The following is a 288,358-nucleotide window of genomic DNA, read 5'->3' on the forward strand; positions in this document are numbered from 1 at the left end:
AAGGACTTCCCACTGGATTTCTGCTACTGTGACATTATGGGCTTTTCATACAACTTGTCCTATAGCAAATGGACATACAGGTTGGACCTCAGCTTTTTTTTTTTAAGAAAAGATTTATTTATTTGAAAGAGAGAGAGAAAGAGAGAGGGCATGGGGGGAGGGGCAGAGGGAAAGGGAGACAAATCCTTAAGTAGACTCCCCGCTAAGCATGGAGTCCGACTCAGTGGCAGCGGGGTATGTCTGTGTGTGTGGCAGTCCCAGGATTCCAAGATCCTGACCTGAGCCAAAATCAGGAGTCAGACTCTTAACCAACTGAGCCACCCAGGCACTCTGGAACTTCAGTTTTTATAACACATTTTGCTTGTGATTGAGTTAAAAGTTTAGGAAATGAAAAGGCAATAAGAATAGTTCATTGAATTGTCACTATGACTAGCCACAGTGTTATGCAAGGGCTTGGAATAGGTTAATTTTTACATTGTTAGTACTTGAATTAATTTTAACCTCCAACTTCTTCTAGTCTAGTCTGAAGCAGTAGTAAAACCTACACAAAAAGCAAAAACAAATATATTTAAAACTTCATTGAAAGAAAAAAAAGAATACTGTTAAAGTTTAATGTGGCTGTTTATTTTCTCTTTAGTATTTTTATTCCAAGATGTTATAATTATAGGCCAATAATATTATTAGTATTCTGAACATTATTGTCAATGTTTATGGGAAATTAATTTCTTTTATTTAAAGAATTCAAATTTTATTTGCTATAGAATAAAATGTGGCTTTAGTTTATCAAAGGGGTTATATTTTTTCCCCATAAAAATTTGCCTATGATTTTTCATGAAATCCAATAGAAAGATAGAATTACACTACCAGAAATTTGCTTAGAAACACCTCTGTATTTGATCAAGAGATATTGCAAAGCAAAAATAATGAAGTTTTATAATATTTATGATATCATAGTAAGATATTTTAACATCAATTTTAAATAGGTATAACTGCAGATCATACAAGATCATTCTCTGGAAGAATAACAGAAAGGTAGAGATATCTTTTCATATAAAGTGTAGGTGAGAGAAAAGACAGGAAATGTGAGAACATTTTTCAGTTTGGGACAATTAGATTTGGTTTGTACTATTTCATTCAATTATTTTACTAGTGAAATTTTCCATTTGTAGGGGACAAGCTCATTAAACAGCATGCGTGTATGTCCAAGGGTTTGTTTAACTTAAAGAGATACAGTATCTGCAAGTTTTCCAAACAAAAATGGCCAGTTCAAAGTTCTATGACCAGTGGCGTGTAAACTGAAGCAATCAGTGCAAGACTGGTGATGTTCTGTTAAAATTTCAAAGGTTACCATGCGTGGGCTTTAGAATTTGTTCAGAGAAGCAGTGATAACCTTGACTCTCTTTCAGTGAAAGTACAAATTTATTAATCTGAGGCCCATCATTCACAATTTAATCATTAATGTTTACCTCAAGATTCAGGTAATTATAACCCACTATGGATTAGTTGATTCTTGCAGTTGGGTGACTATATTATGTGTTTGCTTTGTCCCATGCAGGGCTTTCTGGTGATTAGTTTCGTAGTTGCTGAAAGAGAAATAGAACTTGATTTTATTCTATAAACCAGATATCTCACTTTTTAAAAATTATTATTTTTTTTATTGGAGTTCAATTTGCCAACATATAGCATATCACCCAGTGCTCATCCCGTCAAGTGCCCCCCTCAGTGCCTTCACCCAGTCACCCCAACCTCCCGCCCACCTCCCTTTCCACTACCCCTTGTTAGTTTCCCAGAGTTAGGAGTCTCTCATGTTTGTCTCCCTCTCTGATTTTCCCACTCATTTTCTTTCTGGATATCTCACTTTTAAATGAAGAGATCTTTTGCATAGTGGCTAACAGAGACTGATCTTTCAATAAAAACATACCAACAATAATTGGTCGCGATTTGAATTCACCATCAAAACTCATTTAATAGATGCTTACACATTTAGTTACTCGGTGAGCACCTCCTAAACTCATTCAGGTTTTCCCCTTTTCCAGTTTTCTTTTTTTTTTTTTTTCCCTTTTCCAGTTTTCATGTGATAGGTTCTGAGTTGTCTTTAAAGTTTCCAAAACGACAAACGTGCCTTTCTACTCTACAATACATAACCAGATCAGAATTATCTTCTGATTTCATTCTTTCCCATGACATGCAGATGTGGCTTTTAAATTAATTGACATGTATATATAAAGTATGTATTTCTTGGATGTTTGGGTAGTAGTTGGTATATCTTCCTATTGAAGGGATTCAGAACAAGAATCCCCAAAATGTATGACTGGCACGTGAACTATTTTGAACTGAAGGTAACTGAGAGACCTTGTGGGCTCAAGAGAAACTTTTGCCTATCTGTTAACTACCTAGAAGAATCTAAATTGGGGATCTTTCCAAGAATAAGAATTATTACCAGAGATAATATTTTATCTGAGAGATCCAACTCAGGGTTTGGCAGGGCAAACATCTAACTACCAAACATCTCTACTTATTACCTGGTGAATTCACAGGGTAATTCCCTCTTCCCCTTTGAAGTTCCAGCCCCCTATTCCACTCCTTAGCTCAGGATGCATATATAACTCATTTTACCTCTCTGTCTTTGAACCTCTCATGTATGTGGGGTTCCATACACAAGAAATCAAATTTTATTTTATTTAAATTTTATTTTCTCTTTCTAGTTAGTCTGTTTCATGTCAGTTTAATTCTGAGATGAGCCAGAAGAATCTTTAAAAAGTAGAGGAAAACTTTTCCTCCCCAACACTATTCTTTCATAGATTATCTATATTAGGTATCTTAAATGACAACAGGATAATGGAAAACTATGAGACCCCAACTAGAAGAATTTTTTGTCTTTGCTCTACCATCTATTTTAATTTTAATTTTAAACAAATTTATTCTTCTTTCTGGACTATTCTTATTGTGTTCCAGTGTTGTTGGTAGAATTATATTTAAATTATACAAGAAATTATGTTACATTGATATATAACACTATTACAATCATTATAAGGTGGCTATTTAATTAAATTATGCAGATCATATTTTGAACTAAAAGTAAGTATTCATGGTCTAACAATTTCATTTTTTTTAAAGATTTTATTTATTTATTCATGACAGACACACACAGAGAGAGGCAGAGACACAGGCAGAGGGAGAAGCAGGCTCCATGCAGGGACCCCGATGTGGGACTCGATCCCGGGTCTCCAGGATCACACCCGGGGCAGAAGGTGGCACTAAACCGGTGGGCCACCGGGGCTGCCCAACAATTTCATTTTTATTTGTGAGTATAAATAGCAAGCTTTAAAACGTGTTAAATTTAATCATATTCATTGTTCTTTTAAGTGAAGACAGTACTGTACAGAATAAAATTATATAAAAATTAGTTTGTCTCAGAAAGTTCATGTAGTGATTTGTCATACATAGGGATCAATTCATTTGGTTCCGAATGCAGTAAATTGATCAATAAAATTCTAGAGGTAATACTAATCTCCATAAATGTATTTACTTTGTCATAAGAAGAGGGAGCAGAAGAAATCGGTTACTTGTCTAAAAATCATTTTACATGTTTTATATTATTAATTCAACAAACATTTGTTAGGTATCTACTCATTTAATGAATATTTATTAAATGTCCAGTATCATACACATTGGGGACAGAGTGAGGATCAAGACAGATAAGTTTCAATTCTCAAGGAGCCTACAGTCAAGAGTGAGAATTGTTTTATGATTAAGAGTGAGGATAGAGGCTTTAAAAGGCAGGGTGGAAATTCAGATTTAACATTTACAGTTTTAACTATTTTGAAGCTACTCTACAGGTCCTTTGTATGTACACAAGTTTATAATCGCCTTGAGATATACATTTTAATTGAGGATGTTGGTATGTGGAGTGAATCACTCACTTACTTTCTTATTCACTGAACTACTGTTTGTTGTGCGTTTACTATATGCTGATCAAGCACCTAAAAGGTCTAGCCAGCCGTACATATATTCCAATATTGCTTTGTGTGTTTCTATTTTTCATGACTTTATCCAATTACTCCTTAGTGTGATATTAGCAGTTTCAGAGATGCGGAGGTAATTTTGAGATCTGGTCTACATTCTGTCATATATTTCAATCCTTAAAAGGATATTTAACATGAAAAGTTTATTAGGTCTGATACACTATTTCTATTGCTTGATTCTCGAATTATTTGAATGGTTTCACATATTCTCTTGGTTTATTTTTTCCCAGCACCTGGAATACCATCTTTTGTGTTAATTTGAATCAAACTGAATTAAATTCTATTAAAAGGTCCTGAATTCATTAGCTCCCTAATTTCTCTGTTGGTGTAGAAAGCTTACTATATGGGGTGTGTGCTTATAAACATAAAGCTTGCTACAACTCTAAAATTTTTTATAATTGTGGGGTTCCTGGATGGCTCAATTGGTTAAGCCTCTAGCTCTTGGTTTCAGTTCAGCTCATGATCTCATGAGTCCTGGGATCAAAGCCCATCCTGGGCTCCATACTCAGCAGAGTTGGCTTCAGATTCTTTCTTCCTCTCCTCCCCCCTCTGCTCCTCCTCTTCTGCTCTTCCCTGCTCATTCATGCTCTCTCATAAATAAATAAATAAATAAATAAATAAATAAATAAATAAATAAATAAATACATTCTTTAAAATCTTTTAAAATTGAGACCAGAATACCAGATACTATGATGATCTATGGATTTGATATATATTTAAACTTGATAGAGTATACAAGAGGGCATGTGTGATCTCTTATGTATTAAAATCAGCTGAGTAATTCTGAAGGCAATGGATAGATTCAAATAGATTTGTTATTTGAAACACTGAACCTTCCTGTTTTGCTAGATTTTTCCCTGAGGAAAGCTAAGTCTATTAATTTTCAAGGAACAGGGTCATTTAGATTTATATTCTCTGCGCTCAACTGAATAGTACAAATAATCTTGTTAGATAGAAATAAAATATTAACTTCAAAAGATGGCCTTTAAAACACCATAATTCTCTAATCTAGGACATGCATTTATTTTGTTGTTATAACATTTCTAAAATTAGGAAGTATCTTGCAATTGATTTATGTTTTTGGTTTTATTTTTTTGGACTTGTGTTTCTTAGTGCTTTCTTTTTCTCTTCTTTCCTTCCCTCCCAAAAGTTACTATTAAATTAAATTGCTATTAAATTATATCTATAACTGATGGTATATTAAAGTGGAATAATAATGTAAATCAAATGGAATATGAGATGATCAATTTTTATTTCATTTCAATTCCATGAATGATATGTAATTCAAAAGACAAATTGAGCAGCTATTCCTATGGATTAATGGCATTTCATTAACATTTCCAATTTCTCACAATTTTAGCAAATTACAGAATTTTGGTAGTTAATCACAGGTCTCTATAATCTTTACGTACACCCTGGATTTTATGAAAATGTGTTAAAAATATCACATTGAAAATATTTACTCTTAACTTTATTCAACAATTGTGTGTTGGTAATAAAACATTTTGCTTACACCCTTAGCATAATTCTTGGTGCTGTGCAAGCACTCAATGAATATTTGGGAAATAATTGGCTAAAACAGTGAATGCTTAATATATTTCAAAATGAGCTAAAAATCTTAACTGGAGCATATGATTAAATTATATGAACATAATAAAATAAAAGCAGAAAGATGTAGCAAATTCAGGTTGTCAATTTGAATCAGAAATCTGACTCTTGGTATGCCTGGATGACTCAGGGGTTGAGCATCTGCCTTTAGCTCAGGTCATGAACCTGGGATCCGGGACCAAGTGCCGCATCAGGCTCCTTGCATGGAGCCTGTTTCTCCCTCTGTCTATGTCTCTGCCTCTCTGTCTGTGGGTGTCTCTCATGAATAACTAAATAAAATAACAATAATAAAAAATCTGACTCTCATTGTTTAACGATAATAACTATAGTAATAACTAATAGAAACTGGAAAAATTTTAGGTGTAGTCATTGAATATGTGCAAATATATGCAATTTTGTGACTATACGTTCAAAATGTTGCTTTCAAGACACTGACAATGTAATAAAAATGAAGGGCTTTTGAAAATGGAACTTACATCTGGCCTCTTCTGAAAATGTTTGAATGTTATTTATTTTCACAAAATTATATGATTTATAAATAATTTAAAAATGAACCCACATGATTATTTTTCATTATATGTGATATCTTGGTTCTACCTGTATCAAGCATTTGTGAAAACCTTGGAGTTTGCTAAAAATCAGGGGAGATATAGATGAGTCTTCAAAGCAAATTAGTTTTAATTTACTTAAATACATGTAGGTATACATATATATGTGTGCATGTTTACGTCTATGTGTATATTTTGTAAATCAAGTAGCTATGTAAGAATGTAACTTTCCTTAATTTTTTTTTTTTTTGTAAGTCAAATGCATTCCAACTTTCAACCTGCTAAAGTGGAGAAAGTTTCATCTTCATCAATTTAGAATTGCTTAAGACACACCACACAGTCATTTCTTCTGGGGTCTTGAGCCCTCGTCCCAAAGCCCTTCCTGGGATAGAACATGAGGCCCTCCTCTCTCTCAAGATAATAATTTTTTCTTTACCTTCCCTCTGCTCTTCAAGAAAAAGAGAGTTTCTCAGACAAGCCTTTCTTTCCAACTTCCAGGGACCATATTCTTGCACTTCTCTCCTCTCCCCAGATCCATAGGTTATTTCTAATGTTTTCCCATGTCTGTTGCTCCACCAAGTATTTCTCCCAAACATTTTGTCTACTTCAGGAATACTTTCAGCTCCTTAGATCTAAGAGCTTAAGCTTTAGAAGCCAGCATCAAAAGGAAGTCTATACCATGCTTTTCATCCTTCACATCCCTCTTCCAAAGCATTCAGAACAGAGTAGCCTAATTACATATGACCAAAAAGGTCAACATTTTCTTAAAGAAAGGAAGAAAATTTACCAGGTCAAATGTTATTCTACTGCATAGGTACTGATATTTTGTAGGGATGGGTCATTTTCAGTTTCAATTTTTATTTCTATTCGGTAAATATCCAGTGATTGATTGTAGTGTCCACCCCAAAGATTTTTGGAGTTCCCATATAAAATAAGAAGATCTTGAGTCATTCTTTATTGTCATATTGGGATAGAAGGTAAGAATCTTTAGAGAAATGATCTCTCCTATGATAATTGGCAGAATAATAAAGTAGGACTGTCTAACGGTGAGTCTTAATTTATTTTTAAAAATTTAAAGAATGCTGAAAACTAGAGGAAACTTATGAATTATACACAATAACTATTATCTCTTGCATTTATTGCTGTAATGTTGAGAGAGAGAAGTAATTCACTCCAAGGGCACAGCCTGTTAGAGGCAGTCAGAACTGTTTAACACTCATATCAGGATTCTGTTAGATGTCTGGGACTGTTCTAGGCACTTAGCATGTATATACAAAACGAAATAAAATAAAATAAAATAAAATAAAATAAAATAAAATAAATAAAATAAAATACAATAAAATAAAATATTTTCTAGTTTTTTTTTTTTAAATTACTCCCTCTTTAAGAATTCCAGATTAATTTTGGCTGCTTCTTTTAAATTGAAATATAGCTGATCTACAATGTTATGTAAGCTTCAGGTGTACAGCATATTAAGTGAACAATTCTATACCTTACTCAGTGCTTGCCATAAGTAAATGCTCACTATGCAATGTTACGACAGTATTGTTGACTATATTCCCTATGCTGTGATTTTTGTCTCTGTGACTTATTTATTTATAACTGGAAGTTTGTATCTCTTAATCCCCTTTATCTATTTTACTAATCCCCCCCACCTCCCCTTTGAGAATATAGAATTGGCAACCACCAATTCTCTATATTTAAGAGTCTGGCTTTTTGTTTATCTGGCTGTTTTTAACTATCATTTTAAGACTTTGAAACAGAAATTATAAAGGCTCTTTACAAAGAGTGTGTAGACTAGCCTTGAAAATATTTCCTAGAGTCACTCGGCACATATCAGTAACGAAGAACAGGATATACGTGAGTGGGCCTGTGGATTTTTTTCCTCTTTCTCCTCTTGCCACCTACAAGAGTTCTGCTTACTATCTGGGACTCTTCATTCGCATTTGTTTGCTTGGTGTTTTTAGACACCACAATATCCACATACACGTGTTCTTGTGTGCTTACAATGTATAACAATAATAATAGTTGTAATAATAATAGAGTTTATTAGGCTACTTGCTATGTGCCTGGTACTTTCTAGGCACTTTACATGTATTAAATCACCGAATCCTGTCAAACTAATTCATATCCCCCAACTTATAGCTGAGGAAACTGAGGCATACGGAAGTTAAGTACCTTGTCCAATATCAAAAGCCACTGAGTGGCCGAGGCAGGATTACACCCATATGCTCAGTCACTTCCCTACCCGGATATACAAAGTGGCAAAATAAGATCTAACTGTTCTCTTTGTACATCATGGGTTTTTGACAGAAGATTAGAGGGAGAAAGTAGAGTTTAATGTCTCTGGAACTATTTCACTAATTTGGGTGTACTATGGCCACCCACTGCAATATTAAAAAGAAAAAATCGCATTGGAAGAGGTAAAGTGATCTTCACAGGTACAGAAAACTAATCCCTAGTTTTACTTCACCACATTGTCCCTTGCAAATGTCTTTCCACTGATGTGTTAAAATGGGCATAGCAGAATGTGTAACACATAATGAATATTTCTTAGTGTTTCTCCAAATTAGATCACTGTCATATTCAAATTAGTGATTGTTTCATTGTATTTACTATTGATGTGTTTCAAGCTGTTAGCTGTCCCCCCCCCCCCTTATAGAATGTTGGGATTCATTTGTTGAAACTCTGCCCATTAGATCTCCCCGACTGATAATACAAATACTGGGCTCAGCATTTCTCCTTCTCCCAAAAGCTAAGCTACTCCCCGAGGGTCACTATTTTGTGTGGACTTTCTGTAATTCATTTGCCCAGAGTATACTTTTCAATGAACATAGTTCACTCTTTGTTGATTAGAGTTGTAAAGTATTTGCTGTTCACCTGAGTTTTGCAAATTATCAGTGGTAAAGTATTAAAGTGTAAACATCAGGTCATTGACCCTCAATGCAATGGGTGGTCCGATATTATAGTTTTAAAATCTTTAAATGAATTCATTCTTTGATACATTGAGGGATTTCTACAGGATATTTTGTTGTGTGCAAAAGGAATTAGGAGAAAGTTCAGATGTGATTCTAAAGCTTAAGGGGCTGGATATTTCTATATATTAAAATTTTAAGTCACCATGAATGAAAGAAAGGTCCAGAAAGATTTTGAATTAACTGTTTGTCCAAATCAAACATACCTACAAGTCCATCTCATTGTTTGCATCAGAATATTTAAATCTAAGGGTCAAGATACACAGGTATGGTCACCAATTGCATCACTAAATCAGAGTGCGATGTGACTAGTCAATAATTAATAATTGCTCATGAAGATAACCAAATGAGTTTACACAGAGATATCCATTTGCAATTCAGTGGAACTACAGAAAAGTTAAAATAGAGATTTATTATTTTTCCTATCAAGGTAAACTCAGTTTTGATCATGTCACATATATGTATAATCAATCAACAATTACTTAGTGAGTTCTCACTGTGTGTTTCACCATATATTTAGCTCTGCCAAGTGCTTTCAGTGATGTAGAAACAAGAGAAATAGAGATTTAAGGCCTCTGCTGTCTTCAAGGTACTCGTAAAGTAACAACAGCCATCCTAATTGCCGGTACTTTGCATAAGTATCTGGGTCTTTTTTTTTTTTTTTTCTAGACTGCTACAGCACAGACTCTCTTGAGTTTTCCTGTTACTCCAACCCTCTCCTTAGCTCTCTCTAACGAGAGTTCCTCCTCCCCCCTAATACCCCTACCTCCTATAGCACTGAGGGTTCTGTCCTCAGCAGCCATCTCTTCTCTGACGACACTCTCCTTCTGGGTGATAAGATAATCTCACTTAATCTCATGCCTTTGGAAAAATCTCTGTATTATTTTTTTCAAATTTTTATCTACAGCCAAGACTTCTGCCTTGAGTTCCAGAATCACATATTGAACAAGATGATATTTCTATCAGGATGTCTAACAGATATTTCAAACTTAACAGGGCCAAATGGCACTATCAATCACCTCCCTTAAACCGGGTTTATCTTCTCTCACCTTCCTCTCTCCATCCCCCCTCTAAACCTTCTCCATCTCCATGAATGGCTCCAGGATTCTTTTATTTGTTTAGCTCAAAATCTAAGATTCTTTACTGAGTCCTTCTTTTTCCTGACACCTCATCTCCAATTTGTCAGTAGGAGCTGACAGCTCTACTCCTAAAAGTATATTCAAAATCTCCCCACTGATCATCATTTCCTCTGCCAGAATCCGTGTCGAAACCATCAAATAGTACTGTGGCCTGCTGGTTTCCTCACATCTGTTCTTGCTCACTGTGTCCTAGACTATCCAGACAGAGGTGTCTCTAAAGCTCTAAGTTAGATCTCATCATGCTGTTGCTTAGGAATTGACCTATGACTTTACTGAGGTCCACAGAGCCCAGTTTCTGCCTCCCTCTGGACCTCATTTCTTTAAACTCTCCTGTTGTTCACTGCAGTACAGCCATGCTGGTCTCCTCTCCAGCCCTTCTGAGAGCCTTCTCACTTACGGATTCTTTTCCTTTGAACATCCCTTGCCTCCTGCCCCAATCTCACCATGCCTGTCTCTTCATTATTTAGAACTCAAGTGAAATGTCACCTCCCCAGGCAGGCCTTGCCTGAGTCCCTTTTTTAAAGCTGTAGCCCTTCACCAGTCAGATTCTCTCTCTGTACCTAATTTTATGAACTTCAATTTATCAGTGGGTGAAAGTAGCTATTTGTTCATTTGTTTACTTGTTGATTTGTATCTTTCCTGCTGGAATATAATCTCTTTGAGGTCAAGGAATGTGTATGTTTTACTCAATGCTCGATCTCTAGCACCTAGAATAGAAGGTGCTGGTGGTAGGCCATCAAAAAATATCTGTTGATGGGCTGGCTAACTGGTCTTTATATTCTTACCTTTATTTATTTACTTTTTTCAGTGCTAGATTCTTACCTTTCAAACAGAAGGACCGAACCAGTTATCTCTAAGGACTTTTGCAGTCTCAAGACTTGCTCTAGCCTCTTAAAATTGTATTGTTCTGAATAACGAGGACGGCAAAATGTCCACATTGAACAGATATTCTTGGACCTAGATCAAGTCACATTTCTGAGTATGCTGTCCCTGGACCTCTCTGCAGCCATTGCTGTGCGGATAACTGTAGAGTCTCTAAAGTCCAGTCTGTGGTTAGCTGCATGCTGTTCTGTCTTCTTAGTTAAAATACTCGTGCATGTATGTCTATAGGTGCAATTTCATTTGAACACCTTTTAGGTAAGAGACTTTGCTGGTCCCAGCTTGTTTTTTCTCATGGTAGTAATGAGAATGCTAGTTAAAATTCGTTGAATGCCAATATGTGCCAGGCACTGTGTATACTTGACATGCATTAAGTAATTTAATCTTCATAGTAAACCCATGAATTAACATTATCTCCAATATGGAGGTGAGAAAAATCAAGGCACAGAGAGTTGAAGTAACTGTGCTCTTAACCAACACATGATAATGCCTCGTACAGCATCTAGCATAGACCCTAGAAATATATGGGAAATCTAATGGACACTAGATATTCATTCAAATGACCTGAATAAAAGTGAGAGTGAGAGAAAAATGTGCAATAGCAGTTCTATGAAGTACCTGTATATGTCACCCAGAACACTCCTCAGTAATTATTATGAAAAGGATGCTCATTACCATGAGTACCTTGTTTTGTTGTTTTCTGGTTGCAGCCTTCACGTGGCTTAGATTTGTATTTATCACTCCAGTCCATTCTGTCTCTGCTTAATCCAACAGTTTTGTATCTGAGCACCCATCTGTCTTCAAATTCCAAAAATGTTTCATCTAACCTACTCAACTTGAAAGGCAATCATTAGTACAGCTAACCTGAAAACAAACTCAAACCTAATCTTCCTAAAGGAGCAGGTCTTTATGTGGGTTAGAGGAAGGACTTTGCTTCTAGAGTTATGAAAGAGTGTTCTTTCTCCATGTCTTCTAGAAGTGGCAAAGCAATAACTGAAAAGAATATTGGTTAAGATATTTTAAAACAAAACTTTGTATTATGACTATTTTAAAAAGAGTAGAATAAAATAATATGAAACAGCTGTAACATATTGTCAGATTGCCTGAAACTCAAAATACTCATGGATATTTTATTTTTTTAATTTTTGAAAAATATTTTATTTATCTATTTGAGATAGAGTGAGTGACAGAGAGAGAAGAAGCAGCAGGAAGGGAGAGGGAGGGACACGTGGGTGGCTCAGTGGTTGAGCATCTGCCTTCAGCTCAGGGCGTGATCCTGGAGTCCCAGGATCAAGTTCCACGTTGGGCTCTCCCTGCATGGAGCCTGCTTCTCCCTCTGCCTGTGTCTCTGCCTCTCTCTCTCTCTCTCTCTCTCTCTGTCGCTCATGAATAAATAAAATCTTTAAAAAAAAAAAAAAAAGGAAGGGAGAGGAAGAAGCAGAGCTCCTGCTGAGCAGGGAGCCTGCCTTGGGGCTAGATCCCAGGGCTCCAGGATCACAACCTGAGCCAAAGGCTAAGGTTGCTCAGTCGATCAAGCAGATTCCTAGGACACTCAGTAGATATTTTAGTGCTGAATTCCCAACAGCGTGGCCAGTGCCTGTCTTCTCCAGCTTGCACTACTACCTCTACCATCTATCTGCTGCTATAGCCACTGGGATCATAAAAAGCAAGGCCTGTGTGACTCTTGGAGACCTTATTTTAAGGAAACAAAAAATAAAGCATAAAACAAACGGGATATATCCTGATGCCAGCCTCTATTGCTCAGACCCAAGGAACAATATTTTGACTGCCAATGCCAAGGGATATAGCTTTGTGAAAAGATGGAAAGTTTTTAGGGACCATCAGGAGAGAATAACTGCCCTTATGTTTTGAAAGACATCAGAGATTAGATCTATACCGAGATTAAATTTGTACATAGATCAGATCTATATCCTCCTGTCCCAAGACAGCATGAGCTCATAATCCTTGCTTTGTTGTTCACTAACTTTTGACCTTGGCCAAGTTACTTAATCTCAGTTAGTTTACTTTAAACTCAGTTTCCTCATCTGCAAAATAGAGATAATAATGTGCTGCCCTCATAAGATTGTTTTGAAGAGTAAATGAGCTAATGCTGAGCACTGCTGAGAATAGGGACAATAGGGCAATCATAGGCACTTTATAATGTTTAAAAAAAATGGCTGTCATTTTTCTTCTGATATATTCAGCAGTGCTTTAGCAGAGTTGATGTAGTTGGGTTTTTTTCTTCTCTTCTCTTCTCTTCTCTTCTCTTCTCTTCTCTTCTCTTCTCTTCTTTCTCTTCTCTTCTCTTCTCTTCTCTTCTCTTCTCTTCTCTTCTCTTCTCTTCTCTTCTCTTCTCTCCCCTCCCCTCCCCTCCCCTCCCCTCCCCTCCCCTCCCCTCTTCCCTTCCCTTCCCTTCCCTTCCCTTCCCTTCCCTTCCCTTCCCTTCCCTTCCTCTTCTTGTTTTTAAGTAGGCTCCACATCCAGTGTGGAACCCAGTGCAGGGCTTGAACTTACAATGCTGAGATCAAGACCTGAGCTGAGATCAAGAGTCAGGTGTTTATAACCAACTGAGCCACCCAGGTACCCCAGATTTGATAGTTTTAACTTAGTGTAAAGCAACTTGAGATTTTTGCATTTGCATCCTTAGCATGAATAAACACAAAATTTCTATTAGTATTACTTGTAACATTGACAATAAGCCCATAAACTTTTATTATGCTGTCATGGATATCAAGGAGTTGATGGACGCTAGACTAGTAACTGTTCATTCATTCATGCAATGAATATTTTTGTAGCATCTACTCCATGCCAGGAGTGTATGTGATTACTTACATGATCTTAAGTTTACCAAAGATGGATATTCAATAAACTTCCTTGGTGTTTTCCACAATATAATAAATTGGCAAATTTTTACTCATTTGATTTAATTCATGGGTTTAACAACTATCTACTGGGATGCCCGGGTGGCTCAGCAGTTGAGCGTCTGCCTTTGGCCCAGGGCGTGATCCTGGAGTCTTAGGATCGAGTCCCACATCAGCCTCCCTGCATGGAGCCTGCTTCTCCCTCTGTCTGTGTCTCTGCCTCTCTCTCTGTGTCTCTCATGAATAAAAAATAAAATCTTTCCCAAAAAAATGTGATAACTAAGTATTTAATAATAAACTGAGATTTTGTGGGGAATACAATGGACTGGAAAAATTCTTATTTTATAAAATAATTTACATTTAATAAAACCATAAAAATTCAAAAGATATGACTAAGAACTGAAGAAGTAATAAAGATTACCAGAAGAGAGTGAAAAGAATGTGAGACTAAGGAGAGAAGGTTCTAAGGTATGTTCTGAAGAGGAGGAGGATTTCTATAAATAGAAAGCAGGAGCAGCCGTCATGGTATGATGGGAAGCAGCTTAACAGGCAGACGCCTTTCAGTCTGGAAATGAACTTGGAATTCCAGGAAACCATGAGGGTGACCTCTCAGCTCCTTACACAGTCTTCGCATCTATACAATATTGTAAACTTTGGTACTTTGTAGGCCTACAAAAATGTTACATTGAGTATCACTGACTTTAATGGGGGGAACTGACATGTGAAAGAGGAAGGTAAGATACACTACAGAGACTGTTTCTTCATTTCTTTGTTCATTCATTTACTCATCCATTCAACAAATATTATTGAACACATATTATGTGCCAGTCATGTGCTATTCAGTGGGAGTATTGCAGCGATAAGGAAAAATAAAGCCTCTGCTTTTATGGGTGTTATAAACCAGTGGAACCTGATTCCTGAATATTTTGAATACTAGGGGAAAAGGAGCCTGGAGTTTATTTAAAATAAATATTACAAGATTTTAAGAAGAGGAAAATTTTAGGATTAATCAGAGTCTATAGGGACTCAAGGTATGAACATTGGTCATGAGTTTATTATCATAACTAAGGCATAATTTTGTGAAAGCCTGAAACAAAGTTGTGTCAGTAGCCTTGTCCTGGGATAAGGATAAATGTGAGATTTTGAAGGATGGATCAGAAATATTCAAGTATAGATCGGATACTTGAGGTTATGGAGAAAGAGATATTAAATTACTATAAGGTTATAAAATGAATGACATGGAGAATTATGGTATAATGAGGCTCATGGATAAATTTGGAAAATAATTAGATTGAGGGTCATGGTTTGACACCTTGTTTGAAAAACTGTTCTAAATATAGTTGAAAATCAGTATCTTTTTGTAGTTGGTGGATTGCAGCGATTTTTGGCAATAAGGAGCAAGCTAATATAGATTTGGGATTGTGCTATAGGGCATCAGGAAATAAGTTAAAGTTCACAGGGTATAGAAATTCTTCCTAGATGGTCATGGCTACAAAAAGGACTCCAACATATGGATAAGTTAGTTAGATATACTACAGAGTATGGATAATAAGTAATATTATGCAATATGATAATTTTTCCCTATAAAAACATGCTTGAGTTTAAGAAGCTTGTCTGTGTTAATGGCTGACTGCATTAAGTAATCTGCAAGATTTTTCCTACAGAGTAAAGGAATGTTCCTCATATCCTCCCCTCCCCATCCTGGTAGACATATTTCATATTTGATATTTCCCAGGAGAGTATTTACAACTTTAAGGTATAGTTAGAATGAACCAAAAGATAACTTGCAAATGGACTGATTTAGGTTAATGTTTTATTTGGCTGATGAAGAAGCAGTGGCACCCATGTCATCAGTGGCCCTGACAAAGCTTCTCTGCAGACCTTGCTTCACAGGGTGGTTGAGTCATTGGGAAGATTTTCATATTTGGACTCCATATTTGAACTTTGCTTACTTACCTAAACTGAACACAGAAGAATATAAATGTGAATTAGTATTGGCTTTGGACTTGCCTGGATATGGAGGGGGAGGGCAAAGAAATATCAGCTGTATGGTACATGCTGAGAATTGAGCAACATTCTGGGCAATGAATGTGGCTCCTGGGCTAATAGGATATACCATCGGGTTATTTAAATAGAACTGGTATGCCTACTGGACAGAATGTTTTTCATTTCTTAAGTTGGTCAAGATCAACCTCTGGTAACCTGTTTACCTTGATTTCCTCTCTCAAACTAAATGAATTCCCAGGTTGAAGTTCAATGAGAATTAAAAATGTGGGAGGGCATACAGTAGGAATATCAGTTTACTTAAGGCCTTTCACCATATGGGTGCAGTTGCCTCTTGATTAGTCAACTGACATTGAATTAAAGTTTTGAATGGCTCCTCTAACCAAGGATTGTTTGGATCTGATGTTAGATATGGTGAACATAAGACATACTTTATGCCTTCCAGAACCTTATGATATTGGGGATGTAGGACACAAATTGCAGCATTTTATCTGTAAGGAAACATTGGCATTGAGGTCAATGGTCAATAAGGAAGAGAGAGAGAGAGAGAGGTTTCTAAACAACCAAAGAGAGATTCCACAGTACAGGAACCAAGTTCAGACCCCAGTGGTTATTTATAAGGGTCGGTGAGCCTTCTGTCCTGGTGGGTTAGGATCAACCTGGTGAGATTCGAAGAACCATGGGACCACGGCCTCAGGTTCTGTCCTTTACTTTTTACTTTGTTAGCTCTCTAAGATTCCATCCACTAGGACTTCACCAACAGAACAGCAGTCCCTTCTAAAATGGCTCTATTTCTAGGAAAGTTAGATATGGTTTTGTGGAGGCAACACAGATTGAGAGCCTGGGCCTAAGATAAGGAGGGGCTCTTAGATTTTGTGGATTTAGTTTCATGTGATTGTGGATCTTTAACACCTACCTGTATTTGCCCATTAGTTCAGAAATGAAGTTTTGGCATGAGGGTGTCTGTTAGAGAGGGGGCAAGTGGAACCTAGAGGCAGGGTACCAGTGGGGTTTGGGGTACCTAGAATAAGAGTAGTGCTGGGTTTAGTCTAATCCATGTGTTTGAGGTTTGCAGAGGGCAGTGGAATGGGAGAGAGGGATTATCAGGAGCCCTAGCAAGGGGTCAGAGAGGGAGATGAGTGGCGTGGATGAAATATTCTTGCTTTTCAATTTAGCTCGAGGCAGTAAGTCTCTGCTCAGTGCATGCCCTCATTTCTTATGACTACAGATTTCTCCATTTCCCCCAAATATTCAGCTCCAAGCCCTTCCTTCTCCTCCTGCCCCCCTCCTTCTTTTGTTTTTTTTGAGTATGGTTGACACCCAAACCCTTCATTCTTAACAATTGCTCTTTTACAGAGAAAATAAAGCCACAATCAGTGGAATCCTTCTCACTGGCCTCTAAATGATCACAAGTAATCAGTCATTGACTCTCAGCCCTCTTCCCTTGGGCCCCTTCACATCCGAATTTCTGGGTAGAGTTGTCTATACTGCAGATTATATTCCTCACCTCCTGTTTTTCTCTAGCCACTCCAATCTGGTTTTCGGTCTCATCATTCTAACAGACACAGCTTTATTTAGGATATTGGTAACCTCCACCCCACAGTTTTTTTTTTCCTTTTTTCGATTGTTGTCTACTGTCCTTGTCAGTAATATTTGTAACTCTTTATCTATTCCACTTTAAACATCCTTTTCCCTTATGTTCCCCAGTATAACATTGCTTTGATTTTCTTTACTCCCTCTTCTTTGACTACCTGTTCTTTGATCTTTGATCTTTCTCAAGACTCCATAATAGGCCTCTCTTTGTCTCCTGTTACTCTCTCCCCAGGTTATCTCAATCCTGCACTGTTTGACGACTCACAAATAATATTCCAACCTTAGGCCTTACCACTGACCTCTAGACTCTAACCATTTACTTGACATCTCTTCTTAGATGTCTCAAAGATGTCTGAAATCAAACACATCTAGATCATACTAATGATCTTTCTACATAACTCTGGTCTTTGTCCAATGCACTACAAGCATTGAATTATACAAGGCAGAAAGCCAGAAATCATTATGACACCTCAGTTTTTCTCACGGCTCATTTTCAATCCATCAAGTCCTTGCTTATTTTATCTCCTTGGAATTTTGTGCTGGGAAGAACCAGCTCCAACCTCTGGCCCATCTCTCCTTTCTGCCTATCTCTGGTTTCATTCTGTATTATGTATCAGGTAGTGCATGTGGAAATGCCTCCTCATAGGTCCCAGTTTTATCCACATCTCCTCCAAACAGTTGTCTCCTGGCCACTTCTCAGGCCTAGGAGTGAATACATCAATGACGTGGCTTGCTCTTGGGAATCTACACTCATATTAGAGACCCTCTCAGGCTCTCAAAAAGTTTCAGGGTTGTTTAGACAGGGATTTCTCGGGCCTGAGTATCACAGCTCCAAAAGGAGGAAGACAGATTTTGGTGGGCACATACCCCTTGTTTTATATAGACTCTCTGCCGTCTGACTCACAGGATAGCCAGAGGAGGACTTCTAAATTTAGCATGGATTTTAGAGAAGAGGATTTCTTGCATGGGTCCAAGGCCAGTACTATCCCTAAACATCTTTTCAACTTATCTACCTGTCTTTGTTTCTACATCATTGATGTAACTCAAGATCTCACCATCTGTTGGTAGAACTATTGCATTAGTCCCCTGACTAGTCTTCCTAAATACATGCTTTGCCCTCTCTAGTCTCTTCCCTATGCTGTAGTCAAGGTAATCATTCTGAAACAGAAATAAGATTATATCATTGAGCTAATAAAATCATTCAGCTTCTTTTCATTGCTTTCAGAATAATACAAAAATACTGTGGCTAGGATGACACACAAAGGCATGTAGTCTCATATCTCATCTCACACAGTGCTCCCCTCCAAGTCTGTGTAGTTCCTTAGTTTCTTTCATGTTCTCTCTTGCCTCAAGCATTTGCACGTGATGTGTGCCTTCAAGGCTATTTTCTTCCCTCATTCTTCAAGTCCACCTAAAAAATTCTCAGTTTAAAGGTGAGATCCCTGGAAAAGCCCTCTCAGACTTCTAGGGACATAGTATTGTTAAATAAATAGGTCTTGAATCAGAAACAACTTTTCATCACTAAATATTTGAATGTTATGCAATTTTGTCAATCATCTTAGATAAACTATTTTCTCATGGATGTTTTGTAACTTTCCATAAGAATAATTTTTGTGTGTGCTTATAATATTAAAATGTTCAATCTCATCTTTAGCTTTACCTGGAAATCTAAATAATTGCAAATTCTGCTCTTCTTTTCTGCAGCTAGCCTGCTTTTCTTTTCTTTCTTGCTCCTGCAAGAATTCCTATCACTTTTTAAATTGAGGCCTAACTCTTTGCTTTCTGCATTTTGGTCTTTTATCAAACATTTAGAAATTACATATGTTCATACCCTTCTTACTTTCCTCAGTCCGCTATACCTATTCATCCCATTTCCTCAGGAAGTTAACTTCACAAGCAAAAATGAACCCAGAGAATGCAAATTTGAAGCTTTACAGTCTGTTAAGTTATAGTTAGTTAAGAGGTTAAGAACCCACACATCTTATTTATGCATGAGACTGACTTTGTGTTTGGGGCTTCTCTGCTACTACTTTATCAGTCCAGGATAAAGTATCTTGTATCCTACAGTGCACAGTAATTTACAGTGTTGCATTATAATTATCTTTCTATTTGTCTGTCTGCTTTATTAGACCCTGAGCTCCTTGAAGTCAGCAACTGTCTTATTAATCTTTTGTATCTGGGCAGCCCCGGTGGCTCAGGGGTTTAGCACCACCTTCAGCCCAGGGCCTGATCCTGGAGACCCAAGATCGAGTCCCACGTCAGGCTCCCTGTATGGAGCCTGCTTCTCCCTCTGCCTGTGTCTCTGCCTCTCTCTCTCTCATGAATAAATAAATAAAATCCCCCCAAAAAATTTAAAAAATTAAAAAAAAATATTTTGTATCCTCGTAACCTAGCAAATACTTTGCCTTCAGTGGTCAATACATTTTTAGCATGAACAAAAGACTAGATTGTGCTACTTAAAATAAGTATAAAACATTAATTTCTGGGTCGTGCCCTGTCAGCAAGAACTCTGGTGTTCTTAAATAAATAGTGGGTTTGTTGATGTCAGGACAATGTTTGCTTTAGATACCATCTTTCTTGATGTGCATTTTTTGCCAATTTTCCATGTAACCACAAAGAGAAATTTGGACTCATCAATAACAGTCATTTGCCTTCAAGACATTAAATGCCACAAGATTAATTCATATAATTTTAATGAAGAATAAATATTTAGTGTGAATATAAAATTAAATTTAATTGAAATAGTAATTGTATGTATTTTGTCTAATAATTTAAGCTATTGATGTTAATATACTGGATGTCTCCTAACTAAATCAGAAGTGTTTTGAGTGGCATCTGGGTGGCTCAGGTGGTTAAGCATCTGCCTTTGGCTCAGGTCCTGATCCCAGGGATTGAGCCCCACAGCATCTCTGCTCAGTGGGGAGCCTGCTTCTTCTTCTCCCTTTCCTGCTCCCCTTGCTTGTACTCTCTCTGCCAAATAAATAAATAAAATCATAAAAGAAGTGTTTTGGAAAGAGAGTGTCATTATTGACATCATATATTACTGAAATTATTCTTTATGCTACTTGAATATATATTTTTTGTTGTGATAAATTATTAAATGAACTTTATTTACATATAAAAACTTCAGTCCTGTAAATACTATTCTAATAATAGAGTTTTCTTATTTTCAGTGTCCATATAATGAAAAGCTAATTTTGAAAAATTCAAAATGTGCAATAATTATATTTAAAAATAATTTTGAAAACATTTACATTATATAGCTTATTATAATTATGCTACAGGTGAATTTCTTTTAAAAAAGAGAACTAGTCCAATTATTTATTTAATATATTTCTTAAGAGTTACAAGTTTTTTTTAATCAAATAATTCACTTATTAATGTTAGTCCATACACAGATGCTTGAAAAGTTGATGAGAATTTTCAGACTTAACATCCAAGGCTCAGGTGGGTGGCAGGCCAGAGAAGTTTTAGTTAGAGTCTGGCAATGGGAGATTACAAAAAATCTAATAAATTCTAAGCTTTAGAGGACACCAAGAAAAAAACATCATACTTTAATGAAAACTTTCTAAACCTGATCCACTGAAGTTTTTTTTGTGGTTAGTTTTTGTTAGTTTTTAAAATTAGGTTTCTTATTTTAACTCCAGTATAGTTAACACACAATGTTATATTAGTTTCATGTGTACAATACAATACAGTGATTCAATAATGCTATACATTATGTAGTACTTATCAAGGTAAGTGTACATTCAATCCCCATCACCTATTTCACTCATTCCCCCATCCGCCTCTCTTCTGGTACCATCAGTTTGGCCTCTAGAGTCTGTGTCTTGGTTTCTCTCTTTTGCTATTTTTTCCTTTTGCTTTGTTTCTTAAATTTCACAAATGAGTGAAATCACATGGTTTTTGTGTTTCTCTGACAGTTTATTTTGCTTAGCATTATGCTCTCTAGCTCCATCATGTCATTGCAAATGGCAAGATTTCATTATTTTTTATGACTAAATAATATTACATTATATATATTTATATATAATACCTATAGCTCACATATTCTTTATCCATTCCTCTATTGTGTTAGTTTTTAAATTTGGGTATAGTTCACATGCAATACTACATTAGTTTCAGGTGTATGATCCACTGAGGTTTTAGCTTAGGAATATTTTAGTGACCCAACTTTTGTTATTTCACAAGAAATTTTTAAAAGTCCAGTTTTGTAACTTTAACCTCTTTTTTTTTAGGTAGTAAGTCTCTTGAATTATGTTTGGAAAAAAATATGGAATATGAATAGTCAAAGCACTTTCAAATTCTCAGTAGCATATTCATTTATTTGATTTCCATCCATAGCTATTATTATGACAGAGGAATTACTAGCATCAACTTCAATTTACATGTTTATAGATTATATTGGTTGTTAACTTATATGAAGAATGAGTAATAAGCATGGCTTTCAAACATTAGCTATATTTTTCTTGGAATAGAAAAATGATAAAAAATGGGAAAGTTTCATTTTACTTGTACAGTTTAGGCAAGTTTAAAGGATCTTTTTATTTCTTACAAATGTCAAGGTGAACTAGATACAGAGTAATGCCTGAAGAGCCATTGGGTAAGTCAGCAATGAATAAATTCTCAAATTTGGTTCCAATTCCCTAACTTGAAAAATTAATTCTACCTTCTATCAGTCAGGCCCTTTTACCATTCTATAAGATTTTTACATTGGAAATATGGAATCAGAGAATGTTCAAAGTGAAGAGTTCCCAAAGATAATTTCATCCAACTTGACCCATATGACATGGAGATCTATATGGATCTGTGTGTTTGAGTTTGGAGCTAGAAATTGACATTGAGCTGAATTAAACTGCATAGTAAAATGTAAAATTTGAAGTAAATTCCACAGGTCCATTGTACCATAAGAAAAGGCAGAAAAAGGGATCCTTTGTCATGGGGGCTTTAGAGGGAGGGACTTAAGAGATGGAACAAGGCAAAGATGGTTATCTAGTGTGGGTTTTATAATGTAAGTGGTGTTCTCATTGTTTTCTGTGATATCTCCAGCAAATTCTATATCTCTCATTAATGCAAGTGGGTATTTTGGAGAAAAATTGGCTTATGGAGGAGATAAAGGAACAACTGATATTTGGATTATATTACAACTTTTTAATTTGCATTTGAAACATCTATGAAAGTCTATACATTTTGGACAATTTATTTCTTATTTTTTAATGGGAAATGTTCCTTAACAAATGAACAAGAAATTAAACTACTTAAGTGTTTCAACTGATTAGTTTGATGCTTCACGATCTTTCACTTGTCTACTCTTCTGTATTCCTTATAGCAGTCCAGGTCCTTCATGATAGGGAGGATCTGCATATGTCCATAAGATAGAGGAAGAAGGCTAAGAAAATATTTTTCTGTCTCCAAGTTTTTTTCTGAGTGGATCCAAATTTCTTGTATTTTGGAGTGCCTTAGGGTTAAGTGATTGTTTCTAGAAAGTATCTGTTAAAATACTGAGGCTGTTATTAGACATTTCCCCCCCATTTTTATGCATGTTCCACTTTATTTCCAAGAGAAGGTAATTCAGAAGTAGTAATCTATTACAGAGGGAGACAGCATTAAGGACTAACCTAAGAAGATGGCCAAATAGAGGGAAACTTGGTTTGAATAACTCGGTGAGAAGCTTCCAGATTTCAGAGATAATCGAAAGGCATAGATTTAAGGTAATGATTATGGTGACATGGAAGTGAGGGACTAGTCCAAAGAGATGTTTCACATGCTTCATGTGCCTTTTCTATCCTGTCAAAAAAAAAAAAAAAAGTGCAAAATATTAGAGAAAAGGGATAAAGAATCAGATTTAATTTCCAGGTATATTTATATTTCAACTGAGCTATTTTTTCTCTTCTAAATGATCAGTATATTAGCATATTCTTTCCAGATGAAGTAATTTTCTTAACCACTCTCTCTTTTTAAACTTCTCCCACAAAAATGGGAAAACATTTAAAAGTCATTGGAGCTAGTTTCCTATTTACTTAGAAACTCAATTCTGTAGGCCATATTTATAACTCCTGGTTTAAACATTTACATTTACTCTCATGCCAGAGTCCTTTGATGACTGACTAAACCTGAGCGTTTAAAAGCTTGAAGAACAGAATATTTAGAAATAATATAGAAATATTTAGAAATAATAACAATTGTGTAGTTTTATTTCTTTCAGTATAGAATGTACATGCAGAACTAATAGAAGATAAATATAGGAACTCTTACTTTGGAAATCCACAAAATGTAAATGCTCAAGGGTTTCTTATTAATTAAGATGGACTTTAAGCATGTATATAGTGTTAAAAATTAAATATTTTAATTTACCAACCATCTACTAATCTCTAATAAGGATGCATTCATGGAAATATCTATTGGTACTGTAAGGAAAAAGTTTTTCAGGTGTTTTCAATTTATATTTGAAATTATGGGGTTGAAAACTATGGGATCTTCATAAAATACAGGAAAATCAATTCTAAGTTTCTAGATCAGTGATAAATTTGATCTTTTGGGTGTTCTATATTTACCATTGTATTACAATATAGCATTGCTATGCAAAGTAGATGGAGAGACTAATATTATTTTCATTTGTTAAATGAAAAAAAAACATGGACAAAATATATGTGTGGATGACAAAGGCCTGATTTTGTGAATTAGCACTACAATTACATCCAATGATAAGGATAGCATGTTTGAGCAAGCTTTCCCCAAGGATTTATATAAAGAAAAAGCTAGAGTTACACACTGACTTCAAATCAAAGGTGCCTACTTTTTCCCAGAGGCCAAAAGAAATGATATATAATTTACCAAAAAAGGAATTATTTTTTCTATTTATGAAGTTAGAAAGTTAGAATAGTATCCTTTTTTTTCTTTTCTAATATAGGGTTTCAGATTTAAACAAAATAGTTTTCTCCAATGGGAATAATTCCACAGGCAGACATTCTTTTATTTCTGTCCATCTGTGGCATGAAAGATAACTCAGGCTCCATTATTCAGGACTCCTTTGTGCTACGTAAGAAATTCCATCTCTATCCATCTATCATCTATCACCTATTATCTCCTATCTTCTATGTATCTATGGTTTCTTCTGTTTGATTATTTAATTAGCACTCATACCTGAAAATGACATAAAATAAAATATGTTCAAAGAAAGTATACTTCTTTCATCATGACTGAATAAAAAAGTAATGCTTCTCTTCAGTATTTGTTGCTCTCTGTCCCTATACGTGTCATAGGGCACCTGACAGTTTTGACTCAGTTATTTAATTAAATTAAATGACTACTTAAAACCTAATTGTTGTTTTATAGTATCAGAGAAATTCCATTTCCTACTGGTTGAAATGTGTAGTTCTTTATCTTTAAAGCAAAAGGACAGAGATGGAGTAGCCTTTCAGAGGTTGAGATCAGAAACTTGGGTGGGGAACAAAAAGGAAAGCAGTTTGAGAAAAACATCTTTGAAAATTATCTTCCCTTTGCTTTGTTTTTAGAAATAATGTGAAATTTATTTTGAAATAAAAAGTAACATTAAAGAAGAACCTGTGACTTTTTTATTAAAAGGGAGAAAAGAAAAAAGTGTGAAGCAGGGATGGAAAAAATAGGATACCTGGTGAAGGTTTAGGATTCTTCTAACCTCTAGAGGTATAATCAAGGCTCAACCTGTCATATACATACATATTATATATATATATATATATAATGTATATATATGCAATTTTATATATATCTATAAAAATTTTTTTTAGTAGGCTTCATGCAATGTAGAGTCCAATGCAGAGCTTGAACTCACTCTGAAATAAAAATCTGAGCTAAGATCAAGAGTCGGATGCCATCCAGGTATTCCTATCCTATCTATAGTTTTATGACAAAGTTGTCATTACTGTCATTGTGTCCATTTTCTTCCCCATATCTCGTTAACTGAAAATTCCATGAGTTATGCCACATTGTACCTAAGCGTCCTACTGCAGGACCTGAATTGCACATGTGGGCCAGAGCTGGGGTGGGAGTGTAGAACTTTTGAACATCCATTTTCATTGTTACTGTTCCTGTGGCTTTTTCTCAGTTTTAATCTGAGGCAACATAAACTTTTTTTAGAACAGTTTTAGGAGAATGAAAAAGACATGGAAACCTTGTGTATGTGTGTGTGTGTGTGTGTGTGTGTGTGAATTTTTCATTATTTATTGTCAAAAGCATATTTGGAGTTAATAATAGATACAGTTCAAAGTTTAGCTCTTTTAGTGAGTCTTATTTCCAAGCTTTGTCATTGGTTTGGTTAGAATTTTGCAAATATTAAAAACTAAAAAGTTCAAATAGTAAATCATGGATAAAGAACATGGTAATGAATAATAGGGACAAATCGTTTAAACTCTTATGTAAAATTTGATAAGCTGTTTTACATAACTAATGAATTGACAAGGTCTTGTGGTAAAAACAGTTCCAGATGGCAAACATACGCAACGGATTTAGTCAAACAATTTTTTTGGCAAGAATGATATGAATTTTGTAATCAGTTGGGAGCCAATGAAATACAAAGATGAGTCTGGTTAATAATCTACAATTATTGGTTAAAGAAGTATATTAGTGTGAATTTCCCTCTGTTCGTCCTACCTTTTCTCTTCTATCAACCCCACAAGCCTTTGGCACAATGAAGTGGGTAACTTTTATTTCCCTCTTCTTTCTCTTTAGCTCTGCTTATTCCAGGGGCTTGGTTCGACGAGAAGCATGTAAGAATTCTATTTTCCTATTGTTCAACTTTATTTTAGTTTCCTAGTAAAATAAATTTTTTTTTGTAAAAGAAATTTTTAGAAAACCCTGCATCTTTCCAGAATTGCTTTTCTTTAGCATTTATTTCTAGACAGTGATGATATTTTATATTTGTGACCCCTTTGAAAGTTATTATTTTTTAAGATCTGCGAGAGAGCATGAAGTGGTGGGGGCAGGGAGAGGGAGAAGCAGGGAGCCTGAGGAAGTTATCTTATTAATATATTTCCAACATCCTATGTGAAAAAAAATAGAATTATTTAGTAGCTGTAACTACCTTCTGTACATGAAGGAGCTTAGAGTGCCTTAAACTTCACAGAATATAGTTGACGTTAGAATTGATAGCTCCGTATTCCCAAAGGCTATTGCACTGTGATTTATGGGAAAAAAAAAAACCACAAACCTGTGTTGCTAATCTTGTAAATAGAACTTGTATTTATATTTTTCATTTCAGTCTGTCCTCTCAGCAGCTGTTAATAGACATTACAAGAGCATTAGATCTTATCCAAGTTTGAATATAAGGCTACAAATATTTAATGATTTTAATGATTTTTTGAAATCATATCATTCGTGATTGAATAACTTATCTGTTTTAATGCAGAATGAATACTTCATCATTCTAAGATTTTTCTGTCAGGATAAGAGGCAAATATTTTGGAGCAAACGAATACTTAAGTCATGTGGAGAGAAACACAAAGAGTAACATCATAACGAGGTCATTTTCTTCAGAATGTAACAAATCTGTTTTATTTTTATTTTTTTCTTTTTTCCTCTCCAGATAAGAGTGAGATTGCTCATCGGTACAATGATTTGGGAGAAGAACATTTCAGAGGCCTGTAAGTTAAGACAGTGAAAAGTCAAATTTGTTTTTTCTAATAGTGTTGGTTATCATTCTGAAGTTCTTATATTCCTCAGTCATCAGAGACCAGGTTCTAGAACCACACTATCCAATCAAAGTGTCTGCATTGATGGAAGTGCTCTATATCAATACTGTTCGATATGGTAGCCACTGGCCACACCACATGTGGCTATTGAATGCTTTAAATGTGTCAAGTGCAACTGAGGGTCAGAAATTAAAGTTGCATTTGATTTTGGGTTATTTGAATCTCTGTAGCCCCATGTGCCTACTGTAGCCCTGGAACTCCTATCCAACCTGCATGGTGGGAAAGACTTTAATACCTGATTCCTGTGGCAGCTCACTTAGTTCTTTTACCTAGCAAACAGATCTATGGCTTCTTGAGAGTATTTTAATATTTTTTAATCCACTATAAAATGAGAAGTTTCTTTTTTAGAGGTCAATCTCATGCTACAGCCTGATGAAAAGAGAGGGATGTGTGTGTGTGTGTGTGTGGGGGGGGAGGTTGCTGTAAATAGTCAAAGGGCCTATGTAATGTCCCTGGTCATAATAATTAGATTTATTTAGAATACATTTCACTTCCCTGCTCTATGTTTGTGCATCTACTGACATGCGCACACATGTATTTATACATGGTGTAGATACTGTCCTCTGTCCAGAAAGCCAAATATGCCTGCTTAGCTTCTGATAACAGCTGATGTGAATAGACTTTCTGGCTAATAGTGAGGTCTGTAAAATACAGAACATATACAGACACACAGTTTGCTATCCAGCATAGCAAGCTCCTTTATTTTTTCTTGATTTTATTTATGTTCATGAGAGACACACAGAGAGAAGCAGAGACACAGGCAGAAGGAGAAAAAGGGTCCCTGTGGGGAGCCCGATGTGAAACTGGATCCCAGGACCCTGGGATCACGACCTGAGCCAAATGCAGATGGTCAACCACTGAGCCATCCAGGTACCCAGCAAGCTACTTTATATTAAAATTTCATCATGTTACATTTTTCTGTGTCCTTTGTTTCAGGGTGCTGGTTGCCTTTTCTCAGTATCTCCAGCAGTGTCCATTTGAGGATCATGTGAAACTAGCCAAGGAAGTGACTGAGTTTGCAAAAGCCTGTGCTGCTGAAGAGTCAGGGGCCAACTGTGACAAATCCCTTGTGAGTACATTCAATTTGGGGGATTATTTCTTCTTCTCATAAGTGATCCTGATTATTTCAAAGGGGAAAAAAATCCCACTTAATATCCTCAATCACTGATTCATAAGTCTCAAAAGCGAGCATTGCCATTGTTTCTTCTGTATGTTAGTAAATTGAACACCAATAAAAAAAAATAAATAAAAAAAAGAGATGCTCTAGCTAAATCCACAGTTTTCAAAGCCTTTTTTTTTTTTTTATGAAGACCACACACAATGGTTGTAATGTATTTAAGTGGAAATTTTTTATTTGTGAAAGTCTCTTTTTAAAATCTGAGATTTGACTTCTTCTCCTGGAGGCTAACAGTGAAAGCATGGTTTTTTTTATCTTCCGGAGGCACTCGTAGGATTTCTGTGGTAATTTTGTTTATTAGTTAAAATAATAGTACAGATGTATAGTCTTCATTTTAGGGATAGTTGCATTTTCACATAGAATAAAAAATAAGGGCATTTACTCATTTTGAAGGACTTTGACGTTTTGGTATTTCCAGGGAGGTGTTCAATTCAAGGAGAGGTTTATGTTTCTCTCACCGCTCAACCTTTCTGGGGCAAGGCCAGTTTTTATGTATCCCAGAATTCTTTTCTCCTTTTATTTCTTTCTCTCTACGTATCTCTCCCTCAAGGTAGAATCAGTACTTTAACTCGATGTCTTTAACACAGAGTTACGGCTGTAAATATGAATTCTTAAAAATGTACTTATGGAAAATTAATAAATCCTGTCTTCAGCCATATATTTTCCCCTGAAGTTCCAGTTACTTTCATGATAAACGTTGATGGGGACAGAAAGAATACATCTAATGGAACACGTTTTGAGGCAAAAATGTTTCTAGAACAGAAGATCTATATTTCAACATAGCAATAAACAGTGAATTGTGTTACTCCTCAGTGTTTAAGCTTTATCTACTTAAGAACTGGACCTTTCGGAGAGGAGCAGATAAAGTGAGAAACTATCTGCGGCCTTTCTTCCTTGATGTGAATTCGCCTGCTGCATAGAGGACTATCTTCCTCTTATTTTTTTTATCTATCTATCATCTATCTATGTATGTATGTATGTATGTATCTATCTATTTATTTATCTATTTATTTATCTATCTATGTATCTATCTATCTATTCATCTATTTATTTATCTATCTATTTATCTATCTATCTATCTGATAACAGCTGATGTGAATAGACTTTCTGGCTAATAGTGAGGTCTATAAAATACAGAACTATTTATCTATCTATCTATCAATCATCTATTTATCTATCTATCTATCATCTATCTATCTATCTATCTATCTATCTATCTATCTATCTATCTATTTCTACTACTTTTCCCGGCCTGTGTGCAGCGCCAGCTAGAAGCAGAGGCGATGCTCCTTCCTTCTGGTTGCCCCGGGTGCACCTGCTCTTCCTAGTGGTGTGGTGGGCAATTCCTAGGAGGATCCCACGGATGGTCAGCTCAAGAGAAACTGTCCAAAGCTAAGGAAAAAAGGGGGACGTTTGCATGACTTCCTAACCAGGGTGCACCGATGCTTTGACTTCTCCATACCGTTCTTTGGGCCCAAGGAGCGCCCAGGGCCTGCGGGTGACCTGGCTGCTCCCTCCCGCCCAGCACACCCTGTTCGGGGACAAGCTGTGCACGGTGGCCTCCCTCCGGGACAAGTACGGGGACATGGCCGACTGCTGCGAGAAGCAGGAGCCCGACAGGAACGAGTGCTTCCTGGCGCACAAGGACGACAACCCGGGCTTCCCCCCGCTGGTGGCCCCCGAGCCCGACGCGCTGTGCGCCGCCTTCCAGGACAACGAGCAGCTGTTCCTGGGGAAGTAAGTCCGCGGGCCGCGCTCCCCCGGGCCTGGGCCCTCCGCTGCAGGGACCGGTGTCGGACCGAGATGCCCGAGGTGCCCGAGATGCCCGAGGTGCCCGAGATGCCTGAGATGCTCGAGGTGCCCGAGGTGCCCGAGGCGCTCGAGATGCCCGAGGTGCCTGAGATGCCCGAGGTGCTCGAGGTGCCCGAGGTGCCCGAGATGCTCGAGGTGCCTGAGGTACCCGAGATGCTCGAGATGCCCGAGGTGCCCGAGGTGCCCGAGATGCTCGAGGTGCCCGAGGTGCCCGAGGCGCTCGAGATGCCCGAGGTGCCCGAGATGCCCGAGATGCTCGAGGTGCCCGAGATGCCCGAGGTGCTCGAGGTGCCCGAGATGCCCGAGATGCCCGAGATGCTCGAGGTGCCCGAGGTGCCCGAGATGCCCGAGATGCTCGAGATGCCCGAGGTGCCCGAGGTGCCCGAGATGCTCGAGGTGCCCGAGGTGCCCGAGGCGCTCGAGATGCCCGAGGTGCCCGAGATGCCCGAGGTGCTCGAGGTGCCCGAGGTGCCCGAGATGCTCGAGGTGCCTGAGGTACCCGAGATGCTCGAGATGCTCGAGGTGCCCGAGGTGCCCGAGATGCTCGAGGTGCCCGAGGTGCCCGAGATGCTCGAGGTGCCCGAGGTGCCCGAGATGCCCGAGATGCCCGAGGTGCCCGAGATGCCCGAGATGCTCGAGGTGCCCGAGGTGCCCGAGATGCCCGAGGTGCTCGAGGTGCCCGAGATGCCCGAGGTGCTCGAGGTGCCCGAGGTGCCCGAGATGCCCGAGATGCTCGAGGTGCCTGAGGTACCCGAGATGCTCGAGATGCTCGAGGTGCCCGAGGTGCCCGAGATGCTCGTAGGGCAGAATGACCGCCTGCTCTTCTTTTGGGAAACTAGGTACCTGTACGAAATTGCCAGAAGACATCCGTACTTCTACGCCCCAGAACTCCTGTACTATGCTCAACAGTATAAAGGAGTCTTTGCGGAGTGCTGCCAGGCCGCAGACAAGGCCGCCTGCCTGGGCCCCAAGGTAGGCCGGGGCGGGGGGCGCCCATCATCAGGCCCCACTCTCTGAGCATCTTAGGGCCGCATCCAGGGGATGGGCGTCTCCCTTACAAGCTTCTTTACACGGTGAACAAAGCCGCCCTCCCTCTCCGCTCACCCCAAGATCTTTCACCGTCTAAGGCCCCTGACCTCCTCCTGCCTCCTTCTCGGATTTGCCAACGTGAACCTGGCAGAGGAATGCATGTGTCTGAATATCTCACTTCTTTCATGGAGTCGGTCTCTCTAATGAAGCACAGAAACTGTTTATCTTTTCATGAGCCCATTTTATTGGGGAGGGAATTCAGACCGGAGACTCCAGCTGTACCCAGAAGGCTGGGTTTATCCGTTCATCCCATAAATATCCCGTACACACTGCCTTCTCATCTCTAGGGAGCTTATGACGTGAGGCTTGGTGCCCGACCGGTTGAGATGAATTCCATGAAAAACTAAGAAGTCACATCTGAAGTTTTGAAAGAGCATTTTGTGTAGAATTTTCCTTTTCTAATTTTTCCAAAATATTACTATCATTATTTTTTATTTATTTGTTTTTGTTTGCAGATTGAGGCTTTGAGGGAAAAAGTACTGCTTTCATCTGCCAAGGAGAGATTCAAGTGTGCCAGCCTCCAAAAATTCGGAGATAGAGCCTTTAAAGCCTGGTATTTCAAACTTAGTTTAAATCTTTATAAGGATGTAAATGGTTATGATCCAGTAGACAAAAATGTACATTTACGTGGCATTTTATATGGTGCTTTCCCATACATCTTTCTAGTCATTTAAAAGGTAGAAATTTAACAGTGGTGAAAATCAGAGCGTCAGTGAGAATTCCTCATTATTTTTTATTGTATTTTTTCTAAGTAGTCAAAGAATTTAGAGGGTGTCTTTTTTTTTTTTTTTTTGTCCTTATAGGACAGGTATTTAAACTTCTATTTATTTAGAAAGACTAGAGACCTTATACTAATGATCCATTCATTTTATAAAGCAGTAGTCAGGGTCCTCTACCTAAATTTATCCCCCAAACAACACAATTATCTGAATATGTTTGTCCTTTCATGTTCTGATAATTAAATTTAGCCATCAAGGTTAGTTCTCAGTCTCTCACAGCTCTAGCTCTGTTGTCAATCTCTTCTATTTGTCTGGGCCTCTGTTTTTATATTAACTTAGCCGGTTTTAGGAACATCCTCCAATTCCTAAACCAAGAAAAATCCCCTCCCCCATGCCTCACTTGCTAGTCAACAATGAATTGACAGCAACAGGGTATAAAATGAAAATAATAGACATCTTGCAAGCACTCTAGAAACCATCATTTGAGCTATCTTTGCCTGCTATCCCTACACCCACACCACCAAGATCAGCTAATGAAATCAGTAAACAACCCCCGCCCCAACATGAAATGATATGCAGTTAAACAGGCTGGGATCGGTTTTGGGGGAGGAGGAAGCTTTTATCAGATTTAGGAGACACTGACATGATTTGGGAACGCATATGGATATTAACATGTTGTCAGAAAGCTTAGATACTGTGCTGGATCAATGGCTTAGTCAAAGCATGCTTCATCAAAACTCCCTCATTTTGTAGAAGTTACAAAATTTCTTTTCTCAGAGACTCTTAGATGTCAGAAAGATTGAGTTTAAAAAGATAACGGGAGTTTGCACGGCATATTCTAGTTTATAAAATGCTTACACATGGATTAGTTTAATTCTCACATCAGTCCTGCAATGTCGTGGGCCGCTGCCATGGTGTAGAGGCTGAGGTTCACAGAGGCTAGGGAACTCGCCTAGTGTCCCAGCCAGATCTAGGAGCGGGGTCTGGACTCCAAACCTGGTGCCTCTCCCCATGTTGCCTCTTCTAGAATCCCTCTTTGATTTCTGCTTTTATGAATCGCTTGACTTCCATCCACCACATACACACTCACAATAGCTAGTTCTGCCCTAAGGAAACGCTTTGCCCTCAGATAACCATGTGGTACGGAACTAGCATTAACAGAAGAACAAATAAATTGTACAAAGTTTATTGATATGCTATTTTGCCCTGAATTTTCTTGTTCTAAATAGGACTTTCCTAATGCTTTCACATAAAATATTGCACGTCAATAATGTTTTCACGGGCGAATTTTCTTTTTAGGTCAGTAGCTCGCCTGAGCCAGCGATTTCCCAAAGCTGACTTTGCAGAGATCTCCAAGGTGGTGACAGATCTTACCAAAGTCCACAAGGAATGCTGCCATGGTGACCTGCTGGAGTGTGCAGATGACAGGGTAAAAAATCCGCAGTATGCTCTTTGGTGACTTACATGCGTCAGTTGGGAGGGTGAATTTGCTTGGGATGATCCATCGCTGAAGCCAACAGTGGGTTGAGATTATTTCCTGTGCCTAATCTGCTCAATTCTTTCCCTGCCTTATGGACTTTTTTCTTTTCTTTTCTTTTTTAACCTGGCTATCTCACTCACTAAATGATCTGATAAACACATTCACTAATTTGTAACCATTTCAGTCCTATTCTGAGGCAAAGTCTTACACTGAAGTAGGACAGCTGATATAAAGGTAGATTTCTAAGAAGACTTCTTTTTTGGGGGGTGGGTGGAGTTCGAGAAGTTCTGCTATCTGAAGAGATCTTTGGAAATGATGTAGTTTTTCCCACTTTATATTCTCTCTTACTTAACTATCTGTGCTACCTATACAAATATGTTTAGCATGATATCACTTTTCTCCAAACTTAAAAATTTGACCAAATACCAGAATCTTAATCTCTCAGAATTCTTTCTGGAATACTAAGGCAAAGATTTTACATGTATGAGTAGGGCCTGTGACTATGGTCCTGACTAATTTTTCAAAGATCTCTCACATTTTATTTCATTATTTGGTTTCAAAATGCCTGTACTTAATTTGAGGGGAATATTTGAAAAACACTACTGAGTTTTACTTTTTTTTTAATTTTTATTTATTTATGATAGTCACACAGAGAGAGAGAGAGGCAGAGACACAGGCAGAAGGAGAGGCAGAGACACAGGCAGAGGGAGAAGCAGGCTCCATGCACCGGGAGCCTGACGTGGGATTCGATCCCGGGTCTCCAGGATCGCGCCCTGGGCCAAAGGCAGGCGCTAAACCGCTGCGCCACCCAGGGATCCCCTGAGTTTTAATTTAGAAACTTAAATGCCAAAAAAAAATTTTTAAATACCTTAACAGTTGAAATATAAAATTATTAATAGCCGAGATGGGCCCCTGTTACCGACCAGTCTCTTGTAAATGAGGGGAAATATTATATAGTAGTTCTATCTGAGTCTCTAGTCTTAGGAACATGGACTAAAAGTGTTCATAGGAGTCATGTTGGTGTGTGTATGGTCTTTGAATACAATAAACATGTTTTGCCAACATAATAAAGAGAAAGTGCAGAAATGTCGATTTACATTGAAAAATCTTTATCAACTTGCTTATAGGCGGATCTTGCCAAGTATATGTGTGAAAATCAAGATTCAATCTCCACTAAACTGAAGGAATGCTGTGATAAGCCTGTGTTGGAAAAATCCCAGTGTCTTGCTGAGGTGGAAAGAGATGAGTTACCTGGTGACCTGCCCTCATTAGCTGCTGATTTTGTTGAAGATAAGGAGGTTTGCAAAAACTATCAGGAGGCAAAGGATGTGTTCCTGGGCACGTAAGTGGATAAGGAATAATCCTTCCATAGCTTTTATGTGGTCTCAGGATTCAGGAAGATAAATAAACTGGGCTTTCTATAGGCATTGCTACAATTTCCATGTTGTCTACAGTATTTCTTTATCCTTCCCTCTCCTAGCTTTTAATTTTTTGGGGGAAAAATTAATTAGCTTAAAAAATTATTATAAACTGTGTATTATAATACACGCTTATGGCAAAAACTCAATCAGTAGAAAAGAGAATAGGGAAGAGAAGTAATAAAAATTTCTATCTTTATCCCTCACCCCATTCATTTTCTCCTTAGGGATATTTCTGGAAATATGTCTAGGAACATTCTGTGTATACATAAATTATATACATATTATTCATTTGTTCACTCAAAGAGTATTTCTTGAACTTACTACAATAGATATGTGTGAATATATGTCATGCATCCTTTTATCTCTGTGTTTATGTATCTGTCTCTCCATCTGCCATTTATTCGCCTATATAAGGAAGTATAAAAAGAAATGTGGAGTCTGCTACTAACTAGGTGCTTTATATTTGGTTGAACAGACTAGAAATACAGTAGCATGGCAGGATAGCATGAAATTAAGTGACAAAATAAATGAGTATATATAGTCAGTAAGTTTGATGATAAACTTCGCATTTTTATTGTCAGATTGTTTTTTTTTTAATGATTTTATTTATTTATTCATGAGAGACAGAGAGATAAAGGCAAAGACACAGGTAGAGGGAGAAGCAGGCTCCATGCAAGGAGCCTGATGTGGGACTTGAACCTGGGAATCCAGGATCATGCCCTTATTGTTGGATTATAAGAGTGTAATGTGCACTACATATTTTACATAATCATGTACCCTTCAAGATTTCACTCATTCAGAGAGGAAAAAGAAAAATTTAAGAATATATCTCCATCAAAACCCTTTTGTGGTATAGTTCAAATTTCTTAAAAATACACATAATAATAACAGGTGTCACTCATCAAACATTTACTATGTGCCAGACAATGTGTATTTGCATTGATTACGTCATGTGTTTCCCACAACCCATCTTATGAGATAGGTACTGTTATTATCCACATTCTACAAAGAAGGCAACTAAGGCCATGATGGTTTTAATAAATTGCTTAAGGTGATATAGTAAAATAAGTGGCAGAGCCAGGATTGGAATGCAGGTAGCTTTCATTCTGAACTGCAGCCCCTTAGCCACTAAACTTCCCTGCATGGGGTCTGGTCAAATTCAGACCTTTGTGATATGAGTTACTCTTGAGTTAGTTATGTGACCTTTCTTGTTGGTATCTAACTAAATCCAAGTAAAACTATTTTATTTTCATCTGAATCAGGTTTTTGTATGAATACGCAAGAAGGCATCCAGAGTACTCTGTCTCATTGCTTTTGAGACTCGCCAAGGAATATGAAGCCACACTAGAGAAATGCTGTGCCACCGATGATCCTCCTACATGCTATGCCAAAGTGGTAGGTTTCTCAAAGGGAAAAAGTGTCATCCTCTGGCTGATGATCCTTAATAATGAGAAAAACAAATAATCCAAGAATGTGAGTTGCTAAATAGTGCAATTTAGATCTTTTCTTGGTGTGGTTTCAGTTTTGTGCTCTTAAATATTACAGGAAAAGTAGCTTTAAATGGAATGGTTAATAAAACCTAGAATAGTCTAGAAAGGAAAGATCTAAAGAGAACAGCCTCTAATTTCACAAAATTTTGACCATGCTTTTTTTTCATTTTTACACTCCTAAGAACAAAATAAGATAAATTTAAGTGTTAAGAGGCTTAACTTAGATATAAAGTTAACCAGATTCTAAGACTTACCAAATATCAAGAATTAGCATCTTAAGGAAGATTGTGAAATCTATTCATTTAGAATATTTTCAGATTTTTTGGAAAAGGTTTAGAGATTGTTTTACAAGACTTTAAGTAAGGAGAGGAAATCTTGAGGATTTTTGCCATATTCAGCTATAGTTTAAGAGGATTTTAACATGTTTAAGATATTTAGCACTCCTGGCATATATAGTAAGTAGTTTCCAAACTTCAAAATCAAAGGAAAGTCATTCTTTCCTCTATCAAGAACCTACTATATGCCAAACACCATACTGGAGCCAATGACTAAGGTAAACTCTCTTATCTCAGGGAGCTCAGAATCCAACTAGATAGATGGCTTAATAATGATGATATAGTCAAAGGCATCATTTGTTAAGCTTTTATTATCTGCCAGGCACCGTTTTAAATTCATTAGCTCAGGTGGTTTGTAGAACAATTCTTGAGGTGAATACCATCTTTATCCCAATTTAAAATTTTTTTCTTTTTCTCCTCTTTTGTATTTTTATTTCTTTTCCTCTTCTTCTTCTTTTTTTTAATCCCCATTTTAGCAGCAAGGGTTTTGAAGTCTGGAGATGAGGGGTGTAATTACACAATTAGAAAATGAGTTGGATGGTCTGGTTCTAACACCAGCAGTAACACTCCAGAGCCTGAGTATTCTTAATCTCTTATACTGTACGCCCTCCCTGAATAAAATAACAGTTTGAACATGTTTGATAGATTTGGCATCAAAGATCTAATTACATGACTTTGAGCAGAAAGGAGGAAGGATCTCATTCTGCCTAGAGGGGTGTAAAAAAACCCTGTGTTTGGTCCTCAGGCGGAATTCTATCAACACCATTCTTTTACCTTTCAGCTTGATGAATTTAAACCTCTTGTGGATGAGCCTCAGAATTTAGTCAAAACAAACTGTGAACTTTTTGAAAAACTTGGAGAGTATGGCTTCCAAAATGCGTAAGTATTTTTGTTTATCGGCTGATTTTTTTTCTTGATCAATTTGTTATTATTTAAGACCCAATATATATACCACTTATCATAGACATTTTATTCATGAAAATATAGTATATATTCCTAATCTCTCTCTATCAAGAAAGACTGGAGAGGGAGAGATAAAATGGTTAATGGAATGGAGAGGCCTATATTTGAGTGCAGTTTAAAAAATTGGCCTCTTGAGATTAGAAAGGGAAATAGCAAATCATGGAATATAGGAACCAAGGATGCCCCTTGAAGGTTAAGGAACAGCTTGTGGGCAAACAAAACATAGCAATGCTTTACAAAGGAGGCAGTGGTAGACTTTGAATAATAGTAGCTCAGAAGTAATATATAAGCTGATAGACGAATGTCCTGATCCACATAGAGCCTTATCTATGGAGGTAAAGATAAAAGACACATCATTCAGTAGATATTTACTGTTCAGTTTACATATGTTAGCATTCTTCTAACTATGGGTGCTGGGGATAAGAACAGAAAACCAGATATAGTATCTTCTCTTGAGTAGATTGTAGTCACACATGACTTTTGGTGGTGATTTGAACTCTTAATAAGTGATTATTATGTGCTAGATACTATGCCAGGTTGATCGCATACTTTAATGCTTGCACCATCCCTATTGAGTCAGATATAATTTTTTTCCATTTTATAGATGAGAAAACTTATACGTATCTTTCAAATTTAGCATGATATTGACATATATTAAGATGTCAGTAGGTTTTATTGAAAGAAAGAAACAATAAATAAATATACTAGTGTCATTGAGTTATGATAAAGTAAGTCACTTTCCTAAGATTGAATAGCACAGGTGGAAACAAAGATAAGCTTAACTAGTTACTCAGGACCAAGTCCTCCCACATACTACTCAACCAACCTGGAGACAGAGATAATTTTATGGACGGAAAGTCATTTTAGTTAATTTTACCTAAGCGTTCTCTGCTTGACTTACTATGTTAGAGAAAGACAGTTTCTTGCCTGGCTGAAAACACATGGACTATTTTGTTACAGGCTCTTAGTTCGTTACACCAAGAAAGCACCCCAAGTGTCAACTCCAACTCTCGTGGAGGTCTCAAGAAAACTAGGAAAAGTGGGCACCAAATGTTGTAAGAAACCTGAATCAGAGAGAATGTCCTGTGCTGATGACTTTGTGAGTCTTTTATGTATAATAAATTAATAATTAATTTTTGCCTTTAGAAATGGACAAAGCTAACTTTCAGAAACAGGGCTGAACTAACATGTATGTGCATGCACGTGTGTGTATTTGGTAGTGGCAGCCGGGACTTGGTCATCTATAGTATCCTGAACGAGGATTTGTATAAGATCCCCAAAATGATAAATTGACAAAAATTCCATGAATTTTCTATGTTTAATCCTAGCAGTTAAAACTTTCATATTCTTTAGGGTATTTTTAAAATATGTATCAGTGTAAGACTATTTCCTTCCTACTCTAATACATATCTTAAGACTCATGTCAAATTATTTTAATCAATTATTTTCTCAAGTGAATTATTCTTAAAATGTAGACATATTTAAGAGAAAATACTTTTAAAAGTCCCTCATTATTTGTAGTTCCAAAGTTAAGCAAATCACTTCCTCAAATCAACCTTAGATTAAACATTGCTAGTTAAAATATAACATACCTTTTAGTCCATTGGAAAGTAGGAGTTCATGGAAAACTTTTTTTTTTTTTTTCATGGAAAACTTTTTAATGCTTCTTTTGAATTTCTACCCTCCTACCTGTTCTTTAGCTGTCCGTGGTCCTGAACCGGTTGTGTGTGTTGCACGAGAAGACCCCAGTGAGCGAGAGAGTTACCAAATGCTGCTCAGAGTCCTTGGTGAACAGACGACCATGCTTTTCTGGTCTGGAAGTCGATGAGACCTATGTTCCCAAAGAGTTTAATGCTGAAACATTCACTTTCCATGCAGATTTATGCACACTTCCTGAGGCTGAGAAACAAGTCAAGAAACAAACGTGAGTAATATTTCATTACTGCAAGCGTTTAGAGTCTTGAGAGTGAGAGTTGTAAATTGAAATGTGTAACTTTTTCTGAGGTAGAGATTATGTTCTTTAGAAAATAGTATTTATGTATTGGTCTTAGTAAGCTGATAAAAATGTCAAGAATAAAATGGATAGCGTTTTGTTTTCTTAGCAAAAAACCCTCTGTGGTATAATCTTGTCTACAAATCGTTCAGAATAATCATATGGATAAAAGCTACAGTGGAATAGTGTCTTAAGACAAGTTCATCAGAAAAAGATGAACAATTAACTGATGCGTTTGTGCAAATAACAAATTAGTTATTAGAAATCATGGAATTTATTTCTAGGCATGAATGGTTATTTTAAGTTTGTTCAATGGCAACCCACAGGCAAGGCAAATCCTCAACATATAACTTTTGAGAATTGGACTTGAGTGAAAAATATCTAGGAAAATGAGTTCTGAGGCTTGAAACCCTATTGCCGTCACAGGAGTTGGAAATGCATGAAATTTAGCACCATAAAGTTGTTAACTTGGAGCATATTAGTAAATGTTTATAGTGTTATCTTGGGGGTTCTAATCATGGCCATAGACTTATGGGTAATATTGCAAAACCCCCAACCTCTCTCTAGCACTGTTATCCTTGTGGATGTCCATAAAAGAGAACCACTACCAGCTTCCGTCAGTTTGGATAGTTTTATTATCTGTGGCCTCTCCCATATTAACTGATTGGGGTAAATTTTGCAGACCAAATATAAAGACTCTCAGATTATAAACTTTTAAGATGGAGTCCAACAGGATAATTAAGTTTTTAAGGATCAGTTTTAGCTCCTAAATCACAAGAAAATTCCGTTCAATATGGTATAACTGCTTTTTTTCTATTTAATATCGTATAACTACTAAGATCTGAATAATGTATAAATTCAATGACATCCTTTCCAGAGACTTACTGAAAAGAGATCTATTGATTTATTGATACTACAGATGTTGAGCAATTTACATTGATTATCTCTTTTGATCCTTCCACCAACTCTGGGAGGGTGGACTTTATTCTCATTATGCAAGCGAGACTATTAAAGCTTAGAGTGGTAAGCCTGGGCCTCAAGCTCAGAGTTGCCAGGCTCCACGACTTATAATCTTAAACAATAATGCAACTGTCTTTACCATCTCTATTTTTCTTTCTCCCTTTTTAGAAAATTGAAGTGTAATTGACACACAAGGTTACATTAGCTTCAGGTGTACAACACAGTGATTTGACAAGTCTGTACATTATACTGTGCTCACCACAAGTATAGCGACCATCCTTCACCATACAACACTATTACAGTATCATTGACCATATTCCCTCTGCTGTGCCTTTTAATCCTACGATTTACTCATTCCATTGCTTTCTATACGTAGGCAAACTTTTTTTTTCCTGATTTTTGCTGTTGTTTTGTTTTCTTTTCATTCTAATGCAGTGCACTTGTTGAACTGCTGAAACACAAGCCCAAGGCAACAGATGAACAACTGAAAACTGTTATGGGAGATTTTGGAGCCTTTGTAGAGAAGTGCTGCGCAGCTGAAAATAAAGAGGGCTGCTTTTCTGAAGAGGTACTGCAGTTTCTTCATTGCGACATGACTAATTTCCTTTCTTGTTGCATTTGATCTGGCCAGGACTTAGGGTTTTATATATCTGAAGGACACTGTATATTCAAGACCAGAATCTTATTCCACATACAATTATCTGACAAAATTACTTCAATAGTTCTCATTTTTTATCTCCTGCTGCACTGGAGCATATTAGTAAACATTTATAGTGTTTGTTCTGTTTCCAAAGTTGTGATGTTTATAAATACAGATAGAAATATTTGTAAGGCTCAAGTTTTTGAGCCGATACATTAATTTATTTAAACATATTTTTGAGAAAATGCTGGTTTGTGATTTGGTTGAATTTGAGTTTGATTTTCTAGGTTAATGGGGGAACTTTATATTTAAATGTCTGAATCATTTACTATTCCCCCTATGACTTGAGGGTAATGTTTTTATTCCTTTGGGAACAATGGATGCCAGTAACGCTCCTTGTAGAGATTCTACTACCAAAGTGGAATTAAAGAATGTGATTCGTGTAAAATTAGTTTGTAATTACAGATGGCTATATAATTTTTTATCCTAATAGTGATGCTAATATTTTTCCCTAATCTGTCATCTCTCTGTACTCAGGGTCCAAAACTCGTTGCTGCTGCTCAAGCTGCCTTAGTCTGAAAGAACACAATAACAAACATCTCAGGTAACTATACTTTGGATTTTGGTTTTTAAAAAGTAATTATAATAGTCACTATTAAAATAGCAAAGATTGACCAATCATTTACCAAGAGCCATATAGACCAGTGCCAGTCACCGTTCTAAGACTTTTATATGTATTAACTTATTTAATTCTCAAAATAGTAGCCTGGATTGAGTGCCATTAGTTTTCCCATTTTTCAGATGAGAAAGTGAAGGCACAGATAGACATAGGTTCCATAATTTACCCAAGGACCATCCAGCTCATGAGGGGTGGAGCCCCAATTCAAAATTCAGACCGATGCTTGAGAGTTAACCAGTTTCCTATTCTGACCTAATGTGACACAGTAGATAGAATCATTCAACTGAGCAATGGTTTAACAGTGGGGTATTTAGATAGTAGGCTGGACCGTATGAAAGTTTTAAGGTAAAAAACAGTTTAATAGCAATAATTTCACACGGTTCAATCTAACAGCCCGGTAACAAAGTAATTTTATTGGAGAATGTGATAGATCTACCTTATGTAAATTTGTACTTTATAGTGAGTAACTTGCTACTAAGCCCACTTTAAAAGTTAAATGCTTGAACATAAACATATTCATCCATTTTGGTTGTAATATTCTGGGGGAAATTAAAAAAAATAGTATCAACTTTCTTTTTAAAAACAAATTGTCCAACTATTTTCTAGCATGAATTATTTTCTGTCCCCACTACTAGGTTTTCACTTACTCTTTGCCCACCTGATAATACCTATATATTGTGCATTCAAGGGAGGAAGCAACTTTGTATCTTTGTAAATTCAATCTTCTTAAAATGTGATTTGTTTTCATCCTAAATGGCAAGATTTTCTTCGGAAAGTTCTAACTTTGAGAAGACACTTGTTTTGTTGGTAATTAATTTAGATAAGAAGTAGGTATTAAGTAAGTGATGATGACAAGCTTGGGATTTTGAAGCCTGAAGAACTGATGACATCAGAGACAAAGAGAGGACTTTACAATACTTATTGGTGTGTCCTCTGCCCCAGCCCAATAGAAGAATTCAGAGTCTAGGACAGGCTGAATGATTTTCTTTTGTGGAAATTGCAGGAAGACAATCTAAGCAATTCAACATTGATTTGAATAGATTTCAAAGCTCAGACCATTTTACAAACAATACTTACATTTGTCTTTTTGTCTTTTAGCCTTCCCTGAGAATAAGAGAAAAAAAGAGAAATGAAGACCTAGAGCTTATTCATCTGTTTTTCTTTTCTGTTGGTGTAAAACCAACCCTCTGTCTTAAGAACACAAATTCTTTTAAACATTTTGCCTCTTTTCTCTGTGCTGCAATTAATAAAAAATGAAAAGAATCTAACATTATTGTCCAGGAGTGTTATTTTTCACAGATGTATTGCCATCCTGAAAATTGTGTAGGATCTGTGAATATCCCACTGTTCTCTCTTTTCCCACTTCAGTCTAGTTCTTTAGGGGCTAACTGATGAAAAGAAACATTAATAATCTTCTGAGTTATGGATCATAAACATTCAAATAAATATTTTAACATTATGATAACTCTGAATAAAAGAATGAAAACTGGTATAGGCTTTTCCTTACTACCAGGACTAGGGTATGTGACGGACAAAGAGGATAGAGATGATTGTAAGAGTGGTTAATTGAACTGGAAAAAAAAAAACTGAGCCTCAAAAAAAAGGTAAGGCAGTTTAGGATGACAATACATGAACAGGTGTAAGAAGTTTAAGTTCACCACCTGTTTGGAGGAGCATTGTTGGAGGGGGGATCAAAAGATCTGAACACGGATGCAATAGAAGAGTGAGAAAGACATATAGGACTGAGAGAGTGCAAGAGTTGAAAGGTGAAATGTAAGAATTGAGATGTTACACTCAAAATTGAGCCTCTTGTCCCTGTTCCCAGAGGTAACCACTGATATAAGACAGTTATCTATGAATTTACAAGCATAAAGTCATTTATAACCTTTTTAGGTTGTGTACTTTAGAATTTTTTATAGAATAGGTCTCATATGTACCTGCCATCCGCAATTTATCTTTTCCCTAATGATGTTTTATAGTTTCATTTTAAGCATGATGCTTGCAAAAGACTTTTGTACCAAGTTTAGAAAGTCTCCTTTCATTTCTGGAATGTTGCATCCCACAGCCTCCTCCCCTCCATCCCTCTATCTCCACCCATTTCCACACACCACCTACTTTGGCCTCACCACTGACTATATCAAATACTTTTCCACATTGGATGCAATCATCACAAAGTTGAGAGAGATCCTAGAAGGGGAAAAGTGGAGATGGTAGGCACTGGCTCATCAAAGACCCTGGAGACAGATCTAGAAAATTTTGAATAAGATGTTTTCACAGAACTGGGCCCACACAGGATCAGGTCTGGGTGCCCTACCTGGATGGCATTGTCACTTGGTCAGTGAAGGAGGACTTAAAACTTTTGAAGGAAGAAGCCCCAAAACACAGAACTCCCAGAGTTCAGCTTCCCTGCTTCCTAAGGGGTAAGATTCCCCTGGGGAGCTCAGACATTTGAGGCTGAGTGGTTCAGGAGCCCGAGGCCTGCTCTACTTCTGACAGGGCAGCCTAGTAAGCGCATTATTCTGGCTGGATGGCGGTTGCAGTGTGCCTTTTGCTGCACGGTGCAGAAATTTGGGCCACCAGAATGGTGCAGACTCACTGGTGTGTGTGTGTGTGTGTGTGTGTGTTTAGAATTTTTCTGTAAGGAAGATATGTCACTTCACTCCATTTATTTACTTGTTCACTTTATGCTAGTATGGATTCATGTATATTTACTTTGTACTTTGGGTTATAATTCAATGCTACATATTTTTGTTGTTGTTGTTGTTGCTCAAATTATTTCAGCTTTGGCCTTTATGAGTTCTTTCAGTTTGGCTTCTGAGTCCCTCTTACCTGCCCCCATACTTGACTTTTTGAGCATTTCTTTACTCTCTGGCACTCAGAGATACTCCAGGCTCATCTTGTTACTTTCCTTTCCTCAGACCTGGAAACAGTCATTTCTACAAGGATCTCTGGTTCTGTTGAATCCATAGTGGTGTTTAAACAATAATCTGAGCCTGGTTGTACTCGTTAATGGGGTCTCACTGCTTCTAGACTCTTTCAGGGAAGAGAGCTAAGAAATGTGGGTTTGTATATTAGCTCATTTACAAACACATACCTGTAATTATTTCTGTATTATCTATCATCGATCTATCATTTATCTATCTATCATCATCTACATAGATAGATAGGGTTCATACTGATGTCTCTGACCATTCCCAGAACCACAAAGTTCATTCAAACCTTCCTTTCTTGCATATTTATTACTTAGCTCTTTCATAGAAGCTTGGCTCCCATTACTTACCATGAATTTACTTATTTGTTCAACCCCGGGATACGTATGAAAAGTTTCAAAATTATTGACCCATACCTCCATAGGAAACAAATTTACTGACTAGAGTACAGTGTCTATATACCTTATAACCCTATTTTTCAGTTACTGAGCTCCATTTTTTTCTACCCTCGTTAGTGAGGTTGTGACTGGTGAGTTTTGGGTGACTCACTCATATTGGACACAAGATGAACTTAGGGTTTGGGAGGTTGACTGACTTTTGGGTCCATCCAGCAGTTTTTTCCTGTCTGTGTTCCAATAAGACAGCCTCTGTCTTCCGTATGCAAAGGTGGGAAGTGGTGACAGGTGTCCTTTGTGTACTTCCTTCCATTGGCACCCAGGATGGTCATTCTAATCCTTCCACAAACTCCACATCAAGTGTCATGTAGTCTTCAGGGGTTTACATGTCTATCTATTCCAAGGGCTTTGTAGACAATTGCTTTGCAATGTCACTGGGCCTTTCCAGTGGAGGTCCTCTCTTTCTCCTGTCAGTTTGGTTATGTCATGCCCCTCTGCCAAATATCTTAAACCCTGCCAAATACCCCTTGTTGGAATGGAATTACTCTTGCGTCCTCACGGGGCCCTCACCTATCATCCCTGTTGGTGGCTGTGTGTGGAAACCAGGAGTGGAGTTAACATTGAAAGAGTTTGCATTCTAGAAATGCAGTGATTATGATCTAAAAGTTCAGTAGAAATATGGGTGGAAGATGTGCTGATCTATGTTTATGCTAAGAAAGTCATAATGATACATTTAAAAAGACCAGAGACATTTGTGGTTATCATCAATGAGGCACAATGATAACATTCAAGAGAATCCTCGGAAGCCAGAACTTATGGTGACATGATGAATGACGTGTCATTGTGAAGAATGATGTGACCAGTACTACTTTAAATAGGTGATAATTGAGAACCATAGAGGCAAGAAGGGAGATTCTTTTTTTTTTAATTTATTTTTTATTGGTGTTCAATTTACTAACATACAGAATAACCCCCAGTGCCCGTCACCCATTCACTCCCACCCCCTGCCCTCCTCCCCTTCCACCACCCCTAGTTCGTTTCCCAGAGTTCGCAGTCTTTATGTTCTGTCTCCCTTTCTGATATTTCCCACACATTTCTTCTTTTGTCTCAATACAAATAAGCTCCAAGGAGCGATCACGCCATGAATAATAACAGCACTGCTACCTTTTCCTTGAGATTATAGATAGAAAATTAGCCAGAAATGAGATGCATTTGACAATAAAGAGGACAGTACCAACAAAGAGAGTATCGGGACCTGAATAGGAGGATATGCTGTCTGGACATTAGGATGAATCTTCATGTGCACTTACTGGACAATCAAGCATGTAAGTATCACTTCTCTCTCTCTCCATTATTTTAAATCTTAAGTGATAAATTAATGAATCTCACATGGGCCCATGCTGGTGTTGCATAAATCCAGAGGACATTATTAGTATGGAATAAAATGTGAAGAGTGCCACCTGGAGTTGAACAACAGGGGCCCAGTTATTTTATTGCTGTTGTTAACATTTTAGGGATTTGGTTTCCAAAGGTTGTGGCTGACAGTGTGATGAACACGGTTTTATACCGGATGTGTGGGCTATGTGGACATTACGCATGGAATCACACAGTTTCCACCCTTGCTTCTCACCTGACAACTCTCTTTGCTCCTCTTCAGTCACTTTATAAAGTGATTACCTTTCTCATCTCTTTTTTCACCTCCCCTTCAAGATTCTAAGCAGTTTGAACTTCATACTATTCCTTACTACACCGTGCTTTTTTGTGCTTTCTTTTTTTTAAGATTTTATTTTTTATTCACAAGGGACACACAGAGAGAGGCAGAGACACAGGCAGAGGAAGACGCAGGCTTCCTGCGGGGAGCCTGATGGGGCACTCGATCCCAGGACCCTGGGATCACGCCCTGAGCCAAAGGTGGACGCTCAACCATTGAGCCACCCAGGTGTCCCTTTTTTGTGCATATGTTCTTCTTCTACTTGGAATGTCTGTCTGTCTGTCTCTTCTTTACCTCCTTAATTCAACTGAAAGGTCACCTTCTTTGAGGAAATTTCCATGCATTGTTAGTCACTTCCTTCCCTGATGCCCCTTCACTTTTGAACTTGAATTGTTGTGGCATTCACCCTTTATTGTAATTATGGGAGATTTTATATCCACTTTAAACATGTAAAATCCAGTTCTAGACCTGAAATTTAAACACACATGGTGCTGACTCTTGAGAGCAAGCTCATTTAATGGTATCAGTTCATTTGTATTTCTCTCTTCTACTAACCAGTATTTCTCATCAGAAGGGACATGGATTGGAAGCCCATGTGTCTGCATTTATCAAACCTGGCACCTAGTGCATATTCAATAAAAATTAGAGGAATAAATTTATTTATACTAAGGGCTATAAATATTCTAAACTAAAAATCACAGAATCCTGGCTTATAATAATTTCTAGAACTTCCAAAACAGTAAAAATAGTAAAGGGAATTTTATGCAGATTTGTATCATGCAAGTTTATGCTTTAAGGTAATAAAAATGTGAAATAATGAAGATGACTTCAAATTACAATATCTCAAGAACTGAATGTTTAAAGCTGATTGACCGAGTAATGTTCCATTTGGTGGTGTCACTTTTGCACCAGCTCAATTGATCTAAAATTATCTAAATTATCTCTCATGTGAGTAACTGACAAGTATATGAATACTTTTTTAAAAAAGTATATGAATACTTATATGACACCAAAGAAGGTGCTTTAGTATTTTGAGATATATCTTTTGGGAAAAGTAGAATCTTTTTCTAATAAATTTTTTTTTGTTTATAAAATATTACATATGATGGTTGACATATAGATAAACAGCATTTTGTCCACTTAATTCATGTGAACCTCGTGTAATTTCTTCAGCACTGGGGGATCCCTGGGTGGCGCAGCGGTTTGGTGCCTGCCTTTGGCCCAGGGCGCGATCCTGGAGACCCGGGATCGAATCCCACGTCGGGCTCCCGGTGCATGGAGCCTGCTTCTCCCTCTGCCTGGGTCTCTGCCTCTCTCTCTCTCTCTCTCTCTCTCTCTCTCTCTGTGACTATCATAAAAAAAAAGAAACTGGGACATAGAAGTCTATTAAAAAAAATTTCTTTAGCACTGGACTATTAGCAGTTGCCAGGACATCTGAGAAATACTGCATGCAAACAAACAGATCATTTTTCCATATTTACTTTTTGTCTCCACTTAGGTCTTACTCAGTTCTGTCTGTTGCATATTTCTTCCTTTATTCACTTAGTCAATTGATATATGCACCCAAAGAGCTGGTTCTTTAAAAAGCTGATCTTAAGAATCTGGAGGGAGGGGGCACCTGGGCGGCTCAGTCAGTTAAGCATCTGCCTTCAGCTCAGGTCATGATCCTGCGGTTCTGGGATAGAGCCCTAAGTTGGGGTCTTTGCTTGGGGGGGAACCTGCTTCTCCCTCTCCCTCTGCCTGCCACTCCACCTGCTTGTGCTCTCTCTCAATCATATAAATAAAATGAAATCTTGAAAAAAAATCTCAAGGGAGGAATTGAATTAAAGATAGTGTCACTGGAAACTAAGGAGCAGCATCACTGGGGGTACAGTAAATGGCAGAGAGAGGAAGTCCATCCTGTTTGGGTGAGTGGAGGCTGTCATCCACCCCTGGTAAAGTAATTGGTTCGGTGATGTGAGGAGACGCACATCTGAGTATCAAGATCCACAAGGATTTCCAGTGATGGATGGAGACATCAACAAGGTGGAAGAACACTCTAAAGTTTCAGATATGGCTAGCCCATACCTTTGGGCTTGATACTTGGGCATAAGAGCAGAGGCCACGAGGGAGCAGAGCATAGAGTTGGCTCCAGTGGCTATCAAACAGACTATGTGCCCAAATTAAGAAGACTCTGCATTCCTGGAAAGATGATCCCTTGGTTTCTATTTTTTTAAATTGCAATAAGAAAAAAATGTAGACCACCACCAAAAATATCCAAGTATTTGATTCACTGCTTTCTTTTCAGTGCTGAAAGATTGTGTCTTCTATATTCCAAATGGTCTCAGACGAGAGAGCTAGCCTCTCCAACTTTGTGATTGGGGTGGCCCACAGATTCATTTCTTGAGACACAAAGGATTCAATGCAAGGATAATTGTGAGGTATTGAGGATGGAAATGGAGGGATACTTATTATTTTTTTCATGACAGAAATTTCAGGACCACAGTACAATCCACTCACAAACTTCTTGTCTCCTACACAATACTGGAAACACAGATGTTCTTATTCTGTTTTAGGAACATCAAAAGCAAGCAGCATTGCCCTAAATAAGAGGTCTTATTTAGAAATACAAAGTCTATGTTCTGGGAAGCAGCACAATTTGCTTAAGAACAATAGATAATAATTCCAGGTTTTGTATTCCATGTATTTCCTACGAGAAGACTATATATTTACAGGGATGTGTGTGCGTGTGTGTGTGTGTGTGTATGAATGTGTGTGAATCTGCTTGGGCTGCCACACAAAATGCCATAACTTGGGTGGCTTAAACAGGAATTTATTTTGCTGTAGTTTTATAAAGTCCAAGATTCAGTTTCAGGTGAGCACTTGCTTCCTGGCTTGCAGATGGCTGCCTTCTTGCAATGTCCTCACACGGCAGGAGAGAGAGAGAGAGAGAGAAAGAGAGAGAGAGAGAGAGAGTGAGCTCTCTTGTGTCTTTTCTTATAAATATAATCAAGCCATGGCAAATGTCCTACTCTCGTGACCTTATCTAAATCTAATTACTCCCCAAAGGCCCCATCTCCAAATACCATACATTGGGGTATAGGACTTCAACATATGAATTTCGAGAGGGCACAAACATTTAGTCTATAACAGTTATATGAAATCTCTGGACCACGTAGGGGATTGTTCTAAATTTCCTATGACAATGAGCCATTTCTCAACCTTGGCAAGGAAAGGGAGTATCCAGCAATTGCGCCAATGATGGCATAAAGCCAAAGACTCCCTTTACTATTTTTCATAACATGCCATTGCTACAGTCGCTAGGAAGAGAGGGGTCATGAGTATTTCCTCATCAGAGAAAGTGTATGCCATGCAAAAAAATATGTAGAAAGTGCTTTTTATGTACAAGTTATCATTCTAAGACTTTTTGGAGATGGCCTCAAAGTATGATTGTTTCCCTCAAGTAGTTTATCATCTGTCTGAATATGTGGGCCAGTTCAGCTGTTTCAAGGACTCATAACTAGCCTAGCAGGAGCAGCAGACCCATATAAGGAGAAATGCTCTTAATGGGACGTAGGTTTTTGTGGAATGTATTTCCAATTTACCCTTAACGGACTTTGCTCTATCTCTGCTTGACTCACACTGATGTCTTACTTCACCTTGCTGACCTTGTGACACTGTGATCCTTTCAAGTTTGGCAGGCAGATTGCCAGCCTTTTCTGACTCTGATCCCTCTCACTTTGTTCTCCGTCTAGAAGGGAAGAAAAACATGTTTTTCCCCCTTGACAACCAGAGGCAAAATCCCTTTGATGAAGGAATGAAGGAAAATACTTTGATAGCTTCTTGGAGTGGGGGGGTGGGGAGTAGGGGGTGGGAGGAAGCAAATGTGAAAGGTGGCCTCCTCCTTCCAAAGCATGATTTAGACAGGCTCAAATGAAACAAAGGGAGAGATGCTATGTTCTGCCTGAAAACAGTAATAAGAAGGGGAGTAGGAGACACAACTAGATGAGAAAAGATAAGAAAGGAGGCGGGGAGAGAGCACAAGAAAGGAGAAGGTTGGTCAGAGCTCCGTGAGGACTCAGGTGGTATTGATACAGCTGAAAAGTCAATTTCGTGTTTGATTTCAAGTTCTTTAATACAAACTTGTGTTGGGGGCTTTTTGAAAAAGCGATTGGGGGATATGCAGCATGAGGTTTAGGACAGGGAAGAGAGAGCATGTATAAGAGAGAAGATAAAGCACATGGAAAGAGAATTTAGCAGCACTAGAGAATAAGAACCAGAGGAGTCAAGGATAAATGCATGCAATCCTCCCCTACTCTTGGATTCTTAGAAAACTGGGGAGGGTAATGGTGGTAATTCTGGTTGCTCTCGATACGTGGGATCAGCATGGGGCTAAATGCAATTAAATGTGAAGGGACAAGGGGACCTAACTGGGTGGAAGCACTTTGAAGACATTCATCCTACTGGAATGTTGGTTATGTCTGGTGTGTGGAGTTTGATTTAAGCTACAGGACTTGCAAACAGACTCATCAGCTTCCTCCCAAGGCCCCAGCTGTTGTCTTCTTCTCAGATCTGTCCCAGGGCCTCTAGACTCCAAATATCAGAGAAAATATAAATGTCAACATGAATAGGGTATTTGAGTCAAACGAATGAGTGAGGGCAACTAGTGCATAAACCCCGACCATAACAGTCTAATTCAGTGCTATGCATTTCCTACTTGCAAAGGTTCCACTTTGTGCCAGCCAGTGTGCTGGGCACTGTAGGAGAGCTGAGAGGAGTCTTTGAATCCAAGAAGTCAGCTATCTAGGAAGAATCGCATAAGCTTACAAACATGATATAAGGTCGAAGAAGTCTCGTGTGAAAACAGTCTAAAGGGGGTTATAAGTTGTCAAAAGGGAGAGGGTTCTTTCCTAGTTAGGGAGTAACCAGACATAATTCATGGAAAATTATTTTATACAGACTTTAAAGGACAGATAAAGTTTTTACAAGCATTGATGAGGAAGAGGAAGTGACATAAAAGATAAAAATCAAATTTTCAAACAACCAGCCACTCAAAGCAACAAAGATCAAAATAGATCTCAGAAGAATAAATCATCTGGTATTGTCTGCAGTGAAGGCATTTTTCTAGAAGTCACATGGACAGCCAAACGGATTGGAAGAAGAGTACATCTCACTGATAGCGATGATACTCGTGATCATAATTATTGTCATTGAAAAAAAACTGTCTTTTAGGTGTCAGATACTTTAAGTGTAGTATTTCATCTATATATAAAAAACCCAGGGGAAATATTATCATTTCATTATATAGGTAAGAAAATTAAGAACCGGAGAAATTAAGTTCTTTGCCTGCTGTTATACAGCTAATTATTGGCACAGCCAAGATTAGAATCTGTCCGATACCCAAATCCAGTTTACCATGCTCTGTTGCTTTGGAGCAGTTTCATAGATTTATGAAAAAGCAAACAGAATCAGCAATGGAAAAGCGTTTGATGTGAACTGTGTACTTAGGGCTACACTTTGAGCAATGACATATGGATCAAGGGTTGTTTGTAGTTAGTAGGTAAACTGTGGTTCAAAGCTCTTCTTTTTGTTGTCTTGGAAAATCTCATGTCCCTCAGGGTACCTCTCCTCACTATGGTCTCTCTTTCTCCTCCAATCACGTGGCTACAATGACCCTCTACAAGTTGATGATTCCTGAATCTCCATCTCCAGCCTTGATCTTGCCCCAAAGGACAAGGAGCACTATTCTACTTCTCCACTTGGAGATCTTAAAGATACTTCGACATGCAAAACTGGGGTGTTCTGCTTAATAATTACACTAAGTCAACAGGCTAAAACCCTAACTGTTTGAACACACTGGTCACTCTGTCTTAAGCCCAATATATCCCACACTGAACATGTGGTCAGTAAGTCTCTGTGGTTTTGTGCCTCATATCGCTTGACTCTACATATAACTCTCATTTTCCACCATTGGCACTACTCTCATGCAGGCCACTTCCTGGACCACTTTATTGCAAAAAACTTCCTAAGTGGTCTTCTTCACAATCTTGTTCCCTTTTATAACAAGAGAGATGGTTTCTAAACACAAATGTGATTTTTATCAGTTCCCTCTTTGGTCTGCCATTCTCTTAGGATGAGGTGTAAACTAGATTGAAAAGGTCTCTGAGATGTAACCCTGCTAACTATGGCAGAAATTCCCTTTACAGAGTAAGTTTTCTCATTTTTAAACTTTGTATTTCATTGAAATGACATTTCTTTTAGTTCTGTAAATCTGCCATGCTCCTACCTCTGGGCCTTTGCACTGCTCTCTACATTTGTCTGGGACACTTTCCCTCTCTTTATTTGGCCCACCTCCATATTTTCTACCAGTCTCCCCTGAGAGGTTATTTATTCCAAGAAGACTTTCCTAACTTCCTTGAAAAATGGTTTTCACTCTACTTATCACTGCATCCATCATGCCTACTGTGATTGCCGACATAATTGTCTCTCCTATTAGATGTAGCTCAGTGAAAGCAGGGATGGTGCCTGTTACTTGTCAAGTAAACCTCCAATTTATTTGATGGTTTCTGTTCATTTTCTGCTACGTGTGGCCACCCTAGATTTCTTCTCCTAAGGACCATACTAACAGAAACAGTCTTTGCTTTTTATTCCCCAAGGAGAGGTTTTGCTGACGATTCCCACCAAAGGACAGTGTCTGGAATGCAGACTTCGACTTTTGAATGAATAAATAAAACTTCCATTTATTAAGTGCTACTCTGTGCAGGACCCTATGCTGAGCCATTTACATTCATTAATTTATTTAATCCTCATTCAGCCATAAAGAAGGTATAATCACTGCTCTCATTTTATGGATGATTAAAATAAAGCTCAGAAGAATTAAATAACTCACTCAAAGTCATGTTGGGCTAAGTAGTAGGGCAAAAATCCAAACCCCAGCTTGCATCATGTCTAACAGTGACATTCTACTGCCTTTCTGATCACCGGGCAGGGAATGGCAGTGACCTGCTCTGTAAGGGAGAATATGGAAGGAGACCAAAGGATGGCACAAAACCAGCTCATTATCAGAGGAGAGATTCAAATAGGACCTGGACTGATGGGAAGGTTGTTACGCCTGGTTTAGTCTTGTCAGCTTCCTGATGAGTTGGTGGCTGACAGACTACACCTCAGCTTGACGTGCACATATTATTTGTAGTCATCTATTTAGATGTCTATCTATTATATTGAAATAGTCTCACTGTAGTAAATGCCTACTACTTGCCAGGCATTTTGCATAGGACCCCTCTAATCTTCTTTTTTTTCCCCCTCTAATCTTTTGATGAAATAAGAAGATTGGATTGCCCAGCCTTGCCGATTATATATATATATATATATATATATATATGATATATATGATATATATTAGCATATATATATATATTAGCATAAAACTTGAAAGAAGGGTTGTAAAGTCACAAAGATACCAGAGCATATAGAATCTGAGATTTGCCAAATGCACCTTCTTCCTCTACCCTAAATTCCTGTCTTTAAACCAATATACTCAGCATTCATTCAGTAAATGTCGCAAAGGGTGAACTGTGGACCAGGCACTGTGAAAGCCTTTGGGATAGTTGGCCCCTGCTTAGCAACCCTGTTTATAGTTTGTTCTGTAAAATGGGTTTAGTTCTTCCTGATTAATGATGCCTTTTCCCCAGAAACTTGAGTAAAGAGCCCTCTTCTGGATGGCAGGAGAGTGGTGACCCACTTATACTCAAATGGGAGGACGAGGTCAGCAATGCCTCTCAGTAGGGAGGAAGAACGAGGTTTGTCCCCATTAGCATGTTCTTTAGGAGCCAAAACCTAGGGTGCCCCCATGTAGCAGAAAATTAACAGAAATTATCAGACAAATGGGAATTTTACTTGACCCGGAATGAAGAACTTGTCCATGCTATACTAAATCTTTGTATCTCCCGGAAGTGCTAGAAGTTTAAGTAAAAAGATCTTGATAAAACTTCACCTAAATGTTTGCCCTCGTGAGTTGCAGTAAAATGTATTTATTTTTAATAAATTTTTAATTTAAATTACAGGAAGTTAACAAACAGTGTAATATTAGTTTCAGGTGTACAAGATAGTGATTCAACACGTCCATACAACACTAGGTGCTCATTACAGCAAGGGCCCTCCTTCATCCCCATCACCTCTTTCACCCACGCCCCCACCCACCTCCCTCTGGTAACCATGGATTTATTCCGTTTGTTGTGTACGGTTAACAGTTTCTTGGTGTGCCTCTCTCTTCTTTTCCTTTTGCTTGTTTATATTCCGCATACGAGTGAAATCATATGGTATTTGTTTTTCCTGACTGACTCATGCACATAATTTATGTTTTAAAGATACAAACAATTTTTTAATCTTTATTTTTAAATTATATAATCAACCTTTCATTGACCGAGTTTTGAATGAGAAAGAGTGAGGAAGAGGAATTCACTGGTAATTTTTACTATCTAGAGAAAACAGTGTTAAAACCTTGTGATCTACTATTTCTGTCTTCTATATATATATATATATTTTGTTTGTTTGTTTTTTTGAGCAGGGGGAAGGACCAGAGAATTACAAAAAATGGGGTTATTTGATGACTTTTCTCCTGTTTTTTACTTAGGGACATACTATGAGCATATTTTCATATTATCAAATATTCTTCCACAAAATTATTTTGAGGGCTGTATATTACCTCACTCAATGAATGCACCATGTTATTTACTTTTGCCTGTGGTTCATTATTTTTTTTTAAATCTTAACTTTGGAAGAGTGAATAATCTGTAAATGTTTAGAAAATACTGACACATGGATCTCACCTCCAAAGCTTCTGATTTAACAGATGTGGGGTACAGTCTAGGCAATGGGGATTTCAAAAGTTCCTCTAGCGGTTTAAGTGTGCAGCTGAAATTGAGAGCCCTTACAGGAAAGATATGAGGTGGACTGCTCCTAGAATCAGGCAGTGTTTGTAAGTGCTCCTTAGTATTAACATAATCATTTGAGTTGCTGAATGAACAGTGCAGCTGATCCATTTCAGTTTGACATACATGTAAAATTATTTTGTAACAAATAAAATTATTATAGGGCTTGGTTCATCAAAGTTTGTACTCAAAATTTTCTGTTAAGCCATACGCAGTATACTAAATACCTAAAAATGGATTTTATTGACATAAAATCAGATGAAGAGGATTTTTAAGCTAAACAACATAACAATCAAGCAATGAATTCTTCAGTGAAGTCTGAGTTGGTCAAATACTATGTCCAGTGCCTGGCATATGATAAACATTCAATTAGTATTTTTAATTTTTTTTTAATTTTTTTCTTTTTTTTAAATTTTTTTTTTCAATTAGTATTTTTTAAATGACCTCATGCATTTAGTTGAATTTCATAGAAAGTCTGAAGTCTTCATCTTTATGGAGCCTTTAACTTTTTAATTTGAAAGGAGCTAATTATTGTGCAATTTAGGGAAAAATATTTCTTTGAGAATACTGTAGGTTGAGAAGAGTGTTATATTTGCAAAATGAGATAAATTTGAAGTTTTCCCCCTCTTCCTCCAAAAGAAGTCTGTGTCCTTGAACATAAAATGCAAATAATCCCTGTGTTGTTAATTATTGACAAGTTGTCCCATTTACAACCTAAGGAAATCAAGCAACAGATATCCCCATACACTAACTAAAGATTACTAATTAACAAGCATTGCTTGAGAAGAATATAAAAGAATTACAGCATGATTTTCATTATTCTCCCCCCCCCCCATCATTGCCAACAACAAAATAACTAGCAACCATGAAGTGGGTGGTATCATTTTTTTCCATTTTCCTACTAAATTTTTCTGAATCCAGGACAATGCATAGAAATGCATATGGAATAGGTAAGATATTTTGTATTTTCTTTTATGTCTTTTCTGTATATGAGAGTTCTTAAATTTGGATTTATTCATTTGTCCTGATTTATTTATACTTCCTGTTCCACATAGAGGAAAAACACTTAACGGTGAATATCTTTAAATGAATGATAAACTTGTGACTTTACAAGAGGTTTACAAAATCATGGTGGTGCTTAACATTACCTATGAATGGCTTATATATTCCACATTGAATCAATGTTTTGTACTTTGTTTATTTAGTTGATATACATATTAACTTTGAAATATCTAAGTCTTTGATATATCTCTATCTATCTCTATATATGAGGCTATAATTCTTCCTTCACATATAAAATCCTCTCCGACTGGTAAAATAAGTAATATCTTTATTCTTTACTTCAGAAAAATGAGTCATTATTTAACTAAAGAAGAAATGGTGTGACTGGGATAGAAATAGGCAAGGGAACTGTGGTATAATCATGTTCAAAAGGAGGACTGAAATGTATTTTTAATCCTTTGGTTTCCAAGCCAATTAGAACATCACAGTACAAGGGGGGATCCAAACAACTGGATTTTAGTGCTAGCTCTACCATAAATTATTCTTGTTAAATTAGCTATTCTTTAGTTTCCTAGTTTTCTCAAGTACAAAATTAAGATGTTTTGATAGATGTTCCCTAACATCTTCTCAGTTGTATGGTTCTAAAATTGTATAGTTATACCTTAAATACAAAGTTGTACACTTCTAAATTGTTCTAAAATTATATAGTTCTAACATTAACACAAACATTTATGTATAACAATGATGATAACAGTTGAAAACAGTTATCAGTTGAAAACATCAGTTGCAGTTGAAAACATCATTTCTCATGGAGTTTATTTTGCTTTCCAGCTTCCATCTTGGATTCTTCCCAATGTTCTGCAGAAATGAATTTAGTTGACCTGTAAGTTTTGTTCATATAAATGCACTTCAAATATGAAGTAGTGATAATTTTAGTTAGGTAATTAAATAGACCTGAATAGCTCTTTGAGTTCTGAAAAGTACAAAAGCAAATTGAAGAAGTTACTCATATTGATATTGAAAAGGTTGAACTGTTGGCCATGCCTTAGATATTAACCTCTTGATTCCTTGAAATTCCATGGGAAAAACCACATCAGATTTTAGAAACTCAAGATTAATATTGGATCAATGGTAACCACCATACAGAAATACAGGAATTTTCCACATCATTACCAATAGGATGATATTACAATATTCTCTTTTCTGAATACTATGTAAATCCTAGTAGCAGATAATAGGAGGTAAAATATTCTACCTTCTATTATTTGTAGAGTGCATTTTTCTTTTGATGCTATTCCACACGCCTGAAGTTTCTAATAAGGAAGTTAAGGGAAGCCTGGGTGGCTCAGTGGTTGAGCATCTGCCTTTGGCTCAGGGTGTAATCCTAGGATCCGGAATCCAGTCCCACAACGGGCTCCTTGCCAAGAGCCTGCTTCTCCCTCTGCTTGCCTCTGCCTCTCTCTCTCTTTCTGTGTCTCTCATGAATAAATAAATAAAATCTTAAAAAAAAAAAGACTATCTGTGTCAAAAAAAAAAAAAGGAAGGAAGTTAAAGTAGTGGGTTACTGCTACTACTTGCACCCAGAAACCTGTTAAAACAATTATTTGGGTCCATCCATGAACGCCGTCTTGGATTAAATCTTGATCAGGCTGAGAGTAGCTACAGGCAGAGGTCTAATGACTAATTCTTTGCTTAAATTTATAAGGAACCATAGAATATAGCTATAGATACACTGTAGTGGGTAAGTGACCACAAAAGCAGGAACCACTCTTATGGGAAATCTAATCTGAGTTTTAATAGATATATGTATATTTGGAGCGGGGAGTGGCAAGGTGACTGACATTTTTTTCTGGATGGCTAGAATCTATTTTTACATAAATTTTTAGCAAAAGTCACCCCCTAAACAGGTCACATAACAGAAAACCGAAACAAACAAAAGGTACACTTTAGAAAATGCAGCTTGACATGTCTGATCCTGAGCATTGGTATGTATTTTTGTTTCAGAGCTACCATATTTTTTGCTCAGTTTGTCCAAGAAGCCACTTACAAAGAAGTAAGCAAAATGGTGAAAGATATATTGACTGTAATTGAGAAATCTACTGGCAGCGAGCAGCCCGGAGGATGTTTAGAAAACCAGGTGAGTGAATAATAATAATAATGCAATCCTACTGGGATATTTAACCAAGTTTCGCAGGCAGAAGAGCAGATACAGAGATACATTAAATATTTGAAGAGCAGTTGCATGAAAGGGGAATTAGATTAATTCTGAATTGCTGAAGAAGGCGGAAGAGAGTGGGTGCCTGTTATAAAGAAACAATATATACGCGCGTGACGACTAAGAGCTAAGTTTCTGAAGTTAGAGTATCTGGGTGACCACGAATATGTTATTTAACTTCTCTGAAATTTAGTTTCCGTATCTGTAAAATAAGGAATAATAATAGCTTCCATTTCCATTTCAGGGTTGTTGTTCATAAAGACAGATATAATAACAGTAATAGAAGTTACTTTTTACTAATCACACAGTGTGACAGGCATTATTCTTGGGAGTGTTCTATACCCATCGATAATAAAAATATTTTATGACACAGAACATAGCCCTGATGAATCAGATGGATGTCCAGGGAGCCAAGAGACTCTCTCTGGGGCAGAATATCCTCTTTGCCTACAATATAAATTTATTAGATCTTTACAATAATCTTAGCAGATAAATGCTATTCTTCCTGTTGAGGAAGCTGAGGCACAGAGAGGTTAAATAACTTTTTAAAGGGAGCCCAGAATTCAAACTAGGCCATCAGGCTCCAGGGCTAACACCTTGAGTGGCTTCATTACACTGTACTCTACACTACGGTGACCCTGACGGGTGTAGCACATGCTGAGGCTGCCAGAATTAGCAAATGAACAATAACAAAATATGAAATTCACTTAAATTTGAATTTCAGTTAAACGACAAATAGGTTTTCTTTTAGTACAAGCATATCTTAATGTAGAAGATCAATAAATAAAAGTTATTGTTGTTTATTTTATCTCAATAGGAAAAAACTAGGAACTTTATAATGATTAGAGCTACCCAATTATAGAACGAAAGATCCAAAAAATCTTCTGTCACGGTGGGATTGATGAGTGGCCAAAAGTCAGTATATCTGGAATATTGTAGAGAAGATGCCTTTTTAAAGATATAAAATACTTTCCAACTCTGAAATTGGTGATTTAATAAAACTCCATGTTTTGCATCTCTATTTTTGGCTTGTCTTGCTAATTTAAAAACATGTATAAATTAAGCAAAATACATTCCGTGTTGCAACTTTACATCCAATGAGAGGTTCACAGTAATGTTTACAGGTTGGTGATTTATCATTGTAAACTTAAAGGCATGATTTTTATGTGGATTGGGAATCGAAAGTCTTACTTAAAATTTCTAGGGTTCTCTAAATTTTAGCAGTAATAAAAACTAAATAAAAATTTCCAGAGAAGAATGAAACATGTGTATTTCTTGGAGGCATTCTTTAACCTATTGGTGTCATCATCTGATTTTGGTAAAATTAGGGCAATATAAATAGTGGTTTATATATTTTTCAAAAAGCTTCTAGACATCACGGAGCCAAACTGCTGATAATATAAAAGGGAAAAATAAAATATTTCAAACATTTTGGTGGAGAAATACAATATTGCATGGCTCTCTTCCTTTTAAGATAAAGTAATCTTGTCTAACAGTCATGTGTATGTCTCAGGGTGGGAAACTAAAATTCCATTGCCCAAAAGTCAGGAAAGAAAGCTCTCATCAGGCTGAAATTAAAGATATGGGGATTTGTATAGGGGATTGTTTTTTAATCTGTAGTTCTAATTTGGAATAATAGAAAACTCTTCATGTGTTTTACAGAATCTCAAAGTAAACTTAATTGTCTTTCATTAAAAACAAATCTTTCTTATAGCTCCCTGCCTTTCTGGAAGAAATTTGCCATGAGAAGGAAATTTCCGAAAAGTATGGACTTGCAGATTGCTGCAGCCAAAGAGAAGAGGAAAGACATAACTGTTTCCTAGCACACAAAAAGGCTGCTCCGCCATCCATCCCACCCTTCCAAGTTGCAGAACCCGTCACCAGTTGTAAGGCATATGAAGAAAACAGGGATATGTTCATGAACAGGTAAAGATCCAAAGGTAGATTAAAACCCCCAAAGAAGAGCAGTATCAAGCAGAATCTAGTATTGCTGAGACTTACAGATGGACTCTAAAACATGGAGAAGTGGCAGTAACGTTGCACCTGCTGAGGTCCTACCTGGGAAAGTTAGGTGAGCCATGTTAAGTGCAACTTTGTGCCTGGGAGATGCAGTACAGACCAGATGGCAGACCCATCGGTTCTTCCTTTAGTCTCTTGAGATATACTTTTGTTTCCCCCCCTTTTAATCTCTCCATTTTAGCTTGCCCAAGAATAGTTCAGTACCACACAAAGTGATTCCTTCCAGAGCCAAATAGTTGGTGTGCCACGTTCACCAGATTGCCTGGAAATGAAAAAATTTTTAGAAAACCAAGAAAGCTTGAGGTGCATAAGCATGCCTACCAGTTACTGAGCATTCAGGATGTTGTAGGACCGTGTGTGCTTGGCACTTCCGATCAGATTAATGCTCATTACCTGCCTTTAGAGTCTCCTGTCCTCTTTCACTTCATTCTTCTTCCCGTTTTGCAGATGAGGAAACTGAAGTTTAGAAGGTTAAGATAATTCAAACTGAGGGCTGAGGGCACAGTGCTAGTGCATTCCCAAGCAGGGACTTGGACTCAGGCTCTCTGTTGGGGAATCCTGTATCCGACTCTCAATCACGTTGGTCTGACATGCTGCTGTCTTGCACGCCTGAGCCAGAGAAACCGAGAGCCTGACTTTACACCATCTCTGCTATGGAGACTGGCAAGGTGGATGATTCCATTCGGTACTGATGAGGAAAAAAAGACTCCACCTTTCTGTTTTACTTAGTGGAGGTCGGGATTTACTGACCCTCCAAACGCGTCTGAGTGTGCTTATTGAAAAGGGCACCTTAATAAGAATCATAGTCTGCATTTCTGCCTATTTGGCTGTCATGATAACACGTGGTATTGGTGGTCAGATTGTTTCTCCCCCCGCGGATCGGTAGGAAGTACAATTTTGGTCAGCACGTGGAAAAAATATGACTGTTTTCTGACTCTTTAAGCAAACTCGAGTCCAGTTCTAGTAGTAGTCCTATTTTTATATGTTTGCAACTCTTACAGCTCCTTTTCGTTTCATAGGTACATCTATGAGATAGCAAGAAGGCACCCCTTCCTGTATGCACCCACGATTCTTTCTTTGGCTGCCCACTATGGCAAAATAATTCCACTTTGCTGCAAAGCTGAAAATGCTGTCGAATGCTTCCAAACAAAGGTATTCTATTTGCACAGATACCTGAACCAATACTTTAATCTGGCTGTGACTCATTAAGACCAAATGAAGTTAAAAATGGAAATATGCTTTGCATGCAGAATACCATGTTCAGAATTGAACATATTTCAGCCGTCTGATATTCTTTGGGCTAAAATAGCTAGACTTGCTGTTTTGTGTTCATTCCTTTGGCCAGAACATTTTTATAAGACTAAGGATGTGAGTTTGGGAGGAGAGGGGATAAAGGAAGACAGGGGTATGCGTGATAACGTAAAGGAAAGAGAGAGGAATAGAAGGTGCAGGAAGATGGGGTAGAAGGAGCAGGAGGAGAAAAGGAGGCATAAGGAAGAAAGAAAAAAAAAAGAGAAAGAAACTACGACAAATACTTTATGCTTTTGATCCTTAGAACAAATGTGAGGTGTAAACATTATCTAACAAAAGAAAACTTAGGTTCAGAGAAATGAAGTAGCTTTCTTCGGTTCGGAGAGCTAGAATAACATCCAGAATTAATCACTTGCCACTGGAAGTCCTTCAAGAAAAGTTTCCTAGAAACTGTGACTATTCCCACAATGTCGGACTGTGGCATTCTGCTTTTGTGACCGAGCAGACATTTAAGAAATTATCAGGTTTCAATTAATTATTTTTAAGATTTTATTTATTTATTCATGAGAAACACACAGAGAGGCAGAAACACAGGCAGGAGGAGAAGCAAGCTCCATGCAGGGAGCCCGACGTGGGACTCGATCCCAGGACCCTGGGATCATGCTCTGAGTTGAAGGCAGATGCTCAACCACTGAGCCACCCAGGTGGCCAGGTTTCAATTAGTTTAAAAGTACAGTTGTTTACTTGTTATCCCTAGAAGAAAGTTATAATGTTCTTGTTTGAAGGTATTTTAAATAAATCTGTCTGGCATAGATGTGTGTATAAACCAGCCTAAAAGAGAGAACGAATGAATGAAGTTCTGTAAAAATATAACCCACTTATAATTTTAGTAAAATTTTTTATGGTTTCATGTTTTACCTGTATCTGTTTTTTTATTGCATCCTTTCCTAATACCTTGTTTCTTCTGGATCTAGACATCATTGATTACAAAAGAATTAAGAGAAAGCAGTTTGTTAAATCAACATATATGTGCGGTAATGAGAAATTTTGGACCTCGCACCTTCCGAGCCATGTAAGTTTAAACTGTGTCTAGGGAAGAAGGTGAGATGTGTAAAACTCCCATTTTGCAGTTTGAGCTCATTCTCATTGTCACTGTCATAGAGAATGAAGGTTCCTTTGCTCAGAGCTAATGCAATTTAGATCACGAAATCTCAGGACTGGAAGGAAGCTGGCCGATAGTCTGCTGCTACAACACTTCTTAAAGCCTACCTAATTTACCTCTGTCTTACATTCCATCTTTGTTGTTAGGATACAGAATAACAATAATAATTTAAAAACCCAGTTAATCATCTAGTTCAACCTCTTCATTTTTGACATGTGAATAACCTGAGACCCAGAGAAATTAAAAACCATTTACTCAGGACGCCCGGGTGGCTCAGCAGTTAAGCGTCTGCCTTTTTGGCCCAGAGTGTGATCCTGGAGTCCCAGGATCGAGTCCCGCATCAGGCTCCCTGCATGGAGCCTGCTTCTCCCTCTGCCTAATGTCTCTGCCTCTCTGTGTGTCTCTCATGAATAAATGAATAAAATCTTAAAACAAAACCAAAAACAACGATTTACTCGAGACCACACTGCCAGTTATCAGAGCCCAGTGTTCTAGGTTCTGATCATAATTTATTTTCCTTATACCCAGGTGCTAGGTCAGTGGTCTTGAATTGTCTGTATCCGGACAGTTGAGACTTTGGCTTTGGATGTAAAGAATCAGAATCACCAATGGTTTCAGGCCGTGCCACACGGCATGGCTACCACCAGCCACTTGCAGCTCCTGAGCATTTGAAATCTAGCTGATGTGAATGTGGAATTGTGCTCCAAGTGTAAAATATGCACCAGATTTTACAGACTTTGTATGAAAAAGAGGCCACACCATATCTTCTTAGTAGGCTTTTATGTTAATTGCACATTGAAATAATTTTTTAAAAGAATTTCTTAATTTGTGTATGGTTGACACACAATGCTATGTTAGTTTCAGGTGCACAACGTAGTGATTCAACTTCTTTATTCCGTACGCTGTGCTCATCACAGACGTAGCTGCCATCTGTCAGCACAGGATGCTGTTACAATATCGTTGACTCTACTCCCTGTGCTGGCCTTTGATTCCCATGGTTTACTCATTCCAGGACCAGATGCTCATATCGTCCACTCCCCTACACCCATTTTGCTCACGCTCCAACCCCCTTTTTCTCTAGCAACCATCAGTTTGTTCTCTGTATTAATAGGTCTGATTCTGCTTTCTGTTTGTCTATTCATTTGTTTTATTTTCTTAGATTCCACATATGAATGAAGTCATATGTTGAAATGGTATTATTTTTGATATGTTGGGGGCAAAAAATACTATTAAGGTGAATTTAACTTTTTTCCTTTTTACCTTGTAATGTGGCTACTAGAAAATGTTAAACTATGTAACTGGTTTAAAATGCTTTTCAACGTTTATGATGAGACATTTCTAGTGTAAGGAAATATCGGAAATGCTAATTGAAGAGTGTTAAGTACATGCACCCAAGGTTCATTTATTTGTTTGTTTGTTAAATTACACATTTAAAAATATTTTACACAGTGGAGATCTAGGTTAAGGTTTTTAATCATTAACTTAGTTTCAAGACTGAATTTTGTTTCTTGGAATAGGTCAGATTTTGCTTTAACTACCTTACAACTCTATTAGAAACTTAGATTGAAGGCAGCCTGGGTGGCTCAGTGGTTTAGCGCTGCCTTTAGCCCAGGGCCTGATCCTGGAGACCCGGGATCGAGTCCCACGTCGGGCTCCCTGCATGGAGCCTGCTTCTCCCTCGCTTGTGTCTCTGCCTCTCTCTCTCTCTCTCTCTCTGTCTCTCATGAATAAATAAATAAAATCTTTAAAAGAAAAAGAAACTTAGATTGATTCATGAACTGCTTTGAGTTTATCTTGCTAATAAAATATAAATTAAAATATTATAATAATGACTGTATTTATCATTTACTATACATAAGTGATTAAACTTAAATGTTAGAAATTCATAAAGAAAATCTACCCTTATCAGGAATGGTAACACCAGTTGCTCTAGTAGTGATCTCATCTAGACATCTCTTAAAATTTAAGGAAACAGGTAGAAGATACAAGAATTTTTACTTCTTATTTCCATTTTGGGCCACACTACATGGCTTGGCATGCTGACCAAGATGTTTAGTCTGCTCTACTCTCTTGCCTCACCTCATTTGATTTGCACATACACACCCCTCCCTATATTCCCAGAAGTATTTTTTTCTCCCAAGTAAGAAATGATTATTATTCTCATGAAATTTTCTATTTCTTAATTGCTTGTCCTTTTAATTTTTTCCCACCCACTCACTACGGTGTTTCCAAACACCCAGCATCACGGATGAGCAGCAAAAGAGATAGATTTTATCCCAATTCGCCGGAAAGGTTTTGAAGACAAATCAATCATGTCCAACCTATTTGTGGGGACAGGTCAATCTGGAGAGCTGTTGCCTTCAAAGATTGGGCTGGAATTCACAAGACTTATAACTTTCTCTTTTTAGACAGTAAGAGCACTTCAGTTCTTTCTCTTGGGAGCAGCAACTATACCAATACCTCTAAATATTATTTAATGTTGGTAGATAACCAGGACTGACTTCTATTTCCTTCCCCCCCTTTAGAACGGTTACTAAACTGAGTCAAAAGTTCTCCAAAGCCAATTTTACTGAAATTCAGAAACTGGTCCTGGATGTGGCCCACATCCATGAAGAATGTTGCAGAGGAAATGTGCTGGAGTGTCTGCAGGATGGGGTAAAGAGTCTTGCTTCCTAAAAAAGAGATAATCCCACTTTGTTTTCTCTCTTTTATACTCATTCTAAATGGGAGAAGGCTGTCTGAGTTGTTCACAGGGGAGGCACCTAGCTGGCTGAGTAAAGTCACAGACTTCTTGATAGTAAGACTGAAGCCATCTTTTGTGGAGCTTACCTTTCACTTAAAAGGTGCTTCCCTTTTGTGAGACCAGTGCTCACTCATTCTCTTTTCTGAAGGAAATTGAGAACTCTACATAGGATCTAGGATGGGGGGGTGGGGTGGGCAGACTCTTTTACTTTTAACAAATTTGTTTTTCTACCCATTTATTATTTAATTTAACAAATATATATCGACTACTCTCTGTGTGCTAGACACTGTGAAGAACACTTGTTATGAAGGCACCAGTTAGGCTCAAGGAGTTCACAGTCTGATGGAGATGAGACACGTAGGGACTATGTCCCGTTTACTGTTATCTCCGAGGGCTGACAGCATGATGCCTGAAACACGGAAGGGGCTCTGCTGTCTGTATCATATAGAGATATCTATTATTTGAATACGACAAAATAACACAAGAAACAACAAAGATAATACAAGAAGCCGTTCTACAAGGTACAAAGCTAACCATGCCAAAGAGAGCTGTGAATAAAGAGCTCTAGGAGAATTAACAACCAAAACCAAAACACCCTCCAGTACAGAATCCTCAAACATGTCATAGTCACCATTTAAGCATTGTGGCATTCATCTATTTTGGGCCAACCTTAGACTTCCTAGATACCCTTCAAGAGGCTTATCTATCCCCAGTTGCTCCCTCTCCAGTTCCTGGTGATATACTTTCTTCTCCAAGAAGGCTTAAAGTCATCGCTCTTAGGTATTCAAATGGCTAGAAAATCTGGGCTTGAATGTGGTTTCCAAATTTTCCTTTTGGAAAATGCTTATTTGAGCCAGTCCCTTGGCAGTTTGGCTGAAAGAGTCCTGGAAGTCAGCCAGAAGCTGAGGCTGTAAGACAGGCCTGAGGGTGACAGTCTCCGGGCACAGGCAGAGAGCCTGATGTGAGGAGCCAAGGAAGATTCCCAAAGACAGGTTTCCTATGTCACTTCTTTTTCCTCTAAGAAGTTTCTGCTTGCATAGTAGGGACCATAATTAGAACATTTTGTTTTTCTTTGAAGCTAGTTTTCCTGGTTTTAATTGACAATTTTACTAATTTCTATAGGCATTGAAAAATTATTTTTCAATTTTTGGAGCTCATAAATACCCTTTTCCTTTAAAGTGGAAAAATTAACTTCTGTATGGTATGTAAATTGATTTTAATGGCTGAATAATGCTTGCTATTTGTCCCTAGTCAGAAGGCATAGAAGTTTTAGTCCCTTGCGGGGGATGTACAAGCTCTGCTTCATTCTATCCTCTTGGAGGAGCCTCCATTTCATTATCTAGAGCCTGCCCTCTGGAGGTCATAGGGAGTCACTGCAGATCGTCCTGAAAAAGGAGAGGAAAGTTTGCTCTCTGTATTAGGACATCAACACCAAATGTTGTCCAGAAGCAATTTCAACAGTAATAGAAACATATATACCAAAGTGCGGGCCATTTGGTTTGAAGAGTATATCTCTCTTTTGTTTTTAAAATCTTTCTAATCCAGTGAAATAGGTTTTAGCTGACAACTATGAAAAGAAGAAATGAACAAACGGGGGTAGGGGAAAAGGAGTGAGGAAAGGCAAAGTAGGGAGGAAGCACTAAGATGGGAGACAAGGTAAAATGTCTTTTCTCCATTCCTTCCTTATCTCCCCCTTATCTCCCCTCTCTCCCTTCTACCCTCCCTCCCACCCTTGTATCCTCTCTCCGTCCCTCCTTCCCTCCTTCCTGTCCTCCCTAGAACTGGCCCTGAGGTCCTGCGTTAAAAAAATAAACCTTTACAGTCATTCTTAATTTTTCCTATTAACAGGAAAAAATTATGTCCTACATATGCTCTCAACAAGATATTTTGTCAAGCAAAATAGCAGACTGCTGCAAGCTGCCCATACTTGAACTTGGTCAATGCATAATTCATGCAGAAAATGATGGCAAACCTGAAGGCTTATCTCCAAATCTAAATAGGTTTTTAGGAGAGAGAGATTTCAACCAATTTTCTTCAAGGGAAAAAGACCTTTTCATGGCAAGGTAACACACTCTGCAAATGTATGTTCACATAAGTAAAGATTAGGATGCGGCTGACAGCTTTGTGTGGCTGAAATGGGAAATGATGGCTACGGTTTTTGAGCTCAGTACGTGAGGGTGATGCTAGAATGTTCTGAGCCCAAATTATTTAAGCAGATAAGTAGAGATTAAGGAAATGGGATCTATCTTATACTGCCAAGGCTTTCACTATTGCTGTTATTAAATGAAGTTATATTTTATTTTCTATTGATTTCTCTGGGATCAGAAGCATTGTCATCTTTGTATGGATTGCTCATAAGAAGACCACCACTGAGCTTCCCAAAAGATATGAATATTTTGTGATAAGAAGGGTTCATGGTTAAGGATGTGCTTTTTCATTATGCATGTTTTAAGAACTTCCCCCAAAGCGTTACTCAATAGATAGTGGTAGATAGAAAGGCTTTTTTTTTTAGAACAGTTTGTTGGCTATTTATTTAACGTATGTTTTATTTTTGTAGAAAATCAATACATCTGTAAGAGATTACTTGCAGGATAGTAGTTCATTGTATCAGTATAATTGATAGGACGTGTTTTCATTCTATTTGCCTTTCAGGAAAGCAAGCAGTCCAGTTAATATATTTTCCTTTATAGTGCAGTGTATAACTACGGACACCATCAGAGGGGGGATTTTTGCAACTCTTAGGATATTACGCTTAATGATCTGCAAGGGTCTTTATAAATGTAAGGGTCTGCTTCTAATGTAAGAATGAAAATAATGGCCTAGTTTTCTTTTTAATATTCCCTAAGGATATCTCTCTACCATTGCTTCCAGGTTGGACATTCATACACTGTTTGCACTGCTAAATAAAATCATGCACACAAGAACAAAGTCCAGATTGAAGAAACCTGCATTGAAAATTTATCGGTGGCAGAACTAAATATGACTTACATCTTGGAAACACAATTAGAAAATCCAAGAATTATCTTTAAATATACCCATCCACGCATCCAACACAAATTGTTTATTTAATAGAAGCAGTTCTTTACTTAGGAAATTTCTTTGCAGTAGAAATTTTCTCAGCTGGGAATGATCCTCCCTTGGATCCTTGGGTAACTTCCTTCACCCAGGTTCTGTTCCAAAAGAGCTGCCCAAAGAGACATTTCTTAACCAATGCTGTCAATCAGGAGTCACTTTTCCCCCTCTATTCTATCTTCCTTTATTTCTCACTGATTTATCACCACCTGAATTTGATGACCTATTTCTTGTTAATGTATGCTTTTGAGAGGTCAGGCATTTTATCTTATACATATTGAATCCTTACTGCTTAAAGAAATGCTTGCGTAGAGCAGGGCCCTGGAAAAACATTTGTTGAATGAATGACTGGCAAGCTCATAACTGAAAAACCCAGGTGAAGAGTGCAAAAGAAAACAAAATATTGTTTTAGAACGATTGGAGGGATTGTGATTTGTGTTAATGGTTTTACCATGCATATAGTTTAAGTCATAATTTGATTTCCAGGTTTATGGATTTGAATGTTAACTTTTGCATGGCATGTAACACAGGAATGAATTGTCTCTTATTTCACTAACATGCTTTTTTATACATATTTCAGATTTACTTATGAATATTCGAGAAGACATACAAAACTTGCTGTCCCAGTCGTTCTAAGAGTCGCTAAAGGATACCAGGAGTTATTGGAGAAGTGCTCTCAGTCTGAAAACCCTCTTGAATGCCAGGATAAAGGGGTAAACTGAAAAAGAGAGAGTCTGAAAAACTGCATGGATATTATCCATTAAAAATGCTGTTTGTTTGAAGGCATCTAGCTATTAACTAGTAGCTAGCTAGTTACATCTAATAAGTAGTCATCTACATAGTAATTTGTTATTAACTAGTAGTCGACAACTAGTGGCCTATTTAGAAGTGAAAATGTTAACTAAACGTTCCTTGACACATAGAAGAAAAGTAATATTCATTTTTAATAGCTCAGAGAAGCCAGAATTCATACAGAAAGAACTGTAATCCTTTATACAAAGATTGAATTCTGTCATCAAATAACTTTGTGATGCACAAAATTTTAAATGTAATCTCCCCAAAGTCCATTTGCTTTAATTCTCACCATTCACACTTTACTACCTTTCATATAAAAAACCTCTAAAAATTGTGTTTTTTTTCCTAAGATTAGTGTGATAGGATAATACATTATCGATTAATTTCTACACACAAGGTTTTGTGTCCAGGAAGAGAAAAAAGTACATAATAATGCTTGTATTTTCAGGAAGAAGAATTAGAGAAATACATCCAAGAAAGTCAAGCACTGGCAAAGCGAAGCTGTGGCCTCTTCCAGAAACTAGGAGAATATTACTTACAAAATGCGTATGTTTTTTAAAACAGCATTTTTAGTGATTTAAAATGATGGACTGGTGAGGGAATTATCAACCTAAACTAGTCACCCCACGCTGCTCTAATTTCAGCCCCTATTTCAGATCGAAAATCAGTGTAATCTGATCACCCAATTTTCCTTGGGTGAAAGTAGGCATCCCCGTCTCCCTCTTTTAGGAAGGGAGAGGAATGGCTTGGGAGAGTCTGATCTTTGGTACTGGCTGGGGTTCCCCAGATCATGTAGATTGTCGCAGGAAAGACATTTATTCTGTTACAGTGTGTCAGAGTGGAAATACTGAATTGATCAAAATTAAAATCAGTGAAGCTTCGAGTTTAGGAATTGAAGTCAGCCTACCCTCCAGGGTTTGTTTTCGTTGTGTCATGTCGATATAATAGAAGCACGGGAGGTGGTTGTCAGAGAACACACATCGTGGAAGGTGGTCCAAGTACCATGTGGATTAAACAAATGAGCTGACTTCATGGCTTCCAGTACCGAAAAGGGGTCTCTGAGAAGGAGTGAGGAGTCCAGAAGCTCCTAAATGGCTCAGTAAGATTGGGTGAAAAATGCTTCTTTCAGGTTCCTTGTTGCTTACACAAAGAAAGCCCCCCAGCTGACCCCACCTGAGCTGATGGCCTTCACCAGGAAAATGGCGACCGCAGCAGCCACTTGTTGCCAACTCAGTGAGGACAGACAACTGGCCTGTGGCGAGGGAGCGGTGAGTGTTTTATGTGGTCCCCTTCTGTTCCTGCCCTGTTTTACTTGAAATAGTCCCTTAATTCCCGTTTGGGGGAAATGGTAAAAACCACTATGGAGATGGCTTTCCTAGACTTGCTCAATTTGCTACAGGTGGAGAGGGCATGAACTTGGCTCTGGACTGCTGGCACATGGCCAGTCTTTCCTCCTTCTAGAATGGCTGGTGGGAGCACAGCCAACGTGTCTAACACAGTCTGAGCAAGCTCTGTGTATGGGAAGGATAGAATAACCAACACATCATTCATTTCACGATTTCTTCTTTTTGTTCACTAAATAATGTTAAAAAAAGAAACATTAATGTTAATGTTAATGTTAAATAATGTTAAAGAAAGAAAGAAAAGAAAAACCAAGGAGTGAGCCTGTTGTACTTCAAACTCACCCACACCTTGATGCTCTGCATCTTACCAGCCGCCTTTCCTGAACCAACGTGGAGACCATCACTTCTCCCTAATAACAACATAGCAATTGTTCAAGATTGTGCTAAAGACCCAAACTGCACTTTTTTTTTTAAAAAAAAGTATTATCATTTAGCTATTATAATACTCTCTCTTGAAATGCTCCATTACCATCTTCATTTTATAGATAGAGAAAATGAGGCTCCAAGAAGTTACGTTAGGATGGATGTCTTCCAGGTAGTAAATGGTAGGGCTGATATCTGAATGCACATGCTCCCCGGAGCCCGAGCTCCAGCACCCAGTGCCATACCTGCCTCAGAATTTCCTCGCTGGTCACACAAGCCTCCACTGCCGCGGTGCTATTAGCCCACCGACTCTAGTATACACACGTGTCTCAGTTACTCTGCTGTGTACCCGGGAGCACTGAGTTTGATCTAATGGACACAGTGAACAAAAAATGTTAATTGAATTTTAAAAAATAGAAAGCTTCACTTTTGAGAGATGAAAATCAGTCATTTTATTTTCAGCCATACTAATATTTTTTGCCTTTCATAGTATAATCTTATGATATTAGGGACGTTTCCCCCCCTTTAACAAGGTAAAGAATATAGAACAGGCTAAGTCCTTCTGAATAATAACATGACTTCCTAGTTATTTCAATCATCTTCACTTTCTCATGTCACTAGTCTCATACATAAGATTACAGGCTGAATTTTTTTCATGCTTTTTTCCCTTAAAGTCACAACAGTGAACAAAATTATACATTCATTGTTGCCCTTTCCCTCTCTTTGGTGCTGAGGGCTTATTTGCTGGCTAGTCTTATGTCTTGGAATTTTCCACCACGAGTTAGGAGCGAAAGAATGCCTGTGATTCAGCATCATCATTATCATTTTATATTCCACACGTTGCGAGGCAGCAGGGACACAGGATGTTGTAACAGATCAGGAATGTAGGTTCTGGAGGCCTCCTGCCTACATCCCCATCCCACTTTCACCACTTGTTAGCGGTGTCACTCTGGAAAGCTAGTTATATCTCTGGGCTTGAGCTTTTTCATCTGACATTTGGGAATAAGAATTGTACCGCCCACATAGGATGACTGTCTTAAATGAAGTAATCCTTGTAATCCTTGTAACTCATTCAGCACCAGCCTGATACATAGTATGCACACAAAACATGTTGGCCCTTATTACAACTTATTGGTATGTATTTAAGAAATATTTCTGAGTGTGGATGGTAGGAGGATTCTACACCAGGAAAGCCTTCAAAGACACACACATGCACACACACCCGCACACACACATGCTTTAGCCTTATTTCTTTTCTTTTTTTCTTTTTAAGAATTATTTACTTATTTTAGAAGGAGAGAGAGAGAGAGTAGGGAGAAGGTGAGAGGGAGAGGGAGAGAGAATCTCTAGCAGATTCCCCACTGAGCACGGAGCATGAGACCGGGCCAATCCCACGACTGTGAGGTCATGACCTGAGCCTAAATCAAGAGTTGGACACTTCACTGACTGGCCACCCAGACTCCTCGGCCTTATTTCTTTTCAATTAGGATTATATATTAGCTGTGTGCATGCACGTGTGCGTGTGTGTATATATACGAACATGCTAGGCTTACGCTGTTCTAACCTTCAGAAAGTGATTCTCTGGATCCCCAAAATACAGTGGAAAGCTCAACTAGAAATACGTGAAAATTTTAAACCATGTATTGATTTCCTAGGTCAGGGCAGATAATTTCTTCTCCTTTGAAAGTATGTATGTAAGTGGAAGTGTTTTCAAATAGCCGACACAACTAGCTGCAAGGACTATCAACACACTATGGAGTATCTGCCACTAAATGGTGAGGTCTATTCCAAACAAGTGGATAAAAAAGGAATCCACAATGTAGCAACACATGACCCTACAGAGATAGCAAATTCTTCTGCAATAGTGATTATAAATTACTGGGCATTAAAAGTCACAACAGTTTTCTGGAAACCTGAATCAACTTAGTGGCTAATGCTGAATCTCCTTGCTTCCTTCTTTCTCATTCTCCCAACCAGGCTGATCTTATTATTGGACAATTATGCATCAGGCATGAGGAGACTCCTATAAATCCTGGTGTCGGCCAGTGCTGCAGTTCTTCATATGCCAACAGGAGGCCGTGTTTCAGCAGCTTAGTGGTGGATGAAACATATATCCCTTCACCCTTCTCTGCTGACAAGTTCATCTTCCATAAGGATTTGTGCCAGGCTCAGGGTGTAGCACTACAAACAATGAAGCAACAGTAAGAAATTGTTATTTTCTGGCATGGAGAACACCAGCAACACTAAATAGTAGCTGAGGTTTCTACCCTACACCCAACAACCTTGGGCTCGTTAGTAGAATGCTATTGCCCCAAAGCACTTCAAGTGGCTTTTAACATAGTTTTGTCTCAGTGTCTTCACAGCCTCATGGAACCCAGGTTTGGAAAGACACACTAGGGCAGTCAAGTTTTGGTTTGTAAAGATAGTTCCACTGTAACTATTGTCGTGTTACGTGTTGGGACCGAGGGAAAGTGGACTATCTATTTTGGAGAATTAGGATATGTCTTTGTAGTAAGTTTAAGTACTTTCATTCCAAAACACTGGGAAAACACCATTGAATCTTTTTTCACACTATTTACTTTTCGAAGAGAATAACCGTAATTGATTCAGCCAAGAAGTGTGCGTGATATGAGGTAGGAATGCACAATTCATTGTGGGAGACATTCTGTAACGGTGATGGTAATCCAAGTCAATGGAACCTATATTCTCCAAATTCCCATACATTTTAATACTCACTTGCTTTAGAAATGGTCTTCCTTCATTTCGAAAAACCTATTCCTCCCTTTTCCTCTGTCACAACCTGTGTCGGGTTCCAAGGTACAATAAGAATACTGCCTCCTCTGGCAAGTCTTCCCTATTCCCCCATCAACATGAATTCCAGCATGAAAGTGTTGCTAAATGAGTAGTGCAGGTGATTGGTGGGGCCAACGCGCAGGTAAGAGTGCGATAATTACGGATGGCAGGAGTTTGGAAATCTGGGCATTTGAGAATGGAGAGGACACACTTTAGAGTGGAGAACTGGAGACAATATTCTAGGCAAGTAAGAAAAAGATTGTGTCTTCCAACATGTAAGTATGGTAGAACTATAAAATCTATGATCTGCACTAATCCCGACCCGTGGAGCATCTATTTCTAGCTTCAGTATTTCTGATGAAGGCATTCTACAGAGTATATGTTGTAAGTCTGGTGATGGGTTGATGCAGTGAGGGCTTGGGGGGAGGAGTGCGAGGGCTTTAAAAATTCTCCACTAGGGAGGCTTTAGAAAAAAACCTCTGTATAACAGACTTCTCTTTTGTTTTATAGATTTCTCATTAACCTTGTGAAGCAAAAGCCACAAATAACAGAAGAGCAACTTGAGGCCGTCATTGCAGATTTCTCTGGTCTACTGGAAAAGTGCTGCCAAGGCCAAGAGCAGGAAGCCTGCTTTGAGGAAGAGGTACATGCAGCTCATTTTCACACTGAAAATCTTTGGGAGGAAATTTTCTGTAATGAAAAATGAATAGAATATTCCACACATCTATAACTTTAAAATAATGCCAGAGAGATTTCAACGTATTTAGAAATAGATTGAAGGATTTTATGACATTTAAGAAATAATCCCAATTTTCCCACTAAATATTAGGAAGAAGAATGATTTTTTAATGTGTTAAGAGAATCAGTAAATTTAATTTATTTCCTGGTAGAGGAAACTATAAAGTGAATATATAATTAATTGATGATAATTTAGACAGTTTCTGGCCTAAAACTGATCAATTTAGCTAAATGGATTAAAAGGATTTAATAACAAATTAATTGTGCAAACAAGATATGGGAAGATATTTATAAAAACTATTCTTGAACTCCTTTAGGGGCATGCCTTGGTATTCCAACAGAGTAGTAATTAGGAATTATCTTAATCTTGTTATTTAGTAGTTTTGTAGTATTTAGTAGTTTTGTATTTAGTAGATTTGTAACTTGCTACATTTTGTAAGTCTTTATGTAACTAGATATATTTGAATATAACGTCATTATAATTTTAAAAGATATCCTATAATTCAGCCTTTTCGCCAAGTACACAATTAATTGGTATGTGTCTGTCTTTAGTGGAAGAGGGTGGAACACAGATGAGCAAATCAGATAAAACAAAACTGATAAAATAGGTTTGATGTAAATCATTTCTGATAAATATGATACAAAAAAGATAAATGTCCCTTGATGTGAGAAGACATTCATTTAGATGTAGAGACCATTAGGGACGCCTGGTGGCTCAGCGGTTGAGCGTCTTTCTTTGGCTCAGGGCATGATTCCAGGGTTCTGGGATCAAGTCCTACATTAGGCTCCCTGTAGGGAGCCTGCTTCTCCCTTGGTCTGTGTCTCGGCCTCTTTCTCTGTGTCTCTCATGAATAAATAATTTAAAAAAAAAAGTAGAGACCATTAACACACAATGGCTGTACTTTCTTGCAAACCTTCCAATTTCTATGGTTGACTTGTGGAGGAAGATGAGGAATGGGGTGAAGATTAGTAACAGCTTGGAGATTGATATAAGAACAAACTATCTCTACTGTAGGTTTGAGTGGATTTTTTTTTTCTCTGACTTCCATTGCCCAGCATGTTGGCATCAGAGATGTACCAGAATTCACCCCTACACAGTGGAGGGTTAACTGTATAACTGACACAGTCATCCATCTCTTCATCTAATGATTCTTACTTGTTTTTAATTTTCAGGGTCCAAAATTGATTTCAAAAACTCGTGCTGCTTTGGGAGTTTAAATCACTTCAGGTAACAAAAAATTCAGACAAGGGTAAATATAATGGTCATTCTCCCAAAATAGCGATCCATCGTGAAATATGTCCTAAGACCTACCATTAAATGCTTGTCTTGGGCAGCCCCGGTGGTGCAGCGGTTTGGCACCGCCTGCAGCCTGGGGTGTGATCCTGGAGACCCGGGATCGAGTCCCACGTCGGGCTCCCTATGTGGAGCCTGCTTCTCCCTCTCCCTCTGCCTGTGTCTCTGCCTCTCTCTCTCTCTGTGTCTGTGAATAAATAAAACCTTTAAAAAAAATATGCTTCTCTTAAAAACAAACTACAATTCAACAAAAAGTTTATTTTAAAAACACTAGAACAAAACTGTGTCCACAATGGTAAATCAGTGAATCAGCAACCTCAAAATTCTCTTAGATTATTTCTAAAGTTTCAGAGAGCACCATCAGAAGTCCTTCCCATCTATTTCGTTTTTCTCTGATGTAAAATAATAGAACCAGTCCCCTTCTGCACCCATTCATTGAATTACTACATAATATATTTTTGTTTGTGTTACAGGGGGAAGAAAAGAAGCCAGAACAAGTCTTTATGGTTTGGTGTGAATCTTTTCCTTTAATTCTGAGATAGTGCTTTTTGTGAATTAATGAAATGATGAAGACTTTAATGTGAGATTTCTCTATCGTATAAATAAAGTATCTCCAAATTTTCCTTTTTCTTAGCCTGCTTATTTATGAACGTTTATAGATAACCTTTAAAAATAGTTATGTGTACCATTGTCTGAAGCAGATTCTGATATAAAAGCACTGGGTGTTGGTTGTTGTAGGAGATTAAAGCCACTCAAGGATGGAGTCTACCCTAAAGGCTAGATTTCAGGACACCTGGGTGGCTCAGTGGTTGCGTGTCTGCCTTCGGCCCAGGGGATGATCCTGGAGTCATGGAATTGAGTCTCACATTGGGCTCCCTGCATAGAGCCTGCTTCTCTCTCTGCCTGTGTCTCTGCCTCTCTCTCTCTCTCTCTGTGTTTCTCATGAATAAATAAATAAAATCTTTAAAAAAATTAAGGTTAGATTTCTTGGTGCACTAATAAAAATGTTCAAGTTAAGTACTGTGATGCCAGAGTATTGTTCACTAAATGACCACTTACGTATTCTAACAGATACACTAGAGATGAAAAAAAAGAAATTATTATGCTTTTATGGGATCCATCAAGAATGATGCTACTCAAAATTTAACATCTACTTTTTTTCTCAATCTTGTTCAGTTCCCTATTGGTCATAGATATTTTTAATGTAAGTGTTTATTGTAGTTGTTTTGATTAAATATAATTTACATTTTTAGCAGTTGATTTTTCTTATTTCACAAGTATTTCTTGAACACTGACTGGGTGCCAGGTCCCGTTCTGGGTGCAGTCACTGTCCTCCAGGTAGAAGGAAGAGAAGGAAGCAATTAATAGCAACTCAACAAGATTATAATCACTATAGAAGTGGCAACAAATTGTGGTGCCAATCAATGAGTAGAAGAGGGCAATTCTGCCTGGGGAAATGCTCACACTGAAGAGACAGACTTTTAAGAAGAGCCTCAGAAGATGAATGGGCATTCATCAGTTCACGTAAAGGAGAAGTCCAATTCATTAAACAGGAAAACAGCTTTTGACCAAACATGATGAATGGTTTTAGGGCAGTACTGGTGGGTAGGAAGGGTATAGATACAGGAGATGAAGCAAGACATGGAAACTGTAGGACTGAGAAGACTCCCATGAGTTTTATTCCAAAGGGTTTGGGCAATATTGTGTAAGTACCAGGGGACCAAAATGACATCTAAGCAGAGAAGAGTCACCATGGTTAGCTTTTAGGAAGATAACTCACGAGATATGGGGTATGGGGAGTACATGCAAGAGAAAGCAGAGGGGCAAGGTCAGCAAGTGGTGCAAAAAGATTAGCCCATCAGCAGGGAGGCTGTTTATCATATTAGCTTTGAATAGAAATCTAAAAATCACATTCATGGTTTGGCCTCTGCTCCAGGAGAAAACAATTGCTCCAGAGCAATAAAATGAGCTTTCTGTTCTAACTCAATTGCTTTGTACTCTACATTTTTCTTGCAATTCTGTTGTAACATCTGTGGACCTTGTCTGATTTCGGTGTTACAATACCTTTAGATCAGAAATCACAATGAGATGAAGCAGAATTCAATTTAAAAGCATTAAACAGGGAAAAATATATTTGTTTACTATTAAGAGGAAAATTTAATGAAGATAAAACTATTAGGGAAATTTATGAGCCAAATTACATTTCGCTGACATATATAAAGAAAAGAAATGATTGGAAACACAAGGACAAAGTATCACAAATACAATAGCAAATTGGAAATTTTAGAGCATTTCTACTTCTTTGAAAAAACAAGTTAGACGAACAGTAAAGTAGAAAGTGGCATAGCCAAGGTTATAATGATTTCCATGATGCAAAATGCTGTGGTCAAGTCTCAGTCCTCAGTTTACCCAGCTTCTCTTAGCTTAATATGACACACTTGATCACTTCTTTCTCCTTGAAACATTTACTTACTTGGCATCTACATTTTATTCTGATCTTATTGGCTGCATCTCCTTAGTCCTCATTGCATTTCCTGTAACTCTTTGACCTCTGAATGTTGGAGCGTCCCAAAGCAACTCTCCTGAATCTAAATTCCCTCCCTAGGTGATCTCACCTAGACTTTGTGCATTAATGCCATCTAGATGTTGACGTATTTTATCTCCACCCTAGATTTCTTCCTTTCCTTCCAGGCTCATGTGTTACTTTCTCCTTGACATCTTCATGTTGATATTGCAGAAACAACTTAAACATAACACATTCCAAACTGAACTCTGTCCTGTCTCAAACTTGTGTCTCCTTCCGTCTTGCCATCCTTCTTGTAGCTTAAGCCAGAAGCCCTAGAGATATCTATGGTTTCTTTTTCCATATCACCCCTACATTCAACCTATGAGCAATGCCTATTGGTTCTACCTTCAGAGTAATCCAGAATTTTACTCTTTCTCCATACCCTTAGTACAAGCCAAAATAATAATACGTGGATTTTGCAATATCTTCCTAAACGGTTTCCTTTTAAATACCCTTCACCCACCCCCAGCTCTAGTCTCAGTATTAGTAACTGAAATGATCCTTTACACATAAGTACATTCAGCACTTTTCCACTCAAAACCTCAAACGGCTTCCCATATCTTTCAGAGTAAAGTACAAAGTCTGTTCACTGACCCTACATAATGATATCTTCCTAGCCCCCTTTCTTTCCCCTTTCCATTGGGTCTTTTTGTTCAGGCTATTCTTCAAGTTACCAATTCATTTCCTGCTCAGAGTTTTGACCTGTGATTCTTCTTGCTTGGAAAACTACCCTTAGATATGTGGGGCTTTCTCCATCACTTCCCCTGGCTTCTATTCATTATCACCTGCTGGCTTCCTTGACTGACCTATTTTAAGTTGCATCCCTTTACCTATCTTCCGCACCACTTATTACCATCTGACATACACCAGATTTTCCTTGTTTGTTTATTTTCTGTCTATCCCCACTAGTATAAGCCCCTGAAGAGAGGGATTTTTGTCTGTTTGATTCACTTGTTATCCTCAACATACAGAACAGTGTCTGGAACATAAAGCATTCTATAAATATTTGTTGAATATGTGAATCCCACATGCCATGGGGTGTATTTTTTGTTTTAAATAACACGGTGAACTAGAGTGGTTGCTAGCTCCATCTTCTAAAGGTCACACTGGGAAGAAAGAGAAACATAGACCTGATAAATTAATATAAAAATATGAGAAACCTCTGAGGAAGTTGAAGATTCTTAAGATCTGGTGAATGTAGCAGTTTAGGGCAGCTGGCTTTAAGAGGGTGGATAGGGTGGCACCTGGGTGGCTAAGTTAGCTAAGAGTCCCGGGATCAAGCCCTGCATGGGGTTCCCTGCTCCATGGAGAGTCTACTTCCCTCTCTTCCTCTGTAGCTCTCCCTACTCATGCTCTCTTTCTCTCTCTGTCAAATAAATAAATAAATAAATAAATAAATAAATAAATAAATAAATAAAATCTTTAAAAATAAAAAAAGAGGGTGGGTAGGTGATGGTGGGAGGATGGAGGAGAGATTTTATTTATTTTCTTTACATTTTTATTGAAATTCCAGTTAGTTGACATACAGTGTAATATTAGTTCCAGGTATAGAAATTAGTGATTCAACACTTCCATACATCCCTCAGTGCTCACCACAAGTGCCTTCCCAAATCCCGACCATCATATTGTTCATTCACCACCACCCCCACTTACCCTCTGGTGACCATCAGTTTGTTCTTGATAGTTGAGTCTGCTTATCTCTTTTTTTCTCTTCATGTTCATTTGTTTTGTTTCTTAAATTCCACATATCTGTGAAACCGTGATATTTGTCTTTCTCTGATTGACTTATTTCACTTAGCATTATACTCTTTAGCTCTACCCACGTCGTTCCAAATGGAAAGATTTCATTCTTTTTTATGGTGGAGTAATATTTCTCTCTATATATATTCTATATATTCATACATATGTATTATAGCTTTTTTTTACCCATTTGCCAGTCAATGAATATTTGGGCTCTTTCCATACATGATTGGCTACTGTTGATAATGCTGCTATAAACGTTGGGGTACATGTAACCCTTTGGATCAGTATTTATGTATCCTTTGGGTAAATACCCAGTAGTATAATTGCTGGATCATAGGGTGGTTCTATTTTTCACTTTTTTTAAAAAAAGATTTTATTTATTTATTCATGACACACACAGAGAGAGATTGAGAGAGAGAGAGAGAGAGAGAGAGAGAGGCAGAGACACAAGCAGGCTTCATGCAGGGAACCTGATGTGGGACTCCATGGGACTCGATGCCGGGTCTCCAGGATCACGCCCACCGCTGAAGGTGGTGCTAAACCGCTGAGGCATCCGGGCTGCCCTATTTTTCACTTTTTGAGGAACCTCCACCCTGTTTTCCAGAGTGGCTGCACCAGTTTGGTTCCCATCAGCAATGTAAGAGGGTTTGGGGAGGGGATAGATTTTAACTTGTGATCTTGTCTGTACACTAAATTGCAAAGATCATCACTTGTCCCATTACCATAAATCAGAAGCAGGTGCCCTGATTGCTTGGCGTTCACAACACTATATCAGGATAGGACTAAACTGTTGGGATGACAAAATATTGAAAACAGGTGGATATAGACCAGCCTGAATAAGCTCTTCCAGCTTCTTCCCTGCCACTCTTCAATTGCACCAGCGCTGGTGTATTTCTTTTTCTTTTTTTTTAAGATTTTATTTATTTATTCATGAGAGACAGAGAGAGGGGGGAGCAAAGACCCAGGAAGAGGGAGCAGCAGGTTCCATGCAGGGAGCCCAATGTGGGACTCGATCCCGGGACTCCAGGATCACGCCCTGGGCCAAATGCAGGCGGCCAAACTGCTGGGCCACCCAGGGATCCCCTGATGGATTCCATATAATGAATTTGTCTTCTCCCTGTGATGCCACTTCAAAGAGTTAAGGGAGATTCAAGAGAATTGCTTGATAATATGGAATTAAGTTGGTAATGAGTAATAGTAAGATCTCTGGAAATCCAAAAAGCTCATGAATTAAATAATACACTTCTAAAGAGTTCATATATGAAAGGGGAAACAATGGGCATTTAAAAATATTTGGGGGTACCTGGTTAAACGTCTGCCTTCTGCTCAGGTCATGATCCCAGGGTTCTGGGATTGAGCCCTACATTGAGCTCTTTGCACAACAAGGGAGCCTGTTTCTCCTTCTCCCCTGCCTGCTGCTACCCTTGCTCTCTCTGTCAAATAAATAAATAAAAAATTTAAAAATTTTTTTGAACTGAATGAAAATAAGCAACATATCAGAATTTGTGGGATATGAGTAAAACAAGCTTACAGGGAATTTATAGCACATATATTAGAAAAAAGGAAGATCTCAAATAGTAAACCCAGCTTCCACCTTCAGAAACAACAACAACAATAACAATAACAAAAAGGAGCAAATTAAAACAAAATAAATTGGAGAAAGGACATAATAAAGGTCAAAACAGAAATCAACAAAAGAGAAAGCACAAAAACATAAATGAAACCTCATGCTGGTTCTTTGAGAAGGTGAATAATATTGATAAACTTCTCGCCAGATTTTTTGGAGGTAAAAAGAGAACAGACAAATTACCTATCTCAGGAATGGGAGAGGAGATATTTCCTTAAAAATTAAAATGATAAGGGGCTATTTTGACAAATATTTTGCCAATACATTCGACAACTTAGAGGAAGTGGGCAAATGCCATTAACCACCAAATTAATAAAGCTCAGTCAAGAAAAATGAGATAATCTGATTAGTGATAGATCTAGTAAAGCAAAGGAAATGTAGTTAAGGTCATTCCACAGAGAAAACTTTAGGCTTCACTGGTGAATTCTACTGGACGTATCAAGAAGAAATAATACTAATTCTACACAACATTTCCAGAAAATGAAGAGAAGGGAGTGTTTTCCAACCCAGTCCATGAGGCCAGCATTACCCTGACCCCCTCTTTCTGCAGTACGAGGATACCATGGGAAGTCAGCAGTCTGCAAGAGGCTTTCCCCAAAACCCCACCACACTGGTGCCCTGTTGCAGACCCCGGCTTCCAGAAGTGTGAGAAATAAAATTCTGTTGTTTATGGCATTTTGTTTAGCAATTTATGGCATTTTTGTTATAATAGAACTAACATTCCTTCTATCCTAGTCTCCATTTTCCCCTTTCTCAGGTAGATAGCAGCTTTCCTTAATTCTCTTAATCATTCTGTTCTTTATTTTTAATATCTAAGCAAACATGCATAAATATATTCCTATTATACTATTCCATCTTTATTATATGAGAGGTTACATATTTCTTATATTGTTCTATACCTTGCCTTTTGCACTTAAGAATATAATCTTGGTGATAACTCCATATGATGCATAAATTCTTTCTTCAATGATTTTAAACAATTTCATAGAATTTCTTTGTGTGGATAAGCTATAGCTTATTACCTGACCTTCTATTCTGGGTATTTGAATTCTTTCCAACCTTTTGCTATTACAAATAGTGCCATTACGAATAACCTAGTGCTTCGGTCATTTAGGAATATTGGCAGTGTATTCTTAGGATAGGTGCCTTCTAGAAAGTCTATTGCCTCAGAGGACAAATGCACATATTTTTAGATACTGCCAAATTCTCCTCCATCGGCCTTATGCCACCATTTTGCACTCCCACCAGTGATGGATGACAAGAACTATTTCCCCACTGTTTTACCTGCACAGAATATTGCCAAACTTGTAGATTTTTGCCAATCGTATAGGTGAGAAATGCTGCTGTGGTGTTGTTTAGATGTGCATTTCTCTTATGAGGAAAATCTTTTTTTATGTTTAGAACCCATGGGGTTTTTTTTTCCTCTTATGTACTATTGACTTAGATCATTTTACTATTTTTCTATCAGATTGTTGGTTTCTTTTTGCGTCCTCGAATTTCCAGAGTTCTTTGTATGATATAGATGACAGTTACCTTACTGGTTTTTCCTCTGTGTTTTCAACTTTGCCTGCAGAGTTTTCCATGTAAAGTCTTTAAATTTCTTTCTTTTTTTTTTTTTAAAGATTTATTTATTTATTCATGAGAGACAGAGAGAAAGAGAGAGAGAGAGAGAGGCAGAGACACAGGCAGAGGGAGAAGCAGGCTCCATGCATGGATGCCTGACGTGGGACTCGATCCCGGGTCTCCAGATTACACCCTGGCCTGAAGGCAGCACTAACCGCTGAGCCACCTGGGCTGCCCTAAATTTCTTTTTATGTAGTTGAACTTATGACTGTTCCTGGATTTTACATCATAGTCAGAAAAAAAAAATGTTCCCACTTCACTTGTGTTTCTTCTAGTACTTTTATGTTTGCTTGTTTTTCCTTTTTACATTAGGATGTCTGATCGATTTGGAATTACCTCAGCATAAGGACAGCTATTTGAAACTGTTGTATCTTCCTCTCTCTTCATGGCTCATTACATGCTCCTCCTTCTCTCTCTCTCCCTTTCTTCTGGTTTAATAGGTCTGTTTACATTACCACTTTCTACACATAACGTAAACAGTTTTAGATTCTACTCTTTCTCCAAATATTATGTAGTAAATATTTCCCCGGTCATTATATATTCTTTAGATTCAGTAGTTATAGACACCAATAGTAACCCACATAGAGACTATATCACTGTTTAGTGTATACTATGGTGTTTCAAAGAGTGATGCTTTGTTTTTAGTTGGCATTCTTCTGTAGAGAAGAACTTTCCTTTCCTTACTTTTGCTTTAATTTTGGATTGGTATAGATCCAAAAACTCTCTCTCAAAAACATAATGGGTCATAATGCATTCCTACTATTCATAATGTCAAATTGTCCTATTGGCTTTAACCATTTGGCATATGACCCCGTCAATTTTTGAGCACTTTCTTAGTTTCTGGCGACATGTTCTCAGCTCATCTTCTACCTTTCATGTCCCAACTCTGGAATTATTCATTTCTCTAAGAAGTTCAGGATCCGGGATCCCTGGGTGGCGCAGCGGTTTGGCGCCTGCCTTTGGCCCAGGGTGTGATCCTGGAGACCCGGGATCGAATCCCACGCCGGGCTCCCTGCATGGGGCCTGCTTCTCCCTCTGCCTGTGTCTCTGCCTCTTTCTCTCTGTGACTATCATAAATAAATAAAAATTAAAAAAAAAAAGTTCAGGATCCTTGTACTAGAGAAGACTGTTTAGAACCCAAAATGTGCTCCTTACTAGTGGGTTGCTATTGTTTTCAGGCCCTTTTAGTGGGCATAACTAAAAAATGGACTTCCTGTTTACCATGTACTTACAAATATTTCCATATTTAGGATCATTTCTTAGTGTAGATTCTCAGAATTTGAGTGATTGGCTCAAACAATATGAATATTTTCAAGATTATTGATCTTTATTATAAACTTTTTATTTTATTTTATTTATTATATATATTTATTATTTATATATAAATATATATTTATTATATTTATTTATTTATTTATTATAAACTTTTTTCCAAAAGCTTTGATAATGTGAGACTTGTTTTATTATATGCTTTCCAAAATTAGACATCTTAATTATTTTCTTTTTTCTAATTGTGTCAGGTATATAAAAATTATACTTTTAAAAATTTAATTTCCTTTGATTTCTAATGAAAGTTAGCATCTTTCTAGTTGTCCTCCCTCTTTGACGAATTATTTTAGTCCCTTTTCCTTCAGCATTTGCAATGGTTTAAGATTTTTTTTTTCAGTTGTCTATTTGATTAGGTATTGTGCATACTTAACCTGTGGACTTTTTTTTTCTAACTCAATAGATTTTTCCAGTAAAACACAGAGATAATTTTTTCCTAGTTAATAATTAGCAAAAAAATCTGCAGTGTGATCAAATAAAAATCAAACGTGAGGTATATGAGAAATAGGTTAGACAGGTTACTTTTTTACTAATAGTGTCAAAGAATAATATAAAAACTTGATCTTTCTCAGTTACATTACTTTCTTTTGTGAATGTGATTTCTTAAAAAAAAAAAAATGAAACAGTTGAAACTTACAGGTTTTGTTATTTTCCTGTTCTTTGTGCCTGAATCTCTAACACTGCCCACACAGCCTCAAGACTTAGGTAAGAAATTTACTTGTATAATAGGTAAGGAATGACTATGTTGGGATAATTTCTAATTTTTTAATCTTGTTTTAATTCCATTTAATTTTTCACTCCCCCCCCCCCCCCCATGAGTTTAAATATACTGGTCACATATGCTGAACTAACCTTCCCAGATTTTGTTTTGTGGTCATGTTACCCAATCTATAGACAGAGATAGTAGTTATAACACCCAGCAAATGATCACCAGCTTAATGGCAATTTAGAAAGTGTTGTTGCAATATATAATTTGGATTTGAAAATATTAGCATTTCTTGCAAATGTATGTGGTGTATGGTAACAGGGGAATATTAAATGTGAGATGGGATTTTTCTATAATCTTTGGTTGTCTAAAGTATCTCCCAACTAGGTGACAAACATCTTTAGTGTACGCAGGTCCCGGCTTCTTCCAACCGGACAGTTTATAAATAAATGTCCTCAAGTTTGTACACACTTGTGAATCTGGCCAAGGCAGTGTCATCCTGGGGGAAAGGGTGACATACATTTTTAATTCCCAAAGGGGGAACATTTTGAATTTCGTCTGTCTAGAAGAGATGATGTCTTTTTGTAATTGCTCTGGCATGGATGAAGGACTTTTTTGTAACTTGTGCAAAAGTGCCATGAGCATTGCAGCGGCCCTGAAGATGTGGATTGTGTCGGACTTAATTTCATACTCCCCACAGTGCCTGCTAGTGAGACCAGTCACCGGGCTTAAAGAATGGTCATTTCTGAGTTCTTCTCCTTTGCCCTTTGTAGTGACTTCTTCAAAAATCCTGTTGATTTTTGTCTCTTCAATATATTTTGCATCTGTGCTTTGCATTCCCAGTACTTCTAAAAAAATTCATGCCTTGCTGATTTCTTAATAGAACAATTGCAAAGGTCTCCTAATGGGCTTCTTGCTTTTTTTCTATTCATCCATTCATTCTCCCACCTATCTATTTGGCAAATAGTTATTGTCACTTTCTCTTTGTCAGGCTCTGTGTCTATTTCTAATCCCTGCATATTAGATATACCACTACCTGGCTGGTATTTTGTAGCAGATAAAATGATCATATTATGTGATACCTCATTGTGGTTTTGATTTGTGTTTCCCTGATGATTAGTGATGTTGAGCATCTTTTCATATATCTGTTTACCATATGTATGTCTTCTTTGGAAAAAATATCTATTCAGATCCTCTGTCCATTTTTTACTTGGATTGCTTGGGGTTTTTTGTTTTTTGTTTGTGTGTGTGGTTTTTTGTTTGTTTTTGTATTGAGTTGTTTAAGCTCTTTATTTATTTTGGATATTAACTCCTTAATATCATTTGCAAATATCTTCTCCCATTCAGTAGGTTGCCTTTTAATCTTGTTGATGGTTTACTTCTCTGTGTAAAAGCTTTTTATTTTGACATAGTCTCAATAATTTATTTTTGCTTTTGCTTCCCTTGCCTCAGGAGACACACCTAGAAAAATGCTGCTAAGCCTGATGTCAAAAAGATTATTGCCTGTGTTTTGTCCTAGAGGTTTTATAGTTTCAGGTCTCACCTTTAGGTCTTTAATACATTTGAGTTTATTTTTGTGTATGGTGTTAGAAAATGGTCCAGTTTCATTTTCTTGCATGTAGCTGTCCAGTTTTTCCAGCGCCATTTATTGAAGAGATTATCTTTTCCGTATTGTATATTCTTACCTTCTTTGTCACATATTATATGTGACCATAGAAATGTGAGTTTATTTTTGGGTTTTCTATTCTGTTCCATTGATCTGTAGGTCTATTTTTGTGCCAGTATCATACTATTTTGATTTATAACTCTGTAATATATCTTGAATTCTGGATTGTGATACTTCCAGTTTTCTTCTTTCTCAAGATTGCTTTGGTGATTCAGAGTCATTTGTGGTTCATATAAGTTAGATAAGAAATGACAAGCATTGGTGAGGATGTGGAGAAAAATGAACACCTGTACACTACTGATGGGAATGTAAATTGGTGCAGCCTTGTGAAAAGCAGTATGGAGATTCCTTGAAAAATTAAAAATACCTTATGATCCAGTAATGCCGCTACTGAGGATTTACCCAAAGAAAATGAAAACACTAATTTGAAGATATATATATATATATATATATATATATATATATATACCCCTATGTTTATTGCAGCATTATTTGCAATAGCCAAGATATAGAAGCAACCCAAATATCCCTCAAAAGATGAATGGAAAAATAAGATATGGTGTATATATATAATGGAATATTACTCAGCCATAAAAAAGAATGAGATTTTGCCATTTGTAACAACATGGGTGGAACTTTAGGGTATTATCCTATGTGAAATTAGTCAGACTGAGAAAGACAAATACCATGTCATTTCACTTATATGTGGAATCTAAAATACAAAACAAACAAAAAGCCCAGACTCAAATAACAGAGAACAAACTGGTGGTTGCCAAAAGGAAGGTGGGTAAAGGAATGGGTGAAATAAATGGGAGTAAGAGATATAAACTTCCAGTTATAAAATAAGAAGTCATGGAGATGAAAATCACAGCATAGGGAATATAGTCAATAATATTGTAATGTTATATGAATGGCAGATAGTGACTATATTTATTGTGGTGAGCATTAAATAATATATAGAATTATCAAAGCAATATGCTGTACATCTGAAACTAATATAACACTGTATGTTAATTATACTTCCATTTAAAAAATAATCATATTTCTATCCTATATAAATATTTCCAATGGGTCTTTATGGCTTCTAATTGAAGCCCAAACTCTTAGGCTTTATATGCAAGACCTCTATAATATGAATCCAAGTGTCCATTCTTTATGACCCACGCTCTCATGAAAGGAGATTAATTGACTTTCTTCAAATACATCCCAAGATTTCTTACCTTTGTGATTTCACTTACATTATTCTTGCCACATAGAGAGATGAGCCTCCTGATTTCTCTGCTAGCTGATATCTTGTACATTTTTTTTTCAGACTCAATTCATATGCCACTCTCGCTATCATCCTTTTCTGATTTTCTCACCCAGGGATCATGAAGCATTCCTGTCATATACTTACTTACATTACTTTAGGATGTCACGATACATTCTAAATTGGATTATAGTCATATTTATAAGTTACTTGCACTATGAGAGTACCTAGAAACCTGAGGTCCAGGGGAGATGTCTTCATTATCACTGATTGCCTTTTATTCTCCAGCACAATACCTTGCAAAAGTAAGGACTCCATAAAAGTAGTCTATACAGACAAATATAAGTGTGCTGTGATTAAGATATACTATTTGGGAGGGAATCAATGATTTTAGACTAGTCCAAAGTCCATCTAAATATCTGTGTCTGGCTAGTATTATAAATGATACCAGCTACTAGCACACTATGGCCTATCTTGTTGGGCCCTGTAGTAGCATTTCATCATATATCAGTTAACTTTCATATTATTTTTCTAGTAATACCTGATAAATACTTAGCATGGAAATGGTGCTTGATTTGACATTTGTGACTAAGAAGCCATCAATGGCAAATCTAAAGTCTGGTCAATTTGAAATTAATTTAAGTCAATTCAACTTAATGAATTTCTCTTGAGTACATTGTAAGCTATGATTAAGATCTCAAATTTGGTTCATATGACTTTTCTCCTTCTTGTTAAGTATGCCAAATTATTTTCTATAATTAGTTTTCTATTTTACACTTGTAAATGTAGATGTCACATATAGTTATTTTGTGGGAAAATGTTAAAATACTGAGATACATACTAACTTAAACATCGTTGCTTTTCAGATGATGTCATTTTCACGCAGAAATTTATAGAAGAGAATGTTGGATATATGTGAGTTTCTCTAAACTATTTTTGATGATAATGGTGTTTACATGAGCTTATTTGATATATTCCAGAAATGTTAATGCTTCTCAAAAGTAATTCAATTAAATGGAAGCTATATTTAAAAAGTAAATACAGCATTACTCATAATATTCAGATGAGACAGCTGAATTGCCAAGAAATTGCAAAATGTATAGCCCTCACACTTTGATAACTTCCTGAGACTGGTCAGCAAGTGAATGTTTCTATGAGTTTTTGTTGGACAGAAGTGGAAATTCCACAGGTGATCATGGTGTACTCTGTGTGGACTGTTGCAGCACTATCATCGTATTTGCTCAATATGTTCAGGAGGCCTCCTTTGAAGAAGTAGAAATGTTGGTAAAAGCCATGACAGAATATAGAGATAAATGCTTGGTTGACATGACACTCCCAGTGTGTTCAAAATTAGCTGTAAGTAAATTGTTTGCGTTTCTTAAACAAATAAGCATATTTGTTAAACAGAGAATTTTTGGCTTGAAATATAAAAAAAGGAGATGTTCTATGCTCCCTCATTTTTAATTTTGCCTGAATTTGGAATTTAGGATAAGGTCCTCTCCTTGGATACATGCAATTCTGTATTCTGTTGCCCCAGAGGAATTGGCTATGAGATTATGGTCCATGCCATATGCATACAGGCAGGGACGTAGCAGATAGTCTGACAACGTGCACAGAAGGACAGAGGTACCATCCTTAGCTGCTTTCTCAATATATACTCTATTTTCACACAGCTTTTTCTTAGCCTCTGCCAAATAGCGTCACCATCTGCATTTCTTGAAGGCTACTACTAAACATTACTGCTAATACTTTATCAACACATTCACACTCTGACCCTATCACCTTGAGAGAAAAGGATAAAAGCTGTTATATTAGGGAAATGTAAGTAGCAAAGGAGTAAGAGGTTGAAGGGCCCCAGGATAGAGTAGAAAACATTTTCCAAAGTGTGGGATGGTTGTCACAGGTGTGGGTACCAATGCTTTGTTGACAATACTGGGAAAATTAGAATCTCTTTCCCAAAGGGGGACACTCATCACTCGTTGTGTTCATTGTGTCATCTCAGAAGGTTGTAAAACTTTACAACGAATAAAAGATGTCTTTTACTTTTCTTGTTGTCCAGAATGATGTTCTACTGGAAAATATATGTGCTCTGGAGGGACTGCCACAAAAGCATAATTTTTCACACTGCTGCAGTAAGGTTGACTTGGAAAGAAAACTTTGCTTCTTCCATAATAAGAAAGCTGATGCCGGATTTCTGCCTCCTCTTCCTACCCTGGATCCTGAAGAGAAATGCCAGACTTATAAAAGTAACAGAGAATCCTTTCTAAACAAGTAAGTTTTCTTTTAGTGGAAGAATTATCTAATTGAAGAATTATTCTTAGCCTGAGTCCAAAATCTAATCCAAAGGAACATAGCTGGTTTCATTGATGGATTAATTCATGTAATGTGTATTGTGAGTCACATTCTGTGCTCAGCATTGAGGATGAACAAGGTATGAAATCGACTTTCAAGATCCTCTTAATAAAGATACATATTTATTTTCTAACGTAGAAGGCCCTAACGGTGCCAAATGGTTACTGGAGGAAATAATCTAGTTTTCCCAAAGGGAAGGTGCAGCTCTTTCTTTTTTTAAAGACTTTATTTATTTATTTGAGTGAGAGAGGGAGGAGCAGACTCTGTGCTGAACAGGGAGCCTGATGATGTGGGGCTCAATCCCAGAACCCTGAGATCATGACCTGTGCCAAGAGCAGATGCTTAACCGACTGAGCCACCCAGGTGCCCTAGGAACGTGCAGCTTTTACTGAGGGTAAACATTAAATCAATGGATGTTTACCAAAAATCTGTTTTCAGAAAAAAAAAAAATCTGTTTTCAGTAGTGCAGTAATTGCAGAAGCACAGACTTTTTCTGGAAAGCTGGTGTGCTCATTGAAACTTAAATTACAAGTGTATTTGAATGAAAGCAAATAAAATCCTGGAATCTCAGTTGGAGTGTGCATTGGTAGCTCTTCCTTTCATGTGGAAGGGATAGCTGCTGACCACTGGAGCAGCCATAGTTCAGTGTTCAGGATGAAAACTGTCATCTTCACTCTGATTTGGGAGTTGGCAAGTTAATTGATAAAACTCTATTAGAGAGTAGATAATGTTGCCTTATTTTGAAGGCTTCCATAATGGAAAGTCTTTCCTCTGAGTTTTACAACTTGATCTTCTTGTCTTTTCCTATCTTTCCTTTCCCTGTCTTCTCACCCTTTGTCTACCATTTTCTTCCTTTCTTTCCTGTTTTTACCCTTTTCCCCTCTTCTGTCCTTTTTCTTTTATAGTTATATCTATGAAGTTTCCAGAAGGAACCCCTTTGTTTTTGCCCCTACACTTCTGACTGTTGCTGCTCGTTTTGAGGAGATGACTAAAACATGTTGTGAAGAACAAGACAAAGCTAACTGCTTTCGAACAAAGGTGAGTATTGCATTTATTTCATTAAAATGATAAGGGATCACCCCAAACTGCAGATCCTTACTTAAAGTTAAATTATAGCAAAGGGTTGTTTACCATTTAGTAGTCCTTTTCTTGCCACTTTCACTGGTTTTTTTCGATCCTTTGTCCACCTGCTGCTGATCTAAATTTCTTACTACCTGAGACCCTTGAAAGACAATTGCCTATTTCCAGGGTCTTTCTTCTAGCATTGTCTTCCTTGGAAATTGGAAGAAAGCCCTAGTGAGTGAATATCTAGCGTAAAGATGGCATTTTACCTTTTATTCTGGGGGAAGCCCTCTTTTGGCTACCCATAAAATTTAATCCTCATCTTTCCACCAAGCATGATTCAGTCATCAGGAAGACTGGCCTAACTTCTATAATGTGCCACAAATGCATATTTCTTTTCTTTAAAAGATTTTATTTATTTATTCATAACACACACACACACACACACACACATACACACACACAGAAAGAGAGAGAGAGAGAGAGAGGCAGAGACACAGGCAGAAGGAGAAGCAGGCTCCATGCAGGGAGCCCGACGTGGGACTCCATCCAGGGACTCCAGATTCACGCCCTGAGCCCAAGGCAGACACTCAACCGCTGAGCCACCCAGGCGTCCCGCATATTTCTTTTGATATATAAACTTATTAGGATAAAAAAAACGAAAAGACCTTCTGTTTCTGAGCAAATTTTGGAAAACTTGGTTGATACATAGTTATGAAATAAGAGAATAGTGACATTTTGCTCTTGCTTCAATAGAATTTTCTTTTTCTCCTTCAGGCAGAACTTGTCATACAGTATTTAAAAGCATCATCTTCTTTTCAAAAAAACGTCTGTGGGGCACTTATGAAATTTGGCCTGCAAGTCTTAGAATCCATGTGAGTTTCAAATATATGTCTTGTCTTTGCTTATATTTTCTCTTCTGTGTCCTGTTTTTGTTAACTTGTTGATGACTTTTTATTTTTACTTTTCTTCAGAGGTGTTGAGATGATTCTCAGTCCACTCGGGTAGCTCAGAACTGGGACATTAGGTCAGATAAGAGAAGAGCTGGGAGAGGGAGAGACCCTAGAGAGAAAGAGGGTTACTTCTGAGCTACTCTTTGGTTAGTTGGGAATCTGAATTGGTCTGAGAGTTCTCAGCTAGGCTTTATTATTTTTATTTTTTTTCAGCTAGGCTTAAAATGGGATGTATCCATCCATCTTTGAATTTGGTGACCAGGAAACAACTTTATAAGGATAAATTTCATCTCCAGTGCTCACCCTGACCAATTAGTAATGGTGCTATTGCAATGTCTTGAGAAAAATTCCAAAATCTCAAACAGATCAGCAGGAAAGAGTTCTGGGATGGATTATCTATGCCTGCTATGAGCTCAAAACAGGAAGCTGTGGTCCTGACAAAACGTGTTTTGCTATAAAAATTATGGAAGGGACCATATATCTCAGCCCTTCTTATCCTGTTCCTGGTCTAGGACTCAAAATATCAGCCTAGGAGTTTCTGAGTGACCCTGCAGGCTGTGCCACATATAAACAGCCGTTTGGTAAAGATATCTGTGAATAAAACGAGGGTACCAATTCTTATTGCAGCTACTTAAACTGTATCAGCAAAGAATTCCCTCTTGTCTTACTTGCTATCCAAATTGTTTTAGTGCTTTATCAATTCTTTTTCCAGAAATGTTGCTATACTTAGTCAAAAATTTCCCAAGATTGAATTTAAGGAACTTACCTCCCTCCTAGAAGATGTTTCTTCCAAGTACAATGGATGCTGTGAAGGGGATGCTGTGCAGTGCATCCGTGACAGGGTAAATATTCTCTAAAACAAGTGAAAATAGTGATTTGGGGCAGCCATTTTTTTATCCTGAAGTTGCCCTGATATGTGACTACTTTACCACATGAAATAAGAATGTTAATAGGGGGGGGTGGGTGGTTCGGTCAGCTAAACTGCCTCCTTGGTTTTAGTTCAGATTATGATCTCAGGGTTGAGGGATCCAGGCCTGAGTTGGGTTTTGTGCTCAGCAGGGAGTCAGCTTGAGGATTCTCTCTCTCTCTCTCCCTCTTTCTGCCCCTCTCTCTGCTCTCTCTCTCTAAAATAAATAAATAAATAAATAAATAAATAAATAAATAAATAAAAATAAATATTTTAAAATGGTAATAAAATGTCAAATAATGACATAAAATAAATTTAAAAATATCTACAAATAAGCTCAAATAAAACTTTGGGGTTTTTTATACACGAGATTGTTGTTAGATTACTCAACAGATTCTATTTCATATGGTAAATGTCCTTGACCTAAAATTTTAAGGATTTAGAATTTGTGGACATTCATTTAAAGCAGATTGAAGTTTTCTTTAATATTGCACATCTTCTTTTAGAGATATTAAAAATTAAATAGTCAAGCTCAGAGAATGATTTTTACCACTGTAAAGTAGTTCTTGTCAAATAAGTGATGTTAAAGTAACTCCTATGTTATTCTTTAAAGTGACTTTCTAAGGGTATATGCTGTTAAATATATTGTTGATGGTTTAAGTTGTTAATGCATACAAAAGGAACACAATTTCATTAAAAATATCTCACCTTCCGAGGTGCCTGGGTGGCTCAGTCCGTTAACTGTTCAACTCTTTTTGTTGTTGTTGTTTGAAAACTTATTTTTATTTATTTATGATAGACATAGAGAGAGAGAGAGGCAGAGACACAGGCAGAGGGAGAAGCAGGCTCCATGCAGGGAGCCCAACGTGGGACTTGATCCCGGGTCTCCAGGATCGCGCCCTGGGCCAAAGGCAGGCACCAAACCGCTGAGCCACCCAGGGATCCCCCTGTTCAACTCTTGATGTCAGCTCAGATCTCATCTCAGAGTCCTGGAATCAAGCACCGCCTCAGGCTTCCCACTTAGTAGGGAGTGTCCTTGTCTCTCTCTCCCTTGGCTCCTGCTCTCTTTCTCTCTTTAAAAAAAAAAAAAAAAATCTTAAAAAAAAAAAAAAAGAAAATATACCCTACTTTCTTAGTTGAAATGAGGGTTTTTCTTAGCAACCTTTAATTAGTTTTACTATTTTAAGTTCACAGTGAAACTGTATGTTAATTAACTTGAATCTTACAATATGAAGATACATATATTTTATTTCAAGCAGTAGACAACAGAATTATTATTATTTTGTGCTTAATCAGACTCCAATTAAAAGCAATCTCACACGCTATTTTTTATTGTTTGATTATGGAAATGTGGGTTTATAATATTAACTATTATATACTGAAATAGAATATAACTGAAGATTTTTTTGGTGAAGTTTGTAGCTGAAGCTAAGAGATCATATTATGTCCTTAATATGTCTTCTTTTAATGCCTTCATGGAGAAATAAGGGAAGTTAGACTGCAGTTTGTTCAAAACAGAAGTGAATCCCAGACGTTAAAGAGATGTGCTGCCAGAACAGTGATGGCTTTCAGTAAAGTGTGTAGATATTTGCAAGGACTGGCTTCCTGGTTCTATATGGCTTGTTGGAAACATGGTGCCAACAACCCCAACCCCGGTTTGTTTTTTTGTTTTGTTGTTTTTTTTTACTTCAACCCAGAGAGCTTTATCCCATTCTCTGCCTTCAGTGTTCACCAGAGGAGGAGGAAGAACAGCTTGGGCAAAGTCAGAGGGGCCTGGAATAGCTTGATATTTTCTGGAACTCAGCAGAGTACACGTGAAAGTGGAACAGAAAGGAGGGAGAATGTGCAGACTCATATCGGAAAGTCTGGAGGAGAGATTAGGGGCCAGATCAACTTATTAAAAAGTATCCAACTAACGTGTAAATAAGGAAACTTCACCTTCTCCCTTATTCCCACAATTTTTTTTTTATTCCCACAATTTCATGGGGTGAGAATTGAGATGAAGTGTAGAGAGCGGGTACAGTAAGGGTTTTTGTTTTGTATATTATTTGACAATTTGAACAGCTTCAAATGAACAGTAACCATAGGAAACTCATAACGATGAGTAGGATAGCTTTTTTTTGTTTGAGAAGTCTTCATCTGGAAGTTGCCATAGTAGTTCATTTGTTTATCATTTTTTCATTCACTCATCAAATACTTATTGAGTTTCTGCTGTGTGCTTGGCATAGTTTCAGGACATGAGAGAAGACGTCTAGGATTCTAGATATTCTAGTCACATGTCTTGGGTGGCCTTCATTGAAGGAGCATGAAACAACATTTAGAATTTAAAATTACAATATATCAGAGAAGTATTTTAAAAATTAATATTTTACAATAAAATGTGAATTTATAAGTATCTATTTTTGTAATTATATCATTTTAAATCCCCAGAAATAAAACCTGCATTCATGTGAAAAATTCATGTGTATTACATTAATACAAAATTTAAATACTATGATCAAATCATCTGATGAAGCAATTCTAGATGTGAGGAGCATGGTGGGCTTTGCATGCAACCATTTATCATGTAGGAAAATCCAGCCCTGAAGAAATGAGGAAACTAAAGTAATTTTTCATTCTTCTGTCATACAGAGCAAGGTTATGAACCATATTTGTTCCAAACAAGATTCCATCTCCAGCAAAATCAGAGAGTGCTGTGAAAAGAAAATGCCAGAGCGTGGCGAGTGCATCATTTCCTCAAATAAAGATGATAGACCAAAGGACTTAGGTCTAAGAGAAGCAAAATTTACTGAAAGCGAAAATGTGTGTGAAGAACGAGATGCTAATCAAACGATCTTCATGGCTGAGTAACATAAGTCTATACTGAAATTTATAAGGCAAACAGAAACTTATGATTTGATCTATTTTGGCTAATTTGGGTGAAAGGAATGGGAACCATTTAAATCATTGGATATCACATAATTTTAAAAAATCACAGCAACAGATAATGGCATTTTCACGTGATTTTAAGAAGATGCAACTGTGTTATTCAGGGACGGCTAACATTTATTGAGTACTTGATATGTGCCAGACAATGGGCTCAATACTTAATGTGAATGATCTGTTTTAATTCTCACAACAGGCATGTGAAACCAGTATGATTTCCCCCATTTTTTCAGATGAGTAAACAAAGGTACAGAGCAGCTAAATAACTTGTTGAAGGTTCACAGCTAAAAGCTGGCAGAGTAAGGATTTGACCAGAGGAAGTCTGGCCTAGGAAGTTGCAAGCTGAATTGCCATGCTCGGCCACTCCGCAGTCGTTCAAGGAAAACTAGTGGACTTGGAGCTAAAGAGACCAGATTTGAGTCTTGGTTGCATCACTTGAACAAGTTAGCCTCTCTCTGTTTTACATCATCATACATAAAATTCATATGAGAATATTCATTCATTCCCACTTTATTGGTAATGAAATATAATCCAGGCATTATACATTAGACATGGCCTTTATCCTCAGTAAGCTTTCATCAACAAGGGAATGTGATGTGGGAAGAGACAGACTTGAGAAATAAATGAGTGCGAGACACGTTCTTTTATTTCTGATGGCACTATGTAATCTCTAATGGAAAGACAGAGGAGGAAGTGGTCAAGTATACCTGGGAAACCTGGAAAGGCTTGATAGGGAAGAGGTGCTCAAAGCCATTTTGGTTATCCAGACAGAAGAGACAGATCATGGATAGAAGTATAAAACCACTGGATGTACTTGTGGCTTCGTATAGGGTATTTGCAGTGACAGAGGAAGGTAGTGAGAAGTATATGTGGTCAGATCACACCGCAGGCTAAGTAATGAGAAGCCACTGAAGGGCTTTCCCTGAAGAATAAGGAAGGACAAAATCACTTTTGTTTTTTAGAAACTTCATCTGGAATGAATCCCAGTTTGGGGCTTAGGTGGTTGGGTAAGTAGTTTTCAGATTCAATGAGATGGGAAGTATGGGTCGAAGGTTTTGTGGGAAAGAGAATATGTTTGAATCTGACCACGCTGATTTTGAGATACTCATGAACTAACCAATTGGGAAGTCACAAGACAATTCTTTTTACTTGAGTATAGTTGACACACAATGTTCATTAGTTTCAGGTGCACAGCATAACGGTTTGACAAGTTCATGCATTATAATAGGTTCACCACCAAGTGTAGCTACCATCTGGTCCCAGGATCACTATCACAATACCATTCACTGGATTCCCTATTGTGTGCCTTTTATTCTTGTGACTTATTCATTCCATAACTGGAAGCCTGTATCTCCCACTCCCTTTCACTTGCTTTGCCCATCCTCCCTCCCCCCACCCTGGCAGCCATCAGTTGGTTCTGTGTCTTTATAGGCTAATTCTGCTCTTTGTTTATTCATCTGTTTGTAGTTTTTTTGTTTTGGGTCTTTTTTTTTTTTTTAAGATTCTACTTATAGTGGAATCATATGGTATTTGTCTTTCTCAGACCGACTTATTTCATTTGGCATGATGCCCTCCAGGTCCAACAAGGTGGTATCAAATACCACGAGACAGTTTTATATGTGAACCTGGGGCTCTGGAAGACACGGGTTATTGAAAACTTACCAAATTTTAAGTGCTTCTCATCCACTAACCAGTTTTAACTTTCAAAACAACTCTCTCAGGTTAGAATACTTTTAATATCCTCATTTTACAGGTGAGGAGACTGAAGCACAGAGGTTAAGTAATTTGTTCCCAAGTCGCACAGATAATATGTGGTGGAGCCAGGAATCAAACGTGAGCAGTCTGGCTGCAGACTCTTGTTCTTGTAACCGTTGTGCTCTTTTGCTTCTCATGAGTTGTGGGCATTAACTCAGATTAAGCTTAACAAAGTGTTAGAGGTAGTGTGTTTCCCTCGTACCTAGCACATGTGCTCACCAAATGGAAGCAATTTATCAGCGTCATCATCATCATCATCACCATCTTATTACAACATAGTGTTTAAGGAGAAATCACAGAGCAACAGTGAGCACGCTAAGCCAGAAAGGGATGTTTAAGATTCAGTCTTTCTGGGTGTAAACATTTGACATAAGACCTCAATGGATCTTCCAGGCTAGGGGAGGCTTCTAGGAATTTTTTTGTTTACAGCCTTTCGATGGTGTTTTTTTTTTTTTTTTTTTGGTGTGATTTTATTACTGTAGAAAGGTCCATGGCTTTCATTAGATATTAAGAAGAGTCCTTGATTCTCTGAAGGGTAAACACTGCTGCTTTAGGGTCTAAGGATATATCCCAACAATAATATTGAGAAAGCAGGTGGAGAAGCAGAAGAGATGATGTCAGAAAAAGTAAGGTTAATCAGGAGAATCGAAGGCTGCAAAACAAAAAGGGATGTAGAGTTCCCTGAAATTGAGGAACTTTTGTGAGGTATTGCTCTCACCAAACATAGAAGGCCATCTTAACTTATTTTGAATGGAATAGATAAGATTCTTTTTTACGAAGAAGATTGTAAAGAGCACAGCTGAGGTGCTTAGAGAAGACACCCCTCTCCTGCAAGGAGAGTCAACTTGGCTTAGAAAAGAATGAAGTAGGCATCCCAGGAGACTCAGGCTCACATGTTACGTTTCCATTAACAGCAAGGTGCTTACCTGGTCTGGGACTTCCTTTTCTCAGCTGTAAAATAGTACTGATCTTGAGGACTAAGTGAACTTAAATAAGAAAAGTGTTTCCAGAGGCTCGGAAGTATTTCTGTATCTCTTATGCCCGGAGCTTGATCCAGTGCTAGCACCTACTAAGGGCTTAATAAGTGTTAGCCTCTTTCCTTTCGCTTTGCCATTTCTGCCCCGCATCACACTGCCTGGACCCTTGGAGGCTCTCACTGGGGCCATGGAAACCCCTGTCAGTGACTTAGAGCTCCAGGGTTACTCCCATATTTGACAAGTGATGGGATGAAGTCATGGGCACAGCTGCTTCCCAATCTCTCACCAAGGTGGCCCTGGAGTGGGGAGGAAGCCATACTTCCACCATCTCAAGTGGGAGGTCTGAATGCAGTTTCCAACAGAATTAGACTCAATATGTATTTTCTAAATGATTGATGGCATGATGCACCATTTCTGATGTTTTACGCATCAAATCCCCTAATAATGAACTCAGAATAACCCTAATCATTCTGTCCTCTCAAGTAAAAGCACTGTTAGCTTAAAATATACCGTGGAAGAGAACCTTTGCAAAATGATGTCCTGTAGTCACAGTAGCCCCTGAAATCACTCCCTGAGCAAACCGGAGGAAGGAGTTAGCATTGAAAGCAGAGTCAGTATCACAACCCCTGATTACTTTAAAAGGTTGCAGGATTTAATATTTTGTTCTTTCCCTAAGGTCTAACGTATGAAACATTTTACACATCACAGGTTTCTTTATGAACACGCAAGGAGACATCCAGAGCTGTCTACGCCGGAGCTTTTAAGAATTGCCGGGGTGTATGAGGAGCTTCTGAAAGAGTGTTGCCATACAGAAAACCCTCCCGACTGTTACCGCCGTGCGGTAGGTTCCACCGTTCTGGGCTCACAGAACTAAAAACACAGCCACACAACAAACACTTCAAAATTGGTATCAAAGCTTTACTACAGTTTAGGGAGTAGAAAATGTGATTGACCCATCTGAGTCTACTTTAAATACAGTGGGGCTGATTCTTGGGCAGATTGAAATGATGTTAGGTTTCTGCACACTGTCCTGCACTACTAATGCTGTGTGTTGACGCAAAAAACCCTCTTCCCATTCAATATTTCACATTTAGAGCTAGATTCGTGTACTCGGCATTTTATTGAGCCATATTGGATTTTCTATGATTATAAAGTAATAAATGATTATCAAAGCTGATTAGGAAAGTGCCAAAAAAGTTGCAAAGATAAAAATAAAAGCTCTGATACTGTCACTGAGAAATAGCTATAATTAAGATTGTCTTGCATCTTTTCTAGGCATATATGCACATGTGTGTGTGCCTAACAATAAGATTAGAATAACAATCTCTTAAGAAATTTTGGGATCTAGTTTTTAAATTTATTTATTTATTTATTTATTTATTTATTTATTTATTTACAGCAGGGGGAGGGGCAGAGGGAGAAGGAGAGAGACAATCCTCAAGCAGACACTTCGCTCTGCTGGGAGTCTGATGCCGGGCTCAATCCCAGGCCTCTGAGATCATGACCTGAACTGAAATCCAGAGTTGACTGCCTAACTGATTGAACCACATAGGTGCCTCTGGATCTATTTTTTTAGTTACTATCATAGAGAACTTTTTATGTCATTAAACAGACTTCAAAATGTACTTTATTTTATTTTTTAAGATTTTATTTATTTATTTATGAGAGCCACAGAGAGAGAGAGAGGCAGAGACACAGGCAGAGGGAGAAACAGGCTCCATGCTGAGAGCCTGATGTGGGACTCGATCCCAGGACCCCAGGATCACGCCCTGGACTGAAGGTGGCACTAAACCGCTGAGCCACCCAGGCTGCCCTTGTACTTTATTTTAAATGATCAAATCTCATCATCATGATTTATTTAAATGTTCTACTGTGTGTTGGACATTGTGAACATTTAGTTAGGTTTTTAATTTTATAAGTGACCCTAAGTGAATATCTCATTCCATTCATCTCTATTAATATTTATGATTATTTTCCTAAGATTGACTTTAATAATTTCCCAGGGATATTATTAGGTCAAAGCATATAGACTTAAAAAAAAAAAAAAAAAAACAGCACTTGATACAAATGCCCAAGTTACTTTTTAGAAAGTTTTATTTGCATACAGTCCAACAACAGTGCTTGAAAATACATCAGGGGCACCTGGGTGGCTCAGTTTGTTAAGCGTCTGCCTTCAGCTCAGGCCATGATCTCAGGGTCCTCAGATCCAGCCCCACATTGGGCTTCCTGCTCAGCAGCAAGTCTGCTTCTCCCTCTCCCCCCGCTCCATTTGTACGCTTGTACGTGCTCTCTTTCTCTCATAAATAAAATCTTAAAGAAAAAAAGAAAAAGAAAATACTTCACCTCTGCCTTCACCACCCTAGGAAATTAACTGCTAGATTTATATGTAAAAAATAGTGACTATGTTTTAAGCATTTATTTGATTTTTAAATAAAGTTAGGTTTTTCCCACATGATTTTAGCTAGTGTACTTATAAATTTCTTGTGAACAGGTTGCTCATGCCTGTTATCCATTTTCCTATTGAAATTAGTGTGTTTTAGTATCGATTCATGTGTATTCCTTAAGTATTAGAGAAATTCATTATTTGACATTTCTGATTTTTCTCATTCATTTGATATGTGCTGCTTTTGCTTTATTTAAAAAATTGTATCCACTTGCCATAAAAGCCAGTTTACATTCATCCATATTTGAACAGTGAAGAGGACCTGACTTCCAGTCTAGCTCCACCACTGTCCCTAAAAGGAATCTGTTCCTGACCTTTAAATGAATCACTAACGTGTTAGAAAATTCGTTTTTCATGTGGAGGCACAGTTTGCCTCACAGCATCCGTCCACTGGTGTGTACTTTTTCTCTCTGGTGGCCACGCAGTAGATCTCCAATTTCATGCTAAAGGAGACAGTTTGTCAAATATTTCAATACAATTATTTGAGTTTTTAAGTTCCAATTCTAACTGATGAAAACGAAGATCTAAAATAAAGATGAATTACTAAATTTATTCTGTAATTAAAAGTGTTCTATAGCAATACTTACTAGCTGGGTCATTCTAGGCAAGTCATCTGACTTCATAAGCCTGATTTCCTTTATGTAAAAATGAAAGACTGTCCTGGCACTTGAAAGTGATTATCAAGTATGATCATTGTCAACATAACATTTGACTTGTACTTCATAAGCTGGAAAGCTCTAAAAAATGTACAAGAGGATGATGAAAAATTTGGATCTTCAAATTTTAGTAAGAGCCACATCTATGTTTAGAGCTGAAAAAATTTAAATTTTTACACACTCATAAAAAATCTACTCTCAATTTAGTAAGCAATATATGTAATGATAGTTTGAAAATACTGTGCAAATAAAACTATTTGACAAGTTGACATGAAGCTTATGATTAAATTTTAGATAAGATGTTCATAACTATGATTGCTCTTATTTTTAGGAATACAAATTCAATGAAACAACTGAGAAAAGCCTCAAGATCGTACAGCGAGAATGTGAACATTTCCAGAATTTGGGGAAAGATGACCTGAAATACTAGTAAGTTGTTTGCACAAGTTGCTTAACACTTGTGACCAGGATAAAATAAAGGGTGCCACAAAGTGTCAAAAATTCAGCTCTGTCCTTCAGTTATGGTAAATCTATAGATTGGGAAAGAATAAAAATACAAAAGTCAAGAATGCACATTAGCCTTGCATATTAATGGAATGCATATTCAGCCTTTAACAGGAATGAGGCTAGAAATGAAAGAAATACAAGATTCTAGGAAATTGATTCTCTAGTGCCTTGGTTTTTACTTGCTTTTCTCAATCCCAAACCAGAATCTCTGGATTCTGCCCCATTTGGAAAGGCTTGGTAGAGAGAAAAATTCAGGTCGTTATAATTTCTCAAGTAAAGATGGTTTGCCCAGAATTTGAACTCACCTTGCCAAGTTCATAGAAATAATTCTGGATTTGTTTAACACTTTGATATTTATTTTCTTTTAGTGCTTTTGTGAGCATTAATGAATAATACAGTTTATTCTGGATTTTCTTAATTAATGACCAGGCTAATATACTGTGTATTTAAACCAAACATCTTTTTTTTTTTTTTTTTTTTTTTTAATTTATTTTTTTTTAATTTATTTTTTTATTGGTGTTCAATTTACTAACATACAGGATAAACCAAACATCTTTGAATCAAAATGCAGTTTGAAAAATATGATTTCACTCTTTCTGTAATCCGGCTGGTAAAACTAAGCCTGTTAAAGATATCAGTTTTCTTTATCTCAGATTATCCTTTTCCAACATGTATCTATTAATTAAATTCTCCCTTTAAAATATTTACTAACTATGCAAGCAATTTCAAGCAGGATTTTACATACCAACTAAGGTATTGCTGCCAGGGAGCTCCTGTACCTGCAGGTAAGACAGGATGAGCAAATCTGAGAATTTCTGAGATTACCATGAAATTAGGAGGAAGCCAAAAATGCAGAATCTAGGAGGCAGGGTATGGGGAAGTAGGGAGTGAGGAAGAGTTCTCTGCCATTTCATGAGAAAGCTGAGGTTCATGTCCTTACTTTGGCCGTTCCTAGCCTTGAAGAGTTAGGGTTTAAAGTAGCTAGACAAGGGAAAGTAGGTATCTGTTTCTGTTTAGAACCAGAGACAAATGTTCTTTCAGCTACATTGTCAAGCTCACAAAGATAGCCCCCCAGCTCTCCACTGAGGAACTGACCTTTCTTGGCAAAGAAATGGTGGCGGCTTTGACCACCTGCTGCACATTGAGTGAAGAGTTTGCCTGCGTTGATAATTTGGTGAGTATGGTCCATGAGCCTAACTATTCCTTAAAAAAAAAAAAAAAGACATCTGCCACGCTCATTGATCCATAGCAGTTATGCAGTTAAGTTATACGCCTTTCTTCATTGTTTTCCACACTGTTAAGCAAGGAATGTCAAAATTTGGGGGGGGGGGGCGGGGCTCACCACATCACAATCCTAAGAAGCGAAAGGGATTGTCTTATTTTCTTGGGGTTCTCCAAATCATCTTACTTCTATTTTTTAAATTTATTTTATTTTATTTTATTTTATTTTATTTTATTTTATTTTATTTTATTTTATTTTATTTTATTGAGAGAGAGTGAGAGAAAACAAGAGAGAGCAAGCTGGTGGAGAAGCAGAGGGAGAGGGACAAGGAGACTCCATCCTGAGTGCAGAGCCTGATGCAAGGCTCCATCCCAGTACCTTGAGATCATGCTCTGAGCCAAAGTCAAGAGTCCATCACTCAATGAACTGAGCCACCTAGGCACCCCTCTTACATCTTCTTATTACTTATTTGTTATTTGTAAATTGTTAGGGCAAATGACAGAAATAGCATACTGTTTCAGAATGATTACACTAACAAGAAATTAATATATAGGGATTTGGATTGCAATGGCTTGAAATTTTATTATAATGCAAGTTTCTGCTTTGCTTTGGATGTAGTATCACGTTTACAAAAGCATGGGTTTTTCTGAGTACAGTTAACAGTTACCATAGAACAATATGTTTCTCTAGCCATATTTCAAAACCCTATTCAAGTTTTAAAGTCATATCTGAATTCCAACTTTCATTGGCACAGGTGGATTTAGTTCTTGGAGAGTTATGTGGAATAAATGAAAATCGGAACATCAATCCTGATGTGGACCACTGTTGTAAGACCAACTTTGCCTTCAGAAGGCCCTGCTTTGAGGGACTGGAAGCTGATAAAACATATGTGCCTCCATCTACGTCTCAGGATTTATTTACCTTTCACACAGACTTATGTCAGGCTCATAATGAGGAGCTCCAAAGAAAGAAAGACAGGTATAAGCATTCTTTTTCATCCACCTTTCTTTCATCCTGAAGGCATGTAATGTATTAATGAGAAGATGTACTGTAATGCATATGTGATTTTGGTGTTATAATCCTCTTCCTTCCCTCAAATTGCCCAATCTCTCCAACCCAGAAAAACACTGGAGGCTATTTATTGCTGTTGTTTTTAAGTCAAAACCTAGATAGTCTCTTCTTTTGCTAGATGTGGAGTGTCTAGTACACTGTGATTTGGTAAAGTGAGTTAGGGCAACCAGCAAAAAGGCTCATAAGTAGGTTCATAATGAACTGGACTTTCTTGAGAGAATGTCATAGATATTTGCTTAATGTTTGAAAACATGAGAGACCTAAAAGGGACAAGAATTTTATTTTCATCTTCTCAATCAGGCAATGTTATAAATGCTAAAGAATAAGCCTTTTTTTTTTTTTTTTTTGATTCAGGTAGTGTCTGTATCGAGTAGAGTGGAAATAGCATTCAGCTACTGAGAAAAAAGGAATAGAGGTTGTTTTGAAAATAAATCTTCTAGAAAGATCAAAACTAATCACATAATCTACAATACTGTACATAAGGAACACCTAATATATATCAATGTTTTTTACATCATTTTGCTTACAATTATATAACCCTCCAGAGAATGTTACCATGAAATCCAGCCCACAAGTCCAATAGGAAAGCTTTAGGAGACCCCTTCAAAATGGAATATTTTAACTTTTTATAATCACCCAAATCAAGACCCTCAAGACGTGTGATATTGTGACCAGCACTTTGGAGAAGAGGGACTTAAGAAAGAAGTCTTTAATTAATTCTATTTGGTACCTCTGGGTCACAGGTTTCTTGTCAATCTGGTGAAGCGAAAGCCTGAACTTACAGAGGAGGAGCTGCGGTCACTGCTTGCAGATTTCTCTAACGTGGTGGTGACGTGCTGCAAAGCCGAGGGGCCGGAAGCCTGCTTTAACGAAGAGGTACTTCTATTTCTCTTCCACTGAAGTTCAGCTGGTATTCCTGGTTACATAAAATACAACTCCCAGTAGGATCCTGCTTCCCCCCTGCGAGGTCTCTGAGGCCTCTGAGAGCACAGCTCCTACGAGGCTGACATGCAGGTGCTTCTGTGGAAGGCCCTTGGCACCGTCTACCTGGTGACGACGTGGTGCGAGAGAAGATGTCAGGGGCACCCGGTTCTAATTCCAGTACTTTTGGTCATATACCTTAAACTGACCTGTACTTCACCATCTGTAAATGAGGATGGTGATAATTATCCTCGAGTATTACCACTGGGCCTTACTCTCCATTTTGAATCACTCATTAGCTTAATAAAACGAACAGCCAAACTGATTTGCAAAGGAAATCCTTATCAGCCCTAAAGGGAGGGGAGCAGGAAGGGTATCACGTATCAGTATGTGCAGTCTCCTGGTGGGCGGCTGTCTTACCTTCCAAGGCCTTGTCCCAGCATCCCTCAGGTGAGCAGACAGGTGTGGGAAGTGAGGAGTTTGGGGGTGGGGGGGCGCTGATGAGTGTAGCCAGGGGGACGAGAGGAGCCACACTCCCTGCTTGTTCTCGCTCCAGTGACTGGAGTCTCTCACCGACTTGTGGTGGTCTGGGATTCTCGGGCACCCATGAGTGCCGCCCCGACGGCGGGCTGCTTGGAAGTGCCTCCTCACCGATTCCCAACTTCCTTTCTCACTATTTCTTTCCTAGCGACTCTCACTCCCTCTCAGACTCACAATTTGCACACATGCAAATTCATGCCACTCATATCCTTCCTGCGTGGCCACAGACACGTATACCCACGCACAGCTTTCGTTCTGGCCGAGAGCCCTCTACTTTTTCCAAATGAGCGCTTAATCTGTGAGGAGTTGTGTGCGTGTGTGTGTGTGTGTGTGTGTTTCAAATTATTAGCTTTTAAAACATATGTTTAATGTAATTAGAGATTATTAATCAAGATCTAGCATTTACCTGAGTGAGTGTGTACGTTGAGGCCATGGAAAGGAGGGATGAATTCATTGGAAGTTCATAAAAGGGCCTTGAAGAGAGGGTCTTCATTGTCTTCCTGTACAATATAGGACGCCTTATTTTTTCTTTCCAAAATTCAAGGCAACATACTTCTCCAAATTCGAATAATAATGTCTCAATTTTTTCTATGTGTTTTTGTTTCTTTTTTCCCCCTCTCAGGGCCCCAAGGTGGTAGCCAAAAGCCAGGCTGCTTGAGAAGTACAAAGTAAAACCCACCAAAGGTAATACCTGCCCTCTAAGTCAAATGCCAAATGAAAAACCTGTGTGGTCACCTGGGCTTTTCCGTTCTGGTGCTTCCATGTCTATTTCTGGTTCATCCCATGTGCCTGGTGCCTCGTAGGCCCATCTTGGTCTTCTAACATCTTTCTGGGTGTCTACCGCTCTTTGTGGTGTGTTTGCGGTAGCACTTCTCTCACTATTCAAGCAGCTTTGCCGATTAGCCAAAAGGTACCCAGTCCTCTGTCTTTCTGCTACTGAGCTCAGCTGTCTGGACCAGAATGGAGAAGCAACTGTTTCTGCAAATACCGACAGCAAACCTGTCCTAAGAGTCTTGCTGCAGCAGTACTTACATAAATGAAAATCAATACCTTTGTGATTTCACAGTTATATAAAGGATGCACTCTTCTCTTCAGCTTATGTAAGACTCATATACAAACTTTTTTAAAAAATTTATTTATTTATGATAGTCATACAGGGAGAGAGAGAGAGAGGCAGAGACACAGGCAGAGGGAGAAGCAGGCTCCATGCACCTGGAGCCCGACGTGGGACTCGATCCCGGGTCTCCAGGATCGCGCCCTGGGCCAAAGGCAGGCGCCAAACCACTGCACCACCCAGGGATCCCCTCATATACAAACTTTAGGAACAAAATGACGTTCAGTGTCTAGGAAGAGAGGCCACAGAGAGTAGGTTTGAGTCTATGAGAAGCCAGCATCCTTATCACTCACAGTTTTCTATATACAAGACTTCTCATCACCCAAATTACACTATTTCACATTCTTGTGCTGCATAAGACACTATGTTTTTTCCCCAGGTTTTAGGGAACAGAGAGGAACCCTGACTTACCTGCTTCCTGTCTGTCCTGTGGTGGATTTTATTTTCTGAGAAGAACCCAGTGAGAAGATTCTTCTGTAACCTCTATCTGAAATCATGTTCTTGTAGTGAGCAATAAACAATGAAATCATAAAGTTATTTCTCAAAGACTGATGTACTGTGTCAACTCGATAACCAAATTAATCAATCAAGACACATCCATTCCATCAGCATCCTCAGCCCACTGGCAAACGTACATGGCTCGAAGGAAGGCAGGGAACAGCAATGGTATGGGTGGGATCCTCACAGACGCTGTGCTTGCTGCTACTGGGTGGAAAGGACATGTGGAGCTGAGGGCAGGCAGCCTTCCTGCTGCTGCTGCTTCTAGCATTACCAGCTGGCACTGAAACACTGGCCTAAGTCCTTTCCATGCATTATCTCATGGAATCCTAACAACTCTATGGAATAGATATCATTTTTTAAAATTTTTTTTTAATTTTTTTTATTATTATTTTTTTATGATAGTCACAGAGAGAGAGAGAGAGAGAAGCTGAGACACAGGCAGAGGGAGAAGCAGGCCCCATGCACCGGGAGCCCGACGTGGGACTCGATCCCGGGTCTCCAGGATCACGCCCTGGGCCAAAGGCAGGCGCCAAACTGCTGCGCCACCCAGGGATCCCATAGATATCATTTTTTAAAAAGATTTATTTGTTTATTTTAGAGAGAGAATGAGAGAGCACAAGTGGGAGGGGCAGAGGGAGAGGGAGAAAGAGAATCCTCAAGCAGACTCCCCGCCGAGCACATAGCCCAACCCGAGGCTTGATCTCACAAACCTGCGGTCACCACCTAAGCCAAAACCAAGAGTCAGATGCTTAAATAAGACACTCAGGCACCCCTGAAGTAGTTATCATTTTAATTTCCACTTTACAAACAGACTACTTGAGTCTTGGGGAGTTAAACTAATCTGTTCAATGTCATGCAACTGGTAATTGGCAGAACCAAGGTTTGAATTTGAGTCCTCTAATCCCTGAACAAGATTCTTGACCTCTGTACACCCTACCTCCTAGGTGTGGCCATGTTGAATGACTTATAAAATCTGTCATTCATAGAAATGGAGGAGCACCCAAGGCATCAGTGACAATGGCTCTTTCTCTTACTATTCCAAGCCGTAATTGCCGCTAATGTTGGAGATGTAAGTGCTTGTCAGTGATGTCTAAGGAGAGGGAGTGTGGGGAACTGGGCAGCCAGGAAATGAGGGTTGGTCATGGGCTCGTGGCCTGATTATCCCAACTGTTCTTTAAACTTTTAAAGTTTTTAGTGTTTCAATGTCTGAAACTGAAGGTGATGACCTTTAAGAAATAATACTTGAGAATAGTCACAGAGTCCTTTCGGCATAGCAATTACAGTGTAGTCTTTGGGATTTTTATTTATTTCACCAACAAGTATTTATTAGACTCCTACTGTTTGTCAGACATTGTGCATACAAACGTGAGCTGGTTAGAGATGGTTCCCCGTGGCAGGGGAGAAGGATAGTAAACAAGTAATCACATGTGATGTCATACGGATAGAAAAAGTCCCTGCTGTGGGACTGCATTGATCGGCACTCAATCTAAGCTGAAGGTGTAGGGGGAGAGGAAGGGGAGGGCACCCCATTCCTACTGCCACTAACTTGCTGTACATCCTCAGACAATTTCCCTACAATCCAAGACCTCCATATTTTTGTGTAACATGGAAGAATAATATCCACATCACATCACAAAGGCTTTAGCGAACTGTATCAAATGACTATATAAAGTACCTAATACAAGGGCCAGCAGACAATAGATGTTTATTTCATGAAGTTATTTTTCCTTTTGCCATTTTCCAAACTTCCATTTACTAATGAGGAGAACAGGAAGAAAGTTTTACTTAGATAATGGATAATAAGTATAGCAAACAGAAGTGAATCAGAGCACAGTTTGCTAATTCAATTTTCCACCTGCTGGTGGATTCTGCTGTGTGTCCCATCCCCTACTAGTGGATTCTGCTATGTGTCCCATACCGTGCTGAACACAGCAGATGTGAAACCAGAGTCCCAGGAGCTTGTCATCACAAGACTCTATACTCACAGAGGAAACTGCCATATAGCTCTCTGCTGTTGTGCCGGAGAACATACTAATAAAAAGCTGGTAACTGGTGTGATGTGGGGAAAGGAGGGAGAGGAATGGTTTATTCAAAAGATGTATTTTGTCTAGAGAAGAGAGGATTTGGAATGAGGGCAAATCACATGTTCTCTGCTCAGACAGAACCCAAACCGATGACTAGAACACACCAGTACTCAGTGCATGAAGAATTTTCTAGTACTAGAGGTGATTCTAAGTGGGGTAAGCCTCATGGTACAGCAATGAGTACCCAGACTGCAAGCAATCCTCACCCAGGTTTTCTGTGGGATCTGGAGATCCAGTCCTGGTCTTTCTAAGGTTCCTTCAAACTCTTGTTTCTATGACTCATATAAGAATTAGGTTTACTGTGAAATAATATTCATTAAAAATTGTCACTGTCTCTTGTATGCTTTCCATTTTTAATCTTAAAAGTCAGTGTGACTGGGTGACGGGCACTGAGGGGGGCACTTGACGGGATGAGCACTGGGTGTTATGCTGTATGTTGGTAAACTGAACTCCAATAAAAAAATATACAAAAAAAAATGTCAGTGTAAACATCTCACTCTCTTATGGAACAAATTCTGTGCTACCTTTCAAGTCTTACCACAAAACTCATCCCCTTGCTTTTGTTTAGATAATCCTCGCTGCTTGTTTTTCCTCTGGCCTGAAATTCCATTAGCCACTGATAAAGGACCTAACACGATCTTTTGTTTTCAGAATCTCTTGCTCTGAGATGAGAATTCAAATACGATGTAAATTTTGTCCAATTTTTTCTTTATAAAAAAGAGGAATTAGTTTAACACACATGCAACAGTTTTTCTGTTTTTTGTTTGTTTGTTTGTTTTTTTAAGTGTCAGCCCCAATCAATTAATACTGGTTCTCTTGTGGCACTGCACAGTGAATGCTAAAGCTGAGCCAAGGTGCAGAGACAAAGAGGGCAGTGATCAGTTAGTCATGTCTGCAGTAGGTGACCTTCTGGGGCACTCACCCAAAGGATTAGCCATTCCTAGTGTAATAATAGGTCCAGTTCTGATGTTTCCATAAGGCTCGGAGGAAGATCTCAGGGGCACAGCAGAAGAGATGCTGAGAATTAGCGCTCTTTAGAAGACCCTGAGAAGGATGATGAAACCTGCCAAAGAGAATTCTTCCTTTTCTGACTCTAGTTTTCCACATACATCATCCATATTCTTTAGCATTAGCCGATGTGTCCCAAACCTAAATAAGAACAGATCTGCGGTTATTATTATTATTATTATTCTCTAGGAAACCAGAAATAAGAACACATGGGTAGTATAATCAAGTGATGGACTGCCAGTCTTAGATATTATTTGGTCCAAATCCTCCAGATATAAACAAGGAAACTCAGGACAGGAATTGTTAAAGTAGTAACTGGTGATCTTCCATTTCCAAAACTTTTGGACTTCACATTTTTCTTAGACTTTTTATTTGACCAGTAAGTACCTGTTTCCTCCCCTAAACCCCCAATCTGGATGTTAGGCAAAGGTGACAATAGTTCAGGAATGTCGACAGCTTAGTTTTCAATACTAGCTCTTGGATGGTGTGGGCTCCAAAGTCAGACAGACCTGAATTTCTACCTGTGAGTCTATGAGCAAATTACATGCTCTTGAGTCTATTGTTGCTATTGATCATTTTTTTTAAATTAAGCTTTTTGTTTTGATTCCAGTATTGCTAACATGCAGTGTTATATTAGTTTCAGGTATACAATATAGTGATTCAGCAATTCTATACATTACTCTATGCTTATTGTACACAGTTAAGAGTACAGTAGTGTACCCTTAATCCCCTTCACCTATTTCATGCATCCCTCACCCACCTCCCCTCTGTTAACTGTTTGTCCTCTAAACTCTGTTTCTTGCTATGTCTCTTCCTCTTATTTTTTTCTTTGCTGTTGTTTTGTTCATTTAATTCCACATGAAGTGAAATTATATGTTATTTGTCTTTCTCTGACTTGTTTTGCTCAGCATTATACTCCTTAGCTCCATCCATGTGGTAAGATTTCATTCTTTTTGTGGCTGAATATTCCATTGCATATGTATACCATTTCTTCTTTATCCATTCATCAGTCCATGGAACTTGGGCTGCTTCCATAATTTGGCTATTGTAAATAATGCTCCAGTAAACAGAGGGATGCATTTATCCCTTTGAATTAGTGTTTTTGTACTTTTTGAATGCATACTCAATTGTGTGATTACCGGAGCACAGTGTATTTCTATGTTTAATTTTTTGAGGAACCTCCATACCATTGTCCACAGTGGTTGCACCAGTTTGCATTCCTGCCAGCAGCATATGAGTTTGTCTTTCTCTACATCCTCACCAATATCTGTTGTTTCTTGTGTTTTTTATTTTAGCTATTCTGACAGATATAAGGTGAGTTCTCATTGTGGTTTTGATTTTTATTTCCCTGATGATGAGTGATATTGAGCATCTTTTCATGTGTCTATTGGCCATCAGGATATCTTCTTTAAAGAAATGTCTGTTTATGTCTTCTGCTCATTTTTAAATTGGATTGTTTGTTTTATTGGGTGTTGAGTAGCATCAGTTCTTTACATATTTTGGACACTAACCCTTTATCAGATATGTCATTTGCAAATATCTTCTCCCAGTCAGTAGTTTCCTTTTAGTTCTATTGATTGCTTCCTTCACTGTGCCAAAGCTTTTTATTGTGATGTAGTCCCAATAGTTTACTTTTGCTTTTATTTCCCTTGCCTCAGGAGACATACCTAGTAAAATATTGCTATGGCCAATGTCAAAGAAATTACTGCCTGTGCTCTCTTCTAGGATTTTTATGGTTTCGGATCTCACATTTAGGTCTATAATCCATTTTGAGTTTATTTTTGTGTATAATGTAAGAGAGTTGTCTAGTTTCATTCTTTCGCATGTATCTGTCCAGTTTTCCCAACATCATTTGTTAAAGAGAATCTTTTTTTCCTATTGCATAATTTTTCCTCCTTTGTAGAAGATTAATTGACCACACAATTATGGGTTTATTTCTGGGTTTTCTATTATGTTCCATTGAACATTGTGTCTATTTTTTGCCAGTACCATACTGCTTTTATTGCTACAGTTTTGTAAAACAGAGAGAGAGAGAGCAAGAGAGAGAGACAGAGAGTATGAGCCAAGGGGAGAAGCAGAGGCAGAGGGAGAAGCAGACTCCCCACTGAACAGAATGCTCAATGCTGGGGTCAATCCCAGAAATGCCAAGGTGCAAAGAAACCAGAGATATGGGAACAAATCAGACCACCTTGCCTCAGGCATCTGAGGTGGGGCCCTTTTATGGCAGTCACATTGTGATCAACAAAGAATAAACAGATCGCAAAATAGAAGGATTTCTTTTTTAAAATTCCCCTGACTATTCGGGGTCTTTTCTGATTCCACACAAATCTTAAAATAATTTGTTCTAACTCTCTGAAGAAAGTCCATGGTATTTTGATAGGGATTGCATTAAACGTGTACATTGCCCTGGGTAACATTGACATTTTCACAATATTAATTCTGCCAATCCATGAGCGTGGAATATTTTTCCATCTCTTTGTGTCCTCCTCAATTTCTTTCAGAAGTGTTCTGTAGTTTTTAGGGTATAGATCCTTTACCTCTTTGGTTAGGTTTATTCCTAGGTATCTTATGTTTTTGGGTGCAATTGTAAATGGGATTGACTCCTTAATTTCTCTTTCTTCAGTCTCATTGTTAGTGTATAGAAATGCCACTGACTTCTGGGCATTGATTTTGTATCCTGCCACGCTACCAAATTGCTGTATGAGTTCTAGCAATCTTGGGGTGGAGACTTTTGGGTTTTCTATGTAGAGTATCATGTCATCAGCAAAGAGGGAGAGTTGGACTTCTTCTTTGCCAATTTGAATGCCTTTAATGTCTTTTTGTTGTCTGATTGCTGAGGCCAGGACTTCCAGTACTATGTTGAATAGCAGTGGTGAGAGTGGACATCCCTGTCTTGTTCCTGATCTAAGGGGAAAGGCTCCCAGTGCTTCCCCATTGTGAATATTTGATGTGGGCTTTTCATAGATGGCTTTTAAGATGTCGAGGAATGTTCCCTCTATCCCTACACTCGGAAGTGTTTTGATCAGCAATGGATGCTGTATTTTGTCAAATGCTTTCTCTGCATCTAATGAGAGGATCATATGGTTCTTGGTTTTTCTCTTGCTGATATGATGAATCACATTGATTGTTTTACGGGTGTTGAACCAGCCTTGTGTCCCGGGGATAAATCCTACTTGGTCATGGTGAATAATTTTCTTAATGTACTGTTGGATCCTATTGGCTAGTATCTTGTTGAGAATTTTTGAAAACCATATCTGAGGCATCACAATGCCAGATTTCAGGTTGTACTACAAAGCTATGGTCATCAAGACAGTGTGGTACTGGCACAAACACAGACACATAGATCAATGGAACAGAATAGAGAACCCAGAAGTGGACCCTGAACTTTATGGTCAACTAATATTCGATAAAGGAGGAAAGACTATCCATTGGAAGAAAGACAGTCTCTTCAATAAATGGTGCTGGGAAAATTGGACATCCACATGCAGAAGAATGAAACTAGACCACTCTCTTGCACCAGACACAAAGATAAACTCAAAATGGATGAAAGATCTAAATGTGAGACAAGAGTCCATCACAATCCTAGAGGAGAACACAGGCAACACCCTTTTTGAACTCGGCCACAGCAACTTCTTGCAAGATACATCCACGAAGGCAAAAGAAACAAAAGCAAAAATGAACTATTGGGACTTCATCAAGATAAAAAGCTTCTGCACAGCAAAGGATACAGTCAACAAAACTAAAAGACAACCTACAGAATGGGAGAAGATATTTGCAAATGACGTATCAGATAAAGGGCTAGTTTCCAAGATCTATAAAGAACTTATTAAACTCAACAGCAAAGAAACAAATAATCCCATCATGAAATGGGCAAAAGACATGAAGAGAAATCTCACAGAGGAAGACATAGACATGGCCAACACGCACATGAGAAAATGCTCCGCATCAGTGGCCATCAGGGAAATACAAATCAAAACCACAATGAGATCCCACCTCACACCAGTGAGATTGGGGAAAATTAACAAGACAGGAAACAACAAATGTTGGAGAAGATGTGGAGAAAAGGGAACCCTCTTGCACTGTTGGTGGGAACGTGAACTGGTGCAGCCACTCTGGAAAATTGTGTGGAGGTTCCTCAAAGAGTTAAAAATAGACCTGCCCTACGACCCAGCAATTGCCCTGCTGGGGATTTACCCCAAAGATGCAGATGCAATGAAACGCCGGGACACCTGCACCCCGATGTTTCTAGCAGCAATGTCCACAATAGCCAAACTGTGGAAGGAGCCTCAGTGTCCATCGAAAGACGAATGGATAAAGAAGATGTGGTCTATGTATACAATGGAATATTCCTCAGCCATTAGAGACAACAAATACCCACCATTTGCTTCAACGTGGATGGAACTGGAGGGTATTATGGTGAGTGAAGTAGGTCAGTCGGAGAAGGATAAACATTATATGTTCTCCTTCATTTGGGGAATATAAATAATAGTGAAAGGGAATATAAGGGAAGGGAGAAGAAATGTATGGGAAATATCAGAAAGGGAGACAGAACATGAAGACTCCTAACTCTGGGAAACCAACTAGGGGTGGTGGAAAGGGAGGAGGGCGGGGGGTGGGGGTGAGTGGGTGACGGGCACTGAGGGGGGCACTTGACGGGATGAGCACTGGGTGTTATTCTGTATGTTGGTAAATTGAACACCTATAAAAAATAAATTTATTAAAAAAATAGAAGGAAGCCATTAAAAATGTTATTATCAGTCCTTATTCAAGCCAAGTTGTCACAAGAATGTTAAGGTCACAAACTCCCTGGTCAGTTCTAAATAAAAGACTGTCAGTGGAGATCCATGTTGGTAACCCTGTCAGGACCCCTCCCACTCCTGAGAGCTTTTTCTGTATCCTTGCTTAATAAAATTCTATTGCTTTGCTCACTCTCCTTTGTCCACGAGATTCAATCTTTGTGAGACAAGAACTTAGCTCTCCTGCTTTAAATAGAAGAATAGATTAACTCTTCTAAATAGAATAGATTAACTCTTCTTTAAATGTTTGGTAGAATTTGCCTGTGAAGCCTTCTGGCCCTGGACTTTTGTTTGTTGGGATTTTTTGATTACTGATTCAATTTCATTGTTGGTAATTGGTCTGTTCAAATTTTCTGTTTCTTCCTGTTTCCAACATGGCAGGTCAATCCAAATCCTCCAGGTCTGCCTATTTTCTGAAGTCCCAGGCCTCTGTAACAAGTAAGACTCCCAAGTGTCTCTTGTTGAGGATACTATAGTCAGCATACTAGAATCAGCCCTTGCAAGGATTCCAGATTTGTCTGCTCTGCCAGTAATCATGGCTCCTGGGTGTCTCTGAGTGAAGGATATTCCTGCAGCCCAACAAAATGTCATACTTGCAAAGTAGTCCAGACTCCTTTACTTGTACCCTATAGACAGGCTGCATGATGTGTTCTCAAGATTCCCCAGAGCTTGAGGCTCCCAGGTGCTTCTTTGGCTGGCTTCTCAGTCCTATGGGCAGGCCCTGACTTGGCAGGGAAAATGCAAGTTCTCTGGGTCTCCTCAGATATAAGCCTCAAGAGCTGCATGCACTCGGAAGTGATTTCTGGTTGCCTGTCCTGGGACATTGAATAAGTTCACTCCTTGAACTGATAGAAGAAAAGGCCCAATCTCATTGCTACCTCCCATTTCTCATAGAGCACCTTCAGCACCAGGATGTGCTTCATCTGCACTGTCACTTCTTGACATCTTCACTAGTCCAGTAGATCCACGTGGTACTTGTGCCTGCCCTTGGGTGTCATGATGTTCTCAATCTCATACAGCTACTGGGCTAAGAGCCTGCCTAAGCAGTTGTCTTGGTTCACCCTTGCCAGAGCTGTCAACAGCTCCATGGCCCTTAGACGGACTGCATGATGTGTTCTTGGCCATTTCCAGAACTTGAGTCTTCCAGGTGCTGCTTTTAGGTGGTTACCTAGTATGGCAGGCAGGCCTAGATAATCTTGAGTCCCATTTTCTTTTTCAAGGAATAAGAATTCTGTTATCTGCATAAAGTCATAAAAATCACCAGATTCACAATGAACACTCAATAAGTTAGGTCCCATTTCCTTGGGTTTGCTCCCAAGGCCTATGCTCCCCACTATCTCCAGGGACTTGAAAATGTGCCCAGCACTGGAACCAGGGCTTTAACCATTTATTTGAATCTGTGGTAGTACATGTTTACCTTCCCTCCTACCACTTCAGAACTTTGTACATGTCAACAGGCATTCCCAGGAAATGAAATATTTACCAAAGGTGCTTATTGATTATTACAAGGCCTACATAGTATAATCTTGAAAAAACAAGTAGATTGACATGACTCATTTTAAAATCCAGTATTCATTAATGAATGCCATCCATTAGCAATATTTCTTCATTGCCATGAATTTCTTCAATTTTATCAGGGTTGTATTGGTCTAGAAAAAATATTCACCAGGAAAAGGTTAATTATTAATAGTAATTACTTGAAAAGAGTATAAAGGGATTCCTCAGTTCTTTCAGATGATAGAGCACCTTCTTTAAAGGTTCATCTGGAACAATGAAGATTTTTAGACCTATATGTTTTCTTGTTTTCTTCAGCTACGTTCAATGTCAAACTCTTCAGAGAAGTTTACTAGCTGCAGGTAGGGATCCTATTTACAATCTATACATGCCATGTGCCAGGAGATAAGGCATGATGACTCCTAAAATATATACTTAAATGGAAGAAAAGGCTTATATTCTTCAGTGCTCATCACTGTCAACAGAGTCATTGGAAATTGCTAGAAATTAATTTGTGGAAGGGATGTGAAAGAGAGCGAATATATTGAGGCAACACACACAGAAAGATCTCGTTTTAGCTTGGCTTGCACTCTGGGTGAGGGATCTATACATTTCAAATTTGTGTTTGAAATTGGGTAAACAATTTTGGATAAAGCAACTGTGTTCATAGTAGCAAGAAAAATATTATGACCCACTTTTTTCAGTACCTATTCTGTGCAAGGTGCTGGGCTTGGAGCTTCACATCTATGTTTCCATTGAATCCTAATAACTATCCAATGTGGTAGAGTTTATTTCTGTTTTCTAGGTAGAGAAATAGAAATTTTGAGAGCTTACACAATTTTCCCAAGGCCACACTCAATATAAGAGCTAGAAGTTGAACTCAGAGTAACGGACTCCAAAGCTTTTGTATTAATAGCGATAATAATGTTTCTTTATTTAACAGAAAGCTGTTCAGCTCTTAAGAAACCATTAGTATAAGAAGACATTGTTTTGTTGAGTTTTTTTAAAGATTTTATTTATTTATTCACAAGAGTCACATAGAGAGAGGCAGAGACACAGGCAAAGGGAGAAGCAGGCTCCATGCAGGGAGCTGGATGCAAGACTCGATCCCAGGATCCTGGGATCACGACCTGAGCCAAAGGCAGACGCTCAACCGCTGAGCCACCCAGGTGTCCTGAGAAGATATTGTTTTTAATAGAGAACTTGTAAGTGGAGGTGATAAGAAAGATAAAGTTGATAGTAAATCCAAGATGCTTGAGATGCTGTCTTTGCCAAATGAAGCCTGGCAAAGTGCTAATATTTATACGTTTGCTCCCAATGTTTAATTTTCTTAATATTCCTTGGATACGCTAGTAGCTTCTAATACAAAGAGTTAAATAGCCAAATAGCCAAATCATGTTAATTAATTCAGATGTGTCAACACAAGTACATGCAACTCATTTGTAAGCAAATGACAGATTTCAAGTACACAGTATATTTGAATAGAAATAAGTTATTTACAGAATGCAGTTGAAACACGGGTGAAGGTATATTCTAGCAATTCATTTTAATTTTGATGGCAAATAAAATAGGTCTGGAAGTTTATAAGTGAATAAATATGGATTTCAGAATTATAAAGGGAGATTTCAATTTTGAAAATATCCTCTTAATGCAAAAAAAAAAAAAAAAATCTCGTTTTTTTTTTTTTTTTTTCAGCCTTGCGCCACATTAATAGCCAGAATTATCTGCAGGAGAACTTAAGAGACATGTGAGTCTTATCAATATTCTCTTATCTGAAATTTGAAATCACGATTATTTCGGAAGGGGGAGAAGGGCATTGTTATTTGATCTAACAATAACGGAGGAAGAGTTTGATTTTATCTTTAACACTCTTACAAGTGGTATGTTTCAGCACCAGCATTATGGTTGCTCAGTTTCTTCAGAAGTTAACTTATGAAGAAGTACAAACCATAGTTGAAGAGTTGGTAGATCTAACAGACAAGTGCAAGATTCTCAAGCCACATGAATCACCGTCAGAATGCGCTCACCAATTGGTAGGTAAATCATGTTTTGCCTTTCTCTCTTTTTTTTTAAACTAAAATTCCAACCAAAAGGTGTTATCATGAAGTGGGATGTTGAATAATTAGGTATGAAATTTTAAGGGAACAATATGTATATCAATCACACTCAAAATATAATCTTTGTAGGTTTATAAATCTACAGTTTTTCACTTCATCTCTGAGGGCTCAGACTCAGAGAACCCAAACACTCAAGAGAATGAATTATAACCTAGAATGCCAATTTGTTCGTTTAAGTTGGTTGCTTTGCCTCTCTCACTGGAATATTGTTGTCTGACATCCTCATATAAAGGTCCCTGGGAAATCAAAGTACTAATTTTAAAAAGTTTTTAAAAGTACTTGAAAAATAAGAAAGAAGTGAATATTATTATAGGCCTTTTTCTTAGCCAGCAAAAAATCTTGGGGATTACTACTGTCTCATAAAGTATATCTATCTTGTGATGAGCAAATTTTGATGAACACTAACATATTTGTACAATCCACATATTTTTTGGATCACTTATATCATGCCAAACATTTTAAATTACAAATTAATAGTTTTCTTTTTTGTCGGTAAGTTTTTTTTTTTTAACCCACCTTCTTGGGGCTAAAACCTACCCACCTACTTACTAGACTCTTAGTAGACATAGAAAACCATCAGTCTTAGGACACCTGGGTGGCTCAGCGGTTGAGCGTCTGCCTTTGGACCAGGGTGTGATCCTGGAGTCTTGGGATCAAGTCCCACATCAGGCTTCCTGCATGGAGCCTGCTTCTCTCTCTGCCTTTGTCTCTTCCTCTCTCTCTATCTGTGTCACTCATGAATACATAAATAAAATCTTTAAAAAAAATCATCAGTCTTATTAGAAACACATTTTATTTTATTTTTAAACACCATGACCTTAGCTGAAATCCAGAGTTAGCTGCTTAACTGACTGCACCAGGTGCCCCTAGAAACACATTTGAAATGAAGTTCTCCTAGTGACTAGTCTCACTTATTTTAATAGTGATTCCTTTTTAATTCTACTTCAAAAGATGGCCTTTTTTTTTTTTTAACCTTTATCCCCTAAATCTGGGCATGTATTGTTTGAAGTTTGTAGCATCCCACACATTTACTGCCACTCAAAGGTATTTGAAAAGTAACTGAATTATTACATTTTCATTTGAACATTTGACACTGAATACATACTGTCTCAGAGTTCAATTCTTAAAATAACTTCCCATGGAAACCAAACTAAAAACAATTAGGAAGCAAGGAAAGAAAACTACCATCTTTTTCTTTCTTGGTGGATAGTTACAAGAAATACTTTGATTTTGCTGGGCTCTGAAATTTTGGCTTCTGTTTAATGCCTTTTAATGACTATATGAAAACATATTCAAAATCACAATTATTTTGGAAATGAAAGAATGATAAATTCCATTTAGCCCATGTCTAACATGTGGAAATTTAGACTTAAAAACATAAAAAACTTCTGCTCTAGAGAGCTATGTCCAGGGATTACTAAATACAGAGTGTATGATCATATGCTCAGGGGACTTTTCTTATAATAATCCTTTACCTTTCCTAAGAGTGTAGATCACACCTGCTTCCCCTTTACATTATTATTTCCTCCTGCAGATGACTACTTTTCTGGAACACATTTGTAATAACCAAGGAAAGGCTGAGAGACAGGAGTTTTCTGACTGTTGCAATATAAATAACAAAGCAAGACTCAAGTGCTTCCTATTATACAAAAAAGATGATGCAGATGACAGTGATGTATTCCAAATTCCAAATCCTGAGCAGATCTGTGAGACGCACAAAGAGAATCAAGTGTCAGTGAAGGAGAGGTAAGCCATTTCTCTCTGAAGAAGAGTGTTTTCAAATTTTGAAGACAGATCTTTTTTTATATATATGGGCCTCTGAGAACACAATGCTTTATTACTTGGAATTAGAGTAAAATTTTGAGCTACAATATATATATTTTCTCCCTCAGAATGACAGTTACAACCTTAGTGAAACCAGACAGGGCATAGAAACATCTGTATGTAGAACATTACAAATGACTAGGACAAAAACATTTTTAAAGATAATTTTAAAAATGACTAGGACAATGTGAAAGACCCATCTCCTTAGGTTAAATTAGTCAGACCCGTAGCAAATGATGTTGAAAGGTACAGCAAGTAAGCAGAGCATAATTCACAGAGAGTACTAGGGACAGAGAGTGGGTGATAGCTCTGGCAAGGGGCTGGCATTTGGAAGATCCATCAAGGGATAGCAGAGAGGGTATCTGATAGGCTTGGTGAGAACTAGGAGTAAGTGGCAATTGCAGATTAGACAGAGATGAGTTTTCTGCTCATAAACTCTCATTTTATAATTCCCACCTAGAGTGGATAGCATTATAGCAGATGCGTAGGGGAGTTCTTATTTCGTTTTCCTAATGAGCAAAGAGGTCTATCTGTTAAGAGTGGGGTATGAGCAAGTGCCTGGGTTTAGAGGTAGGTAACCAATGCCTAGAGAGGTAGAAATGACAAGAGAAACACAAGACTTCAGTTCTCAAGGAATGCAATTCTGGCTGTCTTATCAAGACAGGCTCAGATAATGGGAATAAGGCAAAGATCTGATGCTTGTTCTAGAGGGCAAGGAGCATGGTGATGATTTGATTTCAGATTTTAGACATGAAACTTTTGATCAGAGATAAATGAGCAGAGTGACTTGATGCCGAATTACATAAACTACTTTAATTCACTTATTTGGGTACAGAATTACTGAGCCTTGAAGAAGAAATTAATTGGACCTGCATCCTTAGGTAGAAAGGACTAGATCCCTAGGTGTCTCAGTCGATTAAGCATTCAACTTTTTATTTCAGCTAGGATCATGTTCTCAGGGTCTCGAGAATAAGCCCTGCATACAGCTCTGCAGTCAGGATGGGGTCTGCTTAAGACTCTACCCTTCCCCGCTGCTTGAGAGAGAGAGAGAGAGAGAGAGCGCAAGCTCATTCTCTCCCTCCCTCCCCCCAATCTCTCTCTCTCTCAAATAAATAAATCTTACCAAAAAAGAAAAAAGAAAAAGAAAGGACTAAGAGACTGGGGGTTGGGCAGGTTACAACCTGTCTGGCATTAGGGGCAACTGAATGGGAACCAAAACAGGACCCAGCTACCTATTTACTATGATGCTTCCATTCTAAGAGAGAATTATAAAATCAGGTTTGGGTTGAACATTCAGAGATTACAAAATCTAACCTATACTCAGACAGTGAATCTAATCTCTTCTTGAATATTTACAATGAAGTCAATATAAGGAGTTATTTTAAACGCTAATCTTAATATGCAGACAACTATAAATACTGAGAGGAAAAATAATTTTCTAATTACTTGTTTCATAATTATAAGGCAACAACTTCATTTAATTCTCAACCAAGGAAACAGTAACCATATATCAGAGCTGGGAGGAAAAGTCAGCTATTTCAGATTTTTCAAAAGACGGCATAGTATACAGATACACAAAACCATCGTTACTGTATCTTTGGATTATCTAAGGAATTTTCGATAACAGTTTTAATTTATTATAAGCTTCTATTGAATATCTGACTGTAGAAACCCACTTCTAATTAAGTGTGACCCTATGATATCTTACTATAGGGACATTCCATTTTTTTAATGTCTCTAATTAGTAGAAAGCTTTTCCTTATATTGAGTTAAACTTTGTCTTTGGAGATTTAAAATTAGAATTGGCTCATATTGAATATCTTCCAAGGGAACTAAGTTACCATAGTACAAAAATGAACTCTTAATTCGGCATAGACAATAAAGAGCAGAGGTATTGAATGGCTTTGGTGAAATTTGGTATTGACAAGAGAAACACAAGGCTTCAGTTCTCAAGGAATACAATTCCTTATGTTAGGAGGCAGCTGTATGTTGATAATACCAGTTCTGTCGTTCTGTTTCTATAGGTTGGGCTTGAGAGACTCTGCTGATAGAAGCCCATTGACTAAACTTCCAGGGCTTTGGGGCCGCTTAGTGAGAGTGAAGAGGAATTTTTTGGGGGGATGGGGGGAGGGAGGATCACAGACCTACTTTTCTAAGTATTGTTAATGAATGATGTTTGGTTCTATTATTTGGCCTATTTTTCCACCTCCATAGTTTGCGGATGACTTTTTTCTTTATAGGTTTTTAAAAAGCAAAAGTAATAATACTTTTACAGGGTAAGCTAACTTTAGTGTGGTAGCAAATAATCTCTAATTTTCAGCAGCTCAGTATAACAAAAAAACAGAATTTTTTTTCACTCATGCTATCTGTCCAATGAAAATTGGTAGGCAGTCTGCTTATCATAGTCACTTAGGGACTTAGGTTGACAAAGATACCATCTCAACACTTACTTCCTTGATTACTATGGCAAAGGAAGGGGATAATAGTAAATCATGTATTGCTTCTTAAGCTTGTTTAGAAACAGCACTCATCATTTTTACTCACACATCATTAACCAGCAAGTCACATTGTCATACCTCATCTCACAGGAGGCAGAAATGTGCAATCCTACCATTTGCCTGAAAGGAGGGGAGCTGGAAATATTTGGTAAACAACTCTACTGGCAACTGCCTCGGTCATCCACCCACACACAAAAAATGATTTTCTACCTTTAACCGAAAGGAAATGTTACCACAGAATTGCTACACACCAGTTGTTAGATAAGGTGTCTGTTGACGTTTGGTTAGCGCTTCAGGTCTCCTGCAAATCTTGTCTTTATTAGGGCCCCAGGATTCATATCTGGGCAGAGGGCAGTAACAAATACTCTTCTGATGAAGTCACATATGGATATAGTCCCTGACCCCAGAAACTCTAGCCACCTCCTTCGGTTATTGTTTTCTAGACCCTGCAGCACTAAGGGATTTCTATAAAATATTTTAAGCATTTCCTTGGATATTTGTCATGAGATACCATTGCTTTTTCAATCATTTCAGGGAGGGCAATGGTAGCAATTTTTCATTTGACTTCATTGGCTTCTGCAGCTGTATTTTTCTCTAGGATCCCAAAAGGACTTGGAGTTAGATCCCAAAGGAGCAGGGATATAGATTTATGTATTATCCAAGGAACTGGTGGTGGATGGAAGTTAAAACAAGAACCAAGTTCCTATTCTATCACTTCCTCCATTATCCTTTCAATGTTGAAAACCTGATTTTCTGGTGTCACCATTTTTCTGGTGATATAGGCCAACTCTACAGACACTACATCTTAAACTTGCATTAAGAATAGTATTATAATAATCAGTATGAGTCTTGAGTGTTACTTTCATTTCGTTTTAATTGGCTATCCTGACACTTGACATCTCATCTCTCTCTATCTTGGCTCAGCTGCTGACAGTTCTCCTCCCACGGGTAACCCAGGAAAGCAAGTGTTTCCAGCTCTATATTATCTGGAGCATGTGTTTCCAAGGTCATCAAAATAGAAAAAAAGAGAGCAGGGAAAAAAAAAGAGAGCGAGAGCAGGGAACTGTGCTGAGACATTACCAGCCACACCTCAAAGCATTGTGGAGCACATTCATTCACATTTCATCCTCCAGAATTCAGTTACATGTTCTTGACCTAACTGCAAGGGAGTCTGGAAAAGGAGTCTCCCTGTGCACACGGAAAAAAAAAATGGATTTGTGTGAGCATTAAGCCAGTTTTTGCCTGTAATGGCATCTGGGTTTTTGTTTTTGTTTTTAATTAGAGAGACAGTATGAGCGTTTAGAGGGAGGGACAGAAGGAAAGGGAGAGTAAGAGAGAGAAGGCCAGGCAGACTCTGTGCTGAGCAGGGAGCATGACATAGGGGCTAGACCCCAGCACCGTAATATCAGGACCCGAGTGGAAGACAGATGCCTAACTGACTGAGCCACCCAGGCACCCCGCATGCCTATAATGTCCTCTTGTTCAGTATTTTTGCATTTGTGTCTGTGGGGTCTTTAAGCAAACTTTGCAAAAATAAGAGGAGACATGCATTATAAGTGAAAGGCAGACCTGATGCCCAGGCTCTGTGTGTGAGGGATAAATGAACTAGAGAGGGAAATAAAGATGGGGGCTTAGTAACAAACCAAAATACTGAGGGACACATCTTGGAGGACTGGCATTTCCTAGTCTAGAAAGAACTTCTGGATGATCTTGAGAGACTCCCCTCACCCCACTAATAGCTTCTAAATTTAATCCTCCTGCACCAGATGTACAATCCTGCATTTACAATTCATTTTGGCCTACTGAACTTTCTATCTTCCACTTCTTCCATTTATATAAAAATGACAAGTTTTAATTACTTTTTCTTTCCCCACCAGCCTGGAAGTCACAGTTGGTCACTTTCTGGGCATTCTGTGAATGTCTAATTTCATAGTGATCTGTCCAGAGTGACGTGAACACGTGATGATGTCTTTACATAGTATAGTGCTATCTTATCTCTTTCATCATGAAATTCTAGAAGTTTCAGGTCGACAAAACTAAATGCAGAAACTGTGTTGGCACATGTTCTTGGATTCTAAATTACACGACTTTGTATTTGCCAAATTACAGGTACATTTATGAAATGTCTAGAAAGTATCCATTCTTGTATGGACCCACTATTCTGACAATGTCTGCTTGCTATGAAACAGCTATTCACTCATGTTGCCAAGAAGAAAATAAAACTGAATGCTTCCAGATGAAGGTAAAATATTCATATGTCAACTGTTATTTAGAGCCTTGTTCTGCGGTGTGTGGACTGTGTACCAGCAACATACGCATTACCTGGCGTCTCATTGGAAATGCAGAATCTGAAGCTCTTCTCCAGACATACGAAATAAGACTCCATTGTAAAGAGATACTGAAGCAATTCATATTGTTATTAAAATTTGAAAAGTGTGAATTAGCATAGACACTACTTTGTCATAAAAATTTAATATTCAAGTTACCATTGTTGCATATCAAAATACCCCAAAATTTATTGACTCAAAACCAAGGATCATTTTATTATCTCTCATGATTTCTGTGGGTCGGGAGTCCAGGAAGGGTTCATCTGAGCAGTTCTGGCTCATGATCTTTCTTGTGGTTGCAGTCAGACAACGGCTGAATTTAGGACTCCGGGGGCCTGAATCACCTAGGGGCTAGTTCAAGATCTCTTTCTTCTCCCAGAATCTCAGGGCCTCTCCACGTGGTCTTGGTTAGTTTGGGATTCCTCGCAGCATGGTAGCTTCAGGGCAGATGAATTGCTTACGTGGCCAAAGACTTCAAGAACGCATATAATAGTGGCTAAAGCAGAAGTCGAATGGCCTTTAATGAACTAGTCTCAGAAGTTACTTCTGTCATACACTATTAGTTGAAACACCATAAAACCTTACCAGTTTGAAGGGGACAGTATATATACTGTACCTTTTGATTGGGAAGACTGTCAAAGTCTCATTGTAAGAAGGGCAAGGAATAGAAGATATCCCTACAGCAATCTTTGGAAAATACAATCTACCACACTTAATTTTAACCATGTAGCCTTTCTCTTTCATTGAATGGATATGAATCAGTGATTAGTTCTATGATAAAAGTACTTTTCATGCATGCTCGTTTCAGGATTTAAATATTAACATAAAATGACCATCTTTACTAGAGAGGGCACCAGATGGATTTTCCAAAGGTTGTACTGAAATGAGTAGTAGTTTGATAATCATTTTGATGAATTCTCAAGATTAAATACAGGACCACTTTGTTCTTACTGTTTTCTTTGATCTTCTCAGTGTAAATTTATTTCATATTCTTCAAAACCCCTATTTCTCTATTTCTCTAAACCTATTTTTCATATTGAGCTCCTCTTTGTCTGCTTTCTGTAAGAAATTAAATAATATATCTAAAGAGTTTCTGTCATATGCTAAGTACTCAATAATTATAGCTATTATCATTAAAGATAATATTAATGATATCATTATAATATATAGCTTTAATTTATATTATATACTTTATATATAAATATATTTATTATATAAATTTATTATCTCCCTCTCTGTTTGTTCCCTAGTGACTCCTTCAGAAGTCAATTTTGAATTCCTAAGCAGGACAGTTTTTTTGCTTTTTGGTTTATATTAATTAAAAACAGAAAAACAAATGATCATGCACACTTATGTCTTATTACTTCACATTTCTAAAGAATGAACGTTTTTGTAGAGGTTAAGTTTTTTTTTTTTTTAAGTAACTTGTGCTTACTCTTTTAAGTTACAAAGTTTTCTTAATTTTAATCCTTCTCAGTGGAGAAGTTTCCTTCATGTATAACATGCACCTATAAAGTTACCTTAGAGTTCTTCCCTCCTCTATCCTACTTTATGATCTTTACAGTATTGCTGATACCAGGATGTCTATTCCTAATGGTTCTGGCTTCTTCTCAGGGAAAATGACATAACCAAGTGTGTAAAAATTAAGTCTATGATCAGAGAATATGGTTTATGAATTAAGTCTTCACAGACTCTTGGAGAAGTAGACAATCTTATTTGTACTAGATTTTAAATGGGTAGAATACAACAAAATAAGGATTAAAGTAATAATTATATTTATAATTGATTAAAAATATAATTAGTTATATTTAATAATAATTATTAAATTATGATTATTGTGCCAGTTTTGTGGTTTGAATATTACTTTTGTGTATATTTTTTTAATTTGTTCTTAAAAATAGTACTCTAAGGTACAGTTAGCCAACTGGTCATTATAATGTTTAAGTGAAAATATAGAGCTGTTCTGAAATTTAAAAATATTGCTAATATTTCCAACACATAGAGATACCAATTTTAGATTTTTCCTTTTGTTCATTTCTCTATCCACAGATTTTCTTTTGTATGTTGTGATCATACTGAAGACTTAAACTTTCTTTTTAGTAGAAGTATAAATTTTGTCAAAATTAATGTGCCATTATTTACTTTACCATCACTATGTTGAGACACATTTTATTTGTTTCCAAAATTTTACCATCATAACAAAATATGCATGCTCTTCTTTTTGCATAATTATGTTTTTATTTATGTAGAAGAATTTATTTGCAATAGTTTCAAAAGTAAAAATCCTGGGTTAAAAACTATGAACATATTTGTGGGGGAGGGGGACTTCATTAATGTATATTGCGAAACTGGAGCATATATTTTAGATAAGCAGTAGGAGACATGTCTAAGATGACAGAGCTAGGAACTTGAATAAAAACAAGATACAAGTATAAGACCTAATTGAAATGTATTCCTTTGGCTCTCTGGACTTTTGTTTGCTTAATTTCATGTCTTCTTTTCATTCCAAATGTTTGAGGTTCTAGAACAAGTGATTTCTGGGAAGTAAGATACTATTTTATAAAACCAACCAACCAACCAACCACATTTGATCTCTTTTAAATAAGGCAATAAGGACTTTCTAATTCTGAGGAGATAAACAACTTGTACTTTCCTTTCTTGTTTACTGATTACACGAGTGGCTTTTTCTGTTACTACCACATTTCTGTGATGAGTTGTTTTTCTAATTACAGCTAGAACCCATCAGAAAATACATTAGAGAACTATCTTGGAGGCATCACCATTTATGTGAAATTGGAATTAAATTCAACCATAAAGTAGCAAAAGCAGTGTAAGTTACTGATTGAGATACATGAATTTTATTGCTTTTGGATTACCCCATTTGATCAAACTCATGTGAAAAATTATTTTTCTTTTATTTAATAATGTCTCTCAATGCAAACTTGTTTCCTTTCTCTACACATATGCTATTTGCCCATTTGATAGGACACAGAGAGCTGGGCTTGAGACCGCCCAATCCTTCTCTCTACCCACTATCTCCTGCCTCAGTTTCTTCCATCTGGTCAGATCCCTTAGCCTCTGCCTTTAGTGCACAAAAGATTCTGTACATGAAGATGCAGGCACTTAATTGTTCCACATGATAAAGGCTGGAAGACAAAATATTTTCTTTCCTCTGAGAAGATAGGAAAGATTTTGGCTCCAGTGAAATGCAGAACAGAAAAATTTAGTGGTGTTTTGTAGGTGTTTTGATGGAAGAGTGTGGGGTGAGGAGAATTTGTTTTACTCAGTGTGCCTATTTCCTGGTCCAGATTGTATTTCTGTCCAAGTTTACCTGTGAAGAGATGTATCTTCCCTTATATCACCTCCTTTCCCAATCTGGGACAGCATTGGGCTGCACGGGAGCTTAGTTCTCCTTACAAGGCAGTCTCATTTTTCCTCTTGCCAGAGACATTTTGGGGATGTTGCTCAGCTGTCAATAGGGAGAGGCAAGGGAGACCCAAGACTCTTGTAATCATTGTCTTTATGATGAAGAATTTTACTTGGAAATTCAGGTCAGATAAATTTCCAAGTTATGCATCTAAGCAACTCAGCTTCTTTAAGTGATAACTTCAATGATGAAAATGACTATGTTTTGCATGATTATGAATTGAATGGTGTTTGTTTTATGATTTAGATCTTTGTGTGGCTCTGAGTGCTATCACTGAAGAAATAGAAGGCATTTAAAAGTATATATTTAAAATATACTCTCTTCATCCTACATTTGCAAATGTGTTTCTATTATTTTGGTTACTCAATGAACTAGAACTAATTTTAGAAAGGATTGAACTCAAAATATGGTCTAAAATGTACTTATTTTTCTTTTCAGGGAATTGGTTCTGCTGACTAAAAAACAACCAAAAACTAACTTTTCTGAAATTGCCAGACTGGCCGTGTATATTAAAAATCTGCATCAGACATGTTGTGAAGGAGATGTAGTCGCATGTGTACTTGGCAGGGTGAGAGCCTCTCCTTTCTTAAAATTCACTTCAGGCTTTAAAAAAACTTACAATTCTAAAAACTCTAAAATTCGAAACAATAACAACAAACCTTACAACTCTTAAAAAAAGGTGACCATGATATGTAATGAATCTAAAATGAAGTAATGAGCACTTCTCAATATTACCAGTAGAGTTGACAGTAGTGTCTCCCCTCTTCTCTCATCCCAAGTCAGGCAATGATTTTTTTCTTCCTTCCTTCCCTACTTTTCTCCTTCTACTCCTCCATCTCTTCCTCCCCCACTTCCTTTCCTCCTTACTTATCCTGTCCTTCTTCACTTTATTCTGTTACTCTTTAATTTTTAGAGCTGACCTTTAATTTCCTTAGAAATAGGGTTTGTATTTCATTCATCTTTGAATCCCAAGAATTGCAACTGAGGGCCCAGGCCATATCAGCCTGGAGGATAAAAGAAGCATGAAGACAAAGAGGTCGGTCTGGGGTTTGGGGGCACGGACACCATAGAATTCGCCCGCCCCTCATCCAAGTGTAAAGTCTTCAAATGCCAGAGAAGGAAAAATTTTAACTGTCAAAAATTCAACGAGGCTTTAGTAAATCACAGATTACAAGTCCTGTTCTTATTATTTCCGCAAATTAGAACATTGATTAATTTTCATCATGATAAATAAAACCCAGGAACAAAGAGAAGCTAGAATCCTAATTTCATGGGGATATCTATGACTCTTATGGACAGGAGCCCCCACCTTCAACTATTTTAGTCCCATTCCATGAAAGATTAAAGGATGTGAGTAACAGTGGAAATTAAAATAGAAAGCCATTGCATAGACACTCAGTAGAATCCCTTGGATTCTGCAGCCTCAACTATTTACTTTGTGAATGGAATGGAATGGAGCCGGGGTCAGACCACACGTATCCTTTGGTACCATTGTGGTTGTCAAATCAGTGCCACATTCAGCCCTACTGCTGGGAAAGGTGACAGGAGCCACTGCTACTTTCATCTTGGAGATAGACAATATAATGTTTTTCTTGAGTTACTTTCTGTATGGCAGTAATCCCAACTAGTGCTGGAAGAAACACTACCTTGCATACTTAGAAGGAGTCCTGGCTTTTCAGGACAGGCAATTAGAATGTTATTTGCATGAAGGTTGGGTGAACTTGGGAGTAGAGTTAAAAGAAAGTGGAGGCCTGACAGACGCAATCATAGTTAAAGAAAATAAAACAAAATCTCTAATATCCTTTAAAACATAAATAAGGAGCCTCGGTGTCCATCGAAAGATGAGTGGATAAAGAAGATGTGGTCTATGTATACAATGGAATATTCCTCAGCCATTAGAAATGACAAATACCCACCATTTGCTTCCACGTGGATGGAACTGGAGGGTATTATGCTGAGTGAAGTAAGTCAATCGGAGAAGGACAAACATTATATGTTCTCATTCATTTGGGGAATATAAATAATAGTGAAAGGGAATATAAGGGAAGGGAGAAGAAATGTGTGGGAAATATCAGAAAGGGAGACAGAACGTAAAGACTGCGAACTCTGGGAAATGAACTAGGGGTGGTAGAAGGGGAGGAGGGCGGGGAGTGAATGGGTGACGGGCACTGGGGATTATTCGATATGTTAGTAAATTGAACACCAATAAAAATAAATTAAAAAAAAAAAAAAAAAACCTATGCCAAACCAGTAACTCCATTTCTGGTTCTACATCATGTCAGGAATGCCAGAACAATCTTCAATGATTTCATTGTATTGGCTAGTATTCACAAACAATATAGATAACTATAAATGGTTCTAGTATTCCTGTCTTGGTCCAGACTTTAAGGAAACAGGTTTAAAGTTACTGGCTTGACAATGGTATTGTTTACATGTTAAGGGATTTTTCACTCTTATTTTAGAGGTTTGAGTTTTTTAAAAGATTTTATTTATGTATTTGAGAGAGAGAATGTGCATGTGCATGAGCAACAGGGTAGGGATGGGGGTGGGGGTGGGTAATGCGTGTGAGGGGAGAGAATCTAGAGCAGACTCCACACTAAGCACGGAGCCCAATGAAGGGCTCCATCTCATGGCCCTGAGATCATGACCTGAGCCAAAATCAAGAGTTCCACGCTTAACCAACTGAGCCACCCAGGCATCCTGAGGTTGTTTTGTTTTAATTAGTTTGATTTCTGAACATTAGTAAATGTTTTGTTTTCTTAGGATGATCATTTGATTTCCATTTAACTTATCCATTGGTGAATTATATTTAAAGATTTCTTAATTTTTAACCATCTTTAGGTTGCTTAAATCAATTTAATTTTGTTATATTTCTGGATTTTACATATATATAATTTTCAAATTTTTGCATTTCTGTTTACATAAAATTGGTCTAGAACTTCCAGTATTTGGTAGTCTAGAACTACCAATACTTTTGGTATTCAGTTATGCTAACTTCCAAAAATTACACTGTTTTTCCTTTCAAAATCTCTGAAATAACTTCATAGTATTGAGAATTACCTGCTTTGTGAAGGTTTGAAAGAACTTGTCCATGAAACTGGAGCAGGACTGGAGACAGAAACCTGGGTGACAGCTTTTCCATTTCTTTTGCTATAGATTTATTTTGACATTTTTCAGTCGATCCTCACTACTTATTCACGCACTTGTGAATTCACCTATTTGTCAAAATTCATTTGTAAGCCCCAAATCAGCACTCAGCACTTTTATGGTCATCTGCAGGCTGACCGGTGTGTGCTCAGAGCCGCGAAGAATTGGGAGTTGTGTGATGCCCATAATCCTGGCTGGGGGGGACTACTGAGTCAACAGCCCTAGGGAATGCCTTCTTGTTTTAGCTCTCATACTGTAAATAAGTGTCCTTTCTGCAGTCTAGTGCCACATTTTTCACATTTGTGTGTGTGTGTGTGTGTGTGTGCGTATGTGTGATTTAGCTGTTTGAAATGGCCCTCAAGCATAGTAAGTGCTGAAGTGCTGACTGGGGTTCCAAAACACAAAAAAAGTCACGATGTACCTTAAGGACAAGCTAATGTGTTAGATGTATTAGTTCAACATTAACAAATCATCAATACATATTAAATAAGGGGTATTTAAATAGAAACACACATAAAACAAGGCTATATCTTGATCTGTTGACAACAAAAATGTGACAGAGGCTTATAGGAAACTAGTCTTGGATTCCCCTTAGAGCTGATGAGTTCGTATTCACAAATTCAGTGAATTTATAACTGTTGTGACTAATGAGCATCAATTGTACCATTTTTGGGTCAGGTTTTATAATATACATTTTTAAAATAAAGTTTCCTTTATGAGCATCTTCTCACTGAGGTATTGGGTTCTACATAATATTGCTATTGGATAACTAAAAACATCAAGCATATAATTATAGTTCTTTTCTCCATGTAGTTGCGTTTTCGCCTTTATTTAGCTTTGCAAAGGTCCTACCTAATGTACTGGTCTTCTCCCAGGGAAAGTTTTTGGACTTATTTACTAATTCTGCTAGGTTTCTGCTTTTAATTTTATTAGCCTTCTCAGGTTTGTGTAGCTGTTTTTAGTTCAGTTGTTTGGATTGACTTCTTACTTTTTCTGTACTCATTCTTTTTCAATAACATTGTTAACAAGAATGATTTCAGTTGAACATCATTTCTTTGATACACTATTTTCCAGTTTGTTTATTTATTTATTCATTTTAAGAATGTTAATTCCAAGATAGTCAACATAGTGTCATATTAGTTCCAGGTATACAGTGTAGTGATACAGCAATTCTGTGCATTACCCAATGCTCATCATGATAAGTGCACCTTTTCTACTGTTTATTTTTCATATTGATTTAATTGTCTTTTTATTAGAGTATTTCTCCCAATGCTTTTAGGAATGATACATGGGTTATTTATTACCTTTGAACTGTATGTCCTAGAAAGTTTTCTATACTTATCACTGCTTATAACATTACATGATACTTCACAACATCACATCAATTCAAAAAGCAAGTAATCTGTATTGTAGATGTTAATTTTTAATGTTAACTCTACCTAATCACTCAGTCAACATAATTCAATTTTACATTGCCGAGTTCTCTCTCGTTCTTTGACTTCAAAGCACTATTGGACCAACATTTTGGGGTTGTATAATAATTGCTATAGTACAGACTTTTAAAAAAACAATTTCTTTGTGCCAACTGCTAATTCTAAGCACTTCACTCTTATTCAGAAAACACTTTTTTAGTACTTTACCTGTGCCAGGCTCTTTTTTTTCTTCCTAATAATTATTAATCCATTTAATTCCCATAATCTTAGCAAGTATTATTTTAACCCCATTTTATAGATGAGGAAATTGAAGGAGAAAAGGCTAAGTACCTTGCCTAGGTCACTCAGTTGGAAGATAGCAGTCAAGACTAGAAATCAAGAAGTCTGACTTCAGACCCAAAGCTGTCAATCACTGTACTGGTTTATTTTTCCAGTGATGATTGCAGAAGATGATAGGGAGAAAGACTGTATTCTTACAGTTTCTTTCATCAATTTTCTTCCCCCTCTTTTTTTTTTATTGGAGTTCAATTTGCCAACATATAGCATATCACCCAGTGCTCATCCGCCAAGTGCCCCCCTCAGTGCCCGTCACCCAGTCACCCCATACCCCCACCCACCTCCCTTTCCACTACCCCTTGTTCATTTCCCAGAGTTAGGAGTCTCTCATGTTCTGATATTTTCACTCATTTCTCTCCTTTCCCCTTATATTCCCTTTCACTATTTTTTATATTCCCCAAACGAATGAGAACATATAATGTTTGTCCTTCTCCGATTGACTTACTTCACTCAGCATAATACCCTGCAGGTCCCTCCACGTTGAAACGAATGGTGGGTATTTGTCATTTCTAATGGCTGAGGAATATTCCATTGTATACATAGACCACATCTTCTTTATCCATTCATCTTTCCATGGACACCGAGGCTCCTTCCACAGTTTGGCTATTGTGGACATTGCTGCTATAAATGTTGGGGTGCAGGTGTCTCGGTTTTTCTCTGCCTCTGTATCTTTGGGGTAAATCCCCAGCAGTTCAATTGCTGGTCGTAGGGCAGATCTATTTTTAACTCTTTGAGGAACCTCCACACAATTTTCCAGAGTGGATGCACCAGTTCACATTCCTACCATCAGTGCAAGAATGTTCCCCGTTATCCACATCCTCTCCAAAATTTGTTGTTTCCTGTCTTGTTAATGTTCCCCATTCTCACTGGTGGGAGGTGGTATCTCATTGTGGTTTTGATTTGTATTTCCCTGATGGCAAGTGATGGGGAGCATTTATTTTCTCATGTGCTTGTTGGCCATGTCTCTGTCTTCCTCTGTGAAATTTCTGTTCATGTCTTCTGCCCATTTCATGGTTGGATTGTTTGTTTCTTTGCTGTTGAGTTTAATAAGTTCCTTATACATCTTGGAAACTAGCCCTTTATCTGATACGTCATTTGCAAATCTCTTCTCCCATTCTGTAGGTTGTCTTTGAGTTTTGTGGACTGTTTCTTTTGCTGTGCAGAAGCTTTTTATCTTGATGAAGTCCCAATAATTCATTTTTGCTTTAGGTTCCCTTGCCTTCATAGATGTATCTTGCAAGAAGTTGCTGTGGCCAAGTTCAAAAAGGGTGTTGCCTGTGTTCTCCTCTAGGATTTTGATGGAATCTTGCCTTACATTTAGATCTTTCATCCATTTTGAGTTTATCTTTCTGTATAGTATAAGAGAATGGTCTAATTTTATTCTTCTGCATGTGGCTGTCCAATTTTCCCAGCACCATTTATTGAAGAGACTGTCTTTCTTCCAGTGGATAGTCTTTCCTGCTTTTTCAAATGTTAGTTGACCATAGAGTTGAGGGCCCATTTCTGGGTTCTCTATTCTGCTCCATTGATCTATGTGTCTGTCTTTGTGCCAGGACCACACTGTCTTGATGACCACAGCTTTGTAGTACAACCTGAAATCTGGCATTGTGATGCCCCCGGCTCTGGTTTTCTTTTTCAATATTCCCCTGCTATTCGGGGTCTTTTCTGATTCCACACAAATCTTAAGATGATTTGTTCCAACTCTCTGAAGAAAGTCCATGGTATTTTGATAGGGATGTGTAAATTTCCCTGGGTAGCCTTGACATTTTCACCATATTAATTCTTCCAATCCATGAGCATGGAATATTTTTCCATCTCTTTGTGTCTTCCTCCATTTCTTTCAGAAGTGTTCTGTAGTTTTTAAGGTATAGATCCTTTACCTCTTTGGTTAGGTTTATTCCTAGGTATCTTATGCTTTTGGGTGCAATTGTAATTGGAACGGAGTCCTTAATTTCTCTTTCTTCAGTCTCATTGCTTGTGTACAGAAATGCCATTGATTTCTGGGCATTGATTTTGTATCCTGCCACACTGCAGAATTCCTGTATGAGTTCTAGCAATCTTATGGTGGAGTCTTTTGGATTTTCAATGTACAGTATCATTTCATCTGCAAAGAGGGAGAGTTTGACTTCTTCTTTGCCTTGTATTTCTTTTTGTTGCCTGATTGCTGAGGCTAGGGTTTCTAGTACTATGTTGAATAGCAGTGGTGAGAGTGGACATCCCTGTCTTGTTCCTGATCTTAGGGGAAAGGCTCCCAGTGCTTCCCCATTGAGAATGATATTTGCTGTGGGCTTTTCATAGATGGCTTTTAAGATGCTGAGGAATGTTCCCTCTATCCCTACACTCTGAAGAGTTTTGATCAGGAATGGATGCTGTATTTTGTTAAATGCTTTCTCTGCATCTATTGAGAGGATAATATGGTTCTTGATTTTTCTCTTGTTGATATGATCACTAATGGCTTTACGAATGTTGAACCAGCCTTCCATCCCGGGGATAAATCCCACTTGGTCATGGTGAATAATCTTCTTAATGTACTGTTGGATCCTATTGGCTAGTATCTTGTTGAGAGTTTTTGCATCTGTGTTCATCAAGTATATTGGTCTATAATTCTCCTTTTTGGTTGGGTCTTTGTCTGGTTTTGGAATGAAGGTGATGCTGGCCTCATAGAACAAGTTTGGAAGTACTCCATCTCTTTCTATCTTTTCGAACAGCTTTAGTAGAATAGGTATTACTGCTTCTTTAAACGTTTGATGGAATTCCCCTGGGAAGCCATCTGGCCCTGGACTTTTGTGTCTTGGAAATTTTTTGATGACTGTTTCAATTTCCTCCCTGGTTATCGGCCTGTTCAGGTTTTCTGTTTCTTCTTGTTCCAGTTTTGGTAGCTTATGGTTTTCCAGAAATCCGTCCATTTCTTCTAGATTGCCTAATTTATTGGCGTATAGCTGCTCATATATGTTTTTAAAATCATTTGTAAAAAAATAAAAATAAAAAAAAGAATAAAATCGTTTGTATTTCCTTGGTATTGGTGGTGATTTCCCCTTTTTCATTCATGATTTTATTAATTTGAGTCTTTTCTCTTTTGTTTTTAACAAAGCTGTCTAATGATTTCTCTATCTTATTAGTTCTTTCAAAGAACCAACTCCTGGTTTTGTTGATCTGTTCCACAGTTCTTCTGGTCTCAATTTCATTGATTTCTGCTCGAATCTTTATTAACTCTCTTCTTCTGCTGGGTGTAGGTTTTATTTGCTGTTCTTTCTCCAGCTCCTTTAGGTGCAAGGTTAGCTTTTGTATTTGATTTTTTTCCAGTTTTTTGAGGGATGCTTGTATTGCAATGTATTTCCCTCTCAGGACTGCTTTTGCTGTATCCCAAAGATTTTTAACATTTGTATCTTCATTCTCATTAGTTTTCATGAATCTTTTTAATTCTTCTCTAATTTCCTGATTGACCCTTTCATCTTTTAGCAGGATGGTCTTTAACCTCCACGGGTTTGAATTTCTTCCAAATTTCTTCTTGAGATTGAGTTCAGGTTTCAAAGCATTATGGTCTGAAAATATGCAGGGGACAATCCTAATCTTTTGGTATCAGTTAAGACATGATTTGTGACCCAGTATGTGGTCTATTCTGGAGAAAGTTCCATGTGCACTTGAGAAGAATGGGTATTCAGTTGCATTTGGATGTAAAGTTCTGTAAATATCTGTGAAATCCATCTGGTCCAGTGTATCATTTAAAGCTCTTGTTTCTTTTCTTCCCCCTCTTCTACTACCCTTTAAAAATTTGTATTGCCAGTAGTCTGTTCTTGGCCTTTTTTCTTTCTTATTTTACACATATAGTCCAAGATGGCTGGCCCGTGGTTTCAAGAGTAGAATTCAGTGGTTCATCACTTATATACAACACCCAGTGCCCATCACAAGTGCCTCCTTCATGCCCATCACCCATCTACCCCATCCCCTGCCCATCTCCCTTCTAGCAACCTTCAGTTTGTTCTCTATCATTAAGAGTTTGTTTCATGGTTTGCCTCTTTTTCCAGCCTATATTCATCTGTTTCATTTTCTAAATTCCACTGGTGAGTGAAATCATATGTTGTCTTTTTCTGATTGATTTCGCTTAGCATAATACACTCTAACTCCATCCCTGTCTTGCAAATGGCAAGATTTCATTCTTTTGATGGCTGAGTATTATTCCATTGTATTTATATACTACATCTTCTTTATCCAGTCATCAGTCAATGGACACTTGGGCTGCTTCCATAATTTGGCTATGGTAAATACTGCTGCTGTGAACATAGGGGTGCATGTGTCCCTTTGAATTAGTATTTTTGTATTTAAGTAAGTATCTAGTAGTGCAGTTTCTGGATCATAAGGTAGTTCTATTTTTAACTTTCTGAGGAAGCTCCAAACTGTTTTCCAGTAAGCCCCATCATTTCTCAACTACATTTTCTCAATAACCCCCAAATATCTTATATATCATTTCCCCAAATACTTCATATTCTCTCACTTCCAGGATTTTTTATGTATGAAGATGAACAATTTTGGAATATTATTCCTCTTCATTAGTTTCCAAGCAACTTTTATTTGTCTTTCAGGACTCAAATTGTTTAATATCTACACTCTGACCTCCATCCAGTCTGGATTTCCAATCTTTTTCCTTCCAGAGTGTCACATATGTGCTTCTCTTACAACTTCCATTATACTGCATTATGATTGTTGTTTACTTATTTGACTCTAATTATATTGTGAGTTTAAGTTTAGAGATTAACTTATTCATACACACATGTACATAATTATTTGTGTATTATTATTTAAATAAATATGTTAAATATGTAAGCTTAATAGTAATATTATAGCAATATATGTGGTAAATTATAGGGACAAAACGTATTCTAAGCTGGAATCCTAAAACAATAGCAACAATAGCAAGACAATAAAACCTTCATTTGTATTTTGTGGAGCTAACCATGGAAACAATAATATCATCTGTCTCCCCTAAGTTGTTTAAGAGATGTTTAAAGAGCTTGTTGACACTTAAGTAAGGTCAAATAGAGAAACCTTCTTTTTTAGAACAAGTCACTATAAATGACCTTTTGGTCTCTCAGTTTGCCAAGGATAAAGCAACACATGATGCCAAGTTTTTCTCTGGCTTTCTAGTAATAGCAATAAAGATAAATAAGTTCAGAATGAAGTCATCAAGAATAACTGCTCCTTTTTATGTTTTATAGAGCCAGCTTATGAACTATACCTGTTCTTCACAGTCAATCCCATCCAGTAAAATTGCTCCATGCTGTGCTCTGCCTGTGCCGTTCCAAGGGGAATGCATTATCAACTCAGAAAATGATGATAAACCTGATCTTCCATCCTTGCCCCTCAGCAGATTTACAGAAGATCGATTTGTATGCAAACAATTTTCCGACAAGCAAGACGACTTCTTGCAAGAGTAATACAGATTTTTGTAAAGTCTTAGTAAGGGAATATTATATTTATGGATTTTTATGGGAAAGATTGAAGACTTGAATGATCAGAGGCTAGCCCATGATGTAAATGAGTGACTACATGGGAACTGTGATCAAGAGGAGATGCTTGATGGAGTCTAACATGGCAGCTACCTATACAGTTCCAGCCACTCATTAGCATATATGAATGAAGGCTTTGAGTGGTTAGGTCTACTGTATTTTGAAAGAAGCTGGAAGTTGCTTGATCTTTAAACGTTGACAACGAATACAGGAATTTTTTAAAACACAGTATGGGTCAAGCGTTTGCAAACTTTGCCCTAAGGTACTCACCCCTAGGTAAGGGCTTCAGATTGGTGTGCCTGGAGAGCTCTTCTATTCTAATTAATTTAATAACTACTACCAAAGCCATGGTGTGGCACTTAAAAGACTAGAGAGATGGAATATTAACATCTCCAGTGTCCATTCAGAAATGCATATTAATTTGTGCAAGACAAACTGATTTCGGTATGTAATATTAAAACAATATTGCTGTGTGATTGAAGTATTTCCTAAGTCATTTTGTGAAGCATTATTTGGAGCAATTAAACTCCAACAAAGCATAAGAATCTGAATTTTCCTCAAAGCTCTTTGTAGGATGATTTTAACTATATTTCTGAAAATACATTTGATACGGCTTATAAAAGTAAATGGCACTGCCTGAACCCACTCATTCCTAAATTTGCATTTGGTACCAGAGAAGTCGATAGGTACAACTTCCTAGTGGAAATCACATTCAGCCATGAGTTAGGAGACTAGAGTTCCAAGTCTAGCTTTGTTGTGCATAAACTTTGGAATGTAGGTCAAGCCACTTAATTTCCTTAGGCTCTTGTGTTCCAACTACTAACTCAGGTGGTTGGATAAGATCCCTTCCAAGATGTCTTTTATTTTTCTGTGATTCCTTTGTAAATATTCTAGGGTCCAAATTTCTTGTAACCCAGAAGAATGTGTAGATTATGCTTGGACTACTCAAGCTTGAAAGCTTATCTAGAAAAGAGGAGAAGATGGCAATTTAATACTTAGCTAGTACTTTCTATCAAAAAATATCTAAAACTTTTATAATCTTGCCTCAAAGATGATTGAAGATGATGTACTCTCATCCAAACACTGGATATTAATTTCTCATAAAAGTAAGTAGTGACGCTGAGCCAGGAACTATCCCCTAATCAGATTGTTTTAATTTCAAGTTCTGAATCGGACACCACTCCTGTCTGACTTCGGAAAAATCATGTAGGTTTATTGATTCCATTTCCTTATCTCAAAATGTAGTCAATAAAACCTCCCTGCCATCCTCCCAAGGTTTCCAAATGCCTAAAATCAGTTAAAATATTGGATAAATTTCATAATAATGATTGGCTTTTGAAAGAAAACTCATGGCTTTTGAATTTTACTGTTTCTAATATGGTTTATGTGGGTACAGGTTTCTTTATGAATATTCAAGAAGACATTCAGAATTGGCAGTTCCGGTGATTTTAAGAGTGGATACAGTATATCAGAATTTATTGGCAAAATGCTGTAAATTAGAAAATCCTCTGGAATGCTATAGCCATGGGGTAAATTCCTTTTTATTTTTTAACTTGTTGCTCATTAGCCATTACCAACATAGGAAAAATTCCAGTGCTATTAGTAGTGCCATATTTTGTAAAATAATTGTGCGTATTCTTGCTAAGTGCCAACACTGCACAAGAAGTATGATTTCCATCTAAACCAAAGGCCACATCATCATACAACTCTGTACATGAGTCATTGTCATATAGATTCTATGATTCATGAAAACTTCTCTGTGCGATCTTCTCTTTTAATGGGTGTCTGCTTGGCACTGTAGCAGGAAACAAAAAAGCACAGGATATTAGGGTAGGGAAAGGTTGACTATTTCCATTAAGCAGTCCTAGAAACTGTCCCTGTTTCAGGCCAGAAATCATATTGTTCACAGGCAGCAGCTCTGTGATGCATGTGACATGAAGAAAAGCAGGTGACCTTACCTATCTGACCAGAAGATCACTTATCCTTGGATTACCAGGAGCCAGGTGGTTCTGGCTTTTGTTATTCTAAGCAATGGTTTACATATTCACAGAGGGTGGGGTGGTGGTAGAGGATTGAAGGCATCTCTTATCCAGTCTGCGCTCAAGCAGGTTCATCTACCACCTTTCTGTTCCCAGAGAGAAGAATCAATGAAGGTAATTTATTCCCCTGTAAGTGAGCACTCTTGGCAGCCCCAGTAGACCTCCGCAATAGTCATTATTGATAATAGCACCTTCAGGGACATGGATGTTTAGAGTTCACAAAGTAACTTTACAACCAGTGTCCCATTTTATCCTAACACCAGCCCAGTTACATGGGAAATGCCAGAATTATTAACTGCATTTTATAGATGAGAGTATAGAGTTTTAGAAGGCTTGAAAGACTTGCCCAACATCACACAGGCAGTAAGGACAAGGCTAAGGGTAAAGTTCAGGCAAACAGTTTGCAAATCTGCTAACATTTTCGCTGTAACAAACACTGGTTAGTAAGATCAGATAGACTGGGTCTTTTAAGTTATGATAACTGATCCTCTTAGTGAAGAGCTAAGCCTGAAAGGTCACTTGTATTTTCCCAGTGGAACTTTATGTGTGTGGTTGAAGCACTCTTTGAACTAGCAGTTAGTTCTGAGAATTCCATTTGCTTTGCTTCAATGTGTATTTGTGAGGTGTTTTACTAAATAGGAGGCTGTTACATGTTTTTATTAAACTGTGACTTTTTAATATGTATCTGTATTTCTATGCCTATATCTGTATCTTTGTATCTAAGCTATTTATGTAAAAAGGCTGTATTATAACCACACACTCTGACCAAACTAGGCCTGTAAACTACTTTTAAGGATCTCTTTTTGGCTTGATGAATGATGTGCATTATGCTTGTAAAATACACCATTTCTACCCACACATGAGTTTATATCACCAGAAACTAAATATCACTCTTGTGGTGCTTCTTTTCTCCACAAAGTACATGGCCATTCCTGTTTTACAAAAACATGTTTTTCAAGACTTGCGAGATCACTAAGTAAATAAAGCCCTGGGTTTAGGAAAACAGTTACATTGAACTTTTACAGAAGACGGTTTTGCAATCTTACCTCAAGATACGCTGTTACAGTGATAATCACTGAATGTCTTTATTTTCCAGAAAGAGATGTTCCAAAGAGTGATTCGTGAAAGCCACGAGCGTGTAAAAAATCATTGTGATTTACATGAGAAATTAGGAGACGCTTACTTCCATGACAGGTATGCTTTCAAGATATTGTCCAGATTTATACTTGTGAGTTTTTGTTAACTCCTGATGCTGAGAGTTGCTGAGTCTACATCCAACCTTAAAATCTCAGAGGCCAAAGAAAAAATTAAATGAGTCCAAAATTAACCTAGCTATCTTTGTCTTGATGATACAAATGTCCACATAGTCTCAAGTGTTTTATGTGGCTTTCTAGGCCGGTTTCTGGATTCTGGTCAATATCCAGAGGTTAGGGAACCAAGCAGGCCCTGGCTGCCTTCCTGTACTCTCTTTGGGGTCTTCTCCCTCCCAACTGGACATTTATTTTGGGGTTTCACCTGCAGTTTTAGGGTTGCTTTGTCAGTTTCAAGTCATGTCATATAGTAAATTTAGTATTTTCACCATGGAGGGTAGAGATGAATAGATACCATAACTATTTGCCAGAGAGAATACCCGAATCCCTTGTGTGCAGAGAGACTGGTAAGTCTGTTGTCTTTCAAAGATTAATATGCTAAAAACCAAAAACCAGTTTTTAGTCATCTTTAGAGTCTTACTGTAATAGTCTATTTAGAAGAAGAGTGTTGAGAAAAAATCAATTTGAATAGTGTCCCATAAATTGAGCTTAAAATTAAGACTCTACTTACCTTACATCTGCTATTGTCCCATCAGCCAAAGTAAGTCATATGGCCAAACTGAGCCAAGAGGTAGAGAAATAAACTCAACCTCCTGATTGAAAGATCTGCGAAATATTGTGTCCATTAAAAAAATACATATTTCTCACAACATGACTTGATTTGGCTAATGAAATGCTAAAATTTGGGGAGCAGAAGCTTTAACAACCAATGCAGACTTTCCTATTTTCTCCTTTTCTTCTTACACAATAGCCAGATACATTTGAGATGGTAGCTCATCTATCTGCTTTGGTTCCACAATGATCCAGATAAGCAGAACCACCATGCCAAATTGCACCAGACATGTGGCTTGAGTAAGAAATAAACCTTTGTGGTCTGAAGCCATGCAACAAGGTTGAGGTTTTTGTTATTGTTACAAAACCTAGTGTATTTAAACTAATACAAAAATTGTGCAGGAATTAAGTGATATTTTAAAATAACAAATAAATACATAAATAAAATTAATGTCCAGAATAATGGGTCCAGAAAAATTATTTTCTCAAATAGAATATTTGGCTTATTACTTCTATATTGTGTTCAGTTGCTACTGTCTAGTTTAAGGATTAGGTCTATGGTTCTCAAAATTTAGAGTACATCAGAATTACCTGGAGGACTTGTTAAAACACAGCCCTGTCCCCAGAGTTTCTTTTTCAGTAAGTCTGGGATGGGGCCTGAGAATTTGCATTTCTAGTAAGTCCCCAGGGCTGCTGATACTGCTAGTCCATTAGTTACACTCTGAGAACCACTGGATTAGGTTTCCTGTTCATTGGATGCTACAGCTAAATTCTTTCCCCAACTCCACTATAATATAAATGTAATGATTGATTCTGATTGTTTGTTGTCTTCAAACCAGGTCAGTAGAGACTTTCTCCTTAAAATCTGTCTCATATCCCTCTATTTCCAGAACCACTCTCAGTGCAGGCTATCACTATCTCTCACCTGGATTTCTGGAATGGCCTTCAACTGCTTTTTCCCTCACATCACAACTTGCCCATTTTCATTCGTTTTTTTAAATGGCAACTACAAATATTTTAAGAACAATGCAAATCTGAATCTGTAACTAAGCTTTCTTCCTTTGCCTGTCTCCAGTCCCCCGTCACTAACCCCCTCCGCAAAAAAACAAAACAAAACAAAACAAAAAAAAACCCACAAAGCCAAAACACAATCACATTCCCACTTTCACTCCCCTTCACCTGACTCACTTTATGTTATTGTTAGATCTTAGCTCACATGCCATTTCCTCCAGGAGGCCTGCCCGACCTCCCTGGGATCAGATTAGATGCCATTCTCTGTGTACCGTCAGTGCCTACAGTCACTACATTGAGCGTACCTGCTATCTCACCCATTAGGGTGTGAGCCCCATGAAAGTAGAGCCTATTTGCTGATTGTTGCTGTCCCCCTATTCCTACACGTTATAGACTACCAACACGAGCTTTAATGGCCGTGTATACATTTATTTCTGAAGCTATTTACTAAGTCTGATTTTGTAGCCATACATATTAGCTCTCATAGTGTCTGTGATAAGTACTTCTTCCCAAAAGGATCATAGTAATGTGTGATGTGTGAAGAGGATTCCAGGTATACTGAATAAGTAATCGGGCCATTAGAATAAGGACTAAAACTATTTAAACCCTGTTTAATGCTTTGTTCAACTTAAGCTAGAGATTGTCAAATAATGAGGAAACTCTAGAATTCTTCATTTTAGGCAAATAGTCATTGCCAGGAGTAAGAGAAAATTATTCTTTCAGGCTCATAATCCTTTATACTAAGAAGGCCCCACAACTATCTGCACAAGAGTTGGTTATGTTCACGAAGAATATGGCAGCTGCTGCCACCAAATGTTGCCCTCTTAGAGATGAGCAACAATTTGCCTGCATGGAGGACTTGGTAAGTACATCCATGACTTCATGTTTGCCTGTTCTTGAAGTCCTAATCTCCAGTAATCAATCTCATGTTTTTGGATGCTTCTGTGATCTCTCAATAGAGCTTAATATTCCCATCCCCAGAAGAATTTCTTTTAGGCCAGCTCATGCCAATTGTCTTGATTAGCAGCAGAGGTAAGATGGTTACTTCCTTAATGGTGGTGGTGTCAGACTCAATGAGTCTTTGCTTGGATCATACCCCAGGGTCTAATTCTTGGATTTGCAATTCTCTGTGACACCAGCTGGCTGTCCTACAGTTTAACTCATTCTGACACTATCTACCTGATGATAGTGTCAGATCCCACAGGTTAAGGGCTCAGTCCTATAAGACTGCTCCCATCCCGCTTCAGATAACAACCGCAAGTTCAGGTTGCTCCCTATGATTCTGACTGATCAGCTATAAATCTAAGATTCCCATGACCACATCCTCAGTTCTGATTAATTTGTTAGAGCAGTTCATAAAACTCAGAGGAACACTTGCTTAAATTTACCAGATAAGTAAAACATATGGTAAAGGAAATAGGTGAACTTCCAAATGAAGAGATACATAAGGTGAGGTCTGGGACCATCCTGAGTACAGAAGCTTCTGTTCCTGCAGAGTTAGGGTGTGTCATTCTCTTAGTATATGGATGGGTTCACCTACCTGGGAGCTCTCCAACACCCATACTGTTGGGATTTTATAAAAGCTTCCTTATGTATACATAATCAATTATTAACTCCATTGCCAGCCCCTCTCCCCTCTCTTAAGAATGGGAGGGTGGTGCTGAAAATCCAAGCTTCTGATCACGGCTTGCTGACTGAGGTCAAAAATCAAATATTTATATTTTCTATTATCTCACATCAAACTCACAAGTGTTAAATTTATTAGAATAACACCAGTGTGTCCATTTACAATGAGAAATGTCTTTCCAATGGCACAATAATTGGGCCTAATAACTAGAGGACACTTTTTCCTGAATCAAAATTCTTAGGAAGTTGAATTAGAATATGGTTAGTTGTGCAAATGGAATTAGAAGAAGGGAACGGATAGTCTTAAGGGATATTTCTTCGAGGCTATCCTGAAGAATGAGAAATTATGTCTTCCTCACAACGGAGAACATCCCTCCAGACCCCTGTATGCTCATTTCTCCAAGATGTAGTTTCCAGATCTCTCTCAAGTGGTATTCTTTTAACACTACTGAATTCTTGTTTGGTGACAGATTTCTCTGCCTTATGTTCTTGATAGAACATCTTTCTGCTAAATTTGTCTTTCTTCTGATAAAATAAAATATTTTGATTGCAGATTTTTTAAAAAAATTAATCACCTAGCTCTCTCTCCCTTTTATTTTATTATAAATTTTTAAATCTAATCATGCCTTTCTTGGGGAACTCTTTCAATCACACTTATGTGTTCCTAAAACCTTATTTTTCTTTCAAAATTTTATTTATTTATTCATGAGAGACACAGAGAGGGAGACAGAGACACAGGCAGAGGGAGAAGCAGGCTCCATGCAGGGAGCCCGACGTGGGACTCGATTCCGGGTCTCCAGGATCGCGCCCTGGGCTGAAGGTGGTGGTAAACCTCTGAGCCACCCGGGCTGCCCCTAAAACCTTATTTTTAAGTGATCTCTTTGGTACATTTAAAAATGACAAACTCATACATGAAATGTTGATGCTAACTGGTCTCAATTATTTTATCTCCAAATATATAAATGATCAGGAATTTGGGTAGTCATACTTGGAAAGGCATATAGGCAGGCTTGCAGACAGCATCAGGATAAGAATCAGACACACAAGGAGCAAGGCAAGATGACAGTTCTAGAAGAAGACAAGGAAATGAAAGAGATAACTGAAATAGGATCCAAGAATTTCTTACATCATTCATTCATTCATTCATTCATTCATTCAATAAATACTCATCAAGCACCTACCATATGCCAAGTTCTGTGGTGGTTACAGGTATTCATTAAAGAAATAGAAACAAATTGGATTTGAGCTTTTTAATTTGAACTCCACTCATCAATTTTACATTTGAGTCAAATTAATAGTACTGTTGACTTGAGGCTTGATTTTAATTTATTTTTTTATTTATTTATGATAGTCACAGAGAGAGAGAGAGAGAGAGAGGCAGAGACACAGGCAGAGGGAGAAGCCGGCTCCATGCACCGGGAGCCCGACGTGGGACTCGATCCCGGGTCTCCAGGATCGCGCCCTGGGCCAAAGGCAGGCGCTAAACCGCTGCGCCACCCAGGGATCCCTTGATTCTAATTTAAAAAAGCATAAGAAACTCCTACCTTAAGTCAACACTGGTCTATAAGCTGGATTGGGAAGGAACGTAGAGGTGGAGTCCAAGTGAACTCAGCTTATTGAGAGGAAGAGGGGGGACAAGTCTGGGAACCAGACTGCATCTGACACTCCTACTTTTTCTCAAACAGTGAAATCTAGGCCAAATTAGTAGAAACCAGAATTTGAGAATGCTTAGGAGTCTTATTCTCTGTGGAGTAAAAAAAAAAAAAAGAAAAAAAATAATTACCAAACCTTATGGCTCTTATTTTAATTCTCTTCTGAGAAAGGCAAAACTAATTCTTGGAGCTTTATGCAGAAGACATGAGGCAGAGCCTATCAATGCTGCTGTGGGCCACTGCTGTGATGACTCATATGCCTTCAGGAAGCCATGCTTTGATGATCTGCAAGTTGATGGAACTTACATTTCTCCTCCTTTATCCTGTGACCAAGTCATCAGCCTTAAAGAGAACTTGTGCAAAGCTCAGGAGGAGGAATTCCAAACTGAAAAACAAAAGTAAGAATCTTTGTTTAATTTGTTCATTAATTTGTTCTGCCAACAAGGGATCCGGTATAGAGAACTGTAAACTGGGCCCAGATATAAGTATTATGCAATGAATGGATCAGTTAAATGTTACATTGAAGGTCAACTAGAATTGAGAATATTCTGCAGTTTTGCAATATGGCTATCGTGGGTTGTTTCCTCAATTAGAACATTTTTTGAAGTCTATTGATCAGAAAATATTGACAGAGAAGTATACTAACGTATTTTTCCTAAAATGGGAAATTTGGAACATTTGTAAGTGTGTGTGTATATTACATACACATATATAATGCATATGAAAACATTTATAAATTAGACAATTTTATGAATATGTTATTATTTTGCAAAGTGTTATTCTGATTTGGTTGCCGTTACCAATACTGAAGCCTAGTGGTCAGAAATGTTGCCAGTAGAATACAATGTCCAGACATTTAAGCAGAGTTTCCCAATATGCAATCTATGTGAAAAGGGCTTCTGGATGAAGTCAGTAATGGAGTATGTAGGTTGACTGGAGAGTCTGTTGACCTGGGCCAGCCTCAACCATTCTCAGCTGGGCTTGCTCAAGAGTCAGCTGCTAAGTGAGCTGGGAGCTGGTTGGCCTAAGATGGCCTTGTCTAGGATGCTTTGTCTCTGCTGCACGCGATCTTTTTGCTCCCAGCAGGCTAACCCAGGCTTCTTCACGATAGCCGGGAGAAGGTGGATGTGTGGAGGTCTCTTGAGGCCCACGTTTGAGACCCTGCATGTAAGGTAGGATAGGGCCAGCCCAGATGAAAGGGGTATAGAAAAAGACTTCATTTCTTGATAGGAAGAGTTGGAAAGTCACATTGTAAAGGTCATGAATACAGAGAAAGATGGACAATGGGTCTATTTTTTGTAATCAATCTGCCACATGTGGATCATTAAAGCAGTTGTCAAAACTACAGAAAATTATAAATGGTGGAAAGAGAGGTGATTAACTGGGTCTGAAGTCATCAGAATTGAGGGAGAATAAGACTCTCTCTATGTGGCAGGAATAAGTAGGGATGAAAAATGTTAGAGTTTGATAATATGTACTCAAAGGAGCTATGGCTTTTTTAAAAGAGGATGCAGAGGGCAGCCCCGGTGGCACAGCAGTTTGGCGCCGCCTGCATCCTGGGGTGTGATCCTGGAGACCCGGAATCGAGTCCCATGTCGGGCTCCCTGCATGGAGCCTGCTTCTCCCTCTGCCTGTGCCTCTGCCTCTCTCTGTGCATCTATGAATAAATAAATAAAATCTTTAAAAAAATAAAAAAAATAAAAGAGGATGCAGAGAAGAGAAGCTGGAAGCAGTAGGAGACTTAGATACTAAGGTAAGTGGAGTTCAAGCAAAAAGAGCTCCTCTTGGAAGGTCCTGGGGGAAGCTGTGTCCTCTGGGGAGCCTCATGTTTTGATGTAGAGCAAGACGGAGGAAGAGAAGCTTCAGAAGAGAAGCTGTGGATATAGGGACGTTTTCTTGAGAAAGCCTCAAGTTACAAAAGAGACAGAGGATCAGGAGAGCAGTAGATGGGTCAGATTAGGAATGTACAAATGTCAGTATGATGACAGATGACCTGAGAGGCTCAGATTTCAGACTCTGACTGAGGCTGAGGTGACTGAGGCATCAGGGGCTTGGCTGTAGAAGTAGCAAATCAGCACACCCAACTGTAGGCAGCTGATTTGCCCTTTGCCACTGAGAGCATGAGGTGATTAAGATCTCACAGATAGTTGTTGGCCTTTTTTCCAATTCTCTCCACTCCTGCATAGATGGATTGAACGGAACACTTATTGTCAGGTCTTAGAAAAGAGGCTACTTGTTTGCTGCTGCAGACCTAAGGACTGCCTTTCTTAGTGGCATCAAATCACCCATCTTTTTATCCCTATTCTGCTCCTGAGCTTGGAGCCAAGATACTCCCATGGTCCAGGCATTTTCCCCAGGAATGAATTCTGCTTCTGATGAGTATGATGTTAGAGGCCCCATCTGGAGTTGACCAAAGGTGACTGTTCTAGGAAAAGCCAAAGGGTGAAATTTGGTTTTCCCTGAATCAGCAGCATGCATTGAAAGTGCTCCAACCCCCAATGGTGGGGTGATTCCTTATAGTGCCCCTGAGCCTGTCCTTAGGAGAAAGCAAGTGAGCTCTAGTCCTCATTGTTCTTTCTCCCTCAGGATCATTAGAATTGGTAGCCTACTATATTTGTAATTAATTTATTTACTCTACAATATCCACTTGCAGGATCTCAATATTACTCATCCAACAATATCATCTTTCCAAGTGAGGCAAAGTTTTTGTTGCCTCTGGAACATCCATTTACTCGTGGGCAGCAAGCACAGGCTGTTGCTTGCTCTGTTTTACCATAGCACTTGCAATTCTTAAGCCAACTGACCCTTGGAATCCTTTCTGCAGTCCCAAGGTGAGCCAACCACAAACTAGATGTTGACACTTCCCAATAAACACCCAAAGACCATCGTTAACATTTAGCTAGCCATTCTTTCGTTAGCTCAGGCTTAATGTGAGAACATAGGAAAATGAGGTCTCTGTCACTTCTATTGTGCAGGTTTGCTTTCTCTTGAGGAAGTTCTCCAGGCATAGCTAGGTACTGCTCTATATATGGCAACTCACCAAATACCACAAATTTATGAGGTAGATAACATTGTATGCCATTTTAATTGTAAGGAAACCAAGGCTCAGAAGGCAAGAAGACTTGGTATTAGATCACACAACAGGTAAATAGGTCGTTGAGGTAGAATTTTCACCCAAGCTACCTGGCTCAAGGCACATATGCTTTAACTATCAACATACAGCTTCTAGTGTGCCCTAATCAAGGGCTTATAATATTGGTTATAATTTTTAAAACACTGAGTTCTTGGGGCACTTGGGGTCTCAGTAGGTTAAGTGTCCATCTCTTGATTTCAACTCAGGTCGTGATCTCAGGCTTGTGAGATCAAACCCTCAGTAGGGCTCTGTGCTGAGTGTGGAGCCTGCTTAAGATTCTCTCTCCCTCTCCTTCTGCCCCTCCCCTCCTGTTCACATGCATTGGCACTCTCTCTCTCTCTCTCAAAACAAACAAACAAACAAACAAACACTGAGCCCCTAGCTAAGGGCTAAAAAATAAAAAGCATGAAATATTAGGAATTATCCTTGTCCTAGTGAATTCACTATATTCTCTGTATGGAGAAAGCAGTAGCATAGAGACAGTTAATGTAGACATTTCTGGAATATTCTGGGAGAATCCATATTGGGAGTCAAGGGCCAAACTGGAAAAAAAAAAAAAAATCCCTGTTACTTCCTGGGATAGTGGCCAGGGGTCTCTACCACTTTCATCCATTTGTAATTCGGGCTGACTTTCACAGCATAAACGCAAAGACAAGCAAAGAAAGAAAACAGTGAAGGGGCTCCTGGAAGAAAAAGAAAACTTCAGCAATTAGAAAAGAAGGTAGAAGTTGAGATCATGTAAAAAGACAGAGACAATCAAAAGGAAATGGAAGTTCAAAGCAAAATGATTAAAAATCCAATTAAAAATATTGAGTTGAAATGTGAAGACTTTTCTCTCTCTTTATGTACTTTAGACTAGAATAAAGACTAGAATGACTAGAATGTACTTTAAGTGAAATGTGGGTAAATGTAATGAAAATAAAAGATTAATATCATAGAAATGAAAAACTGAAAACAAGTTGATGGTTTTGAATTGAAAATGGGATTTAAGTTTTTAAAAGGCAAATTAAAATTTTTAAGCTATAAAATAGAATTAAGAGAACTATTTTGAAATAACAGCAGTCAGGTTGGTAGGCAGAGAGATCAGGGTGGTGGAAGGAGGAAGTGGGCAGGGGAGGTAAATCACCTGCAAGCAGATCACAAGTGTTTGACAGTTTTTTGGGGAGGAAGTCAAGCTTCTAAGTGGCAGAGACCCCAGTTGTAGAAATGACTGTCTTTATATCTGGAGTTCCAAGGAGAGATAACATGGCTCCTGATACCCCAGCTCTGAATCTCACTTCCAGATCATCTGTTTTCTCATAATGGGAAGTGTCTATTTTCACTTGCCTATTCCAGTACAATTGGGGTATTTCTCCTGGTTTAAATAAGCAGCTGCTCACTGATGTTCTGGAAACCCAGTCTTCTCCCTACTGGTCCCTCTGGGGAAGTGCATTTGGCCACCAGCCCACCCAGCAGGGAGAAAAGGAGAGCAGAGTGATTCAGTGTGACTGAGGTATAAGTGAGAGAAGGGAGAGACACTTCTGGGTGGGCCTAGAGGGTTAGGGAGAGGCCAAGCCATGAAGGCATTTGGACCCCACTTATAAGTGAGAAAAGAGGAGACTATAGACAGGGGAGCTTTCCTGCCTCTCCCATTAGGTTTCTCTATTACTGTTGAATCTACAGCTCAAATCCTTAGGGAAATTGTAAAGATGCTCATCAATTATTGACTGAATGAGTAAATAAATAAGTAGGAGAAAAGCTGTGACAAGGTACTATTTATTGTGGGAGTCAGAGAAGAAGGAGACTGTGGTTGGAAGCAACTGACAATTTGAAATGGAAGCAAGTTGTGTCATTATTTTATTTTTAATATTTATTTATTCATGAGAGAGAGGAGAGAGAAAGAGAGAGAGAGAGAGGCAGAGACACAGGCAGAGGGAGAAGCAGGCTCCCTGCGGGGAGCCCCATCAGGGACTCCATCCCCGGACCTCAGGATCACGCCCTGGGCCGAAGGCAGGCGCTCAACTGCTGACCACCCAGGTGTCCCAAGTTGTGCCATTATTAACTATTCACCATTACTATTATCTTTGCCATTATTTGTCGCCTTAAGAATGCCAATTACTATACTCTCAATCTTTTAATATCTTATTTTTGGTCCTTACAAATACCTTGCAATGTAGGTGTTCACATTTTCTTTTCATAGATAAAGGTCAGAGAGGATAAGTATCTTCTCCACCCTCACACGAACTCATTGAACCAAAGTAAGTTTGACTTCAAAATTAGTGCCCTTTTTATGACAGTAGAAGGAAAGAAAAGTCCAGATTTTGTGGTAGTAAACTCTGTCCCCTTCCCATGTCAGCTCCTGCCCTTTCGGTGCTGAATCCCCTAAGCCAGACTGTAAAAAGCCCCAAACGATGTTTGGAAACAGGGTATTCCCACAGTGTAGGTTACCCATGACAGTTTCTATTGCCTGGGACTTAAGCAATCCTATGCTTTCATGGATTGGACAGTGAATTTCAGCATCAGGAGTAATATTGTTTTTGTAGGAAAATATTTTCTAAGATAAAATTCGCCAAATTCCAATGGGAAATAGCCTGTGTTTCTCACTTTTACTAATCAGTCTCTTAAAGACAGGTAATTATTATTCAAAGATAGTAGAGACTGGTTTGATGATATATAGAACCATGCAGACTTAAATTACATAGAGACACTTAAAAACAAGTACAGCATTTTTTTTCAAGTGGGATCAAGTTTATGTCTAATCAGAAGATTAAATATGTACAGAACAGTTGAAAAGAAAAAGTAATCCTTATACTATTCTATTTCCTTTTAAAACATCAATTTATGTTATTATTACAGTAATGCATAATCATTGCGGAAAATTGAGAATATAAAGAAGAGAGAAGGAAATCATGACCCTTTTACTCCAACACGGCAGAGGTGCCCATTATAAACATCGGTGTAGTTGTCACATTTGTATATGATGTCACATATGTATACAAGCACAATGTCACATACCTGTCCACATGTATACAATGCCATGTCACATATGTACACCAGTGCACACTCCCACGGTTGCCCTTTGCCTGTTAGTCAATGGTTCTAATATTTAATAATACTATTTTTGCACAGTCTTGTGACTACCTGCTTATGCAAAAATTTCAGTTCCAGCAATTATCCCTAGAGTCCTTAGGGGAGAGCTTATGAAACTCCCTTCACCCTCTGTAATTCCCCAAGCATGCTTTCCCTGGCACCACTCCTGGGCTGCTGGGAACACTCATGCCCTCCAGGTGCTGCTCTCTCCTGCTCAGCTGCAGACCGGATCCCTTGAAATGACAAAGCTGCATTATGTTTTGTCCTAAAAAGGAAATAGTCCCTTTCCCCTGACCCCAAGATCATACACTTTCAGGGGGTACTAGGGCAGTGCAGTTTGTGTGCGTCTCCATGGTTGGCAGGACTCAAGTGAAAGTTCTCTTTCGGCAAATTTTCTAAGTCATCCTGGTCCTATATAACTCAGAAATGAGTCTAATGAAGGCTCAGTTGGGGAACCAAGGAGTCATTCTTGTCTTCCGCTGACCTTTCTTATCCGATGGAAGTCTGTGAGGCTGATTTCTGTCTCAGGAGGAGTCCTCCCGAGTGGTTCCCAATCCTCAGGCATTCTAGAAGGAAGACTGACCTCACTGGTTTGCTATATACGCCCAGAACTATAATATTCCCAGGAGGTCTGAAATCACCATTACTAATGTAAAATGGAGATGACATAGAGCCTTATTAAAAAGGTAGAAGACAGTATTACATGGCATAATATTTATAAATTCTCAGCACATTGCCTGGATCACATTAAATATCAGTACACTCAAATGATGTTGGCTTTTGCCATTATTTTCTAATATAGCTTTTAAAAATTATAACGTATACATTTTGGTCACCAATTTTTCTTCAAAATCACATTCAATGGCAATGTAATATTCCACCATCTGGGTACCATAATGAATTTAGCCATTCCTAATTATTGGACGTGAAAATTGTTTTCAATCTCTACCCATTATACATTGTGACAATGAGCATTTTTGCACATGAGTCTTTGTTCCCATATCTGATTTTCTCTCCTATATTCCTAGGACATAAAATTAGAGGCAAACATGGAGGCAGTTAAAATCTCTTTGCTTCTTTCAGCTCTGTCTGGCAGCCAAGGGGCAGCAATTATGTGTTCTTCAAACCAGCCCTCTTTTTTTTTTTTTTTTTTTTAGGTTTTTTTTTTTTTTTTTGAGGCAGTTTCTGAAAAGAAATCATTAGCTTGTGCTTTGCTAATATTTTTAGTCATTCTGTTGTTTAGCTTTGTCTATCCTCAAGGCAGCGTAGGGGTGTGAGCATTGCGGGTGGTGGGAGAGGGTAGAGTTGAAATGGCAAGTTCAAAGAGGCATGTCCAGTGGGCTACCATGTTAAGTTGGATGTCTTGTTTTGTTGTTTAATGGGATCAGCATGCTGTAGACAGCTGGGTGTGGCTGTTTTTTAGGTTCTGAGGCACTGCTTCACTGGGCAAGGCTCAGAGCTTCAGAGGGCCCAGTGTGCTTCACCCATGACTCCAGGTCGCTCCCATGCCTGCCTTCCCTACGGGTGACCGTGATCTCTGCTGCCAAGTGCCTGAGCTGATGCCACCTATATATTGAGGACTTTGCTGTTGGCCATTTATGGGCAGCAAAAGGTGGTGTCATCGTGTCATCTTAGTCCAGAAGTCAAATGACTCAGAAAGTGGCTCAGACCAGCTGCCCACATTGAGACAGCCAGGAGCAGAGGAGGGCGTGTCTGCTGCGGAGAGTGACACTGACCCCAGGGCATACCTTCTCCCTCAGTGGCTGGTCCCTCTTCTCTATCTTCGCCTGCTGATGGCAACTGGACACAAACTGCGCCTGCCACAGGGGCAGCCCACCCTAGACAAGCAGAGGTTTGGAGTGTTCTGTCTTGAGATACAATACATTTACAACATTATACTTCTATAGTATCCTTCATTTTGCCTCTCTGTGGGCAAAGCCTAAAATATTTACTGTCTGCAATTTTACTGGACCTCTGGTTTAAATTGTCATAGAAGTAGCTACTTAGGGGATCCCTGGATGGCTCAGCGGTTTAGCACCTGCCTTGGGCTCAGGGTGTGATCCTGGGGTCCCAGGATTGAGTCCCACATCGGGCTCCCTGCATGGGGCCTGCTTCTCCCTCTGCCTTTCTCTCTCTCTGTGTGTGTCTCTCATGAATAAATAAATAAAATCTTTAAAAAAAAATAAAGAAGTAACTACTTAGAGCCTTGAGATATTTTATTTTACACCCATTCAAGGTGGAAATAAGGCCACTGGGTATTATCAATGTGACTTGAAAATGAAGAATATGCAAAGGTTTTTGGTTGAACAGTAAAATGCTGATTAATGTATTGGTTAAATCTGTCTTGGTCTAAACAGTAAAGAGAGAGAGAGAAGATAACACTGGAAGATTTGGAATACTATTTTTTTAAAGATTTTATTTATTTATTCATGAGAGACACATAGAGAGGCAGAGACACAGGCAGAGGGAGAAGCAGGGCCCACGCAGGGAGCCCAATGTGGGACTCGATCCTGGGACTCCAGGATCATGCCCTGGGCCAAAGGCAGGCGCTAAACTGCTGAGCCACCCAGGGATCCCCAGGAATACTGTATTATTAATTAGAGAGACAGAAACCAGGTCACATTTTTGAATATTCAAAGTGGTTGAAACTACAGTTCTAGGGGAAACTCCGGTGAAAGAAATCAGAGATGATGATGCTCAAGCCACTATAGTTTCAAGTTAGTTTACTGACCTATCATTAATAACGCCTGTAGGACCCTCAACTTCCAGGTGTGTTATACTTGTAATATTTATTTGGAAGTCAGTTGTTCAGAATAAATGTTCATAACAAATTATTAAAGAAAATATATTTAATTTACTGTATAATTTATCTATCATCCAATGCAATAAAAATAGAAAACAAAAATATTTACCCTAGTAATAATTGTATAAAATAATTAAATTCAATATATGAACTATGTAAAAGAGATGTGCTGGAATTAAAGTGTGTTGGATAAAACACGGAGATGGAGATGGGCAGTGTGAAATCTGGGGACACATCATGGCATTTTCAGGGCTTCCCAGCTGCAGAGTGGGAGCAACCAGGAGGCATGGGGGGTGTCCAGCTTTAAATCAGTAAGGCAGGTATGCCAGGTGGCCTTCTAGACTCAGGGACTACTTGTGTTTCTGCCATTCCTTTCTGATGCAGGCTCCTCAGCAATCTCGTGAAGCAGAAACCATACGCGACAGAGATGCAGTTCCAATCAATTATTGCAGATTTTGCCCACCTGGTGGAGACGTGCTGCCAAGCAGAGTCGAGTGAAATGTGTTTCCGAGAAGAGGTCTGGTATCTCTATTTCCTTCTCTGTTCTCTCAGGGTACTTAGGATATACTGAAATTAAAAAACCAATACGTTCTCCATTCCCATTGTGAATGAATGAGAAGAAAATCATAGTCTGGATGGCTTGGTGTAATCAATTATATTTGGGTTTCAGATATGTTAATATTTATGTTTAGTTGAGGAAAATAGCAGGGTTTGACACAGATAGAGATGAATACCAGAGTCATAACACCAGATGGAGTGGAGATGTACAGGATTGGGGGTGCGAGGAGGAAGGATGAACCGAAGACTTTGGTAATTGTAGAGAAATGGTGTCCTTGGAAATGTAGTGAAATTTTAAAGAAATAACAGTTTAAAAACCTTTGGGAAAACTGTAGTTTTGTTCTAGAAATTTATGGGGTCACAGTTAGGAATAGTCATCGAATGGAGTGGGGCTTAATGAAGGGACCAGTGAAAAGGGTTTTATATCCTCAGTGGCCAAAAGATCATTAGAACAGGGGTTGAAAAAAAAAAAAAAGAATGGGGATTGAAGAACATAGAGAGGAAAGAGCAATGAAGAGTATCTATCTATGCTCACCCACCACACTGACTACCCACAGATTGTTTTCTGTAATTAATTTAATTGCATGTAGTTGACAAGTAAGTGATTTCATTTTAAGTTGTAGGACTTCAATTCCTAAGAATATCATGATAGGATGTGGCACAGAAAATCCATGTAAATTCACACAGGGACCCCAGGACGAACTGCTCTCCCAGAGACATGACTTGAAGAGCAGAAACTCAGATATAGTAGATTATAGTATCTGAGTAGAGGAATGCAAAAATGTAGTTAAGAAAAAAAATAATAAAGCAGCCTTTATAGAGAAAAGTGGCTGGGGATGGTTTGGACCAAGGTTAAGTCTAGTGGTGGCCCAGGGAAATGTTTTCACAGGAAATAATTTTCATGAATGCCTTAATTACCTTCATGGCTCTTTTTTACCTATTTAGCTAAACTGGACATGTGTTTATGTTAAAAATCATATACCTGTAGTCTAGTCAAGGTTAGGCAAACTGCAGCCCTCAGGCTGCTGGACTCTACTTCCTGTTTATATAAATAAGGTTGCATTGACATACAGTCATGCCCATTTATTTGCATATTGTCTACTGCTGCCTTTCTGTCCACAACAGCTGAATTAAGTAATTGCCAAACTGAATGGCTGTGACAGGGACTGTATTGAACTGCAAAGCCCCAAATGACTCTCAGGCTGCTTACAGAAAAGTTTTACTGATTCCCAGACTAGCTGATACACAATCAAAGTCATCACTTATGCTAGAGTCTAGTTGTTTATTTTAAAGCCTTCTTGCTTTTTGTAAAGCATTCAGAAAACATGTCTCCACCTGGGTAACAACCCCATAGCCACATAGATCAACACTTTGAAGAAGGGCCTGTGCTTATATCTTGCTCCTGAATAAGAATACTACTTGCTCAAAATATTATTGGTGAACAGCGTGACAGGAAGATTTCTGTGTGCTTTTTTCCCATGCTTTTTACCTAACAGCAATCTTTAACTTAGTGGTTGAAAAGCCCAACTATCTTCCCCTTCCTTCCCCTTCCTTCCCTATTTTCTTTTAGGATTTGTCCCCCAAATTAAAGGAGAAAATAGAAGGTCTCTGGAGGGGCACCTGGGTAGCTCAGTGGTTGAGCGTCTGCCTTTGGCTGTGGTCTTGATCCCAGGGTCCTGGGATTGAGTCCTGCATCAGGCTCCCGGCAGGGAGCCTTCTCCCTCTGCCTGTGTCTCTGCCTTTCTCTGTGTGTCTCTCATGAATAAATAAGTAAAATCTTAAAAAGAGGAAGAAGAAGCAGCTCTCTGAAGAATGTATCATGTTAATTAAAATTTGCCAGAATTAATTACAGATAATAAAAATGCTTATTATCTGTAATTATGCATTATCTCTAAAGTTTGGTCAAGTTTTCCCTTGTATGCTTATTCTAAGGCAGTGTTTCTGAAATTATAGTGTGCATCAGAATCAATTCCGGAGCTTATTAAAACAAATTCAGAATTTCCCACCTACAATTTCACCACTTGAATCAGTAATTCTGGGGTGGGGTGTGATAATTTGCGCTTCTAACAAGTTCCTAGGTGCTGCTGATGCTGGCTGGTTTGAGGACCACTTTAAGAATCACATTGCTAAGGTGCAAGCAGCTAATCATAAACTCTTCCCCAATTCCCTCCTCATATTTTCATAGGCCCAACTCTCAGTGTGAAGCTGGTACCAAAGATGGCAGCAGAAATAATGAAACAATTGGAAAATAACATTTATGAAAGAAAGGGAAAGAATTTGAAGGTATTGAATATAAAGATAAGACTAGAATATTTAAAAAATAATCTTATAGTGTAGCAAAAAATGTGGGAATAGGTGATCAAACTATTTTAGAATCTTATCGTCAAGAATTCTTGTCTTTGTGCTTCTATGTTTATGAAAGGAGTCTAGGTTTGACTATAGTGCAGAGGAATACCTAGATACCCCAGGAACCCCCATGCAACCAAGACCCCAGAAGTGAAAAGACTCAGTCAATTGGCAGTCTGGGCATGTTCCAAGTTAGCTATAAAAGACTAACTGCTCCAGGGACCTACAGGCATTTTCTTTGTTTTTGTTTCTGAGATTATAATAGTCACTTACGCGAACCTGTTCTGCCTATTAAAAGAGAAAGTGGGCAGGTTTGAAGACTGCCTTTCCTGCTTTGGCTATTGGGAGGATAAAGCATTTTAGGCAAGATGGAAAACATATTTTGAGAAGCAAGCCAAATTCTAAGGAGAAAAAGGGTGAACTAAAGTCAATGTTGGAATGCGGGCAAGAGTAAAACCGAAATATATAAAAGGAGAAAAAAAGAAGAAACTCAGCTATACAGGGTGAATTCGGATCATCCAAAGAAGAAGCATCTCACATTTCATGAAATAATAACACAAATTGTAGACATCAGCAGGTTCAAGGAGAAAATTCAGGTCCAAGGAGAAATTCTCTTTGCCAGGTCAGTGGCAACGATAATTATAGCCTGTGATATTTCTCTATCAGCCAATAGAATATACTACAGAGGAAATTAAACATGAATTAGCAGAAATGTGTGCAGGTTGAAACAATGCTTTGAAAATAATAACGTGAAATTTAGCAATGGGAAAAAAAAGCAAGGTTCTACTTTTAGACATGATTTAACACAGGTTCATGTGAAAAGATCTGCTGGTTAAATAGCCTGAACTTAACAACTGGATGGGTCTACTGACCCAGAGCTGCTGCAATCTCGGATGTGTTTCCAAAGAAAAAGACAAAGATCAGATTAAGCAACGTGATAACCCCAACCTATGTAAATCAGGTCATTCTTAGTTACTATGTTCAGTTTCTTATAACACATTCCACAAGCTTTGAAAATTATAGAAGTAATACATGAATATGGTAAAAGCTCAAGCAGAACAGCAGGGTACGTTTCCCATTCCCAAAAGGTAACCAATGTTAGGTTTTCACTTTTAGTTCTCCTAGTGATAACCATCATTGTTTTATTTATTTTTTATTTTTAAAATATTTTATTTATTGATTTCAAAGAGCAAGAATGAGAGAGAGAGTATGAGCAGGGCAGAGAGGCAGAGGGAGAGGGAGAAACAGACGCCCCACTGAGCGGGGAGCCTGACACGGGGCTGGATCTCAGGCCGCCGGGATCATGACCTGAGCCAAAGGCTGACACGTAACTGACTGAGCCACACCAGCATCACTTTAATAGTTTCTTAAAATATTAACATCACGTAATGAATATAGTGCACTTACACTAACATCAAGAACCCTATCTGTGAATGCCGTCTTAATCTGTTTGAGTGTTTTTAGTTCTCTTATTAGTTATATGTTATATTCCTTGGCCCTTTAATTCCAGTCAACATCTATTGATTTTTCCAAAACATAGTTAATATGTCTAAACTTCCTTTGACTTCCTTGCCAGCTTTTCTTTTTAAAGCTGTATATACCATTACTTCTACATTGTCTGAGTTTATTTATCTGCTTATTAAATATAAGGTTTTTATGCTTTGTTCGTAAGTTGATGCTAAAAACTGGAAACCATTAAATAGTCTATTTAATTGTGTGTTTATCTGCAATATTATTTACATCAATACCACAAATGGATTGACCAACAGTATGACTTACCATTAAAATCTCTTTCTTACCTACTAAGCTACAGAAAATCATGCCACTTTTATTCATTTTGGGACATTTGGACTATAATTTCCTAGTATATCCTTCTGTTTTTGAGAGTTACCAATTGTCTTTCTTTTCCTGTGTTGGCAAATAAAGCATCTACTTTCATCACACCACTAAACTGTTTCAGTCTCTTAATAATGCAGTTTTTGTAATAGAATATTCTGTTATCTTAAAAGTAAATTTCAAAAAGTCCTCTGGCTTAATCTTCCAATTGGATCTAGTTATTTCTAGGACTGATTCATGGCTGTCCACATAGGATCTCATTTTAATGTGATCCTGGGTAAATTGAATTATTTCTAAAATACTATGTTTTTTTCTTGGAGCATTTTATGTTTTGCTGGGCTACATTCTTTTTTTATTGGGGTTCAATTTGCCAAATTAGAGCATAATACCCCGTGCTCATCCCACCAAGTGCCCCCCTCAGTGCCTGTCACCCAGTCACCCCAACCCCCCGCCCATCTCCCCTTCCACTACCCCTTGTTCGTTTCCCAGAGTTAGGAGTCTCTTATGTTCTGTCTCTCTTTCTGATATTTTCACTCATTTTCTCTCCTTTCCTCTTTATTCCCTTTCACTATTTTTATATTCCCCAAATGAATGACACCATATAATGTTTGTCCTTCTCCAATTAATTTACTTCACTCAGCATAATACCCTCCAGTTCCATCCACGTCGAAGCAAATGGTGGGTATTTGTCGTTTCTAATGGCTGAGGAATATTCCATTGTATACATAGACCACAGCTTCTTTATCCATTCATCTTTCGATGGACACCGAGGCTCCTTCCACAGTTTGGCTGTTGTGGACATTGCTGCTAGAAACATTGGGTGCAGGTGTCCTGGTGTTTCACTGCATCTGAATCTTTGGGGTAAATCCCCAACAGTGCAATTGCCGGGTCGTAGGGCAGGTCTATTTTTAACTCTTTGAGGAGCCTCCACACAGTTTTCCAGAGTGGCTGCACCAGTTCACATTCCCACCAACAGTGTAAGAGGGTTCCCTTTTCTCCTCATCCTCTCCAACATTTCTGGTTTCCTGCCTTGTTAATTTTCCCCATTCTCACTGGTGTGAGGTGGGATCTCATTGTGGTTTTGATTTGTATTTCCCTGATGGCCAGTGATGCGGAGCATTTTCTCATGTGCGTGTTGGCCGTGTCTATGTCTTCCTCTGTGAGATTTCTCTTCATGTCTTTTGCCCATTTCATGATTGGATTGTTTGTTTCTTTGGTGTTGAGTTTAATAAGTTCTTTATAGATCTTGGAAACTAGCCCTTTATCTGATACGTCATTTGCAAATACCTTCTCCCATTCTGTAGGTTGTCTTTGAGTTTTGTTGACTGTATCCTTTGCTGTGCAAAAGCTTCTTATCTTGATGAAGTCCCAATAGTTCATTTTTGCTTTTGTTTCTTTTGCCTTCATGGATGTATCTTGCAAGAAGTTGCTGTGGCTGAGTTCAAAAAAGGTGTTGCCTGTGTTCTCCTCTAGGATTGTGATGGACTCTTGTCTCACATTTAGATCTTTCATCCATTTTGAGTTTATCTTTGTGTCTGGTGCAAGAGAGTGGTCTAGTTTCATTCTTCTGCATGTGGATGTCCAATTTTCCCAGCACCATTTATTGAAGAGACTGTCCTTTATCCAGTGGATAGTCTTTCGTGCTTTGTCGAATATTAGTTGACCATAGAGTTGAGGGCCCATTTCTGGGTTCTCTATTCTGCTCCATTGATCTATGTGTCTGTCTTTGTGCCAGGACCACACTGTCTTGATGACCACAGCTTTGTAGTACAACCTGAAATCTGGCATTGTGATGCCCCTGGCTCTGGTTTTCTTTTTTAATATTCCCCTGCTATTCGGGGTCCTTCTGATTCCACACAAATCTTAAGATGATTTGTTCCAACTCTCTGAAGAAAGTCCATGGTATTTTGATAGGGATTGCATTGAACGTGTACATTGCCCTGGGTAACATGGACATTTTCACAATATTAATTCTGCCAATCCATGAGCATGGAATATTTTTCCATCTCTTTGTGTCTTCCTCCATTTCTTTCAGAAGTGTTCTATAGTTTTTAGGGTATAGATCCTTTACCTCTTTGGTTAGGTTTATTCCTAGGTATCTTATGCTTTTGGGTGCAATTGTAAATGGGATTGACTCCTTAATTTCTCTTTCCTCAGTCTCATTGTTAGTGTACAGAAATGCCACTGATTATGGACATTGATTTTGTATCCTGTGCTGGGCTACATTCTTTTTCTTTTTCTTTTTTAAGATTTTATTTATTTATTCATGAGAGACACAGAGAGAGAGGCAGAGACACAGTCAGAGAGAGCAGCAGGCTCCATGCAGGGAGCCCGACTCTGGACTCAATCCCAGGTCTCCAGGATCATGCCCTGGGCTGAAGGCGACGCTAAACCTCTGAGCCACCCGGGCTGCCCATGGGCTACATTCTTAACATATACGTGCACATGTATGTTTGTGTTATTTCCAAATGGGCACTTGGGAGATAAACTTTCTGAGACCTTGCATTTTAAAATATTATTTTGTTTATTTATTTGCACAGCGCTTTTGCTGAATAGGGATTCTTTAGGTGTAAATCATGGGGTCAAATTCTGGCTAAGTAAAGATCAGTTTATTGAAAGGATAGTGGTGGCTGCCGGAATCTTTAGGATGTTTGAAAAGCAGGCTGGGCAGCAGACAAGAAGCATAAGCAACTAAGAAATCAGTGACTTTCTGCTCTTTTACTGCTATGACATATCACCATTTTATTATTCTGAGCTCCTATTTTTGTACTTTGAAATATTGGTCAGTGTCATACTGATGACTTTCTCTTTTTTCTTTTTCTAGCAGTTCATCAATATTTGTTACATTGCTTTTTTTCTTTTTAGTATCAATAAGGCTTTCTTCTTTTTTTATATAATAATTTTACCATTATTGCACAGGGATTTTGGAAGAGATGAGAGACAATACATTTTATAAGGACAGTGGTGAATTGTTATGTCCAGAGAGTATCTAGAATGAAAAAAGTATTGAAAAGCATGTCAAAGGGATATGGAGAAATCGGTAATATTTATTCCAAAATCTTAAGATGGGTGACATGGCAACAGTCTATCAACATGTCCAGGATTATAAGAAATCAGAGTGACTAATTTGGGGTCAGTGTAAGGAAAATGTTTCCTCTTTCTTTTCTGTGCTCTCTGCATTCCATCATGTGAGTTCATGTTTTCTAGTTCAAAGTCTTGCTTGGGCTTTGCCTCAAGATATAGAGTTATCATCCCTTATTTCATGCAGGACATTTCTCATTATTATAGTTGTTCCTCAGATGCCTTTCTTCTACCCCACCTTTACCAGAAACTTCCCCCTTGCCCTCACATTTGTTATCATTACAAATTAGAAACTTACTGAGGAATTATGGAATAAATAAAGCCAGGAAGGACGGATGTGGAGAAATATGACTTACACTACTAGTGTTAGGTTCAGAGCCAATGAACAAGATTAAGTGTGAGGGTCTTGAGGTTAAGCTTATTGGAAAACTTTCCATGAAGATGGACTCTTAAAAGTCATGGGTGACCAAAAAAACAAGGATAGTTTAAAGTTCACAGCTATTTTTAAAAGCAAACTTAAAAAGATTCCAGTCTCTAGATTATTTAGATGTGGTACTGTTTGAGGGTTGGAAGAAGGACTAAATTAATAGACTTCTAACCATGTCCCACAGGGTGCTAGGAGCCCTTAGGAGTGCAAGTCATCCATCACCTAGGGTGTGTGTGTGCATGTGTATGTGTATGTGCTAATCTTAGCGGTGGAGTTCAGGGGCTCCCATTCCCACTTCACTAAAGATGAAATAACTTTCACTGATCTCTGTGGGCTTCCACAAATGCCTTTTACTTGAATAAAGACTATATGGTAAAAATTGGGGGAAACTGATGGGCTTAACATAGAGGCCAACACCAATATATATGAAGGCAGTAGAGACACTCTGATCAATGTTAGTGGTCTTGTTCCTCTTGAGTTCTTGCACTTGATTATACAATGATTTAGTGTGGGATTAGCCTTGGGAAGTTTTAAAATGCAAAGAGAAACTGATATAGATTGTCCGTTTTTACCCTGTAGCAAAAGGGTCCCATATTTTTGTGAGGAAAATCAACTTTTTAAAATTCTAAATCTGAGGTCCTGGGAGTAGAAGAGGTATTGCAGTTAGTTAAATCCTTAAGGTCAAAGACTAGGCCATGAGAAATCCTAAGACCTTAACCCACGGGCATGTTAAAGCCACTTTCAGGCATATAACAGGTAAGTCTTAAAGATTTTCTATTTGGGGATCATAGATGTTCAGGTGTTTTGTTTTGTTTTGTTTTGTTTTTCTCTTTCTTACAGATGTACTTATTTGCTTTTTTCCCCCCAGGGATCCAAACTGATTGAAAAGTGCCAGTCTCTCTTGGGAGGCAAATGATCCCAGAAAAATGTCAATATAGAGTCTTTGCTGAGATCTGCCTTTTGTTTTTCACGAGTAATGAAACTACAAATCAACAGCATCATTTTTCAGCTACTCACAGTGTTACTCAGGATACTAGCCTGGGCTTCACTGAATCCTTTTCTACTTAGCAGAGAAATCTCTGTATTGTAATCCTCATACAACCAGCTTACCTGCTTCCTTTCTCTCATAAGCTCTCAGCTTCTCAAAAGCAACACCAGAAATAGGAAATCAAGGGACCTTTCAAAACCTCAGGTAGATGCAATGAGCTGCCACATCTGGCTGGGAGCTGGCTTCTCGGTTTCTAGAGTGAAAAAGACCCCAGTGCAGCTCTGAAGCTTCTGTCGATAGCACTGCAGAAAATGCTTATTGGTTAACTGAATTGAATGTGCTTTAGAATAAGTTACCTTTAGAACTGCTTTGACTTTTTTTTTAAGAAGTATGGGACTGGGAAGGTATTTGGAACCACTTACAACATTTATTCATCCAATAGATTTTTAGTGGGTATCCGCTGGGTACAAGGCACTGTTCTAGGAGCTTGTGACCAAACAGAACAGAACAAAATCCCTATCTTCATAAAGTTTACCTTCTGGTGCAGCTTGGTGAAAACATATGTCTCTTCTTCTTTTTCTCTCTCTTTCTTTCTTTCATATCAGTTAGTCTTGAACAAATCAGGACTTTGCCTCATCCCTATGGCATTGAACACATTATGAAATCAAGAAAATATTTAACATTCTGTTTGCCAAGAGTCGTTGTGTTAATAGAAAAGCTCCAAAAGGTCATGACTGAGGTGAGGAATAGGTCCTATTGGCCGTGCATGGTCTCCTACATGCTAGGTAAGTCTGCTTTTGTAACAGCCAATGTCCTAAGACATGTAACTAGACTTAACTTCTGGCTTGTTATTGTCACTGGCTGCAGTAATAGCAATTAGCATGGTGCTGTGTGCCAGATATTATTGTAAGTTTTTCCCTGTAAAGACTTATTTGACCCTCATAACTCATAATAATCTAATGAGGCAGGTACTATTATTAACCTTCTCATTCTACAGACCAACACAATGAGTGCAAAGAGGTTAAGTAGCTTGCCCTAGTATTTACAGGTGGTTTGGAACTAGAATTCAAAGCTCAAGTTAATAAATTTAAGGGCTCCTGGGTTCCATTGTCAGCATCACATATACAGGGTAAAGATAAAAGGTGGAGGGACGGGAAAAATGGGTTGAGGAGGTTGGAGGTGAATTTAAAAATTTAAGAAGAGAGCACACATACAAAAAGGAGTTTACAAATATATATTAGGGAAAAGAGATATGAGAGAAAGAATCAATGGACAGTAGAGAATGTGAAATTGAATGAACATGTGAGGACTTCTTCCAAGGCTGAGGCTTTATTTATTTATTTATTTTTTTTCAAGGCTGAGGCTTTAGCTGCAGAGTCAATGGTTAACTGGAGACAACCTCGATATTTGGTTAACTATTCACAGAAAGTCTTCTCAACACTGTGAAAAGAATATCACCACAATTTGCAATGAGTGCTTCAGGAGGATTTCTCTGGCATTGAGTTTTCAGATAATGATGTTCTTTGACATGACAAAGTAGCCCTAATGCACTGGTGAAGAGCCCAGTTGCTGGAGATGGATGGTCTAGATTTGAGTTCTGCCCCGACTCACCATCGTATCCTTATCCTTGTTGAGATCTTGTTGCCCCCAACTACTGAATTTTTGTCTTAAAACTAGCCAAACCAAATCACTCACCATCCCCTAAAACACCTCACACACCACCACATCTCTATCTGTTCAAACCCTGCCCAGTTTCTAGTCTTTGACCAGGGCCACTTCTTCCGTGACTTTCCCTGGTCTCTAGGACAGTATGTGATCTTAGACTCCTGTGCATCACATTACCAGTCAGCTCTGCTCTTGTGACACCAGAAGTTTGAAATCTGCCCAGTGTTATAATTCCTTATGTGTTTGTCTCTTGTATAAATTCATTAGTTATCTGATTCTAGTATGTTCATATTATGCTCTGTAGCACCTAGCAATGTATGAAATACAATAGAAACTTAACAAATGTCTTTTGGAAGCTAATTTGCTAATGTATAAGAACATGTCCAAATAAGTGGAGTGCAGCTAAGATACCTTTTATGTGTCAAGTATTCGTCCTATAACTTGCACAACTGTCCACTGAAGTAGGTACTTCTATTCCCATTTTACAAATGAGGACACATAAGGAAAGCCAGATTGAGGGAATATAGTTTAGGGTGAGATCCTAGATTATAGCAGTTAAGAGAGAGAACTCTGGAGCATAATTCAAATCTTACCTAGCTCTTCTGCTAAAGACTTTAGCAAATGTCCTAACCTCTCCATGGCTTGCTCTCTTCTTCATCTATAAAATTGGGTTGAAAGGGTAATTTCTTCGTGGGACTATAATAAACACTAAATCAGCTGATATATATAAACCTTAAAACATACTGGGCAAATGGCAAGTATTATTAGTGTGAGTAATATGAAATTGCTGCTTTTGTAGGTTAAATTGACAATTTCAGATGGCTCAGCCTAATAGGTGTTAGCTATTATTATTTAAAAGACCAATGGATGCCATTGAGGGTTTTGTTCTACTTGCCTCTTATTCCTTTCTTTCCTTTCACAGGTAGATATAGAGCAACGTAACAGTTACACCTGCCATCTTTTCCACCTCATCAACTGCCTTGAAAATGGGCTTCTTTCTCCTTCATTTCCTGAAACCAGTGTGAACAGCCCTAAACAAAATTCCATAGCAACACTGCCTTACTGTTTCATATAGCCAAGAGATAATGTATGTATATATTTCAGGTAGCCAAGAGATAATATATTTGCATATTTCATATAGCCAAGAGATAATAAAATATACCACCAAATTCAGGGAAACCAGTAAAGATTCTATATTTCTTTAGCTACTGAGTCAGATTTGTGAAAAGGAGGTTTATATACAGGAGGTTTTTAGAAAAAAATATTTCATGGAATTCATTCACTCATTCTTTTACTCACTTATTCACTAAGTCACTAAGTCTTTTATTCAACTGATTTATATCAAGCACATCCTATACACAAGACAATATTAGGCACAGTGAAGTATACAAAGATGAATGCAAAAAGTCCTCTACCATTAATAAGTATAACATGATCTGGGATTGAATTTGAACTAATATGTAACTGGTAGTGAAATATTTGAGCCACCTAGAACAAGGATAAAGAGTTTTATGACAAAAGTTAATATTTTTACATTATGCAAAGATGCCTCTGAACAGATTTTTGTCTGTTACCTATTGCTATGTAACAAATTACCCTAAAATTTAGCAGCATACTACAAGAAACATTTCTTTTCTCATATGTTTTCTGAGGATCAGGAACCCAGGAGTGGGTTAGCTAGATTTTCTGGCTCAGGGTCTCTCACGAGGTTGTAATCAAACTGTTAGGGCTGTTCTCTGAAGGCTTAATGGGGGCCAGTACACGGCCCACTCATCTGGCTTCGGACGGGAGCCCTCAGTTGTTGCTGACTTTGGCAAAGGTCTCTGTTCCCATCACGCAGGCCTTTCTCCAGTGCTGCCCCCCTCATGGCAGTTGGCTTCCCCCAGAGCCCGTGATCCAAGAGAGTAAGCAAGGAGGATGCCACAGTGTTATATGACCTAGACCCAGAATCACACACTGTCACTTCTGCTTTCTTCTATTCCTTAGGATTGAGTCACTAGGTCTGGGCCATGTGCAAGGTGACTTCTAGGCCCAATGTCTTTATGAATATATTTTAAAACTACCATGGAAGTGAAGTTAATGTCTTATTTAAAAATTTGATATTTCTGCATCTACTGGAACTCTGTTCTTGCTTGCATGTTCTTGCTACTTTTTGTTGGTAACTTCCGTATTTTTAAAAGATTTTATTTATTTCTTTTAGAGACAGAGAAAGCATGAGCATGGGGAAGAGCAGAGGGAAAGGGAGAGGGAAGGGAAAAGAATCTCAAGCTGACTCTGCACTGAGTGCAGAGCCCAATGTGGGGCTCAATCTTACGACCCTGAGATCATGACCTGAGCCGAAACAGAGTCAGACCCTTAACCAACTGAGCCATCCAGGTCCCACATTGGTAACTCTCTGATCATAACTTTTCCATTTCCTAATTTAAAAGTAACATGGGTTTATTATAGAATATTTAATAAGCATGGGAAAATAAATGATTTACCCATAATTCTATAGCCCATATATAACCACATTTAATGTTTTCTGGTTTGTGTGTCGACACAAATATTAGTGTATACACACACACACACACATATTTTACGGCTAAGAGATATTTTGAATTTTTGTATGTATATTCTTACTTAGATACATAAGAATTTTCTTCTATATTTAAAGTTCATTTGGAAACATAATTCTAGTGGCTGCATACCATTTCTATGAGTAAATGTTCTTTTCCTTCTTTAATTATTTTTTCCTATTTTTGATCATTTAAGCTATTTACTTTCTTTTACCACAACAGCAATATAATAAATATCTTTCATAATGTCTTTGTATGGCTCATTATTTCAATATAAGATCCTGTAAGTTAAATTATAGGATGAACTTACTACTGAGTTGCTTTCAAGAAAAGTTAATATCCATTCCTATTTCTACCAGTAGTCTGAGTGACCATCTCATTGTAATTTGTTGAGTATTTAATATCACTCTTAATCTTTGCTAATAGACCAAAAAGTGCATTTTCCTTTATTTTATTTTATTTTATTTTATTTTATTATTTTATTTTATTTTATTTTTATTTTATTTTATTTATTTTATTATTTATTTTATTTATTTTATTGACATCTCAGGTATTTTATTGACTCTCAGCTCCAAATTCACTGTTGGTTCTGTAAAAATGGTTGTGGAACCTTTAAAGGTTTTTTCCTTTGTATTTTGCGTGATGTCATGCTTCGTCAGCAGAGGGCGGTGAAGAAACACTGTAGGAGAAAGTCTGGTCTCCTGATTCCCGGCTGATGGCCAAGACTTCTGGGCCTGGGCTTCCCTCCACTGCTTTGCCCAGGGTGCTTTCTCCAGGGCTGATTGCCTGTAGGGTGCAGCTCTCTTTCCCATTTGTTCCCTCAACCCCTTCCCCACTTGCGGTGACAGCCTGGAGCTGAGTACAGGTCTGTGCCCTGGTGCCAAATCACTGCTCCCCACTCCAGCCTCTCAATTCAGGGCTTGCTTACAGAGAGCCCTGGCCCAACCCCACCCCGGCATGGCCTTCTAGGAAGCCACTTGCCCAGACTCTGCGCCACACAGTCTCGAAGACCCTTTGCCCAGTTCATGCACAGAGTTATCCTGGGTTCCTGCAAAGGGTCCCTTGAGCCCCTAGTCCAGGCACACCTGCAGCAGTACCCTCTATGCTTTCTTTGTGTCCCCAGACTTCCGGCAGACCTCCGGACACAGACACTCTGTGATCTGGGCCCGGGGCCTTCAGAGAATCCCCAAGGCCCTCTGCACACTTGCCCACTTCCCCCAAAGGGTGTTCTCGTCCGACCTACGACTGTGGTGTTGGCAACCAGCAAACTGCTCCACCACCCATGGGCTGCACCCACAGCCTCTCCAGGGAACTTCAAACCTCTGATTCCAAACTTGCCCTTTTTGGGGTACTCTTCCCCAGCCTTGGTGTACCCTTTAGCACTCTCTTTCTTACAATTCACCTATCATCACAGCTTAATTCTTTATATTAAACCTCTGCTTAAATTACTGTGTTTCTGTCTCCTTATTAATAAGGACACAAAACAGTGAGGTTGATCACCGATAAGATACAAGTCCCCCTCCCGCACTTGGTAGCTATTGGAATTTCCTCTCCTGTGATTTTAATTTTTATGTGTTTTTTTTTTTTCCTATCCACATCTTGGTATTTTTCTTACACATCTTGTAGACTTTGTATTAATGATTAATCTGTCATTTATGGCAGGTACCTGACACTACTTAATTTTTTTTGTAAGCACACTGAATTTTAACTATTTCATTTGCCCAATTTTGGCAAGATGAGACCATTTTCTTATTAACTGATAGCTGGAGAGATAATGAAGCAAGCCTCTATTTTCCTCAAAAGATTTCCTTTCCTAGGACTTACCGATCATAACACACTTTTACTTTCATCCAGTTTAGGTTTTGGTTTCAGTGACACTAGGAAGTAATACCTTGGTCTTAAAAATATTTTGCATTTTTATTTTGATAATTATTAGTCTTCCAACTTGGGTTTATTACAATACAACCCTTATCCCTTAGTACATGCAATGTATCCAAACAATTTAATACAACGCTTTTGAGGAATACAAATGAAAGCAGCTTAGAGAATGGAACAGTGTTGCATAAAACTCCAATCTAACATGGAGTTCATAAATAAAATCATAGATGATACTTGCGGCATTCTCAGTGGTTTTATTTTTTGTTTGTTTTCCAATTGGTTTTAGCAGACTTTTAAGTAACTCATACCGTGGAATGAGTTGTCTTGGATAAAAAGAGCAGAGCTCCAGATTCCTTGCCTACCATCAGCTACAAGTTTTGCATTATCCTTTGTTTTCATTCGGCAACAAACGGTTTCTGTGGGCCAAATCTTGTCCTAGCTGATTAAATATATGAGGTGTCTGTGGTAGACTTGTTTGGAAAAATAAAACTAATTCAACCAACTTTAAAAAAAAATGCTCAAGAATACTTTGGAAGTCATGAGTAGAAAGAGTGGGGGAAAGGAGGTTCAGGTTGAGAAAATTGCCAGTTCGGATTTCTTAAGAGTCCATGATCTTTTCCAACCCAAAGGACCACTAGCTCTGATGCTACAAATGGCCCAAAGTCATGGACTATAAAGAGACAGTCCTGGATTTCTCAAAGATGCTAGAGCTTTTAGGGAGCTGTGAAACACTCTTACCATGCAGTTCCTTGGTAGGGTAAGAATATGCCTCTTTATTTGCAGAGCTGGCTGCTTTTACGTCTGAATCACGTCTGATAATCAGTTGATGATGTTTTAGTTCTCCTGACAGTTCAAGCTAACAGAGGTTTAGGGTACTTGACATCTGAAGACACCATTTAGATTCGAGTTCTTTGAGTGTTTTAAAGTATTTGGAATACACAGTATCCAAGCTTGTTCCAGTTACTGGAACTAAATTCAAGCCCCTTTCAGTGCAGCTATGAACCCTCGTTAACCTCATCACTTCAAAGACAGACAGGCTTCTTCAACATTAAATTGCCTACAAATTCAAGTTCATATGTATTTGTATGAACTCGAGTATCGAATGGATGCACTCATCAAATCGTAATATCCCTCTGATTTTGTTGAAGTGTTTCAGCAATTGCAGGCTGTACTGCTAAACCGTTGTTTCAGTTTTTACTGCCCGTTTACTTTGAAGACATTTCAGTATAATAGCCTTTTCTGTACTGAATCTGAAAATGAGAAGGAGAAAAAGAGTTATTAAAAATTGAACACATTTTAGTGCACTGGACCTCTTAAAGGAATGGGTGCCCAGCATGCATGCTCCTGACTTACTTGGCTATTGTTCTTTGGATCTCTTTCTTTTCTTCTTCATTTAATCTTTGAAGGATGGATTCCAGGAGAGAAAAATGAAAGTTAATGTACTGAGCCACCTGGAAAAGGAAAACACAAAATGAGACAAAAAAGAAAGCAGATTCTGTGAAAGGTGCTAAGTCAAGAGGAAGCAAAGACAGATTCAGGGTAACAATATCCATACATCACTGCTAATTTCTTCTGCATCTTTATCCATGAGGAAAATGCGAGCATTCTCTTTGGAAGGTCCCTGTAGGAGCCTATGCAGTAGTGGGACATCTGTCTCCTTTAGCCGTTTCCGCTCTGCAAAGGAAAACAAGAATCATCTATAGTCAGGAGTCCATCCTAGAGAAAGAGAAGAAATGTAAGTCATCCATTCACTTTCTCTCTAGCTCACGTTGGAAGAAGACCGAAAAATTATTCATTTTATCAGAATGAAGCATGAACAGAACATACAACAGGAGGCACTCATTCAAATGAGTAAATTAAAATTGAAACCTTTCCAAAAAAAAGTACAAATGGACTTCTTTCTCTTGCTATCTCTTAAATTTGATTTGTATCTCATAGAATTCATCCTTACCTTTGATTTGGATGTTCAGATATATCCCCAGGCCCATTTATGCTTTTATCAAGTAACAGTCCCATAAAAATTTTTTTTTTTTAATGATTTTACTTATTTATTCACGAGAGACACAGAGAGAGAGGCAGAGACACAGACCAAGGGAGAAGCAGGCTCCATGCAGGGAGCCCGGCATGGGACTCGATCCCAGGTCTCCAGGATCACACCCCAGGCTGAAGGCAACACTAAACCACTGGGCCACTGGGGCTGCCCCCAAAAAATTCTTAATAATTTTTCATTCATTCAACAAATTTTTATTGATTCTTTCCTAGTTCAGTTACTGTATTTCCATATTCCCAGTTGTTCAGGTCCAAAATTTTGTAATTATCTTCAATGATTCCTCTGTTTCTCATTCCAATGCAATCCTTGGGTCTTTCTTAAACATATACTCATGTTTCACATCACAGATATTTTTATTATTTCATTTATCTGAGGGCCATAATAATGAAATGAGAAAGAAAATAACTTCCAATCTGGTGTATTCCTAGAACTTCAAATTTCCTAAAGTTACAAATTTCCCACCCACCAAAGCACTTCCAGCTTTCTGTCAAAATAGTTTCACATCCATGATTTCATTTTTATCAGAATGAAGCATGAACTGAACACATTGCCTTTACATCCATCTCCTTCCCCCCTTCTTCAAATATTTTTTGAGTTCCTACTATGTTTCAGGCATTGTTTTCTGTGCTGGGCACCTTATAAAACAGAATAAAATCACTTCCCCTGTGGACCTTACATTCCATTCTGTGGAAGACACAGATGCTAAGGAAGATAGATCAATAAAACATGTCATATATTGGTGACAAACATTCAGAAGAAACATAAAGCAAGGAAAGGGGTAGAAAGAATGTGTATGTGTAAATAGGTATGCATAGGGCACAAGTATGCAATGATTGATGGGGTGGCTTCAAAAGGCCTCACTGAAGACATAACATATGAATAAAGACTGAAGGAGTTGAGGGATGGAACCAGGGAGCTATTTGGGGGAAGAATGTGTTCCAAACAGAGTAAGTAAATAAGCCAGGCACCCTCCAACTCAGTGCACACCTAGTGCTATCCAAAAGCAACAAGAGACCAGGGTGGCTAACATGAAGATGATGGAAGGGTTATTAAAAGTTGAAGAAAACATGTAGTGGGACCAGCATAAAGACTCTGGCTTTACTGTGGGGAAGAAACACCACCGTAGGATTTGAGAAGTGATGTGACATAGTCTGACTTACATCGTTAAAGAATAATCTGTCTGCTATGTTGACATAGACTGAAAGGGGCAAAAGGTAGACCAATGAGTCCTTTCTACATTGTCACCAATGAAATCAATTACCCTGGGCTACCAAAGTTCCGAGAATCAGAACTGTTCTCATCCCCAGGGGCTTGCCCCAGGAAAAAGTTAGGAGAGGATCTAGAGCACAATTAAAGTAATATTGTCCATTCTTGCTTCTATAGAATTAGAGTTCATTGCTTTAATTCCTCTACATTTCTGAAGCAAAGGAGAAACCCAATAATTCAGCTTATCTTATTAACCCACTAGGATCCTCTTCTGACCTCTACATCTTACATTAACTTGGTTTTGCATCCTCAGTGTGTTACATTCTTGATATCACAGAGCAAGGTTTCTTGCTTCATAACTTTGTTTCTGGGATAATTATCAGAAATACATATTCCCAGACTGTTCCTGGATCTGGATAGTTTGGGAATCTTTATTTTAATGCACTTATCAGGTAATTCTGAAATGGACTAGAAGTTGAAAAACACTTGATCATGAGTTAGCTGATACAAGGTATTAAATGCACCTGTATTTTCCAGATTAATACCTAAACAGGTGCTATTGATTCCATTCTTTTCTCTGTCCCTGATCCCTAAAAGGTGGTAGTTATGATTATCTTCTGGATTTTATGTATTAGAATTTTGACACAAAAATTGAAATAAAACATGATTTTTCCGGTAAAATTTTAAAGAACTACATTTTTGCAGTGAAAATAGACATTTTATCTGATTATAAAAAGCAACAACTCATGCTGTCAGGAAGGGAAAAATGATAACAAAGGTACAAAATTTCAGTTATTTGTAGAATAAGTTCTGAGGATCTAATGTCCAGCTTCTTGACTAGAGTTAATAACATGATATTGTACATTCAAAAGTCGCTGAGGGTAGATCTGGAGCATCTCACACACACATGAAAAGCTTTAACTATGTAATGTAATGGATGTGTTAATTATCTTGATCTTGGGAATCATTGCATAACGTAAATGTGTATCAAATCATCATATTGTATACTTTAAATATATACAATTATATTTGTCAATTATTCCCAATGATTCTTTAATAAAGTTTTTAAAAACCACACATGCTATTGTAAATTGAAACTACGGAGACAAGCACAAAGCAGAAAGTAAAAATCACCTGGAATCCCAGAACTCTGAGACATCAGCCTTATTACCCTTCGTGTGGCCAGCCCTTCCTATGTGTCTTTATGCACAGACACAAGCACAATACATAAAGGAGGTCGTGTGAAACTTGCTATTTTTATTGTAGCGTGTAGAGGTCAGAAGAGGATTCTAGGAGTTAAGACATGTTTTTTTAAATGATTTATTTTTTTGCTTCTGTGTTTCTCCTTTTTCCATCCTCTTCTCTGCATCCCCCCAACCTCCTAGTTGGGTAATTGATGCTCATGACTCAGTATCTATCATTTAATACCTTTCTCTCTGGTCATAGGATCTTATATAACACATATTTAAATGGGATTTGTAATTCTTTTACAAAGATGGGATCATATTATGTACATTTTTAGGCATGTTGCATTTTTCACAGAATAGATATTATGGAATTCCCTCCATTTAACTTGTATACATCTAACAACTCCATTTGATGGCTGCTTAACAACCACTTATGCAATCATTCTCCTATAATGGGTGACTTTGTCTTTAATTTGTTGTCATTATAAATAGCCTTGCACATAAATCTGTAGGTATTAGTCCTTTCGTTTTTGTGGAATAGATTCTCACCAGTGGGATCGCTGAGTTAAAGGATACATATCCTGTATGTTAATAATAATGTTAATAATATTAGAATAAGTTCCAAAAAAGTAAAAGCAGTTACATTTTCACCAGAATTGCATGAAAATACCCTTTTACCTTTCACCACACCAGGCATAGGTAGAATCCTTCTGAAACGTTGCCAATCTGCTAAATGGGAGCTGATATCGCATTGTGGTTTCTGTTTTCATTGCATTGTCTTTTTGTTACCATTTTGCAAGAACTCTACTATTATAGGTATTAACCTTTTATCTGATAGTTTTCATAATTTACTATTTGTATCTTTTACATTTTTATAGAGTCCCTTTCTGCTTTTTATTTTATACTTCTTAGTTTTTCCTAAACAAGTAAAATATGAATATATATATACACACCCTTAGAATTTTTAAAATTCATATATTTCTTATTTTCAAAGCTTCAATTTATAAGGACTTTAATTTTATATACTTTTAAAGATCCAACTTTCATTTTTTTTTTCATTTACATTTTTGTCCTGGCATCAAAATGTATTATTTTATTCTTTTTTTAATTTTAATTTTAATTTATTTGTTTTTATTTATTTTTAAGATTTTATTATTCGAGAGAGAGAGAGGCAGAGACACAGGCAGAGGGAGAAGCAGGCTCCATGCAGGGAGTCCGATGTGGGACTCGATCCTGGGTCTGCAGGATCACGCCCTGGGCCAAAGGCAGGCGCTCAACAGCTGAGCCACCCAGGTGTCCCAGTATTATTTTATTCTGTTCAATTTCCTGTTCAAACACTCTGACTCTTTAGCCGGAAATATTTCTACAATTTAACGTAATTTTTTCAGCTTTAGGGTTTTTAAAAATTTCATTTTAGTATTTCTTTAGCTTTTTCTCTAATCTCTCTTTTATCCCTGCTCCCAGCACCCCATGTGTAGCCTCTTCCCAATGTCCAGCTGCCAAACTTTTGCTCCTGACCACCAAGTTGTGCATATTTTTCTCTACTGAGGGAGAAAGAACACTCCTGCAATGCCGCAGACACAGTGCTAAGAAAGCGGTAATAACAAGATCAGAGAGAGATGGTTTGCATTGATGGCTCCAGTAAGAGCTAGAATGAGAAGGGAAAGTCAAAAAGAAAGAGGTATAGAAGTCAACAACTTCAGTGCATAACAATCCTTGGGAACTTTCCACAGACTCTCCCAGGTCTGACCACCATTCAGGTAATTTAATGTCTGGCCAAATAGCAGATGAACTCTTCTGTATTATAAGCTCTTCTAGGATACCTTATTCTTAAGTTATCTTCCTCTGAAATTGAGATATGAATAATCTTCTAAAACACCCTCCCTCGTTTCCATCTTGCTCTTTTCTTTCCCTTGCTTCCACAGAATGACGTTTAACTGTCTTCTGCCTCCCCCGTGGACATAAAACTACAACCTCCTGGAATCATATAAAAAGAGTGATCAAACTTACCACCTGTTGCAAAAGTAATGTAAAGTGCAAAATCTTGGGCACTGTTTTCAATCTGTCAATGCAAAAAAATAAACGTACATGAATTCTTTCATATTTGACTGATTGGTCATTGTCAGATGTTTTCTAAACTAACCTGACCCAAATAATCTGTTTCCTCACTCTCAGTTTGCACTTTTAGACATGAAAACAGCTCTGCTCACTAGGGCTAAAGTAATTTCTCAAGGCTCATTTACAAAGAGATGTTATACTTAAGAAAGAATTCTTCAGAAGTGAACAACTTAATTTAGATCATATGTTGATAGGTCTTCTTCAGAAGAGTGCATTTATGTATCTGCAGTTAAATTATATCCAATACAGTTCTAGCTCAGTTTTGTGATAAAGATTACCTTAAATTTTTGGAGAAGTTGCTCTATTACTTCTTCAGTCCTCATATTACTATTTATTCTGACCTTAGTTTCTGACCCAAAGGCTGGAGTGAAAATCGATGTCTGGGAAGAAAACAAAATTCTTAACATTACATCAAACTAACAAGAATCAATATGTTGAACCTGGCCTTCTTACCCTCTTATGTGGAAAAAAAAAATCCCAAATCACCAGTTTAAAACTTTTGTTCTTTTGTGCTTGCTTTCTTTGTTGTTGGGATATTATGTATCCTTTTAAGCAGCTTTACATTGTTTGTTTCTAGAGTAAGTCGGGTAAAACATCATTTGAGGATGTTCGAAACATTTTCACTAGATAACCATCTCATTGTTCAATGTGGTTCAAGATTTTAAATTAAATTAACTATGACTAAACACAAATGCAAAGTAACATGAATAGTGTTCCAAGACTCTAGAAATGAGTTCGGTTCAGCAGACATGGAGATGGGTGGGCTCTGGGGTGGCTCAGTGGATTGTTAGATGAGCCTTTTATTGGGAAATCAGTGAGTAAATATCAAAGTGCATATATGCACAACATCTGTGTGAATAGAAATATGGGTATGGAGATAACTTTTTGAAGCAGATATATGGAGGATTTCTGGGATAAATTCTTGCTAAGTGTGAGAAAATTCAGTGTTTGTGCACATTGTGAGGCATTAATGAGTCACTCTGAAACATCTGACTGGTGCTTATGAGTTCCATGGAGTCCTGTAGACCCATGTGTTCATCTAGTACTAGGGCGAGAGTATGTTACATACATGATTATGTTGTTTATATGAAAAATATTTATGGAGTTTGGCAACAGCACTAGATTAAGACTCAGAGCCCTAGATCATAGAGTCTCCTAACTCCAACTTTGTTAGTTCACTTAACATTGAGGCCTTAAGAAGCCTCGAGGATTTCATTTGTAAAATAAGAGAGTGGGACTAGATGATCTCCAAGAGCCCTTCCAAAGTGCCAACATACAATGAACTTGGAATCATGTTTTTCAGAGTTTTACTTGGCCAAAACACACAATGGAATAAAATGGTTTCTTATTGCACGGGTAGAAGCATACCACAGGTCGTCAATAGTCATAACTTATGTACAAATATCATAATCTAAGTCTCTAATATGGCTGTTATTCATATCCTAACAATATTGGTGTTATCATGGGGTTCTGTGACATAAAAACACATCTTATGACTCTATCGACTTAAACTCCTAGATGCCTCTTGCAGCACGTTCACCGATGGAGTGCTTTGGGGCTTGAGGGTTTGTTCTGTTTTCTGCTAGTTATTAAATTGCAGCGAATGGCATCTGTATGACATATGTGTGGTTCCAGCTTGATCTCTTTTAACCAACAAAAATGAAACTAATGTAAATTGAGTTTTTCTTTGTGCCAGACACTGTGCTCAGTGCTTAGCTCACCTCATTCCATTTAGTCCCATCAACCTGCAAAGTAGGAAGGATAAAAGAACGAAAGCTAAGAGATGGAGGTATTTTTTTTTAACTTCGGTCATCAAGAATTTGAAATCAGGGTGTCAAGCTGCAGCCGTCCAGCATTTAGCCAGGATACTCTGCGGCCAACTTCTCATCAATTTCATTCTTAGCACAGGGGGGCCCCGCTGGCGGCTGTTCATTTGGAACAGTGAGGTCTTTACAGCCTTCTTTAACACCAACAACCCCCACAAGATGATGACACAGCATAATTATAAGGAATAAAAACCAGGGCAATTGGTAGTTGCACATCTATGCGGGACTGTCAATGGCTAAGGGGAAATTCTTGAGCCAGAAAAATGTTGAATTTGAACAGAGAATTCACAAGGGAGGTTTCTCCCCACCAGTCTCCAAAGGTGCACTTTGGATATGTTCCCAAGGGTAGAAGAAAGAACAAGGCAAAAAAGCTTCAGATGAATGAGTTAACATTTTGTATTAAAGGGCTTAGGATGGTACCTGGCACAGAATAAGTGCTTTTTAAGTATTTATTAAATGAATGAATAATTGCTGAAATACATGACATGAAAAACTTCAGTTCTGATCTATTTCCCACCATCAACAAAGTGAAATGTCTTACAAAAACTGTGGAAAGGAACACATAAATTTAAAACATTAAGTGAAAAATTAGAATACAAATTATATCCAAAGTATAACTACGCTTACATAAAAAAATACATCTATATGTTCAAGACCCGGAAAGGAACGCTGTGAGATGAGAAATTTGATTCATTGGAATAAAAGGTCTGTAGCTGTTTTTTTTTTCTTTATTTAAATGTTAATGTTCAAATGTACTTTGAACCATTCTCTATTGCAGCCCTTACATTATTCTAATGCCATTTGTTGATGTACTGGTTTCCTTGCCCGAGACCCGAGCTCCATGTGGGCAGAGGCATTAACTGAGCCATCTTTATAGTGCTTGGCACAGAACCAGACCCTTAGATAGGGCTCATCCATCACGTCGGCTAATACTTGGGTTCTGGAGTCAGACAAAGCTGGCTTCAAGTTCAGAGCTGCTACTTAAAAGTACTGTGACCTAAGACAAATTACTTAACTTCTGGAGCCTCAGTGAACACAGGCAGGGAAAATAATGGTACCTATTTCAAAGGATTGTTTCAGTGATTAATGAGATAATCAGAATCCAACTTAAAACAGTTTAATACCTAACACATAGTGAGTACCCAATAAATGTTAGATACACTACTACTATTTTATTACTATTTTTAATTGTAAGTTGAGTTGAGTGGTATTGTTAGGAAAACAGACATCATTTAAATGACATTAATGGAATTATGACTCACTTCATGGTTATAGAAGTGCCCATTAATAGAGGCCCTATGCTTCTGTCTCTCTTTTCTGTCCATCATTGGAGACTTCATCCTTTTTCTCACCAGGGTTGCTTCACTCATGGTTCGATAGAGCAATGGGGATTCTGGCTCTTCTTCTGCATAAGGCTTCAGAGTGCTACTGTGATAAGATAAATAATCTGGGAAGAATAAAGATTATAAGGGCCATATCATTAGCCGCCTACCTCCTTGGGTGGATTTGTATATGTATTTAATAGGAAAATATATAGCTAGGCAGTGAACTATAATGTTTTCAAACAGTAGGAAATAGTGTTCCGTTTTACTTTGGGATTTTAAAAAATTTCCTAATTAATTAGAGTATCATCCAATAGTCTTGAGATATTTTATCTTCCTCTAGCACTGGTGCTTGGATACAAATAGATTTTTATGGTATCTTCGATACCAAGAAATTAGGATTCCCCTGAGTTTATTTATTTTTTTATTTTTTATGATAGTCACACACAGAGAGAGAGAGAGGCAGAGACATAGGCAGAGGGAGAAGCAGGCTCCATGCACCGGGAGCCGGACGTGGGATTCGATCCCGGGTCTCCAGGATCGCGCCCTGGGCCAAAGGCAGGCGCCAAACCACTGCACCACCCAGGGATCCCTCCCCTGAGTTTAGAGAAATGTTTTCAACAGGCTAACTAGAAGGACCTTTATATAAAAGATGCCAAGAGCCATCAAAGATAGGGGAATCTTGGAAGGAACATTATGTTAGTTATTGAATGTGGGTTTTTATGGAGACAGAAGAAAAAACTGCGTTGAGAAAGGCTTGGAAAAAATAAACATTGGAAGTTGTTGGTAGATTAATAAGATAATGTTGACGAGAAAAGTCTGAAATAAGCTTTGTAATAGGACGACCCCAGAAACATAAACTCTGCCCCCAGCCTCAGTCACCAGCTCCTCCCTTCTTGGTTCCCCATATCTATGTAAGATACACAATATCATGGCTGACACTTAGCAGAGTCTCAGTAAATGGTAGCTACTAATATTACTATCACATCATCACTGTGGCTACCGATGTCACGTGTCATAGGAGCTGCCATTTACCATTGGTTTGTGTGAGTTCAATATGAACTTATTTGATGTTTAAGTTGATTTCTCTTTTTAAAAGAAATGGTTGAAATGACTCTATCAAATATACTGATTTCAGTATATCTGCCTCTTTTTTGGGGGAAATGGTGTTATGTAAAGACTTATTAACTAACTAAAACATTCAACTTCTAAAAAGATGTAGAATTCAGTCTGAGGGGATTGGTCTAACATAAAAAACTACTGAGTATAATAAATGATCCTAATCCCTAGGGAAAATACTGAAGAATTTTACATATACAGATTTATTCAATTCATTAGCTTTCCCTAATCTAATAAATCTAAGTGAGTTGGTGTAATTTTGAAAATAGCTGTGGGGCGCCTGAGTGGTGCAGTTGGTTGAGCATCCGATTCTTGGTTTCCACTCAGGTCATGATCTAGAGTCATGAGGTGGAGCCCTGTGTGGGGCACTGTGATCAGTGGGATGTCTCCTCGACATCTTTCTCTCCTTCTTTCTCTCCCTCTGCCCCTCCCCATCATGCTCTCTCTCTCAAATAAATAAATAAATCTTGAAAAATAAATAAAAATAATCATATTTTTATATAGTAAAGTTCTTAAATATCATATGAGCATTGTAGTGACTTAATATGATCCTAAGAGTTTTTTTTAATACAAAAGTTTTATTAAATAGTGGTGCGCAAAATGCTAAATATCAGAGAAACTTTTAGGATTCATGCTTTACATTAAAAAAGAGGTCTCTCCATTAATAAGAGTTTGATACTTACCTCCTTGGGAAACTGTTGCTTCAGGCTCTGGAATCTGGGTCCTATCCAGATCACTAATATGGTAAAGATCGTCAAACTCCCCCCAGCGTGTCATTCCCCTGAAAAGTAGTGAATCATGTAAATTACATCAGTTCTATTCATAATGGTTTTCAGATTTATAGCATTAATATAGCATGGAGAGCCTCCACAGGTAGGCATAGTCCAAATTATAATGATTTCATTTATTAAAATTCTATTTACACCAGGATGGTCATCGTGTGCTTTATATACTTCTGTCCTCACTTGAAGCAAAATTGACAATTCAGTTATACCCTGAAACACAAGATTGTACAGCTTCTGTAAAATGTGTATGCAAATGGAATTAGGAGAAACCAAAATAATCCATTGTTCACACAGATATCTCGCAATGCTCTTAGGAGAGTTAAGATATAAAAGTGTTCCTTCTTCCAACAGGCTTTGAGTTCCCATTGTATTCAAAGCATTTTTAGGTAGAATGGCTCTCAGTAAGATGTGGTGCTTATCTTTAAGGCTCTTTACTACTGTGAATGCAATTTACGAAGGAGGAAAGTATATGAGAAACTTTTTTCCTAAAACATGATTTATATACAGGATACTAACAATCTTCAATGCATCTTAGTGATTAGAATACATAAAACTGGGCAACTACTTATTTTTACCAGCTGGGCTGAGTCACTTTTACTTTATTTATCTAGTGACTTATCTTCTCTGTGCCTTCTCCCGTGTCCTTATCTATAAAATGGGGATGTTAATTATAGGAGGTTGGATAGGGTTGCTGAGAAGATTAAATGAGTTATTTTGTGTAAAATTCTTCAAACAGTGCCTGATATGCACAGTAAACTTGCAATATGTGTTAAAAGTTATCAAAATCATCCTCATTTTCATTGTCATCCTCATCATGATCACCTGTATCCGTTTCATGATAGGCAAGGAACCACTAGGGAGCTAAGATATTCCTGAGTCTCTCTAGTTTAATGGATACTTTTATTACTCGGACTGGTTTTATTCTTACTAAAAATCTCTAGCATAATGACAAAAACCGGTAAGTGGTGGCATATACTCTATCCAAATGTAGCATTTGTAGCACTAATTCTATCCAAATTCCACTGGTGGCAACAATAACAAAAAAATGCTTATTAAGACTAGTGGTGGTGAACATGACAAACGTGATTTTTCCCCCTTGATCTTTGAATTCTTTTGGTGTCTTTTTGCGACCTTTATATCATTTGAGCTTAATAATGTAAATAAGGATCTAAGGGATCCCTGGGTGGCGCAGCGGTTTAGCGCCTGCCTTTGGCCCAGGGCGCGATCCTGGAGACCCAGGATCGAATCCCACGTCGGGCTCCCAGTGCATGGAGCCTGGTTCTCCCTCTGCCTGTGTCTCTGCCTCTCTCTCTCTCTCTCTCTCTCTCTCTCTCTCACTGTGTGCCTATCATAAATAAAAAATAAAATAAAAATTAAAAAAAAATTTAAAAAAGGATCTAAATAACGTCTTAGTGTAAATAAGATAATTCTAATGTTTTTGTTAGTTAATTTTTTCATAAGCCTTACTCTCCAGAATATAGATAGTTGAGTGTCAGAAAAGTCCAACAACTATAAGTAATAATGAACTCAAAGGAGACCTATTCAGATCCTGACTCAGAATCAAGTTATTCTTAAGGTAGACAAAACTACCCATCTTCCCTAATCTACAAGAGATTAATTATCACAAGGAGGCAGATGTTATTATCATAGAAAGAGAGTTAGCAATGGGGAAGGCTCAATACCAATGAAAAGCAGAAACTCAAATGGGAAGGCAGCCTAATGCTATTTCACATGGGGGAAGATGAGAGTGCCCAGGAGTGCCCAATCAGTATTGTATAAATCCTCGGTTATCTCGGCAGACTTGGCACTTGTCCTCACTTCCTTATGGTTCAGTGGTATCACGGGGAACAAACATGGCTCAGTATATGAATCTTTGGCCCTTCCTCCTCTCTACCCATCATAGTAGAAAGCACCAGTTTTGAGCTCTGGATTGTGTAATTCGAAGAATCACCCACGTACAACTGTGCACAGGACTACACTTGAGGACAGTTACCCAGAGCTGTTCAAAGAAACTGGATGGAACTTAATGCAATATCAAATAGCTTAACTTGCCCAAGCATGGGACTGTTAGCATTGCTCTGACCATGCTTCACCATATATACTATCAGTAAATTTAAATCGTGGGGAACTTTTCTGACGAGCTGCAAAATAAAAAGGAAGTAGTAATTTGATAGACAAATGGAATGTGGTCATTTTTCTACCTGTGTTGTAAGAAAAAAACCACACTATGAATGTTATTCAAATGTACACTTGTCCAGCTTCTGTTGTTTATGTCATTCTGTCACGACCTGTATAAAATGTGCAAACACAGATTTTAGAAAGATTAAAGACTGAAATCAAAACTTGTGCAAGCAAATGTAATCTCAGTAAGGCTTGGGTTTTTTTGAAAAAAAATGTTTTGAAAGATTTTCGAAACAAAGGACTTGGACCATATATGAAAGATCAAAGTACTGCCCAAAGAATTGTTTCCATAAAGGGCCACAAGTGGTCACAGTTCAAACAGACTGATTTATATTTAAGCTTCTACCACTCCCTTTAAGCTGACTCAGGGTGACTCATTTGGAAGATCATTAAAGCAAATTAGCATGACAAACTGATGATTGTCTCCATGGGTGAACAGAAAGACAAGATTGCAGCCCTTCCTGCAGCTGAGTACACAACTTCCTTGTCTTTTGCTCCACATCCACCCACTGAAGATACCACATCTGTGACCCTGTGGGAGCCGAGGTACAAGTTCTGCACCAAGGAATCCTTATGAGAAAGGGCACCTGAGAAGTGAGAGTGAGGGAATAGGCTCTTTTTTCATTTGATTTCCTTCAAAGCTCAGAATTCAAGTGAATGCCATCTTAAGGGTGGTAACCAGAATGACAATGTCTAGAATTGGACTGAAACAAAGAATAGGACCCTCGGGTGGCCAAGCACCCCACTAGGGAACCAGAGGCCAAGGAACAGCCATTCCAAATTATGCTGTCCCTTCCTGCTGAGTGTTCAGCTGGTTTCCAGGAAGGATTCTTGCCTAGTTAACCACAACTGAATCTAACTTTGCTCTTGAGTGTGAGAGGGTAGGACCTCTTTCTGATAATTCCTAACCTTCAGTAAGATCTGATACACCACAAGTGTGCCCTTTGCTTCGTTCGAATGCTCTAGTAAGTCTCACTACTGTGGTCAAGGGCAGGCAGAGTTCTCTAGGGAATTCTTTCTCAGCTCTAAACTAAAGGAGATAGTTCCTGTTCGGTTCACAGCAATGGTCTTTCTGATAAATAATTAAAAATGCAGTTGGTGTCCATGGAAGGCATGTCATGAGAATATTAAATTTAACCTGCCACAGTGTATGGAGAGGCATCAATATTACTTTGTCCACCTGGTCTCTTGAAAGTTATGCCCAAATTGAGGATTTTTAGGAGCAAGTGTTTTGAATTTTAATTTGAAAACTCCAAAATACCTTGGGGTAGCTATTTTTAAAAAGGTTTCATGTGATAATACAAGTACCTTACTGCATCTCCTTGACATCTTCCCTTAATGTTCCATACTTATTAAGTTTTCATGACTCAAATAATTAAAATGTATCAAAAGCAGCTGGCTGCTCAGAGAACTTTGCAATGAGTTTTTAGGCAATATGAATAATGATAGCTAATTCTGCCAAATTCATGTCTTGTACAGTGATCTAAGAGCAGAGCCCAGGGGTAATTTCTCCTCTTACAGGATGCTCCTAGTTATTTAGAATCATCAGCCCATCAGTCATCTGGTACCTGAAGATGAGGCATTCGGGGCTTCATCAGAGCCTAAGTCTGTGGTCTCCCTTCTGTTCTTGCATAGACACAGGACCCTTTCCCTGCTGGCAACCCTTAGCCTGGATGGGAGACTAGTCAGAATGGTAGATGGAGACAGTTTTCACAACAGAGCAGAGGTTAATGTAACTACCAGGCTTGTGGGGACTTAATTCAAAACTGTATTTTGAGTCTCTTCTTCATGCCAGCACCACCATAACAGATGAATAAAGTGTGTTCATAGCCCGAGAAAGCCCTCGGGCCAGAGGAGGAGATAGGGGCATAAAAAACCAATTGATGGTGCATTTTAAAAGTGATTCTAAAAAAAAAATAAATAAATAAATAAATAAAAGTGATTCTAGAAAAGTTGTCAATGCCCCTGGTGCAGACAGAAGGGTCAGAAAAGACTTTCTGGAGAATGTGTTACCTGACCAGAATCTTAAAAGATTGATTGAAGGGAGTGAGGCAAATGGATGTTGAAAAGCAGGTAGACTTTCCAGGAGTCAGGAAAGTAAGAGACTGCATGGTACCTGTAGGGAATTACAAAATGTTCAGAACTGCTGGAGCATCGTGTTTGAGAGAATTGGCAAGGTGCAAATAAATCACAGTGGGGCATCAGTGTTCTTTCCACAGGAAAAATGGGGCTTCCTTCAAGGTGATATTGGGTTTTCCTTGCCTATGGCCAAAGATCAGATTGAGGAAAAGGTCCTGGGCTCTCTCTTCATCCTCTCTTCCTAGAACTCCAGCCCATCTAGTTATATATAGATGGCAGGATGAGTGAGGACAAACCTTGGTGCCTCTATATACGTAGTAGGGAGACAAGCTGGAAAGTTGAGGATTAAAAAGGAGGGAAGGTAGAGAAGAAGAGAAAAAGAAAAAAAATTACATGTATGATTCTCCCTGGGAATATTCGTTTTTCTAAAAATTGCAAAGGATAAAGAAAAAAATCAGCCCAGCCTTTGTATTTGGGGTTCTGATGCATAAACCCACGCAGAGAACGGTCTTGTGCAGTTACGAGCTTCACGTGCATTTTGTTGTGCCCTGTTGCACGGGATCAGGACAATTAGGTGGAGCATCATTAAATCTGCTTTCCAGAAGTCTCCCCTCAGGAAGAGCCCTCTGTTCCAAGGAAAGGAGAAATTCAAATTTTCTCTCCCCTTTTGGTGTCCAGGTCAGGGCTAATGGAATCTTGCCTTTACATTTTGTCTTTTCTAACAAAGGAACGCAGCCTTCAGGAGAGAAGCAACACAGCAGACAGGCAGACCTGAGGTCCAGTCCGGTTCTGCTACATGGTATTTGGAGATTTTGCACAAATTGCCTAACCTCTCGGAGCCCCCGGTTCCGAACACCTACTTCACAGAGTTGCTGGGGATCAGATGAGATTGTGTTATAAGCATTAGCGCTCCCATCTCTAAGAATCCACACAAGAAAGGTATGTAAATATGAGGATCCTCCACTAAGGAGTTAAAACACGAAAGGCAGCTTACCTTTTGGAAAAGACATCTGGTGATCTCAACATAGTGAAAGAAGGGATTTGCTTCTCATCTTGGATTTTCAGTTGTATAGGCCGTTTTACTCCCCAGGAAATGTCCAACATTCCTTCAACAATTAGTTCGCCCTCTTCTGTCTGGGGAAGAAACCAATCATCTCATACATGGTTTTTGTGTCATTTATAGAAGGTAAATCTTTTAACTGAAAATGTAGAAATCAGGTCTGTAAGGCATCTTAATAAATAAATTCCCCAGTGGGATTGTTTGGCTTTTCAATTTATCCTCAAAATAATTCATTTTTGGAAACACCTATAATCAACAAAGTAAGTCATGATGGTAATGACATGCCCACCAGAGGGCATAGCATGTTCAAATGCAAAATAATTCATTTTTGGAAACACCTATAATCAACAAAGTAAGTCATAATGGTAATGACATGCCCACCAGAGGGCATAGCATGTTCAAATGCTTTCTGAACTCCATGATTCTTCACTGAACTGGAAGTTTAATTCTGTTATCTTCAGATTAAAGCAGAAGTAAGCACTCTAACTAAACTAGAAATCAGAGGAACAGCTCTTCAGAGACTTAGTGGCTGTTTCCTCATTTCTGAGCAACAAATTTTAGCTCAAGGAATTATTATGCAGAATGAGGGAAAAATATATGAAAACACAGTATAAGTTGTATAACAGAAATTATTTATTTGAAAAAATCAAAAGCATTTGATTTTAAGTTGAAAATATAACATAGGAAGGAAATTCCATGCAAGCATGGGTTATAGACATTTATTTATTCTGTGGATGTAAATATTAGTACCAAAGCATATTTCCATAAAATTTATTTTCTAATCAATGTTTCCCTTCTCTATGTAAAAGCCTTTCTGTTATTAGGGTAATGTATTGTCATTATGGAAATTTCAAAAAATATAGAAACTAAGGAGAGTCATATTCCAACCATCCAATAAGTACTACGACATCCAATCAATTATTAGAGAATGTAAATGACTCGATTTTTATTTGGGAGTGTAATGAAAACTCCAGACTCTGGAATCAGACCGAACCGTGTTTGAACCCTGGATCTGCCACTTCCCAGCTGTGTGACTTTGGATGAGATGCTGGACACCCTTAAACCTGATGCTTCTGAAGAATGGACATCACAATAACCCCTAATTCATAGGGCCTGACAGTTAATAAGTGCTCAATAATATTATTGCTTATTATTTCTTTGGCTGACAGAAACAAAGTTGTGTTCTTTCTCCCACTTTTGAGGTCATGTTTCAGATTACTGAGAAGTCAGGTTACCAATCAGTTGTTTTCAACAACCAAACATAATTTGGTCTCTGGAAGGGCAGTACATGACGCAGGTCCTACATTTTAGTTATTGCTGTATAGCATCCCTTCTTTGCTTAATTACACTTCAATTAATCCCTTACAGCAAAAATTCAAAGAGTAACTGCTCTTCTGAGATTACCTAATTCTTGCTTTCAAGAAAAAATACTCCAATTGCTATCAGACAATGTAAGGTTTTCTCATGTAAGGAATATCAGAATACTCTCTAATTGCACAGTGTCTATTTTTTTATTTTTATTTTTATTTTTATTTTTTACAAAGTGTCTCTTTAGAGGTCAACTAAATAAATTATCACAGAAGTCTTGTTTATACTTATTTAATCTTGTTGTCTAAATCCTTAGGCCTCTTTTCTTTCAGATGTACACCAGTATCCTTGGTGATCTCAAGGATCCTTAAATGCTATCTCTAAACTAATAGCTTCCAACTTTATATTTCTAGCCCAAACCTTCCCACTGAACTCCAGCCATCCAATTGCCTACCTTCCATCAAACTTAGTGTGTTCCTAATTACCTCTTGGTCTTTCTCCCATGAATATTTTCCTCCCCAACTCTTTCCCATCTTGGTAAATAACACCCTTATCCTTCCAGTTGCTCAGGCCAGGAATTTTAGAGCCACCTTTAATCTTTCTTTTGTTCTTAACACCCAACTCATTAGCAAATCCTATTAGCTCCACCTTAAAAATATATCCCTAATGTGACCACACTCACTGTATCCACTACCATGATTTTGGTCCATGCCATTGCCAATGTTTGCCGGGATTATTGTAAGAATTTTCTTTCTCATTCTTCTCTTGTCCTTTCCTATACTCCGCATAGCTAGGGAGATCCTTTTATTTATTTATTTTTTATTTATTTTTTATTTTATTAATAATTGGGAGATCCTTTTAAAATGAATCCTTTTAGGTAATGTCACTGTTCTACTCAAAATTTCCCTGTGGTTTTCCATCTCATTGCACATACATGCTAAGGTCTTCACAATGATCTACAAGACCCACAAACTCTGGTGCTTTCCCTTCACAGTTATGTCTCCAGCTGCAATGGCGACTAATTCCCCTTTCTCACAAGATTCCTGTTCTCCTGGCTTCCCTGCTCTCCTTCAATTACACTAGTCAGGCTCCGTCCCCTTATTCAGGCTGTCTCCGCCTGGAATGTGCATCCCACAGACCTCTGCAAGGTTTGCTTCTTCACATCTCTCAGAGTCTCTGATTGAATGCTCCTCTTCCCTCACCCCACTTAGATCCCTGAGCCCTCTTCCCTGCTTTACTATTGCCCACCACCTTTATTACCATTTGATATATTGTATATTTTGTTTCTTATCTGTCTGCTATAATGTAAGCAGCATAAAGGCATTCTGTCCAATTTCTTCATTGCTTTATCTGCAGCTTCTAGAATGGTGTCTTGCACACAGGAGACAATCAGTATTTGCTCAATTAGGGGCACCTGGGTAGCTCAATTGGTTAGGCAGACTCTGCCTTCAGCTCAGGTCATGATCCCAGGGTCCAGGGATCGAGCCCCACATCGGGCTCTCTGCTCAACAGGGGTCTGCTTCTCCCTCTCCCTCTGCCTGCTGCCCTGCCTACTTGCGCACCCTCTCTCTGTTAAGTAAATAGATAAATTTTTAAAAAAATATATTAGCTTAATTAATCAGAGATTAAGAAAGCTGCATTTTATCCTCCATACTGCCCCTTTTAACAGTGTTTGTTATTGTAACCAAGGATATTTTGAAAATTCTGAATTCTAACTTTATTGACCAGTGAGTAAAGATGGAAAGATTAAACAATTTGATAGTCTCACTGTGCACTTTATTCATGTATTTTAAAAAATTAAATGACTTTTGTATTATAAATTGAACACTGTTCCTAGAATTGGAAAGAATATGGCTCAAATTAATGTTCATAACATCAAAATTCAAATATTTTCCTAAAGGAAAAAACTGAACATTATAAACTTTACAGAAACTTGAAGCAAAATATAAACAATCTTTTTTAAAGTTTTGGTCTTTTCTTAAATTTTCTTTACAGTTATATACATTAGAGATCTTAGATATAGGACAATATTGAAATAATTTAAAATTATGCCCATTTCTTCATAAAGAGATTAGTTACTTCCTTCTCCTATCTATCACATTTGGGAAGGTAACAAATATTCAGTTGAATGAAATCATTTAACCTCACTAGTAAAGACCAGAGTAGTTTGCAAGTTTCCTTCTAAAGCAATTTTAAGCCAAATTGCACTGGCCTAAAGTCAATGCTGTACCATCAGATTTGAAGATTTAAATCAGAGGTAGAAATGTCTAATGTTCCCTGGGACCAGGAAGATATCGTAAAGATGTGAAGTTAGCTCCATTAGAACACAAGACTGAGTGGAGAGACTTGTGGGAAACAGGATTACTAGGAGACGAAGAGGAAGAAATGAAAAATCGAAGCCCGGATTGTACAACAGCCTGCACTCCCAACAATTTGCACTCCCAAAAAATGCTTTGTAGCGTCAGGACTTTTCTGAATTGTTTCTTTCACATTTTAAAATTTGTTGTTATAACGTAGTACACATCCATTGGAATTTAACTGATTCATCTTAGCAACCAAATCAAACTATGTTACAGACTATGCCATATTTCTTTGAGCTATCTCTCATTGGGATAGACTGAAGATATCTTCAAATTCTCTCCATTACAAATAATGTCACCATGGGATGACACGACCTTCTCTATATGTTCTAGTACATTTGGCAAAAAGTATTATGATAGATTTCTGGTGGACTTGCTGTTCAAAAGATACTTATACACTTTTAAAAAATAGAAAGTAAATAGGTCATTAAAATTATTTTTAAATACTTTCCTGTCCCCAATACTGCTTAAGAAGTCACATGTTCCAGGACTAGGATTTTGTGATTTGGTCTAAAAATGAAAATCATGATCAAGTCAAAGATTTGCCAGTTTTTCCAGACCACTTGTGCCGCTAGATTATGGACTCGAACTCATCCTGAATCCTCCATACCTTTATGGAATTTCTTCCTGTGAATCAAACTGTATTGCATTTCTTTGATGGGCTTACCTGTCCATATAAAATATGCAGATTTTTCTGGTTCCCATAAAAAATATTATAGTTCTTCAATAAAGAATTAAGTTGTTCCCTAAAAAAAATTACATTTGGTTATAATGAGGCTCTCTAACAGTAAAAGGCAGAAATAGTGCATTTAGTTCGTACAGGTACGATATAGAAATGGTTCAATGGAATCTTTACGGTGCTGTCATTTTCACTTAATGCAGGCCATTGAAAACAGAAGTCTTTTGGGGACAGCAACAAATATTGGTCATAAATAAATAATGAAAGAAGGTAAAATGACTGAGGGCAAAGTTGTGGGAGTCTGTTCTGTGACAGGAGACGGCCACCAAACAGGGATTTGGTATCACATTTCTTCTTGGTTTTCCAACATTAATCAGCCTCAGTTAAGCATCTAGTACGTGCCTGACACTGTGTTTCCTACCTGGGGTATAGTAACAGTTCAGAAATGGCCACTGCTTCTGAGTTACTTTTCCTTTGTGACAGGTAGGCTCTGGCAGTAGGAATACTGGTTACTGCCCCTCCTCTGTCCTTTCCCCGGTGCGCCCATAGCCTAAGATCCTTGCCTTCCCTAGCTAACCTACTGGTCCATCTTTCACCTGGATTACTGCAACAGTCTCCTAAAAGCCTCCCTGTATCTCTAGCCTGTTGTAATAGCAGGTGTTATTTTAATGCAAACCTGATCATTTCTCTCCTCAGCTCCAAATTCTCCAATATCTTTTCATTATTTGGACTAAAAGCCAACATGCTTCCAGTGACTTAAAAGGCCAGATGTGAGCTGGTCTTCTGTTTCCCTTTGATCTCATTTCCTTCCATTCTTTCCTTCACTCACTACACTTTAACCACTGGCCTCCTTGATATTCCTTTAATATGTCAGGCACGTTCTCACCTCAGGGCCTTTGCACTGATCCCTATGTCCAGAAAGACCTCCATCCCCATCCCCCACGCTGTCACGCTTTCACACATTTTCTTTAACTCCTTACCCAGAATTCACCTTCTCAAGAAGTCCTTCCTGACCACTCAATCTAAAGCGCTGCTTTCTCCCAACATTCATATTCTGCTTTCTTACCTCTGCCCGTTCTTCACCTCTAACCTTGTGCATACTTATTTGTCTTGTATTTGGTCTCTCTCACCAGACCATAGCTCCGCGAGAATAAACGTGCTTGTATGTTTTGTTTGCACTATATTCTATCTGCCTGGAGAAGTGTGTACCCTGCCAAAGAAGCTTTTGAAGGTGATTTTTTTGTGTACCTGATGAAACATTGGTCGCTGGTCATAAAACAGCCTGTAATGTGTAGATCTGACTTGTTGGCCCTGAAGACACAAGGACATGAAGAGGGACTGTCAAGATGATCGCCCATATCTGGTTCAAACTGGTTCAAACTGCGGCTTCTAATAGCGAATGGCCATGCACTCATGCATTCACACAGTTGAACCTGAGGACAGGTGAGAGTGTGGACAACAGACACTGCCTACCGTGAACTTGGGGGGGGGGGGATCAAATGTGAAGAGTGTGAGGAACTTACCAGGCAGAGATAACTTTCACAAGGACATGGAGCTATTTCTATAGTTTTTGTGGAGAAAGCTGAGTGTCAGGATCTAAGAGTTGAACATGTAAATGGAGAGTGGTGCGCAGTGAGCTAAAGAAGCAGGCAGGAACCTTGTGAACCATTTTAACAAGCTTAAAGTTCACCCCGCAGGCAGGAGGCAGCTACTGAACAAAGTAGCTTTCTTTCTAGGCAAAAGAAAGACATGATGCTAAGGGCCACTAGGGGACTGACAAGACACAGATTTTAGGACAAGATGGAAGCAGAGAGAGGAGGGTGGGACTCCTGCAACAGTACTGAGATGAGGCGCAGGGGCAAGGCTGTGCACCATGGAAAGATGCTCAAGGGTCCTGCATGTACAGAAAGGAGTGAAGTCTCAAAGGGACTTAAAATACGTATAGGGATTACATGATTCAGATACATCTGAAGGTAATCACAAAGCGTCATCTAGGCAGTCAGGAAAGGGGACAGTGATTTAATATACAACGTGCCCTGTCAATGCTTATTGTAACAGATTTCTTGGATCCACTTAAATGTTATATATGCACCTTCCTCCCCCCCAAAAAGGAAACAAACATCTGTGCCCCTGTGCTCTCAGCCACCAAGATGTTCCTCACCCAGCCTAGATCAGACCGCTAAGCAGCTATTCAGCCGCCCTAACAAAACTATAAAATGGATAATAAGCAATGGATTTCACATCCAATCTTCTCAGTCCACAAATCTGTGATGTCCGGGAGCCACAAGGATACCCAAGAAGTAGACATAGGTTCAAAGACCCCACACACTCTGTTTGATACATAACAAAAGGATTTTCTGAGAGCTTCTTTTTTGGAACATGAAATGCTGCATGTGATATACAACAAGATTTGAAAAAATCAAACAGTATATAATATGGATAGTGTTTTAAAGATGTATTTACTTATTTGAGAGAGAGAGAGAGAGAGAGAGAGAGAATGCACTAGTGTGGAGGAGGGACAGAAGCAGAGGGAGAAGCAGATTCCCTACTGGGCAGGGAGCCCAAGTGGGGGGGGGGCTCTATCCCAGACCCCGAGCTCAGGACCTGAGCTGAAGGGGCAGACACTTACCTGAGTGAGCCACCCAGGTGCCCCCATATGGACAGTGTTTTTAGAAAACTGAGGAATGGCAAACTTCCGTGCAAACTGGACTACCCAAATGAAGGGATAGAATAATAAGCTTCCCGGGACAGAAGCTGGCCCTGTGCACCGGCAGGGCGCAGATCAGATCCTGGCAGCAGCTGACGGCCGAGAGTTGCCCGCGGCTCGGGGAGGGTGCTAGCTGGAGAGACGCTGCATGGGGAAGGATGCAGAGGAGGGCTCCGGGCTTCTGTTCCTTTAAGGCTCCCAGCTTGGTTTTATGAGCAATATTAGATCCAGAGCTCACTGTAAAATGCTTAGGCGTACTTTGTACTTTGTGGCCTGAATTGCAGCTGCTCAGCAGATGGGAATTACCCACACACTGACGTCTGCCGTGAATAATGGACCTAGCAAGAGAGGAGTTCCTCAATCTTATCATGCTACTTAGCTGGCCGGAAGAAACAATTTTTATTTGATCTTGTAAAACTGTAATAGTCATGGGCATGGGACGGCATGATGGATGGAATGGAGTTAGCCTTGCAGCCACAGACGGATGGATGTCAGATATTAGTTGTAGCAAGAGGTCTGGCTCCTGCGGTAGTGGCGATTTGCAGTGTGATTAAATGGATATCCTAACCCTTCCCCAGAAACCAAAAACCTTGTCCCCCTCTTTGCTAAGTGCTTCTTACAGTTTGGACCCAATAAAGGCAAACCAGCAATACCGTTGCACAGGGGAACCCAGTACAAACTCGCGAGGCGGCCTTAGGATGCGAAATAAACCAGAGAAAAATACAACCGGGCTAAGGCACGGCGGGGGCAGCTCTGGCCACGGCGGTGCCCCCCGAGGGCGCGGGGACCTGCTGGACCCGCCAGGCCCCAGCCCAGCCGCCGCTGAACCGCATCGTGACAGCAGCATCAGGAATGGCCTGAGGTCCACAGCTGCGTGCTTCGGAGCAGGAACCCACGACGCCTGAGAGAACATCCCCAAAGAGATGAAAACCTGAGACAGGATACAAATGCTAAGTTGCCGTGTCCTACATTCAGTTCTCCGCTCAACACACGTGGATTTTGTTCACGATGTTACATTTTAGCATCGAGATCAACAATTTCATGTCAGGTTAAAAACCTGAATTTAAGGGGCACCCCGGTGGCCCAGTGGTTTAGCACCTGCCTTCGGCCCAGGGCGTGACCCCAGGGTCCCGGGATCGAGGCCCAGGTCGGGCTCCCTCTGCCTGTGTCTCTGCCTCTCTCTCTCTCTGTGTCTCTCATGAATAAATAAATAAAATCTTAAAAAAAAAAACTGACTTTAAAATGTAATATGTTTTTAATAAAATAACTATGAATTAAACATGTGAAGGCGACCCAGCTGGGACTCTTTGCTGGGAATCCAGATTGTGATTTATTTTAGGAGTTGTAGTTCTGTCTATTTCCCAAACTTTATACAGTAAGTGCATAATACGATTATTATGATGTCATAGATTTACTTCCACAAAAACATAAACTCCTGTAAGTTTTTGGAATGGTGGAAACAGGAAATAGGACACCAGAAAACAGTAAGTAGAGCCTTATCATTAAGCCATTTGCCAAGACAAACCATCATATCATATTCCTGACGTCTGCGTGATGCCCGCAAGCAGTAGCAGAGTTCTCTCAACTCACTTTATCCTTCATTACTGCCAGCTTGAATCCTGGAATTAAAATGGGAAACTTCTAGAGTGTCTGTACCAGTTCACATTCCCACCAACAGTGCAAGAGGATTCCCCTTTCTCCACAGCCACTCTGGAAAACTGTGTGGAGGTTCCTCAAAGAGTTAAAAATAGACCTGCCCTACGACCCCGCAATTGCACTGTTGGGGATTTACCCCAAAGATACAGATGCAATGAAACGCCGGGACACCTGCACCCCGATGTTTCTAGCAGCAATGTCCACAATAGCCAAACTGTGGAAGGAGCCTCGGTGTCCATCGAAAGATGAATGGATAAAGAAGCTGTGGTCTATGTATACAATGGAATATTCCTCAGCCATTAGAAAAGACAAATACCCACCATTTGCCTCCACGTGGATGGACCTGGAGGGTATTATGCTGAGTGAAATAAGTCAATCGGAGAAGGACAAAAATTATATGGTCTCATTCATTTGGGGAATATAAAAAATAGTGAAAGAGATTAAAGGGGAAAGGAGAGAAAATGAGTAAAAATATCAGTGAGGGAGACAGAACATGAGAGACTCCTAACTCTGGAAAGCGAACAAGGGGTAATGGAAAGGGAGGAGGGCAGGGGGTTGAGGTGACTGGGTGACGGGCACTGAGGGGGACACTTGGCGGGATGAGCCCTGGGTGTTATGCTATATGCTGGCAAATTGAACTCCAATAAAATATATATATATACACATATATATATAATTTTTTTTAAAAAAAAAGGCAAACTTCTGCAGCTGCTCTTCTGTAAGCCAGTACAGCTTCGGGTTGTTTTGCTTTTGGCTTCCTCTCCAGGCTCAAATGAAGAAAGACTACCCTTCAACCTTTGCATAGAGACCTTTCTCAGCTTGCAAAGTAGGTTATTCACATTTCCATTGCAAATGAAAGGATTTGGTTCCACAGTTTGAAAACAGCCCAGTTGGGAGGAGGAGGGCTGTCTTGACTGCAGTAAAAATGCAAGCCCCAAATGATCAAGAAGCTCCGAATTTGCCCCCTCTCCTGACTTCCTTTGAAGGCTGTTGCCCTTTTTGAAAAGGAAGGGTTTCAGGGTGCCCGGGGGTCAGTTGGTGGGGCGTCTGCCTTCAGCTTGGGACATGATGGCAGGACCCTGAGATGGAGCCCAGAGTTGGGCTCCCTGCTCAGCGTGAAGTCTGCTTCTCCCTCTCCCTCTGCAGTCCCCCTGCTTGTGCTCTCTCTCTCTCTCTCTCTGTCAAATAAAGGGATAAAACCTTGAAAAGAAAAGAAAAGGAATGATTTCTAACATTTCTAGTAATTCTGCTAACGTATCCATAATCATTGCTCGTGGTCAGGTGACAGTGCCTGTGATTTGTTTGCTTTGTTCTTCCAAACAGTTCTATCCTAAGACCCAACTCCCTCTTCACTGCTGACAACCAATAATAAAAAGGATGTGGGAGTTGCATGAACTCCACAAGAAATCTAATCAATAAGGAATCAATAAGGTGGTGCATAACCAGACTTGCCTCTCCTCCACCACAATCAACCCTCAGCTGCTTTTGGCCATTTTGGACTTTTGTATTTTCCAGGCATTTATCTTTTGCCGATGACCCCTGTAAAAAGTGGGCCAGAGCCATGAGTGGATAGAATTGTCAGCTTCTCTCGGGTCCTCAACCCCTAGAATTCAGATAACAGCAAAAGGATGAAAAACTAAAGGATAATTTTGTAGTATTAAAAAGAAACTTGAAGCGATGGCTAATTGGTGGATACAAAACAAAAACCCCCCAAGTATTTTCTCGATGATGAACTCTACCACTGGAGAGAAGGGCTTTAGCTGCACAGAACCATGTCACTAGATGTTGATAAGACATAAAAGAAGGGATTAAAAAAAAGGGGGGGGAGAAGCAAAGGAGTACATCCCTTGTTAAAAGGCCAGTGCTTCTGAAGAAAGCAGGCATGTGTGCTCTAGATCTGACATCTGATTTTTAAGAGAATCTCTTTATAAGGGTAACTCTCAGTATTTGATATTTTAACAAGTTACGTGTTTTCCAACAACCTCAGATGAGGGAAGATATTTATCTATTCCCTTTTCCTCTATGCTTGGGTTTTTAAAGACTTTTATGAAAAAGCTTTAAAAAATTCACAACCTGTTATTCCGGTTGGCAGTGGCAATGAGCCTGCTTCCACACCAGCCCCTGTTTTCTGTTATCACGTGCAACGCTGAATTCCTAGGGGCAGCCCGAGCAGTTCGCGGACAGGGAAGAAAGAATGAAGGAAGTCATATGCCCTATAATCTTCTTCTCTGGCCTGAGACACAGGAAGATATGGTCTCTGCTTCACAGCCCTAATACTACTGACAAACCGACACTGATTTTTGTATTTCTATTCCAAGCCCAAAGTAAGGACTTGAAACTACCACTTTGATGAAATAGTCTGTTTTCTTGTTGCAGCAGAGTGTATTGGAGAGAACAGTACTGATTCGTGAATCGTGTGAGGGCTGTGAACCAGGAAACTGTTCACCTGTTTGCTTTCTTCCCAGAGCCTGCCCACATTCCTCTGCTCTGGGCCCCTTTTCATCTCAAAGCAGCAATGACCATTTGCTGCAGCCTTGCTCTGACACAGACTCCTCGTAGAGCTCCCCTCCTCTCCCCTATTTAAAGACTCTTGCGATGACATCGGGCCCATTTAGGTAATCTCTCTATATTAAGATCAGTCAATTAGTAATCTGAGTTACTTTTTGCCACGCAACGTAAAAATATTCACAGTTTCAGGGGATTAGGATGTAGTCATCTCCGGGAGCCGTTATTATGTCTATCACGAGATTTAAAAGTGACTCCTATCCCAGCATTGCTGAACACCCGGGGGGCAGCTTGTTAGAAATTAAAATCTGTATTTTAACCAAGATACCAAGGAAATGTGCGCGTACATTAAAGGTAAGCCCTGGTGTAGTCACTTTGCCCCTAGATGCAGAACAGTACTTAAGGGTAGCATCTGGCAAACACTAAGGTCCTGGTTCAGGTCTCCGAGGTTGGCCATTGCCATACTCATGAATAACCAGCAAAATTGTGTGGGGTTACTACGTAACAGACACTGTAATGGACGCTAGGGGGACTGCAGCATATGCAGCTAGTGAGGTCCCTGCTACCAGGACTTACTTCTATAGGAGGAAGGCAGAAGAAAACGAAAGAGCAAAATAAGAGATTTGCTATTTTTACTTAGGGAGGAGCGCTCTGAGATAACAGGATCATCTGACGCAGTGCACGGCAGAGGACGCGTCAGTGAGGGCCCTCGGGAGGACTGACACACTAAACACACACTCATGGGAAGGAGCCAGCCGCATGAGGAGTCAGGGAATGCATCCCAAGCAACAGATGCATGGCCCTGCATACAAAGCTACGCTTGGCATGTTTGAAGGGGACAAAGAAGGGAAGAGCGGTTCAAAATGAGGTTCTAAAGTTCCTCTGGGCCGGATCACGTCGGGCCTTAGAGCCTCCTGATAGTAAGGAGTCTCTAGAAGGAAACGTAGAGGCTTCAAGCAGGAGGCTGTGCCTTACATGGTCAGGGGCCATCCTGGGTGCTGGGGGGCCATGGTTACTGGGGCAGGAAGTAGGAGCAGGCAGCCCATCAGGAGACATGATGGTGGCTTGGAGAGGAGTGTTTGGATTTTGGAGGTGGAGCCATTTGGACTTGCCACAGGGCTGGGTGGCAACAGGCTCTTGGACCGTTGGGATAGTTCGCAGAGTGAATCACAGCAGGTGGTCAGTGACCCTTGGAGCCATGTTCCTGAGCTTCGATGTGGATGGAACTGGAGGGTATTATGCTGAGTGACATAAGTCAGTAAGTCAATCAGAGAAGGACAATCACCATATGGTTTCACTCATATGGGGAATATAAAAAATAGTGAGAGGGATTATAGGGGAAAGGAGAGAAAAAGGGGGGGGCGGGGATCAGAGAGGGAGACAAAACATGAGAGACTCCTAACTCTGGGAAATGAACAAATGAAGGTGGAAGGGGAGGTGGGTAGGGGGATGGGGTGACTGGGTGACGGGCACTGGATGGGATGAGCACTGGGTGCTATACTATATGTCGGCAAATTGAACTCCAATAAAAAATATACAAAAAATAAAATAAAAGCTACTGAAAACTTAAAAAAAAAAAAGAAAGAAATATGCCAGAGAGGGCTCTCTTATCCATTATTAAAGACAAGAGTCCAGTGGCCTTCAAAAGAGTGGCGTCTTCTTCCCAAGCCTACCTGCCGAGCATGCTGGGGCACGCAGTGTTTGCGCCAATGCCTTTGACCAAGAGAAGACCCTGGCCATGGAAACTGGGCAGACATTGCCCTCTGGCTCTACTGGCCAGGTAGGAGCAGCCTCTGGAACACTGGCTCTTTGTGCTAAATGTATTCTCAGAGGTACAGGAGGCTGATTCCTTTGTTTTAGTAAAGGTGCCTGGCCAACATGCTTGGAAAAAGACACTGTTTGGAATAATGCACTTTCGGCTAAAATGTATTACATCATGCTAATTAAAGTTATTTACTGAGGACACATGCCTTGTGGGCCGCTGCTGGAAGAGCTACGGCCTGCAAGGGTCTATAGTAGGTTCCCAAGTAGGAGAAAAAGTCGACCAGATTCCGAGAATGAAATCTGATCTGCGTTCTCACACCGATTTGAACCTGTTTCAAGTATATGGTCAGCATTTACTCACCTCCAAAGCACCCTGATTTCAGACTAGGACCTGAAATGAAAGTACTTTGAAAGCAACCAGATGGAACCGTGTTTTTAAACTCAGCTCACTTAGAATATTTACCATGTGAAGCAACAGAGCAGTGATGACCTCAGGCAATGAAACGGCAACTGGAGACTCAGGCGTTTGAGCATGAAGCTGGCTTATGCCAACACCCTTCACCCAGGGAAATTTTTAAACCCAGAGAATTCTCACTCAGTGGTAAGACTCAAATGTCATACTGCTGCTGTGCTCTTAATACCATGACCTCTTATTTTATTGATCATATGTCGCTCTCATGAAATTTGCTGAAGCCAAATTTTCCCCTAAGCAGATTCTATTTTCCTATTAATGTCCACTACTTCCCTGCATTTCCGTGGAGGGAAATAAAACTCCCTTAATAAGTTCACAGTTTCTGTCTTGTTCCCTGGAACAAGCCTTGGATGGAGTGGGAGCTGAATGACATTTGTCCAGTGGATAAGTGAACGGAGGTGTTTGTCAGACCTGTGACATGTTGATATCACAGGTGGTCAGTGGTACTCTCAGAATTTCCGGCGACTGTTTTTAAAATTTTCCCCAGGGTTTTGTTTATTTCAGGCGGTCAGAGGTTCTCACACTTTCCTCCTTTCCTCCTCTGAGCAGTGATTCTTAGACTTAAGTGTGCATCCCAATGACCTGATCTATGTGGAGCGGAGCCCAGGATCTGCACCAGTAACAGATGGTCTGATAGGGAGGTGGGCGGCCCATGGGCCGCAGTGAGAAGTGCTGTCGTCAAGTCTGGTGTTTGTGTAAATGTCATAATATTTTATTTTACCGTCTGGAGCTCCTATTAGTATGCGGAAACCAGGGTCTGAAAGGGGTCCTGGGTTACAGAAGGTAAATGATCAGTCCTCAATTTGATCAATTCAAAATATGACATGAAATAAGGGTCATAGCATCCCAGACCCTTCTCCCCCAAAATGTGGTTTCATTGTCTCTTCCATCAAAATATATGCAGAATTTGCCCTTTTCTTTAGCCTCCATTATTGTCACCTTGGCCCAAGGCACCATCTCGACCCTCAACTATCAGCTCCTTGGTAATTTCTCTGCTTCCCCTCTTGTCCCCCTCTTCGACATGCTTTTTTTTTTTTTTAAGAGTTTATTCATTTACTCATGAGAGACACACAGAGAGAGGCAGAGACAGAGGCAGAGGGAGAAGCAGGCTCCATGCAGGGAGCCCGACGTGGGTCCTGGGATCATGCCCTGAGCCAAAGGCAGGCGCTCAACCACTGAACCCCCCGGGTGCCCCTTCAGTCTGCTCTCAAAACAGCAGCCAGACTGACCCACGCATGTGCTCCATATCCTTCAACGGCTTTTCCTGCCACAAATGGGAGAGCTGAAGTCTCACAACAGCCTGTGGGATCCTGCATGCTCCGGCCCACAGTGTCGGGAGCCTCAGGGTCTGCTGTCCTTCCTCCTTCACGTCCCCACACTGGCTGCCTCCACTCCTGGAGACAGGGACCTGCCTCAGGGCTATGAACCTGCTGTGCCCCCTTTGCTACCAGTCAGCAGCCTGCACAGCTTGCTCGCTTACCTCCTCCAGCCTTTCCTTCTAAGGCTCAGTGAGGCCTCCCCGCTGGCCTTCTGCTAGGACATCATGACTCCCTGCTGTCCAGCCCTAGCACTCATTAGTCCCTTTCTGCTTTATTTTTATTCTTCATTCTTTCCAGTGTCTAATAGTGTATGTGGCTCCTCGCTTACCTTACAGAGACTGTATCCTCCAGGAGGCAAGCCCATGAGGCTAGGGGTGTTGCGTGGCAGAAGCCTGTCTGCAGGGAGCCATTAATAAGTGCTTGAGGAATGAATGTATGGATCCACTGTCTCCTTTACATCTTCTCCTCACCTCTCATATTTCGTATTTGTCCTCCAATTGTGACTTTAACTCCATTTTTTAAAAAGATTTTATTTATTTATTCATGAGAGAGAGAGGCAGAGACACAGGCAGAGGGAGAAGCAGGCTCCATGCCGGGAGCCCAACATGGGACTCGATCCCGCGTCTCCAGGATCATGCCCTGGGCTGAAGGCGGCGCTAAACCGCTGAGCCACCCGGGCTGCCCTTTAATTCCATTTTTGACCACATTTGTTCTCCCTGCTTTCCCATGGCCCAGTTCAGCTCCATTTACATCCACTTCCTTCCACCATTATTTCTTTGGCTTTCTTCCTCTTCCTGGTGAGACGTGGGTCCTGTTCTAGGGCTACTTGGGTTTTTATTGAACGGTTGCATCTTTCTCCTCATCCACCTCTGCCCCAGCTCAGCCAGTTCAGCGCTCAGCCCTACCCTTAGAGTTTTCAAATCCCTCCTCTGTTATCTTCCAACCAATGTAGGATGCTATTTGCTGTGTACATGCAAACAACTGTGGATGTTCCTTCCATATGTTGCGTCACCGAACATCAAGGTGGGGACATGGTGAAAATGAAGTGTGTCCTGAGGAGCAAGGGAGGGAGAGAAGAGGACAGGAGAGCCCTGGACAGATTCTTTGGGTATATTATTTTTGAGGAGCCTTAGATCCTTTACTTAAGGCTGTTCCTGAAAATTCTGCCAACTGTTAAAATAGAAATTTAGCATTTAGTGAAATTAGACAACTATTTAGGAAATATGAGTGATTGTTCCAGGAGAGGTTATAGGTTGGCAGTCTTTAGGGCCATATTTATTCAAATTCCTACTCAAGGGCGCCTGGGTGGCTCAGTGGTTGAGCATCTGCCTTTGGCCCAGGGCGTGACCCCGGGTTCCTGGGATCGAGTCCCACATGGGGCTCCCTGCAGGGAGCCTGCTTCTCCCTCTGCCTGTGTCTCTGCCTCTCTTTCTGTGTCTCTCACGAATAAATAAATAAAATCTTTAAGAAAAAAATTCCTATCCAATGTCTCCAGTGTTACGAATCAACATTGATGTTATTGATATTATTGATCTTGTGGGTCGCACATGGTGCTTGGAATGACAGGTGCAGGGCAGAATCCAGCGAGTGGGCAGAGGAGAATGACACATAACACAGGCGCATAGTTACCCCGTAACGAATGTCCTGTCATTGACGAAGATCCACGATGAGTGCTGGTGAGCCATCATAGTCGTCTTTTCCCCTTCTTTGACGTCATCTGAGTTTACCCTAAGACATTAGAATATCATTAATGGTATATTCCTGTGATGCATTCAGAAATAAGTTCCTGACTTAAACTGAAATATTTTGTCATGTCCCTGGTGTGTCAAAGTATTTCGGGCAAGTTTTTTTTTTTTTTTAACGTTTTATTTATTTATTCATGAGACACACACACAGAGAGGCAGAGACACAGGCAAAGGCAGGCAAAGGCTCCCTGCGGGGAACCCGATGTGGGACTGGAACCCAGGACCCTGGGGTCACGCCCTGAGCCAAAGGCAGATGCCCAGCCACTGAGCTCCCCAGGTGCCCCCACTTCGGGCAAGTTTTTAAGCTGTATTTCATCCATGGGCATGAGGGTTGGGTTGGGAAGGGAAGGAAGGAGAAGGATTTTATTTTACCATGTGCCACAGATCTTACACTCCATATGTGAACCACTTTATGGTATCATCTAATGTAATCCTCAGACCATCCCAGCAAGGTATGGGTATTCTTAACCTGTATTTCTGACACTTAGTAAGTAGTGGCACACATCATTTGAAGAAAGTCTGAATGTCTTTTTAAAACCTCTACTTTCTTCTTTGCGCTAACATTGTTTTTGCATTTCAGAAAAGTTACACAGATTAAAATTTTTGATTTCCTATCTATTGGTCTCTTCTGAGATATTTTTCAAAGACTTTTTCTCTATCTAAGGGAATTAATAAGATAAAGGAGATGCCCTCCAAAATGTTCAATGGTATGAAACTAAGCTCAGATTTCAAAGTTGAACTCTCTCAGAGCGAATTTCCAAATGGCAGCCTCTAAACCTCTTTTTTCGTAATTGTTCACAAAGTGACTTGTTGGAGACCAAGTAATAGTGTGTTCCTTTCTCTGCTCTCACCTTCCTTCACTCCCCCAGTATAAGATGTTTAGGTATTTTCCTCTGTTTTTATTGCTCAATACATGCTTTTGAGAAAAATCCATTTTATTTCTCATGATATATTTCATTTGAAATATATCAAATTTTAAATTTGATTTTAAATTGAAAATTGAAAATTATATTCTTCATGTAACTTAGGGAAAATAAGTAGTAAAGGGAGAGGAACATACAATTTAATTATAACAATCTCTAAAAGAAAATGGGCATAAAGAGGGCATATGAAAAAAATACTAGATGAACCAGAAATATATAACTTGACATACAGTCTTCCCCTTGGTAATCAGTTTGAGAGATTGAAAGCTATGCAATGGAGAGATGCAGAGAGAGAAAGGCAACAAGATAAAGTGATATTTCTAACAAAGTACAATATAAACCATAATGCTGGCCCATGATAAACGCAAATGATTTGCAAATTTTTAGGTGGATCCCTGGATCAAAATCGTGTTGAAAATCACTTTATAGTTGATGGCCCTGTTAGCTATGCTTTTGGTCATGAATGTATCCAGTATGGCTGGATACATGTATCCAATTTGGCATAACTCCTGTTAGAAATCCTTTTTCTGAATTTTTTTTATTTGGAATATGCTTTAAGGATTTTTTTCCCCATTTTTCAATTTATCCACAGTTCTTATATGACCAGGTTTTAGTGATGCAACAGTTACCTTCCTGTTCTATATTTCTATAAATGCACAGATGTGCTTGGAATGTTTGAAAGTGCTGTTTCTTGGTGCAAAGCTTACTTTTTATTGAGAAGTATAAAAAGAAGAAAAAAAAAACTGCATGAGGAACTTTGCCTGGCTGGAATAATGTTTCTGAAGCCTTGCTGGTTTTATATTTTATAGTAAAAATTCCGGAATTTTATGAAAAAAAATTTTAGATGTCTTACCATGTTTTTAAAGGAAATTTCCAGAGACTTGTGAAAATTTTTTTAGTCAATTCTGAACTTCTGCTTAGCAGCTCAGTGTTATTTTCTTTAAGAAGATATTAAATTCCCAAAGGCTTCTACAACCCCCCAACCCCAAAAGGCATTTTATAATCACTGAAATGTTTTTGGCAACATGGGAATACAAAATAGCTAAAGGAGAGAAGAAATCCTAGGGCAATGTTTGGAGATGTGCAAAAAAGAGGAAAATGTACTATGTAAACCGAAAAACCCCACAATGAATGGCCCAAGGCAAGAAAGGACTGGCCGACTTGGTAAGTCTATTTTTGCAGTATCTCTAGACTGAGTTCCCTCCTATATGATTCTGTGCAAGGGAACACATTTCTTCTATTATAGCCACTCAACTCAAATGGGCTGAACCCTGCCCCAGTCCTGCAAACACAATTTTTAGGTTTCCAGGCAGCTAAAATCAAGCTCTGACTCGCAAGTGTTGATTAGGTGTGATGTAACATTCTTCAAGTTTCCTGCAGGCTCTGGAAATCATGGTTAGACATGAATAACATCCTCTTTTATGTCTTCACCTAAATGGCATTAGGGTGCGACCAGAGATTTTTTAAGTATAATATTTTCTAGTCCTTCCATTTCGCTGAAATTAAATATTTAATTACTATTGCTTCAAGCCTATAGAATTATAGGGTAGGTAGCCAGAATAAAAATTTAGGCTAGAGAGAAAAGTTCAACTTTTTATTTTAAAAGAGAGGGGGAGGCACTTTCTCCTTTTACCAAGTCAGCTTAGTTTGGTTGGAGGAAGGTGTTTGGAAAACATTTCATGTCCTCTTTCTCCAGGAGAATAGCAATCCCTCACCCACTGCCCAAAGGAAGGTAAAAGGAAAAAGAAAAGAAAGCTATTTTCACAAAATCCCTGATGCATATTTCTCCTTAGAGCCCATTATTTGAAATTATATAATCTATTTGAAAGCTATGAGTACATCTCACCAGGCAGATCATAATAGCCTCGAAGCTGAGTGCTTGACTAATTTCCCTTTGTGCTTTTACTATTCTGACCATCACATCATCTTCTTGTTCACAAACCTTCCCGAGGATCTCATTCTAAGCAACTGACATTCAGATTTTCTGCAATTCCACCAACACCTACGTTCTCCAAACTGAAAATTGAAGTTTTTCTCAAATACCAGGACTACCGGTCTAATGGATCTCAAACCACTGAGTCTCTTCTCACCAATTAGTTACCTCACACGAGAGGACCCTCATCACCAGAGGCTGATGTCCAGATTTCTGCTTCCTCCTCATCTCTGCTCAAGTGGGACCTTATCAAATCTCCCTATAGCCGATTATCTGCACCTGCTGTGATGCCATTTTCTGCTTTCCACCTTGCATTGTTTCTTGATTCATACCTTAGTTCTTTTTTTACTCATACCCTCTTGTTCAAAGAATGGTGCTCCTCCAGTTGGGGATGTCATCCTCTTTGATAGCTCCTCATTGGAAGGGAGTCTAATGGAGGACGGACGCTGGAAGGGACAGAAGCTTAGCCAACCAGGCAAATTAACTCTGCACAGGTCAGAAGTTACTTGGATATTTTAGGCTGCCTTGGTACAAAAAGGTAGCATGTTCCATGAGTCCAACAAATCCCAGTTAGTCATTCATAGAAATTGTTCTGGACTGTTTGGTCATACGGCCTTTGCTCTTAACCTGAGTTTCGCCCCTCCATGTTGTCATACTAATCACCCTCAGAAAGGGTTATTGTCGCCCCCTATTGAGAATTCCCCAGGGGTGACCTCATTGTGCAAACACTACCTTCTTCCAGTTATTTACCACCTCTCTTTTAAATTTGCCCTTCCTTGTACCTCCCCTCCCGCATTCCAGTGGCCTATGGCTTGCCAAATGGTTCGTTTTCTCTCATTTTCTCGGCCTCTTAGCAGCATTTGGCAAAGTTGATTGTTTCCTGCTCTTGAAACTCTTTCTTTTCTTGAGGCTTCTAACCATAACAACCTTACCTTGTTTTTTGGGTTGGTTTGTTTGTTTTTGTTTTTGTTTTCTGTTTCACAAATCTCAATATTTTAGTTTCCTCTCTGGAATCCTCTGTACAATCATGGAATGCTGGCTTGTTCTAGTCTAACCTCAGCCATGTCCTCTTCTGGGTCTATACTTTATTCCAGGTAATCGAATCCATCTCCAGCCCAACCTCCCTGCTGAGCTCCAGACTCATGTCACTATCTACTTAGTTTCTACTTGAATGTCTAGCAGGCATCTCCACATCAATCAACATGTCCAAGACAGGGCCACTGACATTCTTTCATCTACAGAATCCCCTTCTCCCCAATTATTTTCCATTTATCCAATGAGGCGCTATAACTAAGATTTTATTTTTCCTCTCTCATTATAACCAGCGTCCAATCCAAAAGTAAATCCTGCTGGTTGTACCTCCAATATATCACCCGAACCTCACAAGTTTCTATTTCCAATGTGACCACCCTGAGCCAAGCCATCATCATCTTTCTCCTGGATTTTTGCATCAGTCTCATGGCTAGTTTTCCAGCATCCACACTGTGACTAGTATTCTATCGCCCACACAGCACTGAGGATGATCACTTTCAAGACTGAAACAGACATCATCATCTCATGATTAAAAACTTTCAATGGCTTCCAAGAATGAACTAGAATAAAATATAGCCTCCTTATGATGACCCACAAAATCCCGTCAGTCTCTTGAGTGTTCATTCCCTTATTTTTCCCACTGATTACATTTTCTCTGGGTTGGCCTTTTTTGCTGGTTTTCAGTCACTTCTTAAGCTCATTCCCATTTTAGGGATTTATACTTATTGCCTCTCCAACTTGGAGCGCCCTGCCCTTAGATTTTCACGTCTGTTTCCCATCATGCCGGTCTCAGGCCAAGTATCTCTTCTCTCAGAGGCTTTCCCTAAGCAAGTCTCAGCCACTACCACATGATTTCTATTTAGGTATCTAACAGTGTCTGAAAGGATCTTATCTGTATGTGTCTGTCTTCCCCAACCACAAAATGAGCTTCTTTCGGACCAGGGCTTTTTGCATTTACCTGTGTTCATCCAGCTCTTAGAATTTTGCCTGGGACATGGAAGGAATTCCATTAATGTTTGCCGGGTGGCTGACTAAATGTAAAGTTGCACATGTGGCCTGAAGGATTAATTGTTAGCCATAAAATTTTCTTGACTTCATAGTTAACATGATAGTTTTACTAACACTAGAAGTTGGGTATATACTGAACTGAAGAAGCACCAATGGAGGTTGGTAATGGGCTGAAGAACCATTGCAGGAGCTTCCTGGTTAGCTCCCTATTTGCCTTTATAAAAAAAAATAGCTGAGGTATCACTAAAGATACCAAATAACTGCTGTGGAATTATATTGTCAAACCCAGGAGCTTTGCTGAAGCAAGTCGGAAGATCTCAGATGCGATTAAAGGATTTCAAAAGCCCTTCCATTATTCTCTGACCTCAGGAAGGAAGACAGTTAAGTGGAATTTATGGAACAAAATAAAAACAGGATAAATTTTTGTTCGTGGGCAATATATGCTAATTGAACAGGAAATAATATTAACAGTACAAACAGTCCAAATATCTGAAAAGTAAAAATGCAACTTGGTCAAAGTCTCACTTTTATTATTAATTGTCAAGGTGAGAAATAGATCTGTGAATTCAAACAGTTTCCCCTCCCTATTAACCATAATCTATAGCCATTTAAAAATCTGGTAGGACCTTTGTGAATATCTTCTAAATTATAGAGACTTGATGATTCAAGCATCAGAGTTAGTTTCCTCAAAAGACTTATGAGAAGGATAACGGAGGTCATGATTAGCAGAGATGAGGATTTATGAAAAAAGGGGAAATGATAATTCTAGAAGCCTAGAGGTCTTACACTGGACATTTTCACAACTAGTTTGGTAGAACAAAATAAACTATGCCTTGAGGAGGAAGGTAGTTGTTACAAATCTATGTACTTAACTGGGAGAGTGAATTATATAAGCTCTCTGGTCCCGGGGTGAGAGTTTATCGACTCAGGCTGTACAAAAAATAAGATCATTATTTAATAAGTTTGGTTATTTATTTCTTCATTTTGTCCAGCCAGAACAGAGCTCGTGAGATAGGAAATTAGACAGGTCAGCAATCAAGTCCTGGAGACATAAACAGTCTTGGAAGTTCTACGTAGGTCTAAGCTCAGACGGGCTTCGGTGGCTCAACAGGGCAGGGCGGACACAGGAAAGTAGACTGGGTCTGAACAGGCAGAGGAGATCAGGAGCCTGAGAGGCTTCTGACAGCAGCAGGAAGCACCCATGCTTTGCCGGCCCCTGCTCTGTATCCTGCCTAGACGTTGGCTAGCCTGGACCGGCCAGTTATCGAAATGAGGCCAGAGGATGGGAGACGCGAATCCCAGCCTCAGTGAACTCAACTGGGCCAGTCACTTAGATTACCTTCCTGTGCCCTATCATGGATTAAATGGTTACTTGTTTAAAAGAGGAAACTTGGTCTGCTCCTTTATGTAATCAACAAATGTTTCACGAGTTCCTCCTCTGGGGCTGATGCTAGTCACAGAAGTGTGGCTTCTAGGTATATGTGCAGCCCCTTAGTCCTCAGGGCCACTGGGTGTGTGAGGTGGCAACAGTCCTCCGTTTACATGACCTAGAGAAATATAGATGCTAACTTCCCCAGATTCCCCAGCCAGAGAGAGTTTCTCCTGCCTCTGAACTTTCCCAGCAAAATATCTGCAGCTTTCCCATTACTCACTGCTCTCTATCTCTATTTTACTTTATTTAATGTAACTCTTCCTTTAGAACGGGATTATTGCTTATTTCCTTTTTGTACCTCCTAGAGTGAGCGTATGAGTGCAGTATATAGGTAAAAACAGATAGGATGAATATGTTCAATATGTAGGGAGGTATATTAAAATATTAACCACAAAACTGTGAGCCATGATAGTATGAGTGATAATTATTTTTGTTTTGATTTTGTATGTTCTCTCTAAATCATATACAATGAACTTATCTTAATAACACACACCATAGGGGATCCTTGGGTGGCTCAGTGGTTTGGCACCTGCCTTTGGCCCAGGGCGTGATCCTGGAGCCCCGGGATCAAGTCCCACATCAGGCTCCCAGCATGGAGCCTGCTTCTCCCTCTGCCTGTGTCTCTGCCTCTCTTTCTCTCTCTGTTACACATAAATAAAGTCTTAAAAAAAAATAACACACACCATAAAAGTTACTAAAAAATGGAAAGTAACATTGGAATAGCAAATGTGTATTTAAATTATGAAGTAAGATTATATTCAGGGATGTACATATGGAGTTTTAAAAAATTATTGCTTTGACCTGAAGAAGCAATGGAAAGTTACAAACATGTTTTCAGCTCCAAAATAAAGCAGTTCCCTCTACGCTCTGACCAGGAACCTCAAAGTTGAGAACAGTAGATAATTATATGATTTCAAGGAAATGAGAAAAAAATCTTTAATTGCATCCATTATCCAACTCTTAATAAAACAGGAAAAGAATCCAGAGAAGCATGGTTTCTGGGAAACATCTGGCCCCACATTTTTCTAAAGAATTTGCTTCATTCACAAAGACCACCGTGGGAAGCTGGTATATTAAAACTATCACTTTATTAAGTGATATGTGTTGCAATTAGGAAATGCTTGTTTCCAGATGCAAATAAAAATGTCTTATAGCACTTGAGTTGAAAGCAGCACTAAACAGGATATGTATCAACCACCCGAACGGCTATATGAACATTCATTCCCATTGGTCCCGGTGGAATTCATGTGAAATGCCAACCCTTCCTGTTCTACTGCCTAGTGACAGGGCAAGAACGCCCTGGCTCCATTTTCCTCTCAGTGTCCTCAGGGGCCTGGAGCCTTATTAGCAGAAGCACATGAGCTTTAAGCCACCTCAGGATTCAAAGTATCTTGTCACTGCTCGGGCCGGAAGGGAGCTGCTCTGTCTGCCAAAGGAATCTTCTGGAACTGCTGCTGTGGTATGGCTCAAGGATTCTCTGCTTCATCTAGTTTCCAAGAGGAAACTCTAAGCTTGACTTCACAGGGAGTGTGAATCGTTTTTCTGTTGGCTGCAGAATGAGCTCTTGAGCCCCATCTACTAGACTCTTGGACGATGGCGGAGAAGTGGCCCTTCAGTCATCTCGGTGGCTGAGGTTACATGGTCATCACTTGAAAAGGAGACATCTTCACATTCAGTCACTGAAAGCAGTAGCATTTGTCTACTACTTGAAGTTATGAAGTGATGAAATCACTATATCTGATAGCTTTGAAAGACAGATGAATTTCTTTCTTTTTTTTTTTTTTAAGATTTTATATATTTGAGAGAGACAAAGTATGAGCGGGAGATAGACCATAAGCAGAGGCAGAGAGAGAGGGAGAGGCAGACTCCCCCGTTGAGCAGGGAGCTCAATGCGGGCCTTGATCGCAGGACCCTGGAATCAGGACCTGAGCTGGAGCAGACGCTTCACCAACTGAGCCACCCAGGTGCCCCATAGATGAATTTCTGCAACAAAACCTAACCCTCTCTAACACTAGACTTTAGAGCAAAGAGAGAATATTCAGAAGTTCCTTCTCACAGGTTGTATTTTTGATTGACCAACATTTGAATTTTTTTTTAAATCTAAACCTTAAAAAAAATAAAACAAAATCTAAACCTTTTTAAAAAATATTTTTAATTCCAGTATAGTTGATATACAATTTCAAGTGTACAATATAGTGATTGAACACTTCCATGCAACACCCAGTGCTCATCACAGCAAGTGCGCTCCTTCGGCCGCATCCCCTATTTCACCCAACCCCCACCCACATCCCCTTTGGTGACCATCAGTTCATTCACTAGAGTTAAAAGTCTGTTGCTTGGTTTGCTTTTCTCTCTCTTTTCCCCTCTTTGTTTGTTTTGTTTCTTATATTTTTTACCACATATGAATGAAATCATATGGTATTTGTCTTTCTCTGACTTATTTTACTTAAGGTAATGCTCTCTGGCTCCATCCTTGGCATTGCATATGGGCAAGATAAAAAAATCAAACTTTTATAGGAGGCCCATGTATCTCTAATAATCCTAAATTCCCTATCTTCAGTGAATCTGTACAAGGAAATTGATGGTTAACATTAGATTTCTATTTCAATTAAAGTATAGGATGCTTCTTATTTAAGGAAGTTAAAAGTAAAACAAGTATCAAATATGAAATTCTGAATTACATGTTAAAAAACATATTACATATGTGTTATACTATTTCCAATAGTTGGGATAGTTTCCAAGATAATTGGGAAGTTAACTTTTTATTAATCAGTGTTGGTTATTTCTTGCTCCATGGACCAAATAATTTGATGGTTTACTGTGAAACGTTATAGGTATTAGAAATAGTAGAGACATATATGAATGCTAAAATAAGAGTTTGGGCAGCCCGGGTGGCTCAGGGGTTTAGCGCCGCCTTCAGTCCAGGGCGGGATCCTGGAGACCCGGGATCGAGTCCCATGTCGGGCTCCCTGCATGGAGCCTGCTTCTCCCTCTGCCTGAGTCTCTGCCTCTCTCTCTCTCTCTCTGTGTCCCTCATGAATAAATAAGTAAAATTTAAAAAATAAATAAAATAAGAGTTTAACTAGGAAGACTTAACACAGTTATGCGATTAGATAAATTAATCTCAAGCTAATCTCAAATATGGTTAAGTAGATTAATCTCAATTGGGGCTACTGTTTGTTGTGTAGACATACACCATCGAGAAACAGTAAATCAAATAACTTGGTTTAGGAAGTTCCAACCGTATCTATTTGGCAGGAAGGAATATTACCTCTTTGGAAAACAATTAGTGAATACTGGTCCTATAATTTATTCTAAGTGGATTAGATTATTTTATGAGTTTTTAGCTATAAACACTAAACACAATCAAACCCCAGAGGACAGTTAAATAGGAAAGTTCAGTTTCATTGGCTTTAGAATTCTATGCACAATTCTTTAGTTAGTAGCCAATCATAACTACATTGGAGAATTTCAAATCTGCAGTTTGAAACAAGAATCCATTAAAACGATGATGATGTTAAGCTAGGATCAACTGCAAACCATTTAAATGTTTATTATCGGAATAATAAGATAAAATGTCAATGAAAATACTTCGCTAGTCACAACTTCTAAGTTTGTCCCCTCCTCCAAGTTATCAACATTAATCAAACTAACAGCAACATTAACGAACGTGCCCTTTAAATACAGATTGATAAAGTAAGTTCACTTCCCTATAATTTAAGTTCAGAGGTAAAGACCGACAAAACACAGGTATCATTCTTGCACGTTTCTTGTCCATAAACACAAATGAAAGTCTGTAACACTTCAGTACAAACCATACAACATGGGTACTACAGCATAGGGTCATGGACCTCACGGTCTATTTTTTGAAAGTTGTTCAAGGGCAGTCTGTCCTATAAAACTAAATGCCACAATATGTGGTTGCGTGTAACTCTCCTACTACGAACTTGTATTTTCTGTTTAGAAATAATGAGTCAATGTGAATGTTACTTTTCCAAAGTAAAAGCGATTGAGTAACAAATAATTTTGCTTTTGTTACCAGGTACTTGTCAAAAAGCAGCAAGAAGCCAGATCATTTCACTGCCATTCAAAGACAATGTTTTGCCCATTTGCCATCTGCTCACATCCTAGACCCACTCCCTGGAGACCAGTCTACCTTTACCACCTCCACACTGTCCGGTCTCCCCAGCTTAGCTCACCCTCCCTGATCTGGCCCTTTTGGCAGAGCTGCTTCTCTCCTAAAGCTAACTGGAGGTAGCACTTAGAGAACGCTTGCTAAGTGTTCAATTCCCATCAAAGCCCCCTTGGCATATCCTGTTCTGGTGCTTGTTCTACAGATGAGCACTGAGGCTTGTTTAGGTGAAGCAGCTTGCTAAGGGATAAACGAGTAAGTGGCAAAGCCAGGATTTGAACTTGCGTCCTTAACTCACGGACTCCCATTTAATTACTCATAGTAGTTTAATGTCTGTGAAGTCTTAAAGTACATCAGAAATCCTTTTCAATTTTTAGGGGGATATGTCTCTGTTGCTTTGTGGAAATAAATACAAGTTTAGCAGAACCCTCCCACAAAAGACATTTCAAATCCGATGATTCAAGGAAAAAGGGGGATGTCACGCAGGAGCCAGTACCTTGGTGAAGGCAAGTGCAATCCCAGGTGCAGCTAGTTGAGCTACTTCCCCTGAGGAAGGGGGAAGGGCTTCTGTGGCCACACTCACCCCCATGCCGTTCCCTCTTTCCCCACAAGCTCACCTGGGTCAGGAATGCGCATTTTGAAAACAATCAAAAGGAAAAGCAACGTCTGGTGCGATGTGTGCCCCCGCACATCCAGCTTGGCTGCCCAGGCTTCTGCCTTCTAACACCTGCCCTCACCGCGACCTCAGGGGCGGATTGGAGGCGTGCTCTCCCCTGGCCCCGGTTTCACCTGCTAGTCACGCTGTGACCAGGACAAGCCTCTGTACCTGAGTCGTTGAGCTGAACTCGCTCCGGGGAGTGTCGTCCTGCTCGGCCAGGTCCCAGGTCGGGAAGGCGGGGCTCGTGCACCTGCAGGGAGCTGGAGCCCAGCACCGACCAGACCGCCGGAGGCTCTGCGGGCCCAGGCCAGGCCAGGGCCCAGGCTGTTGGTTCTTACCCCCCTGGCCAGGGCAGGGAAGTGTTAGAGACCTGAGCCACTCCCTGTGCCTCAGTGCATGTTGGGAGTGTTTACTTTCTCTCCTGGGAGTAGCTGATAGGAACGGCCTCTGCTCCCTGACACACATCCTGAGAACGGAGTGGACTGTACCTGCTGAATCCGATGGACTCTAACTCACCTCCACCCTAATCTCCCCACATGAGAAATGAGTGGCCCATAAGAAATGACACCACCTGGGAAAGAATGTCGTGATTCACACTTCTTTCTCTTAAAAATGTGCTCTTTGAATTGGAAACGTCTTATTTTCTCTCCTTTGTTCCAACGCCGCCTCCTTTCCCTGCCGGCACCTTTCCACCCAGAGCAGTGGTTCTCACATCTCAGGGCACCCCAGAACCACTATGCGACTTGCTAAACCTGCATACCTCTTGGCCTAAGCACCCAAGAGACTCCGATCTAGCGGATCTGGGGTAGGCTACAGGCACCTGTATGCGTGCACACACACACACACACACACACACACACACACACACACTCCAAAGAAGAACCTGGTACCCATCAAAGCTTAAGAACTATTGTAATGAGGTGCAGAAGAGGAATTAGATAATAATTTAGTCGTTGACCTACTGAATTGAACTTGGAGACTTTGCTTCTCCTCAATACCTCCAGTTTCAAAAAGGGCACCAAGGACGTAGAGACCCTCAAACGGCAGACGCTGCGGGAATACGAAGCACTCCTGTTTGGGTGGGCGTGCACACACACATGCACTCACACAAACGCTTTTTGGTGTCATTGCTCATTTACCTGTTTCTCTCGTAAAGCAGCCATTGGTAATTTTTAAGAAATCAATTATTCTTACAAGTGTAAACCTCAGAGCCCCTACAAAAGAAATTCAGTATAATTTCAACAATGAGTTCAGCAGGCAGAATTGACCTGTGGTGTCTTTTGAGTTCAAATGTCAAAGACGGGACTGACCATTATTATAGATTTGCAGGTTACCTGTTTCATAAATATGGTGTTTTAAGGATTCTGCATGTTCAAGAGGTCAGATGGTTTATCTATTTCACTTGTGTGTGGAGGAGTGCTCATCTTTATCATTGTGGAAGGTTATTTTAATAAACTGAGCAGACTCAAGCCAATGAGCTTATTAAATCACAATCAAAGCTTCTACAACCTCATATATGAGGACAGTGTATTTTGAGATTACTTGTAGGTGTTAACTTGATTAGTCGGCCCCATGACCCCCTGCTGCATGGACTAGCCTTTGAATGAGGACTACCAGGACCTGCAGCATCTCTAGCCCCCAGGCTTTGTCTCCTTAAACTTAAACTTATGCTCTGCCTCCACCATCTCCACTCTGTGGGGATCATTTGCTTATTATCGGTATGAGGGCAACTTTATTTTTCATTTTTTTATCACAAGCATCCTTGAAGCCTTTATCTGACTTCTGGTTTCCAATCAGAGGCTCAGTGACTCCTTTTATTTTTGAGTACTTACTCTTTTGTAAGTATGTCATTTTTATTTTGTAATATGAAAAACACGTAATTACACATGCGCAATGTGGAAAAATTTAAAAACACAGATGAATAGGAGCAAATTTCACCTATAATCCCAGCCCCCAAATATAGTTACCATAAACAATCGGTGAATGCCTTCATTGACATGGTTTCTCTATGGGTATTTACTAAAATATTGTTACTTTTCCCTTGATGTTTTATATTTAGTGATTTCACCATTAACCATTGTCTTTGGCAATTTGTCCTAGGCCCCAGGCTTAATCCATGTTAGCAGTTGACTTCAGGTGGAGGAGAGAAAGGTTCCTAAAGGGAGATTTTTGTTTTGTTTTGTTTTGTTTTCTGTTGTTTGCTAATGCCTTCTTGTAGGGTATTCTAATGAGTGCTACAGCGACTGCAGGAATAGCTCTGTTTTGTTCCCAGTATTGCTTGGAAGGACTTTCCTATGAGGGTTCTGGGTTTGGACCTGTGACTTGCTTTGATCGATGGGTCTGTTCCAAGTGACACAAGCAGAGGCTTGAAAATCAGCTGGGCCCTGAGGCTTCACCTTTGTTGCTCTTCAAGCCCAGAATCACAGTATGGACAAGGCCGGGCTAGCCTGTCAAATGATGAGAGACCCTTGGCCCAGTTGTTCCCGTTACCATAACTGACAGCCTAAAGGCAGAGCCACTAAACTCATCTGCAGCTGACTATAAAGACCCACGGATGAGCCCAGCTGAGAACAGCAGAAACACTGTCCAGCTGAGCCCAGCCCACATTGGCAACCCACAGAACCATCAGTGATATCAATGGTGGTTGTGTTAAGCCACTAAGTTTTGAGGTAGGATGTTTTAGAGCACAAACTAATGGATACATCTGGTGTGTTTTTGTAACACACACACAAATATATGCATGCAGACCAATATCTCATTAATTGGAAGTTGAGACAAATACTTGGATTACAATGTGTTCCTACTGCAATTTTGCTACAGGGATACAGCGACCCATAGCAATAGAACAGAAAAGGAGGCAAAAAGAGATGTGGGTTGTCATCTGATTAGGTGATTTCCACAGACCACTAAATCACCCCTGAAAAATGCATAGAGATGATTGTAACTTGAGGAAAATACACGAAGAACAAGAAATTGCCTGATTCTAATGCTGTGGGACCCAATTTACTATCAGTTTGTTTCGTGGCCGTACACCTCATTTTGTTTCTGAAGTTGTACTTGCCTATGCTAGGCACTAAGTGAAGTAGAAAAGGAAGCAAAGTAACTCTAAACATTGAGGGCACTCCCAATAAAAACCTAATTGGATTGCCTTGTTAAGGAAGCCAGCCATACACAAGGAGGCAACACAATAAGTTACTTTTCCAACATGGAAAGCTTAAAATAAGTAAGTAAGTAAGTAAGTAAATAAATAAATAAATAAATAAATATTTATGATAGTCACACACACAGAGAGAGAGAGAGAGAGGCAAAGACACAGGCAGAGGGAGAAGCAGGCTCCATGCACCGGGAGCCCGACGTGGGATTCGATCCCAGGTCTCCAGGATCGTGCCCTGGGCCAAAGGCAGACGCCAAACCACTGCGCCACCCAGGGATCCCCTAAATATATTTTTCAATTGGAAAATTTTAACTTCAAGATCTTAGTGAATTACAACAATTATAACATGAATTCTTCTCCGAGAATTCATGTTTAGATTTAGGAACATATAATTTATTTCCTATGAAAACAAAGACTTTAGAACTCACTGAGGGGGGCACTTGATGGGATGAGCACTGGGTGTTATTCTATATGTTGGCAAATTGAACACCAATAAAAAATAAATTTATTTAAAAAAAAAGACTTTAGAACTTTGATGTAAAAAACCCAAAATTTCTCTTAATTGGGAAAAATGAGATAAGGAGTAAGAAATTCCCTTTTAAAATTCTTCCAAAACTTTCATGAAAGCATTGCTGTCATTGATGTACAGGTCATTTAAAAAGCTTCCATAGTTGATGAGTTTTGAAAAAGGTTCCCTGTCTCTTGTTACATTGTAGGGCTGCAGCGTAACTTTTGAATCAGGTTATGATTTGTCATAAAAGCCACACAACTACGTTTACAATCTGAACAACGAAAAGTAATATTGAGAAATGACAAAAATAATTTCCATTTCTAAGCACACTTCCTCTCTAAGAGAAAATTTCTTATCTAAATATAGATCATTTTTTAACAGTGTAATGGCCAGTGGAGAGACTTCCACTTAGACATTGAAAAATTGCTGCGCTCCAGGCGGATGTAATCATGGCCACATAAGTATGCATAAGGCAGTCTCTGCCCTCAAAGAGGTACAATCTTCAACAATAACATAGACTCTGTTCAGTCTTCTCTGCCACAGGAGAGAGGAGACTTAAAAGCACACATACTTTCAAAATTCAGTGACAGAAAGAAACCCAAGTATAAAAGTGTTTTGATAAATTTTAAGAAGTGGGAGCCTCACAATTTTTGTTTGTTTGTTTGTTTTTAACAAATAAACATACTTTTTAAATGAATGGAGAATCCTTTTCAAATGAAATAAGGAATAATTGTTCTCCCACCCCAAGTGTTACTGCCTTCTAATATTGTAATTGTGTATAAAACATAAAGAAATCCAACAGAATTTGACAATGATTGCTTTTTTTCTAAATATGGTGGTTAGCCAATTTGATTTTTATACCATTCAGCTTCTTCATTCCTTTTCTTCCAACACATGCACACACCCACTCCACACTCTTCAAGTTTTGGAAAAAGACGGATAACGTGCTAGCAATAGCGATAATAATAGCAACAATAACAACAACATATAAAAAGTTTAATTCCAAGTGACAGTAGCTTATAAGCAGTTAAAGTCAATGTTCTTAAATCTCAGTGTAAGCAGTTGAAAGAAACTGAAAGTCAAGTCATGGGGCACCTGGGTGGCTCAGGTCAGTTGAGCATTGGATTTATTTTGGCTCAGGCCACGATCTCAGTGTCCTGAGATCAAGCCCCTCACCAGGGTCCACACTAGGCAAGGAGTCTGTTTGCAATTCTCTCTATCCCTCTCTCCCTGTCCTTCTCCCCGCTCTCATGCATGCATGCACACTCTTTCTCTCCAAAATAAATAACTTCTTAAAAAAAAAAAAAGAAAGAAAGAAAGCCAAGTCATAGCCTGGACATCCTTTAATGGAGTATTTAATACTGATCCTATTTCTTATTAAAAAATGGAATATTTGGTCTGATTTCTGGACAGAACTCATGGCTTTAGGAATTTCCTAGGAAATCATGGACATATGAGTGTTAAACAAATAACACAATTTTCACTGATCCAGACTATAAGTGATGTGTTCTTGATCCTTGTCTGCATTATTGCTAAAGGAACCACAGTTTTGATAGCTGCCATCTTTTCACATTATTTAAACCATCCTATTGCTTACAGCACACACTTGGCTCAGTAGTCATTGTGGAAATAACTAAGCATGTGTGTATGTTTTGTTTTGTTTTGTTTTGTTTTTTTGGTTTTTAGTTTTCATTCAAAAGTCTTGACACTTAATGGCAGACTTAAAATGTTATAAACTGTTAACTATTGTTTTTCTTAGAAGGATCACAATTGCTTTCTATCCCACCTTTAAGAACTCCAGCTACATACAGGTCACATATTCTAAACACAGGTGCTTGTATAGTTTCAGAACATAGGAGATGGTTGGGCTTTTGTTGGCTACACCCAGAGCATGCAGTTCCTGGTGTACATCCTGTTTGCACTAAGGGATCCCTCCTGAGAACTCTTGTGACATCAAGTAGATCATAACATATTTGTGGAGCAAAGTTAAACACTTGAGTGATGTAATTATGTATCTTCCGAGTAGAGTCCATTTATTAGTTAGGATAAAAAGGAGCAGCTATTGAAATACTCCTCTTAGCCTTGGCGTCCATCGCAAGATGAATGGATAAAGAGGATGTGGTCTATGTATACAAGGGAATATTCCTCAGCCATTAGAAACGACAAATACCCACCATTTGCCTCAACGTGGATGGAACTGGAGGGTATTATGCTGAGTGAAGTAAGTCAGTCGGAGAAGAATAAACATTATATGGTTTCATTCATACATACAGGGAATATAAAAAATAGTGAAAGGGATTAATGAGAAAAGGAGAAAAAATGAGTTAGAAAAATCAGAGAGGGTGACAGAACATGAGAGACTCCTAACTCTGGGAAACGAACAAGGGAAGGGGAGGCGGGCAGGGGGATGGGGTGACTGGGTGACGGGCACTGAGGGGGGCACCTGACGGGATGAGCACTGGGTGTTATACTATATGTTGGCAAATCGAACTCCAATAAAAAAAATATACAAAATTGGGACGCCTGGGTGGCTCAGTGGTTGACACCTGCCCCTGGCTCAGGGCGTGATCCACAGTCTCAGGATTGAGTCCCACATCAGGCTCCCTGCCTGGAGTCTGCTTCTCACTCTGCCTACATCTCTGCCTTTCTTTCTCTGTGTCTTTCATTGAATAAGTAAATAAAATCTTTAAAAGTATATATACTAAATAAATAAATAAATAAATAAATAAATAAATAAATAAATAAATAATAAAAGAAAAAAGAAAAATACTCCTCTTTCTAACTATATATGTGTACAACGCCAGTTTTTGTCAATATTAAAACAGACTAAAGGCAGAAACAGATATGAGAACCCAGGCGATTTCTATTACACTAGATACATATTTTTAAGATATTTATTTATTTATTCATGAGAGACACAGCGAGAGAGAGGCACAGACATAGGCAGAGTGAAAAGCAGGCTCCATGCAAGGAGCCCGATGCGGGACTCCATCCTGGGACTCCAGGATCACACCTTGGGCTGAAGGCGGGCACTCACTGCTGAGCCGCCCAGGCGTCCCTATTATGCTAGATGTTAAGGAGATTTGCAAACTGCAAAACAATGATATTCTCTTCAGCACATCTTTTTTTTGTTTTGGAAAATATAGCTATTTTCATAAAATATAATTAACATGTAGTGAATTATATTTTTAAATACACTAATAAATTTAAATTTTTTCTCAGTTTTAATTTCTAACATAGTAAACATTGATAAATATAATCTACATAAGCAAAATTCTTTGAGGTTGTCAATAATTTTGAGAAATGTAAAGAAGTTCCACTAAATGAAAAAGTTGAGAATTGCTGGTTGGGAAAAAAGGGACAGGTGGGACCTAGAGTATTAAATTTTGGGAGTAATCAGTGATTTAAACATGCATCCATGAAATTGACCAGAACAAGTTTTTAGGGAAAAGAAATGACTCAATGAAAAGTTGAGATTTAGTTTCTTATCCTGCTCAAGTGTACCTCACCTACAAAATGTGAAGAACATTCTATGCATTGCTGTAAATGGGTCACCATTTGTAAAGCACTTGGCATAAAGAAGGCACTCAATAAATGATAATTCACTTCTTGTTTTTCTTTTTACATCTTTCATCTTTCTAATTCTAATGTAGAATTAATGTTTTAGACATTTTCCAGGTGACTAGTCGAGTACTCTTGGTTTCCCTTATGCAGGAGCAAGTGAAGAGAGGAAGCAAGTGGGGAGAGAAAGTTTGAGACAATGAAGGGAAAGGTAAGTACAGCCTGTCATTACCCTTATTGTATTCATGTGGTTCAAGCAGCCTCTGCCACTGGGAAGACTGGCTTTATTACTTCTTTTTTTTTAATTTAAATCCAAATAGCCAACATGAAGTACATATTTAGTTTCAGATCTAGTGTTCAATGGTTTATCAGTTGCTTAGAACACCCAGTGCTCATCACATCATGTGCCCTCCTCAGTGCCCGTCACCCAGTTACCCCTTCCCCCAACCTACCTCCCCTCCTTCAACCCTCAATTTGTTTCCCAGAGTTAGAAGTCTCTCACGGTTTGTCTCCCTCTCTGATTTCTTCCCATTCAGTTTTCCCTCCCTTCCCCTACGATCCTCTGTGCTGTTTCTTATATTCCACATATGAGTGAAACCATATAGTGGTCTTTCTCTGACTAACTTATTTCACTTATTTCACTCAGTACATCCATCCATGTCAATGTAATGGTGGGTATTCATCCTTTATGATGGTTGAGTAATATTCCACTGTATACGTAGACCACATCTACTTTATCCATTCATCTGTCAACGGACACCTTGGCTCTTTCCACAGTTTGACTCTTCTGGACATTGCTGCTATGGACTTTGGGGTGCAGGTGCCCCTTCAGATCACTACATTTGTACCTTTGGAGTAAATCCCTATTAGTGTAATTGCTGGGTCATAGGGTAATTCTATTTTTAACGTCTTGAGGAACCTTCATACCATTTTCCAGAGTGGAGACACCAGCTTGCATTCCCACCAATGATGTAAGAAAGTTCCTCTTTCGGGATCCCTGGGTGGCGCAGCAGTTTGGCGCCTGCCTTTGGCCCAGGGCGCGATCCTGGAGACTCGGGATCGAATCCCACGTCGGGCTCCCGGTGCATGGAGCCTGCTTCTCCCTCTGCCTGTGTCTCTGCCTCTCTCTCTCTCTCTCTCTGTGACTATCATAAATAAATAAAAAATTAAAAAAAAAAAAAAAGAAAGTTCCTCTTTCTCTGCATTCTCACCAACATTTTTTGTTTCCTCTTGTTAATTTTAGCCATTCTGACTGGTGTGAGGTGGTATCTCCTTGTGGTTTTGATTCGTATTTCCCTGATGCCGAGTGATGTGGAACATCTTTTCATGTATCTGTTGGCCATTTGTATGTCTTCTTTGGACGACATGTCTGTTCATGTCTTCTGCCCATTTTTTGAGTGGATTATTTGTCTTTTGGGTGTTGAGTTTGATAAGTTCTTTGTAGATCTTCGATGCTAGCCCTTTATCTGGTATGTCATTTGCAAATATCTCCTCCCATTCAGTAGGCTGTCTTTTAGTTTTGTTGACTGTTTCCTTTGCTATGCAGAAGCTTTTAATCTTGATAAAGTCCCCAATAGTTTTTTGTTTGTTTGTTTGTTTCCCTTGCCTTTGAAGATGTGTCTAGCAAGAAGTTGCTATGGCAGAGGCCGAAGAGGTTGCTGTCTGTGTTCTCCTCTAGGACTTTGATGGATTCCTGTCTCACATTTAGGTCTTTCATCCATTTTGAGTTTATCCTTGTGTGTGGTGTAAGAAAATGGCCCAATTTCATTCTTCCATATGTGGCTTCCAATGTTGGGTTCAAATGTTCTAGCCATTTTTCAGTGTGGCAGAAAGAACACAAAGCAATTGGGACCAGATGTGATTTGAATTCTGGTTCTGCTTCATACTGGAAGTGTGACCTTGGGAAGTTAGCTGGCCTTTTGGAGCCCTACTTTCCTACTCTGCAAAATGAGAACCTCTGATAGAGACCTTAGATGGGAATCCTATTGCACAGGAGCATATAAGTGAAGAAGTATTGTGTGCCTTGCACATAATAGTTGTTTAATAAATGAAAACCATATTGGTGTTTCCTGAGGTGTAAACAGGAGAGGGCAAAGATCTCAAAGGCAAGAAACTAACACTTCCAAGACTGAAGTTATGAGTTATAATTGAGGGATGGAACTAAAGGAAAAATAAAAATAGACTGTGAACAGTGAAAAAAAATTTCAGAAAAAAACAATCATAGTTGGAAGTTTTGTTTTTCCATTGTGACTCAAGTATCCATTTTAGTCTGTTCCAAAAGGATGGACATGCACACATATCTATACCTGTATCATCTATATCATCCATATCTTTATCACATTGATCTGTCTACCCATCTAAGTGACAAATATAGACCAACAGCCACTAAAATTCAGTGGGGATGGGCAAAGAGTAAGAAGAGTGGTGGAAACGCAAACCACAGATTTCTAGATATACAGATGGACAGATAACTATGACAGAAGACAGGTAGATAGGTCCCCACAAATTCAAAGGTTGAAAGGCTTTTTGCAATGTCATTCATACCAAGGCCTACCTTTTGCCAAAGTGATTGTCCTGTTGTCTGCCAGGCTCCGCTCTCTTGGCGTCTCCATGTAAGTTATTAATGTTAAGGCTTATTTATTTTCCTTGGGCACCCCTGGTGGCGCAGCAGTTTAGCGCAGCCTGCAGCCCAGGTGTGATCCTGGAGACCCAGGATCCAGTCTCACGTCGGGCTCCCTGCATGGAGCCTGCTTCTCCCTCTGCCTGTGTCTCTGCCTCTCTCTCTCTCTCTCTCTCTCTCTCTCTCTCTCTCAGTAAAAAAAAAAAAAAAAAAAAAAAAAAAACAAAAAAACAAACCTTATTTATTTTCCTAAAGTGCCATGAATATATTAGAAGCACAGGGCACAATAGAGACAGTTCAGGCTTTGGAGCCAGGCAGAACTCAGTTTGACTCTTAGCCCTGCTAATTTGGGTAAATTAATTAATGCAACCTGTATTATTGAATGCCTACCATGTCTCTGGTATTGCACTATTTTCTTAGGATCTGGTAATGAGCAAAGACACCTAACATCCCCACTCTAATGAACTTCAGAGTATCATATGGGAGACAGACATTATTTAAAAATGACACAGGTGAATATATGATTACACACTGAGATCAATTCTGAACCGCATTACAAGTTAGAGGGTGGGGGAAATAGTATATAATCAGAAGTAACAACATCTGCAAAAGACTTTCGACAGAAAGGAGAAAGGAAAATGAAAAGACAGAAAAATTCAGTGTAGCTGGAATGAAGACAGCCAGGGGAGGCCTAGAGAAGCCCTAGCTTCCTCATCTGTAAACTGGGGGCAATAAGGTTATCTTATAGTAGTGACAGCATCTGATACTGCCCAACCACTAGTGGCTATTCATTAAATGGTGGCTGCAATCATAGCTACATGATTGCTGCAAAGATGAAGACATTTCTTCAATTATGTAACATTAGATCAGACCTTCTCTAACATTTTAGTTGTGCTCATCCTTTACAACTGACCACTGATAGACAAATGCATCCCAGTTCTTGCAAAGCCCAGAAGACTTCTAGTTTATGGAGAAAATATGGGTGTTTTCTTTTGGTCTTGGACTATTAGATGCCTGTCAATGAGAAGAGAAACGTCAGAAAGGCATTGTTGAAAGGAAAGAGAAAGGAATCAAAGAAACTCAATGTTCTAATTTTTTTTCCTAGACATGTCTTAAAACGTGACATTCCATTTCCCTAATCTGTCATTTCCCTGTCCTGCAGGCAAAGGTTCCAAGCTCCCAACATGTTCCTGCAAGCAAAGATCTGAACAAGGAAGGTACTGCAGAAAAAGTGGTATTGGGGAATTAAATCGAATTGCAGAATTAGGTAGTCTGGAGAATACAGTGCTATGTAGTTAGTTTCAAATTTCAGTTATTTAATATGCAATGTAATATTAATTTCAGGTGTACAATATAGTGATTCAACACTTCCATACATCACCCAGTGCTCCTCATGAAAAAGTGCCCTCCTCGATCCCCATCACTTATTTAACCCATCCCCCCACCCACCTCCTCTCTGATGACCATCAGTTTCATCTGTTAAGAGTCCATTTCTTGGTTTACCTCTCTTTTTCTTTTTTCCTCTGTGATCATTTGTTTTATTTCTTAAACTCCACATATGAGTGAAATCATGGTACTTATCTTTCTCTGACTGACTTATTTTGCTTAGTATAATACTCTCTAGCTCCATCCACATCATTGAAAATGGCAAGATTTTATTCTTTTTATGGCCAAGTAATACTCCACTATGTATATATACATCACATCTTCTTTATCCGTTCATCAATCAATGGACACTTGGGCTATTTCCATAATTTGAGGATTGTGGATAATGCTGCTATAAACATTGAAGTAGATGTATCCCTTCAAACTAGGATTTTTGTATTCTTTGGGTAAATACCTAGTAGTGCAATTGCTGGATCATAGAGTAGAAATGGATAAATTCCTAAAAACATGTAAACTACCAAAACTGAAACAGGAAGAAAAAACTTGAACAGACTGATAACCAGCAAAGAAATTGAACTGGTAATCAAAAAACTCCCAATAGAGGCTCAATCAACTGAGCATCTAAACCTTGGTTGGTTTGGCTCAGGTCATGATCTCAAGGTCATGAGCTTGAGCCCCGTATTAGGCTCCCTGCTCAGCATGGAGTCAGCCTGAGATTCTCTGCCTCTCTCTCCCTTTGCCCTTACCCTTCCTCAGCTCTTGAGCTCTCTTCCTTTCTCTCTCTCTAACATAAGTAAATAAATAAAATCTTAAAGACAAAAAAATAACAAACAAAGCCCAGGGCCAGATGGCTTCTCAGGCTACTTGTACCAAACATTTAGAAAAGAGTTAATATCTATTCTCCTCAAATTATTCTGAAAAATAGATAAGAAATGAAACTTCTAAGTTTGTTCTATGAGGCCAGCATTACTCTGATACCAAAACTAGATAAAGACTCCACTAAAAAAGAGAACTACAGCCCAATATCCCTGATGAACATGGGTGCAAAAATTCTCAGTAAAATATTATCAGACCAAGTTCAACAACACATTTTAAAAAATCACTCACCACAATCAAGGGGGATTCATTCCTGGGTTGCAAGGGTGGTTCAATATTTGTAAATCAATCAGCATGATACAACGCATTAATAAAAGAAAGGAGAGAACCATATGCTCATTTCAATAGATGCAGAAAAAGCATTTGACAAAGTACAACATCCATTCATGATAAAACTCTCAACAGAGTAGGTTTAGAGGGAACATTCCTCAACATAGTAAAGGTCACATATGAAAAACCCACAGTGAACACCATATTCAGTGGAGGGGAAAGCTGGGCGCTTTTCTCCTAAGTCAGGGACAACACAGGGATGTCCATTCTCTCCACTGTTACTCAACACAGTACTGGAAGTCTTAGCCTCAGCAATCAGATTACAAAAGGAAATAAAAGGCATCCAAACTGTCAATGAAGAAGTAAAACCTTCACTATTCGCAGGCGACATGATACTTTACATAGAAAACCTGAAAGACACCACCCAAAAATTGCTAGAGGTGCAGGGAGTTCTATATGGATCCTAGGGAGCAAGCCCCTGCAGGCCAGGGTCATAGCACTAACAGCCTGGATCCCAACCCCTCCCCACTACTGATGTCTCTGTGCCTTAGCCTCCCCACCCCCAGAAAAGGAATAATGATGAAAATAGTAATATGTGTCTCAGGAGGTTGTTGTGAGGATAAAAATGGGTAAATAGAGAGGATGTGCAAAGCCATTAGAAGAGCTCCTGGCCCAGAGTAAGTATGGGCACGTGTCAGCGACACTTCCCCCCAGTTTTATCAAGGTACAGTTGAGACCAGTCACTGTATATGTTTAAGGTGCACTGCATATTGTTTACCTACCATTGCATATTTTGTGAGATGACCACCACATATGTTAGTTAACAGCCATCATCTCTTAGAGAAAGCAATAAAAAGAGAAAGCAAAACAAGAAAACCTTTTGTCTTTGGGATGGGAACTCTTATGGTTTATGCTCTTAAGTTTTCGTGTGTGAGCTATGGTTGCCATGTTGTAGGTTTTCTTCCCTGGTACTTGTTTATCTTATAAGTGGAGGTTTGTACCTTTAGACCACCTTCCTCTGCTCCTCCCCTATCCCTCACCCCTGGTTAACTACTAATCTTTTTCTTTTTATAAGATTTTATTTATTTATTCATGAGAGGCACAGAGAGAGAGGCAGAGACACAGGCAGAGGGAGAAGCAGTTTCCCCGAAGGGAGCCTGATGTGGGGACTTGATCCGATCCCCATATGGGTGGGGATCACACTCTGAGCCAAAGGCAGCGCTCAACAGCTGAGCCACCCAGGCGTCCCAGGTAACCACTAAGCTGATCCCTTTTGCTATGAGTTTGGTTTGTCTGTTTGTTTATGAGATCATGGTATTTGTCTTCCTCTCTCTGGCTTATTTCACTGAGCCGAATGCCCTCAGGTTCCATCCACATTATCACAGAAGGCAGAATTTCTTGTCTGTAGACATACCACAACCTGTGTGTGCAATTATCCATGAACTTGAGTTATTTCCATGTCTTGGCTATTGTAGGTGATGTTCGCTACTGATTTAATGCTTGAGGTAGTTGCCAGTTTTTCCTCCTCTGCCTTCCAAAGTATAACACATGTTCTCATATACACATATAAACACACACACACACACACACACACGCAGGTTTTTATATTCTTTTTTTAAAAAAATTTATTTTTATTTATTTTTTTTTAAATTTTTATTTATGATAGTCACAGAGAGAGAGAGAGAGAGAGAGGCAGAGACACAGGCAGAGGGAGAAGCAGGCTCCATGCAGGGAGCCCGACATGGGATTCGATCCCGGATCTCCAGGATCGCGCCCTGGGCCAAAGGCAGGCGCCAAACCGCTGCGCCACCCAGGGATCCCAGTTTTTATATTCTTAATGTCAGGGTGTGTATGACCTTCTTAGGGTGCTGTATACAATTAAAAGAGCTTTGGGCTGGATGAGTGTTCAAATACTGTAGCTATTGAAAGCAGTAGACAAAAGCAGGAATGTTGTAATCTCCGCAGCATCTTTCTGGGGACTAGTGTTGTTTCCTGAAAGCCAGGGCATGAGGTAGAAAAGAGCTACTCTCTGGGTGGCTCTTCTTCTTAATTTCATGTGTGAACACCAAGCACATTAACCTTACAGGCTGCCCCCATCCCCTGGCATCCACCCCGGGAAGATGAAGGCCTGGGAAAAAGTGAAAGATAGAGCATAGAGCGCCGGGATGGGTGTTCAGACGCTCCCATCATTTGCAGGCAGTTGAGCATCGTGCATCCAGACGGATGTCCTGTGACCAGCTTTGCTTACAGAAGGCTGAACTCCTCTAGGCTGGAACTCAAGATGTGTTTATGGGCTTTCCGCGCACAAGAAGGGATGAATGCATCAGCATCCCCTTCGGAATTCCACACCAGCTGTCCCAAGACGCAGTGGGTCAGCTTTTCCAGCTTCGGGCTCCTACTGGTACAGTTTCCTGGAACCTGAAAAGTAGAGGCTCACATGCGGATCGCAATTTTACAGGCAGAGGGTTCCCTGGTTCCTGTCTAACTCTCACTTGGAGTCTGGTTTTGTTGCCATTATTTTATAAAGTTGGGGAACTTGAGGCCACAGGAACCCATGATGGTGAGCTCCTGATGTCGAAACTGCAGTTCCTGAACACAAATCACCAGCTTCTCCTTTTTTACACATGTTACTACAGTTGACCCTTGAACAGCATGGATCTGAATTGTGGGGATCCACTTGCGGGTGCAGATGGGGTCTTTCCAATAAATATGGTACAGCACTGTAAATGTATTTTGTCTTCCTTATGCTTTTCCAGATAATATTTTCTTTTCTGTAGCTTACTTTATTGAAAGAATACAGATGAATCTAATACATGTAGCTTATGAAACGTGTTAGCTGACTGTGTCATTGGTAAGGCTCCTGGTCAACAGTAGGCTATAGTAGTTAAGCTTTGGGGGGAGTCGAAAGTGGCATGAGGATTTTCAAAAGAGCAGGGGTCAGTGCTTCTAATGCCCGTACTGTTCAAGGGTCAACTTTATCTGATGTATTTATGGCTCTTTACATTGCAAATTTGAAACCCTTTTCTTTGCTGTCACTAAAGAGTTGCCATATTCCTAACTGTCTTTGCTCCAATCATTTGACTTAACCTAGAAACACTATAAGAGGAGGTGTGGACACTCACAAGGCAGTGAAATGTGGCTCAACGTGGGGTAAATGGCTTGCCCCATATTTCACTGCCATTTGTTTTTTAACTAAATGGCACCAGAACTCAGCCCCAGCAAAATCCCTTCTAAGTAAGGGCTTCTGAATCTCCCCAGGGATTTTAGTCCCGTTGTCCTATATTCTTGCCTTTGACCCCCTTCCGCAACCACTCAAAGCCACACCACTTTCACTGCCACGGGGTTTCCGCTAGGACCCAGGCTGTTGTCTAAACCTGGGTGTTTTGTCTTGAGGGGCCAAAGTAGCGCATGCATGCATGAGGAGAGGATTCTTGCTCCTCTTGCCACTGCCACTGGCCTACCTTGTTCTTTCAGGTCCAGGCCTCAGAGAATCCCTCCTGCAAAGGCAGGCCCCTCAGCTGCCACAAGCAGCCTCTTCACCAGATCAGTTGTGAATCTAAGGAACACAGTAAAGACTTCTGGTTTCCTGTCTGGTATGTAAGGAGCTTGGCAGTCACCACTCTGCTAAACCGTAAGTAAAAACCTGAACTGACCAAAAAAATCCTAAATCCATCAGAGAGGGGAAGTAACAGGGCAAATTGCTTCCCCTCAAACTGGAGAAACCTATTTCTCCAGGAGAGAGACCACGACTTACCGGAAGAGAAACCAAGAGCAGAAACCTCTGGGGGAAACCGGTGCTGGGATAAGAAAACCTGACCTGAAGTTGCTGAATTGCTGGAGGCTCATGTGGACAAGTGAGAGTTAAAAACTCCAGGGGGAACCAGTCTTTGGTGAGCTTTACCTCCAGGAGCCCTACCGGATCCTCAGGCTAAATCCCAGGGAACAATTCGCTCGTGCTCTTGTGCTGGGGTGGAAGGTGTGGAGGGGTTCCGCTTTAGAATACACCCCGGCACTCTGTTCTTCACAAGGCCTGCCCTCCGGGGAGCGAGCTGACTAAAGCCTAGTGGACCGAAGGAAGGGAAATACCCAACTTCAGCCACCTGTGGCTTTCCATGTGAGGAAGGAAAATACCCAGCTGCAGACGCCTCTACTTATCCTGTCCCTCCTGGGGGGAAGGACGACTGAGGAGCATGTGTGAGGTTCACAGCCCAGAGACCCAAGCTCACTGAAAGAGTAGACTCAGTCATAGGCTGGAGAACACTTTCTCTCTCCTCACACCTCACCACCACATTTAGTAAAGGGCTGTTTACCTCAGTTCCTTTCAGTCAACACACAATGTCTGGTTATCAAGAAAGAAACCATAAGACATACTAAAAGGCAAAACAAAGAATTTGAAGGGACTGCATCAGAACAAGCACCAGAACAGAAATGGATATGGCAGGAATATTTGAGTCATGAGAACAGAAATTTTTAAAGACGGTGATTAATACGTTGCCTGACATTGACTGTGAAGACCTGATAGAGCCTCTGGAGTGAAACCTGGGTATGTGAATAGCCAGTGCGCCAAGGAGGCAGCAGGCAAGAATAGGTGGGCCAAGTAAGCTAAGCAGAGAGATGGGAATTCTAAGCTGGAATACAAAAGAAATGCTAGAGACCAAACACACTGCAAGAAAATGAACAAAGCCTTTGATGGGCTTGTAGGTGAACTGTGCATGGCTGAGGAAAAAACCTCTGAGCTTGTGAATATGCCAACCAACAGAAACATCCGAAACTGAAAAGTAAAGAGAGAAAAAGACTGACAAAGACAGAATATGGTATCTAAGAATTGTGGGGACAGGACACCTAATAGGAATACTGGAAGAAGAGGAAAGAGAGAGAATAGGAGAAATATTTGAAGCAAGAATCATTCAAAAAATTCCCCAAATTATTGTCAGACACCAAACCATAGAGCCAGGAAGCTCAGAGCACACCAAGCAGGATAAAGGACAAAATCCATAGTTAAACTGCAGATAAGCAAAGATGTTTTAAAACTACTAAATGAAGTCAAAGGAAAAACACCTTCCCTATAGAGGAGCTAAGATAAGAATTACATCCCACTTGTCCTTGGAGCTCAAGCACACGAGAGAGAGAGGAGAAATGTTTAAAATGTCCTGAGGGGAGCACCTGGGTGGCTCAGCAGTTGAGCATCTGCCTTTGGCTCAGGGCGTGATCCTGGAGTCCCGGGATCGAGTCCCACATTGAGCTCCCTGCATGGAGCCTGCTTCTCCCTCTGCCTGTGTCTCTGCCTCTCTCTGTGTGTCTCTCATGAATAAATAAATAAAATCTTAAAAAAAAAAGTCCTCAAACCCTCCTGCACTGTTGGTGGGAGTGTGAACTGGTGCAGCCACTCTGGAAAACCGTGTGGAGGTTCCTCAAAGAGTTAAAAATAGACCTGCCCTACGACCCAGCAATTGCACTGCTGGGGATTTACCCCAAAGATACAGATGCAGTGAAACGCCGGGACACCTGCACCCCGATGTTCACAGCAGCAATGCCCACAATAGCCAAACTGCGGAAGGAGCCTCGGTGTCCATCGAAAGATGATGCATAAAGAAGATGTGGTCTATGTATACAATGGAATATTCCTCAGCCATTAGAAACCACAAATACCCACCATTTGCTTCAACGTGGATGGAACTGGAGGGTATTATGCTGAGTGAAATAAGCCAATGGGAGAAGGACAAACATTATATGGTCTCATTTATTTGGGGAATATAAAAATAGTGAAAGGGAATAAAGGGGAAAGGAGAGAAAATGAGTGAAAATATCAGAAAGAGAGAACATGAGAGACTCCTAACTCTGGGAAACAAACAAGGGGTAGTGGAAAAGGAAGTGGGCGGGGGGCTGGGGTGACGGGGTGATGGGCACCGAGGGGGACACTTGGCGGGATGAGCACTGGGCGTTATGCTATATGTTGGCAATCTGAACTCCAATAAAAAAAATTTTTTTTAAATGTCCCGAGCAGTAGGGTCTTTTGCTTTTTTCCTGTACTTCCTCCAGTTTATTGACAAACTCTCCTTCCCCAATACAAAACCCCAACAAGTCAACTGTGGCTCTGTCTGAACATGTATTTGGTGTGTCCCAGTGTGCTGACAGGTGTCTGTCACAGAACAGTCTGTAGGAAGATAGAAGCTTTGCTCCCATGGGACTTGAATTCTAGTAAGTTTAGATGGAAGTTTAAGGGTATAAAAGTAACCAATGTTTTGAACCCGTAGTAGACTGATTCTTTTTTCAGCAGTTTCATAATTTTCAATTTCAAAATTTTCATGACAGATTTTCAGTGTAAAGAAAAAGAGTTTACAAGGAATACCCATATATTCACCACATTAATTCTGCAATTAACACTTTAACTTTACTTGTTTTTAAAATTGCCGATGAATGTATCCATCCATCCATTCTTCATTATCATCTTTTTTGTATGTATTTCAAAGTAAGTTATAGAAATCAGCTTATTTCACCCCTAACCACCTTCGTATGCATATCACAAATGTTATTAGCTGGAGTTCAGTATTGGCATATGAGCAAACATTGTTTCTTTCTTGAGATGTAATTCACATACGGTGAAATGCACAACTCTTACACGTTCCATTGGATGAGTTTAGATGAATGCATGTACCAGTGCAACCCAAACTTTTATCAGGAAACTGAAGTCAGCATCACACCAGAGATCTCTCATATGCCCTCCCAGTTGATTCCTGCAGGGGTAACCCTTCAGAGGCAGTCACTGTTCGGATTCTCCCCCATACACATTGGTTTTGCCTGTTCCATGTAGATGGAATCATACAGTGTGTATTTTTCTTTTTCTTTTTTTTTTTTTGTTTGTTTTTCTTTTTTTTTAGTGTGTATTTTTCATGTCCTACTTGTTATGGAATCATAAAGTGTGTATTTTTTGTGTCCTACCTCTTTTATACACCATCATTTCCATGAGCTTCATTCAGGTAGTGGCCATTTTCAGAAGTAAATATACTTTTTATGACTAATATGCCATTGCATATACCACAGCTTGTTTATCTATTCTCCTAGTACTGGACACCTGAGCTTTTTCCAGTTTTTAACGGTTATGAATAAAGCAGCCCTGAACAACCTTGTGTAAGTTATAAGCTGGTTTTATAAAACTGTTCTCTTCTTCCTCAGGAAACAGCTAATGTCGATATATATGGCTGACTTCTAAAGTCATCTCTCCAGACTAACTCTGCCCCTCCACTCCAGACTCTTAAATCCAACTGCCAACTCAACATCTCCTCTGCAGTTCCAATATGTAACTCAAACCTAATGTTTGGAAGCAGACCGCTGCCCAGCGCCCACCCCAATTGCAATTTTTCCATCCCAGTAAATGGCGAATCTAACCTTCAATTATTAAGACCATAAAACACAGAGACAGCCCCAACCCCTCTCCCTTTTCCACCATCCAGTCCATGGGCAAAACCTCTATTTCTTCTATCTTCAGAATATATCTAGAATGTTCCAATTATTAGCACCTCTGCTTACCATCTGGTTGGAGGCATCGTTGTTTCACTCATGAATTTTGGAAAACCCAGTAAGTGGTCTCTTGCTTCCATTCTGCTACTCCCACATAGCCTATTCTTAGCACCATAGTCAAAGTGGTCCTTTTAGATCCCGTTTTTTAGCTCTGACCATTCATGCTGCCTTATAAAGCTCAAATGGCTCCTTACTTCACTCGGAGGAGATGTCCTGACAATGGCTCCCAGGCATCTGTGTAGCCTGGCTCTCCATCACACAACTGGCCACTTTCCTGTCCTCTCTCTACACCACCCGGTTTTTGACTGGTGACATTGGCCTCCTGGTGGCCACTCCGTGTGTTTGCAATTGCTGTTCCCTCTACCTGGCACACATTTCCCCAGGTGAGACAGCATGGCTTACCTTGAGTTTATGCTGCATTGTCACTGTCCAGGAATTTGAACATCTCAGGCCAATATCGTATTTGAGAAGAAACTTTTAGCCTAGTAGACAATATGCTCTGACAAGAGAATTTTAAAAGAATTATTTCCCCTGAATCTTAACAAAGCCAAGCCCTCTTCACATGTTTAATTTAATTATGGAAACTATTGACAAAATGGTGATAATATCTTTCTTTTTGCTGCTCTTAAGTGGCGTCAGAATAAACACACACTTATGTGTGTACAGGTCTTTTTAATAATTATTTAAGGGCCTGTGAGATTTGCCAGGAAGAAAAATCTTTTTACTAAGGAGCGTGTTTGATTCATGAAGGAGAGGCCCAACCTTGCAGCAGGTGCACACCCAAAAGCCTTGGACCTTAGGGAATCAGGACAGAGACTCAGGTTGTCCAGGTTCTGAAGCACTTGGGGCAGTGGTTCTCAGACTTCAGTGTCTGAGACTTGTTAGAACACAGACTGCTGGGCCCCAGGCCCAGAGCTTCTGATTCCGTGAGTTCTTGGTGAATTCTGAGAACTTGCATTTCCAGCAAGTTCCCAGGTGACGCTGTGTGGCTGGCTCAGGGATCAGACTGTGAAATCGAGCTTGGAAGGCTGTTTGCTGCTACTTTCTCCCCTGGCTGGGTACAAACCCCCTCCTCCATCCTTGCTGCTGGACTCTGGTCCAGGCTCCCCGGCCCTCATAGCCCCGGCTGCTGCTGGTGGCGGAGGGGCTAGATGTGATGGATGGAAATAAGTCAGCCTCACTCTTCCCAGCTGGGCTTTGCTTCTGCAGCCATGAGGACTGACATTTCCAACCCCTTGCAAGTGGTGATGACTCCATAGATGCATCAGTACCGAAGAACTGATTTAGTTTATTAGTTCCTCAAGTGAAGAAAGGGAGAAAACAGACCAGGAATAGATTTAATACACACTTGGGATTCTCTGCTAACTCACAGGTGTGGTGTACCAGGTTGAAGGCGGATTTAAAAGTAACATGTAAATAAACACCCAGGTGATTCAACTGTGGGTCATCAGGGGACCTACTTTCAGAAATATTCAATTAAATAATGTCCCCAAGTTCACCCAGATAATAATATACATGGAGGAGGACCGTGTGAGGTTCATTGAAATCTGTCCTTGGACGCCCTCCCTGTCTAAGCAGTGTTCTGGGCCCTGAAGCGGCGACGGTCCACAAGGCTCGCCTTGGTCTATACCACGCTCGCTGTGCCTTCCTGAGTCTGAATCAGAGTCTGAAGAAGCCCTTGAGACGAATTATGCTTTGTCGTGTTTCCATTTCAGCCACTGATATTAAAGATGACAATTAGGGGCATCCATCATGGGGATCGATTTAAAAAACATGATAGCAAATAGCATTGTCTCTAAGACAAACCTACCACACACCGTACAAATCCGTACCCCACGACACGATTCCGTTTCCATCGAGTAACTTTGCCCCGGTTTAGAAAGGAAAGGAGCTGAGATCAGGCGACTGCTTTATTGGGCAGCAGAGGTTACGGATTCAGAGGCCCATCTGAGCTAACTAATCGTGTGGCCTATACAACAGATGGTCTTCAACGCATTCTGTCGATTTGTGATGAATAAAGGAAGAACAGTAATGAGCCTTTTCTCCAGCAGCGTCAGCCGACTGCAGTGGCAGATACAGGAGTGTGGGAAACTCTAAGAAGGATCAACGTCGTAGAAATACAAAAATAGAATGTGTAATAGAATATAACAGATAGAGAAGAATCTGTGTTCTCTAACAGAAGCCACGTCTTCTCCGCGGTTGGACAGGCCCTGCTCCTCTGCTTGGAGATAGCAAGGACGATGTTAGTGATTAACATTCCTTATTTCACAAAATGTACACGCATAATTACAGCTCATTCAATTCATATTTATTGACCCTCCAGCATGCTTGAGGCTCAAATGAAACACACACACACACGCGCACGCACGCACCCACTCACTAAGTCATTTCATCTGCACAGTAAACTCCTTTTCCTGCCTTGCACATCGCTGAGGGCGATGGCAGCTTTCTGGGTGCCAGGCCCTGTGTTAAGTACTAGTAGAACTCGCAGTCAGGGACTGACTCATTCTTCTCCTCCGAGGAAAGTGTGTCCTCTGATTGGACATGGAATTACGTGGACCCCATACCAGCAGATCAAATTCAGGTGACGCACTTAGGTAACTCCTGGCACTCTTTGGACAGTTTGGACAGTAAATCGACAAGTGTAGCCATCCTGACTTGAGAAGGTCACAGTGATCAGGGCTTTAGGCTCTTCAAGGACAAGCTTCTGGACCATGTCACCAGGAAGCCCCAAGGTCAAGCAGAGCTGCTGACTAAAGAGAAGGGAGATCTACAGGGGGTAATGGAGAAGGGAGACAATGCACATCACTTGAAATTCCAAGATCATTTGCAGTACAGAGACTATAGTTCCTCCCACTTAATTTCCTCTCTCACATCGCTTCCAGAAGAGAGACCCCTAAGATCCTGGAAGAGCTGCTTCCTGTGCATAGGTGGAGAAGTTGATCCTGGCAGAACCGGAGTAGGCTGCAGCGCACATGAGCTAGGCCCCCAGACCTTCCTTCACCGCCCCGGCTATCAGAGTCCTGCAGAGTGTAGTTCAGGATCCTTCAGCATTTGCCTCGGCTGGGGAGTCTCCTCCCCCAAGGTCACACCTTTCTAGACCCTGCCCACATTCAATGACTGATTACGTGGGACTATAAAGACCCATTTAACTAAAAGCAGGACAGCTCCAATGGGGAGGGGCTATTATAGCTCCAGTAATGATCATTTAAGTTATGGCTTAATAGACAATCTCAAAAATTTAAAAGCAAATATATTTGGAATTTGTTGTTGTTTGAAATCAGGATGCTATTAAATGTTAATTACTACAGATAATTTGAGGATAACATCTTAGGTATGTAATTTTTAAAAAATATGTTTCTGTAAAATAAAAAAAAAATTCCAATTAGCCCATGCTTTGTAAACATTTCTACATAGACATTTCTACATTTCTACCATATAGCATGGGCTATCTGGAAACATATTTTGATATATGCTACAACAAAACAGCCTAATCCTTTTGAAAAGGATTAGGTCATGGGGTAAGGAGGTCATAGGGGTAAGGAGATAGAAACATATATGTGTTAGTAAGACACCCCTCCCCGCCGTGTGCTTTCTCTCTCACACAACGAGCGACACAAACCACTTGTTCAACTACAGTGCTGTCCTGGGGGATGAGGGGCAGGAGAAGCTCTTTACTTCACCTCTTAGTAATTTCAACTTAAACATTTTCTAGAACTTTGAAGGCGAAGATTGATTAATCTATGTCCAGGTTTACTTCTTTAACTTACATGAAGTTTTCTCTCCCGATTTCCTCAACTTTCAGTACACTTTTCTTCAGAAAAGTAATAGGTCCACAGCAATGTTGTTAAATGTTTGGCAGTCTTCCTTCTCCCCAAATATTTCAATATGTGTGCATGTGCATGTATATGCATATATACGTGTTTTATGTATTTCTCCCTTTAAAAAAGTTTATCATAGAACAGCTTATGGAGAGATGACAATTCAGTTTGTGTTTGGCTGATGCACTTGTCGTTTGGTTGCAATGGCATTTTGAAATTTTGCGGCTTCCTCCTGACTTGAGCAGAATGGATCCAACTACCTGAGGGTAAGGAGAAACACTGGTGAGACAGGAACCAGGCAGAGAGGTACATAGGATGTAGTTTGGAGAAGGGTCTGTTTTGCATGTAAGGGCTATGGTAGGGTATCAGATCCAATATGAGGAGGCCAAATTTTGCAACTGTCAATAAGTCAGGTCAGTGGAGAGACTGAGTCATGTTCCATATGTGTAATTCTTTGAAGTCCTAAGGAAAACCTCATGGCGGAAATGGTTTTGAATAAAACGGGAAAATCAGTTTGGTCATGTTTTATTTCTCAACATCATTTCCTGTTCTTCGACTAAAAGCCACGTATGCCTGATAACATTTCCTCCTAATTCTCAGAAAACAAGGCTTGTTTTCCTTGAGTTTGAGATACATTGTGTTTCACACCGTTACACAAGTTGGTGAATAGTAATATAATTGACTCAGTGTGAATGTCTTAATTTTTATGAACCTATCATGATGAATTTCAAGTTACTAAGTCTAGATGAGCTGCGTAGCAATCACCTAATCACTGCTTTGGTCTAGAGACAATTCTTTTATCTCCAGGGAGAGGTCTACAATGAAGCTCTCACTAAAACTATACTGTGTAGGGGCACCTGGGCGGCTTTGTGGTTAAGCATCTGCCTTTGGCTCAGGTCACGATTCCGGGGTCCTGGGATCCAGTCCCGTATCAGGCTTTCCACAGGGACCCTGTGTCTCTGCCTCTCTCTGTGTGTCTTTCATGAATAAATAAAATATTTTTTTAAAAAAACTATACTGTGTAGAAAGTAAATCCCTCATTTGAAGTCATTTCAAGCACCAAAGTATACACTATTGGTTTCTACATGACAGCTAAGAGCTTTTGTTGCAGAACACCTGAGTCAATGAGACTTAATAATACAAATTAATTAGCTCAAGTAACTGAAAACCAAAGGGAGATCCAGCATCAGACATGTTTTGGTCAAGGTCTTGTCTCTATCTCTTAATTCTGGCTTTATTATTAGCCAGGATGTGACTCCCTGGTCAAAAAGACGTCTATCAGCAGAGACTGCTACCTGTTCATTTCCAGGGTAGAAGGTGGCATTTCTCTCAATATCACATGATATTTCCAGTTCTTCATGCAGATTAAACCAAAGTACAGTGACGGTTGCCGCAAGAAGTACGAGAACCAAACAACTGATCACCACTTGGAGCCCGAAATGGGTAGTCCACTGAAACATCATGATTAATGCATGGTCACTACAGGTATTTCCTTAAAGGAAATCAGAGTTCTGTTGGGTAAGGGGAAGCGAGAAAAGAGATGCCGGTCTGCCTGGCCTATCCAGGGCTTTCTGTTTTAAACCTTATCCCTATATGAAGTGTTATCCCATTTTACCTGTAGGTGGCAAGATTGGGCTACGAAACATGGGCTCTGGACTTCGGTTGCAGCCATTCAATTCCTAGGTCTAACACAGTTGCAAGCAGTCCGGTTTTAGGAAAGTCACCCAAACTCTGCCTGCCTCAGCATCTTCATTTGCAAAATGCAATCAGTACATTCGCTCTTGAGAGCTGCTACGAGAACTCAAAGGGAGGATGCACACAGAGCACTTAGCATAGCACATGTTGATTTCTAAGTACCAGAGACAATATATTTGCACATAAAGTAGCCATTTGATGGACCCTTAAAGACATCCTTTTTATCTGCTTAGGCATCTGTGTGCTGCCCAACATATTTTGGAAGCTTCTCTTCCCCTCCCAGATCATTTTTGTCAGTTACTGAATTCATTTTAGGCAGAGTCCGCTCTTTGACCCTGAGATAGAGAGTGAGTGCTCTGATACTGAAGCGATGCCTTGTGGCATATAGTGGCACAAATGTTTAAAAACAAGCCTGACCAGGTGTTTCTGATGGGGAGTTTCCTTCACAGGCTAGATATTATTCTTACGTGGTTGAGAATAGGGTACCAGGGTTATCTTACTGGGCCTCTATAGTTTCTTGTTAGGAAAATGATCACATTAAGGCCTGCTAAGCCCATCCAGGGCAATAAAGTTTTGATTATTCCTTCCTTACCTCCTTTAGCTCAAGTAATTAGGAAGCTAAATATACTTACATGGCAATAATGAAGCGATTTTCTTTTGGCCTGCAACTCTCATTTTAATTGAGGCTAGGAGGTGAGGTGGGGGAGAGTGCAGGCCAGGAGAAAGGAGAGGAAGTAAGCCTAGCTATTTGTTTTAAATCGCACCCAGGTGAGGGATAAAATCGGAGCTTAGAATATATATATATATATATATATATCCTTTGGGAAATCTATGTAAACTTTGTAATATATAAAGTAGGTAAATTAGGAGTGATTGCATCAAATAACTCTTTGCTTTTCAAAATGATTTATCTTGGGGATCCCTGGGTGGCTCAGCGGTTTGGCACCTGCCTTTGGCCCAGGGCGCAATCCTGGAGTCCCGGGATCGAGTCCCGCGTCGGGCTCCCGGCATGGAGCCTGCTTCTCCCTCCTCCTGTGTCTCTGCCTCTCTCTCTCTCTATGTCTATCACAAATAAATACATCTTTAAAAAAAATGATTTATCTTGTGTATTTTCAGAAGTGATAAACTTGGTGAATCTGAAATATGGTTTGTGTTCATATGAAAGCAATTAGCTCAAGGGAAAGCGTCAGCTTGGGAGACAGAAGGATCTGTCCCTCAAACCCTGACAGCACTGTTTATCAGATGCACAAACTTGGTGAGTACCTTAATATCTCTGAGCCTCAGTTTCCAAATCTGTGAGAGAAGGACAATAATACCTTCTTTGTACAGTTTATGGGATGGTTAGAAGAATAGACATAATTGTCTAGTACAGTGTATGATAGGAAGAGTGCAAAGATTATTCTTCTTTTTAAAGACTCATTGAACATGTACAGCTGTAAGGAAAGATCTATTACCTGAACTAAAGCACGACTGCACTAGAGTTCCCTGACTTCTTGTTGATGTCCCACATCTGACGACAAAGCTCTCTCCTGGCGCGGGATCTCATGGCCTCAGGTCTAAAACTGAGAAACTTACCTACTCCCTAGCATCACTGAGGAGGACAAACAAATATGCTGAAGCTGCCACCATCAGCTCACTAAATCCGTGGTCTCAGCCTTGGCTGCATACTGTAATCACCAGAGAACTTTTAAAAACCTCAGTGCACCCACGACCTGTACCCCAGAACAGCTAACTCAGAAGTTCTGAGGTTTGTGCCTAGCTGGTAGTGTTTTTTTTAAAGCTCTGGAGAAAATTCAAAGTGCTGCCAAGGTGGAGGATCACTGCTCTAAGCCATCGCTTCTCAAACTGTGAGGTGCATACAAATCACCTGGGCCTCTTATTAACTTATTAACTCACAGCTTCTGATCCTCTAGGTCTAGGATGGGGCCTGAGCTCCTGCATTTCCAACATGTTCCTGGGCGTTGCCATTGCTACTGGCTCCTGGACTGCACTTTGAGTGGCAAGGCTCTAAGATCCTTATTCCCCTCTCTCTTCCTACCACTGCCCAGTTTGGGGGGCGAGGGGAGCCTTTTATAAAAGATCATTCTCTGTCCCAGGAATTGCTTTTTTTCCCTTTCAGTTTTATTGAAATATAATTGACACAACACCGTGTAAATTTTAAGGTGTTCGGCATAGTGACTTGATGTACATATATTGCAAAATGATACCACAATGTTCAGCTAACAGCACCTCATATAATTTTTTTCCTTGTAAGGAGAACTTTTAGGATTTGCTCTCTTAGCACATTTCAATCTATCACACGGCATCGTTAACTATAGTCATCATATTGTACCTTATACTCCAGGACATATTTATCTTATAAATGGAAGTTTGTATCTTTTGACCACCTTTACTCCGTTTCTCTATCTTCTAACCCACTGCCTTAGGTAATCACAAATCTATTCTCTTTTTCTATGAATTTGATTTTCTTGGGGTTCCCCGTATAAGTGATATTATGCAGTATTTGTCTTTCTCTGTCTTTTTTCACTTAGTATAATGCCCTCAAAGTCCATCCATGTCATTGCAAATGGCAGGATTTCATCCTTTTTGATGGCTGAATTATACTTCATTATATATATTTGTTTATATATACACACGCTTTATTCGTTTGCATAAATAATTATTATATATATACTATACACACACACACACCTCCCACATTTTCTTTATCCACTCATCTATTGGTAGACACTTGGGCTGTTTCCTTATCTTAGCTATCATAAATAATGCTGCAATTAGCATGGCAGTGCATATCTCTTTTTGAGTTAGTGTTTTTGTTTCCTTCAGAAAAAGAAGTGGAATTGGTGGACCCTATGGTAGTTCTATTTAAAATTTTAACTCCATGGTGTTTTCCACAGTGACTGTATCAATTTACATTCCCACCAACAGTACATGAGGGTTTCCTTTTCTCCACATCTTCACCAACACCTGTCACCTCTAGCCTTTTTGATATGGCCATTCTGACAAGCATGAGATGATGTCTCATTCGTGGTTTTGATTTGCACTTCTCCTAGGAATTGCTTCTTCTCCTGAGGCTACTGACATTTTTAGCCATGACAGTAGAATGTTATTCTTTCTCCAGGAGTGTTCCAAATTGCTCTGGCCTTCTTAAATTAATTTTGACTTGTGAGACACATATGCCTCTGTTTTCAGTACCAAATGACTCATAATTTTATCAGAAAAAAGAAATTGTTTAAGTCTTTGACCTAATATGGACACCTTCAGAAATTTATTTGGTTGTTCTGGGAAGTTTTTAAAGAAGATAATTTGTGCACAATTAAAAGTCAAAAAGAATGCTTATTCAGGGAATATTTGTTTAGACTGAAAACTATCAAAAATTGTTGATACTTCAGGACGCCTGGGTGGCTCAGCTGTTGAGCGTCTGCCTATGGCTCAGGATGTGATCCCGGAGTCCCAGGATGGAGTCCCATTTTGGGCTCCTTGCGTGGAGCCTGCTTTTCCTGTCTCTGCTTCTCTCTCTGCCTCTCTCTGTGTCTCTCATGAATAAGTAAATAAAATCTTTAAAAAAATAGTTGATACTTCTAACATATAGATTAGAAACACTAAAGCAGTTTTAAACCAAACTGTCTTGTTCTGAATGATTTAACTAAATTTCACCAGTCAGAATTGTATTATCTGCTCTACAGCTGACCTTAACTTAGGGCAAAGAAAGCAATAATTCCTGAACAAATCTGGTACTTGCCCAGTATATGCTACAAGTATATCCACTGTGTAAAGGGAAAGAACCAGGATATTTAATATTCATTCCTTACTTTCTTAGTGTTTTACTTCTTTAGCCCGGCCATAGAGGACCAGGCCAATCAGGCTTTTGAATCAGATATATCTATGTTTGATATATCTCCTCTTATTTATCTTTAAGCCTGGGAAAATGTACTTTGTTCATTTATAAGTAATTGTTTGTTATGGTTTCATATAACAGAAAGTCATGAAATGGTTGGTTTTGAGAATGAGTCAGCAGATTGACCATGTTATCAAGGCTCTTGCGATCCTATCACATTGACGATGTCTTTCATCATAGTTATAAGATGGGGGTGGTATCTCCAAACATCATACTTGCACAGGACAATGCCCTTAGTAGAAAGAGAACATATTTATCATATCCTTCTATCTTATTAGAGAAGAAAGTCCTTTCCAGGGGCCTTTCTTGTATATTGCTCTATCATCCAACTGGCCAGAAATAGGTCACAGGTCAACCCCTAAACCAATGACTAGCAAAGGAAAATGGATTTAGAACAGTCATAGTTCATCTCTGGGGAGGGGGGGGGGGCGGGGACAGAATTCACACTGTCACATTGTGGAGAACAGATAGTCAAATCAGGATTTTCTCAGCAGGAGAAAAGGGAACAGTCTATTGGATTGACAACTATTAGTCTCTATCACAGTATTGGTAAATGTTTTTCCCTGTTCAAAGGATCTCTGCATTTAGACATTGACCCATGGGGGAATGTCAATAGGCTTGTGAGCCCCAGATTGGTTTATTTATTTACATGAGAATGTCTTAATTTGCATTATGTAAATTCTGTTTCTAGTAAGAAGAGTGATTCTTATTTTGTCACCCTCAAAAAAACTTGTAAAAAAGTCTTTGCCTAGCAATTGGGAACCTTTGCTCCTCTGCTCAAAGTCTAAAACTAAGAAGACAAACTATTTATAACTAGACTCTAAGATAGCATCAAATTAAGTTTACCTCAAAAAGGAAAGAAGACAAATTTTGCTCCTCTGTATTAATATATCATGGACATTACTGCTTCCACTGCTGCATTACATGTTTGGCACTAGATGTGGCCATGTCTTATTTATCTTTGTGTTTCAAAAAGCTGACACATTTCCTGGCTCATGATAGACTTTAAGTAAATGTTGTGTTGAAAATAATCTCAAAACACATGATTTCATACAAGTTACTTGGCAAAGCTATAACACAAGCTTCTTGTTTTAGCATCAACAAGCACTTCTAATTTCCTCTTACCATACTTCAAGCAGTTTGGAGATGGCCTTCCCGTTTGCTGTGAATGCACCAAAAGGGGTTAGCATTGTCAATTAAGTCAGGATTTGTTGTTGCTCGGCATATATATAGTAGATATGGGATTAAGTTGTTTTTGTAGCACAAAGTCCTCTGTCTGAACCAAGCTTGTTAGTGTCTCTCAGTCCCAGAGTCCATAGCTAAAGGATATCAGTAGTGCCGGGAGTCAGCTCATTGCAACCTCCGCCTCACTAACAAGTATGTCTGAATCAGAGGAAGGCATGAGTGTGCAGGATTCACCCTAACTTGTTTGGCTGGTTTGTAAGAGCCGATGGATTAACTTTGACAGTCAATTCATTTCTCAGTTTGATAAAGACGGAACCTATGTGTTACTAAAGCTTTCTTGGGGTGCTGGGCTGGCTCAGTCAGTAGAGCATATGATACTTGATCTCACAACTCAGGGTTGTGAGTTTCTGCCCCACATTGGGTATAGAGATTACTTTAAAAAATAAACATCTTTAAAAAAATGCTAAAACTTTCTTGAAAATTAAATACATACACCTGAAGAAAGTCTGAGGGGGAAATGAGAACGAAGAGTAGCTGCCGGGATCCCTGGGTGGCTCAGCGATTGGGCACCTGCCTTCAGCCCCGGGCGTGATCCTGGAGTCCCAGGATGGAGTCCCGCATCGGGCTCCCTGCATGGGGCCTGCTTCTCCCTCTGTGTGTCTGCCCCCCTCTCTCTCTCTCATGAATAAAAAAATTAAATCTTAAAAAAAAAAAAAAAGAAGAAGAGTAGCTGCCGATAAAGACCTTTAGAACATGATTTTCTGGAGGGCATTCATCTATGACTTCTCTCTCCTTGGTCCCTATTAGTCACCTGATGTGACAATCCACATTCTATAGGGGAAATCTTCAGGGGAATTCATATATGGCAGAGACCCTTTTTCCCTCTTGAAACATAGTGCAGCAGGCCAGAGGGGCACTGCACCCATCAGCATTTCGAGGCGGTCCTCCTGACCTAGTGTCTCTCAGTAGGAGGCAGTCCTGTGGGGCTGGCCTTTGTAGCAGGCCCTGGCTACGCCAGTCAGTTTGTGCTTTTCCAGTCACTCCCAGTCTGGGTAGCTCTTGCAGACTTTTCTGAATGGAAAGCTAGAACATGACCTTCCTCACCAAGAGCCCCTATGAATTGTGACTGAAGCTCACATCTTGGGAATAACATAGAGTCAGAGTATGGTTGTGAAGACCCCATACTCTGAAGCCTCATTTTCTCAGTTTAAATCCCAGCTCTGCCACTTGCAAGCTATGTGACCTCAAGTGAGTCACTGAACCTCTCTTGGCCTCTCCTGGCCTCTTTGGCTCACTTTTCTCACTTTTGTTATAAGGCTTTAATGAAGATTAAATGAGAATATTGTCTGCCACAGAGAAAATATTAGGTAAGGAAGTAAGATTATCGTCATTTGTGTCCCTTCCAATTCAGACATACAGCAGCATTTGCGATTTGCAAGCAGCCCGTACACCCGTGGCATCAATTTAGAAAATTGGTTAGCTCCACAAAATTTGTGCCAAAATAATCTGTAGAGTGACTAGATTATAATCACCATTTTGCATCAATATTTTTGTTTTAGATTTTCTTAAATATCTTTCTTATAATTTATTTTCAAGTTAAAACAATATTTAAGGACTAGGACTTTCTTTATTAGTTTCTGTATATACCCAAAGCAAAAGTACTATATACGGTCAAACAAAGAAAAAAAATGGACTGTTTTAAAAAATTAAAAAAAAAAAAATCTTTTGAAAGGCAAGCCCTTCACAATACCAAAACAAATAACCAACCAGTTCAGTCACAAGGCTCTTAGTTTCAGAAGAGTTAAATTCTAGGATTGGTTTCATTTTGTGTGCAATAATCTGATGACAAAATGGTCTTTCTCACATAATCTCTCCACTCAACGTCCATATGACTTTAGGATGCGTACGTAGGCCTCACTATTGTCTTTCATCTTAGGAGGTTTGTATGCTGGGATTGCTAATGGCTTAACTGAAGATAGAGGTTGTGATATTGAGGACCAATTGCTACTTAGAGATTAGGAAGATTCATGAACAGGTCATATGCAATTAGTATGTTTTTTAACCAGAGAAATATCCAGTTAGCATTATTCAGGTAATACAAGAGTTTCTGATGATTGCAAACCACGCAGTGGTGGACAAAATTTTGACAAAACATGATGGCAGTTCGTCCTAGTCTAAAAGATAACATTTTGGTCAATTCTCTGATCAATGAAGAGCTGCATCTACATTACAGCTTCTCGTAGGTGACTTAGAATGGATCGTCTCAGCAGGGCAGTGGGTTCGGCCCAGGTAGGCAACGCCGCAGAGTCATTAAATGGATTGGCACTGGAAATGGACTCCTTGGGATCAGATGAAAGCACTTACCTTGGTTGTGACCTCAGGCTGGTTCCTTGATCAGTCTAAGGATCTATTTCCTTATTCAGACAATTGACATAAAAATAGTGCCTGAATCATTAGTTTACTATGAGTATCAAATTTAAGAAAGTTTACAAAGTGCTTAGCCCAGAAAATTTATGGTAAGAGCTCAATACATTTTAGTTCTTTTTTAGTATCATTTGAAGATACTTCCCAGCTTAACCCTGCATTGGTGAACAACAAAATGATTTAAAAAAGGTTCTTCCTGATTAGTAGCAAGTCCCGCTCTAGTCAGGGAACTCTAATTTGTGTTTCAAGAAATGATTTTAATACTGGTAAGACCAGAGGTCCTGGAAGTGGATACTCATCCTGTTTCTGTCAGAAGCTGTGAGTCAGACTGAGACCAGGAACACCTTCTTACAGTTTCCATCCAATGAGGTCCCTTTCTCTCCCACCTCTTTGTTTTTTGGTATGCCAAGGAACTATTGAGAGAACTGTCAACACGGGAAAGTAGGCTCCTAGAAAGAGGAAGTAACTTGCCTTAGGCCAAGTTTCTGTAGAAATCCTCCTACTGTCTTCATAATAGCCAACTTGAATGAGCATTTACTATGCGCTGGCACTGCGTGAAGCGCTTCACACGCGTTATCTTGCTTAATCATAACAACTTTTCGGAATGGCACTTTCCTTATCTCATTTTCAGGTAAGGAAATTAAAGAGAGCTATGTCATCTGTTCAGAGCCAGGCTATGCTCTGCACACTATACAATGTCAGATATATATGGACTTCGTGTCTGAAAATCTTTGTCCCTATGAGTCCTATAGACTGCATATATTTTTTTGGAAGGGGAGATGTTAGTTTCTGTTGAACTTTTCCCTTTTCTTTATTTCTGGATGACTGTTTCCTTTTATGAATTCACCAGATGATCTTTTCACAGTCACCTACCTATAGAAATTCTGGCTGACCTCAGAGGGCAGCCAGCTGGTCTTGGTACATTGTAATTTTATTTTTTCATTTTTAGGAAACCGCAGAGACGGTACAACTCATGGCCTGCACTTTAGTTAGTGATCTTACACACTGGACTTAGATAAGCCTGTCCTGGATCATCTACCAGTAAAAGCTAAAGACTAAGCACGCACACACACACACACACACACACACACACACAGATGTGCCAGAAATGTTGAGATTCATGTACAAGAATTTCTATTTTTTAACTCGCTTGGGAAATATGGAACAAATCTCTTTGTGATATGCTGTGTCCGAATCTAGAAAGGACGTGAAGAGAATCTCAGATTCTATCCTCTAGTATCCTATGGTGTTTCTTTTTGCTTACTAGAGTGTTGTTAGTGGTAGTTATGCAGAAAAGTATGTTGTGCTTTAGCAAGTTTGTGAAAGTTAATATAATACTAAATTAAACAAGTCTTTTCAAAAAAAAAAAAAAGAAAGAAAGAAAAAACCAAGTCTTTGTCTTTTCAGAGCTTTTATTGATGATGTTTGTAGTAAATTGCCAGGAATGAAGATACCTAAGTGACGCTAAAAACAATTTTATGGATGATCTTGTAAGGCTGTTTTCCTGTAGAGCACATTTTGAGAGTCCTGGTAAAATTGATGACATGCGCAGGCTGAGGTCAAATTCAAGCTCTACCACCTAGGTAAGTTATTTAAACTCTCCGTACCTACACTGTTCTTTCTTCATCAGTAGAATTAATATAATAATGATATCTACCTCATGGGGTTTTATAACTATGGTTTTGCTTATATTTAATAAATGTAAACTGTTATCTTTGAAAAGGGTCAGTTCAGTTTTGAATTTTTGAGTTAGTTTCCACACCCTCAAGTAACTTAATCTCATTTCCTCTTTAGTGGTCATCTGCCGACCTGGATGGTGGGGGCCCAAAAGCAAAAGTCCAAAACTTCATCATTGCCTTGTGGTAGGCTATGTTGCTGACCTCTTGATGCAGCTAAAGGTATCATTGACCCATGAAAGCATTAAGGGCAGCAAGAAGTTCCTTATATGGTAACTGGGGTCTATACACACATTTTCCAGCATATAGGAAGCTCATGTTGTAAGTCTATAATTCTGAGTTTTCCTGACCTGGAAAATTCACATTTTCTTCCATGAGAAAGCCCTGTGGCAGGCCGACCTCCATAAGTAAACAACTGAAGACATCCTTCTCAGTTGCTCTGAGAACCCTGCAAGTCAAGACCCACATACTTCAGCTTTGAACCATTGACTTAGCATTTAGCCAGTTTGGGAAACAAAAGAAGACAATCAAAGGATGTCAATTATTTGGTAAAAAATGTTAAAATTTGTGGCCCATGAGATAATGGGGTGTACCTGGAACTGTAAATTAATAATACCATCTCTTTTTCATTCCTGAGGCTACAACCATGGAATTTGTAGGATAAGAACCTGCTCCTTTCTCTGAAGGAATGTTGGACTCTGGACAGGCAAAGCATTCTCCTTCAAAATTATCTCCTTTCTAAATCATCTTCATGGCTTCAAACTCATTTTTTCCAGAATAGTCCAAGGAAAATTCCTTGTGTAACAACCAAGTTAACAAGCAACAGTAACAGTAACCATGCGAGTAAGGGCAAGGGGATGGTACTGTTGTATAAAAGGGGATCTTTTGTTAGATAGGAAAGAGAGCTTGACAAATCTTGCTTCCTGATCTGTGAGGAAAAGGGAAGGGGTGGAAGGCTCCTAAAACCCCTCTTTGGGAGATGTGAATTTTAGCATTGGTGAGATTTAAACAGCATACATGATGCCAGTCTGCAGGCATTCCAACCAGGTAGGTGGAATTAATTACCTAGAATACTCAGGGTGGGGAAGGAAAAAAGTAAGATGACAGCGCAATAAATTGAAAGAGGAAAATTGAAAAGTTTTTGAAGACAAAATTATTGACTTTGGAATTGATTATTTATTGGGGGTGAGGAAACATAGGTAAAGATAATTCTGCTTCTAACATGTCATCAAAGGAGAAACAATATGTTTGGGAAGGAAATAATGAGGTCAGATTCAGACAATTGTACTTAGATTTCTGTAACCCCAAAAGGTTACAGAAAAACTTGTTGATCAAGCAATGCTAAGTTTATTAGAATGGTGCATAATTTTAGTGATATCTCAAAATGTTAAGGGAGGGAAGCTGTAGCATTTCAGGGCCTTGGCTAGGGAATTTTAAGGTGAGTTTTGCAAAGAGGAGGAGGAGGGTGGTAGGGATCAGTGGGCACAGCAAGGCACAAACCTCGATAAATAAGCTGTCCAATTGGCTCATAGTCTTAGCTTTCAGTAAAGATATTTCCTGGATCAAGAAGCTAAGTTGTTTTGCTTGGCGTCAGCATTATTTAACACAGAGACTCAGTAAGTACGTGCAGTCCCACTATCCTTTAATTCAGAGAGTTCTTAAAATGTCCATGGACATTCAAACAGACAAGCCCAATGGGCTGTCTAGAAACTGGGGGTGGAAGTGGAAATAATGGCTTTGAGTCATCTGAATCGATCATACTTTCTGATACAAAGCAGGAACTCAATAAAATATCATGTGAAACCTCCTTCAAGGATGTTTTTTATCTAGGTTCACTCAAGATGCTAAAACTTATAAATGTCCCCAAAATGTTAGTGACTTGCCATCCAAAACCAAGAGAGAAAGAGAAAGTAAACATCTCCTTCCTCCTCTCTCTTTATTCTCTTTAGGATATGTCAAGCTAAGAAATTATACTGCACGTGTGTGTGTGTGTGTGTGTGTGTGTGTCCTCCCACAAAGACTAAGAAAGAGAAAAGTGTCTATAGCATTGCTAGACCTTTTTTTTTTTTTTTTTTTTTTTTTTTTAGTGTTTTTAAAGCTCAAAGAATTCCTGAGTCTGACCAGTTAAACCAAATCAACCAAACCAAGGCTAGGAATATTTTTAAAAGGTGGGGGTAAATATAGGTTACCTTATGTATCATCTACATCCCCACTAGGGTCCTATCCTTAAACTTGAGCCACTGCTTTGTTATCAGAACAAATGAGTGTTTAAAACATGCATTGTAAGTATTTCCTCTAGGGAAATTATAGTTTTATGGTCATATCTAGAAAATAAGCAACAAATGAGCTTCCACACTGCCCATGATCTGTTAATTCCTCTCTTGAGAGGAAGCCATCATCAAGCCTTTGGAAGAGCTAAACTTGGAAAAACAGGTGGTAGGAAACGGCTTTGACAATTTCGTTTTCTACCTGCCCAGGGGTTTGACTTGTTCTGAGGATGATCAAATGTATGATTGCATTTAATTAATGCAGTCCACAAGTGTCTGTTAGGCACCTACACTGAGACTCACATTGTTATAGGTACTAGGATTCAGCAATGGGCACATGGAATCTCTACTCTCATGGAGCTTACTTTCTAGTCATGGACACCTATAAAGCATAGAAACAAATGAATATATTTACATGAAAATATATGTCAGGGGGTTATCAGGGCTATGAAAAAAAATATATGAGTGGATAGAGATCAGTAGGGGAATGGCATTTCAAATGAGGAGAAGGGAGGTCTACGGCCATACCACCCTGAACGCGCCCGATCTCGTCTGAGGAGAAGGGAGGCCTCTTTGATAGTGCCACATTTGAGCTGACACTTGGAGGATGTGAGAGCGAGCAAGGCATATATATGTATATCTTTGGGGAGGGCAGCAAGTGCAAAGGCCTTTCAGCCATTCTGTGTGCATTAATGACCTGGTAACACAAGGAATTGGGCACTCATTTCCACCTATGTGGTAGTATCTGGTAGCAGTACTGTTGGACTAGCCAGGGACTGGTAGAGAGAGCAGCACCCCGGGTACTAGATGGAAACCTGGGTGGAATTAAAAAGGGAGCACCGTCATTTGCACACATCATGTACGCTGAGAAACTGCTGTTTCTCCCATTAACCTAATTGCCAGGAGCTCTCTGTGCTAGCCCAGGTTTCAGACTCTCAGACTTGAACATGTTCTCTGGGCTCTGGCCATGTCACTGGCTGCAGGCTCCTCATAGATGCTTACTTTCCACATTATTTTTTCTTTCAGTTGCTCTGACCTTGGTGCAAAGAGTCTCTCTCTATGAACCAGCTCTGCTTCTCCAAGGCTTTCTTCACATCCAAACATTAAAGATAGTGAGGATTTGATGAAGGCAAAGCTCTTGACTCCAAGGTTACAACTGGGAAAGTTTAGGTTGTCGACAGGCTGTGTCTTTTCTCACCATTTCCCCCGCCCCACCACCCTTGTCCCCCACTCACCCTGCAAATAAATAAATAAATAAATAAATAAATAAATAAATAAATACTCAATGTATCTTCTTCAACAATGATGGAAACCCGTTCCTACTTGTGAAAAAAAAAAAAAAAACAACAACCTACAAAGTACAAATTCTCAATGGTGAGAGTATTTGTGATGTTTAGGTCAAGCTAAGGTTTTTTATTAGAATTGGAAATTAGAAAATTAGAATCTCAATAAATACTAATTGAACTGAACTGGAAACACGTCATCTAGAACACACCTAATCTAGACAGATTTACTGTTCTTTGTGTTGAAATCATCCTTGGCAGATGACATTTTTAGTAAGTATTCCCCTCCCCAAAAAAAAACCCAGTTTCTTTAGGGATTATTTTGTTAATGATTCTCCTTAATAATACAATGTCTTCATTATTATTCTCCTGCTATCTCAGTGCAGATATAATCTTAATCATTGATTGCCTAAGGAAAGCTTTACTGCAATGACTAATTATTTTTATTTTTATTCCGTTAGAGTTTAATGAAACCTAAAAGATGTCCATGCTTATTTTGCATTCTGGGATATGAGGTCCTGAGAAATCAAATCCTGAGGTTCCTGGTTCTGAGGTGAGGGTTTTTTTCTATGACAACATTCTGCTTCTCATGGCTTCCCATTATTGGTTCATATCATGGAAGCGTCTTCCCTGTCCTCAAGCAGCAAGAATAGAGATAAAATACACTGCAAGAAACCTGGAATTCTGCAGGTAACAGGTAGGTTTTTCCTAGACCTGTGGGTCATAACTTAGTGACAAATCCCCCAGCTGTTCAATGCGTCTTGGTCACATATATATATATATATGTGGCTATTTTATATGCAAAATTCAATGGATGATTATACAAATCTCCACCTCTCCTTCTCCCTCACTCTCTTTTAAAATAAAAAAAAAAAAAAGGTTTTGATGCCTCAGATGGAAAGAGACTTATGACAACTGGGGGATGCGGAGCCGTGTGGCAGTCGTTACAGAGTGACAGTGTTTTGATTTCATTTTTTTCTTACTCAAGGATAGTATACTAATATCTTTGAAACACAATGATTACTCTACCCAGAACCTATGGTGGAAAATAATGTTCACTAAAATAAAAGCAAGCAGAAGTATTGCTATTATGGTGTACTAACCAAAGTCAAGAGAAACTCCACTGGACTCTGCCTGCACACAGTTTGCATAGGTATCTATCCTAGATAGAGCTTGTCTATCTCTTTTTTTTTTTTTCATTTTGTGTTGAACAATCTGGAGGAATTGTTCTATTTCCCTTGATGTTGTTATTTCTTGATCTTAAAGAGGAGGAAGAAATTTTCTTCTGTCCAAAGTTCTTATAGCTAGACTAAGAGTTAGATTTACATAAGACAGAGTAACACGAGGAAAAACCAGAGTTATATTACATGCACACAGAGGGCCAAAAATGACCTTAAGACCTAATGAAATGACCAAGGCAGGCAGTTTTTATACTTTTTATACAAAGAGACAAAAAAAGAGGAATTGACAGGTCCAAAGAAAACTTAACTTTGGGAGCTCCAATTAGTAAGCAGTTCTAAGCACAATTTGGGCTAATGTCATAGATTAGTTAAAGGTAACAAGGTTTGTTTATATAGCCTTTAGCTCTAAATTTCCTATCTCTGGTGATAAGTATCTGTCTCCCTGTTGGCATAGGGAGTGTACATTTCATGACGTATTTATTTCCTACTTTTAGGGAGCATGTTCTGTCTGAGTGCCTTTCTTGCAAATAAGCTGTCTCTTAACTTTCATTTAAAGTAATCACTTTGCCAAAGTGGCACATTTTGGGTGGCCCGCTCTTGGTCCCTACAATTTCTTTTTTTTTATTATTCTCTTTTTCCATTACATTTTAGTCATCTTGATGAAAGACGATGGAGGAGAAAAATGGGCCAAAAGTTTGCCAACACGTTCTTTTAAAGAGGCTACCATGTGTCAGACTACTCTAGACCCCCCAATATCAGTGATCTCTGCTCACCTAGAACTTACATGGGATTGAAAATTGGCATAATAATAAATAATGAACAGTTGAACACAATAATTATTTCACATTGAGAGGATTAATTTAGTTTGGGGGTTCAAAATAAGCCTCAGTTAGATGGCAATGATATTTGAGCTCTGACTTGAGCAATGCACACCTCTGGGGACAGAGTTTTCCAGGGAGAGTGCAAGACCCTAAAATAATACTGAACTTGGCTTGTTTGAGGATCAGGAAAAGGCACAGGCAGCTGGGACAGAGTGATACCGCCTGAGAAGAGATGGGCCACTGAGGAGCCACGATAAAGAGTCAGTATTTTATTCTAGTTACAGTGGGAAGTCATTGGAAGTTTTTAAACAAAGCAATAATTTGATTGGACTTGTTTCTTAAATGATCACCCCAGCTGTTTTATCCAGGTAAGAGATGTTTGGACCCAGGTAGTAGACGTGAAGATGGGGAAATGCAGGTATTTAAAAAGCGTTTTGGATATAAAAGATATCTTATTGATGGTTTAAATGGCAATGCAGCCAAAAATAAAGAAATCAGGGGTAAGTTTTTGAGTTTTTACTTGAGCTACTAGGTGAGTAATGTACCATTTGTAAAATTATGATAAACTTATGATTGAGCTAGTTTGTGGAGGGAGTATCAGTAGCTCTGTTCTGGCCATAGGATCCTGGGGGAAATTTTAAGTTTTTCATTTGCATGACTGATGGGTCAATCAGATGGGAAGAGCTGGGCAAGATGAAGACGTGTGAAGACAGGAAGTGGACACAGAAGCATGGAGGAGAGGGTGCTTCCTGTTGTGGTAGTTGTTGTTGATGGCCACACTTGGCAATCCAGTCTTGGCTCTGCCATGTGCTCCTGAGAAGCTCACTCCCTTTTCCTCTCCCATGCCTTCCACGTACCATCTTTCTGGGGGGCTGAGATGAGGCACTTCCCAGAAAAAGAAAAATAGCAATTGACTCTACATTCTATGTTTTGCAATCCTCATTTATCATTGAAACTCTATCATACTTTTCTTCATTTATTTTTCATTCTAGTTTTAACATTAAGTCTCTCTAATCTATGAACTTTTGGATTTACTGAGTTTTAGGAACCAGGAAAGGAAAATACAAAGTTTTATTGAACAATGGTTCTACATTTGTAGAATATCTCTTTGATATTTATATTTGTATAAATAAAACTAATTCAAATGACTCATTTACAGGAATACTTTTTTAATCATAAAGTAACATGGAAAATAGGTCTTATCAATGATTCATTGTGTTTCATACATTCAGTTGCCAATTGAATTTTAGTTGTCAGAGGAATGTTATTTATAGTTACTGTATAATATTAATGTCAATGACTATTATATTTTTAATTTTTTATTTTGAATCGATTAATAGGAATTGCAAAGATAGTATGGAGTGGTCCACTGTACACTTCACCTAATAGTAACTATCATTTAAAAAATTATAATATATTTGCGTTTAATTAATTTGAAAGGGCAACAATTCTATCACAAGTAATTGGATCTTTGGTAGAAAAAAATATATTTGCATTTTTGTTGCATATATAGAATGGAATTACTGGCTCATAAGTATGCATATGTTAATTGTTGAGTTTTGAATTACAAAACTAATACACGTTCATTGTATTTTAAATGAACATTTAAAAAATAAAATAGAAAAAAAGGAAAATACAAAACATTTAAATTACCTGTGACCCAAAACTGAGATATAAGTAACATAAAATTTTTTTATACATAAAAACTTATGTGTAAAATTTTCCTATGTGGGTGAAGGGAGAGTGTTCCCAGAAGAGAGACAAGCTTGTATAGAAGTCCAATGTAACAGAGAACGTATCACTTTTAAGAACTCAGGGAAATTCGGTGTGGCTGGATCTTAAAGTATAAGCAAACAGTGTGGAGAAGACTATGGAGAATGCTGTAGGGGCTCATGAATGGAGGGCATTATAGCTCCCATGTTAAATTTGGTCTTTATCCTAATAGCAATGGAAAACCCATCCTAGAATTTTAAGATGAGAAATAGCATAATTAGCTTTGTGTTTTAGAAACATCATCTCTGCCTGCAGTGGGAAGAGTGGACTAAATGAAGCAAGACTTAGTCAAGAAATAAGATTTTCTAGTAACCTAGGAGAGGGAATCCAGGCAAGCTTATGGATTGGTGAGATGTCAGTGGAGAAGTCTTAGTTATTGATAGGATGTGGAGGGATAAGAGAGACAGACAAGTCAAAGAGAGATTCCAATTGCTTGGACAACTAAGGAATTGGTGGTTCTAGTCACAAACAAGAGAAGAGGAGATCCAGAGTCAAGAAGGAGATGATGAGTTAGTTTTGGATTTACTCAGCTGGTGTGAACCAGAAGCAGCCAAATGGCTTAGCCCTTCAGGAGAGAGATCTAGGTTAAAAATACAGATTGGGAGTGATTAGCAAATCAGTAGTAACTTGGATAAGGAGAATTCTAATGAAAGAAGAAAGACAAGAGAGAGAAATAACAATATTTTAAAACATGGAATTAAAGAGACTACAAAATAAACTGATGTGGTATGACCATAGAGAAAATATAGATTTGAAATTGTGTAATGTCAGGGAGTCCAAGGGAAGAAAGAGTTTCAGGAAGAAGGGAGCAGGCCGCAGGATCAAGTACTCCTGAGTGGGCACATGGAAAGAAAAAAGGAAAAGAGAAGACCTAGATCTGCCGACACGCCTCCCTAGATCTGCCTACCTATTTTAATCATTATGAATACTCACAGATCTCTAGAAGTGTAAGTTTCTCAAATGCTGACTGAGAGCAGTTTTACTACCACTACATAGGTGGTGAGGATTCCAAATATGTTGTGAGAAAGTAGATGTCAAACAGGCTGTTTTCCTGAGTAAATGTCAAGAATTGAGGGGCAATGAAAGGATGGGCTGGCTGGACCCAAAGCACTCGAGTGAGGGTCTAGAGAGGTATGGGATGCCCCTAACCTCTGAACTCCTGTTGAAGCCAATTTAGAGGGCTCATAGGGAGAAAAGGATGATAGGCTTCTGAGCCCATCTCCTGGGAGTGACCACCAGCAGGAGGTGAAAAGGAATGCTCATGTTTGGACTTTATTTGAATGAGATTAAGGAAGTGGGAGGATTTCATTCTGGAGGAGAAACCAGAGATGACTTTTAAATTACATCCTGATGTTTTACATTGGTTGATTTGTGTGCTCTTATCATCAATCATCCTTGGGAGGAAAAGAAACACACTCCTGATCCAGTGTTTTTGAGCGGTAATCAGTACAAATGAGGATCTAGAGTGTTTTGGTGTAGACAGGTTTATTTAGATAATGTTTTTGACTTGGTTCAAGCCAGAGTGTTAATGGTCTAAAACGGAAACATTTTTCTGCCTCTTTTGATAGCCCCCAAAGAAGGAAGGAGAATCTCCCACTCCTATTCAGAACATTATTTTTGTAAAAAGTATGAGAAACTGAAATACAGAAGACAAAAGAGATCCAAAGCCTTTGGGCTTCCAGGCTGGGCTAAGCTGCTGGATCCTGCTATCTGTAGGATTCCAGCTGTTCTTTCTTTACATCTCAGGTTGAACTCACAGGTGCTCAGGATGGTTTGAAAGTTACCTACCTAATTTGAGGGGACCAGATGAAGTAAGGACCCCTAGTCTTCCACCATCTTGCCTCCTCCCCATCTGTATTCCGGATCCTGCTATCAAAGGCATGTTTATTTCCTTCTTAACTTGTTATTCTCTTTTGCTCAACTTTATAAACATATGTTGTGCAAAGCATCTTACCGAGCCATCATATGGGTGAACACAGATGAAAGACATGGATTTCTCTTCTTTAGGAGCAGACAATTCCGTGATGGCAGAATCAAAAACCATCATACTTATATCCATATTCCTGGCACCTAGTATCTAGCAGGTGCTCAAAACACATTTGCTTAATAAACATGAGTGTTGCAACGAGGCCAGGCACATATCCAAGTAACTTTAATGTAGAGCACTGTGGTTCATGCTATGGCAGAAACATAAATATTGCTGACCATATTTGTGGGAAACACTTGTATCTGATCGCAGACATAGCACACAATCTAGTTGATAATAATAAAAAAAATTATAGATTTACATGAAGTGAAGCTCTAAGATAACTTTTTTTTTTTAAAGATTTTATCTGTTTATTCATAAGAGATAGAGAAAGAGAGAGGCAGAGACACAGGCAGAGGGAGAAGCAGGTTCCATGCAGGGAGCCCGACGTGGGACTCAATCCCGGGTCTCTAGGAAGGCCCTGGACTGAAGGCAGCGCTAAACCGCTGAGCCACCCAGGCTGCCCTCTAAGATAACTTTGAGGTCATCCAAGACAAATTCTGGTTTCAAAGCTGACTGCCATGTATTGCACATGATGTAGGGCCTTAAAACCATTTTTATAAGCAAAATAGATTTTAATTCACAATCTGGGAATTAGTTTGTTACTTTTGTCTGCCAGAAATTTCATATTTACATGTTAAATTTGAAAAGCTGCTATTCGGCAGACCTCTGTGCAATGTTTGATTTCACGTTTGAATATTGAATGATTCCATGGAATTAAAGACATTCTTACAACATAAGCGTTTTGTGTGTATTTGGTACTGAAATACAAGAGTGACTTGGGGTGACTTCACCGAACAATCAATAGAAACTTATACTTAAAACCAACAGCATAATAATATAATTGTGCATGATGGCTCTTTGAAAGGTTACATTTACAAACTTGTATTCTTTATTTTTTTATAAGAGGCCACGTCTCTTAAATGATGGACTTCTGTAAAAAAGATGAAGTGTTGAAGTGATTTCAGATAATCCAATTAGGGTTAAAATTTCCCTTTAAAAGAAAAATTCTTAGGTAAGAAGGGTGATTTAACAGGTATTTCTGTTAAATTATTTTAGAATTGGAACCATTTTGAAGCAATGTTTTATGGGAAAAGAATGAATGAAAGTCATTGTACATTTGCCCTGTGCCAACCAGCATCATGGTCTTTGGGAGTCTTTGCTTCTGTTTCCACATCTGTTAAATGAGGGAGTGGGATTAGGTTAAGTGTCTACAACCATATAGATATAAACTCTTTCTTATTATACTAAATACCTTATACTATTCCCCACTGTCCAAAAATGAAATGCAGAAGCAGTATAATCTCTTTGCAAACATAATTTAGTGGAACTCAATATCCTATCCATAATATAAGGCAAAAAAAAAGAGAAATCAATGTATGATTTAATAATGTGTTTTATATAATGTTCTGGCATAGATACACTAGAAGACATAGTGAAGCCAGCAGAAGCTTGTACCTGCTTATAATGAGTAAGTTCATATTTGAGAGTAGTTCAGAAGCAATTCCATATAAGAAGTACACAGAGGTGAGAGCCCTGGAGTCAGGGTGTGGACACTAGAATAAAAAACAATGTTAGAATAAGTAATAACAGAACAGGCTGATTTGTAGGTAATAAAAGAAGAGAGGGAATGGAGAAAATAATATAGTATGACACTTCTTTGACAGCTTTATTTGCTGTTTCTTTGTAAAATGTTTATTTAATCTTCATGATTTCACTGCTTAATTTAGAAACAGAAGAGTGTTGGCAGGGAAGCCCAGGTGGCTCAGAGGTTTAGCACCGCCTTTGGCCCAGGGCGTGATCCTGGAGTTCCATGTCAGGCTCCCTGCATGGAGCCTGTTTCTCCCTCTGCCTATGTCTCTGCCTCTCTCTATATATGTCTCTCATGAATAAATAAATGAAATCTAGAAAGAAAAAAAAGAAAAAAGAAAAAAAAAAAGAAAGGTGTTGGCAGAATGAGCAAATTGTTAATTTAAATACCAAGGGGAGGTGAAGGGAATAGAGAGTGCTAAGGGGTGCCTGTTTTTTAGGGTAGTCAGGAGACTTCCCTGAAGTTTTTGCAGTTACAAAGAGAACAAAAGGAAGCAAGAAAGACCATGGAAGGCAGAGGAGCCTGAGGGAGCGTGCTTGAAATGTGTCGGTGCCTGTGAGAAGCCCAGCCTCAGAAGGTTGCAGCACAACGTGTAGGGCAAAGGTTAGAAGTGGCAGAGGATGAGGTTAGAGACATGCCACACAGGAAGAGGTAACACAAGGGCTTGAAAGCCACAACAAGAACGTCTGACTGTTATCTTACATGGGGAACCACTGAAAATACTGTGCTGAGAAGTAACATGATAAGATTTGTATTTTAATACAAGCTTTTCATTCATTCACTCATTCAGAATGAATATGTTCCAATTGAAAATTGAGTGTAGGATTAAAAGAAAAATAGGTAGACCAATTAGACTGAGTGGGAGGCTTTGGCAATACTTCAGGAGAGAGACAGATGATGGTGGTGTTTTAGTGGTAGCAGAAGATGAATTAAGAAGTGGCTGAATTCTAGTTATATGCTTGAGCAGTTTAAAGAACAGATTAGCTATTTACTGAAATGGGAAGGCTTAAGGAGAAACAGGCTGTGTGTCAGGAGTTTAATTTTGGGAATGCTGCATCTGAGATGCCTTTTAGGCATTCAAATGGTGAATGCAAAGAAGCAATTAGATAAAGGAATATGGAGTTAAGAAAGAAGTCTAGTCTGGAGATAGAAATTCTGGATTTGTCAGTGTAAAGATGGTATCTAAAGCAAAGAAACTGCATGAGATTATTAAGGCAATGGATCCAGAGAGAAAAAAGAAGTTAGAAGATGGAGTCCTGAAGTTAACGAAGTAGATCTCTTCATGGACATTGAGGAGGGTAGCCCAGAAGTAGAAAGGGAATCAAGAGAGAGAGATGTCTTGGAAATTAAATGAAGAAACATACTTCAGATCACTCGTGTTCAGGGTTTCTGGTTGATTAAGGCCAGGACTGTTTGGCAGTTGGGATTAGTAACAGGTCTTTGGTGTCTTTGACAAAAAATTTTATATAGGATAGTGAAGATGAAAGTCTTAATTGAGCTCAAAAGAGAAACAAAAGTTAAGACAGCCAACTGTAGATTCCCTTTTGAAGAATTGTGCTACTTACTGTAAGAGTAGTACCCAGAGGAGACATTACCAAGGAAGACCCACATCCTTTGATGATAATATCTTGTTTAAATCAACATTATTCTATATAAATAAGTTATTTGAAAATCTTTGACTTGTACAGAGCTCCTCTCTGTTTTCTTATATGTATCTGGAATGTAACCCTTTCCTGACACACTCACATGCAGACAGCTTTCCCTCTCTTGCATTGTTTGAGTCATAAAAACACACGTAGATAAAGCTCTGTGAGATAAGAAGCAGTCAGTAGCTCTGTTTTATACCTTTTGCATTTAACATTAGGACTAATAGCAAAATCAGTAGAATAAATTTAAATTCTGGGTTCCCAACCTACCCTTCTAAGAGGAGCCCATCTATTATCTACTATTTCTCAAACACTTAATGCTGTTTACCCAGGGCCTTTTGTTACTGTCAAGCCTTGTGTAGCAAGTATGAATCTTACACTACAAACTTAAGTATGTGGGAAAATTCACATTCCTTAAAAAAAAAAGTAAAGAATATAAATCTGACCATATTCTTTATTCCCCCAGAGTTTCATGAGATTTAATTTCAGCCATTAATGGGGCTTCTTAATTTTCACCACCCGTCTCCCAGATATACTATGATCCTAGAAGACACATGCAAAAGAGAATATTTAAAGAACATTCCTCTGGTCTTGCAATCCCTGAAAGACCCATTTTCCAAGCCTGCATGGCTTGTTTAACTGCAGAGCTGCATGCTTGGAGCACAGAAAGCTTTAAGCTTGGAGCACAGATCAAGAAACCATGCCTGGAGCACAAAAATCTTTGCCAAGATGGAAACTCCAGATCTTGTGTCTAACTTTCCTAGATATGAGATATAACCGTTGTCCCAACGTCCTGTGTCCTTTCTGGGCATCTGAGAGAAGTTCAGGCTTTTCATTCCTAGCAGAAATTCAGATCGTATTGCCTTTCCTAGTCTTGGATAATGTAATTTCTCTCCCCTTCTCAGGCCTCTTTCTTTTTAAAGACATTCTCCTCTTTCTTCTCCTCTAGCAGGATGGCTGGGATAATCTCAATTACTTTAGACTCTTATGCAAAAGAAAATAAGAAGTCTTTAGACATCTCCTTTAGATCCAATAAATCTAGAGCTCCCCCAAGGCAAGAGACTACAAAGGGGTACAGGGAATTAAAACATATAATCCCATAAGCATCCCACACCCTTGAAAAGCCCATTGCCATGCTGACCAACCTTGGCCCTGACCTACTTATTACTCAGTCATACATGTGCCGAGGGATAGCCACAAATACAGAACCCTTTGGAATCCTCAGATATTCTTAGTCCTCACGGTTATGTACCTAATTAGTGCAATATCTTTTCTAGTTAGAGGTTCGCCACCAAAATTAACAGTGGCAACCAGTTGCACATGGTAACAATACTCTCTCTCTCTCTCTCTCTCTCAACTGGAAGAAACAACAGCAAACAAACCGAGATCTGTTCGTGCATGTCTGCAGCCCATATGGCCTACTTTCCAAATGCCTTACTGATCTACTAACATTCCTGAGCTTCTGAGCCTAGTCATACCATCACCTAAGTAACAGACTACCCAAAAGATTATACCCCAAAAAAGGACAGAGGTTTCCGCTTCACTGAGTTGTATGTGATCTCAGTGTATTGGTACTTAGAATGAAGACAAAGGTAGTTCTGGGAAAGAAAAACCTCCTAATTCATGGATCTCACAATACAAACCTTATAACAAAGAAAAAAATCTTTTACCCTTTGTAAATAGGCCCTAAAAACTCTCTGGCTCTTAAGTTTCTTTGACTCTACTCATTTTTGAGCCCCATTACCTACCTTGAAGACAGCCCTGTCACTTGCCATCTGGCTCCTCTTTCTACGGTCTAGGCAAGGAATAAGGCTCTGGAATCCAAATTTACTGGTTTAATTTCACATCCACTTTCCTGAGGAAATGTCCAGAAATAAGAAGAAACTTTGTTGGTTCCATTTTACTCTAGTAAGTTTGTTTTCTACTGTACCCACTCTGTGTGGCTCAATAGAAACTTACTTCCTGAACTTCTAGGGTAAAAGCAGAATTTTTTGCTTTTGGCATAATCCTTCGTTGTCCTAAGTGGTATATCCTCTAGATAGTTCATCTGATTTCTGGGACTTACTTATTCTTTCTCATTGGGATAGCTCCGACATTTAGAAAAGTGATTCACAGATATCAAACTAGAATATTTAGTGATATCCTATTTATTTTTTTGTGATATCCTATTAAACATCTTTAAAAGTTTGCTTTATTGGGAATGGTATATAAACATATTGCCGTATTCTGTATGTTCTTCTTATTTCTCCTCCTCCTCCTGTTGTTGTTGTTGATTATTCTCCTTCCTATTTTTCTCTTCCCCCTCTTCCTGCTGCTGCTTCTTCTTCCGTTTCTTCTCCCCCTCTTTATCCTCCTTCTTTTTTCCCACTCCCCTTCTTATTTTTCCTTCTCTTCCCCTTTCTCCTTTTCTTCTCCTTCTCCCATTTTCCCTCTCCCCCTCATTCTCCTTCTTATTCTTCAGTCTGTCAGTTTCTCCTAACCTACATGGAAATCTATGGTGCTGTGCAGGGCAGTGATAGTGGTGAATGGGGCATCCTTTACTATGGGAAAGGAAGAAGTAGGATATGGAGCTTAGAATTAAAGAAAATATTACTAGTTTCACAGTTTTAAACTAATTTCTCCAGTCTTGGAGTTTTATTGCCAGAAAGAAGTGACTTGTGTATTAATATCCTTGACCATTCTTTCTGGTGGGCCCATGTGCCTCTTGGATTCTAGATTATGAACCATACTATCTGGAATTTCTGTGGTGTCCATACACTGAAACTGTGTGCCAGGAGACAAGGATACAAAGATGAACAATCTGTATACCTACAAGTGCTTAAACTCATCACATAGAATGGAAAATAAAAATAATTCAAGGGTGCTTGGGTAGCTCAGTTGGTTAAGCGTCTGCCTTCAGCTCAGGTCATGGCAGCAGGGTCCTGGGATGGAGCCCTGAGTTGGACTTCCTGGTCAGCAGGGAGTCTACTCCCTCTTCCTCTGCCCCTTTCCCCACAATTGGTGCTCTCTCTCTCTTCTCTCAAATAAATATATAAAATCTTTAAAAATGAATGCTCAAAAATCATGAGGAAACAAAAACATGTAGACATTAAATAGCTAGTTTGAGATCATACAGCAATAGGACTTAAGTCAAAATTTGAACCTTACACAGCTTATGAGACAGCTCTTGAGGTTCTGAAGAATCACAAGGGAAGAAGGACCTGAGGCTAATGGGAGATTCTGAGGGGAAATCATATTTCACCTTAGTCTTGAAGGATGAGTAGTAAACTGTGCATCCCAGATGAAAAAGATATGTGTGGATATTTCATGTACAGCAAAGAGGGAGAGAGAGATGGTCTAGCAGCTAAGAAAAACATAGAAAGTCTTAATAATTTATAGTTCAAATCTTTTCTTGTTCCAGTTCCACTGGTCAATACATGTGTTGATATCACTCTATCATAGTTAGATAATTGACCAAGGAAACAGAATTGAAAAAAAAAAAACCCTCAGAAATAGACTCCTTTGTGAACATTTAGTACAAAAAAGGCAGTATTGCATACATAGGGCATGCAGTGGAGAAAGGTGCTAGGACAACTGAGTATTTGTATTTGAGAAAATTAGATTGACTCTGTATTGGATGCTGGCATGCCTTCTCAGATCTCCTTTTCGGGGTAGTAGGACTAATTATCCAGCTGCCAGGAGTATTGCGAGCTGACAGCTCATAGCAGAATCCCTCCTCAGGAATTTCCCTTGGCCTAAGAAAGCTACCTTGCTCAAGGCTGTACCTCTCTTGCTGAGGGAAGCCCATATTCAAAGACTGGTGGGTGTTGGGTACAAATCTATCAATTGAGGCATTTAAGAAGGTTATTGCAGCTCCATAGCTCCCCATGGGATCTTCTGAAGGCTCTGATACATCTACTACTCCATTCAAATTCAAATTCAAGCCCTCCCTCTGTCCAACTCTGCTTCCTTCACTTTCTTCTGGGTGTTTTTCCTAAGAGCATTCTCCAATAAACCACAAGTATGCAACTCACCAGCTCAAAGATTGTTTCCCAGGGAGGTCCGCCTATGATAGGCTCCTAACACATGCCATACCCGAAACCAATTCCCGGTCAGGTGAAATGAAGGTACAGAGAGATGATTTATAATAATGTTTTAAACTATAGTTATATATTCTTATTCATTTATTCTATGAATATGACAATTCTCACAATTTTTTTAAGTAAGAGGGAATACAGAAAACCATAGTGGCAGAGGAATCGACTGCATGGGAGAGCCCTGTGAAAGAGCTGCCAGAGGCAAGGGTCACAGAATTCTGTGTATGAGTGTTAATATGTTTTTCAGTCATTAACCATGAAATTTTGCAGAAGTCTTTCTAAGTTATCTGTTTTTAAACAAAGACCTCTGGAGTCCTTCCTAGTGGTCTAGACAGAGAGGTGTTGCTTCTGATCTCCCCTGCTATAGAGCCATGGAGAGCTGAACCACCCACCTCCATCTGGAGCTTTGAGGCTCATGTTTTAATCTGCTTGGACACTTTTCTCTCCTACATGCCTTTAGCACCTCAAAGTCAACTTATCTGAAACATAACTCATACGTAGCAGGATGAGTTTTTTAACTTCTTTTTTTTTCGCTCCTGAGATTAAGTTCATATTGGCTGAGATGACTAAGGAAGGAAGATGACAAGATTGTCAGTTTGAGTAATGTGAAGGATTTAATTATCTTGCTGGTACCACTTCCCTCCAGCATAGCTCTTGGTCTCCCTTTACTCCTCTGTGATTGGGCAGGGAGGAGTTGGAGCTGAAGGGCTAAAAATGAGGCCAAAAAGAAAGGAGCCACTATAAGTTCTGAGAAGGAATATACAAGGACAACAGGACTGGGAAAGGAAAAATGGCAGGAGGAAGGAGTATAAGGTCCCTCACCCCAACTCTAAGGAGATGACCACTTGGGTGAACCAAAGATCAACAACTGCAACCTTGCAACAATAAGAGAAATGTATCACTAAGGAGTGGAATAGGGCCCAGAAGCTACTTTGGACTCCCAAGCTATTCCGAACTTATATTTTCTTTGTAATTTTTTTAAGCTATTTGTCAGACCAACATTTAAGCCACGTGGGATAAGGACTGTGCTATTCCTGCATGTCTTCAATTGCAACAGTTCTAGAGGCTCCACGTATATTCAGTTTACCAACTCTATAAGCATATGTTAAACATTAAATTTCTAAGAAGGACTCTGAAAGCTATGATATAGCAGTTTTTATGCCGAAAGCAGGCATTTAACTCGCTGAGCCACCCAAGTGCCGCTAAAACAGTTTTTTCTATCAAGGAGCTCACACTATAAATGAAGAGATAGACAGGTCAGTAGGTGAGGATGGTGCCAGGCCTTATTCAGGCTCTGGATTAGACCCTAGGGCTGAAAGAAAGGAGTACACGTGGGCTCTCTCTTTACGGAGTATACCTATAAGTTATAATGAGTAGTCAAGGCAGAGAAAGAGTGTGGCATATCATGTATAACACTCTACAGAGAATGTTAAATTTGCAGGAAGAATTATAGAAAGGAATTCTAGAAGAAATGAAAACCTGAGTTTCAAAACTGAGTAGTTATTATGATTATTCTACATTTTGTTATCTTTTTGAAAAAAAATTTCTTTATATTTATATTTTTTCCTCTGTCACGTTTCATAGTATGATATTTTGAACCCAGTAAGTGCATAATGAATTGGAGGAAAACTTTCCTGGAAGGCACTGGGATATAGCTTCAATGCTTAAGGCTTCCAGATGACACATACATATATTCCAGGGTACAAACATATATTCCTTTCAAGTAAAAGTTCTTTAACAATTAGTGAAAGAACATTTTAATTATGTCATGTTATAATAACAGAACAACGGGCCATAATTAGGAAAAATTGAGAATCATGGTCTTGCATTTCATGAATCCTCAATGGATCTTTAGAAAATGATGCAACATGAAGTAGACCCACTGTTTGATGGTTTAGGAACCTAATTCAGCAGGCTGACATTTGTTAAGTCTCTTAATTTTTTTAGTTTTAAGAAAAAAAATTATTGCTGTTAATGTAGAGAACAAAATTATATTTATTCCTTGAAAGGTTTCTAAAGCATTGGAATTTCAGTGGCGGGAAATTCATTTCCCAACTGGCACTTAGCACGTCAGAGACATCAAATAGCTCACGAATTAATAAGCGGACAGCTACTGTCGTTTCCTGGTGGGGAACTTTCACCATTAGGGCAAGAGGAGACTGAATACCCAGTGCTGTTCATCTTGTGTCTTGGGATATGTTTCCAAAGGTCTGACGTTTATTATAAATTTATAGGCGTGAATGTCATTGAATTAAGTGGAGAGGAATCTACGTTGTAAAATAAGGAGTCCGATGGTGGTCCCAAGAGTGTCTGCTGTGTGTAACCTTCATCCCTAACTTCTTTCTAGTGTGCACTGACTCAGGAAATGCTGCTTCATGCTGGGTAGCTGCTTGTCAGGCTATGACTCAAGAAACTGAAATATTAGCCAAACGAAATGTTACACAATTCAGGCTGCTCACTCATACTGCATACGATTTTAAATATGATCGTGTGCCAGCTTTGAGAGCCTGAAGAGGAGCAGAAATGAAGTAAGAGGTGACATAGTCTGACCTTGGCTGCAAAGAGCAACAGGATGCCAGCAGACTCAAGGTCAGACTGTTTACCCCTTCTTTTGAAATGGTAAGCCCATGACAAATTTATGCAAATACAACATGGAAAATAATTTCTTGAAGGCAATTTCTTTTTGCCAAGTGTTTCTTTTTCTTTTTTCTTCATCTAGACTATAGCTTATATTAGTTTATTTTAGAGTCTAGCTCTTTGAATTTTCCTACAAGTTAGGGCTAAGGGGTGTTTATTTCACAGAAAGGCCAAGGCCCTACAAGCAGGTCTAGGAGTGGGAGGCTCTGGAGCAGGGAGACAGCACTAGGCAGTTTCACTGACATTCTAATTCTTTGTCTCCTACCCTCTCCCACCTCAGAGTAGTTAGGTTTCGTTAAAGGAATAGTAATTACCATCTAATCCTGGGAGTAGAGGTGCCTGGCCCTTGAGGGTGAAACCACATCTTTATTCCAACTCCCACTCAAACAAAACAAAACAAAACAAAACAAAACAAAACAAAACAAAACCTGGTCTCCTCTTGACTAATAGGATATGTACACTGATTCCCTAAAGTGAAAATGCAGTAGTTATTAATATATCAGAAAGAAGTTTCACTGAAATAAAATAAATATCCAGAAAGAGTAAGTATTCTTTGATAGAGGAATTATAGTCTCTTGATCCTGTAGGATTAATTGTTGGTCTGCAAGTGTTTCCAGACATCATGTACAGCCCCTGAGTTCTACCTCTCCCCAGTATGAACATATTGTCCCTTGGGGACTCTGTCGTCCACCTGCACTGTTTTCTACTGGGTGGCTCCATTTTCTCCCTTAGCTTTCAGTTGTCTAGTTTTATATGTCCAGGTAGCTCTTGTGGTGGAGGATGTTTGTCCTAAGAGTTTGCCCTCATTGGACTAAGTGGTGAAGATGTTCTTTGATGCCAACCAAAGACCTAGAAATGGAGTGTTAAAAGATCAGAACTTATTTCTCATAGATTAAATATCTCTTCCTAAATGTCCTGAACTGGTGAAGCATTCTGTAGCCCCAAATTACCTTGTGTAGATTCCAAGTACAAATTCTCAGTGACTAGCCTTGGTTCCACTTTTATTATTCCCACCCCCATTTCCCCTGGGAACACCGTTCCAAGAGATGACCAAAGAAAGTCTCCTTGCCCTGGTGGAAGGTGCTTAATTATCCCAGATGAAGATGGAGAGAGAGAACATTTTATAAATATGAAGGGCCTAAAAAATAACCTACCCCAACTCTTAATTTTGTGATGAGCAAGGAGAGGTTCAGAGAGGTTGCTCATTCAAAGTCGCTTGTTGGTGGTAGTCAGGTCCCTGATTTCCACTTCTGGGCACTGTTAATTATACCATGACATCCACTATGTTAGCATTATTATAAGGACCACAATAAAGTGCACTCAATCCAAAAAAAGGATATAAGCTCTGCACCATGTACTATTACGGCTTACCATGTGCTAATCAAAGACCTAGGTGCTACCTACACCTACAAATATCCTACTCTCTTGGATTTCACATTTACTGGAGAATAGATTGCAAGAAAAACACTGTTTGGGGGAACCTGGGTTGCTCAGTCTGTTAAGCATCTGCCTTTGGCTCAGGTCATGTTCCTAGGATCCTGGGATCGAACCCCATGTTGGGCTCCCTGCTCAGTAAAGAGTCTGTTTCTGTCTCTGCAAACCTCCCCTCCCCCATGCTCTCACTCTCTCTCTGAAATAAATGAATAAAATCTTAAAAAAAAAAAAGAAAAAGAAAAAGAAAAACACTATTTACATTATGGTTACGACCTTTAGTAGCCACAGAGTACAATGAGGTCATTTCCACTCAAAGTGGTTAGCTGCAATGCTGTCCTAGAAATGTTTGTGCATGTTTGGCATCTGTTGCCTTTCCAGGCTAAAGCTTTCTGGTTGTATGAGCACAGGTCTGGGGTTAGCTGCCCTGTTCTGAAGTTGTGGCCACAATAATCATAGTAGGAATGTGGGCTACTTAGAAGGCCTGCTAGAAAGGCAATCATCAGAGGAACAACTACAAAAAGCTAAAACAGGAGTTTACCCAAAACGGGAAGTTTGTTATACATTAATTACTATTTTTTCCCTACTTAGGGGTGATACTGTCAGAGTTTCTATGAATATTTCTGTATACAAATGCTGCTTTGAAAAACATTAATTACCTCCTGAAATATAAATAAAGAAGGAGTTAGGGAAACCAGGAGGAGATTCCAGCAGTGAAGTCACTGGTTCTCTGTGGAGAGGCCTCCCCCTAACCTGGCTGAAAGAGTTCTCTGACCCCCCACCTCAGCATTCTGCTGACTAGATTACAGATTAGGATACCAGCATTCTAGATTTTTTAAAGAAAATATTACCTATGGCACTGCATGTGGACCAAATTGTCTGAATTCTTCTAGAAAGGAATTGTGTCTATACAAGCGACTTGATTATTTAGACAAAAGTAATTCCTCAAAGAGAAATTATTTGTGTATTCAATACATGCCATGCTAAGTATTCTTTCCCCAAGAGGCAAGATCCAGCCCTTGCCCTAGAACAGTTTACAGTTGTGCTGGAAAGACATGACAACTCCTGGTCAATTATTCAAAGCTTAAGAGCAGTTGAGATGAGCACCACATCGTGGCTGTCTGGGATTTCATGGGAAGTTATAGTCAGAATCCATTCATATGAAGGAGAATTCCCTCATTAAAACAATGTATATTGAGTTACATTAGTACCTGATACACCACTATGTACCAGGTACTAATCTAGACAATTACAACACCCATGCCAACAAACCGACCTAATTCCCTACACTGTGAGAACTTACATTTTAGCAGAGGCTTGGTTAATTCCTTTGAGAGACCTCATCAGAGTTCAAATACCATGATGCTTCACAGCACTCAGGATAGGCCAGATGTCTGCAGCAACGGAGCTGAGTCACCTGAACTATGTGGAAAATCCTCTTCGGGAAAGTAAGGAAAGCACATATGACTTCCTCTTGCGATTTAAAATCTTACTTTAAGTGTTTCTACTGAAATTTCCTAAGCCAGAGTAATAATTTGCAGACATAGGGTACATTCTATGAAAACTGCTTAGTAAAGAATAGATCACCCTGGTACTGGCTACCTAAGAGCCCCTGAAGGAGGGAAGGGGAAGTGGGCTGTCTGCTGGGTTCCAGGCCTGGGGATCTGAGCCCTGATTTCTCAGCTCCGCACTTCAGCAACCTTGCAAATACAATAAGGTTCCCAGGACTTCAGTTTCCAATGGTCTAAATGCAAACAATTCACAAACTCTAAATTGTTACTCTGAGTCATTATAAATATGTGTATCATGTCAGACTATTGAATTTTGAGACTATGGTAGAGCAAAGGTTACAAAGAGGGTGAAAAGTCAAATTTACATTGAGAATCGGCTTTGGGCTAGGCAATGTACTGACCTTTATGTGGTTCCAGTTACTTACTTTTTATACCAATCTTATGAAAAGACATCATTAGTTTATTTTATAGATAAATAACTGAGACTGAGAGAGGTACCGAAAGTCCCATAGGCCATGAGCTGAGTGGCTGGGAGACTCTAGTTCTGAACAATTTGACTTTATAACTCATGTTTTAACTGAGCTAAGTGTCTGTTCTTATCCAATAAATAATTCCATCAAAGAACCTACTACATATATGTTTTTACCAAAATGCAATTTTCCTAAAAGAAAGAATGATAGCATCTTTTGGTCAGAGGAGACTTTTTGAAAGTATAAAAATTTACATGGATCATTTATCTTTTTTAAAAAATATTCTTCTGATAGGAAATTTACCATCATTCTTTCCGAAAGTGGGAAAGTACAATAGAACACTTCAGTGGAGGATTAAAGATTTAGTTTGGAACATTGCATTTATTTAGATTATAGTTCAACAAAAATTGGTGGATTATTTATCTAAGAAGATTAGTTGGATTTCAGACAACTTTTATAATAATAAGTATCACATAATGGTATTTGTTATGTGGCCCTGTGCTGACTAAGGGCTTTACATTTATCTCAGTCTTTCCAGATAGACTGGGGTCTGGAGTTCTACTTCCTTGAGAGGTGAAGAAAAGGAGCGAACGGAGAGGTAAAGGTCAGCCCAGGAACAGATGCCTGAACTGCTAGGTAATGCTCTGCTGCTTCTCTTCCTGACTCAGGATATCAACAGAGGAATGATGATGAAAAAAATGTATATTAGGCAACATTTCTAAGGATTGGGTCCACTCTGACGAAGGTCTGGTCTTTCTAACTTCTGTCATTGCTTAAGTTTATCCCAAAATGTACATCCCCATGTTTAGGTGAATAAGTATGACACCAGTAACCAATACAAGAACATTCTGTTTTCTTGCCAGGACTCTGAATGGGGTTTGCGTCATTGTAAAAAAGGAAATGAGTTCTCTGATGAGATTTGAGGAACAATCTGCTCAGAATATCAGGAGGTTTTGTTTTGTTTTGTTTCCAAAGTTTGAAGAACACCTTGTCACAATTCACAATAGTGACTTTCTAACTTGAATGAATACCACAACACACATGAGAAATTACTCAAAATGTAGACACCTCCCAATCCACTGCCCTCTTTTGGACACAGCAGACAGAGGGTGGGCTCGAGTTCCTGCTTATTTTAAACAATCACCCCCTGCCAAATTTGATGAAGTGGTCTATGGACCACACTTAGAAACTATCAAGAGTTTTTGAACTCCACTTGTGATCGGTTCGTTGGGCAACTGGCCTCATTTAGTATGGAATGACAGAGCAGACTTGTAAGAAATGGAAGTGCCAGGAGCCCCAGGAGAAAGGAATGCAAGTCTGCATATATTAGCTACTTTTTTGTACTAAATTTTTTAATTTCCACCTGGTAATTTAATTTCATTTATCTGTGGTAAAAATGAATTCTTCCAATTATTCAGCATTAATTTTGCACTAAGTTCTATCTGAAGGCTTTAGGATATTAACTTAATTCTTTCCCAACCAAATTCTTTACCATATATATTTTTTAAAGATCTTATTTATTTATTTATTCATGAGACACAGAGAGAGAGGCAGAGACACAGGCAGAGGGAGAAGCAGGCTCCATGCAGGGAGCCTGAATCAGGACTCGATCCCGGGTCTTCAGGATCATACCCTGGGCTGAAGGCGGCACTAAACCACTGAACCACCTGGGATGCCCTGCCATATGTTTTAGACTGAGAAAGAAGATGTAGAAAGAATGAAATGTGCCACAGGTCCATAAAACAATAATCTGTGGTAATGTTTGGTGGTTTGAGTGTTCAACCCAGTGTTAATTGACTGTAGACATGTGTTCTTCAGTACTATCCTATAAGTTTTAAGCAGCCTCTCCATTTTGGCACTGAGACAAATTTCCAGTCACATTGTTGTAAGTGGAGATCACGGTCAATAATAATAATGATAGATTTCTTTTTAAAATATTTAATTAATTAATTTACTTGAGAGAGAAAGAGAGCAAGAGTGCAAGAATAGGAGGAAGAAGGGTGCGGGGTGGGGGGAGGAGAAAGAATCTCAGGTAGACTCCACACTGAGCATCTGGCTGGATCACAGGACCCTGAGATCATGAACCTGAGCCAAAACCAAGGGTCAGACTCATAACCAACTGAGCCACCCAGGTGCCCCATAATAAGAATACTTTCAGAGCACCTTTGTTAACACACTGAATCTTCCTTACAACAACACTGTTGGACAAGTAGTCTTTTTATTTCAATTTTATGGAGTAGCTACTGAATGCAGAGAGGTTAAATAATTAAATAACTCATTCAAGATCACAAACTGATAGTAGAGCTGGGATTCAAATTTGAATCTCCAAAAGCCATATATTCTTAACCATAATTCTATTCTATTCTTCTGGATTATTAATTTAATTAAAATGAACCAAATATGTGTGCAATTTTCTGTATAATTCAAAAATAGATACATGCATATCAAGCTTTTATCAGTTTTCCAGGTTTTCCATTGATGACTTTGTTCTTTTTCATCTGAGATCTTAAAAAGAATGGAAATAGAATGTCCCATATGGTCATAGTCATACAAAGAGGAAGGTTTTCCAAGCACTGCTGAAAATTATAACTCAATAAACTCTATAATTCATAGACCTTTTCTTCCTAGAATTTAATTTCCATATTAAATTTAATTTGTCCATTATTGCCTTAAAGCATGGAGAAATAGGGTATGTGACACATACAGCCTTGAGCTTGATGCGAGAGTGCAAGGGAAGGACCACTTCACCTGGCTCTGTGAGAAAGGAGCTCTGATCTGTCTTTTCCTTTTCCCAGAACAGGAATCCTGACATTTCCAAGAGGGAAACCAAGTTCCTAGTTATCAGAACTGTTGGTCTGCTGATGAAAATGATCATTTTTCATTTTGTACAAGTTATGTTTGAGGTTCCTATCACTTCCCAAAGGAGATAATCAAATAGACAGTTAGATACTCAAGTCTGGAGCTACTTGATGCCAAGTAGAACAAATAAATAAATAAATATCAAAGCCTGATAGCTCAGGATCAGAAACTATTAAGAGTCAAACAAACAAAAAAAGAGTCAAACAGAACTGGTTTGAATTAAATAAAAACAATATTCGTACAACATAGCATAATACCTATCACAATGCCTGGAAAAGACTTTAGCTAATGCTTTATTCAATTAAAAAAGAATCTACTTGGGACTTCCCAAAGTAAAATTTAATCCCATTCATAATTTCATGAAGATATTTTATCTGCTAATAGAAAGCATGGCTTTATATCTCCAAAGACAGTGAAACTTAAAATGAGAGGTATTTCATAAAATCTTAAGTAAGACAAATTCTTTTACCTATAAAATTTATACTTTAATAAATTATAACAGTGAAGAATCAGATTTGATTTATAGAATTTTGCTTCCTAAATGACTTTTTAAGGATAATTCATTTTATGCATTAAGGGACAGCTAAAAGGAGGGAGAGATGAAAGGAAAATGGAATAAAATAAGACAATCTCCATGATTACTCTGTGTGATACTCTACTTGGTGCTTTATAAGTACATCTTCCTCAACACATTAATCCTGTAGATTGAAAATGGTTCTTCCCAAACAGTGGAAATAGAGTGCCTGCATGTATCTGCTGTGGTGATACCTGCCATGAGAGGTATAGGCTGAGGCCTGCCATCTAAGTGTTTTCTCCAAATGCTAAGAAACATTTATCCTAAGGGAGAAGCTGTATTATTTACACTAAAAAGTGAAATGACCAAAGGATGGAGATGGGCATTTGTGCCAAGTGGTGTCTTTAACTCATCAAAGTTTTGGAATGATGCGGCTAAGTAAATGCAGAATCAGAATTTTCTCTTTTTTCTGACCCAAATTCGTTACTTCTTAGTTGAAGATAAAGAAAGCCAAATGACTTTCTCCCAATCACATTACCAGATGACAGGAAACATTTTGGGAGGCACAGCCAAGAGTACCAGATCTCAGCTTTGGGCTTATGATGCCTGCTCACAACGCCTGTGAGCAGGCGATCCCAGACTATCATGGAGTATACTTGCCATGTGTCATCTTCAGAGAGATCTAAAACATGTCTGCGGTTGCCAAATTTGTAACCCTCACCAACTAGTTTACAGTTAGTACACAATAAACATTTGCTGTATGAATGAGGTCTGCTTGATTTCACAGGCCTGCCACCTCTCAATTCTATCATAGGTTGAAGAGATGCCCACATAGACTGCTTTTAATGCCACCAATTTAGACCAGGGGATAGAGAGATGTGAATAATTGCTCAGGAAAATGTAGAACTACATACTTAGAAATTCAGAATCTTCAACTAGCAGGGAAGGGAACTGTTGAGCCCCCCGGACTGTATACTCTGTGAGAGTAGGAACTGTGTTTATCTCATTCACTGTTTGATCCCAAGAGACTTCCTAGTACGTGGCCTATATTATCACTATTAATAATTAGTTTTTACACAATCAGTTTATCAAAAAAGATATTTGATGAATAGCAATGATGAAAATGGACTAAACCAATGTCAAGTGCTAAAGTAAAGGTACTCATGAAGGTCTTGTGATGAGTTCCACTGGATGAATTTCTCATCATCTTTTTTGTGTAATGAATAACTTCTTAGGGCTAAGCACCCAAGAAATATTATGTTAAGATAGATTTTACTCAAAGAAAACAAGAGATGTCAAAAAAAGAAAGCTCTTCAATGAATAGAAAACTGGCTAAGTCAATGGGACAGTTAATGTAAAAAATTGTGTTCAGAATCTGATTATCTAATATATTTTTATTTATTGTTATCTTTTTAAAAATATTTACTTATTTATTTATTTGAGAGAGTGGGTGAGTAGGGGAGGGGCAGAGGAACAGGGAGAGAGAAACCTCAGGCAGCCTCCCTGCTGAGCACAGAGCCCGATTGATCATCACCTCATCCAGATCATCACCTCATCATCACCTCATCCAGATCATCACCTCATCCAGAAGAACCAAATGAGCCACCCAGGTGCCCCTTAATGTTATCTTGAATCTGTATGCGAAATGTTTTGAAAACAGTCTTGTGAAACTCTAGCTACTTCAATATCATCTTGAAATACTCAAATACTCAAATCTTTGTTGAATTAAATGTTCTAAACAGTGGATAAGCAAAAGCTAAACTGTTTAGATCTTTATATGAAATTAGTATCCCTCAATGTTGAAGAAGCAATACTATCAGTAATGGTTTTCATCCCCAGGGACTGTATATGGTTATACTTTGTTATACCAGTGGTTTTCTTAGAACTGTCATATCAGTTAGGGGAAATAGTCCAATAAAAACAGAAACATATGATATACTTCTTATTCCTTCTCCATTCATGAATTAGGCTATATCTGCTATTCAGTTGTGTAAGAATCAAACAAATTAGATTTTTAATCTCATAAGAGCAGAGATTTTTTTTTTTAAGATTTCATTTATTTATTTAAGAGAGAGAGAGAGAGAGAGAGAGCAAGAGAGTGGCAGAGGGAGAGGAAGAGGGAGAAGCAGGTTCCCCTCTGAACAGGGAATATGATATGGGGTTCTATCCCAGGACTCTGGGATCATGACCTGAGCAGAAGGCAAATGCTTAACCAACTGAGCCATCCAGGTGCCCCAGAGCAAAGATTCTTAATTTATCTGGAAGTAAAGAAAGGTCAGTAAAGATCCTCTACTTGGTCCAAAATACCAAACTGAGCTACACTTCAGGTTGGATTCATATAGTTAAAGGAAGCATGTTTTTCATTCTGAGTAAATTTACTTTTGGAAACTTACCAACTTACAACATGAAGAGGATTAAAGGGAGATGATCATGCAAAATAATGGTTCAAATAGGCACTTGGAAATACTATTTCCCACTCCTCTCTCTTTCTCCTGCTTCACCTGGAGAACCCTGAATCTTGACTTCAGCTACATTATGCGTAGGTGTCCTGACTCCTTGGCTCTCTGAAAGGAATGCTTTCAGATTTGACCCTAAGTATCTCCTTCTTACTCTTTTCCCCCATATCTCCTCTTTTTTTTACTACAAATTAGGACACTCAAGTAGTTGAGATTAGTTTCAATGTGATAATACCGAGGCCACTAGGCACAAAAGAGATGCTAAGGGACAGTTAAAAAGGAAGAAAAAAAGAAAGGTGAGGGGTGAGGGAGACAGGGAGAGAGAGAGGGAGGAAACAAGAAAGGGAGAGAGGAAGGAAGATAGGGAGGGAGGGAGAGAAAAAAGAAGGAAGGAAGAAAAACCCTATGATGTTATGGGCCATTGCTAACTTGTGATATTAGACCTAAGATATCAGAGAAGATGACTTTTTCTTTTTGCACTTTCCAGAACCCAGACTGGGCTAAGAGGACTTGTTCTCTGATCGGTGGACTTGTTCTAGGAATGTGAGCAAGTAAGATGTTTTGCTCCTCCAAAGCGATTCTTGGACAGAAAGTCTTCATAAGCCACCATCCCTAAAAGTGGTTGTGGTCAGGTCCCGATTAGAAGCCTCAAGGTGACTTCGGACCAGATGATGCCAAGGTAACTTAAGTTCTAGAAAACTCTTTCAATAAAAGACTCTGTGTCAAACTTTCCATATTATCTTCAGTTTTCATTTTGCTTTAGTCATTTTTCTGGGTTTTGTTTTGGTTATCTATCAGTCTTTAGTTGTGACTCCAGGTTTTGGTTTTGATTTTAGATTTGTTTATCCTCTGGGTCCTAAATCTGACCCTTATTGTATTTCTGAACTTAGTGTTGTTAGATCTTGGTTCCAATTATTTATCTACTTGCTTTAGTTCCTGATTTCAGTTCTCACCTTTGATTTTGGGAAGGAAATATTTGTCTTTCAAATTTTCTTCAATATTCAAAATTTAATTTATTTGCATTCCTTTCCAAGAAACCTTTCCCAATCCTCTCAATTAGAATAAACTTCTTTCCTCTTAGCTCCAGTGTTTTCTATATCTCAGGCATTTCTCCACTTTTGTCTTAAATGTGAAATTGTATGAGAGTAAGGATTTCCTTGCAAGCCTATGCCTGTGTAATGCCTTAGACAAAATAGCATCCTTAATTTACTGAATTTAGGTGCTGGCCATTCAATCATTGTGATGCCTTATAGAGGTCACAGTTCAAGTGCTCACTGTGGATGTCATCCAAACTAATCTATAAGACATAAAGCATACAAGAACAGACTTGTTGAACATCAGGCTTTCTGTGGTCAGACTTCAAACTTGAATTTTATTCCAAGGAAATGAAAAACTACTCTATCAGGTCAGACAAGGAACAAGACTCAAGTCTGGAATGAATTTCTTTTTTTAAAAAAATATATTTTCTTTATTTATTCATGAGAGACACAGAGAGAGACAGAGAGGCAGAGACACAGGCAGAGGGAGAAGCAGGCTCCATGCAGGGAGCCCGACGTGGGACTCGATCCCGGGACTCCAGGATCACACCCTGGGCTGAAGGCAGGCGTTCAACCGCTGAGCCACCCAGGCATCCCATGGAATGAATTTCTGAGAAGACTTGAGATCAAGGTGCATACAATCATGCATTACATGGACAGAATGTCCATGGATTTTTCTAATTCCCATAAAACAAAAGTAAAGGGGATAATAGCTGAAGTTGATAAGGGCTACTGTAGGGAAATCTAAAGGAACTACTACTTTTTACAGTGAGTAATGCACTTAAGTCATTCTCCTAACTTACCACTTCATAATAGATTCATATAAGTTCATAACTGCCCCTCCAGGATCCTTCAGTAAACCAGCTGTGGTATGGTAGAAAAAGAACCTGACTTGGAATCAGGCAGTTTGATTTGGGATCTGGCTTTCCATTATCAGATATGTGAGCATAGTAAAGTCATGTAAATGTTCTGATTCTCATTTTCCCCCTGCAAAATGGGATTATAGTAGATCCTGCTGGTGCCCATCCCTATCCCCTTTCTCCCAGGCCATGCACCTATCCCTCAGCTGCTAGAAGTGCTGGCTGATAACAACTCATAGCTGCCCCATTGCCAGAAAAAATGCCTTTGTCTGCAGTGTTTATACAGAACACTTCCTTCCTCTGATAGCTGACAGCCAGTAAGTAGCTGACAATGCTGATGGGGAGTAATAATGCCAATCTTACAGTTGTTAGGATTAAATAAGATAGCACACATGAAAATGATAAGCTAAGTGTTGAAATTAAAAAAAAAAAGAAAAAGAAAAAAGAACAGAACTAAGAAAACTATAGTCTTGTATTACTAATATATAAAGTTAGACTCATGACATGAAAGAGTAGTCATAACTTCTTACATTTTCTGGGTCAGAACCCTGGTGGAATGGTTGGAATATCTAAATGACAGCATTTATGTTCTCATACATGATACAGCTTCCTAAATCATTAGAAGAAATGCTGTCTTATGGCAGTGCCAATAACATGTGAGATAGGATGTTGTCCTCCATGTCAGGTTGTCTTCCTTATCAACTTCCCTACAAACTACAAATATTCATACTTTCAAATAATTAGAATGTTTGACATAGCTCATTGCTACTCTCGACCTATTGGAAGCTAATTTAGGTCTTCACAATAAACAACTCTGAGTAATTCTTTCAGCAAATGGTAGTGATAACAATTGTACTATTTATTGAATGTCTATTGTGTGTTGATTACTCTTCATACACCCATTATATTGGTTAATTCTTCAAGGTAGTTATAATTAGCCCGAATTTGCACAGGAGGAACTAGAAACTCCTTTATTTAACAACTTGCTGAAGGTTATACCTTCAGACTTAGGGATGGAAGCCAGATTTATCTGACCACAGTTTATCTGAATTAGGGCTGCATGAAGGTAAAGTAAGTCCATGTTCACGTTTTTATTTTATAAGTTAAACCTAGGCCTAAACACTAGAATGTGGAAGGTGGGTAAGTATCATAGTATAAACTTTTCTTAGCTTAAATATTTTAGAAGAACCACCCAGGGAGTTACTAAGGAAGGGCCATTATTCATTGGGGAATCATAAGTGAGAAATTGAGTGGTACAATTATTTCATATGAGAATGGGGCTAATGTAAGAGATTGTCTTTGACACATATTTCACGGCTTGGGAAATGATATCCTCCCAATCCTGTGTGCAGGATTGCTCAAAGTTTCAGTGTCACTGAGAGTACATGGTTCAAAAGTAGGAAGAAGATGTGGGTAGTTGATGGGTTTGGCAGACTTGGTAGCTGCAAAGATAAACATATGCTATCAATAGTGGGATCAGGCTAACCCAAGTTGAGGAAGCTAGGTAAGAATGTTATTGCTAAACAGAAATACTTCAAGTCTCCCATGAAATATTTTTGGCACTATCTCTTTTTTCAGTTTCCCCAAATGTTTCCCCAAATTGGTTTCTGTTTAGAGAATGTTGATCATTTTTTCCTTCAAGGACGGTGCTCAAACAAGATGGGGCCTGCTAATGTGAATCTATTCTGAAAATACATTTCAGAAGCACCAATGAAGGACTTATGAAAAGTCTTCCCAAGTGAAAACTAGATCTAATTTGTAATGTAGAATTTGGGCTAGATAACTTCCAAGGACACTTACAGCTCTCCAATTCTAGGTATGACCTTGAGTATCCTGGCAGTTGCCAACCTGCATGTGCACTGGGATTACGTGCAACAAACTCATCCATTCCACCAACATCAACAAAGAAGGGGAAAAAAATTTTAACATCAATGATTATATATTAGTGGCCTTTGTATTCCTCCACGATCCACATACTATACAACTTTGAAATAGCCTGAAAACAAAGAGGTTCAGATAACTCTTTCTCAAATCATTACTATAGACTGAGAAAGTTGGACAAACAAGGCACATATGATCATGGTAATTTCTTCATTATGCAGGTGTTTCATATCGCGAAGATTCTTTGTTATGACCCTTTATAAGCTTTTGCTGTGACATTAGACAGGTAGCAAGGGTGAATGGAAAAGATTCACAGGCAGCCCGGGTGGCTAAGTGTTTTAGCGCTGCCTTCAGCCCAGGGTGTGATCCTGGAGAAGGGGGATCGAGTCCCACATCGGGCTCCCTGCATGGAGCTTGTTTCTCCCTCTGCCTGTGTCTCTGCCTCTCTCTCTCTCTCTCTCTCTCTCTCTCTGTGTGTCTCTCATGAATAAATAAATAAAATCTTTAAAAAAAAAAAAGAGTCACAGATTCTTAGTTCTAGAAGAGCTTTGTAGTTAATGGGAGGTGGCAAGAATGTAGGCTCTGGAATTTGATATCAGAGTTTGAATCTTGCTCTGCCATTAGTCCAGGTGGGACCTTGGATAAGCTGTATAACCTCTTCTGCCTCAGTGTCCTCATCTGTAAACTGAGGATAATAACAGTACCAACTTCTGGGGCTCCTGGGTGGCTCAGTTGGCTAAGCCTCCAACTCTTGGTTTCAGCTCAGGCCATGAACTCAGAGACATGAGTTGTGGTCTCCAGCCCTGAGTCAGGCTCCGGGCTCAGCAAGGAGACTGTCCTCTCTCCCTCTCTCTCTCTGCCCCTCCCCGTGCTCACTCTCTCTCAAACAAATAAATAAAACTTAAAAACTTAAAACTTTAAAACTTAAAAAAAAAAAAAAGAGAATACTATTGGACCCCTGGGTGGCTCAGTGGTTGAGCTGCCTTGGCTAAGGATATGATCCCAGTCTGGGGATCGAGTCCTGCATTGGGCTTCCAGCAAGGAGACTGCTTCTCCCTCTGTCCATGTCTCTGCCTCTCTCTTTGTTTTTCATGAATAAATAAATAAAATCTTAAAAAAATAATAGTACTGATGAATTACTGAAAACTACATCTGAAACTCATGATGTATGGTATGTTGGCAAATTCAATTTAAATAAAAAAAATAATAGTAGCTACTTTTTAGGGTTGATGCAAGAATTAAATGACTTTACTTCATGGAAAGCACTAAGGAAAGTTCCTGGCACCCAGAGAATACACTGTTAAATAATCTCTGTTATAACTGCCTAAGATACTCATTTAATAGACAAGGAAAATGAGACTCATCAGGATAAAGAGGCTTTCTTTAAATATCAGAGAATGGAACTTTATCTGCCATAAGGCTTACATTGATGTAATTAATCCCAAAGGTTTCTACAGTGCTATCTGTTACAGACTGCTTATTTTGGACTTTGAAAATCTTTTTCTCTCTCTTTTTTTTTTTTCCATGAAAAAGTAAGTTCAGTCTGACTCATGTGATCCAGCAAAGGATTACTTCAAGTCTGGCCGTATAAGTCATTGGAATATGTAATTGTCTCTGAGTTAAGAGAACTGGGAATGCTCCATGACAAAAATAATTTCTCTCCAATGAACGACTGATGCCTGCCATTTTCTTTGGTCTAAAAATTTGTTCCCTCTTCAAATATGTATTTTTCTCTTGGGGGAAACACTCCAGGTTTTATTAATCATTTATGTGATGTCATAAAAAACAAATCAGAAGAGGAGTTTTGGAAAGGGGAAGGGAGAAAAGACAATGAGGGTCTTGGGCCCTGGAAGCAGAGTGCGGAAGTGGGTGGTTTGAGAACTTCGTATTCTCTGGGTGTTTTCTCTGTATTCTCTCTGGGTGAGAGAACTTTGACAGCAACTCCTCCACAATTTTCTTGTCATCAGTTCTGTACTGGAATATTCCCAAAGTAACATCTGCCCCGGAGTTAATGGGTCTTACTCTGTTTGTAGTGCAGTAAGCCATGTGCTGAGCAAAGTGAAAGGGGTAGATTTAAACGACACTGTGTGTGTCTTCACAGAGTGCCTCCTCTAGCAGGAGACAAAATATAAACACACACTTATCAGCAACATATTGTTAGACACAGCAGAGCTGACAGGAGTGAGTAGAAGTCAGCAGAAATCATGGTACACCGGCACTTCTCACTCTTGCAACCAGAGTACCTCTAATGGCATAGGAGACCATTTGGGGCCTAGGGACGGGGGACCACCAGTAGAAGCCCGATGGCCCATACAAGGGTACAATTCTTTTGAAAGCATTTGTTTTAATGTAAAGATTTAAACAGCACTTCCTACCGAATAGTTTTTTCTTGATTATTTTAGTGCACCATAAAAGTAATATTTCAACATACCGTTAAACTAACACCCCAGGGAGATGCCCAGCTTTGTCTAAGGGCTTCTTGTAGAATCTGGTATAAAGATGTGTAATCCCGAGGTCTAGCATGCTCCGGTCCGGTGCTTGGAGGTATGAAAGCATGCAACTTAACACCTACAATCTCTCCTGTGTTTATGCCTCCATTTGTCAACCTTAGTTACCGTTAAAAGCTATGACTTGTTCATAGGTAAAAATGACTTGAAATACAGTCAACACTTGAAAGGTAGTGTTGTTCACTATATTTTTTTTCTGACTAAGTATCTGTAAGTTAACTGTTGATCATTCATGAGGTATGAACTGGAATCATCATTTTGAACTTAGCTCCTTGCACATGTGTTCATGTACTAAGTATTAAGTAATTGGTGACCTGGTAATTATGATATTAATAAAGAAATAAAAGAAATTGAATTGGGTGACCCCATAAGGACTGGGCAACATTTGCAAAAAAAATAAAAATAAAATATGTAATGAGGGAGCTGGATCACTCCTATTGCCTTGCTTCATCTTTTTTAGTACTAGACAGAAAAGCTGACTTCTAACCTCACTTGAGGAAACTGAAATTTCTTTTACA

General features: G+C 38.9%; 5 protein-coding genes across 10 annotated transcripts; 4 read left to right on the forward strand and 1 right to left on the reverse strand.

Annotated features, from left to right (window-relative positions):
- Positions 1–26,221: 26,221 nt before the first annotated feature.
- ALB (albumin) lies at positions 26,222–43,386 on the forward strand. Its single transcript, XM_072775363.1, has 15 exons — positions 26,222–26,379; positions 27,195–27,252; positions 28,297–28,429; positions 30,063–30,274; positions 31,189–31,321; positions 31,894–31,991; positions 33,457–33,586; positions 34,765–34,979; positions 36,321–36,453; positions 37,665–37,762; positions 38,807–38,945; positions 39,547–39,770; positions 41,235–41,367; positions 41,977–42,043; positions 43,217–43,386. Exons 1-14 carry the CDS (start codon positions 26,301–26,303, stop codon positions 42,016–42,018), a joined length of 1,827 nt encoding a protein of 608 aa, XP_072631464.1. The 5' UTR covers positions 26,222–26,300; the 3' UTR covers positions 42,019–42,043; positions 43,217–43,386.
- A 13,477-nt stretch (positions 43,387–56,863) lies between these two features.
- AFP (alpha fetoprotein) lies at positions 56,864–77,513 on the forward strand. Its single transcript, XM_072773917.1, has 15 exons — positions 56,864–57,013; positions 57,897–57,948; positions 59,070–59,202; positions 60,995–61,206; positions 62,319–62,451; positions 63,525–63,622; positions 66,238–66,367; positions 68,304–68,518; positions 70,108–70,240; positions 70,771–70,868; positions 71,452–71,590; positions 74,066–74,289; positions 75,392–75,524; positions 76,793–76,847; positions 77,387–77,513. Exons 1-14 carry the CDS (start codon positions 56,929–56,931, stop codon positions 76,835–76,837), a joined length of 1,830 nt encoding a protein of 609 aa, XP_072630018.1. The 5' UTR covers positions 56,864–56,928; the 3' UTR covers positions 76,838–76,847; positions 77,387–77,513.
- An 8,803-nt stretch (positions 77,514–86,316) lies between these two features.
- On the forward strand, positions 86,317–109,361 carry AFM (afamin). The gene is made up of 15 exons (XM_072775365.1): positions 86,317–86,503; positions 90,286–90,334; positions 90,643–90,775; positions 91,479–91,690; positions 92,677–92,809; positions 93,611–93,708; positions 94,499–94,628; positions 97,325–97,539; positions 101,059–101,191; positions 103,781–103,878; positions 104,998–105,130; positions 105,933–106,156; positions 106,993–107,125; positions 108,333–108,394; positions 109,204–109,361. The coding sequence occupies exons 1-14, from the start codon at positions 86,416–86,418 to the stop codon at positions 108,366–108,368; spliced, it is 1,815 nt and encodes a 604-aa protein (XP_072631466.1). The 5' UTR covers positions 86,317–86,415; the 3' UTR covers positions 108,369–108,394; positions 109,204–109,361.
- Positions 109,362–118,955: 9,594 nt separating this feature from the next.
- LOC140604209 (alpha-fetoprotein-like) lies at positions 118,956–172,224 on the forward strand. 3 transcript variants are annotated; one of them, XM_072775366.1, is made up of 14 exons: positions 118,956–119,069; positions 120,403–120,454; positions 120,599–120,740; positions 122,359–122,570; positions 127,256–127,388; positions 130,206–130,303; positions 131,339–131,468; positions 141,030–141,244; positions 142,717–142,849; positions 144,456–144,553; positions 146,956–147,094; positions 149,682–149,908; positions 158,900–159,032; positions 167,632–172,224. In XM_072775366.1, the coding sequence occupies exons 1-14, from the start codon at positions 118,985–118,987 to the stop codon at positions 167,677–167,679; spliced, it is 1,845 nt and encodes a 614-aa protein (XP_072631467.1). In that variant the 5' UTR covers positions 118,956–118,984; the 3' UTR covers positions 167,680–172,224. The 3 variants fall into 3 exon arrangements, with proteins under 3 accessions (XP_072631467.1, XP_072631469.1, XP_072631468.1); XM_072775367.1 differs by having other exon boundaries at positions 118,983–119,069; positions 120,586–120,740; XM_072775368.1 differs by lacking the exons at positions 141,030–141,244; positions 142,717–142,849.
- Positions 172,225–173,870: 1,646 nt separating this feature from the next.
- RASSF6 (Ras association domain family member 6) lies at positions 173,871–218,804 on the reverse strand. 4 transcript variants are annotated; one of them, XM_072775369.1, is made up of 12 exons: positions 218,587–218,804; positions 207,185–207,283; positions 196,381–196,443; positions 195,121–195,199; positions 190,720–190,859; positions 185,364–185,461; positions 183,502–183,686; positions 180,692–180,793; positions 180,306–180,357; positions 175,408–175,526; positions 175,206–175,303; positions 173,871–175,102 (listed from the first exon to the last, which is right to left on the reverse strand). In XM_072775369.1, the coding sequence occupies exons 2-12, from the start codon at positions 207,241–207,243 to the stop codon at positions 175,027–175,029; spliced, it is 1,071 nt and encodes a 356-aa protein (XP_072631470.1). In that variant the 5' UTR covers positions 207,244–207,283; positions 218,587–218,804; the 3' UTR covers positions 173,871–175,026. The 4 variants fall into 4 exon arrangements, with proteins under 4 accessions (XP_072631470.1, XP_072631471.1, XP_072631472.1 ...); XM_072775370.1 differs by lacking the exon at positions 218,587–218,804 and adding an exon at positions 218,381–218,580 and having other exon boundaries at positions 207,185–207,285; XM_072775371.1 differs by lacking the exon at positions 196,381–196,443 and having other exon boundaries at positions 218,587–218,802.
- Between the last annotated feature and the right edge of the window lie 69,554 nt (positions 218,805–288,358).

This window comes from Canis lupus, chromosome 14 (genome assembly GCF_048164855.1).
Source record: "Canis lupus baileyi chromosome 14, mCanLup2.hap1, whole genome shotgun sequence".
NCBI classification, from domain to species: Eukaryota; Metazoa; Chordata; class Mammalia; order Carnivora; family Canidae; genus Canis; species Canis lupus.

Excerpts from the sequence above, each read along its gene's own strand:
- LOC140604209 (XM_072775366.1), top strand. The coding sequence starts at position 118,985 with ATGAAGATTTTTAGACCTATATGTTTTCTTGTTTTCTTCAGCTACGTT. Across the intron at positions 120,741-122,358 it reads CAGAATGCGCTCACCAATTG|ATGACTACTTTTCTGGAACA; the intron begins GTAGGTAAATCA and ends TTCCTCCTGCAG. Across the intron at positions 130,304-131,338 it reads CATAAAGTAGCAAAAGCAGT|GGAATTGGTTCTGCTGACTA; the intron begins GTAAGTTACTGA and ends TTTTCTTTTCAG.
- AFM (XM_072775365.1), top strand. The coding sequence starts at position 86,416 with ATGAAACAGTTGAAACTTACAGGTTTTGTTATTTTCCTGTTCTTTGTG. Across the intron at positions 90,776-91,478 it reads CAGTGTGTTCAAAATTAGCT|AATGATGTTCTACTGGAAAA; the intron begins GTAAGTAAATTG and ends CTTGTTGTCCAG. Across the intron at positions 94,629-97,324 it reads TGCAGTGCATCCGTGACAGG|AGCAAGGTTATGAACCATAT; the intron begins GTAAATATTCTC and ends TCTGTCATACAG.
- ALB (XM_072775363.1), top strand. The coding sequence starts at position 26,301 with ATGAAGTGGGTAACTTTTATTTCCCTCTTCTTTCTCTTTAGCTCTGCT. Across the intron at positions 28,430-30,062 it reads CCAACTGTGACAAATCCCTT|CACACCCTGTTCGGGGACAA; the intron begins GTGAGTACATTC and ends CCTCCCGCCCAG. Across the intron at positions 39,771-41,234 it reads AAACAAGTCAAGAAACAAAC|TGCACTTGTTGAACTGCTGA; the intron begins GTGAGTAATATT and ends ATTCTAATGCAG.
- AFP (XM_072773917.1), top strand. The coding sequence starts at position 56,929 with ATGAAGTGGGTGGTATCATTTTTTTCCATTTTCCTACTAAATTTTTCT. Across the intron at positions 57,949-59,069 it reads GAAATGAATTTAGTTGACCT|AGCTACCATATTTTTTGCTC; the intron begins GTAAGTTTTGTT and ends TTTTTGTTTCAG. Across the intron at positions 75,525-76,792 it reads AAGCCTGCTTTGAGGAAGAG|GGTCCAAAATTGATTTCAAA; the intron begins GTACATGCAGCT and ends TTTAATTTTCAG.
- RASSF6 (XM_072775369.1), bottom strand. The coding sequence starts at position 207,243 with ATGATGGCTCACCAGCACTCATCGTGGATCTTCGTCAATGACAGGACA. Across the intron at positions 196,444-207,184 it reads GACAGGACATTCGTTACGGG|GGCCAACAAGTCAGATCTAC; the intron begins GTAACTATGCGC and ends TTGTGTCTTCAG. Across the intron at positions 175,304-175,407 it reads CAGAAGAAATTAGCAGTGAT|GTGGCTCAGTACATTAACTT; the intron begins GTATGGATATTG and ends TTCCTTTTCCAG.